At 43.0% G+C, this 288358-nt stretch overlaps 1 protein-coding gene across 7 annotated transcripts; it reads left to right on the top strand.

Annotated features, from left to right (window-relative positions):
- Positions 1–71082: 71082 nt before the first annotated feature.
- Pex5l (peroxisomal biogenesis factor 5 like) lies at positions 71083–278859 on the top strand. Of its 7 annotated transcripts, XM_051157049.1 has the most exons (16): positions 129238–129476; positions 130307–130334; positions 131793–131864; positions 197300–197404; positions 207489–207600; positions 217098–217292; positions 218378–218501; positions 219700–219796; positions 230214–230309; positions 268956–269072; positions 271393–271536; positions 272419–272489; positions 274319–274516; positions 275610–275775; positions 276192–276349; positions 278164–278859. In XM_051157049.1, the coding sequence occupies exons 2-16, from the start codon at positions 130317–130319 to the stop codon at positions 278366–278368; spliced, it is 1878 nt and encodes a 625-aa protein (XP_051013006.1). In that variant the 5' UTR covers positions 129238–129476; positions 130307–130316; the 3' UTR covers positions 278369–278859. The 7 variants fall into 7 exon arrangements, with proteins under 7 accessions (XP_051013009.1, XP_051013005.1, XP_051013008.1 ...); XM_051157048.1 differs by lacking the exons at positions 129238–129476; positions 130307–130334 and adding an exon at positions 71085–71330; XM_051157047.1 differs by lacking the exon at positions 129238–129476 and having other exon boundaries at positions 129998–130334.
- The last annotated feature ends 9499 nt before the right edge of the window (positions 278860–288358 follow it).

The following is a 288358-nucleotide window of genomic DNA, read 5'->3' as shown; positions in this document are numbered from 1 at the left end:
AATCAACTTGCACAAATCTTTTCTATATAACAATAACAAACCTATAAAGAAGGGGATCGTGGATACATTCCTGCTCATAATACCATCAAAGAAAATAAAATGTCTAGGAATATGCCTAACCAAGGAGTAAATGACCTTTCTAATGAAAAGTGTAAACCTCCAAATAAAGTGATAAAGATACCAGACAATGGAAAAGACCACCCTGTGCTCATTTTGATAAAATTAGTATTATGAAAATCAACATTTTACCAAAAGCTATTTTCAGATTCAATGCTATCCCAACCAAAATCTCCATCTCATTCTTCACAGAAACAGGAAAAAATATCCTAGAACTCATATGGAACCATAAGATAATCTAGATAGACAAAACAATGCTGATCAAAAAGAATAATGCTGGATGGATTGTCATTCCAGATATTTAAATTTTTTTTCATTTTATTAATTTATTTAGATTGCAACTCAGTTGTTATCCCATCACTTGTATCCTCCTGTTCCTCCCTCCCTCCTGCTTTCACCCTATTCCCCTCCCCTAGGTCTAAAAGGGAAGAAGACCTCCTCCCCCACTACATGGTCATAGGCTATCAAGTCTCATCTCGGTAGCCTGCTTATTCTTTCTTTGAGTGCCATCAGGCCTCCCTACCAAAGGGAGGTGGTCAAATATGGGGCACCAGAGTTCATGTCAGAGTCAATCCCTGCTCTCCACATAACTGTGGAAAACGTCCTGTCCATTGGGTAGATCAGAGTAGGAGTTAGATGTTTACTATTTGTATTGTCCTTGGTTAGTGCAATAGTTTGAGCATACCCCCTTGGCCCCCGCCAAGGGGCTTCCATCCACCTGTCATGATGTTCTTCTTGTAGGTTTCTAGGACACTCTGGGTCCTTCTATTTCCCCATCTTCTATATTTCTCTTACCTAGAGTCTCAGTAGGATGTCCTCACATCTATCCCAGTCTCCTGGTAAGTGAAGACTTTCGTGGGACATGCCTTTTGGGCTAGTGCCCAATTATAAGTGAGTATATTCCATGTGAGTCTTTCTGCTTCTGGGTAAACTCACTCATTATGGTCATTTAGAGTTCCATCTATTTGTCCACAAATTTCAGATTTCTTTGTTTTTAATAGCTGAGTAGTATTCCATAGTGTAAATGTACCACAGTTTCTTTATCCATTCTTCAACTGAGTGACATTTAGGCTGTTTACATATTCTGGCTATTATGAATAAGGCTACTCTGAACATGGTTGAGCATATGTCCTTGTGTGATGGAACATCTTCTGGGTATATTACAAGGAGTGGAATAGCTTGGTCTTGAGGAAACCCTATTCCCAGTTTCCTGAGAAAGCACCAGATAGATTTTCAAAGTGGCTGTACTAATTTGCATTCCCACCAGCAATGAAGGAGTGCTACTCTTTCTTCACATCCTCGCCAGCATGTAGTGTCCATTGAATTTTTGATCTTAGCCATTCTGATGGGTGTAAGGTGGAATCTCTCAGTCATTTTGATTTGCATTTCTCTGATGACTAAAGACATTGAACATTTCTTTAAGTGTTTCTCAGCCATTCAATATTCCTCTGTTGAAAATTCTCTGTTTAGTTCTGAGCCCCATTTTTCAATTGGGTTATCAGGTTTGGTAGTGTTAAATTTCTTGAGTTCTTTCTATATTTTGGATATTAGACCTTTGTCAGATGTAGGGTTGGTGAAGATTTTTTCCCAGTCTGTAGGCTGTCACTTTGTTCTCTTGACAGTGTCTCCTGACTTACAGAAGCTTCTCGGCCTCGTGAGGTCCCATTTATTAATTATTGACCTTAAGGCCTGGGCCATTGGTGTTCTGTTCAGGAAGTTGTCTCCTGTGCCAATGTGTTCCAGGCTCTTCCCCACTTTTTCTTCTAACTGATTTAGTGACTCTGGTTTTCTTTATTTTTTAAATATATTTTATTAATTTATTCATATTACATCTCAATTGTTATCCCATCTCTTGTATCCTTCCATTCCTCCTTCTCTCCCATTCTCCTTTTACTCCCCTCCTGTATGACTGTGACTGAGGGGCCTCCTCCTCCTGGAAATGCTCATAGGGTATCAAGCCTCTTCTTGGTAGCCTGCTATCCTTTCTCTGAGTGCCACCAGGCCTCCTCATCCAGAGGACATGGTCAAATATGGGGCACCAGAGTTCATGTGAAAGTCAGATCCCACTCTCCACTCAATTGTGGAGAATTTCCTGTCCATTGGCTAGATCTGTGTAGGGGTTTGAAGTTTACTGCACATCTTGTCCTTGGCTGGTGCCACAGTTTGAACAGGACCCCTGGGCCTAGATCAGGTATGGAGATTCCTCCTGAGGATCTTTATTGTATAGGATTGTTTGTTTGTTTTTTTTTTTTTTTTAGCTATTCTGAGTTTTTTGTTTTTACATATGAAGTTGAGAATTGATCTTTCAATGTCTTTAAAAAATTGTGTAGATATTTTTATATGGATTGCTTTGAATTTGTAAATTGCTTTTTGGCAAGATGGCCATTTTTACTATGTTAATTCTCCCAATCCATGAATAAGGGAGATCCCTCCATCTTCTGATGTCATGTTCAATCTATTTCTTCAGAGATTTAAAGATTTTTTTCAAACAAGTCCTTCATTTTCTTGGTTATAGTTACTCCTAGATATTTTATATTCCTTGTGGTAATCGTGGAGAGTGTAGTTTTCCTAATTTCTTCCTCTGCATGTTTGTCATTTGTATACAGGAAGGCTACTGGCTTTTTTAAAGTTAATTTTGTATCCAGCCAATTTGCTGAAGGTGTTTATCAGTTGTAGGAGTTCTCTGGTGGAATTTGGGGGTCACTTATGTACATGATCATATCATCTGCAAATAGAGATAATTTGATTTCTTCCTTTCCCATTCAGATCCCTTTGATCTCCTTGTGTTGTCTTCTTTCTCTGTCTAGAACTTCAAGAACTATATTGAAGAGATATGGAGAAAGTGGGCAGCCTTGTCTGGTCCCTGATTTTAGAAGAATTTCCTTGAGTATCTCTCCACTTAATTTGATGTTGGTTATTGGCTTGCTGTATATAGCCTTTATTATGCTTAGGCATGTGCCTTGTATTCCCAATCTGTCCTGAACTTTAAACATGTATGGGTGTTGGAATTTCATCATGTGTTTTTTCTTTCAGTTTGTTTCTATGGTGGTTTACATTGATGGATTTCCATACATTAAACCACCCCTGCATGCCTGGAATGAAGCCTACCTGGTCATGGTGAATGATATCTTTGATATGTTCTTGTAATCATTTTGTGAGTATTTTATTGAGTATTTTTGCATCAGTGTTCATAAGAGAAATTGGTCTGAAATTATCTTTTTTCGTTAGGTCTTTGTGGAGTTTAGGTATCAATGTGACCGTGGCCTAATAGAAAGAATTTGGTAATGTTCCATCCATTTCTATCTTTTGGGGTAGTTGAAGAGTATTGGAATTAGCTCTTCTTTGAAGGTATGGCAGAATTCTGCACTGAAACCATCTGGCTTCAGGCTTTTTTGGTTGGGAGACTATCAATGATTGCTTGTATTTCTATAGGATTAATAAGACTATTTAATTTGTTTATCTGATTTTGATTCAATTTTGACAAGTAGAATCGGTTGAGAAAATTGTCCATTTCCCTTAGATTTTCAAATTTTGTAGCATATATGCTTTTAGATTAGGATCTTATGATTCTTTGTATTTCTTTAGCATCTGTTGTTAAGTATCCCTTTTCATTTCTGATTTTTTTGATTTGGATAGTGTCTCTCTGCTTTTAGCTAGTTTGGCTAATGGTTTGTCTATCTTGTTGATTTTCTCAAAGAGCCAGCTCCTGGTATTCTTTGAATTGTTCTCTTTGTTTCTAATTTATTGATTTTAGTCCCGAGTTTGATTATTTCCAGACATCTACTCCTCTTGGGTATTTCTGCTTCTTTTTTTCTAGGGCTTCCAGATGTATCATTAAGTTGCTTATTTGGGATGTTTCCAATTTCTTTATAAAGACACTTAGTGCTAGACGGGCCTGGAAAAAGGTCCTGCAAACCCTAATAGATTGTGTAGTTATCTATTTCCTGTGTAGTTTGGTTGTGGCTTGTCCCTTTGATGTGGAATTTTCCCTATAGTAACTTCTGTAAAGCTGGATTTGTGGGTAGGTTCTGTTTGAATTTCTTTTTGTCATGGACTATTTTGTTTTCTCCATCAATGGTTGTTGACAGTTAGGTTGGGTATAGTAATCAAGTCTGGCCCGTCTAGCTTTTATGGTCTCTGCTGAGAAGTTGGGTGTAATTCTGATAGGTTTGCCATTGTATGTTACTTTGCCTTTTTCTCTTGCTGCTTTTAATATATTTCCTTTGTTCTGTATATTGTGTGTTTTTATTATTATGTTTTGGGAAGGTTTTCTTTTCTGGTTTATTCTATTTGGTGTTCTGTAGTCCTCTTGTATGCTTATATGCATTTCCATCTTTAATTTGGCGAAATTTTCTTCTATAATTTTGTTGAAGATATTTTCTGGGCCTTAGAGTCATGTCTCTTTTCTTTCCTCGATGCCTATTATTCTCAGGTTTTGTCTTTTCAGTGTGTCCTTGATTTCTTGGATGTTTTGTGTTAGGAATTTTTCAGATTTAGCATTTTCTTTGATAGCTGCTTTGAGTTCTACAATTATATCTTCAAGTCTCGAGAGTTATTCCTCCATTTCTTGGATTCTGTTAGAGAAGCTCACATCTGTGTTGCTTACTTTCTTCTCTAAGGTCTCTCGTTCCTGTTTTTCTTCTTTCTGTGCTTTTATCACTGTTTCTATTTTCATTTTCAGATCTTGAACTCTTTTATTGATTTCCTTCATATGGTTGTATGTATTTTCCTGAAATTTTCCCGGTGTTTCTCTATAGTCTTCTTTTATGTCTTCCACCTGTTTGGCTGTGTCTTCCTGCATTTGATTATGGATTTTATTAGATTCCTCCATTATCATCTTCATTACTAAGGATTTGAGGTAATTTTCTTGTATTTCGATTGTGTTTGATTCTCAGGGTTGCTTTCTTTGGGCTAGCTGGGATCTGGGGATGTTGAGTTGTTTTGTTTTTTGTCGTTTGCATTCTAACACTGTCCTTTAGTCATCTTGTTATCTCTGATGCTGGGTGATAGCTTCTGGTGTCCTTCACTGTTCTTTGAGAGTGGGTAGTTTGTGCGTGATTATAGGTCACATGCCCTTGCCTAGTATTCTCCAGTTATTGCATTCTGTGGCTCCAAATCTGGTCCCTGGTCTCTGTGTGGTAGATCAGATACAGTGCATGATAGGTGCTGCCATCTTGAAACTCATCATCCCAGATCATAAGTTTTATTACAAAGTCACAGTAATAAACAATATGATATGGGCACATAAAACAGACATACAGACCAATGGAATAAAACCAAAGAGCCAAACATGAAGAGACATCTAATATTTAACAAAGATGCCAAAAACAGGTGAAAAGAAAACATCTTGAACAAATGTTCCTGGGAAAACTGGATGTCAACATACTGAATAATGGAATTGGACTCATATCTACCACCTTGCATAAAAACTAAGTCCAAATGAATCAAAGATCTAAACTTGAAATGTGTAATACTGAAACTGCAAAAGAAAACTTTCTGACTAGGACCCCAATTGCCCAAAAATTAAGGCCAACAACCAACAAGTGAGATTTCATAAAACTAAAAAGCTCCTGCACAGTTAAAGAAACTACCAAGTGGGTGAAGTTAAGCCACAGAATGGGAGAGAATCTTTGTCACCTATGTATCTGGCAGAAAATTAATATTCATAATATGTAAAAATATTTTTAAAAGGGTTAGAAACAAAGGAAAATGAAAAAACAAATTACCTCTTTGAAGAACAGTAATGGACTCTGCTCTCTTTTGGCTAACTGGGTGGTTTCTGCTTCTTCCAGGCACCCAGGCTAGTCTGAGAGCCTTCTTTGCTTGTCTGAGAGGGGTTAGCTGCAGATTTACTATTTATATACTCTAGGGGGTGTTAAGTTCCTAGAAAATCTTGTCACTTTCAGGGACTTCCTGAAGCTATTTTGAGTTGTTTGCTTCCTGTCTTAAGGTGCCTTTCTACAGTGTTTTACTGTAGCCCACCAGAACAATGGTTCCCAAGCTTTCTGATGCTGCCACACTTTTGTACAGTTCTTCATGTTGTTGTCACCTCAACCTTAAAATTACAACCTTGCTACTTCCTAGCTGTGATTTTGCTGCTCTTATGAATTTTAATGTAAATATCTGATATGCAAGACATTTGACATGCAACCCACAAAGGGGTTGCAACTCACAGTTTGAGAACCACTGCCTCAGAAAATCCTGTGGTTTCACATCCTTGTAAACATAACAGTCTCAAGTTTCCCTCCAAGATGCAAGGTTGTAATTGAGGAGAAAATGGTTATAGAGCATGGGGTCTTTCCTTAAGGTCACCCCTCCCTGCATCCCAATGCCTGTCAGGGTTCTGCTTAATCCCCTTACTCTTTTAGCACAGGCCTTGGCTGCAGGTTTAAGTATCCTGGTGCTCTTTTCCTGATCTAACTGAACGTTTTGTATTTCTTTCCGCCTCATCTGCTTGTTTTCACTGTAGACTTTTAAAAGAATGATCACTAGTAACTATGTGGCCAAAGTAAGTAATTCATTAATTTTAAATTTAAACTCAGGAACAGTCTCTTACCCAGCTGCTATTGTTTGCCTCTGGAACTTCTTGAGCTGGGCCTCCAGAGTCTGCATAGTTCCCAGCAATGTCTTCCAAGCTTCTACCAGGATAGCCCATTAATCATAATATAACATTATTAACTTTTAATAGAAATATATGAAAAATACAAAGCATAAACACAGTCACTTAAACCATTTACAATATGTAATTAAACAAGACTAATTGCGTTTCCAACTGTAAACCATGAAGTGAAGGCTTGGTGTCTAGTCTGCAGCTATTAGCCTGTGGTAGAGCTGTAGGATCTGGAGCCTGGTGGAAGTAAGTTAGGTCACTGGGAGTGTGTCTTTAATGAACATTAGAAGTCATGTCTTGGCAAAACATAGTCATGTGATGTAGATGAGAACTCTGACATCTGTGAGAATATTCCATGAAAACCAGACAAGAGTCTTTTGACCTCAGTGTCTTCCAAACATGGAATTGTTCTTAGAATGTGGTTTCCTGCTCCTCACTGATAGTGGATATTCCAAGTGTCCCTCAGATTATTTATTATTGCTTGCTGTTGCTATTCAATTAAATGTGTGAACTATGCCTCTGTGGAGAAATATGGTTTTTTTTCATGTGCAGCTTGTCATTATGATGTCTACACCTTGATCTCATGAGAACTTTACTCACATGACCTTTTTGAACCCTCAAAGTATAAACTGTCTGAGACTCTGCATAAAGATGTCTATTTCATAAGACCTTTCATCTGGATAAAGAGGAGACAAAGAAAGAAAGAAAGAAAGAAAGAAAGAAAGAAAGAAAGAAAGAAAGAAAAGGGGAAAGAAAGAAAAGCAGTTTATAAAGGTAGAAGAGGAAGCCCTGTGTTATAAAAGGTGTTTAATTTTAATTGAGATTTTAATTGGGTGAGCCAAAAGATGGCTTTTGATTGCTGAATGTCAATACTTTGATAGTTTGAACTTGGTGGTCAGCCTCAGGAGGAAGAAGTGGTTAAATAAGAGAATTGACCTTAGCCTGGGCATAGTGGCACTTGCCTATAATCCCAGCACTTGGGAGGAAGAGGCAGGTGAATCACTGTGAGTTTAAGGCCAGCATGGTCTACAAAGTGAGTCCAGGCCATCCAAGGCTACACAGAGAAACTTTGTGTTGGAAAACCAAGAGAGGAAGAGAGAGAGAGAGAGAGAGAGAGAGAGAGAGAGAGAGAGAGAGAGAGAGAGAGAGAGAGAGAGATGACTTTATGACTTTGGTGGCTAGCTTTAAGAATGTGTTCTAACAGTTTTTAGCAGGGCAGATAGTCAGGGAAAGGGAAGGCCTGCCAGAGCCATGATTGTCATGCCTGGGCCTGCTATAGCTCCACTTTACCCACCACCTCTAGAATGGTGACAATGTCTCTCCTTCCTTTCTTTTTTCTTTCTTTCTTTTTTCTTCCAGCTTTCCAAGATCCATGTTTTTTATCCTGCATTTCTACCACAGCAATCCACCTCATAATAGGCCACATATGCCACAGAGAAAAGAAACCATGTATGGTGTGCTGGCTAGTATTAGATAAACTGGACACAGGGTAGAGTCATCTGAGAGGAGGGAACCTCAGTTTACCTTGCAACATTCTGGTGGTTGCTGAAGAAACAATTGGGTGTGCTTTTTTACTAGCTTTCTGCCTATGTTCCCTTTGCTCACTAGGCATGCTTCAAACACCCTACAAAAAGCCCCGTCATTTGCTCTGCTCTCAGGTATTTCTTTTCCCATTCAGAGGCAGATGCCACTCTATGTTTCTCCTCAGCAAGTCTCTTGTGTGAATCTGTTGTTTAGTGTGACTCTGTGGTGTTCCTTGGCTCTTGACTGTGAAGATGCCCATGCACTGGAAAAACCCATATACCTGGGTTCTATAAGAAAGCAGGCTGAGCAAGCTATGTGGAGCAAGCCAGTGAGCAGCATCCATCCATGACCTCTACATCACCTCCTGCCTTTAGGTTCCTGTCCTGTTTTAGTTCCTGTCCTGACCTCTTTCAGTGATGGACTATGATGTGGAAATGTAAGCCTAATAAACCCCTTCCTCCTCAACTTGTTGTTGGCAATGGTGCTTTGTCACAGCAACAGAACCACTAACTGAGATGTGTGGCTTTAAAAGGAAAACAACAACAACAGAATTCCCTAAATATTCATTTTGGCTCATCTGTGTGAGATAGTGCATGTATGCATAACACACATTTTTAAAGAAGAAGAAGAAGAAGGATAATTATGGTGTTAATGATGATTAAGAGAAAGAGAAGGAGAGTGCTGCTGCAACACCACCACCATTTGACAGCCCCATGAAGTGCTGTTACACCAGTCTTCATCATATGCCTGCTATACACTCCACCCTTGAGTAAGAAGACTAAGTATATGTACATAGTGTGGTCCAGAAACACATGGCTGATGAACAGGAGGAGGCAAGTCTCCAATCAAAACTTTAACTTGGTGAAGCAATGGGTTAATTGGGGTTATTTATAGGAATATATGGGTGAGAGGTTACTTACAGGAGCAGAAATTAATCAGAGGCAGCCCATCCATTCCAGCATGGGTGACAACTCACAAGGCTGGAAATCTGCAGCTCGCTTCAGGTTGAGGCTGTCTTTTCAGGTAGCTCAGTTAGTGTCTGTGATAGTTAAAATTATAATAAAAGTCTAAACTTACACTGCTAGAGAGGCTAAAAACACAAAATAAAAATAAAATATCTATGCTATTCTTTGTGTTGCTTTGTTTTCTTTTTCAAGGCAGGGTTTCTCTGTGTAGTCCTGGTTGTCCTAGACTCGTTTTGTAGACAAGGCTGGTCTTGAACTCACAGCAATCCGCCTACCTCTGCCTCCTGAGTGCTGGGATTAAAGACGTGCACCACCACACCCTGCTCATCTAGGCTATTCTTAAAACCTACCCAGTCTTGTAAAAAAAAATCTCTTACAACTTCAGCTGTTCTTGCGAGATAATAGGTAATATGAGCTAATGTTAAATTCCACTATTGTATAAAATACTTGATTGCTCAGGATCACTAGGGCATCTGCATAATCTGTTAAAAATTAGGCTATTCTGCAGCCAGACAGGATATGTGCTAACTTGACCCATCAAAACTGTTAAGTTTGTGGTTTTTTATTTTATAAGCTCTAGGCTGATATAGCTAGATGCTGCATCCTGGCTGGATGCAGATTCTCAGGTGCACTCTAGTGCCAGGCGCCTGAAGCCAGTATCTAGAGAAAAGCCTCATCTTATTAAAACTTATTCATTGCTATGATGAATCATCAAGCAGCCCTAGACTCACAATATTTGGAGGTCTCACCAAGATGTGTCTTGTCCATCCCTATGAGCTTCCAGCTGGGAGCTGACTGGCAGGTATCCCATGCCTAGACTTCACAGAGGAGCCATGAGTCCCTGAGGGCTTCTGGCCTGGGGCTGAAACATAGATCTGAGAGACCCAGTGCTTGGGGAAGCCACTGGCAGGCTCTCAATGCTGGACATGTGAAAAGAGGCATCTGAAAGCCTCTTGGAGTGTAGACAAGGTTTCTGTCTGGTGTAGAACACAAGGGACTCCTTGCAAATGTTGGATGCAGCCTTGATTCTGGAATTGGGGACAGGGTGGGGTGGAGCTGGCAGGACATTGTCAGTCCCTGTTATTTGGTCAGGCTGACAGGGAAAAAACATCCTGGTTGGTCTTTGTGATCACCAAATTGTCTCTCTATTTTATGTTGTACGGATTACTTGCTGTGTGACTTTTGTTTTGTTTTGTTTTCAAAAAGAATTAAAAATGATGGGCCAAAATCTGACTCAGAAGATTCCACCAGTCTGTGTCCCATGGTTGTGGGTTTCCTTTGCTGTCTCTATCCCTCCTTTGTATTTGCTTCCATTGTCCTTTTTAAAAAGGAAACACGTCCCTGCTCCCAGGTATGTTAGAGGTGGAAGTTTATTGCAGATAAGAGGGAGAACATAGACAGAGGCAGAGACATCTGGGAGAATCTAAAGTGGACATGACCCTGAGCCATGTGAGGACAAGAGGGAGAGGGAAGGAGAAGGAAAAGCAGGGAACCAGGTACAGCAGCCATGAGGGAAGAGGTTAAAAAAAAGGGGGTGGGTGGGTAACCAAAATGGCTGGATTATATAAGGAAGACCAGCTTGGAGAAGGGTAGCCCAACCCCTGGGCTACAGAGGGAGTTCAAGGCGGAAATAGGGGGTATGCCTGCCATATTCTGTAACTCGTAAGAACTCAATGATCCTGGAAGAACCTGTCACCAGGTCCATTATGATATATTAAGTAGGCACCTCAGCCACTTGTCCCAGGGTTTGGAATTTAACACTTTCCAGTTACAGGCAGATATCAGAGCCATACCAGATTGAGCAAGTGAGGGGAAAAATGAGGGAGCAACTGTGGCACAACTCTTGCTAGTATTTCTCTCAGCTCCCTCCTTCAGTGTCTTCTGTCTATAGCCAGAGCTGGAACTCTGACTCCACCACCCCCTGTGCCACGGGGCTATGGCAGTGCAGGAGCTCCTAATACACCCCCAAGCATGCTGTCTCATGGACACTAAAACCCCCAATTTTGGGTGACTTTATACACTCCCACCTCACAGGTGTCCATGGCACCACTGTGGCAGCCTTCCTGATGCTTTGTTTCAATTAAACAGTTGATTCTTCTGGTCCACAACAGTTCTATATAGGCATCTGGGTGCCAGCTAAAGTGACACTTTGTGGGATCCAGGGTAAGACCAATGTGGTCTGGTGCCTGCTACCCCTGCAGCTACTGCTTTGCTAGCCAGGGCTCAGAATTTCTTCTCTCTGAGCTTTGCTTTCAGTTTTCTCTAGTTCCTTCTCTGGCCACTGAATCCAGTTCTGGCAGGATTCAGATTCTTTGGGTGTGTGGACACTATTGAAATATTGTTTGTGTTGTCCTAACTTATTGAAAATCCGGCTCTGGAGTTGAGTGTGGCTTCCCCACCTCTAGGCTCAAGCATGTTTGTTTAAAAAGTTTTCTCCCAAGATCTCTATGTCCTATGTTAGGTGGGCCACCTCATTTTTTTTTTTTTTTTGAAGTTTAAGTTCCTTTAGAGTTCTATTTTTTCTGGGGGTGTTTTTAAAATTATTTTTAATATTTTACATATACATTTATACTATTACACCTATGTAAAATAAACTACATATAGCAAGAAGAGCCACAGAATATTCAGGAATTATATTCATGGTACATTCATAGTATTTTGGCTGTTTGGCAACCTTGATGAAAATATTTTCCTATCTCAGTGAGTCTAAAATTCTGAATGTAATTCAATGTCTATCATATCTCATCTCTATCAACTTGAAACATCTATCTAGACCTAAAAAACTCATTTTGTGACAGGGAAAGCAAAGCAAAGCAAAACAACTGAAAATAGAATATTGGCTTCATTTATTAAAGTTTCTAAGACTTTTGCTGAAATATACACTTTATCTTAAGTTTGCAAGTCTCTTCTGCAAGACTCAAGGTCTCTACATTTATTAGATATGGCTAAAGGTCTATGAAATCTATAATAAAAGGTTAACTTAAAACTTATAACTGGAAGTGTCTTGCAGACTATCTCATGGAACAGTAAAGAAGAGAGGAGAATGCCTTGGTGGATCCGCAGTAGAGAGAATTGAGCAGGCGCTGAACAGCTGGTTAAGGGAAACCAACCAGTGGGGAACAATTGGCTATAGGAGCCAGATGTTGAGGAGAAGTTGAGGAATTGAAGTTCAATTTTTTTCCATTACAGATTACATCACAATTTTCTCATCTTTTACAATCAATAGAGCATTTAAAAATCAATAAAGCAAGGTAACAGTCTAACAAGGAAATACATATGACAAACAGTCCTATACAACCTACAATAAAGCATAGAGCAAAAATCAACCAATATCCAAGCAATGGAGCAATGGTTGGCGTGACCAGATTATTATTTCTTAAATAATACTCAGGACAGTTTAATCATCAATTTCCCCAGGCTAAAGCCATTGTGTTTATGTGATTGTCATAGCAACATAGCTTGAGCTAAATGTTCTCTACTAAAGAAAAAACTTGACTTATTCCAAGTCCCAAACCAACAGGTGTGCTATTTAAGCATAGACTAACTGCTGAAGGCTCCTCTATTGTAAACTATCTGTAAAGCATCACGTTCCAAGCCCACCTTCTATTGTTCTGAAAGCAGACTCTAAAGAAACTTTTCTCCACCTAACAGTATCTACTCAGGCACTGTTATATCAAGGTCCTAACTTTCTTCCAACCAGTTTCTGCCTGACTGTATATAGTCAGAGCCAAGAACTCTCTCATTGTCTCAAACCTTTGGCCAGATGCCTTCCTTCAACATTCTTTGTGGGGAAAAGTTTTCCAGTGTAAATTTTGTTAGAGCGGAGAAATAGAAAGACGGTTTTAGGTGAAAAGGTAGATTTCAAAGTAGTGTTAAGGCAAAATTACACCTGGACCACACATATTTAAAGGCAGTGGTGCTCAGCTGGAGATCTTTGGAACTTTGTCAAGTAAAGCTTCACCAGTTGTTTGGGGTGTCTAGGGATCATGCTGAACAGTCTGAGGTCTCTGAAACGTTGTCAAGTAAAGCCTCTATGACTTGTCTTCATGTCCATGACACAGAAGGTCAATGATTAAAAATCTATCCATTAGATGTCTCAATTTACTACAACACATTGTGTATGTAACTTAGTTTTAGCTTGTGATGGTTCAGGAAAAACTAGAAACTTTTCCCCAGACAGGGGAGTGGTTAAGCAGAACTGGTGTACAGAAGACGAAGAGATCTCAGTGTCTTAGAGCTGAAAGGTGACAGTGGTGCACAACTTGTGAAGAAGGTTGTGGCCCGGAAAAGTGAAGGAATAGTACAGAAAAATCATCAAGGAATGGGTTACTAGCTTGTGACTCAGAGTGACTGTGCACTCAAGAATAAAATGATAGTCACTGACTGCTGATGGCCCCCTCAATAAGAATTTTTCTTTGAGAAGATCGTCCCAGTGGGGCTTTTAAAATTGAGAATTCCAGGCAGGCAGTGGTGGCATACACCTTTAATCCCAGCACTCGTTAGACAGAAGCAGGTGGATCTCTGAGTTTGAGGCCAGCCTGGTCTATAGAGTGAGTTCCAGGACAGCCAAGGCTACACAGAAAAAATTCTGTCTCCCAAAACCAAAACAACCAACCAAACAAAAAGCCTATGAAAAATAAACACCACCTAAAATTGAGAGTTTCATTTCAGTTTCTACCAATGATTGGACCAAGTGGCCTCCCACTGATGCTGTAACTAAGGGCCCCCAGAGACCTAGGAGAGTGACGCCCCATCCCATTTACACTAAATCCTGGTGGCTGAAAGGGTCATGATCTTTTGGAGGTGGCAAGGATATTAACCTTTCCAATGTCCTTTTTTACATACATTAAGCATATTGACCTTTTTTTTCTCATGGGGGCTGCCCAATTCTCCCCCCTACATCTTTTTTTCTAGTTGAGGTTGCTGTAGAAAGTTTATTAATTTATAGATTTTAAAAAACCAGCTAGCTTCTAAGTAATTGAGACAGAAGCCTAATGATTTCTGCAAATAAGCTTTATGCACAATAACTGGCCATGTACCTTTAAATTACTTTTCTATGTTATTCTGGCTACTTCCCAGGCACACACCCCAAGTTACTTGCCAAAATAGGTCCTGCTGGGCTGCATTTGTTCCATCAGGCCACACTCTTTCTTTGCATCTTCTTCCTTCTCTTCCTTTTTCCTGCTGCTTCTCCTTCTCCCTGGCCTCATCCTTCCTAACATAGGCCCCGAGCCCAGGACCCTAAGCCATGCATGCTTCTCTTCTGACCCTCTGCAGGCTGTTTAGCCTTTTCATTGACCAATCAGAGATTATCAGGGAGCAAAGCTTACACAACAGTGTTCAGTGTTCATGAGAATGCATGTGTCCAGACTGCAACAAGATCTTGGGATTCAGAATTCAGCATCTGAATGCACAGAGCACCAGACCAACTCTCCACATGAGGTTCCTTTTTGTCTTTGGGCTGGGCCGTTCTATGGTCTAAGCTGTTGAATGGGAGGGGGCAACCAGCCTGTCTGCCTATTGCATGGTCTGTGATCTGGTCTGCCTGCTTTTGTTTGTCAACTTCTCTTTTACTAAACACTTGTTGGGCCACTTTTAGAAGCTAAGAAGTGTTTGTGTCCATGAAACCCTTGAGCTTTCGGAATTTTGTTTTGTTTTTCTGAATGCCAGGAGTGGACTCTGTAATAGAAGCCAAGTTTAGAGCTGGGCCATTGTCTGAGACTAGTGGGTCAAAAGAAGTGTTTGTTTGAAAGCTTTCCTAAGTATTGTAATGTTCAGTAGCCATGTTAGGGTTCCATTTGGGGCAGACGGAAAGGAAAGACTCTTCCATTTTGAGTTGTTTTTGTCTTTCATCTCAGGAGCATGGCCCAGAATGCCTATTGGTCTTTTGTCCTACATATGTGCCTATTCCGATTAAAAGCAGTTGTTGGTGATCATCCAAAATATATTGGGATGCTTTTGACATGTTCCATTCTGTCAATGAGACTTTCCACTACAGATTTTAATTGGCTTATTGAGTTTCTCATTTCCAGGATCATTTTAGCTTGAGTTTTCATAAACAGTTCAAACTCTATTTTCATGTTTTTGATTGGCTTCCTTACTTCTTTTTATCACTATGTCTTTCTCTTCTCGTAGTAGTTTGAATTCTTTGTCTAGGAGTTTGTGTAGGTAATTTTCTCCATCAATGGTTATTGATATTTTTGCTGGGTAAAGTAGTCTGGCCTGGCATCTGTGGTCTCTTAGGGTTTGCAGGATCTCTGTCCAGGCCCTTCTGGCTTTTATGGTCTCTGCTGAGAAGTTGGGTGTAATTCTGATAGGTTTACCATTAAATGTTATTTGGCCCTTTTCCCTTGCAGCTTTTAATATTTTTTCTTTGTTCTGCATGTTTTGTGTTTTGATTATTATGTGGCGGGCAGTTTTTCTTTTCTGGTCAATTCCATTTGGTGTTCTGTAGGCCTCTTGTATGTTTATAGGCATTTCTTTCTTTAGATTGGGGAAATTTTCTTCTATGATTTTGTTGAGAATAGTTTCTGGGCCCTGGAGTCTGATGTCTTCTCTTTCTTCAATGCCTATTATCCTCAGATTTCTTCTTTTCATGGTGTCCTTAATTTCTTGGATGTTTTGTGTCAGGAGTTTTCCAGATTTGGCATTTTCTTTAATGGTTGATTCAATATCTGTGATTGTATCTTCTAGCCCTGAGAGTCGTTCTTCCATCTCTTGGATTCTGTTAGAAAAGCTCACCTCTGTGTTGCTCACCTTCTTCTCTGAGGTCTCACGTTCTCGTTTTTCTTCTGTCTGTGTGTTTATCATTGAATCCATTTTCATTTTCAGATCTTGAACTGATTTTTTTATTTCTTTCATCTGATTTTTTGTATATTCCTGAGTTTCTTCCATTGCCTCTTTATAGGTCTTCAGAGCTTGAACCGTTTTATTTCTTTCTTTCATCTGGTTGTTTGCATTTTCCTGCAATTTTTCCAGTTTCACTCTATGTGCTTCTTTTATGTCTCTCACCTGTTTGTCTGCGTCTTCCTGCATTTGATTACGAATTTTATTTGTTTCCTCCATTATCATCCTCATTACTAAGGATTTGAGGTCATTTTCTTGTATTTCCGTTGTATTTGAGTTCTCTGGGTTGTTTTCTTTGGGATAGCTGGAAACTGGAGACACCATGTTGTTTTGGGGTTTTTTGCGTATGCTTTTTCGTTGTCCTTTAGACATCTTGCCATCTTTGTTTTTGTTCGGTAGCTTCCAGAGTTGGATGACAATAGATTCACTTGTTTTCTCACGATTTCCCTAGGCTGGGAGCTCAAAGCTTCACTGGTGTGGATGTTAGGAGGTTAGCCCTGTTGTTCTGGTCTCTCACAGCCAGTGATCTTCAGCCCCCCTGTGCTGTGGATCCTGCAATTGTTCTGGGTCTCTGAATGAGCGTTGGGTCAGGCCAAGGTATCCACAGCCTTCTGTGTTCCCTGCCAAGTCCAGCCAGGAACACTGGGCCCGAACCACCGGCTGAACTCAGCTAGATTCTCAGGGCCTGAACTGTCTGCCAAGCTCAGCTAGGGATTCTGGGCCCAAAATGCACACAGAGTCCAGCCAGAATTTTTGGGCTGGGACTACGCACCAAGCTCCGTTAGGGCCTTTTGGCCCAAAGTACGTGCTGTGGTCAGTTATTGACTCAGGGCCCGAACTGACCACCAATCTCAGCCAGGAATTCTGGATTCAAACTGCACACTGTGTCCAACCAGAGTCTTAGAGCTGGTGGAACTGAGTGCTCTGTCCAGCCTGCGCCACAGCAGGAGAACTGCGGCTGCTCTGAGTTAGAGCCTGTGGTTCAACCAAGTGCTCCGCCCAGACTGCGTCACCACAGGGGAGCTGCCACTGAGCTGAGGTGGTGCCTAGGATGGAACTGCGCACTCCACCAAGCCTGCGCCACAGCAGGAGAACTGCGGCTGCTCTGAGTTAGCGCCAATGGTGAAACCAAGTGCTCTGCCCAGACTGTGTCACTGCAAGGGAGCTGCCACTGAGCTGAGGTGGTGCCTAGGATGGAACCGAGCACGTCACCAAGCCTGCGCCACAGCAGGAGAACTGCAGCTGCTCTGAGTTAGCACCTGTGGTTCAACCAAGTGCTCCGCCCAGACTGTGTCACCTCAGGGGAGCTGCCGCTGAGCTGAGGTGCTGCCTAGCGTGGAGCTGCGCGCTCAACTAAGCCTGTGCCACAGCAGCGGAGCTGTGGCCGAAGCTGGGCTGGGCCAGTACCCGGGACTCTGGGGCCGAACTGTCCGCCGAGTCCAGTCTGGGTCCGAAGGCTCCATGCGACCCAAATCCTGCCCCGAGTCCCCTCTCCCTCAGCAACTCCCACCAGCCACCACACCAATTGCCTCCACCGGAAGGCTATGAGCTGCAAACCTCAGCCACCGCTGCTGGTGCCGCTGGTGCTGCTGCCTCTGCCACTGCCGCTCCGATCAGAGAAAATCCACGCTCCTCTCGTGTGCAGGGGCACACAGGTCCTCCGCACCCTGGTCCCTCTGAACCGTGGAGCACTCCCGGTGCCGTGATGTTTGGACCTCGGTGTTCCTGGCTCAGAAATCTGTGCAATTTCCTGAATTGTTCACTGGAGCCTCCAAACATGGTCCACACTGCTCGCCGCCATCTTGAAAAACCTACTATCCCCACTTTTTAAAGCTGAGGGCATTTTATTATTTTTTCAGTCTTCTCACCTATGGATTTAGGCCATAACCTTCCTTTTGACTTTCTTCTTCTTCTTCTTCTTCTTCTTCTTCTTCTTCTTCTTCTTCTTCTTCTTCTTCTTCTTCTTCTTCTTCTTCTTCTTCTTCTTCTTCATCTCCTCCTCCTCCTTCCCCTTCTCATCCTCCTCCCCTTCCCCTGCCTCATCATCATCATCATCATCATCATCATCATCATCATCATCATCATCATCACCATGCTTCTCATCCTCCTCCTCCGTCTTCTACTTTGTTTTGTTTTAGTCAGCTTTGTTTTGGAGAAAGGGCCCCATGTAGTCCTGGGTGGCCTCAAACTTGCTATGTTGCCAAGTATGACCTTGAAATCTTAGTCCCCCTTCCTCCACATCTTAAGAGCAGGGATTTCAGATGAGCATCACCATATATTATACCTTTTTTAGAAAGGATCTCTTACTTAGCATTACATATTTAAGGTTCTTGTATATTTTATGCCTTAACTGATCGCTTTTCATCAATGAGCAATATTCTATCCTATTAGTGTACCCTGATATTTTTGCAACTTTATCAATTTAAGGGAATCTTGATTGTTTCTAATCTAGAGCAATAGTGTGAATAAATCTTCTAGAAGCATTTGGATGTTTTTGAATGAGCATTTGTGAGTATATCCAGAATGCATCATCTGGTTGCTGCTTAGGTCCAAGAAATTGTCAAGCTCTTATCCCAAGTATCTATGGCACTCTGCATGTTACCAAGAAAGAATGAGACTCCCGAGGCTTCACATGATTGGGAATTCATCTATTCTACAAGTACAATGTGGTATCTCATTGCTGTTTTTACTTTCAACTCCATGATGATGGATGTTATATTGTGAAAGAGATAACAAACTGTAAAGGAGTGTTTTCCTCCCATATTCCAGCTCCCAATATAACAACACTGAAGTTTAAATATATTTATAAATAAAACTCTAGGCCCTATGGCTAGGCATGTTCCCTGACCTGTTCATAACTAATATCCCATTTATTCTAAGTTCTGCCACATGGCTGGTTACCTGTGCTCAGTTTCCTACATCTATCTTCTTCACACTCCAAGGGTGACTCCAGCCTCTGACTATCTCTCAGAGTTCATCTCTCTCTTTGGAACCCCCACCTCTTTATTCCCTGCCTCAGCTAACAGGCCATTAGCCTTTTATTGATATGCAATACTTCCATATAGACATAAGAGATTACTTCTGCAATAAATGTCTATGTACAAGAATAAATTCTGTTTTTCTTCATAACTATAACAATTTTTGCCTCATTTATTTTAAAACTCTGATCTTAGCCACCTACACAACAAGAGTTGTTAGACTTTTAAAAACTCAAACACCCCCTCCCATCATTTGACAATGCCTCTTTTTAGATGTGACAATCTTCTCTTTAAGTCTGTTTTGTCCACAGTGAATGTAATTATCCAACTTTGGTTTACTTTGTGCTAACATAGTATACTGTTTTCTAATCCTTCATTTTTAACCTGCCTGCATTGGTATTCCTGGTGTTTTGTGAACAATATTCATTTAGTTCTTTCTTTTGTAGCATTTCCATTTAAAGTCATTCATATGATTGAATTGATATCTTTGTATTATACAATCATAACTGTCTTCTGGTGTTTGCAGCCTCCTTTGTTTCTTATATTCCCATTTTTTTCTGCCCCCCTCCTCCCCTGGTTTTAACAGAGTATAGTATCTTGACCCACTCTCTCATTTTTAGTCTGTCAATAGCATTTAGGGTTTTTTTTCCTGGATTTTGCAATATATAGTAAAGTATCAGATCTGAACCCACTGTGCCACTCTAAAGGATAATGAAGGCCTTCATGAGAAAGCATGCTGTTTCTCCTGCTCATCATTTGTGACAAGACTGTCATTTGGTTTGCCTATCCATGTGCTATAATTAACTAAGCCAGTGTTAATATTACAGTGTTTAATTAAAGAAACCTAGTGCATCAAAACTTTCAATATACTGTATTTTAAAGCAGTATTAAGGCATATTCATCAAAATCGAGAGAACAGTTCACGGACTTTTCCTACTCCTAGTCCCCATGTACCCAAAAATACATCAATGCCTCCTCCACTTTTAGTATAATAGGTAGTGCTACATGGGCCCATCATTATCAGAAAATAAAATATTTACAGTTTACATTAGGGCTCATTCTTTGTGCTACACATTCTGTAAACCAGGCTGGCAAAGAACTTGCAGTGATCTGGCCTCTGTCTCTAGAGAGATGGGATCACATGTACCACTATTACAGCAAATCCCGTTTTGAGTTGCTCTGAGCTCCTGAGTTCCAGTCTTTAGCACTGTTCTTGGTCTTGTTGAGAAACTAAAGGGAGCTAGACTCAGTCCGTCATCAATGCAAAGAAGATGCTGGTGAGTCACTTCCTTTGAAATTCAGGCTCTAGACACAGATGGGAATTTTCCTCTATTGTTAAAGTGAGATGCTGGTAAGGCATCTCAAGGGGAATCCATTAATGACTGTGGCTGTGCATCAGACAAGGGCATCTAGAAGTTTTAAATCCCAAGTATGCCCATCCTCAGCTTCTAGAAGTTTCTTCAGAATGCTTTCTAAGTGTTTTCTCCTCCTCAAGGTCAATTGTTTTCTGCTTCAAGGAAGCTGCTCTTTGCTATGCCTGCCTATATTTGTCAATTTCTCCATATTTTAGCGTGATAATTGACCATGTACCCCTAGTTCTTGTGTATATTCAAAGAAAATTATTGACTTTTTATTTCTTTAATGATTTTCTTCTTCTATATGTATGAGTGAAACTTTTTAAGTTCCATGCTTTGCATAGCAGGAGTTTTCTAATGCCTTATTAAGTTGCTTATGTATGTGTATATATGCATGTATGTATATATGTGTTTGTATGTGTTTATGTATATGTATGCATGTATGTATGTATATATGTGTTTGTATGTGTTTATGTATATATATGCATGTATGTATCATATATGTGTACAAATATGTAATATATGTAAACATATAAAATTATCATTGAATGATCTTCAGAAACTTAACTAAGTAGTCCAAATATCATCACAAATAGCTCTACAATGTTTTAACCCAGAAGTATGGGCGTGTACTTGAGTTATCTCCAGTCCTTCTCTCACATGTGCCCAGACCTGAATAATGGCTTTGTTAACATTCCAGTAAGGCTTCTTCCTGCCTCTTAAATATGACTTCCATGCATGACCCTCTAATCTCTGACCTTTCTTGCATCAGTGATCAGATTTGGAGTTTTAAAACCCCAGACTGCCACTTACTGTCTCTGTCCCTTGGCAATGCCTCTCAACTTGAGAAGTTTCCACCAAGGAAAGAAAGCAGGAATCACTCATGCTGCAAATGACACTTAGTTTCTCAAAACTGTGTTAGTATGGGGCACGGAAGTAATAATAAGTGTTTATAAGTGAGTAGATCTGGATTCAGTTTCAAGTTTTGCAGAGATAATGAAGCCAAAGAGCATGACCATGGGTCTGTGTAGACACTTTTGAAACATAAGAAATTCCCTGTTCCTGTGTGAATTCTTTTTTCTGGTACCACCACCCCCATTAAGTTTTTCACAACCAGGTTGCATCATTTGCTCCTCTTACCCAGATGTGCTGCTTCACCCTTCTTGATGACCTCTCTTTTAGGAAGAATGGAAGGACATGGTGATGGCGCTCTGCTCAGACACACCCCTTCATGTTCTAACCATTTGTTATCTTGGCTCTTCTTAGCCATTATTTCTTTTCTATTACAAATTCTATAGAAAATGCTAAATAAGCTACCTTGTAATTACCTATAATATATATTGATCTTTAAAAATATTTTTCAGTCTTACAATTCAGAAATTTCCCCCTAAATCCTATCATTTTGTTTATAAAATCATTTATCTAACTCCATTGTAAATCTTGTTTTATTACTTCTTGTCAGTCTTTCTGACTCTCTGTCTCTCTCTATCTCCCTGCCTCTCTCTTTAAGATAGAGCCTTTCCTTATAGCCCAGGCTATATTGAATCATTATGTAGCCCAGCTTAGCACCAGACTCTTTCTTTTCCTGTTTCTGCCTCTTGAGTGCTAGGACTACAGATCAAGCCATGTCCAACTCCAGGAGCTTGTAAAACTTGCAGATTTTCTCTGATCATACTTCCCTGGGCTGTTCTGAGTTTACATTCACCCTTGAACTCCAGGGTGACCATTCTGTACCTTAGGTGTGGTAGTATCTTGGAACTCACTAAGGTTGGGCATTAGGAATGTTCAACATGCCTAGATAAACTAAGCAAGATAAACCAGCTGAAGCATCTGCATTTCCCCCATGGAACCCAATTTTTTCCCTTGGTTATTTCCTCATTGTATATTCTTTAAGATTTAGCTTTAATACTTACTAATACTTGTATTATATTACATTTATTTATTTATTCACTTTATAACCTGATTATAGCTCCTCCCTCCTCTCCGCCCAGTCCCACTCTCCCTTGCTATGCCCTTATCCCCCCTCCCTACTTCTCAGAAAAGGGGAGTCCCCCTACCAACTCACCCCACCACATCAAGTTGCATCAGGACTGAACACATCCTCTTCCCTTGTGGCCTGGTGAGGCAGCCCCACCAGGGGGAAGTGATCGAAAAGCAGGCAACAGAATCCATGTCGGCGATATCCCCCACTTCTCTTACTAGAGGACCCAAATGAAGACTGAGCTGCCCATTGGCTACATTTGTGTAGTGGACTTAGGAAGGATAGAATCTATTGTATTTTAAGCCTAGAGCTGCACAAGCACAGTTTGATTTCACATTACTTAGATGCAAAGGCTAGAAATATACTGTTCTCCTGAAACTAAAGTTTGGGATATTGCACATCTATCTAACTGTGAAAGGGAGCTTGTGTAGATCAGTGGTACTCAACCTTCCTAATGCTGCAACCCTTTAATATAATTCCTCATATTGTGATGACCCCAATGAAATTATTTCATTATTACTAGATACATGTAATTTTGCTACTGTTGTGAATCATGATGTAAATATCTGATATACAGGATATCTGATATGTCACCCCTCTAAAGGGATTGTGACCCACAGCTTGAGAAACATGGAAGGAAGGGAAGACAAAGTCTTGCTTGACCTATTAAATAATTGGACGTATGGAATAAAGGTGAAAATATTCTCTTTGCCTAAACTGACTGCAAAGAGCTAGATTCAATTTAGAGGCTCTTAGTATTTCAAAGTAGGATTTAAGAGAAAGAAATAGATTCATCACTTCAAAGGCCATGTTGAATCAGATTACAGCTTTTCATCTTTTGGAAAGCAAGCAGGTGTTGGGGTCAGTCTAATGATATGCATACTGATGCTAATTATTGGCTCTCAAGATCAAGTTGCTGCCCCATGAACACATTCTCACATACCCCAAGTATTTCTGTGTAACCTTGCCTCCCTGTTTGACCAATAAAAAGTCAATACCTGGGCAGGGCTGGAGAACAGTAGGCATGGCAAAGGTTCATGGGCTTTAGGGAAGAGAGGATCTTGGGAAGAAAGAGGTCAGTCATGAGAGGAGGAAAACGGATGGGTTAGGTGGAGAGAACACATGGCCCAGTCAGTGTGGATGGAGGAGATGGAGAACTTTAGCAAGTATTTATGGGTTATGGATGGGAGGCAGCCCAGTAGAAATTATTACAAATAGATGGCATGGGATGAAGGCTGGGAGATATGAAAGGTACTTTAGGGAATTAATATCTGCCCTGCTACAGGTGAAGCAAGGCTATTCTAAAATACAAAAGGTGTCTGTGTCTTTTATTGATTGACTGAGGGTTAGAAAATACTGCCATGATAACTGTAGCCTAATAATAAACATTTATTAGGCCATACAATTAAATTAACAGCAACTATCAGGTATATTAGCAAAGAGGATAACAGTCAGAAGAGGCAGGTCTAATGTGGACCAAGAGTCTAAAAAGTCTCTCCTGTCCTGGAAGCTGGAACATATGTGTTTAGTAGGTTGTTATGCATCAGGTCAGCACAATTTCTGGCTGACTGTGACTTCAATGTGATTAAAACATTGCTGTTTTACTTGTCAGCCTTTTCTGAAGCCAATTTCACAACATGGTCCTCATATGGCCATGCGCTCACCGCTGAGAGCTAGGTTCTTAGCACATTAGATTAATACTCCTATCAAATATAAACACATGCATTTCCATTAGTAGATGGGTAAGTAAAACTTACTGAATAAATGCAAAGAGGAACCTTCAGCTCTATCCCTGAGGGGAACCATTAGCTTCCCTGTCTAACATCATCTCTACAATTTAGTCCCGTGTTTCTGTGAAATACAATTGAATTCTTCTTCAGCACCTGGCACATGCATATTGGTGTGCTTTTAAAACACTATTTTTATTTTGGGTTCATTAAATCTCTTTCTCCCTACTCAACTCCAATCCCTTCAAACACCCCAAGACCAGGTAGGAGAGAAAGAAGTTTAGTGGGGATGAAAGACGGTTTTTCTTAGATGCTTCCTGCTGTGCAGCATCCTCAGGTTCTTTGGAGCAAGTCCAATCCTCATTTCAGGATATCTCTGACTTCTCGTCATGCAACAGAGAGGAAGCACGAGCAGCCTTCTTCCTTCTCAGAGCCCCCAGTCAGTGTCTGTCTGTCTGTCTGTCTGTCTGTCTGTCTGTCTGTCTCTCTCTCTCTCTCTCTCTCTCTCTCTCTCTCTCTCCCTCTCCACCACCCCCCTCTCTCTCAGCCTAGCTTTTATCCCCTGCCCCGACTTGACTTGAGGCACTTCACAGCTGACAAACATCACGCGTCTTCTCAGGAGGCAGACAGCAGCTGTGGACAAACTGGAGCAGCCCCGTATCCCAGACCTGGGATTAAAACCAAAACATGTTCACATATAAACCAAAACTTCCACAACACATGCTGGTCTCTGAGTCTCCACCCTCTTTCCTATCAACCCCAGGGAAGAATACAGACACATCTATATAACTAAGCTCAATATAGAATAGCATGTAAGAGCTATGGGTTACATGCCTACTCCATCCATGACCGTCATTCAGCTACTTCCTTCAGGCTATCACAGAGGCGAGCTTCCCCAAAGAAGTAGTGTAGACCAGCACTGTCTTCACATTTGTAATCCATATAATCTATAAAATTGGGGGGATATTAACAGCTAATAACTCACCATAAATATTTTTGTTATGATTTTCTACTTTTATTTATAGATATCACAAGAAAGTCCCTCTTCCCCAACACACACACACACACACACACACACACACACACACACACACACACACCTGCAGGCTTATCCATCCTTTATGTATGCTTTCTGAAGACTTTCTCTGGAACTTTATGAGGAAAAGCTGATGATAAGAATGGAGATAAAGGGGTTGGAGAGATGGCTCAGCAATTAAGAGCATTTGACCCAGATTCACAATTGTCTGTAACACTAGATCCAGGGGAATCTGATATCCTAGTCTGACCTATGTGGAAAACAAGCATGAATATAGCATACAGGATACAAACATAGTATAGTATACAGACATTCAGACAGACCATGATGCATGTAAAATAAAAATAAACAAATCTTAAAGGAAGATGATAGAGAATAAGATATAAAGCACTTAAGATTTTGGTAGAAATATATGAAAACCTTTTGGTAATTACACTGACTATAAGTGGACTCACTTCTGCATCCCGCCAATGTTGTAGAATTTGGCCTCGGGAAAGTTATCCAGTGTTATGTGGTTCCATTTATCCTACCGCAGCTGCTGAGCAAGGCACCGGAAGTACTTGTTTCTCCATCACACATTCGAGCTTCGAGCACCGTAGGCTTCCATGTGGAAAGGGGTGAAGCACAATGTCAGGGATTCTGCCTCTCCCAGGAATGTAGGTCTCTGGGCTGGGAAGAATGAAACACATGGAACTGGAATTGTGCTTCACGGGATATCCTGTTTAGCCTGAAGTGCAGGACAAAAGAGTTTCTCCACAAGTATTACTGCTGTTTTAAAACAGCTGCTCTAGCAGTGGAAGGTTGCAGATCTTTTTTTTTTTTTTTTTTTTTTTTTTTTTAACCACTGACACCAAGCAGCTTCAGAGATCAGAACTCAGAAGCTGAGGCAGATGATGGTATCGCAGTGTTAATGCTCTTTGGTTAACCTGCTTGGTAGCAGTCAGCAGCCGGTTCCCACAGACAAGCAGACAAGCACTGAGCTTGCAGTGGTCCAGAGAGCTTCAGCAAAAGAGACCATGGCAGTTCTGCTGTGTATGCCTGGCTGATAATAAAGACCAGAGGTTCAGCAGTGAATTCTTTTTTTTTTTTCTCTTGTCACAGAAGCTGTAGTGTATTCTGAAGTATAGCCTTTTGTCCACATATGTTTACTTTCAAATGTTCATTGCTATGAGTCATGGGTCTGGTTTGAGTCCTACACTATCATTACTGGATCCTCACTGGGACTGCTGTCCGATATCCAGTTGTTGCTGTGTGTCAAGGAGATTCTTAATCTTTGAATCTGCAGGTCCACCCCCTTCATGTGTTCCAACAGGTCATAGATTGGATAGATGTTGGGGTGAAGTTCACTCAGAGGCCTGGATCAGGGCCCACTCTTCTGTCCTCAGGGCAGGGCCCGCTCTTCCGCTCCCATGTCATCATGGCAGGGCCTGCTCTCTTGCTCCCTTGTCCTCAGGGCAGGGCCCATTCTCTCACTCCCAAGTCATCAGGGCTGGGCCGGCTCACCTGTTCCCATGTCCTCAGGGCAGGCTCAGCTCACCCACTCCCATGTCATCAGGGCAGGGTCAGCTCACCTACTCCCATGTCCTCAGGGCAGGGCCATCTCACCCATTCCCATGTCTTCAGGGCAGGGCCCGTTCTCCTGCTCCTGTGTCATCAGGGTGGGGCCCACTCTCCTACTCCTGTGTCCTCAGATCAGGGCCTGCTTTTCCGCTTCCATGTCCTTGGAGTGGGGCCAGCTCTCCCACTTCCGTGTCCTCAGGGCAAGGCCAGCTCTCCAGCTCCTGTGTCCTCAAGGCAGGGCCAGCTCTCAGGCTCCCATGTTCCTCAGGCTGGCTCACCTGCTCCCATTTAATTTGCCAGATTGTTGCTGGCCGTCGAGGCCTGGAAGACCTCCTACTCCTATGGGTACTGGATCATGTGGGCCATCAAGCAAGTGGCAAGTACAGGCCCCTCAAAGTCTTCATTGAATATCTTGCATAAACCATTGATTTTGGCCCATCTCATCTTCTTGTCCTGGGAACTTCTGGCTCTGTTGTTCTGCAGATCAGACACAGTGTGTGATCAACACCATCTTGGATGATCTCAGCCTGGATACTGCTAATACATTGCGCTAAGTGTTTCCTCCCAATCAGACCATTCTCAGGGGCGAACATTTCTGTGTGGCTCTGGAACACAATCATCCTCCTCAGTTTACATTGAGGACCTCATTTTTTGAACCCCACAGACCTGCACCCGCCACCCCTCTCCAACAGTGAATTCTTCAGGGAGAAGGGAAGCCCTTCTTTCCTAGAACAGTGAGTTTCAGATGGTCATTGATGATCCTTGGGCAATGGAAGGGGTTTTGAGGATGAATATGTTTGACTGGCCAGGGCTAGGGCATGGTGTGCTCTCCTTGCATGAGGAGAAAAGTAGCACATGCTAGCCTATGCATCTGACCACCTGTAACCTCCTGAGGGTTGTGTCATGTGCTCTGAGGAAGGCAGCAGAATCAGAAGCTTTGTTACATGCCTTCCATTCTCAGGATGAGACTTAAATCTCAAATATAAGGTTTCCAGGCTTTGAATATGCTCCATCTCACTAGTGCCGTGCCAATTCCTCTAGAGGCATGGTTCAAAGGGGTTACATCATGGGCCTTAACAACTAGGCAAATCATAGGTTTTAGACACCGGGCAAGAGAGGTAGGATTGGGATCCAGAAAGGAGGAGGGGAAAAAACAAGCAAACAGATTCCTACCTAAAACCAATTCCAGTTTTTTCAGTTTTGGACACTGGAAAATGGACCCAAACTAGAGAGACCTTTGACTTTGATGGGTTGAAGAAATAGATGTTGAAATGCAAAGAGGTTGTGGTATTCTGGAAATAAGGAGATTCTGTGGTAAATTAAAGAGCTCTATGGAAAAGGCAGCTTCAGACACACAGAAAGGTTGCCTCTTGAGTCTTTGAGTAACAATATGAACACGTGTAAGAGGAAAGAGAATGGAGACAGTGGAGATACCAGGACCCAAGGGGAACACTTCAACATAAGTAGAAAATTAGAAAGAGCCAAATTCTGCTTCTAAACACACACACACATGCACACACACACATGCATACACATGCACACACACATGCACACATACACATATGCATACATACATATATACTCACATACACACACACATGCACACATACATGCATTCACACATATACACACACTCATATACACACATGCACACACACATACATGAGGGTGGGGTATGGGAGTGAGATGCATACACAATCTAAACACAAAATCTAATCTACATTTTTCAAATGTATTAATCCTGTGTTTCCATCAAAATTTAATTTTTGATTGAAAAAACTGTTTTATACAATATGCTCTGATCATGACTTCCCTCCCCATAACTCCTCCTTGATCTTTCCCACCTCCCCAATTCCTGCCTCCCCCACTCTCTCTAACAAATAAACAATCAAACTAACAAGAAGTCTTAAACAAGCCAAAAAAAAAGCCACAAGAAACACACACACACACACACACACACACCATAAAAGCACAAAATTAAAAACTGTAATATATAAGCAAAAGACAATAAGATTTAAAAATGTCCAAACAGAACAGTATGCAACAAAAACTTTACAAAATACTGTGAAGTTTGTTACACAGATGGGAATGGGACCTATCCTTCTCAGCACTGGGACCCCCTGTCTTGAACCTGTACAGGCCCTGTGTGCATCACGGGGAGTACCTGGAAGAGACTATTTCCTTGAAGTTAACCATTCCCCTGGCTCTTAGACTCTTTCTGCCTCCTTCTGTGATCTCTGGGAGAAGGGATTTTGATGAAGAGATCCCATGCGGGACTGAATATTTCAAAAACTCCCTTTCTATACACTCTCCAGTTGTGGAGAGTTACCATGTGCAAAAGAAGTCTCTCTAATGTGATGGTGGCTGAATGAAACACTAATCTATATGGATAGCAAAATGTCACTTGGAGTCATTTTATTGCTATGTTCATTTTGCCAAGCAGTAGTATTTGCTGTTCCAGCCCCATGTCTGTGTAATCAAAGCTCATGACCATTCAAGCAGTGTCAGATATGGGTTCCATCTTGTGGAATTAGTCTTAAATCCAATCAGAGAGTAATTGTTTATTCCTACAACAGTTGTACCACTATTGTACCAGCACATCTTTCAGGAAGGCTACCATTGTAAATTGTACAGTTTTTAACTGGATTAATGGTAATCTTTCTCCTCTGGTATTGTGCAGGGTACCTTCTAGGACCATGAACATTAGTCAATATGGGTAAAGGCTCTAAGTTCTCCATATTCAATGAGATAGCTAAGTGTTGTCCTCCACAACAGACTTTATCATACGTTCATTTAGAGCAGCCAATAGCCTTGTCAATAGCCTGCGATTTTTGGGGGCTCCTATGGGGTCCCTTTGGACAACAACTGAACTAGATGTAGGTTTTCATTCAGTGGAAAAAGATAACTGGTTGGAGCATTGCCACTCACATTATCCTGTGATTCTGTTTAGATTTGCTTCATATATATATATTGGAAAGTTTCTACAGCATTATGTTTCTATATAACTCCCCTCAAATTGTCCTTAGTGTTAGCTGCCCTCCCTATATCCCCTCTCATACAATTTTTTCTCCATTTAATTCTACTCCAGTCTCCTTCTGCATTTCAATAATTATATATTCAATATCCCCTTCTTTGGGGAATTCCCTCTCACCAATCCCTCACTTAATACCTAACCTCCATTTTATATGGACTATGGCATGTCTATCAAAGTCTTAAAAGCTAACATACATATATAAAAGAAAACATAAAATAGTTGTCTTTTGGGGTCTGGACTGTTTCCAATTACTGGCTATTATGAATAGAGCAGAAATAAACATGGATAAGGAAGTATTTCTATAGTAGGATACAGACTCCTTTGGGTATGTGTCCAAGAGTACTATACCCCAGATCCTGAGGAATTGCCACTCTGATTTCCTTAGTTGCTACAAAAGTTTGCATTCTTAGCAGCAATGATCAAATGTTCCCCTTTTTTATATCCTCACCACCATGAGCTGGCATTTGTTTTATTGATCTTGGCCATACTGGTTCCATTAAAATTCATGACCTCAGTCTTTTTTCTTGCCTTTGTAAAGAAACAAAGGAGAACACACTGGCTACTTTAACCACCCTAAAGCAGGTTCTGAAAATATCATCAACAACATGGCCTTTTTGACCAAATCAAGGATATATAACTTCATTGTTTTCCTTGATGTAGTTCAAGCAACCATCATTGATCATAAAGCTGTGATTTTCTTGCTGTTATTGATGAGCTAGACTCAGACATACATACTGATAGCAGAAAACTTTCAATGTGAAAACATTGAAAGAGATGTGTCTACCTAAATATTAGACAACAGTCTTATTAACTATGTCGTTCAAGCTAAAAGAGAACATGGGTTTTGACTCATAGGATCTATGAACTCTACCACCGTATGGTGAATTTTATGGATATATGCATTTTGTGGTCAAATCATTGGTTCTTAGACATGGCACATCAAGATTGTTCATTTTTAAATGCTAGTGCTGGGGTGCTAAATTTTAATGGAAGGGCCATGGACAGTTAATCACAAGGATAGAAGATTCATCACATTTGTCCATGTCTCTGAGGATTGTCTCTAAATCAAAAGAATTACTTTTTAAGGTGTTTGATACAATCTAGATAATGGTTTATGGTAGCTATATTTTCAGTTTCAAATGGATAAACTTATTATTAATGTAGCAAGCAAGAGTAAAAGAACAAATAATGAATAGCAGATAGAAGCTGCTAACATATATCAGACATGATCAAATCAGGAGTGTATAATACATGACAGAGACAACTGGAGTAGTCTTACTGAGAGAATCAACAAAAGTAACATCATCAAATCAGAGCTAATGAACACCCATCAGAAATTGACTAGTGAAGTTGAGGCAGTCAGCTCTGCTTCTCCATTGAATTTTCTCTCCATGGATGAGATTCTGGCCTTCCATTTACTATTATAGACATTTCTTTTTAAAGTCTCTTTTTCTTTAATTGTTGCTACAGACAGAGAGGTGGATGGATGGATGGATGGATGGATGGAAGGATGGATGGATGGATGGATGGACAGGTGTATGAACAGACAGACAAACAGACAGGCATCCTAAATACATAACTACAATCTGCTCAGTCCTCATAACGTTATCTGTATATACATTATTTTAGGGCTGACTATTTGGTATTGGACAACTTGCTCTTCCTTCAGGAAGACTATTTTATACCATAAAATAAGCAATAGTAGTGTCTATTAGAGATGGTTCATCTTCTATCTGGACATCATGCATGGATACAGTGTTTTTAACATTCTTGGAGGCTTATTGTTTTCTGTTCTTCTGGTGTTAGGAGCAAGGAGCCAGGCCATCCCCACACAATGTCCTTGGGAGACACATTGAGACAGGTTTGGGTCTGAAATGGCAGGAAAGTCTACCCTACTTCCAGAGCCAGCATCTCAGAAAGCTTAAACAGCACATTAAAATTGTCATCATATTGTATATTATAGTGAGTATAAAGGATATACCATTAGTTATTAAAATGCTTATTACAAAGACAATGTAAATGAAGAATTACTAATATAGTTGAACAAAGTCCAATGCTACATTGTACATGGTGGTTTGGACCTGAAACATCCTCATAGGTTCATATTTTAAGCACTTGGTCCCCAGATGATGGTGCTGTTTTGAGAAGTGGGTCCTAGCTGGCAGAAGTAGATCACTAGGGCCAGGCCTGTGTAGGATGTTAGCCAGGTCTCTGGTTATGGCTGCTTCCTGTCTTGCCAAGATACGAGGAGTCTCTGTCACAGCCATACACCAAGAGCTCTAGCATGCCTTCTCTATGATGGATCAAAGTGGCTCTGAAGCTACACATCAAAACAAGTGCTTTCTCCCTTAAGTTGTATGAGATATTCTGTCACAGTGATGATAAAAGTATCTAATACATGTGTATAAACAGAGGTCACCACAGCATAAAGAAATGGTGACAGTGCTAATGCTAGAAGGGTAAACACAGCAGAATGTTGCTGAAAAATTTTACATAACATAGCTTCTTTGTTTTCCAAGTTTTCTGATTCATAGATTGAGGGCTGTGTGTGTGTGTGTGTGTGTGTGTGTGTGTGTGTGTGTGTGTGTGTATTTGTGTGTGCCTATGTATGTGTGTGTGTGTGTGCATATGTATAACCACAGCAAGCAGTGAGCAGACAGCCTAATGTGTTGCTCCCCTGCGGACCCCTCCAGTATCCTTTGTGTCCTCTTTTCCCTTTCAGAGTGTCACTGCTCACCCTTGCATCAGTGTGGGTGCCATCTTGTTAAAACTAAAAGATGAGGTTGCCTAACTCTGTAGTTTCCCTGCAGGGTGACCACCTCTAACCAAGGCCATGACAGCATGGCTTTATCTTTCAGACCTCTCAAACTGCAGGTTTCTAGCTCATCATTATTTATTTATTTATTTATTTATTTATTTATTTATTTATTTTAGTCAACCTTACAGAATAGTTTTCTTTCTTCCCTGAAGGATATTGATTAAAAAGAAAACTTTATGGCTCAAATCTTTTGCCAGGGGGTGTGGAAAGTCGCCTCTTGAGGCTGATGCTGAGCCTCAGCTGGGACAAAGCAGGCACTGTATCCCTATCACAAGGCTGCCAGCACGCTCATTACCTCATTCCTTCTGGCTCCAGAACCTGCAGTCGCTCTCCCGCAGGGGTGAGATAATAGCTTCTGTTCTTCCTTCTTTTCACTTCGTAGGATCACAAACCCTTGTGCTGCTCTGTGATTTAGCAAAGTAAGCAGTTACACAAGACATTGGGTTCATCTGTTTCCCTCCCCGACCCCAGCCCAATAGACATGAGAATGAGTGAGTGGCCTCGGGTTTTCATGCTCCCAAAAAGTTGGTCAAATTCTTTCTGCTTTATAAGGCCATTGCTGTCTTGTGCAGTCTCCTAGAAGGCTCTGTCTGGAAGGCTCTTCAGCAGAGCCATTCCAGCAAGCAGTGCTCCTCAGTCCACCTTTGCTTGCACACAGCCAAAGCTTCTACAATACATTCATGCAAAAGTAAATAAGTAGATGAGACCCAGTGCAAAGAGGTTGTGTAAGTATGTACGCCACTGTACCCAGAATTCTCTGGAGAGCCAGAATATGCCCATGACCTTAGATAGTGCTCACTCTCAATCAGTCCCCTCCCACTGGCTGCCTGTTCTGCTTTCTATTTCCACACATTAGCTCCTACTCCCCCAAACTGTATATAATTGAAGTTACACAGGATATAATTTCCAGTATTCAGCTTTTTAGCTAAATGTTTTATAAATGGATTTGTGTTTTTGCATGCACAAGTACTTCATTTTCCACACATCCATAGGTTCCTGTTGATAAGCAGTAAGGTTATTTCCAATGCGGTGATGGGTGGCAATGCTTGAAGTAGTCTCAGACAGTTTTCTCACCATGTATTTTCATTTCTCTTGACTAAATACTTAGGATTGAAATTTCTGACTATTAAAAAAAAAAAGATTGTCCACAGTTAGCTTCCAAAGTAGTTGTCTCATTTATCTTCATTTTTATTATTCATCAAGTCTTGTGCAACACAAGCTGACCTTTAACTCAAAATTGATGGCCCTATGCTCAGCTCCATGCCAGCATGCCCAGCCATGAAGTTCCCATCTTACTGATAGTGTTGGGTGTTTGCATTGCTGCCTGCCTTCATCAAGGTGCTGCCTGAATCTTCATTTTAACTATTTTGGTGAATCTCTAGACATAAGTCATAGTGGCTTTAATTGACATTTTTCTTTGTGACAATTACACTGAGGCAATTTTAATATCTGTGGTCCATTCAGGACTTTTTTTCTGTAAGACGTTTAAGAATGCAACCATTTTTATTGGCTTATCTCACTGTTGCTTTATATATTCTGCACACTTGATTTTGTGTTATGCATATACTGCAATATTTTTTCCAATCTGTATTTGATCCTTGGTCTTTTTACCTGTATCTTCTGATAATCAGAATTTCCTTATCTTGTTGAAAACTAGCTGTTCTAGTTTATATTGCTGTGATACAACACTCTGACCAAGAACAACTTAGGGTTTACACAGTCCATTAATTAAGGAATTCAGAGAATGAATATAAAACAGAGCTAAAGGCATGTCTTTTTGCTATTTCTTTGATCATAGCAGATCATAGCATTATAGAAGAATCTATGAAAGTGTCCCTTTCTGTCTCCTTTGCAGGCTTGGCTTAACTAGCTGTCTTATACAACTCAGGCCCACCTGCCCAGGGAATGGTGCTGCCCACAGTGGACTGGGCCCTCCTGTATCAATTAGCAATGCAGACAGTCCTGCACAGGCATACCCACAGACCAACCTGACCTTGGCATTACCTCAAATGACACTCCCTTCTCAAGTGATTCTGGGCTGTGTTGAGCTGGTGATTATTGCTCACTAAGACACCACAATGTCAGGTTTTTTTAAGTAAAATTCTTATGTATTGCCTAAGAATATGCATGCTGTAATGCCACAAAGATACTACTGTCCTTCTTCTCCTACAAGCGTCATAAGTTCAAGTGGAAGATCAAGGCCCAGAGCCACCGCAGATTCTTTTCATGTGCAGCTGGAGGTGGAACTGAAGGGCTTTCTGCTCTTTTCTACACTTTTAGCCTGGGTCCTAATAAAAGTGATGTAATTGACACTTGGGACCAGGTAATGCCCTGCTGTTGGGATGTTTGTAGGATATTTAATACCATGGCAGGCCTTTCCTCAGATGTTTTGTCTAGTTGCCCATGTTTGTGCAGTAAATCAAAAACCAATGCGCTAGTTGTGACTAAACACAAAAGTCCCAGTATTTTTCCATTTTACTTTTAAGGTTATAATATGATAACACCATTTCTCCCCCTCCTCTCCTCCCTCCAAACCCTCCCGTGCACCCATAACATCTCATCAGCATTTTTAAATGAATAAATCTTGCTATAGTTTGGATTGTTATTTGAGGAAAACACCTTTCTAATCGTCTTCGTCCACACTGCAGCCTCTTACATGGACTCATTTTTGTCATTTGCCCCAGTTCTTAAGAAAAAAAAAACACACACATTTTCTTTAGCTGCAAATTTTCATCAAACTCATTAAGAAATTTACATTTTCAAAAATCTATACTTTTAGAGTAAAAGGCCTTAAAAATCAAAGGAACACAGGCACATTTGTGATTGGAAAAAAGTAGCAATGAATGGCCCTGCATCGCCTCTAGTTGTCCCCTCTCAGCTTTGGCTTTATTAGGCTTTCCTCTGCTATTCAATACACATGTATGCTAAGCACCACACAGAAGGGCAAAAGAGCCAGTCAATACCATAACACCCTTCCTAACCTCATCGCTTTTCTCTGTGGATGACAGCATCTTTTTCTTGCATGATTTGCCATTCTTTTTTTCCTCTCTGCTGTTAATGAGTAAGGAGAAGAAAGGAAGAGTTAAATGATGTTAAAGGCTTATGCTCAGTGGAAAACTGCCGTTGTGGAGTGATAATTTCTCCTTTGGGAGCCTGAGGCCCTCTCAGTTTATGCCATATATTATATTCACCGATAACTTTCGGATTCGGGCATGACTAAGGTATTGTATTAGATTCCCCTGAAGGACACAGGGGACATAATCAGTGGATGTTGGTTCTAGTTCTCTTAATTTCACCAGCTTGCTGTGAGGCCATAAGCAATTTTATCTAACGCCTTCAGTGTCCTGATTCCATCTTCTATAAAATGATAGAATTAGATAAATCATTATAGTATTTAACATTTGCTAAACCTTTCCCATGTGTCAGATACTCCACAACAAATATGTATAATGCTGATTAATCGTCCCAAATTTATGATAAGGATATTATTATTCATCCTTGTCCCATGACATGCTTGAGAACAACAGCCTGCCATTGCTTTGTGGTTTTTACATTCTTTTTGATGTGTGTGTGTGTGTGTGTGTGTGTGTGTGTGTGTGTGTGTGTGCACGCACACACTCTTGTATTCATGGAATGCAGAAAAGAGCATTAGATCCTGTGAAATTGGAGCTATAAGTGTTGTGAGCCACCACCTGTCAGTGCTGGGAGCTGAACCCAAATCTTCTGGAAGAGCAGCAAGTAGTCTTAAACTGCTGAGCCATCTCTCCAGCCTCATTGTCTTTTGTTGTTGGTTTGGATTTGGTTCATTGAAGCAGGGGTCTCACTCTATAGGACAGGCTGACCCAAAACTCACTGTGTAACTCAAGCTGGACTCATACTCATGGCAATCTTTTTGCCTTGGTCTTCCAGGCGCTGGAGTTACAGGTATGAGCCATCGTCTCCTGTTTAGTTTACAAACTGTAATAATCCCTTCTAAGTTGTATATGGAAAAGTATGGAGGACACGGTGTTGAGTTTACAGCTCTCTGACTCACTGAAAAGTAATGAGCTAATTCCTTTAGCAGAGATGCCAAGACAGCCTACTATTGAGCCTGTCGTGTAGTTATTAGTAATCATTCTTGTGCAGGTCTGCAGTGAAAAATAGAAAGAGGACAGAAAGAAATACAAAATGTACAGTTTGGAAAGTAAAAAGAATCTCAGAGTCATTTTATTTTGCATTTCCCTCATGGCTAAGGTCATTGAGCATTTCTTTAGCTATTTATTGGCTATTCAATTTTCCTCTGTTGAGAATTCTCACTTTAGCTCTGTACTCCATTTTTTAATTGACTTTTTTGTTCAAATTCTAGAGATCTTTATATATTTTGGATATTACCCCTCTGTTGCATGTAGGGTTGGTAAAGATCTTTTCCCATCTGTGGCTGTCATTTTGTTCTGTTAACAGTGTCCTTTGCCTTACAGAGGTTTTCAGTTTCATGAGGTCCCATTTATTAATTGTTGATTTCAGAGCCTGAGCTGTCAGTGTTCTGTTCAGGAGGTTGTCTCCTGTGCCAATGAGTTCAAGCCTCTTCCCCACTTTTCCTTCTAATAGACTTAGTGTGTCTGGTTTTATGTTGAAGTCTTTAATCCGCTTGGACTTTAGTTTTGTGTAGGGTGACAAATATGGGTCTATTTGCATTTTTCTACATGGAGACATCCAGCTAGACTAGCACCATCTGTTGAAGATGCTATCTTTTTTCCATTGTGTGGTTTTGGATTCTCTGTCAAAAATCAAGTGTCCATATGGATGTGGGTTTATTTCTATGTCTTTGATTCCATTCCATTGATCAACCAGAGTATTTCTATGCCAGTACCAAGCATTTTTTTTAACTATTGTTGATCTATAGTACAGCTTGAGATCAGGAATGGAGATTGCTCCAAAAGATCTTTTATTCTACAGGATTGTTTTGGCTATTTTTGGGTTTGGTTTTTTCTTTCATATGAAGTTGAGAATTGATCCTTAAAGGCTTGTAAAGAATTGTGTAGGTATTTTGATAGGGGTTGAACTGAATATATATTCATTTTCAGTGAATTTTTGGAAGGCCTTAATTCCTTTCTTTATTTCTTCCCTGACCTACCTGTGACTGAGTAGAGAGTTGTTCAGTTTCTATGTATATAAAGGCTTTTTTGTTGTTTTTGTTGTTGTTGAGGTTCATGGCAGTCTGATAGGATGAAATATGTCACTCCAGTCTTCTTGTATCTGTTGAGGCTTGCTTTGTGACCTTTTATATGGCCAGTTTTGGAGAATGTTCCATGAGGTGCTGAGAAGAAGGTATATTCTTTTGCATTTGGGTGTAAAGTTCTATGGGTGTCTTTTAGGTCCATTTCATTCATGACATCTGTTAGTGTTATTACTTCTCAGGCTAACATCTGTTTTTTTTTTTAACCTATTCTTTGGTAAAAGGAGGGTGCTAAAGTCTTCCACTATGAGGATTGATGTGTGGTTCAAGTTTTATTAATGTTTCTTTTACAAATGTAGATGGCCTTTTATTTGAGGCATAGATGTTCAGAATTGTGATGTCATCTTGGTTGAGATTTCCTTCGATGAGTATGGAGTGTCCTTCCTCACTTTATAATAATTTCAGTTGAAAGTCTATTTTATTAGATATTAGAATGGCTATTCCATCTTGTATTTTGTGTCCATTTGCTTGAAAGATCTTCCAACACTTTACTTTCAGAAAATGTCTATGTTTGTGACTGAATTGTATTTCTCGTATGCAGCAGAATGTTCGGTCCTGTCTATGCATCCATTCTGTTAGTCTGTGTTTTTTATTGGAGAGTTGAGACCACTGATGTTGAGAGAGATTAATGACCAGTGCCTGTTAGATCACTGTTATTTTGATGTTGGTTGTGATAGTGTGTTTGTGTGCTTGTCAAATTTTTGGTTTTCTAAACTATAGTTACCTGTTTCCTGGGTTTTCCTGGGTGTAGTTAGCCTCTTTGGGTTGAAGTTTTCCCTCTAGTGTCTTCATAGGGATGGATTTATAGATAGGTATTAAATATTTTTTGTCATGGAATATCTTGTTTTCTCCATCTATGGTTACTGAAAGTTTTGCTCAGTATAGTAGTCCAGATTGGTACTTATGGTCTCTTAGGGTTTGAAAGACCTGTGCCCATGCCCTTCTGGCTTTTATGGTCTCTGCTGCGAAGTTGAGTTTGATTCTGTTAGGTTTGCCATCCTATGTTACTTGGGCTTTTTCTCTTGCAGCTTTTAATATTTTTCTTTGTTCTGTATATTTAGTGTTTTGATTATTATGTGGTGGGAGGAATTTCTTTCCTGGTCTACTCTATTTGGTGTTCTGTAGGCCTCTTGTATGTTTATAGGCATCTCTTTCTTTGAACTGAGGAATTTTTTTCTATAATTTCATTGAAAATGTTTTCTGGGCCTCAGACCTGGGCATCTTCTCTTTCCTCAATTCTTATTATACTTAGGTTTCATCTTTTCATGGTGGCCTTAATTCCTTGGAATATTTTAGATTTAATATTGTATTTGACAGATCCAGCAATTTCTTCAATTATATCTTCTACACCTGAGATTCCTTCCTCAATTTCTTGTATTCTGTTGAGGATGCTTACCTCTGTGATTCCTGTATTCCTCTCTAAGTACTGTATTTCCGGGATTTCCTCAGTTTGTGCTTTTATTATTATTTTCATCTTCATTTTGAGATCTTGAACTGTTTTATTGATTTCCTTCCCCTTATTGTTTGCATTTTTCTGAATTTCTTCCAGTGAGTTATTCATTTTCTCTCTATAGGTCTCTGTCATGGCCTCTCTAAGGGCCTCAATCTGCTTGACTGTATCTTCCTGTATTTTTCACAGATTTTAATATTTCCTCCATTATCATCTCCATAATGAAAGATTTGAGGCCATTTTCTTGTGTTTCAGTTTTATTGGAGTTTACAGGGCTGATTGCTTTGGGATAACTGGGTTCTGGAGTTGCTGTGTTACATTGGCTTTTGTTGTTTGTGTTTTAACACTGGTCTTTAGCCATCTGGCCATCTCTGGTGTTTGTGGTAGTTTTTCATGTCCTTTATTGGATGTTGAGAGCAGCTTGTAGGTAAGTGGCTATAGGCTGAGACCTCTTGCCTGTGGGTGTCAAGAAACCCTTCCGTGGATCAGCTGGGTGACCTGAGGTCAGATCTACCTGCATTTCACACCATAGTGTCTCTTTTTGCCATGGAAGATTTAGACACTGGTGCTTTGTGAACCACAGTTGAGCTGAGACACGGAGCACTGGTGCTGTGTGTATATAGCCCTGAAGCTAGAAGCTGTAAACTGTGCCTGCACCTTGTGGACCCGGGAACTTTCCATAGATTAGCTGGGTGATTTCAGGTCTTATCCACTTGTTTTCCACACTGTGAGGTCTCATCTGGGCTGGTAGACCGAGATGCTTGTGTTTTGTGGTCCACAGATCATTCTGGAACACTGAGAGCTGTATGCTGCTCCCTGGTATATAGCTAGACACTGGAGACTGTATGCATTCCTGCTTGGACATTATTTGTGAATTAGCCAGTGGCCCTGAGGCCAGACCCACCTGTGTTCCACACTGTGTGGTGCTCTGTCACATGGGAAACACCAGCTCTGGTGTTTTGGAACTTTCAATTTGGTCCCTCGGTCACTATGCAGTCACTGCTGTCCTGACGATCAGACACAGTGTGTTATTAGCACTGCCATCTTGGATATCTACCAAAGTTTGCATTTTAATATGGCCTCGCATTATGGCAGCTGGGGGTGGTATGCAATAGGTTCAATGAGATTTCCCCTATAAGTCTTGGGAATTTGAATGTTTGGTCCTCAATTTGTTGGTAACTCTTTGGGTATGATTAGTAAGTATGGCATTGCTGGAGGAAGTATGTCACTGAGGATGGGCTTTGAGTTTTCAAAAGACTGTATCATTTTAAGTGCCCACCTCTCTTTCTTCTTCTTTTTCTTCTTCTTCTTCTTCTTCTTCTTCTTCTTCTTCTTCTTCTTCTTCTTCTTCTTCTTCTTCCTAGAACTTGAGGAGATGTGAGCATTTAGCTGTTTCTGCTACCTCCACTCAGCCATTATATATTCTTGCCCTGTATTCTATGGTTTGCTTTTGTTGTGTTTTCTTATCACAGCAATATAATAATAACTAAGATATAGACCCTAGAACTTCTTCTCTACACTATTAAGCATGGCATCTTATTAAGAAAAGCTTCCATGCCATCTGGTAAGCCTCATAGATCCTGCTTCTGCTAATCCTAATGGAAACTTGCACTCTGTTTTCACATTGTCTGTGTGTCAAATCTAGTTCCCAAGCAAAAACTTACAACTAGAATGGCATTTGTTTAATAAAATTGTTACCATTAATATTTCTTTCTATTCATTTTATATACTTAAATGCTCAAAATATTACATTGAACTCAGTTCTATTATACAGTCGTTTGAAGTTGTGTATGTGTGAATTAGCCCACAATAACCAAATTTTTTGCATAGTCCAGGTAAATGTCATTTCCAGTAAAAATCTCTAAAATTTATTTTTATTTACCCATTGATTGGGAGTATTCAGAACTTAGTGAATATTTAAGTATCTTGTTTGTCTAGCATTGTGTTAGGCATTACACAAATAAAGCAAAGTTTCTCTGCCATTCTAAACAAATGAAACAAATACCCCAGCCCTATTGAGTAAATGCATCAGAAAAGGCATCTTAAGATAGTATTGGGGACCAGGGAAGTCATCCTACATAAGCCACTTTTCAATAAGAGTTGAAATATTTTCAGAAACTAGCCAGGAAAAGAACAGAAAGAAAAGGATTTAAGAGTGACAATGATGTGTAAAGACCCAAATACTGGGGAACGGAAGGCATTGTTCATAAAATGAATATAGTTTAGAAAAGCCAGATTATCAGAGTACTGAGAAATGGATTGGAAGGTGGCAATAGGTGTCATTATAAATGACCTTCTTAGTTTAAATTTCTGGAAGGAGGATAATGATCTGGGTAAAACAGTTTGCTCAATATGAAATTTGATAATGTAGCAAAGTACTTATGGAAGAATGCTCATTTGATTATTAACATTAAGTCCTGGAAGTGGTTATTACCTACACTTTCACCAGTGATGGATATTTTCATGTGTTAAGCTATGTTCATCCAAAAGATAAAAATATGTAAATTATGTTGTCATTGTTCTTTGAGTATTAATATAGATATATTTCTACATATTTGCTGGCTATCACTGTTGCTTTTATACTAATCACCTCTATTTTAAATGAAGCAATTAACTTTTTCTTACCACTTGTCTCACATTTTCTCCTGGTTTGTACATTTATAGTGTTTGTTAACATTCATATTTTGTCATTCTGGTAAATGAGAAATCAACCTTGTTTATTTGACAGTAATATAGTTACTTCTTTCTTTTTACTATATTTGTCTGGTATATACTTATCATATTTTTTCACAAGCTTCATTACCAAATCATGAATTATAAAGATTCCACACAGCAACACAGCCCTTGCCTCTACATAGCCAAGTTCATTAGGTAGCATGTCTTTCCCCATCCCAACTTTGCAAAATCTGGTCTCAATGTCCAGTCGGCCACTCAGGGCTACTTAGAATGGCCCTGAAGACTCTATCCTCCCTAACAAAAGGCTTGTAAATCACTATTTGGGAATTTTCTCTTTCATGTTCATGTTTATAATAAAAATTAATGTTGTCTTTTCATCTTGAACAGAAGCCATGAATTATGTTCTAACTCAAAGCCTTTTCTACTCACCTCTGTTTAACCAATATCAACATGACTTCCAAAAGGGAAACCTCTGCTGCTATGGAATAGTCCAGAGGCCTGGTCCTTAGACATAAGAAAAGTGGGGCTCACATATGCTTGCAAAACAGAAGATTAGTATGGGCTTTGCTTCCTGCTTCCAGATTAATAAAATACCCATGACCTGCACCAAGCATACCATAAACAAACACAGACAGCACCTAAGAATGGCTGTGTTGAGTCTTGATCACAAGGTCCTTCCTGCAGTTGTCAGGTATGACACTGAACTTTGTCCTCCAGGGTCACTTTGTGATGCATTTATTTATGTGGCAATGGTTAAAAAAAAAAGCTATTTTTATAGGTAAAGTCACATGGCAACAGAAGATATCTTTTTATTGTTGCCAATTAATTTCTTCAGAAATTTTCTATCTATGATATCACAATATCCTATTATAAAAATGAGTATAAGACTAATTATTGAACACATTCAAGGTTCTTCAAGCAGAACTCAGAAGATTTCAAACTCCTATTCAGATAGTATGTTCATCTCATCAGAAAGTCCCATTTTGGTTGGTTTCAGAGCAGAAGCTTATTATTCAAAAGTAGAATGAAGGTAGCCATAATTAATATCACTTGAGAAACCATACACTATAGCATAGTTCAGAAAGTACCTCTGAAGACTCTTACAGGGACATCAGCTTCACCTGCCTCCAAAGGGAAGGCCATTTTACACACGCACGAAGTGGGGGGACAACAGGCATGTCTATTAATAGGAAAGCAGGTGGCACTGATTAAAAGAAAACAGTCGAAGCTTATCATTTGGAAGTAATTTCACAAGTACGTGCTCAGGGTTAATCTAGTCTGGAAAGCGCTCTCTGGAAGTAATGCAGATGTATGTAATTATGAAGTGTTTAAGATGAAACCGTAGAGCCTAATTGCATTATCTTATATACAAAGTACATGGTTAGATTTTTTTTTTCATCTGAAGTCCTCTCAGATTGTAGGGCATTTTATGCACCATCCTCCAAGCAGTCCAGTTCAAGAAAGAGAACTGGTCTTGTTTAGCAACCTGTTCTATTTTTCATATAACTGATAGAAATGGCTAATCAAGAAATACTGATCAGTAATGCCAGTAATGAGAATTCACAGAGAATGAAAGTTTGATTATGGCAGTCTTTCTCTGAATACGGTACACTTATTAGGATCATATTGACATAATTTCAGATAAGTTACCAATTGGGTAAGTGTGGGGACCCATGTCACCCTGCCTGTATTTCCAGTGTTACCTGCTCTCCTTAAATAAGAAAAAGACAGGCATTGGCTAGAGTGGAGTAGTCTGTGACATCTTATAACTCACCCATGTAATGTATAAATTAGAATATTTTCAATCATTTAGAAAGCATCCCATATGAGCAGGGAAGGGGCCTTAAAGAGCAACAGACAAGCCTTCCTTGTTTTGCTCTCCCTTTATGAGATGCTCCTGTTTACAGTAAAATGCTCCACCTTGAAACCAACTGTGAGTAAGAACAACCTAGGGCTGCTGAAAAATTGAGACACTCATAATAGTAGCCGACTACCTTACAGACTGAACTACTGACTTGAAGAACTTCTTTTGATCTGAGAAAGTATCATGAAGCTTAATATATCACTATCAATATGTTTAAAGAAGTCATACAGAAAAGATTCTCTAATTACCACAGTTCTAATTCACTACATTAAAATTGTCAATAGTTGTATGGATAGTCATGTCTTGTGGTGAATCGATGTGAATATTTATGTTGGATGTACCAGGAGTAGAAACACAGGATTATAGGATATGTACACAATCAGTAGATAATGCGTAGGCATGGGAGATTGCTCAGTGGGTAAATTACCATCACACAAGTGTGAGGAACTGAATTCTAGTCCCCTGAACTCACATAAAAGCCAGACACTGTAGCAGAGGTTGGTAATTCCACAGGGGAGAGGCAGAGAGAGAAGACCCAACCAGCCTGGTCTGCAAAGTGATGAGCAATGAAAGCCTGTCTCAAAAATGGTGGAACTGAGCACCAGCACCCATGGTTGTCTCTGGCTTCTACCTGAGTGCCCTGCCATGCACATATATGCAAACATGCAAACACCCACACACAAATATGCACACACATGAAGATTTTTAAAATAGATACTGGACATTATTCTTAAAGTAATTAGATCAATGTACATGCCCACTAACAAAAAAAAAGGGTTGTGCCTGCTCCACTCTCAAGGAAGTTAGAAGTACCCTGTCCCATTCATGGCAGTCATTGGAGTGTTGACATACTATGGACACAATTTGTATTTTACTAATGGTCATTATGCTCTTAACCACCATTGCCATTTTATTCTGTTGAGCTTCCAAGTCACTTTCTCTCTCTCTCTCTCTCTCTCTCTCTCTCTCTCTCTCTCTCTCTCTCTCTCTCTCTCTCTCTGTGTGTGTGTGTGTGTGTGTGTGTGTGTGTGTGTGTGTTGTAATGTAAAAACAATGTTTTAAGATTAAGATTACATACCATGTCAGTTTTGCATGTGAATTTCCCATAGTCATAATATTCTTAATAAATATAATTTTTAGGCTATCAATCTGGCCTGTAGGCATAAAGTTATAGTATAACTCAAATGCTGATTTCTTTACCACCTCCCCATATTGGTTTCAATCCTTGATCTGAGAATATCCTGTCTCAATGTTTTATAAACATTGCTCCACAGTTGCCCCCTGATATGCCAATAAAGCAGCTTACAGCCAATTGCTGAGCAGGAGAAAGGCTAGGAGGAAGTAGGAGATTCAGCTGTGAGGCATAGGAGACATCAGGAGAGGAGCAGGAGCAGGAAAGCCACAAAAGTGAAAATATCTCTGGGATGTACACTGGGAGGAAACCAGAATAGAGTAATAATTGCTCAGTTATTGTCTTGTGAAACTTATTGTTAAATAAATGTGAAAGAATCTCAATTATTTTAATGTTACCCAGGGTAAGAGAGAAACTGAGAAACAAACTCAGTTTTATAAAAAATAACATTAACACTGAACTGAAGTAGAAGTTTCTAGTTTCTTTGAAGACTCTGTTATGTCATGTGATGTTTTTCTGGAAGAGATCTTGTGAGAAGGCATGTGATGTTTTTCTGGGAGTAGACACATGAGAGGGTGCATGATGTTTGGGAGGGTATAAATAGACACCCACAGACAGTAGAAGAAAGCTTCTGTATTGCTAGCCTGCTGTGCAATGCTTCCTTGGTTTTCACTGGTCTTTGCTGATCTTCACTTGTCTGTGCTGGTTATCATTGCACAGACAGAAACGTTCCAGAAAATTTCTCATGGTACTCCAGCTGATTCTGGTAGCTTTCACTGACTCTTGCAGTTTCTGCTGGATTGTGCCACCACTACAGATTTGTGTAACTGTTTGGTGTTGGCTATTGGACTGTACTGCTGGTATCTTGACAATGCAGAGTGGTATTGGCTCAAGGAACTACTTCTAAACAGGTCCACAACCCCTTTTTACTATGAACATTCATTCTCCTCTTCTTCCAGTTGGTGGGATAGAAGCAAGGTTGAAGTGTTTAAGAGCCCTAAATAAAGTAGGTATAGAAAATCTGAGCCTATAGTGACCCATATCATCCAGTGTAATTAATTATGCTCTAAAGTCTGGTTAAAATTATACTGAAAGAAACAATACTAGAATTCAGATAGAAGGAACCCTTAGTTTCACCAGTTTGAAATTCTTATTAATTTTTAAATTTTTATTTTTAATTATGTGAATGTGTGTATCTGTGTGTGGCTTTGTGTACATGAGTGCAGTGGCTACAGAGGCCACAAGAGGCATTAGATTCTCTGGAGCTGGAGTTACTGATGGTTGTGAGCTACCCATATTGGGTGTTGGGAACTGACCTCTACTCTTCTCCAAGATCAATGAATGCTCTTAACCTCTGAGTCATATCTTGGTTAAAACTACCTCACTTTTGATTCCTCTCTCTCTTTTTTCCTTTGTTTATACCCTGGACATTAGATCAATGAAATCTTGGTTACTTTATCATAAAATAAACAGCAATACAATTGACCTCAGGTGGTTACCACAGGAAGATGAAAGCACATACCTTGGTTCTAATGGGAGGGTTTAGACCAGATGGAGTGAGGGTCATATGATCTGGAAACCATTTACCTTATGTAAGACATGAGATAATTTAGACATGAATGCTTTAATAATAGCAGAGCCTTTTGGTATATGAATCTCTTGGCAAATGTTTTCTCAAAATGAGAAGTATAGTTGGCCACTCTGCAAATAAGTTCTGAGCATTCTCCAGTGGCAATATCAAGAGTGTCGGACTCTGCAGACACCACAAGGATTAATTCTGCAGCTAATCATTGCAGGGAATGTTAATAGTGAACATAAAAATCCCCATTCGAATAGGCATAAAAGATTACAAGATTCTTAATAGGAACATTGTCATTAACTAGAGTTTAGTCTTAACTTCTAATATACATCTACCAAAGGTAATGTGTTACTTCTACATTCCTTCATCTTAGTGCATTTTTATTAGTGTAATTAAGTACTTGAGGTAGGATACTCTATGAAAAAGGGTTTGATTTTTGGCTTATGGTTATGAAGAAACAAAGATCAGAGCTTTCTCTAGTGCCTGTCCATGCTGCAAGGCAGCCTAGAACACCGTATGATGAGGGATAGGGAGTCACATGACAAAGAGTGAATTGTTTATACATGCATATGTGTCTGGCCTCTTGATAAAACAAAGAGTCAGTCACAGGACTTTGTTTTCTGGATTTTATCTAGTTCTAATTAGTTCTCAAAGACTCCCATCTAACCCCCCTAGTTAAATTATTTCCAGTTTCTTAATACTGCAAAGTTTGGATTAAATTACAACAAAGAGACCCTCGCGTCATATCAAAACCATGGCTACCTGATGTAGCTGATTTAATAAACTCATTTTTCCTGGGTAACCCTCGGCATTATATTGTCAATAACATCTTGTGCTTGTTAGGATGTACACATGCACACACACACACACACACACACACACACACACATACACACACACACACTCACATATGCACATACACGCACATACATACATACACATACACAGTTTCTCTACATAGTTCTGCTGTCCTGCACACTATGTAGACCAGGCTGGCCTTGAACTCACAGAGATCCATGCCCCCCAAAAGGTATATTTTTATTTACTTATCATGCCAGTGCTATGGAAGGCTCAATAACTACGTATATGCCTAATATGTTAGAACAACATGAAGGAGTTCACTTCTGAGGCTGTAAAGGAAAAAGAACATGTGATTATGTACTGGAAATAAACCATATTTTATAACCCTCACAAGTTATCAATTGTGTAACTGGAAAAATCAATAGCTTACTTCTATGATGGATTAGGTTTAAAATTAGGATTAGGCTTAGATCCAACATAACTGAAACACCAGGTCAATGCAGATGATGAAAATTTATTGTAATCAAGCTGCTGTTGACTCAGAAGCTGAAAGGCTCAGGAGATGAACTATTTGCTTAACCCTGAAGGACATTGTACAGCATATTTAAAGGATAAAACCATAAACTGAAGGAGAACGGGATGGTCTGTAGCATTGTCCAACTATATTTTGACATAATGGGTGGAGCAAGGGAATCTCCACCAATCAGGATAGGAGTAGGTTCCTGGAATTGGAAAACATGAACCTTGTTTGGCCATGTCAGTAAGATGGAGAAGTTGTCCTTGAGATATCTGGATTTAAACAACTATGTCCTTACCAGTTGTCCTTGAGATGGCTGAACTCAGACAGCTGTTGCCTTACAACAGAAGCTGTTCAGCTATCAGGAAGTTCCCAACTCCCTTAGGAGCTGGGACCTTGAACTTAGTTTCCCACTATGATTAAACGGAGTCTGAAAACAAAATGGTAGAACCTAGAATAAGTTTTGTGGATTGTTCCCAACAGTAAGTATTAAAAATATTGAGGCAAATGTGCTAAAGGTGCTACATGTATTTCAAAGCCTTGTTGGTTTATCTTCCCTCTCTCTATTAGGTAGAAAACGTTGCAGCTAGCAACTGCATTTTCTTCTGTATATTGAGGCCAGTATGGTAATAACGTGCACTCTCCAAACAGTGACAATGGCTGCCTTCTTTCTTGTGTTCAGTTGTGGACTTTTATGTAGTTTTGGCTCACATCACCTATGGATACATTGTGTACATGAAAGTCATTGTAGGCAAGATGTTGGAATGCCAAAGTCCACATAACAACATCTCCAAAGGTGATGACCTGTCGCATGTCACAACCAGAACTGAAGGAGGAGGAGGAGGAGGTGGAGGAGGACAAGGAGGAGAGGAAGAGGAGAAAGAGGAGAAGGAGGAAGAGGAAAAGAAGAAGAGGAAGAAGAAGAAGAAGGAGAAGGATAAGAAGAAGAAGAAGAAGAAGAAGAAGAAGAAGAAGAAGAAGAAGAAGAAGAAGAAGAAGAAGAAGAAGAAGAAGTGACCACAGCAAAATCCCAAGTGCACACACATCTCTGCCTATCCCAGATCTTCTAACAGCTTGTAATGTATTGTGGTGGGGGTTATTTTGCTGCTACAACAGAGAAAAGTACAAAGTGAGTACATCTCAATATTTAATTCCAGGAGCTACCTGTGGACGAAGCATCTGGTACACTCACTACAGTGGACAGCACAGCATGTGGCCAGATAACTTTGGGCTTTTGAAGGTGGGTTGTTGTTTGATTTGGTTTGGTTTGGTTTGGTTTGGTTTGACTTTCTGAGACAAGGTTTCTTTGTGTGCCACTGGCTGTCCTGGACTCATTTTGTAGAATAGGCAGGCCTGAAACTCACAGAGATCTGCCTGTCTCTGGATCCCAAGTTCTGGGATGCTGCCACCACCACCACCCTAGGCTAAATCCTTATTTGTAGTGTGTTCTTTTTCATAGTAAGATGTCTCTGTTTCTAATTGTTTTCTCTGACGCTAATGCCTTTCTGACTGTCTCTGAGACTTGAGTGACTAAATCAAAAGGCATGGCTTTTTCTCTGTCTCACCACCACCACCACCACCACTGATGGCTGCTAGGAGTTTCAGTTTGCCGGTACCTTTGTTTTTCTCCCAAGCGCGAGTAAAATTGTCCTCCAGATTTAAAATAAATGACTCGACAAACCCTTAGATCAAACTATCCATAGGCTATGACAGCCAGTGTAGACTTCTGCTGTTCTACAGATGGCTCCTGTTCGTGATATAGTTGAGAATGTGCATAGCGGTTTTTATCACCGTCAACCCTGTGAAGCTGGGTTGCAGACAGCACCTGGCCATCTAGCATGAGGGGAAGGCATCATGAGCACAGGTCAGGGCATTGTATGCACACCTTTAGCCAGGAACTTTATCACCACCTGCCTCTACCAGATGTTCCAAAGTGATTAAGCCATGTAACCGAAAGTCTGGTGCTGATTAAAACGGATTCACAGTGAACAGGTCACAGGCTCCTGTATGCTGTAGACAATGTGGCACAGCAAGGATGGTGTGTGGTTATTAGATATAGCTTCAGTGCAGTCTCCAGAACTTATCGTTTGATGATTTCTTTCCTTGGGAAGATTATTTAGACTCTCAGTTTTCACATCATAAGAAAACAAAAAAACAAATTCACAATGATTTCAATTATTTGGGGGCTGAGTAACAAACAATTCTTGAAGTAAAGTAAAGGCTGTTGTACATAATAATCTACAATTTGTTGAGCTGTGTGGGGTCTGTGCAGTGAACTCCTTCCAGCTTTTGTAAGGTGTACCCATGCTGGGGTGAGCTTTGGTGATGGAACTGTCTTTGAGTCTTTTCTGCACCCATAGGTCACCCTTCATCCATACCCTTGTAAGTAAACCAAGCTAATGAATGGTTCAGCAAGTTGGGCATGTGTGCTATTTTTTTTTTTTTTTTACTTTTGTCTGTCATTAGTTTCCATATCTGCTTGAGTAAAAGTTTGTTCACATATACATATTCAGAAATAGTGCCATACAACATGGATTCACAAAATTTTCAACAAATTCTTAGCCAATAGTAAAAATTAAGACATGCTGAAAGGGTTTAAAGTTTACCTCCTGTATTGTCCTTGGCTGGTGCCTTAGTTTGAGCAGGACCCCTGGGCCCAAATCTGCCTATCATATTGTTCTACTTGTAGGTTTCTAGGACCCTCTGGATCCTTTTATTTGGCTGTTCTCCCATGCGTCTCTCATTTAGAGTCCCAATAGGATGCCTTCCCCTCTGTCCCACTAGCCAATGGTCAGAATATTCTCCACAGTTGAGTGGAGAGTGTGATACGACTTTCTCACATACTCTGGTGCCTCACATTTGACCATGTCCCCTGGAGGGGGAGACCTGGTGGCACTCAGAGGAAGGACAGCAAGTAGCCAAGAAGAGACTTGATACCCTATGAGAATATATAGGGGGAGGTAATCCCCCTCAGGAACAGTCATAGGGGAGGGGAATAATGGGAAAATGGGGGGGGGGAGGAATGGGAGGATACAAGGGATGGGATAAACATTGAGATGTAACAAGAATAAATTAATAATAAAAAAAAAAGACATGCTGAAAGGCAGGCTGCCCTATGCATGCTTGAAATGAGCATAGATTGATGACACATCTGTGATTTAATCTAGCTCCATCTCAGGTTTTTCATATGATGTTAGGGGAGTTTGCTAATCTATCTATGCCTCCATCTCAATATAAGCAGCAGGGGGTCACAATAATAGCTATCTCATTAGGCAGTTGCAGCAATCTGGTCAGAGCACCCTTGTAAGTCCCTTTGTTCAGTCTAGCACATCATAAGTGCTCAGCAAATATTCAGTTTTGTTATGTAAATATTTTCAGAGTCTACAGTGACACTGTAATTTGTAATCATGACTATAATTAATCTATATAACTGGCCAGTCTGCCAGAGCAATCTGCTTCCCTATCTTACAGATAAGAACACTGGGCTTCTTAGGTCCAGCATCATTGGTCATCATCACACAACATGATGATCAAAGGGGGAACCATGTGCTTCCGTGTTTCCTTTTCTTTCATAATGGGAAGTTTGAGACAAAAATCAGGTATTGATTCCAGACCTCCAGTTCCTTTTGGCTGTGTTAGTTACTTCTACACAGTTGATCAAGATGCCAGTGAGAAAACATTTAAGGAGGAAAGAGTAATTTTGCTTCGTGGTCTCAGAGAGTTGTGCCTACAGCTGTTTGGCCCCATTCACTCTGGACCTGGGATGATGAGGATGACTATCCCAGTACCTCAGAGGCTACTCCTTTCAAGGTTGACAGATAGCAGCATGGGAGGATGGAACTGGGGACCAGCTGTAAGCTTTGACTACACAGTCCTGGGACTTACTTCCTCCTATCAGTTTCCCAAACTTCCCAGAATAGTGCCACTAGCTGAGGCCCAGTCATTTAACACACAAGGCTGTAGGGCATATTTTACATTCAAGCCATAAAGCCTAGTTTAGATACAGTTAAACAAGTTTAAGATTATTTTAAATGAAATGGGGCTGAGGAGATGGTTCAGTGAGTAAAGTGCTTGCCACATAGGCATGAGGCTCTGAGTTCAATCCCTAGCAGGAACATTACATCAGACTTTCCTGTATTAACACCTCATGGCTATACTTAGAACCAGTGCCCATGGCTCTTCTCTTTTTCTAACCCACTTAATCCTCCACACCAATCCCAGGCACTTTGTAAAACTTAGATTTTACTGAATAATACCTTGGCTTAAGAATCTTCATTGGTTGGAGCTAGTAAGATGGCTCAGGGGTTAAAAGCACTGGTTATTCTTCCAGAGGACCTCGGTTCGGTTCCCAGCACCCACATGGCAGCTCGCAACTGCCTGTAACTCCAATCAAGGACTCCAATGGCCTCTTCTGACCCACATGATCCTGCATGCCTGTGGGCATAAATGCTCACACAACCACACAAACATACACAGAAAAATAAAAGATCAAATAATTAAAAACCTGAAATCCTTTTTAAAAGGAATCGTCATTGGTTATACAATATCTTCTTTAAAAACCAACCCTGTCACTTTGGCTGACCATCAGGGCCCCAGAGCCTAGATTTTCATTGATCTTCATATTGGCCTCTCCCATGGCAGCCACACGGAACATATCAAAATTTACAAGCCTTTTTCCTACCTGAAATGCCTTGCCTGCCCCAACCCACAGCATGTCCCTTTACCTGGAAAGCAACTTGCCTCTTAACTCAGCTCAAGTAGAATCTTCTTCACATGACATTTACCCAGGATTTTGTCACAGGTGGAGGTGACACAGCAGGAAGTAGACAGGAGTGAGTCTGAGACAGACCTTGTGAAAACATACCTGGGATCTGAAGAAAGAGGAGGGTGGTGGTGATTTATGCAGGAGGGAGGAGCTCAGTCTTGATGGAGTGGTGAGGACACACTCTCAAAATACAGAGACATCCACTTGAACTCCAGTTACCTTTTAAACTCTCCCTTCAGGTTGTTGGGTTATAAATATCTACTGGGATGTTTATCTCTCCCCACCCTTGCAGGAGTCAAACTTAGTCACAAATGTCTATTGAAATCCCTTTAACCAAAAAAGCATGGGAGTTAATACATAGAAGACTATTGTTATCATTATTGATTGATGATGATGACTGAGTCGGCCTAGTGTTATCCTAATTTAGTAAATGAAATTATAGGATATTCAGTTAATATATAGTTTGGACAAATAGTGAACACATTTAGTACATGTCCAACACTTAAAATCTGCACTTTACTTGGTGAGTTTAATTTTCTCTTTTTCTCTTAATCTGACAACCATATACTGGGCTAGCAATTGATACTGGCAAAATGAGTATTTAGTTTAATTTAATTAAAATCCCCTTTCATTAAAAGAATACTTACTTACTTTAAGCAAAACAAAGTAGGTTAGTAAGTCAGAAACAGAAAATCAGGGACAAGTAAAATCCATAAGTGATATAATTAAATTTTACATTTTGCCCCAGGAGCTGTTGAACAGCACAAGTCCTGATAAACTGCACAGGTCTTGGGAGTTGAAGGATAATTCCTCAAGGAAAGAAGAATACCATTTAGCAAACAGAGGAAATGTGCTGGGATAGACTACATGGATGCAAGTAGACCCTGTTTCAAGGATGCAGCAGCAGTTGCCTGGGCATCAGTGCAGAGTGGATCTATACAATGTACACAATGTATACAATGAAAGCCACTCAGTGGTTTTCAACTTGATTATGAGCTTGCCCCCAGGCTCCAGGTACCTCCACTAACATGTCTGCCAGGCTGCCGTTCCATCTGCCTGAAATGTGTTCGAACCATTACAGTGTTAGTTTTGTGTTGCTATGATGAAAATATGTGGCAAAGACAATACAAAGAAGGAAAGATTTAGTTTGACCCATCACTTCAAAAGTATATCAGTCCACAGCTTCTGGGCTGAGTTGTTGGACAGAACATCATGGCGGCAGAAGTATTTGCCAAATGAGAACTATTAACTTGTAGTAGACAGAAAGAAGACAGAGGAAGGAGAGATAGAGTGAAACAGAAAAGAAAGGTGAGAAGGAGGAGAAAGTCCAGGGAAAAGATACCCTGAAGGACCTTCCCCCAATGACCTACTTCCTCCAGCTAGGCTTCAACACCTTTGTTCTTAGGTATGACCCAGGAAGCACACACCTCTTGTACATGACCTGCATAATATCAGGGCTGGGTAGAATTATGATCATATTTTCACCTCATCACTCCCATATTTACTAGGCCATGAAGTTCTTTGTGCACCTTAGAGCACTGTGTCCTGTCTTGGGAGAACTCTGGCAGCTAAAGCTCCTGAAGACAGCCAAGACTTCTTCCACCCAACGCTTGTCCATATTTGGTCCCTATGAAGACACAACAAGGAACACCTTTACTTTGAGGGACTGAGGAATGGGACAAAGATAGACTACACTGTAGCACAGGAAGATTAGTCCAGTCCAGTGGACCATCCTCAGGGTAAGGATGTAGAAGGCAGTAAAGGCTGGAGAGCAAGACCACAGAGGAAAATGTCCATGTCTCGGGTTTCCTCAAGGATTATTCTGAGGAGCATCACTCCTTTTTGCACATTCTTTGATAGCCTTGAAGCACACATGGACCCAAACAAAGGTGTCTACAGAAGGATTTGTCAAATGCGTAATGTTTAGCATTTTATCCTTTTCTCTAACTGTTTTCACTAAACTGTCAGTGACTTTCAATGTTCAAGGTCAGCAGTATTGGGGATTTTCGTCAATGCTTCTTTTAGCATACAAGAAGTCAATCTCTTTCCAAGCCAAAGAACTTGGTTAGCAAATGTCAAGTTGCCTCAGAAGCTCCAGTTTCCTGACCCTTTTTATTATTAACACCTGCCCTACACACACATACACACATACATACATACACATATATTACAATTACACATACTACACAGACACACACATGCACAATGCGCCCCATACACTCATACATCACACATAATGACAACACACACACACACACACACACACACACACACACACACACACACACACCATATAGAAGCATACATTCCACACATAAAAACATATGCACAGAGATATTTTGTTGATTTTCAGAAGGAAGAATGTTCTTGCAATCTGCTATGCTGATATTTTCAGAATTTCTGTGACAACATCTGATGAACGTTTGACAACAATGAGATGTCTTTGGCTGTACATGGAGGAAATGGCACAATAAGCCATGGAGGCTGAGAACATCCTTTACCAGTGACCAGCAACCCTGAAGGGTGGTTAGGGATCTTTGGAAACAAATCTCGTAGTTTCTAAATTAATGAGTTTCATGATACTTTGAAGTACCTAAATTTACAAAAATATGTTATATAAATTATGCAGACAATAGATGAATAGAAGGTGAATGATAAAAAGATAGATGATAGATAGATAGATAGATAGATAGATAGATAGATAGATAGATGTTCTGAACTTGCTAAACTCTATTAAGTGATATATTGAAACTATAATACTGAACAACCATTTAAAATTAATGTGTTTACATGTTCCACAGTGCTTCATGGTATGGTTTTAAATAAGCAGCATATACATTTTAATATACAATAAAAATAATCAAATCACTTGTAAGTTTTTTCTATAGGTTCATTTCCCAAAGTCTTTTTGCCTGGAATCCTGTTAATTTTAGAGGATTTCCAAATGTTTTGCATTTGAAAAATGTCCTTGAGCTTATTCCATAATGAATGTGTCCTTAAAAGTACACTTCTTCTTGTAGGTTTCTCGGATCCTCTGGATATTGTAATGGGTGAATTAGGACCCGGGGGGGGGGGGGGGGGTCTGTTCAAGCTATTGCACTATCCAAGGACAATACAAGTAGTAAACACCGAACCCCTACTCTGATCTAGCCAATGGGCAGGACATTCTCCACAGTTATGTGGAGAGCGGGGACTGACTCTGACATGAACTCTGGTGCCCCATATTTGATGACCTCCCCTTGGTAGGGAGCCCTGGTGCCACTCAAAGAAAGAATAAGCAGGCTACCAAGATGAGACTTGATAGCCTATGACCACATAGTGAGGAAGGAGGTCCCCCTCGGTCATAGACCTAGGGGAGGGGAATAGGGTGGAAGTGGGAGGGAGGGAGGAATGGGAGGATACAAGTGATGGGATAACAATTGAGTTGTAATTTGAATAAATTAAATTAAATTAAAAATTTAAACCCCCCCCCAAAAAAAAGTACACTTCTTGCAATGACATTTGGGTCTAGAACATGTACATTTCATAGCGGAGTGTGCTCTTCTGCCTTCCAAATGATCAGGATCCCAATGACTTCCACTGTCAACCATCAACATTCCCAGGAAGATTTTGGTGTTCTCATAACTGCTTCTTAGGAATAAAACATTGTCTCTGCCAATCGTGCCTGATGACGAGCCAAAGAATCAATGAACAAGACACCACAGGACCAAAAGCTGCTCCAAAACCCAGTAGTGAGTGGATGACATTCCTCCAGTCTGGCACATGCTAGGCATTTCACTGTTTGAAAATATATACTTGTCTTCGCTGAAAGCTGTACAACACCTGCCATAACTTGTTGGTAGATGCATTTAGATTATTTCCTCTCTCCATGCAGAAGGTGCCTGTGATAGAATATAAAGTGATGCCATGAGGAGGATGGTATGCAGGTGAAGCAGTTGTTTACTGAGTGGCAGTTGAAATACAAAGTGGGAAAGAGATGTGTCAAGAGACATTACCGATCAGGCTCAGCACCAGCAGGAGGTGATTTAAAGCCATAGGAGTCATGACTACTGGCTTTGATCCTGTGTGACATGAGTGCTAGGTTATATCAACAGAACCCAAAATTGGATGAGAAAAATTATCAGAATGCACTTCAAAGCAAGCAGAGGAGAGTTCATCCTTGTGGAAGAAACCTCACAGAGAAGTACAAGACACTTCCCTATACCTGGCTTAAATATGATGTCCAAAATAAATGTATGTGCACACATACCTGGAGAGAGAGAGACAGAGAGAGAGAGAGAGACAGAGACAGAGAGAGAGACAGAGAGAGAGAGAGACAGAGAGAGAGAGAGAGAGAGAGAGAGAGAGAGAGAGAGATGTACATAAAAACACACTTGCGTGTGTGTATATATATATGTGTGTGTGTGAGGATATAACATTAGTAAGACACGTTTGCATTTATGGAACAGAAAAAGGACACAAAACAACACAGTGAGGAATGTATTCAAGATAATCAACATAAACTTAGATTGAGGACACTGAGGAACTCTATGTTATTTCCTAGAAAATCACACAGGGCTCTTTGACAATGAATTTTGAGCAAAGAATTAAAAAGAGAAAGATAAATAGAGCCATTCCGATATCTGCAAGAAGAGCCCTGTAGCAGCACATGCCCAAGGTTTTCTGTGTGCTTAGAGTATCACAAAGGAAGAGGCCAGTGTGCCTCAGCCAGCCCAGCAAAGCAGAAAGCAGGATGTAAGAGATGATGGTGTCAGAGAACAGTGTAGCTTCAGGCTCTGATTTCACTGTTGTGAGGGAAGAATCATTCTGGCCTCTGTGGTGGAGCCTGCAGAGAGAAAAGATGCAAAAAGGAAGACAAGTGCAAAGGTTACTTCATAGCCAGTCAGTGAGAAGGGCAACTTAGTCGAGAGAGCATGTTGAAAGATGGACAGGAGTTCTGTACATATACAGCAGAGTTGACAGCATTTGCAGATGGCTTCATTTTGGATATAAGAAAGAGAGGAGTCAAGGATGACTGAACACTTCATGCATTGCCTAGAAAAATGGGATGGCCACTTAACATTGGGGAAAGTTACATAGGCAAGTGGGAACAAGAGTCTAGTTTATGGGGTTGAGCTAGGGTTTGAAATGTTGACCAATCATCTAAGAGAAAATGTCAAGTAAGCACCTGTGTCAACCTGGAGTTCAGACGCAAGAAAAAGGTTGGAAATAAAAATGTCCTCAACAGGCGAATCCATGGAACCAGGAAGAGCCTTGACAATAAACAGAGGTGTGGATACCAATGGGGGCCCCAGATGATGATGATCATCCACAGACTGGGCCACTGGGAGACCAGAGGAGATCCTACCCTAGGCTCAGGTTAAGGGGCTATTTTAAGAAGGCAGCCATAAGTATCTGTGTTGTGTCTGCCAACAGGTGGAGTATGGTGAGGAATGAGAACTGACCACAGTTGGTGACTTAAAGGGTAATTACAACCTTTATAAAAAACAGCTTTGAGATTTCATGGTGGACTGGAGCCAAAACAAATTAATTACCCAAGGGAGTATGGTGGTGTTCAAAGGTGTGGGATACCATATATAGTTTACAACAGTGGAAACTAGCCAGTGGAGAGAGAATAAATTATCCCTCAAGAGAGATGGAACAGTCAAGGTACAAAGTTTGTAGGGAGAAGAGAGTGAAAACATCCAGGCACAAATGCAAACAAAAGAATAGATGTGAGGATAGGGCTATGTGAGGGGAAAGTCTTTTTAGGTTTCCTGTTAGCTTGTTGAATTTAAAAATGAAGTGTCCAGATGACTGTAAGAAGAAAGAGACTTTGTGGACAAGTAGAGCAAGATGGTCAATTGATGAAGGAATGTACCAAGGTTTATTGGGTAACTCCAGTGAATCGCCTAGTTGAAATGTATGGTCCAGGGTTTAAGAGGACACCAACAATGTCTCACAGGTATGATAACACTAGAAAACTGGATTTAATCTGCTTTGTGGAGAATGAGGGAATTCAAGATGGATGGAATCCTTATCACTATAACTATATTGTTATTTATCTATGATGCATGTGACACAGGTTAGCACTTAAAAAGAAATTATCTGCAATCTTTGTAACAGGTTTTCTTTAACATTATCATTATGTATTTTATTTGAGTGGGTGTTTTGCCTCCATGTGATTGGGGCCTTGGATCCTCTGGAACTGGAGTTATAGACAAGTGTGAGCTGTGATGTGGGTACTGGGAATTGAACCGTGGTCCTCTTAAAGAGCAGGCAGATATCTTAACCACTAAACCATCTTTCTAGCCCCACAACACATTATCTTTCTTTCCTTCTTTTTCTCTTTCTTTCTTTCTTTCTTTCTTTCTTTTTTTCAAACAAGATTAGTATGTGTAGCCTTGACTGTCCTGGACTCACTTTGTAGAATAGGCTGACCTTGAACTCACAGAGATCTGCCTGCCTCTGCCTCCCTGAATGCTGGGATTATAGGCATGCTTCACCAAGCCTGGCTCACAACATCCCTATCTATCTATCTGTCTGTCTATCTATCTATCTATCTGTCTATCTATCTATCTATCTATCTCCTCCCCCTCTCTCTTTTCATAGAGGGTTTTTTCTTTTCTTTTTTTTTCCTTTTCTTTATTTGTTTATTTACATCCTGGTCATAACCTCATCCCTCCTCTCTACCACCCTCTCCTTCTCTCTCCTTAGCCCCCTTCTCTGTTCCTCAGAAAAGGGGAGCCCCCAATTCCCATCCATCCCAGCTCATCAAGTCACATCAGGACTGAGTATGTCTTCTTTCCCTGTTACCTAACAAGGCTGTCCTGCCAGGGAGAAGTGATCAAAAAGCTGGAAACAGAGTCCATGTCAGAGACAGCCCGCCTCCCATTACTAGAAGACCTACATGAAGCCTGAGCTGCCCATCAGCTACATCTGTGTAGGGGGTCTAGATCCAGGCCATACATGGTCCTTGGTTGGTACTTCAGTCTCAGGAAGCCCCTCTGGGCCCTGGTTAGTTAGCTCTTTTGGTCTTCTTGTGGAACTCCTGTCTTCTCCAGGTCATTTTCTCCTTCCCCTCACTTTTCCACTAGACTCCCTATGCAACACCCAATGTTGGCTGTGAGTCTCAGCATCTGTTTTAAAGAGCTGCTTGGTGGAGCCTCTCAGAATACAACTCTGCTATGCCCCTGTCTGCAAGCATAACAGAGTATCATTAATAGTGTCAGGGGTTGGCTCTCTCCCATGGAGTGGCTCTTGAGGTAGATCAGGCATTGGTTGAATGTTCCCTTAATCTCTGATCTATCTTTATCCCTTCACATCTGTTGGTGGGTTGGTGTTCCCCTCCCTCTACTAGGAGTCCTGTCTAGTTAGAGTGAGTCCTCTTAGTAATGATAGGAATTGTTATCTCCATTTCACAGGTGAGGAAATGAAGACTTAATGCAATTCAGTGACTTGCAAAAGCTGCATCTGTCTAGTGTGCATAATAGCTGCAAAATATCAGTAAGACATTTTGCACATCTTAAATTGGTAATAATGACAGCAGTATTATTCATTTTGGCTTCTTATTCATGGACATTAGAAACAGAACAGGGGAAAAGAGACACATGACTGTCAGAGTCTGCTTTGAAAATGTCCTCCCACAGACACACACACACACACACACACACACACACACACACACACACACACACACTCAATATTAGGGTGGCCATGACTTGCTAATCAAATGCTCAAGGAAAATTTTCTGTTGACATAAACCTTTGAGAGAATGCAGAGCCAGTACTTGTGTATTGTTTGTTCCAAGCACAGAGAACAACTCTAAGAGCTATGAAATGCCGAAGCATTTTCTAATTTCAAATATGCTGTAGCTCTTTCCCTTCTTTCCCTTACTCACTATAGAGATGATTTTACCTTTGGAGTTCTAGACTCCTTGCTCTGAGTGTGAAAGGAAACAATTCAGTAGGACTTTGGCAGGGCAACTGTAATGCTACACGGACCACAGGACCCCCACTGTTCTTCAGAATACATCAAAGGTCTTCTCCATTAAGTCCCACTTCCAGAAAGTGTGCTTTGCCCTTGTCTTAACTCAAGAAACAGAAGTTCTTGATTATTCCTACATGACAGGAAAAGCAGGCCTGTCTCCTATGACCTGTCTTTAGCTGGGGATCAGAAGGGCATGGCCATGGGAGCAGCAGCATCTAACCTGCAGCTCTGCCTTCATCTTCCCATGCCATAGTCCCATTCTGTGAAGCTCAAGCCGCTGTGGGTGTCATGCCAACCATGGCCTGTTCTTACAGTTTGGAAAGTTTTAGGGTGGAACCTGTGAGTTCTTATGGGATACAGAAGCCTGAAGAAGGGCTAGGAGAACCAGAAGAGGAGAGGGAGGATGAGGATGAGGTCATCAAGGAGCAGTGCACCCTGATGTGCAGGCCAAAGGAACAAGGGGGCAGGGATAGGGACATGGCTCTAGAGTCTGTGACTCTTTGTAGTACTCAGACCTGCTAGACTTGAAATATTCACATGTGTTCCATACAGACAAAGTAACATGAATCGAATGCCTTTATGACTTATAACCTAGAGTCACTGAGTCCTGCCTCTGCCTCACCATGCCATCAAGAAGCAAAGTGAATCACACACACACACACACACAAACACACACACACACACACACACACACACACACACACACACACACACCAAAGCAAAACAAAAAACAAACAAAAACCCAACCAAGCAGTGATGCATGTCTTTAATCCCAGCACTTGGGAGACAGAGACAGGAAGATCTCTGTGAGTTCGAGGCTGGCCTGGTCTACAAAACAAGTTCCAGGACAGCCAAGGATACACAGAGAAACCCTGTCTTGAAAAACCAAAAATAAAAGGGAGCAAAGTGAGTCAACTAACCTAGACCCATGGAGGCTTACCGAGATGGAAGCACCAACCAAGAAACATATATAGACTGGACTGGGCCCCTACACATATGTAACTGATGGGCAGTTTGGTCTTCATGTGGGTTCCCTAGTGAGTTGAGAGGGTGCTGTTTATGGCATGGACTCTGTTGCCTGCTTTTGATCACTTCCCCCTGGAGGGGCTGCCTTGCCTGGCCTCAGTGGATGAATATGAGCTCAGTCCTGATGCAACTTGAGGTGCTGGGATGGGATGGGGGAGAGGCTCTCCTTTTCTGAGGACAAGGGGAGGAGGGATAGGGGGAAGAGGATGTAAGGGGAGGACCCAGAGAAGAGGAAGGAGGAGGCTGCAATCGGAATGTAAACTGAATATATAAATTAAAAATGAAGGAGCAGCAACAAAATGATCCAGGTGTGGTGGCACATGCCTGTAACCCCAGCACTGTAGGAGGCAGAGGCAGGCATATCTCTGTGAGGTCGAGGCCAGCCTGGTCTACAAAACAAGTCCAGGACAGCCAAGACTACATACAGAAACCCTGTCTCAAAAAACCAACCCAAGCAAACAAACAACAAAAATGCGAAGTGACATGCATGCTTGACATGCACAGGGAAGTGTGACCACATATCACTTAGGATTCTTTTTCTCATGACCCATGTCACATATTCTTTGTTTTTACTGTAGTTGAATTTTGTTTAACATATTCTTCACATTTCTATTATACAAATGTGTTCACTTCCCTCTCTGTCCCATAAAAGTCACTAAAATTAAGTTTTAAGGCCACTTTTAAGTTCTTTTTTTTTATTTCAATGCTAAAGCTTAATGACAAATTTCATTTAATAAACTTTAAAAACACAATGTAATGGCTCATATGAACTCATGATATCAAAGAGATAGAATTCATAGCATTCCAGGGATAATATTTACATGTTCTCTCTCTCTCTCTCTCTCTCTCTCTCTCTCTCTCTCTCTCTCTCTCTCTCTCTCTCTCTCTCTCACACACACACACACACACACACACACACACACACACACACACACAGATCTCTATCTTCAGAACCTGGAAAAATAACAAATTTTCCATTATCAAGAGCCTATATTCTGTTGCTCAAAGTAAAATATGTCCTCAGCACATCAAGTCCCTCCAAACAACTTCGTTAAATACCATCAAAGTACTCTTCGAAAGCTTTATAACAAGCACCAGGAATTTTCACATGATACAAAGCTTGTAAAATGCCAATTACTTAATTATTAAACTCTTAATGACCTCATTAGTATGCGTGCTTGAATGCTGTACAAATGGAAACTGCACATTAGCAAATGCAGAACACATCTTCTGCCTACACTAGAGAAAATAGGTGCTATAACGCAAATATAAACTAAAGAGCCAAAGAATAAATCTGAATGGAACCTTAGCAGGTGGATCACTTGGGGTTCTGGTAGGAACTTCCCACAATCCTGAATATGTAGAAGCTCCGGAAGGGCTGAGAAAATGACAGCAAAAATGCAAGACATGCCTGGATGGATGCCTGGATGGCAGGTTCCTGTCGTCGGCAAGTGCGGCAAGCCAACTGGGCTCTACCCAGCCTCATGCCAGGAGTCAGAATGTTCCTAGCCGTCATTTGCAACTTTCATATAGTTTAAATTTTTTTTTTGATAATGAATTTTGCTAGTGAGTGAATTCTTCCCGTTTGTAAGTGATGACAGTGAATATTCGTATTGAGAGGGTCAGAGAGCAAAAGATTATACAGAGAAATATAGATATATATGTACAAACATGTACACACTATATTCATGTATACCTATACATATACACTGTTTTATATACACACACACACACACTTACATGCATTCCTGGACAAAGATAAATCACTTTTTAGGGTTAGTATTGGGAATTAAACTCAGGACTTTATGCATGCTAGCCAAGTACTCTACCACTGACATGCAGTCTCAAAAGAACTCACTTTACTTGATCATATTTATTGACACAAGTTTCTATTTTAAAAGATGAAATGTCACATAAACAAATTAGTGAATTACCATTTTGCTGTCACTGGTCACTTAAGTTGTTCATATCAGTCCATTATTAAATGTTCTATATAAATCTTACTGAAAATTTGTGATTATTTTAAAAGTTTGAGAGCCTGGAAAGATGGGTCAGCAGTTAAGAGTACAAACTGCTCTTGCAGGAGACAATCCCACCATCTACATTGGGCTGTTCACCAAAACCGGCAACTCTGGCTTCAGGACATCCAGCGCCCTCCTGTGGCCTCCATGGGCACCTGCACACACATATGAACACACACACACATACACACACACACACACACACACACACACACACACTTTTTTTAAGTTTTGAGAGTAGAAATAGAAGATCATAGAAATAGAATATAAAACATCAAAGAATTTCATTTACTTTGACAAACAATCTCTTGAAAAGATAGACTGATAAAAATATAGTTCCTGCAATGCCAGAATAAGATTCATCTCAAACCCTTCCCCGAAATGAGCAACATCTTAAAAATAAAATTGGTGACAGTGACACTTACATTTAAATAAAGATTTCATTTCTGTCATTACTATTTGTGCCTGACCCCTCCTCTCTGAGTCGGACTCTGATATGTCCCAAGCTGGTCTTTCACTCATGGTCTAGACTAAATTCCCAATCGTGCTGTTTCCTCTCCCATGTGCTGGGATTATGGGTATGTACCACTATGCTCAGTTTATGAAGCTGTTGATGGAACCCAGCATTTCCAGTATGCTGGGCAGACACTCTATCAGCTGGACTACATCTCTACACAGTTTTTGATAACTTACTTACTGGTTATTTATATTTATTGATTTTATTAATTTCCTGATCATGTACTTATCATGTTCCTATCAGTTTTTAAAGCATTTATTTATAAAAAATGTATTTGTATATTAAATATTATTACCCACTGTCATTTATATCATGAATCGCTTTTTCTTTGCAAAATTTGGGCGTGTTCCAACATTGGGCTAGATCCCCATTTGCTCAGCTGAACTGACTCCCTTAGGAGCATTGGTTAGTGCGAAATGGAGCTGATCCACTTATAGTAGACACTATCAGGCATATACCTAGCTCCTACCAGTTTATAAAACTTACAAGGTTCTTCTTCTTTGCACTGTGTGGGAGAGCACAGCTTCAGCTCTTCCAGGCCAGCCTTGCTACGCAGGGAGGTCTAAGAGACTGTCTGGGTGGTCCTCACTACCTCTCTCGGAAGCACTCAAACCTTGGCATCGCATGTCCTGCGAGCTGAGCAAAGCCGTGATCACATCAGTCCTTTGCCTCACTTAGGCCCCAGCGCCCATGACTGAAGTGCAGAATTGGTGACTCCCAGTGTCTCCACTGGCTCTGCTGTTCTCCGTGTCACTTTATAGAGCTGACACTGCAGATGCCTGGAAATAAATTTTCATTGAGGGGACTAAATGGTTTCATTGGTTTGAAGTACTGAGTTCCTTAGTTTACAAAATGGGTGAACACAGCATTATCTTGATTAACATCTCTTCTTACTTAGCTCACTCTCTGAAAGCACATTTGGTGCTCTTTAGGCAGCTGGAGATACTTGCTAAGGAAGATTATGTTTCAACCAGCATTTAGTAAGCTGACAACCTGCCCAGCCCATTGTGCAGCATTGAGGAAACAGTGGCATTTGAGGAAAATGTCTGCTTGCTACAATCTCCCAGGTTTGTGGAGGAGGAAGATCTGTAAATAAGCAATTACAAATTCCTTCAAGGTGATGCTGATAATACAGAAAGGTACCATGTGATCACCAACAAGCCAGAGTACCAAGAACTTCACCTGCAGCTGATGTAAGGAAGGCCAGAAGCAAAGGCACAGCATCTCTAGCCCCGGAACATGGAGAGTCCCAAGAGGAAGGGATGGGATGCCCAAAGCTGGAAGGTACAAGCTAGCCTGGTACAGTCGAGCACAGCCAGGAGCCAGCCGGAGCAATTCTAGAGTTGACTTTTTCAATTTTTTAAGATTGTGAGGTATAGTGGCTCACTCCTTTATAATGTTTTGGTTTTGCTTTTTCATGTGTATTGGTATTTTGTCTGCATGTGTGTCTGTGGGCCACATGCACGCCTGGTGTCCACCGAGACCAGAAGAGGGCATCCAATCCCCTGGAACTGGGATGACAAATGGCTGCAAGCTTCCATGGTGGTGTTTGAAATGGCACCTGGATCCTCTGAAAGGACAACTAGTGCTCTTAATTGCAGACTCATTACTCCAGCCCTGTCATTCAAGGTTTATTTAAAACAATTGTCATTGAATTTTGCCTTCACATTAGATTATTTTTGAATTATCTTATCATCAACATTTTCATGATATTCCAATTGCAGCAGAAGTAAATTACCCTCCCTGGTGATTGTTCAGACTTTTTACAAAGGTGTGAGTTGTCTAAGAAAATGAAATCGTTAAAACTAGTCTCTCATGTTCATCTGCGTCTACTTAATGGGAATTAAAAACATGAAAGGGTTGATCAATAGAAAACCATTGAGAGAACTTTTAATGTCACATTTGTGTGTAGGGAAGCCACGATCAGAAGGCCAGCATGGTCAAAGTAGCTTAGAAGCCACTGACAAGTTAGAGGCTATGCTAAGAGCCCAACAGAGAAGAAAGGAAGGGTCAAGTGAATTTTATTTGTAAATGTTCCTTCTCTGGAATAAGATCACAAAAGGTCTGTCCAATATTTAGTGCAATGTAGATACCTGAAGGAACACCAACATAGTAATGAAGAAATGCTGATTATTTTTGTATAGTTTTTTTTTAGTTGGCCTAACAGGAGCTCTGTTTGTTCATTGGATAAACGTTGCCATCATTGTATGGGCCCAGCATCCCTGATCATTGACCTTTCCTGCATCTGGCTCCCTGGAGGCATCTAGGCTGTGTGTGCTTCTCCAGTTCCTCTCAGATCCAAAGCCCAGAACAGCAGCAGCTAATCCCACCATTATGTCAGAGACAAAAGAGAGCACATGGACCAACATTAGCAAAACATTCCTCCTTTAGCACAATAAAAACCAATTAGCCATAGTAATTTGGGTCTACAGCTATTTTGACTTCTGTTCTCTCCTACGCCTCTTTCAACAGCAGGCTTTGAACTGCACAGATTGCGAAGAAGAACTTGACCACCCAAAGGCTGGTGGTCTCTCTTTTCTCCCTTTAATCCACAAGAACAGCTTTTCCAGAGATTTAATGTTCTGAATAGTCAACACCCATTTAACAATACACAGGAGAACTCACTCACTAATAAGCAAAGGTATTTGATCAATGCAGAGTAGATTCAGCCCTTTCCAGTCTTGGAGCCTTCTGATGGTGTGAGTTGAGGTGGAAGCCACCCATCTGCAGGAAAGACAATAGGATAGCATTGTCTGACAAACCTACAGGCCACTCATGATACAGCCAGAGTGTTTTTCCATGGAGACAGGCACGGGCTGCACTTCACTCTGGGTACTGCTATGCCCATGCCATCACAGGCAGATGGGAGCTGGCTTTGCACGCTTTTACACAAGTGAAGCAAGTGCTGCATGCAGTTACGGCTCTCCAATTTCAAGGTCCGTACATACAAGGCAAACTTGAGGACTTTGTTGAAAGACCTGAGCTGGAGTGGACGTTTCTAACAAGCTCCCAGCACACACAGACCTTGGAGTAACAAGGGCTTGGGGTTTTAATGACAAAATAAGCAATGTTTTCTGGAGCTTAGGTCTCATATCCAATCATGTCCACCCTCAGTTGCAGGCAATGTTAAAAGAAAAAAAAAAAAAAAAGATGTTGGCTGTTTTCCTCTGAAACAGGGCAAACCTTAGTGGATTTTTCCCATACAGCCCTACCACCTTGAAGTCAGGCCGAAGCTCAGGGTGGCATTACTACCACTGAGCCCTATGTCTGTGTATAGGAACAACTAAAAGACCCATACTGACTCTCCCTCCCGTGCCATGTGTGCAGGCATGTTTACAAGAACATGTAGCTATTAGTTGGAGTTTGTACAAACTACGTGTTCACCTTGCACAAGCGCATCATCAACATAAGAAATAGAAATTCTATAAAAGATAAAAGGAGACACACATTTGGCAAAATGTGCCAATTTTTACTCAAATAATCCTGGTCTCAAAAAGATACAGAGCTGTGACCACTTGCCTTTGTTCTAACCTCACCGCCTTTCTCTAGCCCACTGTCTGGTTAGTTTGAGGGGAGTCAGTTTAGCCATGACTCCTTGGGAAGGGAGCAGAGATTATACAGACAGGGTTTCTATCGCAGCAGTCATAGAACAAAGAAGCTGTGCCATTATTCCTTACAATGGTCCTTTAAAACAACCCAAAATTCAAAAAAGGATTTCTACAACTTTTTTTTTTTTTTTGCCTTTTTTGGCTGAAATGCTACATTTGAATGTCTTTTGTAAGAAGCGAAAATTGTTAGATGATTCTGTGAATCAGCGTTCTCTCAGGATACTGCCTCCTTAACAGATAATCAGCCGACTGGCTTTGTCCAGAGAGCCTGTGCCTGCACATAGGTTTAGAAGGACATATTTGTATTGAAAAAGAGAATTAAAGTTGAAACCGAAGAAAAGACCTTCAGTCTTAAATAGGAGGAGAGGTGAACTTACAGTGGTGTTTTTTTCCTTGGGTCTTTCAAAGAAGAGTCTAGGCTTCCTGATCTTTCTGCCATGGTAAAATATCCTCCTGTCAGGCAGTTGAACTTAGCACAGTCAGGTACTACGTTATCAATGAATCCGAACGAAGGAGCGAATGAAAGTTAATCACTTAGACTGTGAGACTGGAGCAGCCCTGGCATCCTGGATCCCCACTTGAGCAAATCCCATGCCTCAGTTCTAGGGCCCTGAAACTGACTCTTAGACAATGAGAGTTAGCCAAGGCTCCTCCACTTCCAGACTTCCTTCAGGAAGATGGCCTCCCTGCTCTGTGTTCACAGCCACCATGTACAAGCTCCCCTTTGCCATCTTCCAGCCGATTCTCACTGTCCAACCTACAAATACCTGCTTTGCTCAAATATGCTGGTCACGAACTTTAACGTGACTCCTTCTATCTACTGCCTGAGAGAGAGGCCTTCACAGAGAGCAGTTCCAGTCCCAAGGTTTTATGAATGAGTTACCTACGTTAAAACAGAAGATGAGAACAGTTCTAACTTGAACTCTAGTTGCTGGCCACACTGGCTGGTTCCAGTGTTTTTTACAGCCATTGGCTCCTTGTATCTGCTATGAGATAATATAATCACAGCACAGATTCAAACTTTGGCATCAGCATTGCTTCACAGATTTCCAAAACTTTTCATTCAAAATATAAGAGTTTCCCCCCCCCCCCATGCTTTTCAGACCATAAAAATAACTCCTTTTAAAATTTTGTAGTGGTTGAGGTCTCAGGAAATCAGTACTCTTTTGTATCTGAACTAAAAAAATGTGTTTGCATATTTATGTGTGCAGTCCTTTATAATTCTCAACTCTTTCTTTGCACTTGGTCACCAGCAGGCACAGACAGGGCAGACACTCACCTTTTATTCTAGCTTGCTTTCTAGTGATAAATACCAAGACCAAAGCAATGTGAGGAAGAAAAGTTGTTTGATTTGCATGTCCCAGTCCCACTCTGTCACAGAGGAAATTAAGGCAAGAACCTAGAGGCAGGAGCAGATGCAGAGGCCACAGGATGAAGGCCATACCAAATATGTGTGTAGGTTTATATCAAGCTGAGAAAAATCAGACAGCACACCACATCAATAGAGAAAAAAAGGGAGGTTGGTGCTTTTGCTCTTAAAAAAAAAAAAAAAACCAGGGAGGTAGGAAGCTATTACTGGTATGTCAGCTGGACACCTGCCTCAAGGCTTTGGCTCCCTCCAATAAAGAAAAAGGAAACAAGACACGAGTGGTATATCACAGTAACTAAGAAGTCACAGACTTGATTTTCAAGGTAGACCATAGAGTTTAATCACACAGGGTTGAGGCAGAAGCGTGAAGAGAATTGTCCTTAGTTAACAATTGCTGAGGTCTAGTATCAAGCCAGCTGCGGCTGGAAGGTCTCGGGCCGTTTTCCCTCTACTTGCTCTTTTTAGGTCTTCAATGTATTGAACTGGATTAATCATTTCTCGTGTTCATGTCTTCTCACGAGTCTCTGCATGTTGTATTTATTTTCAGACATTTTTAAAAGGCTAAGGGGTGCCCTGTGGTTCACCAGCTACAGCTAACAAGTGACCTTCCTATAAGCAGGCTCCTTCCCCTGATCCCCCTCCCTGGGCCCACATTTCAAACACTGAGGTTTCCCTGATCATAAAGTTACGTGAACGCACACCCTAGTTTGCATCCTCATACACACTGATACATGGGGGTTTATACTGTGTTACAGAAGACTTGGGAATCATACTGTGAGGTTGGGGCTCCCTAGCCAACTACCCTGTCACTTGGTTTGTGTGTGTATGCAGGGGGACGCACATACTGTACAGTCTTTTCAACTCAGGATCAAATCAAACACTCTCCTTATGTATATTAGTATACGGAACAGGTCGCTCCTTCAGCAAATATTTATTGAGTGCCTACCACCTGTCTCCTTCTTCTCCTCCTGGTCACACCCATCCTCTCCTCACTTCCCCCTTCTCCTTCTCCTCAGGAAAAGGGAGTCTCCCATGCACCAACCTGCTCTGGTGCATCAGGACTAAGCACATGCATCCTCTACCACTGAGGCCCAACAAGGCAGCCCAGCTAGAAGAAAGTGATCCAAACGCAGGGAACAGAGTCTATGTCAGAGACAGCCTCCCCATCCCCCACCCCCGCGCCCCGCTCCACTTGCTAGGAGAGTCACATGAAAACCAAGCCACCCATAGGGGCGGGAAGGGGGGGCGCTAGGTCCAGTCCCTGCATGTTCTTTGGTTGGTAGTTCAGTCTCTGTGAGCCCCATGGCCCTCGGCTAGTTAACTTTGTTGGCCTTCTTGTGAAGTTTGCGCCCCACCCCCACGCCCGCAGTCTCCCGCCTCTTCCATGCCTAATGTTTGGCTGTGGGTCTTTTCATCTGCTTCGATCAGTGCTGGATGGAGCCTCTTAATGCAGGGAGAAAGTGTGATTTTTTAAAATAGTATGCTCAGAGGTAGCTGAGACTGGGATGCATAGGTAACTCATTGGAGCTCAATCAGCCTGCAAAACTCTTCCAAAGCCCCCATAGGTGGCCTACTGTCTGCAGGGCATGCGATCTGTCAGGATTCACCTCCCCGGAGAGACTACTGCTTCTCTCCCACTTTTCTTCCAGCTGGTGGTCAGTCCCCTGTCTCGGTATCGCACACTGTATGGGATAGTCAGCAGTTTTCAGGCATGGAACTCCTCCTTCAGTGAGCCACCAGGGTGAGCAAGCGGAACACCGCCCGGGAGCGCGCTCGCTGGAGCCGCCCTCCCGCCTCCGGCTCCGCGAGAGCGCGCGCGCCGGGCCAGCGGCTCTCGGCGGCTACGAGCCCCGGAGGGCGGCGCGCGCCCTGCGCTCGGCAACTGTGGCGGCGACTGGCTCGGGCTGGCTTCGGGATCAGGGGCGGGGGGTGGGAGGGACGCGGTAGCCTCGTGAGACGCTAGGAAAGTGGGGTGCAGGAGCAGAGAGTTGGAGAGGCGCGGCGAGCAGCACCGCGCCCGCGAAGAGCCCGGTCCCGCGTCTCCGTGCCCGCGCGCGCTCAGCACCCGAGTGGAGGACAGCTCCGCAGCGCGCTGCTCGCCCTGCTGCCCTCTCGCCAGCCTGCGTCCAGTCGCCGGTGGCCCGGGCCCCTCGCAGAGAGCCCTCATCGCGCAGCCCGCCCCTCTCTTCCCTACCAGCTAGCCCGGAGAGCAACCCTCGGCCTCGGGAGCCCTGACGACGCCGGAGCAGAATGTACCAGGGACACATGCAGGTAAGAGACTTCCCTCCGAGGGTCGACGGAGGAGCCAATGCTCCCCAAGTTCCTTAGGGGGCCGGAGATGCCCTCGCCCAACTCAACAAGTGACTGGTGCACCATGACCCAGGCGTTTGCGTCTCCCAGTAGCACTGGACTGTTTCCCAGGGTGGGATGGGAAGGAAAGACCGGGAACTTGTGCAAGGAAGTTTGCTTTCTGTGTAGTCCTGAGCCTGTGCCTTTAAGCCGGCTCTGGGATCCTAGCAGAGGAACCCAGAGGAGGTGACCATGTTTCCTAGCAATCCTATCGCTGCACCTCGCACGTATGTCAGCTGAAGGGCAAACATCAGCTAGACTTGCCGCCTCTCCCGCCTGCACGGGGCATACCACAGTCCCAGCACTTAGCCGCGGTAGCGGTGTTCTGTTTTATTTTAAATATTCGCGATGATGTATTTCCCGTTCAGGAGACGGGACATTGTCACCTGTCCCAGTAGTCACAGCTCACAGCGGAGCGCCCCTGGGGTTCTCAGGAGGGGCTTCTTCAGATGCCAGCGCTGTACTCATCTGGAAGATTATTTTAACCTTGACTCTAGTTTTTCATACACGAGGTTGAGTCTTCCTCATGATAAAATTATGCTGCCATGTGGTGGAGAGATAAGCCAACACTAACTCTGAAGTATGAGAGAAGCTCGTTCTCTATCCCTGGACATGTTTCCCCCAGGGCTTCCTTTCCAAAAACTCTCAGCTAGCAGTCAGTTCTCATAGGCGGTGTCCTCCACACCTGGCATCCATCCCGTGTGTCGGTGTGAGTACCGAAGATGCTGCTCCACTGTTTTTTTAGACTCCTGGAGACATAACAAATATGCTGCTGCGTGCATGACTTAATATTTGATTTCCAGGTCTTGGGGAAATTCCTTTGAGCTATCCAGTACTGTTGTCTAAAGCATGGTACTAATTGTATCATGTCTAAAGCATGTTACTGATTGTGTCTTAAGTTTGGTTAGACTTCAGAATCATCCAAGTAGAATTCCGATAGCGTTGCCCTGTCACTGATATCATCTTGTTTTGAAAGTCATTAATGGGATTATGTCACATTTGATGGATAATGATTAGTATAATTTTAAAAATATGTAGCAAATACAATCTGCCTGACTAGAGAATTTTAAATCAAAAGAACTCTCCCACTACTGGAAAAAAAATCAGCAAAGGACTGATTTAGTTTTATGCTTTGTTTTCACCCAAGAATGATAAACTTTCATTATTTACTTATCATTCTTAAATAGTCTTTTTACAGAGGTAAAAGAGGAACATTTGAATAAATAGCCTCAGCTCTCAAAAATTCTTATATCCACATTGACTGCCTCGTGCAATTTATTAAAAACTTTCCATGACGTTTTGGGTTTTAGGGGGTTTGGTGAGTTTCTTTTTTCCAAAATATGTTCTTGTGAATGCAAAATTGAAGAAACAATCTGGTGAATTCACACACACACACTCCAAAACAATTTTAACTCAATTTTCAGAGTATTTTAAGAAAGGCTGCTATTGAAACTTAAATGGTCTAGAATCATATCTGAAGGCTGAATTTCACTTTGGAAGAAGAGACAGCCTGTGTCTCTAAGGCTGTCCATTTGTTTCCACTGTGACGTGTCTGCTGTAACAGCACATCAGGGCTTACAGCGAAGCTCACAAATCTCTCTCGCCAAGCCTGACTTGAAAATGTTACAAAACAAAAAGCTTTGACCGGCATCCTCGCCAAAATTCCAGAGCCCAGTGCTTCCCCCACTCCTCTCTTAACCGTTATGTTGAACATAAAATTTCAGACACGGTCTGAATGGGGATTGTGTTTATCCCCAAATCACCTCTGACAACCTGATTCGTGATATAGCTCTTTGTTTACACTCTTAAATACCCACTGTCTTCCCCCCAACACTGTCATTTAGCCTGTAGACAGACCCCCCATAGTGCTGGTATATTTAAAGAACGGGACCTTAGTGGGTTTAGCTCCATCCTGTGTGTCTACCTATATTTTCAGTTAAAAATCTCAACACATCCTTTGTAGCATAGACCAGGAGTGTTCATTGGTTGACTGAGGCTGCTGCCAGCTTTGGGCTCATTGGAAAGGCTGGTATTATTTGGCTGTATTAAGGCAGGTATAAAACAGAAACCCTTTGTGGTAGTGTCCTATACCTTCTAAGTCTTCACTTATCTGTATGCAAGATATTAAAAAAATAAAACAAAGTGCCTTGTAAATAACAATCTGGAGTGAAGGGAGGGGGTGTTCACATGAAACCTTAAAAAAAGTTCAGTTAAAACTCCTGCTGAGCCTTTGGACTTGAGACATACTGTTTCTGCAAGTCGGTTCTTGATTCTGACACAGAAGGCTAACTAGTCTACTTGCGGGAGAACCTGCAGTCACAGGCTGTTAGAAACACTCATTTGTTTCATTCTGACCCCTCATTACAAGATGAAAAGTGGCATCTCTTTGAGAGAGACAGGGCACAGGCAGGAACACATTTCTTGGTTTCACGGTCATTGCTGTGTGTTTCTCGGGTGCAGGAGTCAGGTGCTGTTCCCTGTAGTTGTGTTGTTTTCCTCCGGCTCACCAGTCATTTCTAGAGGGAATTGAGTGCCCCAGTAACGTAAGCAAAGATGGCTCTCCTTAGTGATGCCCATAGGCTCGCTTCCTTCTCCCTTGCCACAAGGGGAATGATGGTGATTAAATATACTTCAGCATCAGCTATAGACAAAGCTGTCTACTTCTGATAAGCACCCTGTGCTCTTAATCCCACTGTCTCTGTACCCAGTGCTAAGGTGCTTGTTCTGCTCATGTGGGTGTGAGTTAACACTGCCAGCAGGAACCAAAGTACCCATGGTCCCTGAATACTTTCCGAACCCAACTCACTTCCTGCTGGAGTATAAATATAGAGCGATGCAATTTACATTTTCAACTAAGATGCTTTTTTCTTGGGAGTGAAGAGTTAGTTGGTAATTTATTTGTTATAAAAACTTATTTCAGAAGAAAGTCAGCCTAAAAATAATCTATTTGTGATGATAACTAATCTTTACCACAGACATTTGGTGCAGAGTCATCACTTATTTAAGCCTCTCAATACATAAACATGTACACCATAAAATTACAAGATTGTTAGCCACTCTCAACTTCAGCATTTGGTTTGTTGTCTTCCTGCCCCCCCCCCCCGCCTCTGAAAATGGGTTTGAGCTGTGTTTTTAATGTATGCAGTTACTTTAGCTTTTCTTTAAAGTTTTCACAAAGGAGATCTGTTTAGATAAATAAATCATGTAAATATATTAGACCCTACCACTGGAGGTTTGTTTGGGTCCTCTCAACACCATGCAAAAAGCAAGAGTCCTGCCAATGTAGGCTGTGGAAGCTTTCAGCATCCATACCTCAGCTTGCCACAGCAGAGACCGTCAGTTAGCTGCTGCTGTTACGCTGGGTACTCCAGTTTCCAGCAGATGCCTCTTCCACCCCCACCCCCATGGTACCTTTTCACTCTATGTCATTTCTTTAATATAACCCTTTGCTAAGTCATCAGCTGCCAACCCTACACAAACACACACACACACACACACACACACACACACACACACAGAGTGCTTTTTGAACCACTGGCGTTTGGGGGCTTGGTTTTGTTGTCTTGGTCAAGGGTGCCCTATATGCCTTGCCACTGGCCCCTGTACCCAGTTTAGGTGGCAAGTGCCTCTCCTCATGGTAGTGCCTTCCTATGAGTAATGGAGTAATGATCAACAGTTTTACAATGGGTTTATTGTCTTCACTAGTAACTACATACAACTCCACTGAAGAAAATTCACATCCAGTTAAGCAGATGGTCAAAACTAAAGGGAATCTTCAGTAAGATTCTGACATGCCTTTCTGTGCGTTCACAAGCAGTTACACTTGGTATGGACATAACACTGAGCATTTAGCACTGACATTTTTATTGTTGAGGTTTAGTATTATGGGATATCTGATTACACTGACAAATTTCATTCCTCAGCCAACAGTTAACAAGAGACACTCTAAAAGCCATTTTATAAGCTCTGTAGATTTTATTCATAGTTTATAAAAATTCTTCATAAAAGCATGTTTTTGGAACTACAAATGTTTGGACTCCAAAACCTTTTTCAGGTGCTGATGAAGAGAAAGTTAAAACAGGGCTTGTTGACTTTAAAATCCAGAGTTTCTGCAGTCCTACTCCCAACCTCAGAAGCATTAAGATGCAGTGTGCCCTGCAGTGAGAACATCTGGCAGGCAGTTTCCATTTGCTTGGCTGGTTTGGTCTGGATTTTCTCTCTTCCTCTTGGGATCACACTTTGCCAGCAGTGGCGTCACCTGCACTGTTTCAGGGGCTCATTGCTCTGAATCACCTTCCTGATGCAGGTATATCTCTCTTGAAGTGAGCATGCAGGCAAACCACTGTTCCTACCCTCGCTCTGAAAGACCCAAGTCCATCTGGATTTTGGTAACAATAGTGATGCAATTCAAGTGTGTTTTCAGGTGTGCGGGCACATGCCTGTAATCCCAGCAATAGGTCAGGGGCTAGGGAAAGGATCACAAGTTCAAAACCAGCCTGGGCTACACAGCAAAAACTGTTCTCCTCCCTCCCTGCAAAAATCAAATAGACTGATAGAGAAAAAAGGCTGTCAGATTTCTGAAACAGGCATCATCATTTTTGTTGTTGTTTTGTTTTGTTTTGTTTTATTTTATTTTTTTCAAGACAGGGTTTCTCTGTGTAGCCTTGGCTGTCCTGAACTCACTTTGTAGACCAGACTGGCCTCGAACTCCCAGGGATCTGCCTGTCTTTGTCTTCTCAGTGCTGGGATTACATCACCATCTTTTTTTTTCCACTGAGACTTTATAAATGACAAAGTCATTTTTGATAAGACCAGAACAAGGGGTGACAGTCTTTCAGTGATGACTTACTTCATTGCACGTCCATCATTTCTACCTCTCCTCACCCACTCCGTATCCTTCAGTAAGGGTACCGAATCAGAGACTGACCTTCCCCAGCCAGCTGAGAAAGACAGTTAGGCCTTATCAATTACTCTATGTTATGTCAAATATAAGCAGGAAGGTAATTCCTTGTTGGTTCAGTATCAAGAAAATTACTTATTTTTCAGTTCTCAAGGTATAATATATAACATGCTGCCAGTGCTATCCTGTGGTGGCTAAGTGCAACACATTGATATATTTTTATTAGGAGCTAGCATACTCTTATTTAAATTTCATGAAATAAATGGCCAGTATCACACTTCAGTCAACAGCTCATCTATATGAATTTTTCTTTTAGGCAATCACTGTTATAACATGTGGATGCCAGTGTCTGCATGCTGGGATAGGAGGAGACAGTTTACCCACTGTCTTGTTGGAGGGAGATGCACCAAACTCTGTTAGCACTGCTGCAGTTGCACAGACCAGAGGCAGGTGGGGTAGCTAGCATTGGAGATACACGCTCAGCTCTCCAAGCCCTTGTCTTTGCGAAGGAACCTCTGTAAAGCCAGGCAAGCCCAGTGATGGAGGCTTAGCGTGGCAACACTTTTCCTCTCCCAAAGAATACCATCTGGTGATCTATGAGTCATAGAGATACCAAGAGAGGGTTACTGCTGTTCCGATGTCAGTGATCTACCTAGGGTGATGGACGCAGAATTCTCACTCTCATGCACCTCTTCAAAGCCATGCGCCTCTAAAAGCAACTGGCATAGTACACAAGTTCAAAAGGCTTCCATATGAGTGATGATTAAAGGACATGGAATGTTTTGCCTGTGGAATTACGTGCAGGCTGCTGTTTAGGAAAGGAACAGAACCATTCTCTATGGGTTCGCTAAATGCATTGAAGATAACATGAGAGGCATAAAAGCATGCCAGCATCACACTGAGCAATGAAATCACAGACTTCCTCCTGGATTATCTGGATCAGGAGGGAGCCCATGTTTGAATTCTCCACTTCTCTCCCTGTGTCTTCTGTCTGCAGTTTGTGGTTGTCACTGGTCTATGCCTGTCCCTGTCACTGTGTCCACAACAAAGGGCTCTGCTCTGACCCCAACAGACCTCAGAGCCCTCACTCACTCAGTACAGCAACCCAGTTGTCTGTACATTGTTTCTCACACTCAAGGTGGATTTTTGTTGTAGGAAGTTTCTTCCAACCTGTTGGCTACTTTGAGCTAATGATTACCACAATGCGCACACACACACACACACACACACACACGCACACGTATCACTCTGGGTCAGGGGCGTGGAAGAACACATCACTTAAGATTAAAGCTAAGTGTTAGCTTAAGTTGTAAAAGCTGATTACATGGGAGAGCCAAGGCAAATAGGGTTACATTGGTTACATTGTTCTCTTAAAGGCAGATTAAGCACACAGGGTGAGCACACAGTAGGACAGCAGGTAAAGACTCAAGGGATCTCAAGGCATTTTACTAATTTAGCTGCAAGGTTCTGCAAAAGGTTTATTCTTTTTGATTTTTCATCAAATTGTATCACTACTCTCTATAGGTTTTGCAGTGCAAACTGGTAACGTGGCAGGGTGAGGTAAAGTTTCCCAAAGGGATAAACAGTAGGAAAGCACCACACAGGGCATCCTGTTGTCAAGATGCTTGTTTGACATTTATAAAGCCAAATGCAGAGAGAAGAAGTGGCCAAGCAGGCCAGTGTCTGTGCACACGTAAGCCCCTTGCTACGAAACCAGCATGGCTCGCAGAAGAAATGCAGTACAAAACATACTGAGAAAGTCTACACCAAACACTGGGTATGTTCGTGTGTGTGTGTGTGTGTGTGTGTGTGTGTGTGTGTGTGTGTGTGTGTGTCTGCACACATGCACGTATCTCTGTGTTTCAAAAAAAGGTGTTCAGTCAACTGACGTGACATCTATGATAAGCAAATCCAACACTTGCCAGATAATATTGTCCTATCACTGGGCAATTGGTAGGTGGCCATCAGACCAAGACCCACAAGATCAATACACAGTGTGAACAGAGAGTTGACAATCAGAAAACACGAATCCTCCTAAGGCGATAGGAGGCAAAAATAAAAACTTAGGAGAAAATAAGGCTGCCAGAGCTGTGTGAGCCCTGCACATGAGTGTTCATGGTGTTAGGGCGGCAGCTTCGAAAAGCCACGCTCAGGTAATGTAGCCATGCAACACTTGAATCAGAAAATAAGTGTGTGCAAGTGAAACAGCTGCGGGCTCGTTGGAACTGCAGAATCTCAGATGCTACTGCAGACACAGGTTGGGATTGATATGCACATCAGCATTTAAGGCTGTGCAGAAGCTCTGCGTGGAGGGCAGAGCTCTACCACTGAACTGAGACCCTCTACAGACACCTAATTCTTGGGTAGCTTTCTGATGTCCCGAAACCATGATGAGGTCCCCAAAAAAGCAGCTGACAAGAGCAGTGACCACAAAGTGTATGTGCACAGAATGTCTTGTTCTATGGACAGCTCCTTCTCTGCCTTGACAGTAGAGCAGACACCAAGTTTCCCTCCGGCAGAGATCGCGTCAACATAATGTTCCACCTAAATAAAACGGCCTTCCTGTCTCTGAAAAACTATTGTGTCTTCATCCGTTGAGGTCTTTTCTTCCTCCGGATAAACAGCCCATTACACTCGATTGTTTCATGAGGACATCTCTGGTGTTTTAATGGCTCCTCGATAGCGTGACTGTCCAAATGAGGCACATCGCTCTGGGTCTGACCGTAGCAAGCTGTGCGAGATGGTTTCTCTCTTGGGAAAGACAGTCACTCTGATAGCCTGAAACGGCTTGAGCCTCTTTACACTAAATCGTGCTGATGTTTCTATTCTCTGAAGGCTCGGGGGCCATCTTACTGGTATTTGGTCTACTCCAAAATAATCTTGGACCCAAATGTGCTGAATAGAACATCCTAGGTGAACAGTTTCTGTGTTTCAAAAAAAAAAAGAAGGTGCTCATTGGTTTTCAGGTCATAGATTTCTTAGTTTTTAAAACCTGTTTAAAAGTTCACCTCAGCCATCTCATTCCACAAATGGAAAACTGGGAACTGGAAAAAAATGTGTTTATTTCCCCCAAAGGCCCACATTGTTTAATTACTAGAGCCATATTGGTATGAAGTCTGCCTTTCTTTGGTATTTATTTCCATTGCACCTTTATTCTTATTTTGACATTTATGACATCAAAAAAGCTAAGTGAAAAAGTAAACATTGCAATAAACCAGGATATGTTTCCAAATAGCCAGGTGTTTGGCACTCAGTCACCAAAGCTGACATTCTCCTGATTTTCAGCTGTGTTATAACTATTTGATACAAGTTACATGGCCCATTTTAGCAGTCCTTTGGCTAACAGTGGAAGAAGGTCTGGCCTGAAACGTGTTACAAAAGTGGAGTGAACTAGCTTGAGGACTTATATTATTTCTCATCCTAATGGTGCTCACATACATTGTCTTCTGTGCACAGACTAGATGGAATATTTGAGTGAAATAGTTTGACAGGTTCTTGGCATTATCCTTAGTTCCCTAAATGTACTCAACCAGGTTCTTAAATGTGAGTAACTGAAAACAAGCTCCACCTCAGACGGCAGGTGAGAACTCACTTTTAAAAAACATATTCAAACAATAACAAGCAGAAGCAATTGGCATAGTTTGAAAAGTAATCATTTTTTTCCATCATCATAGGAACTGACTCTTAAGGATGCTCTGTGGGAGTTGGGGGTAGTGGTGGCACATCTGGACACTCAGGAACTAAAGCAGGGCATCAGGATTTCAAGGTCATCTTTGGCTATGTATCAGTTTCAAGGGCAGCCTGAGCCATATGAGACAGCCCCCTCCCCCAAAATAAACCTCTTGACCAATGGCAGTGACATTTGATTAGAAAGAAGACAGGCATGTAACATTAAAACATCACCTGCAAGTTTAGAAAGAACAGATGCTAACGTTTGAATGACTGAACGAAGAAGCACCAGAACTAAGCAATAAAAATCGGTGTCAGGAGGAATCCTGTGGGTATCTGAGCTCTGGGCCTGGTGCCCCATGAGATTCATGCCAAAATCACTGCAGTTTAATCACAAGAAACTCGGGCAAACTAAAGCAAATGAAGTTCTATAAAACAATCAGACTTTGTGTTTCTGAAATACCAAAGTCATAGAAGAAGGAAAAGCAGAGAAGCCGATGCAAGTTAAAAGGAAACTAGAGAGATAAGACAAATAAATGCCATATATGGTCCTTAAGTGGATCTTGGATGAATAATGACAGTTACTAAGGATACAGCTGGTGGACACGTTAGTGAAATTGGAACACAGACCAGAGGTCAAGAGTGTTGGTAGGTGTTAAATTTCTCAAGTCGGAGAACCCGTGCAGGAGCATAAAACGATGCCATTGTTCCTAAGTGACCCTAAGCAAATGCATTGAGCCACACGGCAAGCAAATAAATAAGTGAATGAATAAATAATAAGACATGAAATTAGGTTGGGAAGAGGAAGGAGACCAATGGGAGTGGGCAGAGGACAAGACAGAGTAACGAGGTGGATATGATCAAAATACATGATGTGCATGTCTGAAAATGTCATGTGAAACTCATGTATAGCATGTGATTAAAAAATACCTCAAAAAGAGTCTTCATAAAGTATGCATGCTGTCATATGAAAGGATAAGAAAGGGTGCGGCATGTGTAAGCTCCTCTTGTTTGAACTGCAAATGATAATAAAATGTATGTGCCGAGAGAGAGGGCATATGGGAAAAGGGAAAAGAGATCACAAATAATCAAACAGAACAAAAATTATTATAAAAAGAAAAGTTGGTGAATCTGAGAAAAAGACATTCAGGGACCCGTTGTACTACCCACCAATTCTTCTGTAGGCGGGAGAGATATTTTGAAATAAAGAAGTCTGAGGTTTTTCTTTTGTGATGCAAAAAGAAGTACATTGGGGGTATTAACAGACTCCTGGAACTAAACTAAGGCTGACAGGACTAGATAAGAGGGCCAGGCCAAACCAGATGCAAGTAGGGCTGACGGGAGCGCCTGTGCAGTCTGCACCCCAGAGCTCCTTTTTGCCAGCACCAAAGTGAGCGAGTGCAGCATTGGCCTCCACACTACCTCTGTACACAGAAGCCTCACCGCAAAGCTTCAGCACTGCCCCCTTGGCACCAGCATGGACCCTGTACTGTGTAGTCAAACTCCAGGGAGAGACTGAGAGATAGGAGGCGGGGCACAGCGGCAACCCGATGCCTGCCATGAAAAATGCCTTATCCACTTTGTGTTGAGACTCAGAAAAAAACAATGTGAAAAACAGTCTGGGTTCCGGAAAGTACTTTGAAAGAATGTCTCCTCTCACATGAAGAGCTATCTTGAGGCTAAGAGGAACGCCCAGCTCTCTGCTGACTTAACTGCCCTCCAGTCAGCCTTCTGTGGTAAGAGTTAAAAGCAAACAGCTCTTTCATGTTGTTCTTACCTGATCCTGCCTCCCTTCTCACATAACTCTAGGAAAATATGGTACAATTGGGCTGTATTGGCTTTTTTAAAAAAGATTTTATTTATTATGTATACAGTATGATCAGATCACATTATAGATGGTTGTGAGCCATCATGTGGTTGCTGGAGATTGAACTCAGGACTTCTGGAAAAGCAGTCAGTGCTCTTAACCACTGAGCCATCTCTCCAACCCTGGTATTGGCTTTTTAAATCATGTAGCAAAGAAGAAGAAAATGCTGCTGCTGTCATTTGTCAATGTCTGTCTACTGCCCACTTCTGTTCCTTTTAAGAAATTGGAAAGAACCATGTAAATAAGTCAGTAACTAATCAGAATTAAAATGCATACCATGTACCTTAAAGATAAGGACATCCTTGTCCTCTGTGTGCAGGAATTTAATGAGCAGATGTGGGCGGATTAGAATGACAAGCTCACCCTGAAGATGATGGTTGTCAGTATGCCCTGAGCACTAGAGTCCTTAAAACTGATACAAAGTGTCTTGTGTGAGTTGTTAGGGAGATTTATGTAAGACCAGAAAGAGCGTTCTTATGCCTGGGGAAAGATTTAATTAGGGTAGAATCTAAAGGATCAGTGTCCTCAGAGCGCAAGCTCACAGCTTCATCAGGTCACAAAGGAGGACACAGAAGGTCTCAGACAATCTCATTATAGAAGCAAGGCTGATCTTGAACTCCTGGTCCTCCTGCCTCCACTTCCCAAGTGCCTAGCTTATAGACATGCACCGCCATTTGGTTTATTCCATGCTGGGGGCCTGGATCGAACCCAGGACCTCATCCTTACTAGGGAAACTCCCTGCTGACTGAGCTACATTTTCAGAAGCCTCAGTGGATTTAGAGGCATGCTTCATACATTTCCTTTATATCAGGAAAGGGTCTTAGGGTCACTAATGTTATTATGAAACACACAACCAAACGCAAGTTGGGGAGGAAATGCTTTATTTGGCTTAAGCTTGCACATCTTAGTCCATCATTGACGAAAATCAGGATGGGAGCCCAAACAAGGCAGGAATCTGGAGGCAGGAGCTGATACAGAGGCCATGGAGGAGTGCTGCTTACTGCCTTGTTCCTCATGGCTTGCTCAGCCTGTTTTCTTATAAATCCTAGGACTACCAGCCCCAGGGTGGCCCACCAACAATGAGTCATAGCCCCCAGTCACTAATTAGTCAGTCATTAATTAAGAAAATGCCCTGCAGGCTTGCCTACAGCCCAATCTTAAGGTAGAATTTTCTCATTTGAGGCTCTCTCTGAGGGATCTAGCTTGTGTCAAATTGACTTAACACTGCCCAGAACAGAAGTAACAAAAAAGAGCTTCCATCCAAGGGCAAACAGGTCCAAACTTCAGTCCATAGTACCAGTGACCTTATTGCCAACACTCCTGTCCTCATCTTCTGTGGTATGGAAAGGTGTGTGTGTGTGTGTGTGTGTGCGCGCGCACACGCACACACACACACTCACACACACACACTCACACACACCTACCTCAATCACTTCAGTAGATGAGATCTTTTTATAGCAAAGGCTTAACACATAGTATTTCCTCAGTAGATGCTGTCTTCAGAGTCTTCGTGGAGCTTGCAAAGCTTTCCTGTCCATCATGTGTGGAAGGAGGGATGCAGTGGCACCTTCTACTCTAGGCTGTTCACTGTGGCAGCCATTGTTGCCCTTCCCACAGAGTTCTGGATTCTTCCCCTTCCTCCGTCCACAGTGTTTGTTCATCTTTACCATTTCTCTTGTGTTGTCTCTCGGCGAGTGTCACTCTTTCACGTGTCAATGCCCTTGCCTCACTAAGCAAAATCAAGGATGTCCTCTTCCATATCTGCTCCCCCTTCTAACCACCTCACTCATCTGATAATTAGCATATAATTTTAAGCATTTTTGAGCCTCTCCAACTGCTCGAAGCCTGGCTTCAGCAGTGACAATATCCAGTATTTCTTGACATCCTTAGACACTAGTGGTGCAAGTGCATATTACTCCTGTAGCATGTTGAATGGGTGGGGTGAGCTGAGAAATGAACGGAAGGAACGAAGAAAGGATGGCAAGAAGGCTGGCCCATAATAGTCCTCTATTATGGACCCCAGAGTGCAGTCAGAATGGCCTTCCAAACTCTAAGATCCACACAACTCCAAGAAGGGTCTGGTCTATTCCCCCGAGTTCCAGGAGCAAATGCATATCAAGTGAAGTTTCCACACACTTGAAAAGGAATCAATTACGGAGGAACCTTGTAATTAGATTGGCCCTGTAATTAACCAACACTCGCTGTCAAAGCAGTCTTCACAGTTTAATGGTTGAACCTCTCTCGAGCTTCAGGACAGACTGGCGGTCCAGATTTAGAAGTGCAATAGATCCTTCTAATGGCTCCTGGCGATATCTCTAAGCAGCCATAGTTCTGTGGGATTACACTCCATCACTCTAAGTTTCAAGACACTTCCTCCCTGACTCAGCTAGTAGTTAGTAATTATTTGGATGGAAAGTTTCTGTCCCATGGACAGTATATCTATGCATGGCCAAGGGAGATTGTCCCTGCTCACTACTAACCATGTCCTAGAAAATAAATCCTAAACATATCCTAAGGTCAAGATACTCGGTATTTCTATAAAATCAAGGATTAAATCCTCCTTGTCCCCCAGAGAATGAGCTGTGGGTTATAATCTTAGGAGACTTCTCTTTTTCAGCCTGAGTATGCCATAGACCCATTGCCACAAAGCTGTCCATCTCCATCGTAGATTCTCAGCTGTGACAAAATTCTGATATCTCTGCAACAGCAGTCACTTTTTGAAAGAGTCCCACACAATGTCACCATTAGAGCTTGGCAGAGGGGAGAGGTATTCAATCGCTGCAGTGCTAAAGAGCACACACAGTGAGCAGGCAGGCTCTGACCTCTTCACTAAGAGCTGAGGTGACAAACCTGAGTCTTCGGAGTTTTGTTCTATGGCCGGAGATGTTGTAACGAAGTCGGGCCCCTTTTCCATGTCGGTACTTCAGCCACTACAAAGTGACTCAACTCACGAGCACAAAGGATTTTGCAAGTTTCCTGGAATGCTGCGATAGTCGTGGAGGGTGGAAAGCCAAGACGCGTTTTTTCCTACCATTTATTCAAAGGCAGATGCCAAATCCGTAAAGCGTTTCAGTTCGCTGACTTCCAGAATGCCTAGCGCTTTCCCTTGGAGGGTGGGATCTTTGTGCTTTTCTATCATTACTTACTCATCTACCATAAACGGTTACATACACACTTACACTTAGTGCTAAAAATAAGTTCTTTTGTGTACACAAACTGCACTTTCTTTACCTGTTCTCTGTTCATGGGTAGACACTGATGTGCATGCAGCTCTGTGTTGCGTTTCCTGGGAATCTTGGGTGGAAAATCTCTATGGAGGGTCCTTAAAAGACAGACCCACTGTGTGACCTAGCTCTACCACTCCTGGGTGGTATTGGTATTTGAACACCTTTGCTAGCAACAGAGTGCACTTGCTTGGGAGCAGATAGTACCCTTGGTAAAACATCTAGGAGGTGGCGGAAGAATGGAAGAGCGATCGCTATCTCGCGAGAGATAGATAGGAGCTATAGCTCCTATATCTCTCTCTCTCTCGTCTCTCTTCTTTCTCTCTCTCTCTCTCTCTCTCCTCTCTCTCTCTCTCTCTCTCTCTCTCTCTCTCTCTCTCTCTCTCTCTCTCTCTCTCATAGAAAAAAAAAATACTCTGACCAAAAGCAATTTAATGGAGGATGGATTTATTTCATCCCACACTTCAAGGCTACAACAAGGAAGTCATGAAAACGGGAGCTTGAAACTAATGCTCACATCCTGTCTACAGTTAGAAAGAAGAGAGTAGTGAATGCTTGCTCGCTAGTGATCTGATCCATTCCTCCATTTTATATATGCTAGGATCTCACCCAGGAAACGGGCCCACCCAGAGTTGCTATGTGGCCTCCCACGTATATTAACCAAATCAAGATACTCTCTTAGTGATATTCTCAGATGCAAGCCCTAACCTAAACGATCCCTCACGGGCGTACCTGGAGGCTTGCCTCCTCGGTAATTCTAGATGCTGTCAGTTGACAGTCAACACCAACTAGAGAGTCAACTCCCATAGTGGGCTTGGGTGACCAGTATAATATTAATGCTATGATTTAACCAAAACTCTGAGACTCTGATTTCTGTTGCTCCATGATATATATATATATGTGTGTGTGTGTGTGTGTGTGTGTGTGTGTGTGTGTGTGTGTGTGTGTGTGTGTGAGAGAGAGAGAGAGAGAGAGAGAGAGAGAGAGAGAGAGAGAGAGAGAGAGAGAGAGAGAGAGTCTGGGGTTGTATGCATCTGCTAAGCCAAAATATCCCTCATCCCTAAATCCTAATATATAAATTATCATTTATTCTTTTTATATAAAATATTTTATAATAATGTGGTGGCTGTGTGAGCTTTCTGTTGCTGTAGTAAAATACCTGAGATAATCAACCTACAAGGATGAAGTGTTGATTTGGGATCCTGGTTAGGAAAGCTTTAATTTGTAGTTTGAAACCCATTGCTTTGGGCTCTGTAAGAAGCATTACTTCCTGATGGAGGTGTGGAGCAGAACAGGCCCACTCAGCTCAAGGCCAGTGCACAAAACAGGAAGGAGGCCAGAGTTCCACAGTCCCCTTGGAGGGGACGCCGGTGACTTAATTCCTCTTATCAAGCCCAACATGTTTTTTTTAAATACAATTTTACATATATCTATGTGTAGGGGTGTATTTGTCTGTCTGTCTGTCTGTCTGTCTGTCTGTCTGTTGTCTGTCATTTGTCCATGTAAATGCAGTGTCTCCAGATTCCAGAAGAGGCTGTCATATCCTCTGGGACTAGAGTCCAGGTGGTTAGGTGGGAGCCCCTGAGAGGAGTGATGGGAACAAAGCCCTTTTACAGAAGCATCCAGTGCTCCTGTCTCGTCATCTTTTCAGCCCCCAAAGCCCCATCGCTCACAGCTCCCATGACTCACCAGCACTGCCAAGACTTCACCAACGCCTCATACCCAAGTGTTTTATCCCCTGGCTGACTTGTCCTAAATGCCTGACTTCACTGCCAAAAATTACCCATTACTATTTGAAGGAGTTCTCTACAGTCCCTATGCTCTTAAACACCTTTAGGAAGGAATAGAGAAAGTGCCAGGACCATGGGAAGTGGTCACTTCTAATGGGCAGGCGCAAGATTGTCATGGAGGAAACGTATATAGCTCAGACCTCAGCTATCTCAGTTCAAGTTCAATTCTATTGACAATGAAACCACTGTTCCCTAAGTTATTCAAATTAATTTAAAAGTTCCAATTAGTCTAGAAATGCAATCTCCAAAAATTCACATTATAAAATTAGATGTAATACTATTAACACTAGCCCTATGTAAAGTAAAAGTTATGGACGGTTTTCTCATAGCCAATTCTGTTACAATTAATACTTATAAATAAATCTCTATCATAATCTGGTCTAATTATGCCCTGATTTCAAAATCAGTAGGTGATTAAATTTCCATGTTCTATTTTATGTTAAAGAACACTTGCTCTGGTTTTCCATATAAAAAGCCGAACGCTTTGCACTGTGAAGAATCTGCAAAAAGTTACTACAATCTTTGTACTACACACAGTTGTTTTAATACATGTTTAAATGGATAAGCTCATAGGGTGAAAGCAGGAGGGAGGGAGGAACGGGAGGATACAAGTGATGGGACAACAATCGAGGTGTAATCTGAATAAATTAATGTAAAACAAAATAAAATAAATGGATAAGCTCTTTGCAGATAAAGAAATGTAGTTAGCCTGCTACAACCTAAATATCTATCTAAGGACAGAAATTCCTTAGCTAACTACCAGTATCTGTATCAACCACCGCCACTTGCTTCAAGTTCAAATATGCATCTGTTAGCAACACCACAGAGCTGGCAGCTCCCCCTGTCCTGAATTGTGTGGTAGCACCATTGTTCCCTCAGGGACCTGAGAGCTGGTCTTTCCTGCCTGCTGCACTCCGAAGTCTAATCTAAACACAGTCATCCTTTGACCCCAGCACTTCTGCCCCAGCGTCTCTCCCACCTCACCGCCACCACTTAGACTATTCGAGAGACTTATCAGCTTTACCTAAGAAGTCTAAAGATGGGCTCTAAATCCGTCCTTTTGCAACCTAGGATGAGCAAATGTATGTATTTATATCCTCTTTGTTCTAGTGTTAATTGGCTCAAACTGCCCTTCTGTTCAAGTCCTTTCATGGTACACCTCCTCTATAGCAACCTTCACAGGTGTGCATCTCCAGAATTATCTTAAAATCCTGGATATAAGTGCAGACTTCAAACCCTAGCACAGTCTTATTGAACCAAAGCCCTAAAGACAGGGCTGGAAAAGCTGCAGTAGCACTCTGAAGGTGAGCTTAAGGTAGCACAGAGATGATGGCATCCTGTTCTAGCATCCACGATGTTCCCACATGCATTGTATGCACTCCTGAATTTTATGCCCTCCTCTAAACTGGGCCTGGGCTTGCACACCTCTGGCCTTTCCTAGTGGTGTTCTCAGTGACTAGAACGGTCCTTCCACTCCCTGCGAATCCTCAGTGACCCATTAACATCCATCTAGACCTGGTTTTTCCATCATGAGTCTTCAGAGCCTCTGGCTCTAGTGACACACCCTCCTCAATGCTCACAACACCCCAACCCTGGCTGGACCTCTGCCACAGGCCCATCACCCTGCTGTCCCATGGAGCAGTTTTCCTTTGGCTATGCGTTCTAACTCCAGGCTAAGGCACAGAATCTCCTATCTACTGGTGCTTCATTTCACAGACCTTCCAAGTATTCTTTGAACCAGAAATAGTAACAAGATACCTCCCTGCTCTATATCTGTGTGTGTGTAATGTACTTCCCTGTATACCTCTTAGAGAGATAATTCAAAAATCAGACACGTTAAGAGATGAATAATAACTAATATTAAAATAGACCGGTAATAAAACTATAACAAGAGCTTTGTGAATGCAGTCGCTATGTTCTTATATTCTGCTCACCCATCTTCCCATGATGACCCCAGCGATGCGGTGCCTCCGTGGGAATAGACACTGGCATTTATGACGTGTCAACCCTGTGACACTGTGCTTGGTGACTAAGTGGGGCATAACATACACAGCATGGATGTGCTAGACAGACAAATGGATGATTCACATGTTGGTCGGACAGAAGCAGATGGTATCAAAATTCATTGTGCTACTCAAATGAATGGCCATTCAAAACGAGTGCACCGTCTGCTTCTAGAATTTTCCATTTAAGCCGTTGTTGACAATGGGTAACTGAAACTGAGGAAAGCAAAATTGCAGATAAAGAGAGCTTTTGTACATGCTGGATTAAATTATTAACTGTGGAACTAATTCATCTTATAATGAGCCTTTATTAATCTCCTTGGTTTGATTCAAACTCATAAAGATGCCCATAGACAAAAGTGAAGTAAGCATTTTATCTGGGATCTTTGAAGACATAGTTAAATGATTATACAAAAAAAACATGCTACACCCTTTAAAACTAAGCATTCCCTAAAAAATCTATTCAGATTCTTATTTGATTGAAAGAAATGGCAGGTGCATGAAAACCCAAACATTTCTGTTTGGCATCAAAAGGAAAAGCTGGTTCCCAGGGCTAGTGAGGGCACCCACCATGCGGGAAACCACTGTTGGCCATGAGTCCTGGTTTTCCCATCCACAAACAAGTAAACATAATGTCACTCTCTCAATACTGTAATCCATGTGTTCCAAACAAAATTTTGTTAAGTGAGCGTTTAAGATACTATTTAATATAAAGAAGGGCTGTTTTATTAAATGATGCCCAGCATTTATTCTATACATACAAGAGAGAGAGCTGGATTTCTCTAGTGGGAAACTATTGATCCCCCTTTACCACAGGGTTAAACCAATAGTGTATCTGTTCTGCTCTTCTTTACCAGCTATTCTGTTTTGCTGAGTTTGGATTTTTTTTCTATCAGTTAATTGCAAGATTTTATTATCAAGTACACTGTGAGAGTCTTGGCGTCCTTTGGCGCGAAGACAATCTTCAACTCTTGCTGTCCTTTGGACATATGGAGAAGTCACAGGTTAATATCTTCCCCCACTGGTGTGACCTTGAGCGGGTGTCTTCAGTCCCCTAGCACTTCATGCTGGAGAATGGAAGTGTGTGAGCATGCACTCCACAAACGCCCAGGAATCTGTGACTGCTGACAGCAGGAGTATGGAATTTGCTGAGGCTCTCACTACTGTGCTGCCAGTGTAGGAACACCTCTACACCACTGAGACTGACCACCAGTCAGTAAACAATGTTCACGAGAAAAATAGACAGTACCACTTCCTGTGGTTCAAAATTCAGATTCAAATGATAATGCAAACTATACCCTCAAACTAGCCAGACAAGTTACTTGTCTTAACACATCTTTACATTCCCTCATCTCCAATGTCCCTAGGAAACTGACATTCCTGCAAACAGCTGTATCAGAGGAGGTATGGGGACAGTCTTCCTTGGGAAAATACAATGGAGGAAACTGAGAGGGGGAAACTAGAACCTTATGTTGTGCCTCCAAACTAAGGCACTGGCATTGCCTGATTGAAAATGTAACGAGACACCCTCAGGTGGCAGAGAACAGTCACTAGGACTCTAACAAGAGGCAGGACCCTTTGTTGAGAGTGTGATAGTTTTACATCTCAAGGCTTTTGGATAACTTTGACTTGTGAGGAAACAGAAAAGGCTGGTCACGAGGGAAGAATCTGTGCATCTCTTCAGGCAGCATTTACATAAGCGTGGTTATGAGCTATGCAAATACAAAAAGCCCCAGAGACTTCGGGTCCAATTTACTGACTTTATTACAATTGTAACCTTCCAGAGGTGGAGTGACCTCTGCGGTCCATACCCAGCCCTTCTCACAACCTCAGATGCTTTCTTTCCCACACAGTGTGGAACCTGCCGCTAGGTGTGGAGCCCATCGAAACCACATCTTCCCTCTCTCTTCCCATTATTGTCTGCACGAGGTCAGAATAGACTCAGTAGACAGAGCTGAAAGACATGGATGGACGGCTGCACTTTAGGGTGAGAGCGGTGACTTACGCTGATGTCTGTGTCTCTGAAGATCCCTCTAACACAGTGGTCCTAAACTCTAGCCCTGTTTTTCCTGATTAGCAACAAGACAGACAAGGACATGAGGAAAAGCTTCAGAGAACTGTCCAAGAGGCAGTGGGGGAGCCCTTTGAGGAAGATAGCAACTGGGCGTCCCAGACATCCAGGCAGGCAGCTTCTAGGGAGCTGTCCAAATGCGCTTCTTGCTTCCTGTGAGTCTTTCTGCCGCTTTTCCCAGCAACCACTGCTCCTGTGTGAGAAAGAACAAGGTCCCCAGCCAGGCAGCCAGGGCAAACACATCTCTGACAACAGACCACACAAAAGGAAGTTCTAGAGGTGACCGACCACCTGGCCACAGATGTGGGCACTGTCTCTAAATGAACCAGGGACTACATCAGTGCCATGGAAAGGAGGCCCATCCCTGGAAGTTATCAGATACAGCCGAGCGGTGGTGAAGCAGGCCTAGCCTCCCTGTGCTGCCTTCAGTTATTTTAAAGACTGTGCTTAGGTGAGCTACAAAGTGGCGAGAATAGTTCCAACCCACCAAGTCAGGGAAAATCGGAACGGTAAGAGTAACTAACATACCACATACGTGCAGGCATGCAGTGCGTGTTCTGCTTTACTTGTGTGAGGTTCAAGTGCAGAGGTGAGGGCTTGTACACCTGCCTTGACAGGGGAGCGACACCCTAGAGTAATATATATGTCCCATACAGAGCCTCACACAAGATATAGCCATAATAAATATGAATCGCTGAAATCCAATTTACTTCCTGGCCACACTCCCAGGAAGCCTTGTCTGATTTCCAAACTGTGGGTGCTGAAATAAAACCTGCTGCAGGCAGAAGGAATACATCTCCCTAGATCTACCGCACCCACTCATCTGGTCCCCATGCTTCATTCTAACTGCCTAAAATACTGAGTCCTGACCCCTTTCTGTGACCCGGAACTGTTTCTTGGTAACACTATATCGTGCTTATGTTATGAAAGTAAATATTCATTCATTTATTCACTGACGTGTTTTCAAGCATGTTTTCTTCTTAGGGAAACCAAGGTTTATAATAATCCCCCTCATTAGGGAGCTAATATTTTAGTTGATGAGATACAAGCAAACTTATCTAAGACTTATTTAAATAAAATAAGGCTTCACCTTAAGAATATTTTAGAAAACAACATGAGTGAGTGGAATATATGGAAAATAAGCATTTGAAGCTTCTCTCGCCATTGCTGTGACTTCTGGAGAAACAGCACTCCGTCTGAGGGTAAATTAACAGGCCATCCCCCACTGGTGTAAATTAAGCACTGCAATCACCCCAGCTGAGCAGAACACGTTGAAAGTTTCCCTTTGTTGAAGACTGTAGCTTTCTCGTGTCACCCAAACTGACCGCAGCAGCTCTGGGGCAGGTTTCAGGGATGCGTGAGTGATCAGCAACTTCTACACACAGCTGAGCTTCACACAGCAGTCCGTGTTCTCTTCTGTTCCCAGCGTTCCTCCATAGTCTAGGTGTTAGGTGAAGAAAGCACTTCTATCCCACTATCCCAACGCAGCAGGAAAGCAACACCAAGGCATTTCCTTCTGGAGATGGGCACGCAGCCATTTCAACCGATTTATCAGTCAGAAACTACAGTGGGGAGATGATCTTCTGATTCCCTTTCCTACACACACACACACAGGACTCAATAAACAAGTCTTTTTCTGTTTACCATGACACAGCAATTTACCCAGGAGAGAAAATTCTGAATAGATGTCTAGTATAAAATGTAATTATGGAATGTAACTTCATGTGCAAGTGGGACCCGTGAATGAGCATTTTTCTTTTAGAAGATTAGATCTAAAGTCTCTTAGGTGTTTGGCTCCATGAGTCAGCAGTTTTCAGTCCTTCTGAGCTTCTCTGGAATTAAGTGATTTTATTAATGAAGCAGATGACCCAGCTCATAAATGGAAACAGTACTTCTATTTATAAAAATTATTCAAACTTTGACACAAATAAATTAACAAATAGCAGCATTTATGGATAATGCTTTCTGATCAGGAGAGAGATAACCATCCGGCAGTGGTCAGAGTCCCTGGCAGCTCACTGCAGGCACCAGGCGCCTGGAAGGGGGAAGGTCAGGCTGGGTATTTACTGAGAGCATTATTATCTCTGGAGTTAACCCTGGCTGTGACTGCTCTGCTCATGTAGCCATGTGATGGAGCACCAGGCACAGTCAAAGCAAGGGATACGTGGTCCAGGTTAGGACCTTGTGAGTACAATCTGCTTCCCAAAGATAGGAGGAGAGTTGAAAATGTTCACAGCAGAAAGAGAGGATGGGGGAGGGCAGGGCAGGACAGGACAGGGCAGGAAAGGACAGGCCAGGGGAGGGCAGGGCAGGGGAGGGCAGGGCAAGGCAGGGGAGGGCAGGCCAGGGGAGGGGAGGGCAGGGCAGGGGAAGGCAGAGTAGGGCAAGGCAGAGGAGGGCAGGGCAGGGCAGGGGAGGGCAGGGCAGGGCAGGGCAGGGGAGGGCAGGGCAAGGCAGGGGAGGGCAGGCCAGGGTAGGGGAGGGCAGGGCAGGGCAGGGGAAGGCAGAGTAGGACAAGGCAGAGGAGGGCAGGGCAGGGCAGGGGAGGGCAGGAGAGGGAGACTATATAGATGCATTTATAGTGCTGAGCCACTGCCTGGTTCATAGGAAGTTAAGTAGTAGAGGTAGCAGTCAACATTTACATAAAACTGTAAATGCTGTGACATAAGCCCAGATCTCTGGGCTCAGACCTAGTCGTTACTAGAACATTAGAATATGATTCAGAGGTTCAGATCCACAGCAAGAAGATGGGGTGTAGCACGGAGCTGGTGGGGTGTTACTAGCACTCACGTTCTTGATTCCTACGGAGAGGAATTTTCCTCAGGTCAGTCTCAGCATTTGTTTTGACCTAAATACTCTTTAATCACTGTTTTCCTGTGTCTGTAAATTTGAGCCCAAACACTCTGTACCTTTCTGTAATTCTCATATTCATCTTTTATTTCTTCCTGTTCTTTTGTTTTTTTAATACACTGAGTACTGATGTGTCAAAAGTCCAGAAACTCAGTTTCAAGTATTTTCCATCCTTGCCTACCATCCTTCTGACCTGGATCCCCTACAGCCCGGTTTCCTCACAGGGTGGTCTAAAGGCTTCGGCAACACAGAAATTCTAGCAATAACCACAACCACTCCTTGTTTGTTTAGTAAATTAGCAGAAATAACATGGGAACACTCAGAGACAGGTCCCCAGCCATCAACAACAGAACGGTCTTTTGTTTTGTTTCTATTTTAACTCTCTCTCTCTCTCTCTCTCTCTCTCTCTCTCTCTCTCTCTCTCTCTCTCTCTCTCTTCTCTCTCTCTCTCTCTCTCTCTCTCTCTCTCTCTCTCTCTCTCTCTCCTGTGTGTGTGTGTGTGTCTGTGAGAGAGAGAAACAGAGACAGACACAGACTCAGAGAGAGAGAGAGAGACAGAGAGAGAGACAGAAAGAGAGAGAGACAGAGACAGAGAGAGAGACAGAGAGAGAGAGAGAGAGAGAGAGAAGATCCCCAAGATCTGGAGGTACCTGCAGTTGTGAGCTTTCCAACATGGGTGCTGGGAGTTGAACTTCGGTCCTCTGTATGAAGCACTCTTAATCGCTGAGCCATTTCTTTAGCGCCAATGGTTTGGGTTTTTAAGAATATGGGACGTGACCACTTCAATAACATACTTATGTGAGACAGGACAATAGTGGGAGTGAGTGCCTCTGACATGAGTGCAGACCTCAGTCAAAAAATGGCTTTTCCTTCTGTTAAACTAAAAACATGATACTAAAACCCATTCACATACATAACACATCATTTTGGGCAAAACAGGTGTTTTTTTTTTCCCCCTCTTCTGCAACCATTTAATGATGTCTAGAGATGGCTTTTGTTGTGCCAACTGGAGAAGAAAGGCTACTTCCATGGAGTAGGTCTTGGCCAAGGAGGACACAAAAGACCTTACAGTACACATCATGGAGGCCAATCTTCCATTGCTGAAGCAAACAACTAAGATAAATTAATGTAATAGAGGAAAGGTTCATTTGGGCTCACGGTTTCATGGAAAACAGGTGTTTTATCTATTATTTTTAATATACAGTAGCTTTTCTCCTAACTTGAAGACGTGGGATTTGAACATGGGGAAAGCCAGCCTCAGTCCACTGGTTGTTTTCATTATTAAATGCACATATCTAAGGCATTTACTTACTGTCAGAGAAAAACAGCCACAGACAAGTGAGTGTAATGGTCATGGCCTCCATGGGTGACAGAGCCAGCCCTGCTCTCAGTGAGCAACTCTGAGGCTCTGCTAGGGCCCATCTACCCTAAATCATCTTGCTCCTTCTCCTAGCCCTTTTTACAAGTGTGGTTTTAGAACCCTGTTGCCGTTCTGATTCCTTCCTTGAAAGGATCATAGCATATTTGTATTTACATTCAGCCTTGGTACAAAAACAATTTTAAAATAATGGAGCTACAGGCCATATGTCTACACGTGACAGCTGATGGAGGCCACAGGGCTGCGTAAACTGAAAGACTCTAGTGAAGTACCTGCAATTGCAAAATTGCAATCTCTGGACACGTGTGTGTGTGTGTGTGTGTGTGTGCGCGCGCACGCGCGCGCGCTCATGAGTGAGAGCTTTTACTCACTAATAGAAGAATAACAAATTGCATGGAATTTGCCTCAGCCACTGTTTTTAGTAACAACATAATGAAATACTGTCCATGTTCCTTATATATTTTCAATTTCTGCCTGACTTAAAAAAGATTTCAGCTTTTGGTTAAGACTACTTCTTGTCTTGCTTTATTTGCTTAAAAACACATTTAAGTTTTAGGTTTGCTTTAAACTGTAGCCCTGGAGCTTATTTGCAAAGTTTAATTAGGACCATAGCCTGCTGGCCTGCAGTTTGGGGAGCTGGTCCACACTCTTCGCCTGCTCTTGGTACCAAAGTCTGAGCACTGGGCAGGACTCCTTAACTGAAGCGCTGAACCGGCTGGTTTCGTCCTCAAACATGGCTTCCTCAGACAAGGCGCAAGAAGCATAAAGAAAGTTGTTTGCTTTCTCCCTGCCCTCAGTCTCCCCAAGGCCTCAGCTCACATACATTCACATGCCCCCTCGCCAGGGTGCAGAGACCTCCTCAGCAGTCCATAGGAGCAGCTCCCACAGTGCATATGCACACCTGCTCAACACAATTTAAAATGCTTTCTGGTGGTGTTTTTTTTTTTTTTTTTTTAACCAATAAAATCAAAAAGGAATTTCAAAATTATACACAGTACAGTTGTTGGTTGTTTCAAGTTGTTTTGCCTCTGGCAACTCCTGTAGGGCTATGAACACCCTCAGGGAACCATGAGATACAAACGATGTTTTATTTATGTTTAAAAATAATAGCTACAATTCTACTGGCTGCTTGCTCTGATTCAGTGCCATCACACACTTTATTGACCACAGGTTCTCTCTGTGCCTAAAGCAAGCTCTGCTTGAAGACACCACACTGAGTCAAGATTAATGGAGCTTTTAGTCCTAAGTATCCCAAATATTATGGAAAAGAATGTTCAAGTGAAAATGTAAATGTCGAGACACTGACTTAAGGAATTTTATTTTCACAAAAGTTTATATGTGTTAAGCATGGTTTATTTATGCATTGTTGCATGTATGTGATCCTATGAAGAATTAAATATACACACTCAAGGACATAGTGTGACACCACACATACACACACACAGACACACACCCACACATACCCGCACAATGTAAGTATGTCATTTAAGGCCTTAACATCAGCAAATGTATCATGAGAAAGTATCAAGGCATGTTTTTTGAAACAAATTTTTCATTGTTTTATATGTACATAAAGTAATTCATACATCTTTGATTTACTAAAAAACAAACAACAATTTGCATGATAGAACAGAGCTCTTAATCCTTAGAAGTTTTGGGGTTCGTTTTGTTTTGATGTTGTTATTGTTGTTTTACCAGAGATTGCTGATAGTTAAAAAGAAACACCCTTTGTAACATAAGTGTACATAGCACTCTCTTAACCCTACGGGAAGGATACTTGAGTTGTGAATGGGACCCAGCAAGTCTGTTTTACAAAATAACTCTGCATCTTGAAAGAACTGTTTGGTCATATGAACTTGGGAGGGATGCACTAAAACAGAAGCATCTCTGGGTTACAACAGGTGATTTAATTTAGTCCTTTCAAATATATTACACATTCCATATACTGAGGTTCATTGTGCTCTTGAGTGGCGTATATTCTAGGAAGTAAGAAGTGTTAATGTGTTTATTTCCTCTTTGTTCCACTCATTTGTCAAGTGTCTTATACCGTAGCACTGTTAAATAAAGTATCTTAGACACAAGGAATGAACAGTCAGCGACGTTTGTGGTGCTTACGTTGTTTATCCTCGATGAGAGAGCTTCCGTCGCGTAAGTCTAAAGACGGAATCACACTGAAATTGCATTGACTCCAAGACAAAGCTCAACAGCATGCAGTTCTTTCTCCCTTTGTATTTCTACCAAATGCCTCCATTATTAATTTATAGCGATAAAAGCTAAGGCAATAATACAACAATACCCTAGTTAATTGAATTTTGTTTTACGTTAGTGTCCTGGTAACTTTAAGCAGATCATTAACACATAGATAAGGCAAAAATCTCCAACCGTAAGATTTACAGATGGACTAAATTAGGAACCCTTTTCTTCCTGGCTTATCTCAGAGTAGTCTTAAGTCTAATGGAGATTGTATTGCTCCTGTGTGGCGGCTCCTCACCAGGCCTGGGTCAGATGGGATTATACTGATAAAGCCTTTCAAGGATTAAGTTGTGGCTCCATGATCCCCTCCCACAGACAAATTGCCAGGAGACCGATAAGAGGAGGAAATAAAATTAAGGGCAGGATTGTTTTCTTTCTGGAAGGATATAGCTGCCAAGTTAGAAATGGAATTTTATGGCTTCTTCTGAGACAGATGTAGCCGGCTCCTCGCCATTCTTGCCATCCTAAGTTTAGTCCAGTTGCTTTCTGCAGCAGGAAAAAAAAATCTCTTTTCTTTTCAGTCTCCTAGAAATAGTCCTCTAACTGCAGTCTGTTGTCATGTCTTTGAAAGGGATAAAAAGAAAAGAGAAGGAAAGAAGGAAGGAAGGAGAGGAGGAGCCAGGACGTGAAGCAGAGGAGGAAGGATCCATTAGTCAGCTGCATCCCATTTGTTTCCAAGGTTAAATATTCGGTTTCCTCTGACTTAAGTGAAGCAAGCCTTCACTATGGCCTGCTCGGCAATGGCCATAGTCAGGTTCTACAGAGAAGGAATGGGTCACATGATCCAAGTGCCTAGCAAACTTCTGCATGATGGAGTCTCTTGGTAACTAGAAGGAAGTCACATGCACGCGTCTCTTCAGGAGGATGGTGTCCCCGCTCTCTTGCAATGCAGCTTACACTGCCCTTTCAGGTAATTAGTGTAATTTGACACATTGTAAGATAATGATGCCACCTGCTCTGCATAGCTAAATCACCACTAATGCTTAGAAGCTTTTCTCCTGGCAACAAAACCGTGCTAACTCCTAATCCAACTTGATTTTACAAGTTGCATTTCCCAGATAAACTCTAGAATCTCATAATCTTGATTTCAAGAATACACTAGAGTTGACAGCTGGCCTTGCTTTTAGGAAAGCTCACAGGGGTAATGTCTTAGGGTATGCTAGTTTTCTAAGTCCACAGAGCCATGATGGAAGGGCACGGGGTCGATGCTGCAGGTTAGCCAGTACCTTGCCTAGCTCTGTGTGAGGTATCTCATTGAAATACCGTCCTTGTCTTACTACTAAGTCAGAGGAGGCTCCTGCATTTGAACCTGAGTCTTCTGATGACCAACACCTTTCAAACCACCGCTCCTCAGCAGCACTCTTTAATGAGTTAGCTCACCCTGTGCGTGAGCTTAGGAAGTAATGTCAAAAAGTGAGTGAGGTCTTTGAATACTTGAACAAATCACATTAATGAATAACCACAATGCTGTGAAGGGAATAGAAGAAAAGGCAGTTGTAACAGAGGCTATGACAAGGACACAGACAGAGCTGCAGATAACACTTAGCCTGCAAGCAGTTTGAAGAGCAGCCTGAGGGGAGACAAACATACAGCTCACCAGGCAGCTGTGGGAGCGGAGAGGAAGCACCTCGCTCCGGCTGACAGAACCAGGAATGGAGGGGAAAACAGGAGGCCTCAGAGCAGAGCCATCCATGCATCTGCCTTCTAGAACATCCTGCCACAGTGAAAATGCCCCATCTTCCATACTGCCCCCACAGTAGTCCTGGACAAGTAAGGAACTGGACGCCTAACATACGTCTAAAGTAAGGGATAAATAGAAGCCCTACAGATATATTTTATTTAAACTAATGCAGGCTAATGGTGTGTATCTGTGGGGTGCAGCGTGACATTCCAGGACATGTGTACAGTGTGTAGTCATCAGAGTGACTGGCACATCATTTCATTCAGAGTAAGAAAACGGAGTTTCAGTTTTATTTAATCTGAGTTGACTGGGAAATAGGCATATGATAATTACAATGCTGAACACTGCGTGACTTGGTCAGAGGAGCTGTGAATTGTAACCAAAATATGAAAGCAAACTGCCAGAAAGTTCTAAGCAGGGAAATGCATAGTTTTCTGAGGTTTAAAAATGATAAAATCTAGCATTTTTCTGCTCTTTTAGAATACATTATCTAAACCCAGTGAGAACCCAGCAAAGTGCCTTCAGCTGAGATCTTCCAGTCCGAATCCCCGTCCTTTCTAACTGACTTTCTGTTTTTATTTTAATATTGATGCTGACGTTCGCAAGCCTGTACCACATTCTTTCTGAAAGAATGCCGAGTGTAATTTTATAAATGAGGAGCACCTAGACGCAGTCTCCACCAGTTAATGAGTGGGAGAAAATAGTAAGCCATGTGTCACATCCAGACTTATAATAAGACAAAACCAAACACTGAGGATGCAAACTCAGAAATGTGATCAGAGAACCAGCTCTGTCTAGTGGACCAATCCATAAAGAACGTAAATCACCCCCATTTCTGTGGTCAACAGTAAACTTAGTAATACAGGATAATATATAAATGTCAAGCATCAATGACCAGGAATAATTATTTTACAGATGCCCATTGACTAACTGGAAATAGCAATGATTACAAAAACCCTTTGCCTATTAGTGATGTGTTAGCACATGATACAATGAGATTAAACTGTGGCCATTATCTGATGAGTCTGAGGCAAGCAAACAAACCAACCAAAACATCTCACTGTGGAAAATTAACTATTTCACCTCAGTGAAAAGAGCAAGAGAATGGTAACAAAAGAGACAAGTCACTTATAAGTGTGATTTGAGCACTTCCTTCACCCTTTTAGCAAGGACCACACTTCCACACTTAGTTTATGAAAGTGCTGGCCAGCCAGCCCAGCCAACACAGCCAACTGAGCTACATCCCCGATACCTGTTTCTACTTTCTCAAAAAAAAAAAGTTTTACTTTCTTTTAAGGTGTGTGTGTGTGTGTGTGTGTGTGTGTGTGTGTGTGTGTGTAGTATGTGTCCTCAGAGGCTAAAAGAGGGAAGCCAGGTCTCCTAGAAAGAGAGTAACGTAATTGACACCTGACATGTGTGTTGGGAACTGGACCCTTGTTGGAGGTTGTTCTGATATATTTTGATGCTAATTAATAAAAAGCCACCCCACCTGGGCAGGGCAGATGAGATAGCTGTGGCTAAGGTTCCCTGGCTAGAGAGACAGTGAGGACGCTGGGAAAAAGAAGGACAAGAAGAAAAAGAGAGACCAGAGGAGATGGGAGAAGAAGAAGGCTGCCATGGGCTAGGTGGAGGAGAAGCACATGGCCGGTGTGGATGGAAGATTTGGCCCAGATGAAGAACATTAGCAAGTGTTTGGGATTATAGATTGGAGGTAGCTTGATAGAAATTATTAGAAGCAGATGGCATGTGATTGAGACAGGGATCCCATACCTGCCCCACTATGGGAAGTAGTTTAGAGGATTAATATCTGTCCTGCCCCAGGTTAACTGAGGCTATTTTAAAATATAACAGGTGTCTATGTCATGATTGATTGCTAGCAGGCTTTACTGTAGTAATAATAATTATAGGCCTGATAGTAAACAATTATTGGGCCCTATTGGTTATCTGCAAGAACAGCAAATGCTCTTATCCACTGAGCCATCTCATAAGCCTTCTTTTTTATTTTTAACTATTCTCCTTCCTGTGGGCCCATGTATATCAGCACTTTTAAAAGAAACAGACTGTTTAATTGTGCAGATTTAAAGCATGCTTTTGAGTTTATTCAGTATTTCTTCACTATTTGAAAAGATTAGGTTTATGTACAATTGTAAAAAAAAAAATAGTTAATACATCAAGAAGGAAACAGTGAAGGAAATGAAAGACCTCTGTATGGATGGAAATGAGGCTGCTGAAGCAATTAATTAAAAATGTCATATACAGCCATCAAGGGAAGGATCAGCAATTAAAGCAGAGAGGTTTTGTTAATTACTCAAGGTTGAAGCCCAGAACAACCTGAGAATAATGAATTCATCAAGGAGTATAGTCATTGCAGTGGGAAGCGAGTGGGTAACTTTTGTCCCTTAATTGAAGATGTATTGAGAAGATCTGATGCAGTACCAACATCAGGAGCGAGGCACCTGTGTACAGAGGTGCTTCCCATCCAATGATGATGTATCACGTTCGTAAATTCTTGAAGCAAACAAGAACAGATAAGAAAGGAAGTCATACTAGTTTTCAAAGTAAATTAAGACTCCTGGGGTCCAGAAAGATGGGTCTGTGTTGTGTGATGCTATTTTTGGGGAAGACTTGATCAAATAAATGCTCACCCCAGAGTGGGAACAGACAAGAGACCAAAGTAAGTATACCACCAGAGTTCAACTTTGTTGAGGGCTAGTGGCTTGTATCTCCTAGTGAAGAGAAAAAACTCTAAGCCCCTGGGTGGTCTTTAAACCATAAAAATAAAGATGCTAAGACCTTTAAATTTTTTCAAAACTTAGGCCTTAGACGGGCAGACTCTCAACTATCTCACCTTAGTTAACCCGCCCACTTTGCCTCACCCAGTCAGGAGGGCCAGCTCTCCTTCCATGCCCACAACCACATCTGTCTTCCTGCTTGTCTCCTGGTAAAAGGGGTTTTCTCTTTTCCCTTCCCAGAGTTTCTTTCTCTCTATCAGGAAGTCCAGCCTTCCACTTCCTGTCCTTCTGCCCAACTAATTGGCCAGTCAGAATTTTGTCAGCTGCTATATCCACACATGATATTCCTCTACATAACTTGATGAAGTAATGAGTTTTATTGGAGTTACTTATAAGAATATAGGTACAGGGTTACTTAAAGAAGCAGAAATGACTTAAAGAGACTCTATCACCAAACCTACCCCAGCAAGGGTGACAGCTCATGAAAGTTGGAAACCTAGAGCTCACTACCGGAAGCTCAACAGATTAGAAAATGTCTCCTCCAGGTAGCTTTGCGGGACTTTGTTCAGTTTGTCTAAGAATGTCTCTTAGCTATCATTAACTGCTTCTGTATGCTTGGAAGGGAGGAGCGTAGTGAATCTGCTAAGTTTCAGGAACTTCATGAAGCTTACTTCCTGAGCTTAAGGACCTTCCCTGAAGGGTGAAATGTTTTACCCCAGGTTAGAACATCCAATCTCTTCAGGAGCTTCCTAACAGAATAGAATGTTTTACCTTCCTCTAGAAAAACAGTTCTTAACCAGTGGGTCTTTGTATGACCCTTCCACAGAGGTCATCTAAGATTATGGGAAAAAAAAAAAAGCCAGGCATGGTGGCACACGCCTTTAATCCCAACACTCAGAAGGCAGAGGCAGGTGGATCACTGTGAGTTTGAGGCCAGTCTGGTCTACAAAGTGAGTCCAGGACAGCCAAGATAACACAGAGAAACCTGTCTTGAAAAAAAAGAAACAAAAAAGATTATCAGAAAACACAGATATTTACAGTATGATTCATGACAGTAGCAAAATTACAGTTAATGAAGTAGCCACAAAAGTAATTTTATGGTTGGGGTCACCACAACATGAGGAACTGTACTAAAGTGTCACAGCATTAGGAAGGTTGAGAACCACTGCCTTAGAACATCTTGTATTTAAGGAACATCTGTCCAAAATGAAATGTTTTATCTCCAAGAAAATCTCCTCAGTGTGTGGAGTCACTTGCTGCCAAGCCTGACCACATGAGATCTAGCTCCAAACCCTCACAGTAGAAGCATAAAGCTAACTCCTACAAGTTGACACCTGACCTTCACATGCATGTGTGGTGACACTAAGTGTTCACTAAGTAAATGTGTATTTTTCAGAGTTTGTTGTAATTGTTTTAAAGCAATGCAGTCCAACTGCTATACTTAAAAAAATATATATGCAAAATCCAAATCAAGTTCAAACAAAATGCCTAGTGTTTTACTAGTAATAGCCTGTATTTCACATTTCTATTATTCAAATTCTTAGAGCAAGACTCAGGTCAAAAAGAAGAAGAAGAACTAGATGTCCCTTATGTCTCTACTGCTGAGATCTGACCATGTGCAAAGCCCATGCCTGGGGCTTTTGAAAATGCAGCCACATTTTAGTGGTCCAACTTCATTTCTAACATGTAGCCTAAGAAGTGCCCTATGTGACCAATGTTCAGGGAGATCTTCTACAGCAAGGTCTTCAGCCTTTCAGAAAAGCAACAGTTAACAGAACACAGTTTCTATCCATTTTGTATGCCGTGGGTTTAGATGCGGGTGTAGATCACACACCATTTCACCCACGTTAAGATTCCTGTTGACATGATTTCTGCATTTTGTGGAAACACAGTTCGTTCCCCTTGACATGACCAGAGAACTGTATCTGAAGCTTGGGGCTACAGTCTGTCTATTTCCTACGTTTACCAATGACAGACATAACAGTCAGCGTTCCCCACCAGTAGCAGAGTTTGGCTTGCCCATCACCGAAAGCAAAGTGTAGAAATACAGTCTGAGGCATCTTCTTGAACCTGGCTAACGCTGAAGCCAGCAGCATAGACCCCTCACCACTCACTCAGTATGGAGTGTATAGAAATGGCTGGCAGGTGGGATGCGGGTCTCAGTTGTCCAGGAAAGGTGTTTTCAAATCAGTTATGAATGAAATTAATTAGCTAATCGATTAATAAAATGACTTTTCTGAACTTGTCTTATTCAAATAGTATTGTCCAAAATTGGAAGACTGTAACAGGGGCAACAGCAGTCAGTAACAGCGGCCGCTAAGCACTGTCTAAAAACAGCATTCTTCTCAATTTAAAGACATTTAAGTACTATTTTAATGGCATTTACTAGCTGAGGAAGTGGAAGGAGCCTTTTATGGAACACTGGGTGAGAAGTTAATATCATTTAGTTCCCTTTAGTTTTCTTGGGGAAACTTTTAGAGCAAAGTTGAGTTCCCATTTTCCAAAATTGAAAACGTTATATCATAATTAACTTGGAATCAAACAGTTGAGGACTCAGAAGCTTTCTTTTTTTCTTCTCTCATATATCACATGCTAGCCTCAGTTTCCCCTCCCTCCTGTCATCCAGTATCTCCCCCACTTCCTCTTTGCCTCAGATCCACTCCTCTTCTGTTTCCGCTCAGAAAAGACTGGCCTTCCCGAGGATATCAATGAAACACGGTATAACAAATTACAATAAGACTAGGTATATGCCCTCATACCAGGCTGACAAGGAAACCAGTAGCGGGCAAGGGGTCCCAAGTGCAGACAAAAAAGTCAAGAGTCCTGCAAGAACACCAGGCTACACAACCATAACATATATGCAGGTGGTTTAGGTCAGATCCATGCAGGCACCCTGGTGGTCAGTTTGGTCTTTTTGAGCCCCTGTGATCCCTGCTTAGTTAATTCTATGGGCTTTCTTGTGATGTCCTTGACCCCTCTGGCTCCTACAATCCTTTCTCCTCCTCTTCCATGGGATTCCCTGAGCTCCACCTAATGTTTGGCTCTGGGTCCCTGCTCCCATCAGTTGCTGGTTGAAGCCTCTCTGATGACCATTATGCTAGGCTCCTGTCTACAAGCATAGCAGAGTGTCACTAGGAATCATTTCGTTGGCTTTTCCCCCTTTTCTTTTCTTTCTTTCTTTCTTTTTTTTTCCAACCCTGTTTATTTCTTTTTTTTTTTTTAACCAAAAATTTTCATGATTTTATTTTTCTTTACAGCTGAATGTTTTTTTTTAATTTTTTATTATTAATTTATTCTTGTTACATCTCAATTGTTATCCCATCCCTTGTGTCTTCCCATTCTTCCCTCCCTCCCCTTTTCCCCTTATTCCCCACCCCTATGACTGTTCCTGAGGGGGATTATCTCCCCCTATATATGCTTATAGGGTATCAAGTCTCTTCTCAGCAACCTGCTGTCCTTCCTCTGAGTGCCACCAGGTCTCCCCCTCCAAGGGACATGGTCAAATGTGAGGCACCAGAGTACGTGAGAAAGTCATATCCCACTCTCCACTCAACTGTGGAGACTGTTCTTACCATTGGCTAGATCTGGGTAGGTGTTTAAAGTTTACCGCCTGTATTGTCCTTGGCTGGTGCCTTAGTTTGAGCGGGACCCCTAGGCCCAAATCTGCCTATCATAATGTTCTACTTGTAGGTTTCTAGGACCCTCTGGATCCTTCTACTTTGCCATTCTCCCATGCTTCTCTCATCTAGAGTCTCAATAGGATGTCCTCCCCTCTGTCCCAGTTTCCTGGTAAGTGAAGGCTTTGGTGAGACATGCCCCTTGGGCTAGTATGCAGATATAAGTGAGTATATACCATTTAAGTCTTTCTGCTTCTGGGTTAACTCACTCATTATGATCATTTCTAGCTCAATCCATTTATCCACAAATTTCGGGAATTCCTTGTTTTTAATAGCTGAGTAGTATTCCATAGTGTATATGTACCACAGTTTCTTTATCCATTCTTCTACTGAGGGACACTTAGGCTGTTTCCATGATCTGGGTATTATGAATAAGGCTGCTATGAACATGACTGAGCAAATTTTCTTGTTGTGTGCTGGAGCATCTTCTGGGCAACCCTGTTTATTTCTATCCTAGGTCGCTGGGCTGTCCAGCCTCTGGCCCCTGGCCAACTAGGTAGTATCAGGTGTGGATTTCAAGTTGGACCAGTCATTGTTTGGCCACTCGCACAAGCCCTGTGCCATCTTTGCTCCAACACATCTTGCAGTCAGGACAGGTTGTAGGTGGAGACTTTTGTGGCTGGGTGGTGGAGAAGCTTTGGCATGCAGGAATAAAATTCACCTTTGTCTTTAGCCATAGGAAAAGCAACCTGTGTGTATGGATTTCTAGTTATATGGATTTCTGGAACTTTTTATGAAGAATTATAATATCAGTAATATAAATTTTGGTTGGATAATTATATTTTGTTCTTCTGTATTTTTGTCTTAAAATTGTGTAGATATTTTTACTTTTTATTTTCCTTTTGTTCTTGAGTCCTTAGCCTGAGGCCACATATGTTTTTTTAAAACCCTAGTATATTCCTATTAAAATGTATATACAGGAAGCAAGGGACACAATACAGATGTTTTGTGTGTTTCAGATGGTAGAACTAAGTGAGCTAAGCTCCCTTTCGAGTTTCATGAGCCAGCTTCTTTTGCAGAATTGCTAAGACTGCTACTGTTTGGAGAGTCTCGGGACAGGAGTGGGAGGCAGCCAGAAGCCCTTGTCTGAAGTGGACCAGCTTGTACCTCCACTCACAATCCAAATGGATTTGAGTTATAGTGTTGTCTTCTACTTGAAAGGAGAAACTCCCTGATCTGGTCTGAGTCCCCTTGTGAAGCAAGGATTGATAAGACCTTGTATTTAAGATTCCCTCCACACTAAGCATGCTAGGAAAACATAACAGCATTTGAACGGGACATTCTGCATGTCTGTCACAAGTGTTTGCTCATTTAGCAAGAACCCTAAGTACAGTTATCACTTTTTCTAAACAGACAAGGTTTGTTGACATATTTCAGTTTGGTTTTTTTTTTTTTTTTTTTTTTTTTTTTTTTTTAAATACAGTTTGTTAGGTGGCTTCTCTGTAATCCTCCGGCTGCTAGGTTTCTTGCAGCACTTAAAACGCAAGCAAATGCATTCCTCTGTGCATGCACGCACAACGTCGGGTGTCACTCTTCAGGCACTACCCACCTTGCTCTCTGTCATGTTCTTTCTCACTGGCCATAAGCTCACCAATCAGGGTAGGCTAACTGGCCTGGGAGCCCTAGAGACCCCTTTGTCTCAGCCTGGACACCCTTGGGCAACACTGCATCATTTATCCAGCTTTTTAAATGTACAGGGATGGACCTCAGTTCTCAATGCCTAGAGATCAAGAGCTCTCTCTATGGTCAAGACTCACAGGGACCAACAGCCAGTCCCCTAGCTCAGGGAGCAGAGTTCTTGGTGGAAAGTTTAAGAATATGTACGAAGGACAATACTTATAAACAAATAGTAAGTTTGCAGCATCGCAGACATAGGGATAATAGATTCACTGTGCAGGGAGTTCTCGGGGATTACTGAGGAACAGACCAACAACACAGCTTAAAACTCAGAAAGGGACGCAAAGAGGGTCTGGGAAGAGTAAAATTTCTGAGAAAAGCTGATTACCTAGAAGAGAAAAATCAAATGGCAAGCAAACATATAAAAAGATGCTCAAGTCAGTGGATGGCAGGAGAACGCAGTGAGCTCACGCACCCATCAGACCCCAGCTGGCCTTAGAGGCAGCAGCGTTGCACTGAAGATAGGTGAAGCCTGTGTCTGGATAGTACACAGGAACCTAGGAACATTTGGGAAATAATTCGTGGCGGCATGAACGGGAGTGGCTCCCGTAGGCTCACGTGTTTGACTACTGAGCAGGCAGCTGGGGGAAAGAGGAGGGATTAGAAGGTGCTGCCTTGTTAGAGGAGCTGTGTCCCTGGCGTGGGCTTTGAGGTTGTAAAAAGCCCGTGCATTCCCAGATACCTTTCTCTGCCTTGTCTTCGGAGACCATGTGAGCTCTGAGCTACTGCTCCAGCGCAATACCTGCCTGCTGCCATGCTGCCCATGATGGTCATAGATTCTAACCCTCTGGACCCATGAGGCCCCAGCTAAATGCCTTGGTCATGGAGTTTTGTCACAGCAATAGAAGAGTGACGGAGACAGATTCTAAACTAGAAATACATGCACTCCTCTACTCAGTGCTCTCCCTGTGGTAGGAGCAATCCCAACTGACTTGAGGACCAACAGCCACATCAGTGAATGTTTGTTATGTGACAAATCATCCTCAAATGTATTGACTTAAAATTTCCTATACCTCTTAAATACCATGCGTCTTTGGTTTGGTTTGCTGAATGTTTAACTGTCTGTACATTTCCACAAGAGTGGAGCCCATGCTCCCTAGTCCGCATTTTACAAATTAGACCACTTACCCTGAGGGAACACTTTGGGCTCAATTCACTCTTGAGTGCTCATGGAGCTAAGGAAATGACATTAACAACAAAATAAATGTCTAGCAATACTACTCAGAGGTAAGAACAATAGTAATTAAATATTCAGAGAATAAGTCAGAGTCTAGATTTGGTTTGTTGTGGTAAACAAATAACAAAGAACATGTTGTTTTACATGTTAAATATCATTTGTCTTAATGAAAATTAAGGGGAAAGGAAATGCTGTATTTTAGAAAGAAAAAAGAAAGTCTTTGAATGTAGACAGAAGACTTGTACCCATTACGCAGAGAGTGGAGGAATGAACTGAGGAGCAGGATGCACCAGAAGATGAGAGGCACAGAGCGGAGAGGGTTGCAACCATTATAGACAAGGAGTTCCGGACCCCATGCAGAGCCTTGTTTTGCCAATGCTTCCTCTTATGTAAGAGAAGATAGAGAACCAACAGAAAATAACCAGAGATGAGATGGTAGAGGCAGTTCTGAGGAAGCAGAAAGCATGTGGCCTTATGCATCTCAAAAAACTAGGTCCTGTTGTTCAAGGGGCTCATCAATATTGGTGTGACCATCTTAATGGCCAAGCTGCTGTTAGGATCCAACTCATCAAACTGAGGAAGTCTACAATAAATACAGTCACCTTGCCTTCTGAGTTCACATCTAAAACTTGGTGTTATGGAAATAGTGGTTCTTACAGTATTTAGTAAGTATACCAGTGAAAGGACAAATGGTTGACTCCAGTGTTTGTCTATAGTTACAGAAGACCAAATGAAGAGATGTCAGAGCTCTGCATCATGGTTAAGAGGAGGGGTCTGTTGGTATAATAGAGTGTAAGTTAACCAGAGAGAATGGTGGAGGCTCTTGGGGTGAAAGAGAGCTCTGGTGAGACCTCAGCATTTTGAGACACACTCAAAAACTTACGCATCATTTGGGGAAACAGTCCCCCAAGTCTGAGACAGACCCCTGATTTTCAAAGAGTATGCACCGCTGCCAGGTGGGATGTGCAGCACAGATTGCTGGTCGTTCATTGAGGCTAGTTTAGGACTGTTGGTACGGGGACATAGCAGTTACTACATGGACTTGAATTTCACTCCAAACTGACTAACAAAGTAAGCTGTGGGAGAAAACTCAGTACTTTCATTAAATAGTTTCGTCATCAATAAAATAGGAGTGATAGGGTATTTATTGTGAAAAGTTAATGGAAAACCTGCCACAGGTTAAGTACTCAATACATTAGTAGCACTAGCAATCAGCAGTAAGGATATCAGAGTGACAGAACGTGATGGGAAGGAAGAGTTAACTGAGTAAAAAAGCTAGTGCCATTTCAAAACGTTGGAAATGCAGACGAATGATGGCCAAGATGCTTTTCTCTGTTGAAGTGATGGGTGACGGCACTGCTCTTTCATAAGCATAGATACATAGAGTGATGAAGCTGGGAAACACTTAATGTAATCTCATCTGAGCCATTCCCCTTACACAGAAAGGAAGCCAGGTTCAAACACACTCAGTGAGCACTACAGAGTCAAATCATATTGACATGGCAGAGCCTAGCCAGCACAGCTAAACACACATTTAGCAGTGAAGCAATGGGAGCTATAACTCCATGCAACTTCTATAAATCTCACCTTATGCAATATTTAATACTGTAGTTTAATAATAAGTACTACCCACATTGAGTTCTGGGGAATATGTGCTAAGGAGTTGGTCAGAAAGTGCTAAAATCAGAATATGATGTTATGGCGTCTGACAACATATTCTTAGCTGCAGGGTGACTTAATTAACATGTAAATCACTCTTCCATCATTTCAGTGGAAATGTACTGTGCAAAGAACTAGGGTTGAGTTTTTAGATTTTTTTTTTTGAAGGACTATTCCTTTTTATAAATAGTATTCATGAGATGACTGTGCCAACATTAAGAGGAAAAGCTGCCATTGCTGGCCACTTATTTCCGTGATCTAAAAGTATAAAGCAAAGTGAAGCAGTGATTAAAAACCACGTAGCTAGTGCCGCTAGGCCTAAAGATGTGTGCTTTGTGGGAAGCAACATCCACGTTTTGTTCCATGACTCGGAAAGACAATGGTGCCTGGAATTCCTCAGGGCTATCAGATGATGACTGAAGTAGAAGTCACATCCACCTGATATGAACCCTAAGCTGGGCCATCTGGAGCTCTGTTGCTCTGGTGTGGCTGGTATTTCCTCCACCTGGTCCAAGGGAAAGAATTTAAGAATACTGTTTAGCCTCCAGTGGATTCACTCTGCTGACATTTGAGATACAGCCCTAGCCAAACATGCTACTGTGACATGGAATCCAGGCACACTGTCACTGTGGGTAAGTGAGGAAGTAGACCTGTGGTCCTAGGCTCCATTTGAATACAAAATGACCCCTATGGATTCATCTGTTCAACATTCCTTTCCAGCTAGCAGCACTGTCTTGAGGTGGGGGAACTTCTAGAGATGGGGCCCAGCTGAAGCACACAGGTCCCTGGGTGCCTTTTGAAGGCTGTGCTTAGCCCTCAGCCTCTTCCCTTCTCCATGCGTCCTGTCTACTATAATGTAAGCTGCTCCACATCCCCGTACCCAAGACTGACAAGCCAGGAGCTAAATTAATCATTTCACTTTTCATGTTGTTTATGTCAGACATTCTGTCATAGCTCCAAGAAAGCTAACATATTCCAATGTAAGAACTGTTGAGCTTCTGACACTGACCAAGGACAATACACGTAGTAAACATTGAACCCCTACTCTGATCTCCCCAATGGACAGGACATTCTCCACAGTTATGTGGAGAGCAGGGACTGACTCTGACATGAATTCTGGTGCTCCATATTTGGCAACCTCCCCTTGGTGGGGAGGTCTGCTGGCACTCAGAAAAAGAATAAGCAGGCTACCAAGATGAAACTTGATAGCCTATGACCATATAGTGGGGGAGGAAGGCCCCCTCAGTGATAGACATAGGGGAGAGGAATAGGGTAAAAGTGGAAGGGAGAGAGGGAGGAACGGGAGGATACAAGTGAGAGGATAACAATTGAGATGTAATCTGAATAAATTAATAAAAACATAAATAAATAAAATAAAATAAAGAAAGAAAGAAACGTTGCACTTCAAAGCACATGAGGACAAGTACTTTAAAGGTGACCATGGGCTTTGGTTGTTTGTGGTTTTTTTTTTTTTTTTTTTTTTTTTTTTTTTATTCAGATTCATCTCAATTGTTATCCCATCCCTTGTATCCTCCCATTCCACGGGCTTTCAAAGGAGAAATAGATCATATGAATCCAAGAAGTGCTTGCTGCATGTGAAGATGAGTCCTGAGTCTCTCCCTCACAAACTCTATATTCATTCCATTGGGCTGTCCATGATCTTATCTGCTACCTCTCTGTGGTGAGAAGACCCCAGAGCACATTCCTAACGCACAGCCCGGCATCAGCATCCACTAGCTGCCGGGATCCTACACTCTGACCTCCCTGGGTGATTTGCCTTCCGAGATGAGATGAGATGCTAATCTGAGTGGATGGTGCACTTGGCTTGCCCTACCCCCACCCCCCACCCCCCACCCCCACCCCCCGTGGCAGAAAGGAATGAGCCCTCCAAGTGTCCACCACAGTTTTAGGGATTTCACAATGTTGTCTACACTTCATTGGGATGCTGATGTATAAGAAGCAGATAAGTCGAACACTGTGTGATGCTTAAGGGACCCAGGCACCGAGAAGTCTTCACCTTTACCACACCCCAAAAGCTGCCCTGTATAAATCAGCCATTTTCCTGATACGGCAGATCTTGATTTTCATGAAGAACTCTCTGAATTTAACCATTTTCTTCATTAGCCAGGCATATAAAATTGGCCAAGTTGTAAACCACGGCTCAGTTGGGGTTGTTTTGTTTTTCAGTCAGGGTCTTACTATATAGCCCTGACTGGCCTAGAACTCAGAGATCCACCTGAGTGCTGGGACTAACAGCCTGTGCCACCACACCAGGCTGGGATGTTTTGATGCTCAAACTCACCCTACACCAACCGTATGGGAGTCTCTGCGAGTGTGAGCAGAGCACTTGTTCACACTCAAATTCTCCCTTGGGAAGCTACTTCACTTCATCTGTACTGTGACAATGCTCTCATGTGATTATAACAGAAACATGCATCAATACATGGAAACTACTTTAAGTACACCTGACCCCATGTGTAATACTCAGAAACCTCATGGGGCTATTATGAGAATAAAATGAGTGTAAGTACCAGTGAATATTAAACAGACCAACAGAGAAGCCTTGCAAATACTCATATTCTGACTAAATACAATGTATCTGTAATATCTGATATTCTAGCATAGGAGTCTTAACCGTATGGAAGTAGGGAGCTTACATAGACTAATATGGTCACTTTGCCAAGCCCAGAAATACTCACGGAAGAACAGACTTTTACGTTCCCTGAATAATAGTTTTAAATCGCAATATCACAAGTAATAATTCTGAAATGACTGTGGATACTCTCTTGACAGTAGAGAATGGGAAGCTGTGCAATTGCTTCATTACACCCAAGGACCAGGCAGAGTCCTAGCCAGATTCCTATCCGGAACTTCTGAGTGCATGATGCTGTATATAGGAATTCCACAGATGACAAGACGGACCTGGGTGATGCAGACTAGGATGGGGATACCTGTAAACACAGAGGACAATACCATGAGATGCAGTCTGAAAAACATACAGTACAAACTTCAATAACTTTGAGCAAGTAATTTAACCTTGCTTTGTGCTTTGATTGTCTACTCTCTAATATTAGCAGAGGAATTAGAGGCTACAGGAGTATTGGTTTGGTTAATTCACTTGGTCTCCTTAATTCAACAGTTACTTAAGCTGGCATGGGGGTGCTAGTCTTATCAGTCAGATGATTAACTTAAAACACTACTCCCATGGAGGCCGTGTGCCAGCCAGGCTTGCAATGGGTCCTGACTAGGCAAACAGGGCAAGTGGGAGCTATGGTCCCTGACTGCAGAAGTTGCTAGAGTCAGGCACAGTTCTTTTCCATGACCTTGATCAGACCTGAGCTCAGCAGTAGAGGGCTTGCCTCAAAAGTCCAGAGTCTTAGGTTCAACCCACAAAAGTGAGAAGAAGGAAAGAAAGAAAGAAAAAAAAAGAAAAAGAGCGAGGAAGGGGAAGGAGGGAGGGAGGGAGGAAGGGAGAAAAGAAAGAAGTAGAGAGGGAATAAATCAAGAAAAGAAATTGCCATTGCCTGAAAACATGGGGCTGTGGTTGCCACACAGTTGGTAGAGAGGTATGCCGAGCACACATCAGACTTGGCTTTACTCTCCAGCACAGTGTAAAGCCAGATGTGGAGGTGTACACTTCCCATCTCAGTGGTTGGGAAACAAGCAAAAGGATCAGGAGTTTAAGATTATCCTTAGCTACATAGGGAGTTTGAAGTTCACTTGGGACATAGGAAAACGTATCAAGAAGAAGAAGAAAAAAGCAAAGAAGGAAGGAAGGTTGGTTAAGAAAGGATGAATGGACAGATGGCAGATGGAGAGACTTATTGGTTGATTGATCAGTTGATTGATCGGTTGTCATGGCCTCAAAATTCTCTCTACCGTGGAACTATGCTGGTTTACTTAATGGCGTATACAAGGATTTTTTTCCTGCATTTAGTTAATTCAGGAAGCAATGCTAGAGAAAACAGTTTATCTTCCATCATCTGAAAATATGCACGCGTGCACGCACACACACACACACACACACACACACACACACACACACACACCTTTAAAAGTTTATATTGATGGCATTTTACTGACTTTTTACTAAAATATCTTCCAAACCAGCATAAGGATTATAGCCAATTTGCTTCTTACTTACCAAACACAGGTCATTCTGTGCTTTCTGCAAACAGCTTTCGTTGGTCTCCTCCCTGGTGATGTAGCCCCTACACTTTGCTGCCTCATGTGTTTGCTGAGACAGGTAGTGACACATGAACCTAGTGACCACTGATCACATTCCTTCTTGGGGCACATTATTCATCCACCATCAACTCTTTCTTTTTGCTATGTATAATTAGTGTCTTGGGCTTAACAACTTTTTTAGAAGTACAACTGTTAGGGAATCTAATTTTAATAGATGTAAGGAATAGTGTTCACAGCAACTCAAAGACAACACTCAGTCATGCTCTGTATTTGAATTAATGACATTGCATATATATATATTGCAATTACTTTTTTCTTTTTAAAATTGGGTCTTGCTATGTAGCCCAGGATAGCCTCAAACTCATGGTCCTCTGGCTTCCTCTTCCCAAGTGCAGGGATTACAGACATGAGCCTTCACACCTGGCTTGTTGAATATGGTTTTTTTTTGTTTGTTTGTTTCATTTAGCATTTTTGCTTTAATTGACCAGGGTAATTTTTTTAACCACTGCCAAATTACTAGTTAATTAACTATCTGAGAGTTAAAAGAAAGAAAGAAAGTATAGCACTTGCTGTGTTAAAACTCAGCATCCCAAACCCTTGAAAGTAGAGACATGGCCCTTAAAAGAGACTAGCTAAGAAGATCTGGACCAAAACAAAGATAAAAACAAGGCTCGCTCCCAGACAGTGACGCAGACCAAAGTTCTCCTCCTGCTACGATCCAAAGCTGCTGTCTGTAGCTTTTTCTGTGTCCTTGATATTTTTAGCCATCCCTGAACACACTGCTTTAAAAATCTAGTTTGTGTTAGAAGACTTTACAAAGAGATGAACTTTAAACCCGGGTAGCAAGGGAGCTCCCTGCAGGGACGTCCTCTGCAGCGACTTGACCGCAGCATCATAGTCAGCTTCAGTTGGCTCTTTTGTGAGGTAAAGGTGGAGGTTTGGTGGAGCCATAATGCCCCATGTTGTTTAATTCAGATTCACAAGAAAGCAAGGCATCAAGGGAAATTCTGATGTGTCCATGGACGGGAGCTGAGCCATCCTGGGGCGTCTTAAAATAAAATCCTGCTGGGTTCCCTCAGGACAGCTCTCCGAGTTGACACAGTAAGGCTGCTTCTCACCAGGTTCTATTTTTAAATCCTAGGTTTTTTTAAATTTTGTCTTTTAACTTCAAGATTGAGTTTCTAAACCATCTTTCATGAGTCTTGCCATCTTGCCAGAAAGATCGTTTGGTGGTTAGATGCTGTGAGTTCAACCTGTTAAGATGAAGAGGAAAAAGAAGGAAAAAGGAAAGTTGGAAGGCAAAGGCAAAAGGAGGGAGGAAAGGATGGAGAGGAGAAGGAGCGGGGCTGTAATTAGATGCATCAAGCAGTGCTCTGGGCTGGAGAGATGGCTCAGCCAGGACAGGGCTTCCCTTCATCACACGGGACCCAAGTCAAATCCCTAGAACCCATTTAAAGACCAAGACATAGAAGCAATCTAGAGGGCTTGCTAGTCAGCTAGTCCAGCCTACTTGGCGAGTTCCAGACCAGTGTGAAACCCTGTCTTGAAAAAAAAGAAAAGATGAATAGTGCCATCAAAAATGACACCTAAGGTCCATTTCTACATGCAGCACAGGCACCCACACAATACTCAAGAACATGCACACATGTGCATATGCATACGTAAAGAAGACATATTCTGAATACTTTACATGGATTTGTTTCCTCGGCAACTCAAGAAGACAGAGTCTGTTATTGTCCCCAAATGAAGAAACCTGGGCCTGCAAGGTACATCATCCATGCAAAGCTGTGCAGCCAGTAAAAGACACACCTGGCTTTGACCCAAACAGCCTGATCCTAGAGATAGACCTCCAGTGCTTACAATTCAGGTATTTATTCTTCAAAGTATTAAAAAAAAGTTGCCTTTTATATTTTCTTTTCTTTCTTTTTCTTCTTTGTCTTCTTCTTCTTCTTCCTCTTCTAAATTTCCACACAATCAATCCTTTATTATACAGCCCTAACTTTTGCTTGATGAAATCATGCTGAAGGTGGCAGTGAGCTGAAATGTATCTCATTTTTGAAGTCAAGAAGCCTTAGGTCTTGGTACTTTATCCTCTGCCATAAATAGACCATGTGTCCTTGGATATTATCTTGGAAGAATTACTAGATTTCTATAACTTTTTATTTCCTTCTTTGAAAGCAAGAAAAATTATAAACTAATAGTAACACAAAAATTAAATATGATAAAATACACAATTTGTATTTTAGCACATAGCAGACCATCCTTCCAAAGGGACATTTGCTAGAATGAAATGTTTAAGCATTATTCTCATTTCCTTATCTTTGCATAAAGTTGTATATAACTGTATAGAGAGCACACTTGAGAGTGTTCCTCTGAGTGGTGCCTACTGTCTCCACCATCTTCATGTGGTTTTAATTGTCAACTTGACACAATCTACAATTACCCAGTAAGCAAGTCTCAAGGATGAGTTGTCTAATCAGGTTGGTCTGTGAGAGATTATCTTGATTACATCAATTGGCATGTAAAGACCCAGCCACTGTGAGTAGCACCATCCCTTAGGCAGGGGGATCCTGGAGTAAGCTAGCTGATTGCTACCTGCATTAGCTCATCACTTCCCGCTCTGACTGCCCCTTCAAGTTTCTGCTGCCTTGACTTCCACACAGTGATGGTCTGTAACAAGGAACTGTGAGGCAAATAAACATTTCTCTGTTGAGCTGCTTTTGTCGGGATATCTCTTTTAAAGTTCTTATCATTTTTATTTCACGTCATGTATATAGTTTTGCATGGCCCTCAGAGTCTAGAAGCAAGCATTGAATCCCCTAAGCCTGGAGTTATAGAAAGTGTGAGCTGCCATGTGGATTTTAGGAATCAAACACATACCCTCTGGAAGAGCAGCCATTACTCTTAACCACTGATAGATCTTTCCAACTCTTGTCAAGGTATTTTATCATAGCAACAGGAAATGAAACCAAGACACTCTCTAATGAGATCTCACTATGTACACGTTGGAATCAATGTGCAAAGGGAGCACTGTGACTACTTCCGCTCAGCCACTGCTTTCCCCCAGGATTCGACCTACCTTGAGGGCCGCAACACACCCATCCTCTCCCTCTGCCACACCAGATATTCCAAGAATAGTTTTTAAACGCCCTATCATTGAAGAGCTATGGGCAGACTCCACAATGCCTGCATCCCTACTTTCACACTGCAGGTTTTCTTTTTCTTTTTTTCTTTTCCTTTTTTTTTAAACTCAAACTGATTCCTTTTCCCTCCACAGTAGGAATTTAAAGCCTGGTCCACCAGTAGGTATGTGCAACTAAGTGGGTCTGTGGTGAGAGAGAAGGTATAAAGAAACAGACCATCCCAGCGCCTTGTCACTGTAAAAGAAACAGGACAGAGATCAGTTCCAGAAGAAGAACCCGTGATCTGGACCAGAGAGCTGACACTAGGAAAACATGTAGATAGGACTGGGTAGCCTTGCTTAGGTCCTCCGAGCTTTTTAAAAGTACCTCATGTGAGGACAGAAACCATTCAATGTGGCAATGTCGTCCACGGCCACTCAAATCTCCCCAACCCCACTATCAGCAAGCAGAAGAGTAGCATGTCTGACCTACCTGGTCACCTCTAAAAGTGACTGCAGGGTGGAGGTCACCAGTATATATAGAACCCTTTGGCTTCGAGCCTGGAAAGCTTGCATCTCTGCCATGCTCCAGCCTGTGGTTCCTCTGAAGCATCTTGGGATGTCATTCATCTATTTCCGTCTTATTGACAGCATATTTGACCTAAGAGTTGAAGGGACCAAAGCTGCGAACCATGCGTGGACTACATTGGTAGGCTAATAAGGAAAGATGATTACAAAACTGCCCTATGGTGGCTTGCAATACCTCATTTCCCACAGCACTTACTGGACAAAGAAAGTGACTTGGGAGGATCTGGAACTATGTTCAACTCTAAAAGGAATCTTAGAACCCAGCCAGCCCTGGATCCCACTGTTTACATTGTTGATAAACAAAAGGCTCAGTTTTTTTCCACCCAAAAGTGACAAAGCAGGCAGGAGCAGAAAACAACAGACCTGCAATTGATTCTGTATTCTAGCACTTTCAGAATGGACAAATTACTTTCTTCTCTTAAAATCCATTTCCTCAGCTAGAAATAAAGAGGCCAGTACCTTCCTTCATGAAATTGTCTATAAGCAGCATAGGCTGCCGACCCAGTACAATGCTTATGAACTCTGCAGCATTATAATTCAGACGCATTCCAAATAGCACTGAGCTGTTTACTAGAAAATTAATTGGATAATTATTTTTAACAGAGCCTATTGTGAAACTTTCCAATAGAATCCAAATGAGATAAATTGACTTTGTTTGGCATTATTAGGAAGACGGAAAAGAAATAAAGTATGTTGACTCTTAGCATGTTTACATAAGTTTGAGTGGAGCTATCAAAGGTTTCTTATTGCCATCACGCATTGGCATGCCTTATCAGTTTCCAGTTCATATTTGAATTCTCTTCTCACCTAAATTGATTAATAGAGTGTGGACTAAATACTTAGGATTTGCCTTCTAGGCAAGCAAATAAAAATTTTAAGGCTTCTAGTAAAATGAAAGAGAGAGAAAGCGAGAGGGGGAAAGAAAAGGAAGAAAGAAGGGAAGGAAACAAGCAAGCAAGAATGGAATGGAGGAAAAGGGGACAGAGGGAAAAGGCGGGACTGGCTTTTGCAAGGTGATTGTTCTATCACCTCAGAGAAAAGTGACCCCACTTCCTGTTGTGTTAGTGACCTCAAACATTTGTCTTAGTGCTCTGGAGACTCAGAACTAACTGAAGACTCCCCCCCCAAAATGGCTTCTTTGTGCGAATTACACACATCGTCATTTACTCTATTAGAAACAACACAGATTAGAATTTAACTATTTATTAAAACTACTTGAAAAAGAACAATAACAACAATACATTTATTGTTTTGAGGAGGAAAAAAAACTCCACCAGCAAAGAAGTTTCAGCAAGAGACACAGCTTTGGTTTGTACCGTTGCAAATTCCTTTAACAAAACGCTTAAGTCATGTCTGATGCTGCATCAAAGCCTTTCTCTTTTGAAATATAAGAAAATTCATCTTTCCGCCATGTGCAGTTGAGAAAGGCATGTGCTTCTACGGCTTTCACAACAATTGTGGCTGCTCGCTGCTGCCACAGTAAAATATGACAAATATTACTTAGCATGATGGTGGCATCTGAGGCTGTACCAGTGAATCCTGTGCTCGGTTTGCAAATCTTCAGATCCCTTGCATTTCAAATGGCTCTTAGCTTATTTGCTGTTTTAGGGACACACAGGGCACTGGTCATTTGGGAGCATCATCTCGCTAGTTCCTGTCACGTGCTTCATTCTGCATCAGAAGACACTTCCTTAAGATTTCCACGAGGCTCACCAGAACTGCTTTACCTCCTGCAAATGTGGAAGGACAAAGATGGGAAATACACGTTTTTCCAAAAATCTGGATTTTTATTGAACTCTTGAGCCTTGGCTTCGAAATAAAGGGCTCTGTTTCCATGGGAAAAGGTCAGGTTCTGAAGAATGAATCAACATAGTTCATATGCCAGCTATCATTGCAAGTAAAAATGGATGGCTCGGCACACTTGCACACTCGGCTCCAAGTTCCGTGGGTTATGTCAAGGTGCCAGCAGACGGGCCCAGCACATTTATAGGCCAGTGCTAGTGCAAAGGTCAGCACAGCGAGCAACAGTGCTCTCTTAGGGCAGCGTATAAAAATGCTTTGCACCCCACAGACCTCTTGAGAGGTGCTCAGGGAACACTAGGGCTTTGCAGATGCATCATTGTCCCCAAGGTTAACATGGCTCTTACTCCAGTGGTTGAGTTTCTTAAACTTTCTCGACAGAGGTCATGAATATCAGGTGAATTTAGACAGGCGCAGTGGGGACGGGTGAGTGTTAACCTAGAAATGTGTTCATAGCCAGTTTCTGAGTAAAGGAGATGGTTAGTACTTCTGTTTGTTATTTTTCTGTGGCTGCGATAAAACACCGTGGTCAAAGCCACTTACAGAAGAAAAGGCTTATTTGGACTTATAGTTCCAGAGGGTTCAAGTCAACAAAGGCAGAGACACCATGGCAGCAGGCAGTGGGCATCAAAGCTGTAACACCTAAACCTCCCCAAACAGTGCCATCAGCTGGGGACCAAGTGTCTCTGTGACAATAGGAAACATTCCTGGTCCAAACAATCACAGTTTTTGTACTGTAGTATCTTTTGTGTTATAGAATACATAGGTATGCACATATTAGTATTTTCACATGTATATATAATACTACATACATATAGCATTTTATCTGTGTATAAATATCATGATTTGGAAGCATTTTGTACAGGTTTTCTGCAATGGTATTAAGAAACAGGAGGCATGGCTGGTGAGGTGGCTCAGCAGTAAAGCTGCTTGCTGTGCAAGCCGAGGGACTCTGGAATCTGCAGTGTGAAAAAAACCTGACTCCCAAAGGTTGTCTTCTGAGCCAGACACATACATCTTCTGATGCACACACACCTGCACACACACATGTGCACACACACCGTACACACACAAATAATAATAATAATAATAATAATAATAATAATAATAATAATAATAAATTTTAATGTAAAAAAGTGATTGGATAATGCTGTATTTTTGTTGCAACTCAATTTGTTTATTGAAAGCATTTATGAAGCCATGCACACCAGGCACTGTGGTACCCATCTATAGTCCTAGCACTTTGGGTGCTGAGGGAGAAGGATCACAAGTTGTTGCCTAGCCTCAGGTACATAGATAAGACCCTAGCTCAAAAAATAACCTTCAAAACCCAAGACAGCGAAAGGAACCCCTTTGGGGGTAGAGGCCCACACTATGCTTCATTCCCGTTGCCTCCAGAAGTTGTCACTTGGTCGTTTTGAAATGTTTTTCCATTGGGGCACGGTGCAGCCATGTGCTACCTATTAGAACTTCCTTGGTTCGCCCTGAAGGCCCCACTCTCATCTACCAGCACCGCTTTACAACATGGCAGGAGCGTTCAGACTTTGTGAAAACCAGTATGTGCCTCCAAAACTGCATGCTCATTGGTCATGTGACAGTCACTCTGTCTATCAGTACTGAGTCAGAATGTCACTCACTTGGGGGGACTTAATCAAAGATTGGAGGAAGTGTCTTCCCGGTAGCACTGATGGGACCTTCAGGGAGTATCAACCTCACACACTCTGCTGTCTATGGCTCAAATGTTCCTCAGAGTCTCTGTAGAATTAAAAAAAAAAGTTTTATTTAATATTTGTACATATATGTAATATAGTTAGACCTAATTCAGACACATGCCATTCGTTCCTCTCCAGTACCTCCTCAATTCGTCTCCATACACATCTCTCTCCCAGTTTCATGTGCTCTCCTTACCACCACCACCAAGTTGATACCGAGTCCATTTAGTGCTGTCTGTGTGTGCAGAGCTGTGGGACTATCTACAAGTGTAGCTACCCTGTCAGGGTCCACATCCCTGAAGAAAATTGACTCTCCCTCCCTTAGCTGCTAGCAATTGCCAATAGCTCCTCAGATAGGGGCGGGTCTTCATGAGCCCCTCCTCGATCCATGCCGGTGTTTATTTGGTTGTTGTTGTTGTTGGCTTCGTCTTGTGCAGGTCTTGATGCAGTCTCAACCACAGCATCCTCATGTGTGCGCTGTGCTGTCAGGTCCAGCAGATACAGTGTCACTCCCGACATCATTTCCTTTGGCATCTATCCTCTTTTCACCCATCTTCCATAATGAATCTCTTGAATTTTGTGGCAGCCTCCCTGAGGGAAACATGTAAGATTTGGAATTGGATCCCTAAAGAGTAGCTAAAAAAATAAATAAATATGCAGAGATTGGAACTGTGGGTAGAGGGAGCATAGAGACGCTGGGAATCACTGACACTTGCTGTGGGTCTCCATCGTCATAGAGGCCTCGTGACATCTTTTCTGAAGGCCTGGGGATGTTCAATTATGTTCAATCATTTGTACCAAAAGTGCTCTCCAGAAAACGAGACCCACCCAATCAGTGCCACGGAGAAGATGAAAGACATAGTCAAAGCCCAAGGTCCCTGTTAATGTCACGCAAGAAGAGAAGATGAATGGCTTGGTCAAACAGGATTACACTCAAGCTTTTTCTCATTAAACAGATTTTCCTCTGCCAAGCTAAGTGCAGGTGAGACACAACAGGAGCAACTGGGTTTTACTATCTGAAGCTAAGCTCTGGAGTGAGGGAGGTCTTGGTCACTTTGAAACATATTTACAAATACACCAAAGTAAATATGCTGTCATTCAGTGTTCCTCCCTAGGAAGCCCCAGCAGTGCACTATTCCCACCTCCAGAGCACAGTACTCCTAGGCCCCCCCACCTCCCCACCACCCCCTATCCCCCACCTCGCCAGCAGCTCAGCTCTGGATTTGCATAAAGAATTCTTGTTGCTGATGCCTCCCCCATTCACCCCACAATAAATCCTTTCAGATACTCCATGGCACAGTTTCACACTGTATTTTTGAAAACAGGCTCACTCTGTTCCATCAAACAGAAACAACAGGAAAAGCTGAACTGTTGCTCATGGCTTTACAGACTGCCAATGTGACTCTCACTACGTGCAAACACTCCTCTTTGTCAAAGCTTTCTCCCTCAGGTTCTTTGTCTCATTAATTTTCTTCCTGAAATAATTATATATTACTACACCAAGTGAATTTCTAGGCTTATCCACAGCCCATTTACTGGAAGTTTGAATCTGACTAGAGAAAATAAAAGACATAATGTGTCTTCTAAAGCCAATCCTGAAAAGGTATACTTGAAGTGATGAATTAAGTATGTGCTTGTGTAATTGGCGTGTGGTCAACTTCCTCTGACAACCCACATCTTTACAGATACCTGGCAGTCACGTGATGACCCCCTCAGTAGCTCCTACCTTCTGTCATTGGCCCCAACCCTCTCTCCAGTCCGTGCCCCACTCTTAGCAAGAATAGAGGGCACACAGCACCAATCAGATGATGTTGCTCTGTACCCCACTGAATTTAGCATCCCTAGTTATAAAATCATCTACAGAGAGCAAAAGCTGTGCCTTTCTAACGTACGTGGCTTTGCCTTAGCGCAGGTGCTCGATTGACAGTGTGATGTGTTATGGCCTGCACCCTTTCATGACGATCTTTGTTACTCGAAACATCAAACCCCCTTTTCCTAAAGCCATGGCTTCACAGAGCACTTGAGGTCATTTGCCAGCGATCTTTGCTTAAGTTATTCCGGGTTTTGCTTTACAGCAGAAGTGGCCATGTATTCACTCACTGGCTATTGCTAATTCTTCATAGCTTCGTGATAACATACATGGTTGGGTTTGGTCAAGTGTTCTCTAGGCTCTGCAGATTCAACGTCTTAGCTGATTTTCACATGCTCAGAGGAGAACGAGCTATGTATGGTCTCATGGGTTGTTTTTTGTTTGTTTGTTTGTGCTGTTGCTGTTGTTGTTGTTTTTGCCTATATAATGGCCTGGAAGACCTCACCGATAGTTACCTAGGAGTGCTCACTCATAGAGACGAACAGGAAGTCTAGACAAGCCCACCCTTTAGGAACGATGTGTAACGAGGCCACTGTGAGCTTCTAAGCATTGTAGAAGAGGAATAAGGAAAAGAAATCACCCGCAAACTGATGAAAGTGGCAGTGGCAGAGCAGGATGCTTGGTATCAAAGTCAGGAGGGGACTCGGGGGAGGGGACAGGCTGATCTCCAGGAAAGGTTTCCATTCAGAGGCAGAGAAGACCTGTCAGAGCTGAGTCCCAAGTAAATGAAAATTAAAGAAAAGTACATATTTCTGTCAAGTCCATTTGGGCCATAATAGAAATGCCGATTGCAAGTCCGTCCATCACACGGCTTCCACACAAAGGTGCACAGCAGACTTGGGGTTGGCCCTTGTCAGAAACAAAATTTCATAACATTTATATCAGACTTGCCTCAACATGTCAAAAAAAACTGCTGGATTTGGGAAGTACAGAAATAGAGAAATAATATACTGAGATGAATTTTTTTTTCTTTTAATAAGAAGTTCTATTTCACAAAGCCTTAAATGCATAGTGTGCAGGTCAGTGGTTATAAAAGACCAACAACAGCAGGTGTGGGAGGCCAGGTGCTCGGGGAGAAATGAAAGGACTGGATGGAGAGGCTGGGATCAGCGCACCTGTGTTTCAGGAAGTGTCACATAGCGTCATGGCCACCCTGCAGAGCCGGTGCCCGTGAGAACTGCCATTGTCAGTGGAGCTGTTGATGCAGGACCTCATCTCTGCATCTTAATGCAGGTGCAGTGTTTCTCCTCCTATTGCAAAGAAGCAACTGCGAGAGAGTCCTCTTTTCTTAGTTGTGAGAGCTGTGGGGCAGAATGGGGAGGGAGGAGGACCTCGGTGGTATAGGAGGGTAAGAGTCACTTACCATTTGGGATCCAAAATGCTAGGTCCACTCTCCTTACACAAAGGTACACAAAGAACGAGCTGTGATAGGTGGAAGATGAGAAAATGGGGAATTTGTTTCTTCTTCTCTTGGAAATAGCATCAACACCACATCACACCAGATACACAAATTATAGTGTACAATATTTCAATCATTGTGTCCTTAGAAGGCCAAAATGTTTTCATTTATATCAATTGCATTTATAGCTTCAAAGGAACATACTTTTTTGTGGAGAAGAGGACCTTCCATATGAAAGAAAATCGGACTCAGAAGTTTGTGTAAAAAGCACACCATTTCGCTTGTGGATGCTTTTGAGTGTTTTTGTTTGCTTTGGGGGATGAGGAAAAGTCAAGAAAATGGTTTCATTATTGTCTTTAAAACCATGCCGCACATAGCTGGCTCTTGGAATTGAAATTCCAAGCTCAGGATTTGTTTTCTTCCTACTTGACCTCAATATGACACCCACATGTTGCTCCTTAAAGCCAGTGTGCCCACCCTCCAGGAAGCTGCCAGCTATTCTAGCTCTGCCCAGGGGCGGAGCACTTCTATGTATCCCTGGAGTAGGAGATGAAGTCATTCCCTGGCTGTCACAGGTGGAGACACTAAGATCAAAGAACGGAGAATGAGGTTGGTAATCAGCATCCACTTGCACTGCCCATCAAAACACAGATTTGTCTCCAAGAATAGAGCTGTTTGATCACTTGCTCTTGACTGAGAACTATAAAAGCCCTAGCCCTTTGATCAGAAGCCCTCCTAATCCTGGGGAATGGGCCCTATTCTCTGGCACTGGGGAATGCAGCAAGCTATCTGATTTCCAAATCAAAACACTGACTTGCTTGAGAGAAGACCATGCTGAGTTCTTAGTGCACCCACTTTGGAAGTTTACTGAAACAATGGCTTTGCAGTGCAGGATTTTAACAATAAACCTTGACAGAATATGCAGAAGTGTGGTAGGATGCGTTGTTCTTCAGAATAAGCACTGCTGACACAGGAGTAAGCGAGGAGCAGGAAAGGCTAGCAGTGAATCCAGACCATTTATTGTCACTTTAAAAATAGAAAAGCCTGGGCTAGCCTTGGTGGTCCATGACGTTTTTCCCAGCACCCTGGACAAGGAGGCAGGCTCATCTCCAGGACTTTGATGCCAGCCTGTTCTACATATTGAGTTCCAGGCTAGCAAGGGCTACATGGTGAGACCATAAAAAGAGAAAAAAATCATAAAAAGCCAGCATAAAGGACAGTCAGGCTGGCAAGAGAAAAACCCACTGGGCTTCGTGGCCCTGCCCTCGCTCAGCTGCTAGCGACTGTTTCCCTGTTTGAGTTAGCCTTAAAAGAGAAAAGTCTACTAAATTTGGGGGCTTGTGTGTGGTTTTTAAATGCAGCCTAAAGTGTCACAATGTATTTGATGTCTTTGTAGTCTCTTCTTACTTGGTAACACAGCTTCAGAAGTGAGTCTGTGGACTGTGTATTCTATTGATTTATACCTGGCCCCAAAGTAAAATAAAACAATGAGTCTTGTGGGCACTCTGCTTTGCTATGGCATGAGTGTGCAGGTACACATGTGTGCCCCCCACACACACACTTTAGTCCCACATTTAGCCTTCTACTATAAGTCTCTGTAACGATGGCGTTTTACCTTCCCTAATTTGAATGGAAGATGAGAGCTTTGACACCTAGCATTCCAAGTCTATTAAGAAGCCCATTCCACTCTTGGACCTGCCCTAGGAACACGGTTGATAGATATCAGCCTTTTGATGTGGCAGACACTGTCCTCCCTCATTTCCTGTTTGCTCTTTCCATCACTTCTTTGGCTGTCTCAGCAGTGTCCTCTGCGGCTATGCTGACATCGTGGACCTTAAAAAAAAAAGAAAAAAGGACACAGGACCAAAATACTGTCAGATCGTGGAAGGCATACTAGATGCAATAAACAAACAACCCATCTATGCCACCATCCCATGCTGCTCACCACAAGACGCATAAGCCATAGCTAGGGCGTGATTCTGTATGCTTAAAAAAATAAAACTTTATCCCAGCCACAAGTCAGGGAAGGGGCAGAGCCTGCCCAGGCAGGCTTCTGTAGCATCTTTTGAGGGGCCTCCTAAAGTAACCACATGGATCACTTGAGCAATCGAGTCTTGTTTCCTTCTTTGAATCATGAAGGTCATTATATTTCAGAAAACACTTTAAAGGTTAAAGAAAAAAGCATGGGTCATTCCCAATTCTTTTCCTAGGAGAAACAATAACTTTTAGCATTAAATATGGAATCTTCCAGATTTTTTTTCTCAAAGACTTCCCACAAAGTGGTGAAAGGGAAGTGACTTTGTCTGAAAGGTATTTGTCCCTGTTTTCTGGCTCCTCCCTGTTTTTCTCCAGCATCTATGTTTTCACCTTTACAGTGTTTAAGCTTATTTTTCTTTACTTGTAAAGGTATTCAGGACTTTATATAAAGGGAAGTCTGGGGACTGAGAGGCTGTGAGTCTCCTGATGATCTTTCTTCATATCCTTTTTCTTTCAACCAGCCCTTTGCAACTTAGCTTTCCCAAGGGGATGATAACCCCTCACCATCTTCACTCCTCGTGACCAGCGTGCCCCATCATGGCACCTGACTTTCATCTTTGCTCATCTTCCTACTCCTAAATGACCTCTGACGCCTCCCTCAAGGAAAGGTTCACATCCTCCCCTCTCATCAGCACCCGGGCTCACTCCTTGTCCTCTTTCTCACCCTGTAATATGCTCTCTTTCTTCTCTTTACTTTAAAGAGTAGCTGTCTTCTAGGCTCCTGAGATGAGTCCACATTCCCTCTGTCTCACAATCTCATCTGCTCGTGCCATTTTCTTATCCCTCCATCTGTATGTGTACCTCTATCCCTCTTCTTAGGTATGGACACTATGTCCACATGGTCAACTAGATGTTTCTACTTGGCAGAATGTTCCAAAGGCACCACAGTCCAGCCAAGACTTTGTGTCCTCACTATCTTCCTTACTTTTCCTGGGTGATACTGAATTCAGCTCCCTCTAGGGATGCTCATCACCAGGGCAGTCACCCTGGTTGTGGTGGCTTTAGAAGGACAGAGAGAGTAAAGAACTTCAAGTAAGTAGGGACCATTCATTCTAGTCTAACAATGAAGAGAAAGGAGAAAATCAGATGTGAGAAAATCACCTTTTAAGGGAGGGGAAACCCAAGTGATTTTGTGAGTGGTAGGGAAGAGACTAAAATTGGGGACACAAGAGGATTGGAATTGAGCCCAGACACCCCTGAGGCTGAGAGCTAGGGTGGCAATGTGAAGGTCTTATCTTCCTGCCGCTGTATTGTTCATTCTGTATATGACTTCTGCCTTGTTTGTATCATGCAGCAGTAACTAAATAGTGATAAACCATTTTTGAGGTACTTATATAAAATATTTAACTTTTACATTCATTTTGACATCTATAGTTAAGGCAAAAACTAAATTGGGGCCAATTTATCCTGTTAGAGAGACAATGTGTTCCTTTTCCCTTTAAAATTCTCCTATGTAAATCCCATTCCTCATGACTATGAAAAATACTCTTAATCGAGTTCACAAACAGCTAATATCTTTCAATTGAAACTACTTTTAAAAGGGGTTTTTTGTTGTTGTTTTTGTTTTGTTTTGTTTTGTTTTTTGGGGTTGTTTGGTTGGTTTGGTTTTGGTTTTTGTTTGGTTTGGTGTGGTTTTTTTGTTTGTTTGTTTGTTTGTTTTTTGTTTCTTTGGCTAGTACTAAGGGTTGAACCCAGGGTCTCGTGCATGCTCAATAAATGCTTTGCCACCAAGTTACATCCTCAGCCCAAAACTCTGAGCTTTTTTTTAATCCACTCATCCTCTAGAATAAGCAATTTATCTCATTTGTGGACTCTCGGTGGCATTAGTTTTTATTGCTATGTTAGCTTTGTCCAGTCTTTTTCCTGTGGGATAATTCCCACATCCACGGTAAGGACAGCGTTGTCTTACAATTTCCCAAGTGTCGTGATTTACTTAATTCAAATCAACACATTCATAGGGTAACGAAGAGAGGGTGAAGCTCTGTGTGGGGCGGAGTTGAGTTGCCAGGTAGCCTTCCGGTTCTTAAGGGAACCATGGATGTTCTGGTTGCATGGTGTTTCAAAAGGTGTCAGCAGGAACAAAGAACTAGGCAATCGCCTTTCAAGCTAGTCAGATAGAATCCAGAGTGATGTCACTTGGAATGGTGGGGGAAGATAGGAGACATTGAATTTGGAGTTCCAGACATGACAGCAAGCCTGAGCTGAGACTTCTTACAGGCAAGGAGACACGGTCAGCAAGCTGTGACTCCCCTCATTTCTCCACCTTGAGTCCTCTCACCGTTTTAGCTTCCTCAGGTGCACTTAGTTAAGAGTGCTCAGAAGTGAACACAAGCAGTCAGCCTGAGAGGGCTGGGATGTGAGGGGCCTCAGCGCCTTGCCTCAGTTGAGACCCTCAGCTTCAGCATCTTGCCAAAGCTGTGGGTGGAGCACAGAACGCTATTACACTGTGGCTTCTCCTCCCACAATAAGCCCTGCCCCTTCACACTTGGGCAGTGGCAAGACTGGCTTTCTTCCTCCTCCTACCTCACTCCTCTGGCTGGTGTGCGAGGTCTTGCAGAAGCCAGGCACTTACTTGCCTTCTGGGCTTGGCAAAGTGCATAGGAAGAAGACAGGGCTTCCCGGCTGGGAGGAGGGAGGAGAGCTGAAGATCCCGCCTGGGCTGGCTCAGCTAAGCAAAGTGGGCAGCTCAGTGCTTGAAAGAGGACTGAGCTCACTCGCTCGCTCGCTCGCTCGCACTAGATATCAGTAAGTGGGTGACTGTATGGCTTAAGGAAAGATCAGATGAGTGCCCCTGGGTCATGGGGGAGACTTGAAAATGTTGCCTGCTTCTAGGGGGGAAGCCGCAAGGCTGCTGGCTCTGTGCGCTCTCTGTGTCTCGAAGAGGCTAGAGGCTTCAGCACAGAAATCAGAACTCCAAATGCCTCCTCCCTGTCCTGAGTATTGGCAACTTCTAAAGAGTAGTTGTGGACATGATCTTCTTTCCTGACTCCTTTCCTCAGGGAATGTTCTTCTAAATCAGACAGTTGGGACTGAGTGGAATGTGGGAAAGAAAGTGGAATGTGATATTAAAAGAAATTGCACTTTCTTTTATATTCTGTACTGCTGACATTGTTATGTCTACTAGCAGTAATTGTCAGGAAAGTCTGAGGCAGGGGCTTAATTGGGGAAATTGAGTCTTTGCGACCAGGAAACTGAATAGTCCATATGTTAGGGATTAAATACAAAATTTATGTTATAAATAATATATGAGGTTTTTTTTTAATCATTAAAGGGGAACAGCAGCCAGGAAGCATTAAAGTGCATGATACAAATTAGACAAAGAAAATTTCACATCCATGGCTTCTTGCAGTAGTCAAAAATTCCAGGATGTTTACAAAGTCAGGACAGTGATTCAGGAATGCTTCAATTATTGTTGTACATTATTAATACTGTTCCCGGGCAAGATTTGTGGTTCTCTGGTCAGCAAGTTCTGGCAATGAACTCACTGCCGCTGGTGCAAAGAATTCTGGGATGTCTGACAGTGAAATGGATGGAAGGACTCACATTCCATCTCTACTTAATGCCCTTTTGTCCAGAAATCGGGTCATGCAGATGAGCTATTTGGTACGTATACAGATCAATATTGGGAAAGGCATGTCTGAGGGTTGTGTAGCAGACGGACTCCTGATACTGTCTCATTGCAAGCCCTGGGATGGGAGGACCCAGAAGTCAAGAGACAGGAAGTCAGCTTGGCTCAAGCCAAACTTGTTCACGTTGTTTTCCATCCATCCCGAAATGGAGCCTCAGATGAGGTCAAGAATAACGGCTAAGAGGAACAGCATGACCTTTCCTTCTGCCTAAGTGTCAAAATTTGTCAGTGTGTGGATGAAGTTGGGGGGGTTCTAGTGATGCGTCACAGTGCTTGAAGTCTCTGATCGCTACGTTTCAGCAAATGACACAAAATAAGAGATATATTTGTGTGGAGGGAGAAGTGTGGGAATTCATGTTTTCAAATGTTATCCCCCAGTCTGCGGCATAAAAAAAGCCTTGTGTCACGGTCACTGACATGCGGGGCCCCGGGTCAGCACAAGTGGTCCTATGACGCCACAGATAGAAATTTCAGAAATCTAATTCTCTTAATTCTAGTATATGTGGATAATATCCGAAACAAGGTGTCTTTGGGGGTTGTTTTGTTTGTTGGTTTTGGTTTTTGTTGTTGTTGCTGTTTATTTGTTTGTTTGTTTTTTAACTTAGGAAAACAGGAAACTGTATGATGAATTTTATCTCTAGTTCTCATTACTATGAAGGGAACCCATTATACTTCTGGAGTTCCCACTGAGGAGGAAAAAAAAAAAAGACTAAAACATGTTACTATTATTTCTACAACACAACTGTGAGCTTACTGTTATGGCCATGCTCCTCGCCAACCTTAGAATTTGTATGTATAAACCCTACCACAGGGCAGATGGGTAAGGAGCAGCCATTAGGACTAGACAATAAAATAATAAAACGGCAATAAAGTACACTTATAGATATGGCCTCGGCCATTCCAGCTTCACAAACTTTTATTGTCTGTTTTAAAAATGCTTTTTATTCCCAGTGTTAGTATTCATGTGATTTATCGAAATATTGCAAATCGGAGGGTTCATTATCTGAAGTATGTAATACTTATTCTTTAAAAATATAAGGCATTGAAATGTAATGGGTGACAGCTGACATCTTAAGAACAATATAATTCTAATTGAAGTTTCTGTTCTTGAGGGAAAAAATGTGCTAAGAGTCTTCACAGGGCTGCTCATTTATCTCACAATGCTAAAGAATCTTTGCTGAAACTATAGAATAAAACAGACTATTGAGAAAGGACCAAAAGCATCCTTTGGAGGTAAAAGGATGAGCAGCTAGAGTCAGGGCGTAGATCTAAGACGGTGGCTTGCTGTACTTGAGAGACTGATGTGAAGAGTGATACACTGTGACTAGTGAAAGTGTTAAAGAGTTTTATCTTTAAGGTTTATTAAGTAGGAATTACGTTTTTTTTTTTAATGAAAAGAAACTAAATGATATTTAAAATTGTTCTTTCACAAGAAAAGTAAAGAACAAGGCTATGGAAAGCTAAGCAGTGATGAAGACCTCGAAATAATTGTTGATCAGAAGCAGGTAAGTGAACACTCCATGTTTCCTGTTGCCTGTAGAACTTGACCTGGTAGCCCTCTGGGTTCAGAGCCCTTTCCTGGAAGCTGTTTTAACCTGCCCGACTAGAACTATTATTAATACAGATGTAGGGAGCATCAAAGCCTCCTTCATCTCTGCCCCAGTGACTTCTGTGTGACGCCAGCATGTGTGGAGTTGTGTACAGGGATTAAATAAAAGAGCACAGAGCAAGGGCAGAGGCGAGAACTCCCAGGGCTCAATGCAATGAGTCAAAATAATATAATTTTGATTGAGAGAGAAAAAACGTTGAAGTAAGAGCTAGGAAGCATATTATCTTGAAAATGAGAAACACTGTCCTTGGTGTGTATTGAAAAACAAGCCACGACTGTGGGGGAGGGGATAAAAGGTGTGAAGGTTTGTGATATTTAAACTTAGATCTTGCCCAATTTAGTTTCTCGGTTTGTCTGCAGCAAGTGTCGAGACAATTTGAAATGAAAACAGATTGCTGCATAGCCAATAATGCTGCCCATAATTTGAGAAGCCTCTCGGTTGGATGTTAGTGGCCCATAAGGTGCAATGAAAATGGCTTAACAGAGCATAAACAATGACATAGCAGGGAGCGGACTGTATCCTGCCAGGACACGGACTTGGCATTAGCCCTTAACATCTTTGTTAATTGTCAAGGAGACAAGATAACTGTCCATCTATTTAAAATACGCATGACATCAACTCTGAGGGCAGCATAGACTCGGTGTCAACAGAGTGGTAACTAAAGGGTCTGGGCTGACAAGGACATTAAGAGAGTGGCCACTGGCTTCCAGCAAAGCTGTTGAGTTTGGACAACTTCCTCATCCCGTAGTTGGTTCTGTGCCATGGTGATTGCACTAAGGGAGCACATAACTGTAGGGACCTTCTGGGAGATCCTGGCTGGGCAAGGTGTTCTCTGTGGAAGTTCACAGTATCCCCGCACAGCAGGGCTTGCCTCATTGCCACTGTGTTCCCTGCCCCCGTTGTCCGTGTCACTCTGCTGCTCCTGAGTACAGCAGGGTAGGGGTGCGAGGGTCTGGCCTGCATTCTGTTACTCACTGCCAGATTGTCAGTTTAACTAATAAGAAATGTGGAGTGCCAGTTTACACCGCTGTTATTTTAATTATGCCAGATTAATTACTTGGGAGACGCACTCTAGACCTCCCGTGGACTGTGATTACGATTAAGGGGTGGACCTACTTGATAGATAAACTAGTAAAGGATGAGCGAGTACACCACGAGAAACACACACACAGACACACACACACACACACACACACACACACACACACAGAAACACAGAGACACACAAACACCGAAACACAGACACACACTCACACACATACACACACACACCGAGAAACACAGAGACACACAGACACACACACACACACACAGATACACACATACACAGAGGCACACACATACACACCTCTCTATCAAAACAAAGTTAGTTTCTATTTTTTGTTTTGTCATACAGACATCGAGTCTTACCTTGCTGCTTCTTTATTATCTTTCTCCTCAAAGCTCTTAGGTTCTTCCTGCTTAGCCTTTGTGTTTTAGCTAACTGTTGTCATTCAGAGAACTACAGAATTACTTATCTTTACATTTTTGAAGAGTCCAAGAGCATCACTCTTCATTTTCTCATGCCGACTTTCCACGACTTCCAGTGCTGTCACACACATTGGTGTTGCTCGGAGTGACCCAGCACTGCTGAGTCATTCCTGTCAAACTTGCTCCAAAATGTGACAGCTTTGAACACGTCAGCTTAGGAGCTGGCTGCTGGCCCTGAGGGGGTTGCCCTTCTTTGGGAGGTTGTGGGGTTTGAGTTTTGAGCGAATCCTAAATTGAAGCAATGACATGTTCATACCCCTTACTAAAATATCAAGGAAAACACTAGTTATTCTTTATAAAACTCCAACAAAATTATTCCTAAGATTAAGAGACCAAAAGTTAAACATGTATGTGAGTATGTGCAAGTGTCAAATGCATTTTTTTCTCTAGAACCCCAAAGTTGTTCATTCCATATATAAAATGAAAATTTGCAAATATGTGTTATATATATACATATATATGTGTTAAAATTTAAACCCTGTGTCCCTATATATTAGTTTGCCAATAAGCTTTATGTGCAATCTCTATCTTCAAAAAGCATAGAGGAAATAATTCCAAGTAGCTTTTCTAGTGAGTGATGCCAAAAGAAATCCCAAGGAAGATAAACAAAACGACTGAAGTTCCGTGATGGGCAGAAGCCGACACTCTCATTAAATCTGTCACTCAGCTGCTGTCACTCCACAAGTGCTGTGCAAGCTATATGCCAGGTCATCAGTCAGGTGATTCGCAAGCCTCGTGCTTCCACGGAGAGCCCACAGTCTTGCTTACGTAAGCATATAAACAGCAGAAGCGCCATGTAGGCTGTGGGCTCTCCGTCTCTGGCAAAAGATGCTGCTGTGTTATTTTGATGTGGAAAAAAACACAGTCAATTTCGTAAATGTGTAAGGTTTTTCTTTTTGAAGAGCAATATTGTACTTTCTCCCATTGTGAAAAATTCCCTGGCAAATTTGCTTCAGAATGCATATTTTTTAAATCTCACAGAATTCTTAAGCTAGCATCCTAAACTAACAGACAATATATATTTATATATGTATTCCCATACTTAATCTAAATATTAATGTTTTGCATAGAGATCCGAGCCCATATTTTCCACCTGATATCCCCAAAGGCTTTAAGCTTCAAACACAAAAGTAGTGAAAATAAATATAATGCAATAAAATCTTAATGACATTAAGTTCCAAACACTGCCCATAAAAACAACATTATCTCTGTCCTTAGTGCTGAACGAAATCAATACTAAAAGTAAACCATGTATGTATATCACTCATAAGTTATATACGTGTGTGTAGACATGTGTATATAATTTTATAATCACAGTATTCGTTCTTCATTGGAGAAGACAAGAGTCTTGATTGGAAATTAGTCTTAAGCAAACACAAATTACTTCCTGAAATTGCTGGTTATTTCAGGAATGAGAGTGGATGAAATAAATGGGAAAGTAACTTCCCTAAAGAATTTAGAGCCTTAACTATTTTGAATCAATAATGAATTTGCTCTGTTTCACTTGTTGTTTTAATTGGCCTTCAGCTCAACTCAAGATTTCCTGTATGTTGGGCTATATGTGTGTTCACAGAGTTTGTGTCTAGGATGTTTTCAGATTCCACTTAGACTTGAAGGAAGTAAAGACAGAAAGCCAAGTATGGAGGATTCAGAGCTGTAGTGTAAGGATTGCACAAATGCATGTACAGGATGCTTGGGTCTAGTTGATTCTGGACTCAAAGGCAGTTGACACTGTGTGTTTCTTGGTGTACTGAATGAAGAAATGACATATACCAGCTAAGTGCCTAAGGAGTGCACACATCAGGCCAGGGCAGCGGTTCTCTAGCCTTGGCAGCCTCAGAAGTGCCCAAGGAGCTTCCTGGGCAGAGCGCACTCATCGTCAACTCTGTGAAATGACATCGGGCCTGAGAGCATACATTTCTCAGTTCTCCACTACTGTTGTTGGTTTCAGAGCACACTCTATGACAATATGGCCTGAATCAGAGAAAATAGTTACTGCAATTCCCAAAGGGGAAAGGTATATGGGACCAGTAATGAATCTGACATTCAAGTGGTCATTACCTGGAAATTTAAAAGCCAGAATCCATAGGGACCTGATGCCATGGTACCTAAAAATCAGGTCATCGTAGACACCGCAACAGTGGTGCTTTGAAGACCCAACCCTGCAGCTGGGTTGAATTCCCTGCAGTCGCCCTTTTGGTCTTGAACCACAAGAACTGCTTTGTAAACTGGTGTCTTGATTTTCTCCTCCAAGGGTTTATTTGGGGCATAGCCAGTGTGTATTGTTTTGAGGAGCTAACCAGCCCCTTGTACTCCTGGTCCCTCCAATTCAGCAAGCCAGAACCTTGAGACCTAGTGTAATGAAAGGACTTTCCCAGAGTCCCTAGTTTTCTATCAAGAACATTGAAAGCCATGGACCCCTAAGGTCATGGTCTAAACTCTGTGCCCTCTGCAACATTACTGGTTGCTCAATAAATTGGTTAAGAAGTGGTTTTTTGCCTTTCTGGTCTGCTCGTAGAAAATTACCACCTAGGAACTGAGAAAGTTGCCCACTTCTATTACTGAGCGCTCATGGGGATATACTCCCCCAACAAACACTTAACTGTCTACTGCCCTGTTGGCCTTTAGGCATTTCAGAAAAGAAAAGCTCTTCCAAACAAACAAACAAATAAAAGACCTGGACAGAATAAAACTACAAAGTTCCCTTCCCACCCCCAACATCTAAGGAAGGACTCCTAGCACACAAGAAACAAGATAATACACATTTTACCTAGCCTGAAACCTTTCTGATTCTCGTTGAAAAACTTGTGAGAGGATCTTAAGCAGAAAGCAGTGCACACTGGAACTATTACTAAAGAAAATGAAGAAACAAAATCGAATTGCCCCTCATATCTCCAATAGCCCCAAGCCTTTCAGTAGGATTACAACCCTGTCTTGTCATAGAGGCTCAGTGAAAATAAACTGTGTAAGGGATATCAAGGCCAGTGTCAAATCCAGATGAAAGAGCAAGGCCCAGCTTCCTTCTGGCACTAACAGATAGCCTGTCCTACCACCAGCTGGGTCAAGCCGGGGACTCATAAATAGTAAAAGGATGAGGGAATGTGTGTAACTGTCTTCTGGATTCAGCACCATCTGGACGCTACTTCTTGGCTATATCAATATGGTGGCTTGGTTTATATATAATTCATACCCCGTTTGCTCCTGAGGGTTCCAGAGTGCTAGAGCCTGTCTCTTGGTGTCACATGGGACAGTTTCTCTGGTGCCATCTCAGAATTCTGTACATCAAGAACAAAGGACCCCCTACCCACTGCCTACCCTCACTCACCTACCCCCAACCCCTGCTCAGCCTGGAGACCTGAAACAGGGGACTCTGACACTTAGAGAACTCAGCACCCCGCACAGCTGGGATGCCCTGACTGAGCTGGCAGTAGGCATGAGCTCATTAGCAATTTCCTCATAAAAGATTGATCAATAGGAGGTGCTTTCATAAAAAGAAGGCAGATTATTTACCGTGCGTGTGAGTCGGCACAAACAAAGATTTGTTTCTATAGACCAATCATTTCCATCTTTTCTGCGAAGTTATTTATCATCAACAAATACGGTAAAGAAAGGGCGACATCTCCCACTAGGTTAAACCAATTTTCTGGAATTAAGGCTGGGTGAGCTGTATTTTTTTTTTCCAAACAATATCGCAAATATCAGGGACTCGAAAGTTAACCCCGAAGATTTGATACGGCAAGGGAAGAGCCACAGGATCACACATAACGCGCGATGTCTTCCTCTGTGTTTTCCTTACACAGAGTGTATCATACACTCTGGCCTGATGTCCCTCATTGCAACCCCATACACTGATTCTGTTCAGCAGCACCTGACTCTAGGGGCAAGCGCTGGGGCAAAAACTCAAAACCTTCGTTTTAGAGTCTTTTCACAGCTTACCATAACGTGAGGCATTAGGCCACAGAAAACTTAGCAGGACACTTTTCCTAAAGTGAGCCCAAGGCATGCAGGAGTGCTGAGCCAGACTCGCTTGCCCTGATTTCTGCTTCAGCTTGGCCCTCCTGAGCAGAGGAGTCTGGAGTAAGCAGTTAGGCTTTCTGCATCTTCATGTTGTCGCCTGTACCATGTAATCATGCCATCTGCACTGGCGTCTGTTCCGAGGCTCACAGGGGGACGCTTCCTTGGAAAACTATGTGTCCCTTGGTCAGAGCCAGGCCTAGAATCTGGGGCCCCTGATGTTCAGTCTAGTGCTTTCCACAAAGCTCAGCTTCCTCGAGGGATAGTCGTAAATGGGTATTGTGTCACGAGAAATGCACTTTGTTACTTCCAGCACTGTATTCCTGGGTGTTCTTCACACCTTCTGGGGACAGGTGCTCCAGGCCAGTGTATGTCATGAGCCAGACCTTCCGCCACACCATGCTCATGGCACTGTGACTGTAGCACACACATGCCAGCCACTCGCAGCGTTAGGCTGGTTCCAGCCTGAATTTTGACTGAGAACAGGGACTGGCCGCATGGAAACGGTGCCACTTTGGGAAGACCAAGCAGCTTGTCTGAGCTAGAGACTGTCCTGCTCTAACATGAGGGAGATGTCTGTTATGTGAAGTTGTTGAGAGGATGACACAGGGCCCTCAGTCCGAGGCTTAGCCACGTGCATGGCAGGTGTTGCTTACTTCCTTCACAAGTGGCAGGCACCGAGCCAAGCGGTGGTAGGGTGTTGACAGCAACGTTGACAGCCCTACTAGCTACTGCATTCTTTGGATCTGGGAGGGGTGGACAGAGCTATAAGGACTCTGAGCAATATTGTTTTCACTAGGGCCAGAGCTGTGGAAGCCTAGCAGGCTGTGGCGCAGGGCCTCGGGTGTGGAGAGAGCAGAGGGCAGCGGCCACTTGGCACACACTTGCCACTCTAGAGAAAGGCAGTGCATACAAGCTCCACGGATTGCCTGGCGAGCCGGAAATGAGCCTATAGCCATCACACAGTAACCGGTCAAGAAATATAAGTAAGCTGCTGCTGTTAAAATGTCTATAATCAACTTTAAGGCTTTAAATAGTATTAATCAAAAAAAAAAAAAGGAAAAGAGGAAAGTGTTTCTGGGCATAGCCCTACGGGACCCAGCTTTTGGACATATAGTGCCCAGGAGACTCTGGGATCAAAGGCAGGCACTATGTGAACAGAGGATGGGGCCCACCCTTCGCTGTGTCCTCTGTCTTCTGAGTCACATTTCCCTCACAGCTATCCAGATTAGCTGCTGATCTGATTGACAGAGGGATGGTAAAGTATAGTTTACAGGTCATTTCAAGTCTTTCGGGAAGCTCAAGTTTCTTAGGAGGGAGCCTGGCAACAAAACTTCCCTCTTGATGGAGTGAGGAGAGTACACTTTCACTAGCAGATGATGTTTGTTGCTCAGGACAGAGCAGAGACAGCCCAGTCAGGACAGCCTTTTACTTTTATCTCTCTGCTTGTCTGTCACTTCAGCGAACAGCAAGGTCCCAGCACTGGTCAACCCGCCTCTCCTCTCCCTCATCTTCCCTCAATATCCAGACAATAATGCAACCTGCCAAGATAGTTCCGTCAGCAAGAGAGAGAGAGCCTGAGTTTCTGTCCCCAGTTCAACATCACGTGTTAATAGATAGCTATAAACTTGTCCCCGGATGGGGAGACCTGGTGGCACTCAGAGGAAGGATAGCTAGTTACCAAGAAGAGACTTGAAATTCTGAGAGCATATAAAGGGGGAGGAGGTCTCCCTCAGTCACAGACATAGGGGAGGGGAGAAGGGGAGAAATGGGAGGGAGGGAAGAATGGGAGGAAACAGGGGAAGGGCTAACAATCGAGATGTAACATGAATAAATTAATTTTTAAAAAGAAAATAAATAAATAAAAGGAAAGGAAAATGGATTTTCATGTTGGAAGTGTATAAATGTTAAATCGTTTTCAAACAACCCAAGGAAACCATGGTTTTTCCTTGCTTCTTCTTTTTAATGCCATGGGCGAAGTGGTGCCGGCATGTACAGAAATATAAGTGCATAATTGAAGTGGCGTGAGCTGACACAATGAGTGCAAAAATTATGTGATCTATGAAAGGAGACGCAGAGGCAGCAATGCTTGAAGGCAGCCTGGGCCACTTAGAGAACACCCTGAGGAGACCCCCACTGCTGCCTTACAGAAAATGTGGGGCTTTGGCTTCTAATTTTCATTTATAGATTCACCTGATTTATGTGAGAATTCTGGGCATCCTGGTTAGAAAGAATGATCTAATCCAGTTTAATTAGTATGGTGTGTGGAACCCATTCTCACCCACTCCTAATAGAATCATAAGGAGAGGGTCTGTGTACATGGGTCCCTCTTGTCAGAGAAGTCGGTGGGCAGAGGAACTTTGCTTGAAGAAAAACCAGGAAGTTTAGTTATGTTGATTTCAATTCTATCCAAATAGGTGAGACCCATAACAAAGAAAGAAGTAATTAGATGAGGCTCACCAAGTTACTTCTCACCACAGGAAATTCTAGCACTCTAGTTTGTAGGCTTCAGCTGGGCCGTTCATCTACCACTGTAACCGACTTACTAAATTGCAATGCTGTTTTCTTGTGTGGGGAGTGTGTGTGTGTGTGTGTGTGTGTCAGCATTTGGGTGGCAGTCAAAGGGCAGCTTGCAGTGCTGGTTCTCTCCTTCCTTTTGGCCCTGGAGATTGAAGTCGACTCATCAGTCTCCACACTAACTGCTTTTACCTGCTGAACTATCTCTCTGGGCGAATGATGCTTCTCATCCTCCCTGCCAGGGCCTTATGTGGAAGCTAAACACTAGTAAAACAAGAGCATTCCTTTGGTAAAATGGACACAGCTACATGTCTGTCTAAGAGACGTTCGTGACTGTCTATCACAGGCTTACTGCTCTTCAAAGGAAAGTCTTACCAACCTTGGAAACCTTTGCAAAGGGTATTGGGAATGGATATTGAAGAGTTACAAAATGGATTTTGAAATCTCCTAAGCTTTTCACAGCTAGATCTTGTCCACACAGACATCTTTCCTTCCCCTCACCTCATGGGGCCACTCCCCCTGGCTCAATCCCTCCTCATCCCCAGGGGACTGTGGGGAATGCAAGCCAAGCCCAGAGTTGAGCACCTCACTTCACTTCCCAGTCATCCATCCTGAACTCAGGTGTGGATTCAGTCTAATGAGTCCACAGATGAACTCATCTGCCACTGATGTGTCTGTGGTCTTTGAAAAACAGTAATGGCTGCGAATATGTGTAATAAAGTTACTGTAAAATTCAAAACATGATAAAAAAAAAAAAACAGCAAACAACTAGGTAGACTACACTAATTTCTCTTCAATGTTTTAAGATTTTCTTCTGAACTTTTTCACACATGTATACAATAAAATATGATCATATCTACCCAAGATTTCCCTCCTCCAAATTCCTCTGTGTATCCCCCAACATGCTCCCTCTCACCTTCATGCTTTTGTTAAATAACCTGCTAAGTCCAGTTAGTTCTGCCTGTGTGTACACTGGTATAGGGTCATTTACTGCATCATGGGAAACCTACCAGAAGCAACAGCCTCAAAAGAGAGTGAGTTTCCCTCCTCTAGTAAGTGTGCACTGCCAATGAGTAATGCCTGCATAAGGGCTGGGATCTGAGATGCTCTGCCCTTTCTGTACCGGGATTTTGGCTGGCTTGATCTTGTGTGACTCTTGTGCAGGTAACCACAGTTGGCGTAGATTCATGCCTGCAATAGCCATATCCTGTCTGGAGGACAGAATCTCACAGTGCCTCCTCCATTCTCCAGCTCTTACTTTCTTGCTACTGGGAGACTTTGGGAAGGCATTTTTCTCTTCCTCTTTCTTTGCCATTGGACCAGGATGCCTGTGCTCTCTCCTGCCTTGACCATGTCTTGTTTGCTTTGGTTTCTCACCCATCTGACTTAATGGTCCCATCCCTTCCCCTCTGCTCAGCACCAGCCTCCGGCTCTGGCCGCTGGGCTGTGTCTCTTACTCTGACACTGTGTAGACCAACTTTGACAGAAATGCAGTTCTGGCAAACCTGCCTTTTAGAATGCTCCATTGCTTCCTCCTCTTTCCTCCAAACAACTCCACGATTCTGTCATCTCCATTTTCAGTCATGCATTTGGCACGTGGCCTACTGCTAACCAGCCTTGCACTTCTCTGCTGTCTTGTGATTACAATACATACACCCAACACACAAATGACCATTCAATTCAACTATCCCGTATTCCTCATCAAAGTCTTTTTTGACCAAATGATCTCATTCTTGAAATGCATGAATAATTGACTTATTAGGGGCACGGTGGGAGGGGGCGCCATCTCAGCTTTGTGCTGGGTGATCTTGATAGAAGAAAACATTCATTCATTTTCTCCAACAAAATTATCTCATTTGTATAATTGGAGAATCACTAATGAATTTTTGTTGTACAAGAACACTAATCACAGAAGCCTTTATTTTCTCAGTCAAGGGTGTGCTTTACCCCTTGCCGGCACCTGGACCAGTGAGTCACAGTGCACCCCTCATGGGTTCCGTTAGCCAAATACATAGCTAACCCAGGATGAAAGAAATCAAGCGAGGCATTCAGAAACTTTTAAGGCTCAGATTTCACATCTTAGACAGCTAGCAAAGTAGCAACTTCTTTTTCTCAATTCAGAAAGGTTTTAATCTCCTATTCTGTCTCAAGGAGTTTGATTTAACAACCTGGTGCCAGGTCATTTCTGGAAAACAGGAACTTTGCCCTGTGAACCCCAGCATGGGTTGGGTTACAGAAAAGATGTTTCCACCGTCCTCAAGGAAAATAAAAACTGCGGCCAGCATAGTGGCTCATCCGTTAACAGTGCCTATCACCAAACATGGCCACCAAAGTTTGGTCCCCTGACACCCACATGCTACCCTCTGACCTGCACACATATGCCATGGCATGCATGCACCCACACATGTGCACATGTGCATATGTGCATATACATACATACATACATACATACACACACACACACACACACACACACACACACACAGAGAGAGAGACAGAGAGAGAGACCGAGTTTTAAAGTTAAGATGAAATACTAACTTCTCATCAGGGTCAGGGCCTGCGGACCATGTCTGCCATCCAGACCCTGACCTTCCCTGAGGTCCCTGTCTGGTGCCACCTCAGTGCCACACCCTACTTGCTGAACAAGTTGAAGTACCAAAGCTCTCCACACTGCCATACCTCTGCCTCGCCTGTCCTTCTGCCTGGGTGTATTATTTTGATGGTGCTGAAACAGTTTACCTCATTTGTGGTGAAAAAAGGTGTCTAGAGACCCCTGTTGTTTGCAATGAGCATGTGCTAAGTGCTGTGGTAAAAAGGCCACTTGTGTCCCAAAACCAACAGAGCCACGTGTCCCTCTGCCTGTGGTCAGTCACTGCCCAAAAGGATAGGCAAGAGGCCCTCAGAACCACGCAGCTGAGCACGCAGAACCGTGAGCTGTGCAATGGCTCCTGTCCCTGCCTGAGACTTGAGTTTGCCCTCCTGGTGCTCAGTGTGTTCCCAGGAGAGGACGTGGCCTTCAAGGACAGTTTGTAACAGCATTTTTTGATCATTTGTCACCACCAAGGGTGGTTCACAGGCCCAGGAACAGGCTGCAATGCCGGAAGCCTGCCTAGAATCGGTGCTCCGGCCTAGGCATCAAGGGTGGGCTCTGAGGGGATGTTATGAAGTCTTCAGAGGAAATCCTTTGTGTGCCTGGCTTTTAAGAACGGGTGTAAATTATTCTAAAATTGGTGTGGGGAAAGAATATGTTTTATTTTGGCAAGCAAGCAAAACCTTCGTGGTAGGGCTACAAAAGGGAGTTGAGGCCAGCTAAGTGTCTCAGAGCCTTTACTGGGATGCCCTAACTTTCCACATTCCCTCAGTCCTCTAAGTGAAGCCGGACAGTGAGGAACCTTGCGACTCTGAGGCACAGTGACACCAATGACCCTTCCCTTTAAGCTTTCCTAATATCAGACCACTTGAAATAACAGGCTAACACAGCATGCGTTTATATACCATTTACTGTGCATTATTTTCTCCATACATTACACTGTACTTAATCTCCCCAACTACTCCAGGATACCACTACCTTCCTCACTTTACAGCACACACAGAGGAGGGTGAGGAAGGGGCAGGTTTCACTCCCCACCCCCAGGGCTATGCCGGCACACAGCCTGCACAGCAGCGCACACTTATTCAGAGTTAGAAATGTCCTTCCATCATGCGTCTTATCTAGGAGGCCACTTATAAGCCTGATGGTATTAAGAAATAATTTATGGTGCTATGATCTAAGGAGGACTTCCGGTTCATAAAGAAAGGATACCGGTGACACACAAACATTTAAATACAGTGAGGCTGGTAAATTGAACTGTGTGTTCTTGTTTCTGGGGTCATAAGCATACACGCTCAAAAGCCAACATGCTTAAAAGAGTACCTTCCCAGGCCTTGGGTCAGCAGCCATTACAGCAGCTGTGGGAGAGCAACCAGTTCCGAGTGGCCTGGACCAGTCACTGGGTGCCACTCAGGAAATTAAATGCTTGCCCTCCCCTAGAATTACCTCTGTGCCCACACATTTGAAATTTTCCACAGCTGACACTAGCTGTCACCTCAGCATTTGCCGAGGCACTTTCTTTTGCAAAAGACAATGGCTCTGCTCTGAAAATGTCGCTCCACTCACTCACTGTCCTCCGGGGGGCCTGACCTTTCTTCTCAGGCTGTGGTCCCTGCTGGAGTGTTCAGTCAAGCTCTCCAGAACCCCTGTGTGCCTGGCCATGAGAGTTCTCGGGACTGGAATAGTCTACCTGCTCCCAGCAGTCCCTCGTGTTTGCTCTTGCCATCTTTCCCAGAGCATGCCTTCTCTAGCCTGAGCTCTGTCTGTCAGCTCCAGGAGGCTGATGCAGGTCCTTGAATTCCCTTCTCGCTGGTCATATTGCACTTATTGTTTCAGACAGGAGGAATGGTACCAGGTTGGGAATTCACCCCATAAACACATGGGCCTGAAGCCAACACATAGAACTAATGTGAAATTACCTGTGGCCCAAACCTATAATCCCAGCACTGGGGAGGAAGAGACAGGAGGATCCCTGGGGGCTCAGTGGCCAGCTTCTATAGCTTGCTTCCTACTTGGTGAGTTCTAGGCCAGTGGGAGACACATATGTACACACATGTACACACATGCACACACAGTCACACACACAAGACAAAACATTGGTCACGAGGGCACTTTGTTCTCTCATTTTTGCATACCTGTGAAGGTTTTGTATTGTGGCACTCAGTATCTACCTTCTCATTTTCTGCTTAGTATTGACGGGTGCATTCTAACGGCCACGTTAGCTAGGATCTCGGATCTTAGGCATTTCAACCATGTTCCCCCTTCCCTGTGCAGTGACCACACAAATAGTCTTCCTTTTCTTTTAGGATACTACTTATTAAATTGCAGTAGATTTGTTCATGGCCTACGGGTAGGCATGTACTTGTCTTCCGTGATGTCTAGAGGATGCTTATAGGATCTGTGCAGGGTAATCTTCCCGTGATCCTGTTGGAAATGATGTCACGCATGTCGTAATTGCTCCCCAAGACTTCAGGTTTAACCTGAATTATGTGTGGCAGTTACAAGCATTCTGCTTCCTAAGGGCAACTGAAGCAAAATTTGCATAAAGTGAGTTTGCACGAGTTTTGTAGCTTGCTAAGACAGTAATTGGATTAAGTCATATTAAAGCGACAAAGCCCACAGGGTAGTTTACTCTGGTACCATAGCCATTGAGGAGGCAGATGTATAGATTTGCTAAGGCAGTCTCAGGCCAAAAGTAACATATAGAGAATTCCAAGCCCTGATCCTGGAGTCTAAACAGCTTATGTGAAGTAGGTACAACTTACGAAGTTAGAGAATCAGACCCTGTGGCTGCTGAATATTGAAAGGTAAAAACAAGGAAATAATGAGAATGTATTTTAAAATATATGTAGCTTTATTATCATTTCAAATAGAAACCATTTTATTGTGACCCAAAATGTGAAACGTGTGGATTAATGTAGAACCCTAAAAGTTACCAGAATCCACTAGTAAGACCTACCAACGGCTTCTCCCTTGATCTTTAATGTCTAAGCCATGACCTCCCTGTCAGCAAAGAGATTTTTTTCCTACTTTTATTTCACAAGCACTCCAGAAGAATATATTAATGAAAAGGAAAAGAATCATTTGAACCACTCAAAGGGGATTACTTCTTGTGAATCAGCCAAAAGATATACTCTGTCACAAGTAACCCAGGGTTGGGGGTCAGTTTCTTGTGCTAAAGATGGTTTTTAAAAGTAAATCAGAAAAAATAAATAAATAAATAAATAAATAATAAGTCAGTAGAAAATCCACACAACACGGTGATAAATTTTACATCAGTAGCAGCTGAGGCTGGGTGGCCATGAGGTTTATTTCGTAAGTCTATAAATGATAGAACGAAACAGAATTTCTTTTTGAGTAACTGACGTACTCATGGTTTTTCGTTGTCTCAAGGAGTTTGCATTATAGACCCTACTTCTGAAGACACAGTATACAGTGGTCCCCATTCCTCATTTATTTTGACACAGAAAAAAATTTGGAAGAGCCAAATTTATGCTGAGACTTCTAACAGTGATTTGGCAACTGAGAAATTTCATACCCAAGTAAAAAGAACATACAACATGTATCCCCTCCCCTCCAAGTCTATACAAATGCCTTCTGATTACATTTATTAACGGAACTGCATTTAAACTCATGTGTATGTGTGTGTGTCATTAGCACATACAGTCATTAGCAGAAAAGTCACATGACATTTCTGGAACCACGAAGCCAATTGGCTTCAACAGGTGTCAAAGGAAAGGAGCTCAGCTACAAAGAAAGTGACACTTAGAGTCACCCTGCAGATTTAGCAGAGAACCAGAGCTCCCTTGACAGCCTGCCACTGAGGCAATTATACCAGGCTACATTCTAGCAAATCACAAGTGAGTTCCTGTGATCCTTTGTTATTTTGAAATTTGTTTCTGCTCAGTGACAGGAGAAATGACTCAGCAGTTGAGAGCATTTGCTCCTCTTGCAGAGGACCAGAGTTCAGTTCCCAGCACCCACAAGGCAGCTCACAATCACTTGTATCCCCAGCTCCAGGAGTTCCAGCACCTTCTTCTGGATTCTGTGGGCACTAGCCAAGGCATGCGCATACGCGCGCGCGCACACACACACACACATGCTTTGAAAGAAAACATTTTTAATAGTCTGCCTCTGAAATAAGGCATAGTAGGTTTGAACTAACTTCTTATCAATCAAAAGAAATCCATCCACTAACTTTTTTTTCCTTTTCTTTTTTTATTTTTTTGAGATAGGTTTAGAAATGCATGGGGAGGTAAGGAAGATAGGAGTCAAGGAAAGAGGCACAGGGCATCTAAGTGGGTGCATTCTGTAGAGGTCACTTTCTAAGCACTGTAAGTAATATTATAAAGCTAAGTGAGTAAAACTTTAACGCGCCCCCCCCCCCACCTACACCCCGTGTCCGGTGGAGTCACTCTCTGATGGGACTGCGGAGGAAATGAAAGCCATGGGCATTATACTGGTTGAGCTCCTGTATGTGTCAGGCCACACAAGAGATGCCACTAGTTGTTACTGCCGTTGTTGTGATGGTTTTCACAAGGAGGAAACATTCTCGGAAGGCTTGAGCCTCCTCAGAAGAGTCACACAGAAGCATAAGGACTGGGGTACAGCTCCGTCAGGAGAGTGCTTGCCTAGCACACACGGAGCTCCAGGTTCCATCCCCTGCACCATAAAAAATGGTGTGTTGCATTTTCATTTTTGTTCCTGGTGAAAGGCAACATCAGGGAAGAAAGGTTTGTTTGGTTCACAATTCCAAATTACAGTCTGTCGGGGTTTTTTTTGTTGTTGTTGGTTTTGTTGTTGTTGTTGTTGTTGTTGTTGTGTTTGTTTTTGTGGTTTTGTTTTGTTTTGTTTTTAGGAGTCAAGACAGGAACTTGAAACAGCTAGTAATACCACATCCACAGTTGAGAGCAGACAAAAATGAGTGCACCCATACTGCCTGCCTGCCTGCCTGCCTGCCTGTCTGCTTGCTTGCTTTACTCTTACATGGCTTACAGCCCAGCCTAGGGAATGATGCCACTCCCAGTGGGGTAGGTGTTCCTACATCAATTAACAATGGAGACAATTCTACACAAACAGGCTCAAGGATCACCCTGATCTAGACAAATTCTCCATATTGTGGGTGATTCTAGGTGGTGTCAAGTTGATAGTGAAAACTTACCAGACGGCATGCGCCATGGTGGTGAACACCTGTAATCCCAGAACTCTGGGATAGAAGCAAGATGAGGCGGAATTTTTGGTCATCTTTGGCTACATACCAAGTGGAAAACTAACTTGAGCTACATGAGATCCTGTCCTTCCTTCTCCCAAGGAAATATGGAGCATGCCTGCCTACAAAGGCCAGGCTCCTCCTCTGCCAGCTACCTCCATAAGCATCAAGAGGACTGAGCACCAGCAGCAATGTATGCTGGTCCTTTGCATACTTCTAGTAGTTACTTCATAATTCCTGGCATCATGTGAATTTTTAAAAATCTTTCTTGAAGCTAAAAACCAAAAGCCAATTAAAGGAAGGGAAGAACTCTGACTTGGCCAAAGCAAAGCCCTGTGTCACCTCCTGCTACTTTTCAGTCCCCTCCAACCCCCATGGTTCCTTGAAAGAAGCTGAGTTCTGAATTATGGAAGAGAGCAGGTGCCGGGTTCCCTTGAAACACAAGACACAAATAAAAATGAAAAATGCCTTGTCCTCTTTCCTAGTTTGTACACAAATATGTCTATATTTTACTCATAATTGGACTAAAGATAAATTTCACAAAAAAATACAGTAACTTATTTTTCCAGGCTTACTGCTCATTCTAAGAGGCCTTCAGCTCCTTTATCTGTGGCTGGGTTTTGTTTCTACCAGCACTTAGTACCCGGGCTTGCCCTCTTACAGCTTAAATAGCAAAGACACCCGCTGTTTTTAGGCTTAACAGGGTCTCCAGGCGCCTGAGGACATCTGTCTTCCCACCTACTCTGAGATTTATAGATTCGGCAATGGAGTTAAGACTATGTATGATTTTCCCAAAGTAACATATTGCAGATGAAGGGGTGTATCTAAGCACAAGACTTCCCCTCTGGGGATGTCCAACACCCTGCTAACATTTAGCCTCCTTAGTGACCTACCGAGCATCTTCTTTCTGTACTCTGGCTGGCCCCAGGCTCCCGTCAGCCTTCCACTCCTGTGCTGAGCGCATGGCGGCTTCCCAGTCTCTGCTCTATCTGCCAGGGATGCTGTTTGCATGTTCCCTTTTGGTGGAGCGCTTTCCACACCCCATTGCATCATTTTCATGCTAAATTGCAGGGAACCTTTCCGCCCTGGAACACAACAGTTTCACCATTGCTGAAGATTCTTCTTTTTGAGAGATGTTCCTCCCAGCACCAAGGAAGCTAGGGAGCCTTAGGAGCCATACAGCTGTCTTGCTTCTGAAAACAAAACCAAATGGGATCTTTTAATGTTAGACTGATCACGAATATTTTCTGAGTGGTATAAACCTCTCTGGTTGCATCTGCATATGAATAGATGAAGGGCTTTGCCAGTGGAATCTTACATAAAAGTAGCTCTGCGCAGGAACTGGAGCCACTTTGTTTTCCGGGGATGTGTTTGATCCATCAGTGTGGAACACCTGCTGTGGACCACATGGTGTAAACACCAGTCCTGCTCTTAATGCGGACGTGTTCACATGGGTAATTAATGCCTAACAAAGGGACTTGAGTTGGCTCCATGTTTCTCTGCCTCACATGAATGTAGCGTTTTACCCTGCAAGCTGATTTGGAGAGCTCAACAGAAATCATGGGTACAAGGCCTCCAAAGCTCTCTCCCTGTCTGTACCTCCAAGGAAGCCCTAGTAGTCATTTCCCACAATATGTCCTGTATCCATCAGCATGAATGCAGGGAGTTGAGGAAGAAGGCAGGAAGGGCAAACAACCTATCCCCTTAGAGAGCCATGGAGCCCTTTCGTTTCTATTCCATTGCCCAGAATCTAGTCAAATGGAAAATGCAGGACAGTGGGGAAAGAGAGCCATTGATTCTGCTGCCTTCGATGCACGTGACTAAGGAAAAACAGTATTGTCAAAACTGAGCAAAATACAGGAAGTTTAACCCCGACTGTCAATCTTGAATTGCTGCTAATTTCCCTAATGAAGCCCATTGTTTTGTACAGCTTATATGCACTAATACAAACATCTGAAATACACCACTGGCTTCTAGGTCAGTGACAAAGGAAAATAAGCACCAAGAGCATGGTTTTCAGGTTTTCCTGGTCATACAGAGCCCAAGATAGGGACAGAAGAAATCTCTTCAGGGAGTGTCAGAAGCATGCTCTTGGGAGCCTACCATAGATGCCCTCTAAAAGACCCCACCCAGCAGGGGATCATAGCAGAAGCTGAGTCTCACAGCCAAACTTTGGGCAGAGGACAGGGTGTCTTATGGAGGAATGGGGCATAGAAGGACCCAGAGGAGACAGGAGCTCCACAAGGAGATCAACGGAGCCAGCAAATCTGGGCCCAGGAGGGCCTTCAGAGACTAATGCACCAAACAAGGACCATGCATCAATAGAACCCAGGCCCCTGCTCAGATGTAGCCTATAGGCAGCTCAGTCTCCATAGGGGTCCCCTAGTAGGAGGAGCAGGGGCTGTCCCTGCCATGGCCTTGCTTGGTTTTGGATCACTTTGCCCTGGTGGACTGCCTTACCAGCCCATAGAGAAAGAGGATGCAGACAGTCTTGATTTGATGAGACTTGATAGGCTGGGGTCAGTTGATGAGAAGAAGGGCTTCCCCTCTCTGAGGACTAGGGGAGGAGCATAGCGGGGAAAGAGGGAGGAAGGGTGGAACTGCGAGCACATGATGGAGGGAGCTATGATTGGGATGTAAAGTGAATAAATTTTTAAAAGTAAATTTAAATTAAAAAAAGAAAAACAAATTAAAAAAAAAAGAAAGAAAGAAAGAAACGTGTTCTTCTGCTTTGGCATTCAGCCAAGAAGAGGAAACTCACTCAGTGTGCATTTTTTTTAAGTAAGAAAAGGCCAATAGGACTCACAGTTCGGTGACTCCCCGCACTGGCAGGACACAGATCCCACACCTTCTCTGTGAGCCTTCTCTTGGGAGTCAGAATGCTATCAAACCCTCAAGCCTCCCCCACGCCTTCCTCTTCTCCATGAGTCCCTTAAGTGTGTTCCCTGCACAGCAGGTCCTTACCTCTAAGCACGTGGTGCTCGCACAGCACGTGAGGGCACCTTAGAAAGCTCTTTCTTTTGTCTCTTAAGTGATTTCAGCTAGGCTGAAAGAACCTCAGCAGCACAGCTCCTTACCTGCTTCTGGGTCTGTCCCATGGTGCTTCAGTCCTTCTGCTGGTGATGCTGGATTTTTTTAAGTGTCTGAAAATGAAAGAAAACGTGTACTATTAAAACAGCTACACTGATTGTCCAGCACATTTAACCCATCACTCACAGGGCAAAGGAAATGGGCTGAAAGCCAGCCCGATCATCTGGAAGTCAGGACTGGGCTGCCATGTCACTGACCAAGAAAGTTTAGGGGCAATGGGTAGTCTGGCAGGACACTGTCTCAGCCAGACAACTCCACGGCACCCTAAGCAGACTCTATAAAGCCCTCGGGAGGTAACAGGGAAGAGACTAAGCAATGGTAGGTGAACTGTAAGGGTTTCTACCAGGATGAGGACAGTTGGGAGCCAGCTGGTGAGCCCAGTTGTACAAGATGATCTGATATCAACACCATATCAGAGCAAACACTGATTATCAGTTCTACTCCCAACACTCAGGACTCTCAGCTCCCGGCAGAGAGGAAATAAATGCTTGTCTTGCTTCTCCGTGATCACAAGATGAATGAAGATCTCCCCTGCCCGACCAAGAGGGCTTCTGAGTCCGCTTGCCTCTCTGGGCTCCTGACTTGATCTGTAGCAACTTCTTTACTTGCGCTTGGTAACAAAGCTGACTAGAACCAATACAGCGCTGTTTATCCACACAGCATGAGCTCAGGTGGTCTGAGGTGCAAGTCCACTACATTTTGCTACATGAAAGAAATGCTTGGGGCTGGAGCTTCACACAGCTGCAGAGGAATTGCCTAGCATGCCAGAAGCCCCTGTTCAAACCATAGCTCTGCCACCTTAAAAAGGGAGTTCTTAATGGGTTATGAACTTAAAGGCAGCAATTGGTTTGTCTTTTATTCAAATTTTTAAAGGAAATAATTTCTAGTGTATAGTTTTTATGGAATACTGCATGTCGCATAAGCCCATGCCGAGAGTGTACACCAACATGAGAAATACTCTCACTACATGCTAAGTGGGAAACAAAGGCACGAGAGACACTCGCAGAGATCCAACTGTTCTTAAAACAGAAGAAGGAGGAGGAGGAGGAGAAGGAGGAGGAGAAGAAGAAGAAGGAGAGAAAGAAAGAGGAGGAGGAGGAGTTGTCTGTGTGATTCCTAGATTTTATATGGACACTTTAAATCATAACGTGAAAATTAGAGTAAAACTGTCTAGGTAAACAGAAAAGACTAATGCGAGGAGAGACTCAGAAACTGGGAGGTAAGGAGTGGAACTATTCAACTACAGTGCACACATGTGTGAAAATACTACCACTTAACACAATAGTAAGTGTGATGAATATATTCAAGAAGAGTTAAATAAGTGATTTTAAAATCCCACAGAGACCACTACAACAGCGACAGAAGACTCTTTAAAAAACTACAAAATATTAACAGTGTTTCTATCTAGGGGCTGGAATAGGGAGTGATTTTTTTTTAAACTACTTTTCTGTTCTTAGCATTTTTGTACTTTGCCAGTCATCAAATCCCCTCAAACCAGTTGTTAAACATAGACTATTACCATGCTGTGTCAGGGGAGGGGAGGACACTTTCCTCAGTAATGTAGCCACTGGCTGGTAAGGAGCTCAAGCACCTATAAATAACCTCACTCACGCTCCTTTGGTGACCCTAATGCAACTCACTGGGTCACAAACAACACAAAACCTGAGAGCAGAAAGATAACAGGGAAGAAGAGGCGTCCATCAGGGATGGGAAGCGACAGAGAGGGATGTGACAAAAATATATTATATGCATGTGTGAAAAGGCTGAAATGAAATCTATTATGAACAATTAGTGTATGTCAGTAGACTAATATTACATGAATAGTTTTTTTCTAAAACAATTAAAATCAGTGAAGAAAGTGTGTGCAGACTGACCAGAAAGGGTGCTGCTCCAAACCTCAGAGAGAGAAAGAGCTAGGATTCATCTCCAGAGACTCAGTAGAATTATGGCCAGAAAAGCCAGGCGCAAGATTTGCTTGCTGCTAATGTGGCTTTAATGTGGCTTTAATTAATACTATTAAAGTTTCTTCCCCAGCCTGAAGATATTCTGATTGCTTGAGTTTAAAAATGCAACATCAGCAAAACTGCCTCGAGAAACTTACGTAATCATGTTAGGGCGGCGTTTTAACAATGCACAGTAACAACAGCTCTGGAGGCTTCAGATTAATAAGCCAGCGCAGGGGCCTCCACAGAGAAAATCTGAGGTCGGCATTCTTTTTGTTTGTCTGCTACTTTGTTGTTTTCAGCAGTGGCTGTTTGAGGATTGCAGACAGGGTGAAGTGAAGAAATAATACAGTGCTCCTACCGGTTCCAGAAGCAATAGCATCCTCTATAATTCTACCAAAGACAGGCAGGTCCTGGAGGGAGGAGCTGAGCTCTGATTTGACCTCTGCTTCCCCACATCCCATAGTGTTTCCCTCGCTCTGCTTGCGTTCAGATGACACTCCACAGTACCCATTTCCAAATCACCACTTCCTGCCTGAGACTTTTTCATGTCCTTAACCTCAGTTAAACAGAAAAGAGGGAAGACATGCCTGGGGGCAGATGCTGCTGTATACAGAGTCTATGCAAAGGCTAAAATCCCACAGGAAGAAGACTTTGCGCCCAGGCTCTGTTACGGTTTCTTTTGTGACAGCTGACCACTTTATAAATTTAGGGAGCTTTCTGTCCCAGGTGTAAAGACCACCAGAGCACTGAAATGCAAAGCGAAGGGATTTTTATTATAATTATATAATATATGTGTATAAATAATATAGAAACCAAACCTCAGTGTGCTTGGGTTTTCCTGGATGTTAGTGTGTTAAGTTAATAAGGCAGAATCTGATCAATAGAGGACAGATCCGATCCCCGTTGTCACCACACGCTCTCCCCCATTTACAAACAATAGTTGATTACAACCTTAAAATATGGCTGTTGCTTTAAAGTAAGGAATGCTGTTTACCTTGAGTTTGTAATGACTTGGTGCTAATTCCCTTGGATCTGCAGTCTACCCATGGAGGGCAGCAACTTGGTTATTCTACTGCTGGGCTCTGAACTAACTCTATACTTGTGGTTAGAGACAAGTTCCTTAGCCTTCTTTGCTTAGCTGAAAGGAACCAAATAAACACTTATAGCTACTTCTATAGTTAATGTGGGGACTATATAATACGGTATAGGGTCATAATGCATAATGCAGTTAATGACATTATAATAATATCACAAAACAAATACAATTACTATTCAATTAATGGAAACTATAATAAGCACAATCACCATCATCACTGTCAATATCATCATTGTGGCCATCGTCATCATTGTTAGCGTGCAAATGATTCAGCTGGCTGACCTTCAGGGTCCTAGTAACTGTTTATGTCATCACCTACCACGGCCAGGTGCTTTCTCCATCTGTCCTTCTCTGCCCTCATGGCTCTGCTCCTGTCTGTCTGTCTGTCTGTCTGTCTGGCTGTCTGCATGTCCAATCATCCGCCTCTACCTCCCCTCCAGGCCCTAACCCCTCTCCCCTCCTTATACCAGACCTGTTGTGTGACATAATCCCCTGGGGGGAGGGGGTACACCTTGGCATGGGTCCACCATGGTACCCTTCCACCCCGTTATATATCATAACAGTTGTCATTATCATGATTTTGTCCTTTGAAGGCTCTGGTTGACTCTTCTGCAACACTGTATAATGCTCAGAAATGTCAACCTGATTTCTAATAGATGAGAATCCAAAATCCCATCTGCATGCAGACTCTCAGATAAGTACACTTTCTCAGTTCTTCTCAATAAGAGATTTGTCACGGGTTTTCTGTGTCTCCTATCTGGAGAAGCCCCGTGCCATCCGACTATAGACCCACTGTTACTGAGTATCCCATCCACACAGTTAATGAAGACATGGAATATTGCTCATTGATTATTTTCTTTCTTCCCATGCAAACATCCATATTTATTGCTGCTGTCTCGATACTGTGAGAGGTGGCTCTTGGTGTCTGGGAGAGCCTGGTCCAGGAATCCCTCCAGCACAGATAGATGCTTTCCCAGATGCAAGTGTGTGTTGCACCCTCTCAGTTTCCCTTTAGATGCACCCCCAGGTTATCCTGGATGCCTAGGAGTTCTGATTCACTTCCTGAAAATACGTCCAGTCGCAGCTTGTCTCAGCCTGAGCTTCTGCACTTTAAGTAGTCTTGGAAGTCTGGGTGCACCTGTGCTTAATAACTCAATAACTTCACTCTCTTCTTTTGCTCTTGATCCTATCCCACCTGTCTGCCAGAACTTTCCACGACACAATCTTTCCACCTCTGAGTTTTCATCAGTCTTTACTTTTGACCTTTAAGAAATAAGGAATTTTAGTTGGGACCAAAGGGGGCTAGCTGTAGTATTGTTTTTAAACAAAACCCCAAGTGGTTGACTTTACCACTAAAGGCTCAGGAGCCAGATGCTGGAGTGAAAGCCTGCTACCTCAGAGAGGTAGAGAAAGTACCCAGCTGACCTTCCTACCCACCCGACATTTCCCAGGAGGAAAAAGCCCCTTCTCCTTCTCCACACTGCCTTTAAAACCCTTCAAACTGAATGCCCCTCCTTTTACACTTCCTGTGCATCTTTCTATCCATCCTCCAGACTTCTTCTCACTCTATAGGGTTTTTTTTCCTGTGTCACTCCCTGTCAATTGTCACCTGTTCCCTTGTACAACTGTGGGCTCTTTATTTCATTTCCTCAATTTGGCAGTTTTTGGTAGGTGGATGCAACTGGTCTATCACGGAGGAAGACGAGGTTTACACAGGCTCGCTCCTTACTCTGCATCAACAGCTAATGCAGTCTGGATTCTCAATGCAGTCCTTTTTATCTCAAACACCTTGTGTTCCATTCACAACAAATGTCAAGATTGGAGCCTTGGATGGGGCTGGGGACAGCAGAGGGGTCCAAATGTCAGCGCAGGGCAGGGAAAATGTCAAGCAAGGAAACAATGGCAGTGCTGCGCTTGGCTTGAGAGCCACAAGCTTTCAGTTTTGTTTACAAGTTCTTTTCATTTCGGTTCAGTTTGGTTTCTTGCCAACAATGAAAAATATGTGGATGCACTTCACGCTGAAACTGAAGAGGAGGCAGAAAATGCAGTGTGTGACCTTCAGGGCTATAACCAATGCTAAAGGCTGAGAGAAAGTGGTGGTGGCGGCATGTGCCAGAGATTTTCCTGGCTAAGGGACCAGCTGTGATGATGTAGTGATGGCAGGATGCAGGACATAAGGAAAGCCGATGCCTGCAGCATGCAGGAGGCAGGGGTTCTTCAGGAGATATCTCAGACATCGGTTGGGTCTCCCCATGTGACATGCCCTCTGCTGGGCACAGTTGGAGCTGTCCAGATCAGACTCTTGAAAACTATCATTCTTTCAGGAAGCCTGGCATACTAGGAAGTTCATACATACTATTTATTTAACCCTTATCATAGCCTCGGGGAAGCAGGCACCATTAACCTCAGGTGAAGAACGGGGATTTAGATGAAGAAAGATTTTGACCAGCATGAAATTTAAAATGACACGAATTACACCCCAGGTTGTTCATAACCATTCCTCATATCTTTCCTCAGTTAGGGCACCAGCTCAGAAACCAGAGTCAGGAAACGAGGTGGTAATGCTGCAACTTTGGGCTTTAAATAGGATCCCCAAACCAGCAAGCTAGCAAGCCTATTCTACTGGCTCTTTCTACATGCTGGAGGTGCGATATGAAAAGAAAAATGGTGCCACAAGAGAGCCAACCAGTTTCCAGTTGTTGTGTCCGTAGCCGAAACTGGAGATGTTCTCACTGCAAGCATTCCACCGTTCTCTGGCTTCAAATATGGTAGGGAATTCTGCAGTACAATGGGATTAAAAAAAAAAAATTGGGCCCAAACTAAGAGTCTTCATTCTGCAGTCTAGGCAGATAGCTCAGCCAGTAAACTGCCTGCCACGCAAACATGAAGGTCCAGGTTTGATCCCTGACACCCACATAAAATGGGTACAGCAGTATGCACCAGTCACCTGGGCACAGAGGAGGATGAGGACCCCTGAGGCTTGCACACTACCCAGCTAGCCCAAATGGTGAGCTCCAAATTCAGTGAAAGGTTCTGTCTCAAAACTTAAAACATGGGGAGTGATTGAAGAATCCTAACGTAGGCCTATGATTCCACATAAGAGTGGGCATGCACACACACACACACACACACACACACACACACACACATACATTTACACATACACAAACACACAGATAAACACACACACACACACAAACACACAAAAGAGTTCTTACTGTGGCACGCTTCAGTGTATAAAGGTTTCTGTTGTTTCCTTCAATAATAAACTGCTCAGAGTTCCTGCAAGTGGGTGTACATTAAACTCTTACAGGATTTACAAGAATTGTCTTACAGACTCAATAGTAAGAGATGTGGCAGTCACTTAGAGAGCACAGTTAGACTGCAAAACAGCTGTGATGGAACTGAGCGGGAGGGAGGCTGGCATTCCCTAAGTCTGGGTCTGACGCCACACTAGACTTTCTTTCCCATACTTTTCATTTACTTCTTATAATACCCTGCTGATAGAGAGTAAGTTCCATGCCCATTTTCACAAATTAGCAAACTATTAAGATCTAACAGGGGAGTCTGGAGAGATGGCACTGGCTGCTCTTCCGGAGGTCCTGAGTTCAAGTCTCAGCAACCATCTACAATATGATCTGATGCCCTCTCCTGGCATGCAGGTGTACATGCAGGCAGAACACTGTATACATAATAAATAAATAAATAAATAAATAAATAAATAAATAAATAAATAAAATTCCTTTATTTAAAATTAAAAAAAAAAAAAGATCTAGCAGGAAGCTGCTAAGTGTTCAGGACTAGATCTGAATTTGAGCCTCAGTTCAATGTTTGGCCTCCAGTGTTTGTACTTGCTGAAGTATATTGGGCTTTGTTTGTTTGTTTGTTTGCCACTCTTGGTTTTTACCTTTATTTTATTGTGCTCACATAGAATACACAAAGTTATTTAAATTTTTCTGTTTCTTAAAGACTTACTCTGGGTCTTAACAGAAGGTTTCTTCTCAGCATTGACAGCTGAGATAAATGTGCATTCTGCGTTATTTGGAATCAAGTATCTGTTAGGTCCATTTGATCTGTGATATTATTCAACTCTGCCATTTCTCGGTTTTGTTTTGTTTTGTTTTGTTTTCTGAAGTGATCCACTGCTGAAATTGGGGTACTGAAGTTACTAATACTGTGTTGAGATAAATCTGTGATTTTACATTTGGGGGTGTCTGGTTTTAGAAATCAGATGCTTCCTTGTCCGGTGTGCATTTGCTTAGGATTATAATGTCCTCCTGATAGTCTCTTGGTCAATATGACGTGATCCTTATCTCTCCCAGCAAGCTGTAGGCTGCTCTGTGTTGCCAGATATTTGAACAGTAGCACCTGCGTGTTTCTAGGCCCATTTACTTTGAGTACTTGTTTACGTCCTTTCGCCCCGAATAGCAGCTGTCCTGAATAGGAGGTTGCATTTCTTGGAAGCCACAAATAGATGGACCCTGGTTTTTAACCCATTCTGCTAGTGTGTGCTTTGACTGGGGAGTTGAAGCCACTAATCAGCAGAGGATTTATGCGATGCTGTTTATTAATTCCTGATTACCTGTGCCTTGGTAGTGAGGACCTTGGGACTGCAGGCTTCTTCTTGTACAAACTCTCCTGAATTTATGCTTCCCATATGCTGCAAAGCTCTGAGGACAGCCGACTCAGTTCATGTGAGTGGATAACTGTCTTTCCGATAGAAATGCCCATTGACGCAGTTTTAAATTTTCTGATACAATCTTGCCGGTCTTAAGGTTTGGAGTGGCTCTTGACAAGAGTTCGCTGGGGCTTGCCTCAGCAGCACATTCACTAAAAGCTCTTGGACGTCACAGTTGCCTGTCTCGGCCTTGTTCATCCACTCTGGCTCAAACTGCAACCTACGTCGAACGAGATGCTTGCAGTGATTACACTTTCTTTGACTGGATATTTCTCCTAGCCAGTTTGTTGATATAGTCCTGTCAAAAGTAAGTGTCTCTTGACCTAAATATTTGAGATAGCCAGTCTTATCAGAAAGCTTTATCTGATGTCTTTTCCTATGCTTTGCCAGGGGAACCTAAGTAGTTGACACAAAAAGGGAGAGGAAAATGAGGCAGTGTTGATAGAAATAGGGGTTGCGTTGAGAATTGTGATGGAGCCTTCCGTTCTGCCTGTCTTAGAATCCCAGCCTTGGTTTTCTTCCTCACGCACAATGACAGCAGTGGGCACAGGTGTCACGTGCTTCGCATTGTCTCCTTGTCCCTCTCACTGGCATTCTCCACCATGTGGTAGGAAATCTTGCTTATAGAATCCAGACCACATCCAGCTTCCCAGTGAGTCAGCTCCCAGTGAGCAGGAACTCAGTTTCCACATCTAAATACTATAGTGAGGCACTGAACTGACTGAACAAAAGGTCTGTTTACCTCATGATAATGTATTGCAGGCCAGTTACTACACATTTTAATGCTCTGAAAACATGAATTAAAAGTCAGTCTTCATCTTTGTGTATCCAATTCATTAGATAATTTCGTAGTGAGAATTTGGGATTTTTGTTTTCTTTAAAAACCCCAAAGATACTATGGGAATATGTTTTCATTTTAACCCCAAGTGTGGGGACATGGGGCTGCCATCCTGCTGTCCATATTGCCCAGAGGAGAAAACTGAGATTCAGAGCACACTCAGGAATTGCCGAAGGACACACAGCTCACAAGTAGCAGAAATCAGAAACCATGTGTCCTGCTGCCTCAATATTCTGCTTTTTCATCATATCAAGTCTGATTGATGATGATGGTGGTGGTAGTGATGATGATGATGATGGTGGTGGTGGTGGTGGTGATGATGATGATGGTGGTGGTGGTGGTGGTGATGGTGGTGGTGGTGGTGGTGGTGATGATGATGGTGATGATGATGGTGGTGGTGATATGTTGATGATAACAACAGAGACGAGGAGGGAGCATCAACTGTAACCTGACTCTGAGATATTCTCTGACTCATGTTACTGCACACACTGCACACAGCGACCTTGTTCCTACCAAGGGTTAGCTGATCTTCTTGAGCTAGATAAGGGTGTGGGAGTGGGGAGACCTAGTGAAGAAATGAGCTTGGTCACCATCTTCTGATGTATGTGCCCCATGTCCTTTGTCACATGTGCCTGAGTAAAGACTCTGAAAACAATACCTGAAGCAGGTGAAGCCACAATGATTGGAAAGATGGGGGCTCTGTCCTTCAGAGTAGGGCCCCTGCCCAGGCGCTGGGGGACTTGAACACATACAGAGAGGGAGCAGACAGAGGCTCAGCCCCTCCCAGCCACCTTTGCAAATGCTTCCTGGAGGCTGTTGCTCTGGCAACTGAACAACTTCCGTCTCCAGAGGTGATTGGGTTCAGAGTGGCAAAGCTCAGCCTGCAGGTACACAGTGCTCCGAAACAAATGGAAGTGGACAGAGAAGCAGCCATGGAAGGAAGAGGTCCCGGAAACAGATGCCCTGCTTCTTTGGAGATATAGAAATGGCCGCCATGGCTACAATTAGTTGGGTGGCCACTTTCTGGAAGCTTCCATACACAAGTTGAGATAACAACAGCCTCCATCTCTGAGGAAAAGTAGAGCGGGCCTGGGATGCAGACCATCTATAGTTTTCAAACGGAGAGATGTCTCATTCCTGCAGCAAAGAGGTGGGCTTTAAAACCCCTTTTTAGCTACCCCAACCCCCACTGCCCCTAGAACATTAATTATTGCTACTGTTGGAAGCCTATGCTTGACAGGGTTATGGATGGGTTCTCATCCAGGCCACTTTCACAGAAACAGCTTCTCAAGCTGTTAGTTACTTTAGAGACCCCCCAACCTGGGGTGTCATGGGTGTGAGTTCTCTGTCGTATCTAGCAAATACTTCCCAGCATAGGTGTCCTGGTCACCTGCTCTTCCTATCGTTCAGCCTCTTTTTCCTCATTGTTCCCTGACCCTCAGGTGTGAGGTTGTGATGCAGATACACCCAGTGCAGCTGGGCACCCTGCAGGCAGTTATTCTCTGCATTTGACAAGTTGTGGGTCTTTCTCATAACCAGTATCTGCTAGGGAGGCAGAGAATCTGCTTTGATGAGGGGTGGGAGATACACCTACCTGTGGGTATACCAATGTGTCATTAGAATACAATTAGAATTTATATTAGTTTAAGACACTGTCAGCAATAGGTTCTTGTCTTGATTCCACGATCTCTCCAGCCATGAGCAGATTAGGCTACCTTGTACAAGCAAGACCTATATAGTGACAAATAGCAGGCAATGTGGATAGAGGGACAAATACCAGGTGACATGGATAGAGGGACAAACACACTGTGCCAACATGGATAGGGAGACTTTCACAAGGCCCTATGCGTAGATGAAGTGTCATAGGTAATCAATGGCTGCTGAGAAGGGACAGTCAGGTGGGGTTCTTTGTTTTATTTTGGTTTGGTTAGGTTTGGTTTGGTTTGTAACGATCCTCTGATACATTTTTCAAGTGGTGAGCACTAAACATGCAAGCAACATTAAATGGTTTGTGTGTGTGTGTGTGTGTGTGTGTGTGTGTGTGTTTGTGCGTTTGTCAGTATGTCTGTGTAGCAATAATTATAAAAGAAGAGGTCATGAATTTGACAGGGAGTGAGAGAACATGGAAAAAGGGAGAAATTGTGTAAACACAATACTCATGAATTAAATTCTCAAAACAATAAATTAACTTTTAAATGAGAAAAATGGTACCAATATGGCAGAGTTATGAACATTTTGTGAAGTAGTGTGTGTGTTGAGGGCTTACCATGACATTGTGTTGAAATAAAACCAGACACAGAATCATCAATATTGCCTGGCTCCGGTCACGGGAGATATTAGAGCCCATCAAATTCATAGAGAATTTGTAGCTGTAATTGGTGGCAATGGAAAGATCTTGTTTAATGGAAATAGAGCTCCAGGGTGGGAAAGTGAAACAGCTGTAGAAATTGAACCCCAATGAGGCTCGCATAGCAAATGAGTGTGTTTAATACCACTGAGTAGACCTGTAACATAGCTAAGGAAGACATCTAGGCTGTATAGTTACAGTAAATGAACATATATACATATTTACCACAGTACTTGGCATAATCCTGTGACCCACCCTTTGTGTCATTGTATCACATGCCATTTTGCACTTTGTTTCATGTACTCTGTTGGCCATTACCATGATGCCAATCCTTCTGAGGTACAGAACCTCTTCCCTGCATCCAGCCCATCACGTTGCTCAGTGAACTTTCCTTTTGCTTTCTTGGAGCAGAAACCTGTGAGCGTGCTATCAGAAGCACATTTCCTGTAGGATGCTCGAGGCCATGTTTAGGGCCGAAATAATGACCCCCAACACTAATGCACAAATGCATTAAGAGCTTTCATCTTCCCTTAATGAGGAGGAAACGTCTCTAAATTTAGTCTCTGAGGATTAATCCTTATTGTTCTTCAGGAGTCCTAGCTTGCTCTGAAAAATGCAGAATGAAAATGGAGCTCAGGCTACTATTCTCATGCAGGGAATCCGACACCGGCTAGAGTATTCTACGTCTAGTATGTAACCAGACGCCCATATGGTCCAGCCCACATGCAATATCATTTCATAGAAACGGCAGCCAGGCGTCCTAGCTCTGCAGGATGCCGCTGATGATAACGAAGCTCCTGACGGTGGTCACTGAAGGATCCTGTAGCCCCTCCCTCACACAGAAAGCCCTCCATGGGTCTCTTCTTTCCTGTGAAACACCTCACTTCCAGGGGCTGCTCAAATCAACCATCCCACCCCTGGGTTCTGCCCTTGCCCACCCCAAGCTTACCCATGCCTCACTGTCCAGCATACTGCCTTGCATCCCAAGTATCTTTCCCTCTCCACACAACCCCAGAGAAATAAAACCAGGTCCCCTGCACTGCCTGGTACTCAGCACACTTCAGGGGAATCCCTTTCTTCTTCCAGAAGTCCCCTTGAAAACAACTCCAGTCCTGCCCGTTGTGGGACTCTGGGAGACCCCAGCCCTGACCGCTCCTGGCTTGTGCTCATGGAGAGCTGTTTCGCCATTTTATTTTATTTATTTTACAAACAAATACATGAGCTGGCTCTTTCTGTAAACGTCAGTTCATGAGGCATACACCACAAGATGTTGCCATGCTCTTCCTGGGCTGCCATGAGGTCTGGCTATGCAGACCTGTCTGGTCACTCAGCATGAGTCGAAGGTGACTGGCGGTGTTCCTGTCACCTCCCTGTGGCTGATGAGCATGTGAGCTGAGATTCTGGGCTGTAAGTAATGGACAAAGTTAAGGGCCGAGAACTGCCAATGCACTCACCCTTCATGTTCCCGCATGAATGAGGGACTTTAAGTGAGCTCTGAAGGGGAGGGGCTTCCTTGATCCCGGCAGTCTGTTTATCTGAGGCTCACACAGAGAGACGCTCACATCAGAACTCAAAGTCCCAGCTTCACTTCCCTCAGGCATCCTTTGAAACTTTAGCTTCTTAAACATATTCTGCAGCTTTTCTTCTAAACACTCTGGCTATCTGAACATGGAAAGGTACACGTGAGCACAGACCACACCAGCGTCTGTATTTCTGGCTGGTTAGGGAATCTGCATTCCCAGCAAGTTCTCAGAAGACACAGGGACTTCTGCTCTGCTGATAGCCACTCGGGTATATGTATCCTTTCCCAGTATTTTCTAAGAGAAGTTTTAATCCTACATTCCAGGACTGTGCACTCTGGGTTTCTCCTGCAGACATCTTCATTTTAAAAGATACCTCAGGAGTGAAAACTTCTCACTCCGGAACTTGAACTCCCTACTCCTCATGATCAGAAGGCAAAAGTCATATGCTTGTGGGAACCCCAATAATATCACTTCCTTCAGGCATGAAACTTGCAATAGAAACAGAAAAGAGTTAGTTTTGGCAGCAAAACCATTTTTACCCTGACTCCAATGAATTCAAACCATCCTATCAAGGTCTTGGTCCCATAAAAAAAGATGCTTATTGTGGGCTGGAGAGATGGCTCGGCCGTTAAAGGCTAGACTCACTACCAAAAAAAAATGCTTATTGCTTTCAGATAAATGCAACTCCCAACCTTCACTGGAGAAACTTCTCTCTAAAGAAATCAGTGATAAGCACAGAGGCCCATATTGGACAAGGGATAGAGAATGAGAGACTTCAGAGTGCTCAGCTCTCAATAAAAAACTAGTATCACATCCTTTCTCCCATGGCTCGGGGGTCACCACGGAGGAGGGGACACAAAGATTATGAGAGCCACTGGGGGAGGTGATCAAAATACATTATTTCTTGGGGCTGGAGAGATGGCTCAGAGGTTAAGAGCACTGGCTTTTCCAGAGGTTTTGAGTTCAATTCCCAGAAAACACATAATGACTCACAAACATCCACAACATGATCTGATGCCCTCTTCTGGCCTGCAGGCAGAACACTATATATATAATAAATAAATCCTTTAGAAATGCATTGTGTACATGTATGAAATTCTCCAACAATATTAAAAAGTCAAAGAAAGCAGTTCTAACAACCACTGCTTTAGAATGTAACCTCCAGTGCAGAAACAGGTGACTAACCGGACACTAAACAGCAAGAGATACTAAGACTGAAGCCTAGTGGCTTAAGACAGACAAGTTCTGGTCCTTTTGGATGTAACCATCGTAGATATGATAATATTTATACATTGGATAATGGCTCAAGTTAGTTCCTAAAAATGGGGGTGGTCAAGTCATCAAGAGTTCCCAGGCATAAGTGGCCAGCCCTGTTAAGAGCACCACAATCACTGGGCGCTTAGCTTCCTTTGCAAACTGAACGCTCTAATGGAGTCATTTCCTCCTTGAAGCAATTCCGCACTGGACATGTTTCCCTTCCTTCATTTGCCTCCTTGTGTATTACCTTGTTTTGTGCACATGTTTTCGTGTTTGCTCATGCCAGCTCCAGTCGATGCAGAGCGCTGTGTTAGGAATGCTGCCCCTCCTGCCTACCAAGTGCTAAGGGATGGTTGGGGAGTTCGTAGGCATCGGGCCGATCCACCCACATGAGGAGGATCTTGTTAAGTCTCCAGACTCACAGGATCCTTTGAAGACCCTTTGTGCAAATGCTGGCTGGGAGTGGTTAGCCTATTAAGTGACATCCAAACTCTCATGCCACCAAGTTAGAAATGGCCAACACAGCTGATTTGGGATCTAATTTTGAGATAATGGAGAAGCAGATGAGCAGGTGGTGGGCTGGGATGAAGCTCCTCACCCCAGTTGCTCCCTCGGTGCCCCTATTTCATAGAACATAATCACAGAGACTTTTATAAGCCTACTTTTTATCTTGGGACTGACCTGTGGCCAGGTTGCTTCTGCCAAAACTTAGCCTTCTGTTGCCCAAAATGCTTTAAAACTGACATTTGACCATTTGAAATGGAGAGGCACATAAACACGGTGACTCTAATTTATGAGATTACACTAGTGGAAGAAAAATAAACCATGTTAGCAAATAGTGCATTTATTTAATCAATTGCTACTGTAGAGGGCAATCAATTGCGGATGTGGTGGCTGGTGGGTAATTAGACTATTAGCATTGAGTTTTTTTGTGTATTCAGCAGAACCCCTCAAAATCATAGCAGTATGTGGTGGACGGTAGATTGATAATGCTTTCTGGTTAAATACTTTGTTTGTGCTGCAGCAATGCTGTTTCCTTGAGATTTTATGTGCATCAGCAGGGAGAACATAGACTCTGAAGAAGGCGTAACTAAAGGCAAATTCCAAGGCTTCCTCCATTCAGTGATTTTATTTCTACTACACAAGGTCTTTATCCTCTGAGCTTCAGAAGCCTCGCCCACTGAGTAAAGATCATGAGGCTTATTTTTGTCATGTCATTTGTATTAGGATTGATTGAGACAATATGTGAAAGGGTCTTAGGTCTGCAGGGTGAGCAACACAGGCCTCCCGGATGCCAATTCTCTCCACTGTTTCTTTTCCCAATAGACATTTGGCCTAACCACTGATTCAGCCTAGGAAGTCTTTCCAGTTTCTTCTCTCTTCTCCCTTGTGTGTATGTGTCTCTCTCTCTGTCTCTCTGTCTCTCCATCTCTCTCTCTCCCTCTCTCTCTCCTTCCCACCCTCTTTTACCTCCTATATGAATGAACGATCATGCATGAACGTGCGTGTGTGTGTGTGTGTGTTTGTGTGTGTGTGTGTGTGTGTGTGTGTGTGTGTGTGTGTGCACCCACCTCAATCCAGAGACAATTCAGTCTACATTTGAAAGCAAGCCAGTTGTGCTTTCTCCTGTGCTCCTTGATAGCCAGGCCAGATTGAGCACCCCCCCCCCCTCCGGCTGACCCAAAACCATAGCCCCTTTGTCTTTAAGGCCCCATTGGTTCTTCTGTGCATGGGAACAACTTTCCCAAATAGAGATGTGCTCTTCTTCCTTCAGGCATGTCAGGGTGAGCTACAATTCCAGTGTTCAGATGTTAGAAACAGACTGCAAGGTCACTGAGGGTAGCTTTTGCTGAGCAGTAGCTCAGCACCATCTAGCAGCAAAACAAGAGATTCACCAAAGTCCTGTTGGTCAGAATCTACGGGATGTGGCTGCCCAGGGGACTCTGGTGCTCAGCATAAAGCAATACAGTTTTCACCAGAGAAGGCTCACCAGAGCCCTACCACTTTCCTTTTGGCTGATGCCAGAGGGGCCCTTGCTTCCTTGATATGCCTGGAAATGAGTGAGAGAAAAGTGCTGGTCTCCAACATAATTAGGCACACTTGTGGGCAAGAGGTGTGGCTCAGTTGTTATAGTGCCTTCCTCACTTGTACGCAGCCTTGGGGTTTATCCATACACAAACAGTGTGATGAGTATAAACGTGCATGATTCCATCACTCAGTGAGGGAGACAGCACTCAAGGATGGTCAGCCATTAAAAATAATTCTTAGCAACATAACCAATTTTTAGAGCAACCTGACCTACATGAGACGCTGCCAAAAATGAATTAATTTATTGGTTAATTGCTTCTTTTATTGTTTTACTGATGTATCTAGTTTCAAACATCAGTGTAGTTTCCACTTTCAGCTAAAAACTCATTTGAAATGCTAGCTTTTTACTAATGGATTCTTCACTGGCATTGAAATTAGAGTTCTCAATAAAAGGAGAATTGCGCCTGGCTGCATGACCTCTGTCACTTAATCTGGGACAAGCTTTCTGAAGACCCAGCATCAATAGCATAGCTATGCAACGGGTGACAGCACACGTGCTACAGGCTACCCAGGAGGAGATCACAGACATATCTGTGGCTGGCTTTAGATAGAGTTTAAAAAGAGACTCTGGGCATCCTGACAGAAACAATACTCAGGGTCCTGCATTACTGTCACCTCAGAAACAACATGCCCTATATAATGTCTGCCACCATGAATCGTTATATGCCATGCACAGAAAGACCAATCTTTCATGATGTCACTTGTATGTGGACCCTTTCAAACTTAGTCTTACTAGGTGTGGTAGCACATATCATTAATCCCAGCACTTGGGAGGCAGGGGCAGGTTAATTTCAAGCAAACCTGGTCTACGTAGCAACTTCCAGGCCAGCCAGGGCTGTGTAATGAAACCCTACCTCAAAAAGAATTTGGTCTCATATAAGACAGCAGAATGATGCGTAGCAAGGCCTTTAGAGGGTGGATATATTAGTCAAAAGCAGCAAAATTTTACCTAGATAAAGGAATTGGCTCTTTGAGTGGCTGAAACAAGATTGTAAGTGTTCTTGCACAAATAAATATCTAATGTGACACACTGATATGATTACATTTTGAAAAGTCTACTATGCTTATGAATTATTTTATCAAAAACATAGTTCTTAAAGGTTATGACTTTAAATGGTATTTAGCCTTCATTTTTCAAATTGGAACATAAGAATCAAATTAAATGATACTGGAAACTGTCCCTGTGGCTTTTACAGCGCCTTAACTGAGTGTGCCTGACCCTCATTCCCAAGATCATAAAGCGTAACCTGGCAACATCAAACATTATTCAGCGTCGCTGTGTTTAAAATATGAAAACAGACTTTTAGGCCATTTCCTTCCAAGTGAAGATGCTTAAATATGGGTCTGTATGAAATTCATGTACACAAACAAACCAAAATAAAAAGCAGCCAATTTCACCATCATGTGCAATCACTGTTAGCGTGTCTCTAACCTCTGTGTGTGTGTGTCTGTGTCTCTCTGTCTCTCTGTGTCTCTCTGTCTCTCTGTGTGTCTCTCTGTGTCTCTGTCTCTCTCTCTCTCTCTCTCTCTCTCTCTCTCTCTCTCTCTCTCTCTCTCTCTCTCTCTCTCTCTCTGTGTGTGGTGTGTGTGTGTGTGTGTGTGTGTGTGTGTGTGTGTGTGTACAGATAAGATCATATACCATCTGAAGCCTTTTGTGAAGCCTATTTTCTTCTTCTACATCTTTCTTAGAAGTCATCTTAATCTTTTGTGTGTATGTTTCCAGTGTGTGTGTGTGTGTGTGTGTGTGTGTGTGTGTGTGTGTGTGAACATACAAGTGAGTATAGAAGTCAAAGAACAACCTTGCAAGTCATCCTCCACCTTCCATTGTGTTCAGGACTGCGTCTCTTGCTGCTTTCTGCTGTGTGCGTCAGGCCAGCTGGTCCATGAACTTCCAGGGACTCTCTGGTCTGTGCATCCCATCTCACAACCGAGATTACAGGTCCACACTACCGCATCTAGCTTTGCACGGGTTCTGAGGCTCTCAGCTCAAGTCTTTACACTTCTACAGCCAGCACTGTACCCACTGAGTCACCCCCTTAACCCACACCTCATCTTCTGTATGGATATGTGTGTGCGTTTAACATATAAATGTTATATACTAGAGATAATTATAGTGTAAGTTCCTAATTCTCTGTTTTGAGATATTCTATTGTTTTTTTAAGTTTCCCAGAGCCCAGAATATGATTGAGATAAGCATCCCCATATGTGGACAGCTTTCCTCTAATTTTATCACTAACAGGAGTAACTAACAGTGAAATGGGTGATGGGAGACCCTGCGTATTTAAAAGTTTGAACCTGATATAGAGAGATGGCTCAGTAGTCAAGAGTATTTGCTACTCTTGTAGCGAGCCCAAGTTCAGTTCCCTGCACCCATGTCAGGCATCTCACAACTGCCTGCAACCCCCATTCCAGGGTGCCCAAAGCCCTCAGCCTTCGCTGGAACATTCACTCATATACACAAACCCACATACACTCATATCCATACTTTCAAAAATAAAGATAAATCTTTAAGAGTTAGAGCCCATTCCAAGATCTTTTTTTTTTTTAATGGCATTTCTTTGTGTGGATATGTGGGTGAGTGCACATCGGCAAGAGAACAAACAGTACAGAGTCATTATTTTAATCTTTACCACATAACAGACAACAAATAGACATCTTGTTTTTTAATACAGTCTTTAATTACAGTTGAACGTCATAATAACTGAGCATAGGTTCCTTACAAACGTAGCCTCCACTCCGCGACCCTGGGCTTCACAAGTAGGTTAACTGGACTTTGCAGTACCCAAAGTTTTTACATTTATACACTTAGAAACATTGCACTGTTCAACTTCCTTAGGGGAAAAAACCACCAAGTTTCTGTCACAGGAAGCAGGGATAATTCAAGCATATCAGAGCTTACAGCTTTAGCGTCTTGTCATTTTTTTTTTTTTTAAAGAGCGTTTATAATTTGGGAAGCAGCATTCCTTTCCAATGTCTTCTGTCATTAAAATCACAAAACCTTATTCCCAAAGCTGATCGTCAGGACTGGAAGTGTAAATGCTTGGTTCTGAGTTCAACCCTCAGAGATCACATAACAAAGCTGGGTACAGTATCATGGGAAGTAATCCCACTCCTGGGGAGATGGAAGCACACAAGATGCCTGGGTGTGGGAAGGGTCCATGGCAGCCTGCAGAGTCACTTCAGCCCAGTAGATCTGACTCAGCTAAAGGATAGACAGGACCTGAGGGAAAAGGTTGCTCTCTAGTGGCCAAATAGACAGGTATGTGCACATGTGCACACACACACACACACACACACACACACACACACACACACACACACACACACACACATTGAAACTACTGAAAGGCAGGGAATAAGAGCTATCTGTTCTAGATCAGCCGCAAATCAACTCAGCAACCTTTATTATTAACTATACATTTACAGGCCTTAGTTTCCATCTCCAAAACATTTAAGGGGAGCTGGAAAGATGCCTCAGTGGGTAAAAGTACCTGTCATGCTTGTGTGAGGGCCTGAGTCCAGATCTCCAGTGTACGGGAAAGGCAGCCATGGTAGCACATGCATCCGCAATCCCAACTCATCTAGAGTGCACGAGAGCCAGCGATAGGAGAAATCTCAGAAGCTTGGAGGCCGTCAGTCCTGATGCCCTGTCTGCAGCAGTGAGCAAGAGACTTCCTCTCAAACAAATGGAGGACCAGCATCAACACCCTGTGCGCGCATGCTCCCGCACAGCGCTCACATACCTGAATGTACACACGCGCCCCGCACCCCCCCCCGGCCCCCACCGCCAACACACTTCTCATTTGTGGATATACCGCATACACACAAAATTCTAAGTGAAAAAGATAAGCTGGCGAAAAATGAAATGTGCTGAACAAATATTCTCTAAAATGCCTGAAACCCTGTGTGAGAATGATCTTCATCCAAGTGACGGTGGCCTTGTCGCCTCGTGGTGGCAGATAGATATCACCTGACATGTTGGTCACATTCAGGGACATTTTACAAGTTAGACAAGCTAGACAAAGGTAGCTTTTGTGTTTCCTTGCATGTGCTTCTCCACCCATTCCTTTCTCAGGTATTTATTAAAGGCTGTTCCTAGACCACAAGGCAAGGTAGAGCTCCCTTCCTGGAGGAGGGCAGCAAGCAGTGAACAGGCAGGCGATCTGCAGGGAGATTTTAAGTCAACTTGATAATACTGTTTCTCTCTCCAAATTCTCATCCATATAAGATGCCACTCCCTCCCTCCCCATTTTTAATGCAGTTGAGATGCTGAAAGGTTTGAACAAGTATAAATCGCCTATCCAAAAATAAACTGAAGAACACAAAGGACAGGAAAAGTCCTAGGCATAGACAGTCAGCAGGAAGCTGGCATCCAAGTCACCGGTCACCACAAACGGCCTTGTAGCCCCAGGGTTCCCATGGATGGACAGAGGCTGGCATCGCAGAGCCAGGTAGGTGAGAGCTGCATTCCAAGAGCAACAGCATTGGCAACTTGGAAGTTACCCTGTGTGTGAGAAGAGCCCTACTATAGGCCTGGGATTGTGCTGAACTTGAAGCTGCTGGGTGGAGGGTAGAAAGCCCTGGCAAAGATGCTTCCACAGCAGCTGATATCACAAAAAGCAGAAGACTGTAGAACGTACTACATATGATCTAGTCCAGGGATTCTTGGACTTGAGTGAGCTCAAAAATCACCTAACCTGCTGAAAGGCTCCAGCTGCTGAGGCCTATCCACAACATCTAATTTGGCTGTCAACCAGCAGTTCCACAGACGTCCCAGGAAAAGCCAATGCTCCCTGTCCTGGGGCCTCCATCTGAGAACCAGAGAAGAGCAGATGGGGTCACTGAGCTCAGCATATGGAGCACAAAGCCTTGCTTCCCGAATGAGAACTCCAGAAGAAGATGACAGCTCCACACCTGTCACTTCAGCCCCCAGGGTTGACCTGACCTGAGGAGCGGTAAAGATGGATAGGGGCTGCAAAGTGCTTCTGTACAGGGCACCAGGACAGAATGAAGAGGGGACAGGCAGAGATGACCATCAGCTCAGGAACAGATGTCACGCAGACTCAGGGTCATTGGCAGGCTCAGTTAGGAGGGGCAGGGAGAGGCAGGAACAGGACCATAAACAAGAACTAGCCTTAAAATCCACCCAAGGACTGGAGAGATGGCTCAGTGGTTAAGAGCACTGCCTGCTCTTCCAAAGGACCCAGGTTCAATTCCCAGCACCCACATGGTAGCTCACAACTGTCTGTAACTCCAAGATCTGACACCCTCACACCAATGCACATAAATTGTTATTTTAATTTTTTTAAAAATCCACCCAGGGACATCATCATTTCTCTGAACCAATGGCTGTTTCTGGCCAAGCATGTGCGTGTCGTTTGTGTATGTTGAAGAGGAGGGTCATATGTCTAAACTATACTCCACATTATGAGATGTAAGCCCATGAGAGAGCCCTAGCTTTAAAGTGTTGGTGGCGATCTTGTCAGGCACAATTTAATCGAATAGGAACTATAGAGCACGTACAGAACAGGGTGCAATCTAAGTAAATGCAGCACTCGTTGTACCTCTGGCAGCCATCTTTTCTAAGGCAGATGTACAGAGAGGAAATGTGGGTTTTCCACATTTCACGTTGAGTGCTTTGAGGATTTTTTCCATCTGGAATGTTCCCTCCTTGAAACTGGCCCAGAACTGACTTTCATCTGCTGCCCCCTGCTGCCAAAGAGAAAAGCAACCCGATTTTAAGATTTGGAAAGCTAAGCTGTTCTTTAAAAAAAAAAAAGAAAGAAAGAAAGAAATCATGGTTTCTGATCATGTCATTTAGGATTATCTCTTGTTTCAAGTAATCCTTGCTATTACCCTTCTCCATTAGAAGATTAAAAGAAGGCTTACTGGGATACGTGGTTACAGCAGTCTAGCGTGAACCCTGTTGGTGTGGCCCGCTTCCCTCTTGCATGGGAACTTAGTGGACTTAAAAAAGAGGGCTGTGCTTACAGCTGAACTCTTCTTTGGACACACCAATGGCGTGGATGTCTATTGACTGAGTTCAGTCAAGAGACTAAGGAGAAGGCAGTGGAAGGAAAGGAGCCAAGAACCTTGGAGTTGGCTTGGTGTTTTTTGTTTGTTTGTTTGTTTGTTTGTTTGTTTGTTTGTTTTACCCTTGGGTTGGCTTTTAACTACCTGAGCTGCTACTGGCCTTCATGCTAGGGTGTGGCCATTTTCCACGCATAATGAAATGAGCATAAGCTGCTTTAGCCTTTTGCCTTCCGTTTGTTTCGGTCATATCAAAAGAGACCAGTGCTGAAGAGCACAGGTTTCTCTTCCAGAGTACCCAGTATGATTCCCAGCACACATGTGACAGCTCAGAAACATCGATACCTCTTGTAGTGGTTTTAAAGAAAATGGCCAACGTTGGCTCATAGAAAGTGGAACTATTAGGGGCTGTGGCCTTTTTGGATTAGGGATGGCCTTGTTGGAAGAAGTTTGTTTCATTCGCTTCCTGATGCTGGCTGATAGAGGTGAAGCGTTCTCAGCTCCTTCTCTAGCCCACATCTGCCTGCGTGCCGCCATGTTTCCTACCATGATGACAATGGACTAAACTTCTGAAATGCAATCCAGCCCCAATCAAATGCTTTCCTTTATAAGAATTGTTGTGGTCATGGTGTATCTTCACAACAATAGAGACCTTCACTAAGACAATTCTAGACCCAGGTCTAGACCTAATGTTCTTTCTTTCCTCCATGAGTCCTGCACACATGTAGTGGAAAGACAGACATATAGTCAAAATACCCATACACACAGAAATAAATAATAAATTCTTCCAAAAAAAAAAAAAAAGAGAGAGAGAGAGACCGGTGGGCTCTTTGGAGAGTAGCCCAGTTTTAGAACTACCATAGGATGTCAGGGAATGAAGAAAATGTGCTTTCAATTCAGTCTAGAGCCTGCTGAAGAGTTTTGGTCTGTGACTCAAATGCACACGGTTTAAATGTCATGGCTTTCTCTTATCCTATTGATTGTAACACTTCTAAAAGACAGCTCCTCAGTGTTCGAAACTCAAGGGTCCCAGAGTTGTGTCCCTGTGGGCCCCGGCCCCCGCCACTCCCTAGTCTCAGCATTTGAAGACGGGCCTTACCCTTCCCAGACAAAGGAGTTTCAGACAGACGACCAGAAAAGAAGTGGTGGGGCTAGAGACATGGCTTAGTGTGTAAGAGCTGCTGTGTAAACATGAAGACCTGAGGTTGAATGATAAGCGCCTATATAAGAAGGCAGTCATGTCTGCGCGTGTCTGTAATCCCAGCACTGGAGGTTCATAACAGGACCCCAGGAACTGGATATGGATGACTAGCCTAGATGAGACAGCAAGCTTCTGATTCAGTGAGAGACCCTGTCTCAAGGCAGGAAGGCAAGGAGTGATAGAGAAAGACACCCAGATCCTGCCCTGGCCTCCACATGGACACGCATGTGCACGCACTGCACCCAACATACAACACACAACACACACACACAAAGAGAATGGTGCTAGCACAGTCCAAACCCTTTGGAAATGACTCTTCTTGTTATAGATTTAATTGAATTATGCAAATATTATTGAGTATCTCTTTATGATAAAGTAGGCTTGGGAACACCTAAGCACATCAAAGCCCAGGCTCCTCTGGGCACTTGTTGTCTGACGTCACCGAATTACTACCAAAGTGGATAAAATTATTACCTAAAGGATGCAGAAACAACCTAGGTGCAGCTGAACAGAAAATAAAACGAGAGAAGGTGAGTGCTCCTGAGCCACATGCTAGGACAGGCAGATGGCAGGAAAGAAGATGTGGCTACAATTTCTCTCTCTCTCTCTCTCTCTCTCTCCCTCTCTCTCTCTCTCTCTCTCTCTCTCTCTCTCCCTCTCTCTCTCTCTCTCTCTCTCTCTCTCTCTCTCTCTCTCTCTCTCTCTTTCTCTCTCTCTTAAAGAATGTCTTTAGATGGAGAATAAAATAACGGACCAAGAGAAAAAACAACTTCCAACATAATTTCTCAAAAATCTCAGGCTGGTGACATTTACTTTAATAATTTTATCTATCTACATGTTGTACTAAGATTCATTATATGAGTTATAAGAGATCTAACCACAGTATTGGACTAAGAAAGTAATTGAAATTTTGAAATGTCAATACAATAATTGTACAATTCTTATTTGGAGGTTGGATTTTATAGGGTTGGTTGGTTGGTTGGTTGGTTTTACTAAAAAGCAAGATCATGTCCCTAAATTTCATAATAATGAGCTTAATCTGCCTCTTGGAAAATATTTATCCCATGCAATATCTTGTTTATTATAGCATTAACTCTAATTGGCAAAAATAGAAAGTAATCAGCACCAGCAGCATGCCACAGTAAATAACTAAAGTACAGCCTGGCAGCTGAGCTTTGGGGATAGATAATAAAATTAAGACATTTATGTACATGTATAGGAAAAGCTTGAGACATATTAAGAATGAGAAGCAAATTGCGGCATAATTGTTACCATACATTACCAATTGTCATCGACAGGATGAGAAAGCAGAAATGTGTATTCCCTGCACTTGATTGCTTCCTTGATGACATCTACGTTGTACTTGGGAATCTTTACAGACTGTTTCTCAGCCCTCCCAAAACTCAAGTCCTCGAAGATCACATCTGTGTATCCTGTTTGCTCCCCAGCCTGGTGCAGTGTCTGACAGTGTTCACTGACTGGTTACTTATTACTTAGTGCTCTGGAATCCAAACGCTACAGGACACACACACACACACACACACACACACACACACACACACACACACACACACACACGGCCACAGTGTTCACAGATCTGTTTTGATAGCTTCAGAGGGGGAGTCATGAAAAATGCAGGCTCTGTAGTGTGGAGGAGGGAGACTTGGGCACTTGTTTGCTGCATACCACAGAAGCAACCTGATCCCGGTCCCCTCCCTCAAGCCTTTACCCAAAGCACTTCTTTGAGATGCTTTCTTCCTTTGAAATGATATCTGGGCTAATATATGAAAAAAAAAGCACATGCTGTTGGAAGGAAACTAGACTTTAATGAGGCAAAAAATAAAAACATCCTGTGAGTCTAATCCAGCTGTGTGGATATTTCTTGCCAAAGGTGTAGGAGTTGGGATGGAAGGGGCTGGACCGGAATTCGGGTGTGAATGAATGTCTCGAGACACAGATGGCATCAGGCTATCTCAGCAGTGCAGATGCCTGTGCTCCATTACCAAGCTCCAGATGAGCCCCCTATGGCACTGCAGCCTCCATCCGTACCCCTGTAGGGCATGCAGGATACTGGTGGAGTGATAACTCTAGGTGGGTTACAAAGTACTGGAAGACTAAAGATGAAAGGGAAAGGTATTTAAAAGCCCCACAAGAGCTCTTGTAATTTAGCTAAAATGACCCAGTTTCAGAAGGATGAGTTCTGTCTGTGTAGACTGCTTACTCAAGAAAGTCCTTCAGTCTGTGAGCTTCTAAAGCCCACATTTGATTAGCGTGAAGATGCTTCCTTTAATATACTCTGGTTCAATACCACTGGATAATGTAGAAAGAATAAAAAGAGATCGAGCAGGAGACAACTTCCTGAACAGAACACCAACGGCCCAGGTCTTAATGTCAACCATTAATAAATGGGACCTCATGTGGCTGAGAAGCTTCTGTAAGGCAGGAGACACTGTCAAGAGAACAAAGCAACAGCCTACAGACTGGGAAAAGATCTTCACCAACCCTACATCTGACAAAGGTCTAATATCCAAAATATATAAAGAACTCAAGAAATTAAACACCACCAAACCAAATAACCCAATTGAGAAATGGGGCTTGGAACTAAACAGAGAATTCTCAACAGAGGAATACCAAATGGCTGAGAAATACTTAAAGAAATGCTCAACCTCCTTAGTCATCAGGGAAATGCAAATCAAAACAACTTTGAGATTCCATCTTACACCCATCAGAATGGCTAAGATCAATAACTCAACTGACACCACATGCTGGCAAGGATGTAGAGAGAGAGGAACACTCCTTCATTGCTGGTGGGAATGCAAACTAGTACAGCCACTTTGGAAATCTATCTGGTGCTATCTCAGAAAAATGGGAATAGGGCTTCCTCAAGACCCAGCTATTCCACTCCTTGGAATATACCTAGAAGATGCTCCAGCATACAACAGGGACATATGCTCAACCATGTTCATAGCAGCCTTATTCATAATAGCCAGAACATGGAAACAGCCTAAGTGTCCCTCAGTAGAAGAATGGATAAAGAAACTGTGGTACATTTATACTATGGAATACTACTCAGCTATTAAAAACAAGGAATTCCCAAAATTTGTGGATAAATGGATTGAGCTAGAAATGATCATAATGAGTGAGTTAATCCAGAAGCAGAAAGAATCAAATGGTATATACTCACTTATATCTGCATATTAGCCAAAGGGGCATGTCCCACAAAAGCCTTCACTTACCAGGAAACTGGGACCGAGGGGAGGACATCCTATTGGGACTCTAAATGAGAGAAGCATGGGAGAATAGCAAAATAAAAGGATCCAGAGGGTCCTAGAAACCTACAAGTAGAACATTATGATAGGCAGATTTGGGCCCAGGGGTCCAGCTCAAACTAAGGCACCAGCCAAGGATAATACAGGTGGTAAACTTTAAACACCTACCCAGATCTAGCCAATGGTCAGAACATTCTCCACAGTTGAGTGGAGAGTGGGATATGACTTTCTCACGTACTCTGGTGCCTCACATTTGACCATGTCCCCTGGAGGGGGAGACCTGGTGGCACTCAGAGGAAGGACAGCAGGTTACCAAGAAGAGACTTGATACCCTATGAGCATATACAGGGGGAGGTAATCCCCCTCAGGAACAATCATAGGGGAGAGGAATAATGGAAAAATGGGGGGGGGGGGGAAGAATGGGAGGATTCAAGGGATGAGATAACCATTGAGATGTAACAAGAATAAATTAATAAAAAAAATTTTTTTAAAGAGGCCGAGGGGCTGGAAAAATGATTTGGTGGGTAAAGGGCTTGCCACATAAGCAGGGGACCTGAGTCTGAGCCCCAGAGCCGTGTGAAAAACAGATCACAATGGTACATATCTGTAATCCCAATGCACAGAGGTACAGATAGAGAGACATAGAGCAGAGAAAAAATCCCACTGGGACATGGAAAAGGAAAGCATCTCTTACCCCAGAGCCTGTTTGAAGCCTCCTCTTGCTTGTTGAGAGGCAAGAACCCCAAACACAGCTAATATTCACTGGGGTCTGTTCCCAGCACTACACACACCAAGTGTGAACTCAGTACTCAAGAGGTAGGGGAAAGAGGATTAGAAGCTCAAGGCCATCCTAGGCTGTACAGCAAGTTTAAAGCCAACCTGGGCTACCTTGTTGGAACAAGTCTGATTTAAACCCACATCAGAAAACAAAATATGCATATATATAATTCATACAAAAACATATACATATACATGGAGATTGGGTGGTTTTTATTTTTTAAATAGCTTTTTTTTCCTCATACAATATATCCTGACTGTGGTTTCCCTTCCCTCCCCTCCCCCCAGTTCCTCCCCACAGCCCCTCCCCTCCAGACCCCTGTGGCTTCAGTCTCTGTCTTCATATGAGCCTTGCTCAGTTGGTTCAGAGGCCATGTTATCCTGGCGCCCTTCATCTCCTCTGGCATTTACTATCTTTCTACCTCCTCTTCCATGGGAGTTCCTGAGCTCTGAGGGGAAACCTCCAATTTAGACTCTCTCTCTCTCTCTCTCTCTCTCTCTCTCTCTCTTCCTCTCTCCTACGTCCCTCCCTTCCTCCCTTCCTCTCCACTCTTCTCTCTTCTCTTCTCTCTCTCTCTCTCTCTCTCTCTCTATATATATATATATATGTGTGTGTGTGTGTGTGTGTGTGTGTGTGTGTGTGTGTGTGTGTGTGTGTAATATTTGGATGTGGGTCTCTGTATCTGATCCAATCTACTGCCCAAGAAAGCCCCTCTGATGATGAATGCATAAATCACTGATCTTTGAGGATAGCATATTCTCGCTAGGAATCATCTCATTGATTTTTTTTAGACCAGTCATGTTTGATTTTTACCCTAGGTCTCTCAGCTATCTAGTCTCTGATTCTTGGTTGCCCAAGCCGTGTTAGGTATGGGTTCCTTCTTGTAGGATAGATTTTATTAAAGGAACAACCTGACTAAATCAACAAAAGTTGAAAAGGGAAGCCAAAGAAGCTCATGAGTTTTCCTCTAACAATGCAAGGATTAAAAAAGAAGCTAGCTATCTTACAAGAGAGGGGAGAAAGTATTGGGCACCATGGAAGCACGCGCATGCGCGCGCCCACACACACACACACACACACACACACACACACACACACACACACACGTCTCTTATGGGTTCTAAAAGATATATATCATAAAGATTGCCTCAGAAAGACACCATGGAGATGCCCACAGACATACACGGTGGAGATTCTGTCCAGACCACAGCCTTCAGAGTTCCTCTCTCTTGTCCACTCTGGCTTTCCTCTGGGCAGTAAATCTGAAAGCAGGGAACTAGGGGATACACCTCCTTGTTCTTTCTGATGGACATTTTGTCAAGTGAATTTCTAGAAAGCTAAGAAAGGCAAGCATTTCTAGAATTGAATTATTTTAAGGAAGTTATTTAATTTTTAGGGATTTTAATCTTTTTTCAAAGGTAAGAAAAATGTGTTCATTGCAGAAGCACAGTGTGTGTATGTCCTAATCATGAGTCCCTTCTTAAAGCAGACCCGCTGCCCACCCGGAAGCAGCCTTTCTAGCTGCAGCTGGATTACTCAGAAGAAACATATACATTCATCTCAATGCTGGGCTGGCAAACGGACGCATCGATGAAGCCTGGAGTCCAAGTTCTATCAAGTGTGACTCAAGGGTGCCTGTGGCCCTGTAATGTTTGCTGAAATGAACTTGAGGAGCCGTTCTGCCTGCACAAGGTTCTCACGAGCCTCAGAACTATTTGTCGTTTAGTTCATGATGGCTTTCAGGCTTATAGAAGGAGGCGGCTTGTTATAGCCGTGGGATGATGTCCAACTTCAGAGTTAAATCTAGTCCCAAATCCCAGCCCTGCTCCTTCACTCCAGGACTGTCAAAGTATTGCTGAAGGGCCATAATAATCCTGTTTGCTCTCCCACATGACAGGTCGAGCAGTGTTTTGTCTCCTCCCTCACTTTACCTTGTGTGTTCTGCTGGTTACAAAAAAAAAAAAAAAAAGCAGTCTGCACAGGATGTGCATAAAAAACCACTAGAGTGTAGGACAAAGCCAAAGCCTTGTGTGGAGGATGGAGCTTCCAGGTCCATACCTTAAAGGCTTCATGTGTTTTCACTCCACTGTGTGGGCAACCATGTGAGTAGTAGGATTTGAACCTGGGCCCTTTGGTAGAACGCATGCAACTACACATGCATGTATAGGAGGCATCGTAATTACATCATTTAAAATCAACTGAGAGTGTTAGAGAGATGGCTCCGTGGTTATGAGCACTGGCTTCTTTCCAAAGGACCCAGGTTCAATTTCCACCACTCAGATGGTAGCTCAGAAGCATTTGTGGCTCCAGTTCCAGGGAATCTAAGACCAGCTTCTGGCTCTGGAGAACACCAGGTATACATGTAGTACATACACAGAACATGTATGTAAAACAACAATTCACATTCAGAAATGCCAGTTTGGCAGTAGGACTGGGGAGACGGCTTAATCAGTAAATCATTTGCCTCAAAGTATAAATGACACCACAGAACCCCTGTTTTTTAAAAAACATACTGAGAATAATACTGTGTGCATATAATCAGTAATGGTTAAGAGAGGGGATCCCTAGGCCTTGCTAGACAGCCAACCTGACCAACATGATGTGTGTGCCAGTCCAATAAGAGAAACAGACTCGAAAGCAAGATGGATCGTGCCCTAGGAATGACAATGAAGTTGTCCTCTCTCTCTCTCTCTCTCTCTCTCTCTCTCTCTCTCTCTCTCTCTCTCCCTCTCTCTCTCTCTCTCTCACACACACACACACACACACACACACACACACACACACACACACATACACACACACACACACAATGGTGAGGTCGTTTGTCTTGCCAGAAAGAAGGGGCAGATGAGGAATAAAGGACCAAACAAGGGGAAAAAATGAAACAAAGGTTTCCCAAGTACCAACAATGCCCAGTCCCTAACCTGGGCTTCTCCACCACAGCACTGTGAAATGCAGAACAGGGTCCCACATAACAGATCAGCTAGTGCAAGCACAGAAAGACACTCCTCGGTAAGTGGGAATGATGAAATTTAGGCTCTTTGCCTCCTGATGGCCATGGAGAGAGAGAGAGAGAGAGAGAGAGAGAGAGAGAGAGAGAGAGAGAGAGAGAGAGAGAGAGAGAGAGAGAGAGAGAGAGATTTACTAATGAATCACTTCCATTACACCAGAATTCCAACATAACTGTGTGCAGGGCAGAGAAGAGAGGACACGAGCTTGAGGCCAGATACAGGGCACAGATCCCGGCTCTCCCTCCACCAACATGGCCTTGTGTGACAGAAGGGTTTATCCAGACAGGCTGCCTGGAATCCATGGGCTTTGGTCCATGAGAGAAGTGACAGTGTAAATCCTAAATATCTGGTGGAACCTCCCAGTATATAGCAAAGGACCTGGCTGCTGGTGTGGATGCTGATATTGACAGTCAGCCTGGTGGGAATGTGGATCTAGTACTGACAGATTCTCTTTCCAATCACAGTACTGGAGAAAGCCAACAAAAAACAGTGGCCAGAAATGCAGAGTCTGGGCATACAGCTTAAGTCTGATGTTGGTAGTTCCTCCTGCTTTACCTTCTAGTCTCAGTTTCTTTATGGTCTGTAAAATGGGTGTGAAAAAAATCATGTATTAGAAGATCTCTGTTGATTTAGTGGTATGCAGCGCATATAAAGTAGGGCAGGGAGATGGCTCCATGAGTGAAGAACTCTCTGTACAAGCATGAGGTAAGGACATGGATTCAAATTCCCAGCGCCCATGTAAAAAAAAGGTGGGCTAGGAGGCAGTCTGCACCTGTAATTGAAGGGGAGACAGGAGAACACTGGGCTCTGTGGACAGCTAGCCTAGACTAATGAGCTAATCTCAGGCCTCACTGGAAGACCCTCTCTGAAAAGAGAGACAGACAGACAGACAGAGACAGAAAAAGAGAGAGACAGAGAGGCAGACAGACAGACAGAGACAGAGAGGGAGAAACTGTAGAGAAATAGTTGAGGAAGATATCCTACCCAACACTGCCCTCTGCCCTCCATGTGCGTACATATGTGTGCACACCAGTACACAAACCAAAAAAACAGTGTTTATGACAGTACTTGGTGCATTTAAAATGCTCAGTAGATCATTACATTTGGCCCCTGTGCTCCTGCATTCCATGTCACTGGATTCAAACAACCTCAAGTTGAAAATATACAATAACAAAGCTTATCCATCCCAGCATAGCTTTTCTTTTACGGCATAGTTCTCTAAAGAGTGGGACGTAATGACTTCTTACATAGTGCTCACACCATTTTAGGTGGTTACTCTGGAGATGATTTAAAGCATGTGGGAGGATGTGAATCACACGCCAGTTCACGTAAGGAGCCTGAGCATCTTTGGATTTTGGTACCCAAGCCAGGTCCTGGAGCTAGTACCCACCCGGGTCCCTGAAAGCTAAGTATGTGGCATCTGCTACTATTACCACTTGAGTAACTAGTTGCTCTCTTTGGGCAAATTTTCCATTTGGAATTCACATTTCTCTTCTATAAAGCGGAGACACTATGGTCACTAACCTGAAGATGTGTTGGTAACATTCAACTGGGAACTCTACCGTGCTCCATGCCATTTCAGTATTATGTCCACTAATCAGATACCCCATTGTTCAGTTCTTCTCCTTACTAAGGCTGCTTTCAAGTAAGCTTGAAGAAGCTCTTCCACATCAAATAAAGGAGTAAGTGTTTTTCCCTTGGAGGCTTCACGTGCCTAATAAGAGGCACCTCCTACAAGGCTAGCCCCATCTGCTGTGCCCTGTGTTTCCTCTTACAGATATTGCTCAGGAAATTTGTTTAACTGGGAAGATCAGGAAGGGCTCTCTCCCTTCCCCAAGGCAGAACACGCAATTACTATATTCTCACATAAAACATCTCTGCAATTTTCAGCTTTTCCAATAATCTTCCAAAACTGAGCGAATCTTGTTCATGTCTCTCCACTAAGTTAATTTGTGTGGGTCTCAGTACCGTGAACTTGAATTCACGAGTCCTTCCTTAAGGTATTTTTTTATTACAGTTATAGTCTCTGTGGTTTTGTTTAACCTCTATGCCAGCTGGGTCACCTCAAATCTTTGGATCAATATAAAATTGACTCCAAGCTCTCGGGCACTGAGAGATGCAACTCCTCCACCAAGGAGAACTCTGGAGATATTGAACCCTTCGAACTCCCTGGCTGCTGCTTTTGCGCTATTAATATTTAAAGTTTTATTCTTTGAGAATTTTGCACATATGTACAATGTGCTTTAATCAAATTTACCCTACTCATCCCAGATCTACCCCACATCCCTATTCCCTCCCGGATTCATGTTCTTTTTGTTTTTCAATAGCCCTCTGATTCTTCTTTGTGCTTCTAATATTCTAATGAGTGCAGGTCCACCCCTGGAGCATGCTACACTGGTCAGGGTTCATACCCTTAAAAAATAAACATGCAAGCAAAAAACAAAAACAAAACAACAACAGCAAACATCTGATTCTTCCGCTCCCAGAAGCCTTCAACTGTTAAACGCTCCTCAGCTGGGATATGATTGACCTCCTCACTCATTGCTGGGATGTGATTGGCCTCCTTACGCATTGCTGGGATATGATTAATTTCCTCACTCATTGCCGGGATATGATTAATTTCCTCACTGATTGCCGGGATGTGATTGGCTTCCTCACTCATTGCTGGGATGTGATTGGCTTCCTCACTGATTGCCAGGATGTGATTGGCTTCATCTTTTGCAGATAGCCAGGGCTGCTATGAGCTTATGAATGTAGTGATTTTTTTTTATGTCAAAAGACACTATTTCAATCCAGTTCCCCCTTAGTTATGGATCTTAAAATCTTTCTGCCCCACTCCCTTCTGCAATAGTCCCTAAGCCATAAAGGGAAAGAAAATGATATACATAGCCTATTTGTGGCTGGATACTCCATAAACAATTACTCTGCATTTTGAGCAGTTGTGAGTTTCTTGGTTAATCATGTCACACTAGACAAAATATACTTTGATGAGGTTGGAGGGCTATATTAATATATAAGCATTAGGATGTGAATTTAGAGGGCAGCTTTGATGTTATGTGGATTTAGCAAAACACTGATGACATGTTCACCCTGGGCCTAAAGAGCTCCCAATCATGAATTCTTGTCCAGATTAACAAAACCAGACATGTGTTCCCTCTCGTGTAGTAGGCCTCGAATTCATCCAGGAAGCAGTGGTTAATTCCACAGCGTGCATGCTACTGTCACACCAGTGGGCATGCCGTGTGTCAGTTGCTATTGCGGCTCCCAGGGTTCATGTCCGGGTAAGACTGTTTGTAAGATGGTAATGCCGTCCCTCCAGCCACCTGATTAGCACTTGATGGTACCATGACAGTCAGCTGGGAGGGAGGAGGCTTCCTGGTCAGCGCTGATGTCATTGCTCCATGCCCAGTGACCAGTGTGGCTGGCCAGAAGAAAGGTCTTGTCATCAAGTTTGGTAGACATCCTAGAGCAGTAGCAATAGCCTGTGTTATACTGGGGTCTCCAGGACACCTATGACCAATGACTGGTGGGGGGTGAGGGTGGGGCGTGATGGGTGGGGATGGGGGTAGGGGGTGGGGGTGAGGGGTAGGGGGGTGGGGGGTGGGGAGTGCCTTAAGTACCTGCTCTGTGCCAGGTACTGTTCTGGGTTTTTCCTTAATGACGATGAGCTAATATAGAATGAGTGCAATCACTTTAGTTTTTATTCCACTTTTCCATACCTTGCTAATCTAAATCTGGTATGTGGCTTTATCCCTCCACTATAAACAGAAAAGTTAAAAAAAAAAAAAAAAAAGACTGTTTTTTACGACAGATCATGTGAGAGAAAACACACTAGAGAGCTTCAGGGAGAAAAAGGAGGAGGATCCTGCAGACCTTTTGGGTAAAGAAACCAGGTGCTCTTCGCACAGGCAATCTCTCCGTTCATGACTAAGAAAGAAAGCTCAGGTCTTTACGGGGGCAAAACCAGAAAGAGCTAACAAGATTCTGCAGCTTCAGAAGATATGGAACTAGCAGCTAGACTGTGTACAGATGAATCTATTCCAACAGTCGTATGTTCTTCCCCCAGACTGACGCTTCCTCTGTGTACTGTGACATACCTTTTGTTTTATTCTTCTATCCAATTTCTAAATACCCATTTCTATTCCCAATTCAATTGCCTCTAAAAAGTGAAGGGTCTTCCCAATGAGAAAAAACTATAGGCAACTTTGTGTTAGTTACTTTTCTGTTGATGTAGAAAAATACCATAACCAAAAGCAACTCAGGAAAGACAGAGTTTATTTTGGTTTATGATCCCAGATGGATCAGCTTTTTAATGGAGAAGGCAGGTGGGCCTGACAAAGGGCAGAGAAAGCTCGGTGACAAGGGCAGGAAATGGACTGAGTACATTTTATCTACACACAGAAGTCTGAGAGAGCAGGAAGTGGGTGGAGATATGAGCCCCAAAAGCCCACCCCTAATTGACATACTTCCTCCAGTATGGCTGTACTTTCTAAATATTCCATAGCTTCCCCAAACAGCATCACCAGCTGGGGACTAAGTGTTAAAATGCACGGGCCCAAGGGGAGCATTGCTCATGAAAATCCCCGCTACCTTCATTTTAAAGACAATGCCAAGCACTGAGCCTATTGGATAAATGATTTTTTTAAAGCTCCAGGGTAAGTTGGCAACGAAAAAGAAACCATAAAACTATTTCGTTGCTACTTCATAACTGTAATTTTGCTACTGTTATGAATCCTAAAGTAAATATCTGATATTCAGAATATCTAATATAAGACTCCTGTGAAAGGGTCCTTTGACATCTCCCCTTCCCCAAAAGGGGTTTCAACCCACAGGTTGAGAACCACTGCCTTAGAGGGACTGTCCTGGCAAACACTCAACAGTCACAGCTTGGAGAAAACACCATCATAAGCTGAGAAATTGAAAGGGCATCTTTGAGATGTAGGGTGCAATGGTAAAGTCTTACATAACAAGCGCAGTAGGAAGCTGGGGTGCGTTCACTCTCTTCCCATGTCCCAACTTGGAGAAAAGAAGGCATGTCTCTTCCTCAAGAGCAGCTCACTCCACATTATCTGCACAGCACCAGAAGCATCCTCTTTCCTTGGAAGTAGGGAATGACCTCAGCCCCAGGGCTGTGCCCACACCACATTTGTCCTCTCCAGGTGGCCCTCCCAGCTGTGTTTTCAGACATGGTGTTAAATCCTTCTTGACTCTGGGACACAATGGGAACATTTTTTTTCTTCATGATGAGAAATTTCCTAAAGGGGAAAAAAAGATTAGCTTGTAGGATTATTTTTTGGATGTTGTTTTTTCTTCTTGTTTTTGTCTCATTGCTCTTAAGAAAGTTTATAAATGGCTAGATGTGGTCTGTGTAAAATGGAGGAAGTTGGAGCAAATGTAAGCTTTTAGACACACAAATGTCAGTGGGAGGAAACTATTTTGAGTTTTATTTAATCAGTGTTTATGGGAATAATTTAGCTGGAGAGTCTAAGACTGCTGCTTTCTGAGGACCTTTCAAACTGTAATAAAAATACTGTATGCTGTGCTGGTGAGATGGCTCATAGGCTGACAACTCAAGTTTGATCTCAAGGTCACACATGGTAGATGGAGAGATCAGTCCCCCTCAAGTTGTCCCCAGTCCTCCCTGCATGTGCTTTGGCATGAATGTGTCAATATATATATTATACATATATAATAAACAACTGGACTAATAAATTATTATATATTAATATGGAGACAACTACAATTTAAAGCCAGAGGAATGATTTTTCTATAAGATCTATCCAGACTCAGTATCAATCTCAATTTATCTAATAATTTATCAGGGCCATGCAGTTCTGTTTATCTGAGGACCTAAGAGACTATAATGCATTATCTAGCAGGTTGGGTGGAGCTCAACTCAAAGCTAGTATATATATATATATATATATATATATATATATATATATATGAGAAAAGACCTTCATATGCAACTTAAAGAGTTTGTCAAATTTCTCTCTGCCCATTTTGGTGCACTGACACAGCTTGTGGACAGCTTTCCAGCATGGAGGATGTGTGTGGCCATGTTTCATGTGCAGGACAGTAGAAGTAACTCAATACAACCAAGAGCAATATGGTGTCCACAACTGTGCGTGCCAATGCTAATCTTTTAGAATCACATGCAAGATGCAGAGCAGGGAAATGGCTCCAGTAATGAAGTGTTGGCCTTGCAAGCACCAAGACCCAAGTCTGATCTCCAGAATCTACCTTACAAAAACTAGGCATAGCAGTATAGCCCTGGAATCCCAATGACCAGGAAGCAGAGACAGCCAGATCCCTAGGCTACTGACCACCCAGCTTAGCCTGCTCGGTGAGCTTCAGGCTAACGGCAGACCCTGTCTCAAAATCAAGGTTGACAGCACATGAAGAATAACACCCAAGGTTGTCCTCTGGTCTCCACATGTACGCACATACATGCACATGTGTACCTACACACACATGTATAACAACACATGCATGAGCATTTACACAAGAAGCACAATATGAAAGTGATGCCATGCCAGATGCCATCAAACTAGTGAACCTTTTTATAACTATTGAAAAGGTTGCCAGAATCTCAGTCTTTGTTGTTGAACTCTTTTCTTAGAATTTGCAGGTTGAACGCCATCATTACCTCCGTCATAAACACCCGATGTAGTAGATTTGTTCATATGGTACCATGTTTTGTTAACCCTACAACACAGAAAATGCCCTGTAGATGCATCACAACCTTACAGGCCTTGGAAGGCTACATCGGTAACAGAAAGGGCCACATCAGACTCGCTCAAGTTCGCGTTGCCATGGAGTCTATTCACTTTTCACTTCATCATAGCACACTCCACAAGATGCTATTTCAGGGTAATACATGGTTCTTTCAGATACTATGGGCCCCCAATGTGTATGGGCGACAATTGACTCAGCTAATGGGATTATGCTGATTTAAGGCATTATTAGTGGGGAATGCAGGTCGCCCTCACATACATTATCCATTTCAGTCTCACAAAAGCTCTGCAGAGACAAGAAGGCTCCTTTCCCCTTCGTTCTTACTGACAGCTTAAAGAGAACCAAAGTTCTCTGCCCAAGGTCGAACAAGAAAGGAAAGTGCTGTTCCTCAAGGCCAGCCCTCGGATTCTAACTCCATGTTCTGTTCTCTGTCAACTCAGGTCACACTCAGCCTCAATATCCACACACACAGGAAGCCAATATTGTCACACTCAGCAGGTGGGGACACTCCCAGCATCTTATAGCTGACATTCAAATGGTATGGTGCTTGGGAAAAGTAGAAAGTCCCCTTCCATTCTCAGAACACAAGTATAAACTACACTTGGTGGGACAGGGGGCCGGGGGAGGGATAAGGGGGGTGTCCTGTGTTTAGCCACCATGTCAACACTGACTGTAGAGTCACTCTCCTGACTGTCTCCATAGCCTTCCAGGTGCCAATAAGGATGGGTCGGAAGAAAATGGAGTGTTGTCTTGTGACTTTGTGCTTAGGCTCTGTGTGTGTGTGTGTGTGTGTGTGTGTGTGTGTGTGTGTGTGTGTGTAGGCTAGAGATTGATGTCATATATAAATCACAATAGACCAGTATGATGCTGACAGTCAGGGGCAAGCTACAACTTAAGACTGAACTCTTGGTATTTACTCCATAAATGAATGCAGCCATAGCATATTATAATGTTTTCAGACTGACAGAGCCCATGGGCTCAGCGGTTCATAGCTTAGCAGTTGCTGTGTACCTCCCATATGCCAGGCATTGTGGAAAATGTTTTCACATGACTATGTCATATTTTTGAAGCACATAGTCTTTATTTCCATAAGCAAAATGGAGGCTTAGCAAGAATATTTATAAAAGGCAAAGCTGGGCTTGCAACTCTATCTTGAGTCTAATTGCACTGAGGCCAACAGGCCCAATGTCCTCCCTTCTCTTCCTGACTGGCACCTATAGCTGGTTACCCTTCAGTCACACCTGGCAGGAGTGGCTGTGACTACCCCCCCCCCAAGTGCAACAACTCTCTATGCTTCCCTCAGCTCCCCACAAGATTAAGGAGACAATTATCTGCCCTTATGGGACCCAGTGGCATAGTAGGGTAGGCAGGCGTTCTCATGGCCTTGGTCCTATCTTGGGTCGCTTTAGGGAAGTCAAGCCATGGGGGCATGTTAGCCACAGATGTTCTTGCCTAGTAGCTTATGAATTTGGCCTACTTTCTGGAACTCTCTTTTTCCTAAGTTATGTCAGCAAAACTATAGTGTTTTAATGCCTGGGAAAGAAGACAAAACAAAACAAAAAACAAAAAAAAAACTACTAATTGGTCTCCAGGGCCACAATTTTGAGACATCATTTAGAAAGAGAATTTTCCTGAAATACTCATAATGAGGCAAATTCTAATTCACTAGATAGCAGTTTGCCTCCCGAGTGAAAACAGATACATGGTAAGTGTACAGAATAACATCTAGATAGATTTCCTAACTCTGACTCTGTAGTTTGGAAACGGTACGTTTCCAAATTTAGACATAGGGTCCGTCAAGAAAGGGGTCCAGGAGGGCCTCAGATTAACCTTTGCTCCAGGGTAACCATATCCAGTATTTAAAAGCCACCAGGTTGGCAAGAGGATGAAAATCTTTATGATTTGTTCTCTGCTTCAGTGTATGTACTAGAATTTGGGGGAATGCGTCCCAACTGTGGTGCTAACAAGGCCCAGAGGTGACCATGTTGATTTACAGGACTCCTTCCTGGTGACTACATATTTCTCTGTAGAGATTTCCATTTATTCTGTTTATCTTGGAATATGTTGCAATTATAGACAATGTGGGAGATAATAAAATAACCCATGTGCCTCCGACCACTCAGCATCATCACTGCTCACCGTTCTAAGATCATCTTGGCCTCCTGCACATACGGAGGTGCCAGGCCCCAAGACTCTTCAGAAAGGGGCCATGCGCCCTCTTCCTGGGCTACAGCTGAGTCCCAGGAACTATGTGTGCAGGTGGCGAGTGGCCTTTACGTCAGCCCTTCACTAGTGCTGGGGTCCGTGTCCATCAGTACAATGCTGCTTGCACTGAAGAGGGCATGAGGAGCTATTGGCAAGTTAAAAAATAAAATCTTTCCTTTTCCTTAAAACTAACTTAACGCCCCTCAAAGGGTACGAATGATCTATGACATTTGACAAGGAATCAAAACTAATAATAAGCCTACCCTGGGACTGTGTTTAGGGGGTGCATTCTTCACACAGCGATCAAAGACCTTTCAAAATATAACAGATCCGAGATTTATCGTGCACAAATGCATTCTATATTTATTTCTTAATTTCCAAATACATTATTTATGCCATCTCCAATATAAAAATGAGGTCAGAAGAAAAGAAATACTTTAAATCAGTTCACCCTAAGCAGAAAAAATTGCCTGCAGCATAACGAAGGACTTGCTCTGGAGGCGAAGTGGTTTAGAGGCCCCTTAGTCATTAGGAAGCCTGACGCTAACAAACCCGTAACCCAGAGTGGGCAGCCAGGGAGGCCTGAATGCTGCCTGTCACCTTGGCCATCTGTGGAGGGCAAACATGTCTGAGGACACGGTGGGAGGGGAGAAGGCCATGTTTGGCATCAGAAAAACAAATGGCATGCTATTTATGAACAAAATGGATCCTGTTAATTAAAAAAAAAAAAAAAGTCTGTGCTTCAGAGCAAACTTCAGGCAACTTCACCCGGCAACACTTTATTAATTTTAATGAAGTTTTATTTGTACGTGTTAAGTTCCTTAAACAGCTAATTAAAACTCTTCCTCTAACTTGGGATCACCCCCTGCCAAAGTTGGCCATGTTATATAATGTCAGTATTTTAAAGAATGAGAAAACGGAAAGCTGAGAGGCATTATGGGATGTACTTAAATACCTATGTGCCCCGTGAAGACCTGAGCCAAATAATGTGAAATGGCTCGAGAGGAATAATCTTCATTCTTGTGAAGCAGTTTCACTGATGAGACGTAGCTGGTGCATCTTACCTCATAAAGGATGGCCTAGGGAAAGGTTCAGATTGCTTGTATATCTCAGCAATTTGGGGCACTAGGCAAGCTGACAACTGCCTGTAGCTCCATTTCCAGAGGATTGCTGTTATTCAAGGGCACGCACATACACACAATAAAAATAATAAGGTTCATTTTTTTTTAAGGTATAAAACATTGGATAAGGAAACTCAGGGCTCCCTTAAAGATGGTTTGAAAGGAGAACCAGTGTGTCTACATTAGTCCCATTTCCACAGCTTTAGAAAGGACCAAAACACTGGGCACGGGAAGTCTCAGGGCACGGGAGGTCTCAGGGCACAGCAAGGAGAGGCAAATTCAGCCCAAGTGGAAGCCGGCTTTGTGTCAGAGATCACCATTGGTGTATCTGCCTGGGACCGATCACAAAATGGCAGAAGGAATGGCTGGTGCTCAGAGGCCACTGGGAAGCTCTGCTCTAAGCTCTTCTCCTACTGAGGTCTAAAGAGACCTGACACTCATCACACTACGGCATTTACCTTCTGGCTCCAAGCAGGCCAGCAAAGGGCAGCTGTCTGAGATCAGCTTCCTGCAGGGGCTGAAGCCCCAAGCACAGAGTGGGATCAGTTTACAGCATGGACAAAACTGAGGAACATTTCAAAATTATGGAGATGGCAGGTGTATGTATTTGTGAGTGAGTACAAGATCGGTCACACTCACACTTAAGAGTGTGAATATCTCAACCCTTTAAACGTTTATCCTAAGAAATATTTACTTTACAATATTGTCAAAAATAAACTACAGTGCGTGTGGAAAATTTAAGAAGATATGAGCTTCTGTTTGTATTTTCTCATTTCTGACGTCTCCATTTGGAACAACACTATGTATTGATTTTTTAAATCAAAACCCAAAGGTTAGACCTTAAATCCCTGTTAGTATCAGGTTAAGAAGGGAATCTAATTTTGTCATCTTTTGCTTTTTCTCTATCTTGCTGCGTTTCCATTTCTTTATTTAGAATCTCTGATAAAAAGATAGACTAAAGATAATTTAAAACTTTTTTGTTGACCCTTTTTAATTTTTTTTATTTTATTAATTTATTCAGATTACATCTTAATTGTTATCCCATCACTTGTATCCTCCTGTTCCTCCCTCCCTCCCGCTTTCACCCTATTCCCCTTCCCTAGGTCTATGACCGAGGGGCACCTCCTCCCCCACTATATGGTCATAGGCTATCAAGTGTCATCTTGGTAGCCTGCTTATTCTTTCTTTGAGTACCACTAGGCCTCCCCACCAAGAGGTGGTGGTCAAATATGGGGCACCAGAGTTCATATCAGAGTCAGTCCCTGCCCTCCACATAACTGTGGAGAATGTCTTGACCATTGGCTAGATCAGAGTAGGGGTTCGATGTTTAATACTTGTATTGTCCTTGGTTAGTGCAATAGTTAAAACTTTTTTTTAAATTACAAACTCCATGGGGCCAATAAGATAGCCCAGGCAGTAAAAGCACTTGCTACGAGTTTGAGTCCCAGAACCAGCATAGTAGAAGAAGAGAACCAACCAACCACTGAACTTCTCTCTCTCTCTCTCTCTCTCTCTCTCTCTCTCTCTCTCTCTCTCTCTCTCTCTCTCTCTCTCTCTCACACTCACACACACACACACACACACACACACACACACAGAGTGCAGTAATTGTTTTAAATTACAAACCCAAAGCAGCCGTATTATTAAAATTTGTAACTAGTAGATTGATCACAAGTGAATTGAGCATCTGTCCATTGTGAATTCTAATTGTTTTAGGCACCCAAAGTAGATGGGAAGGAAATCTTGATAACAATGGCAGAGTGACACTCAGTGTTAGTAAGAACCAATGGAGTGCTAACGTTCATGAAGCTGCTACGATCTAAAATTTAAAAAAGATCACATGCATGAAATACTTGGGTTATTTGTATATGAAGATCAATCAGACAATAGGGTCTCATTCTTCACACTTGTGGGGAGAGAGGGAACTGCCTCTGACATGAGCTCTGGTGCCCGCGATTTGATCACTTCCCCTTGGTGGGCAGGCCTGGTAGCACACAGAGGAAGGGAAAGCAGGCTATCAGGATGAGACCTAATAGTCTGTTGTCATGTGGTGGGAGAGGAGGACCTTTTCTGTCAGAGGTCTCCGGGAGAGGAATAGGGCAGAAGAGGGAAGGAAGGAGGGAGGGTGGGGAAGGGAAAGATACAAGCAAGAGGATAACATTCGGGATGTAATCAGAATAAGCTATAATAATAAATCAAATTAAAATTTTAAAAAGAAAAGAAAAAAATGTGCTTCCAAGTGAGATTATGGGTGACTAATTCTCCTAGAATGGAAAAAGATTTCCATAATCCTAGCACTTGGGAGTCTGAAGTAGGAACATTGACACAACTTCAGGGCAGCCTGCATTATATGTATATACATATACACATAATCAGTGTGTGTGTTTGTGTGTGTGTGTGTCTGTCTGTGTGTGTGTGTGTGTGTGTGTGTGTGTGTGTGTGTGTGTGTGTGTGAGTGTGTGTAGTAGGACCAGCTTAGGCCATACAGTGAGACCTTTTTACAAAACCAGAAACTAAGAGCTTGCTTGTGTCTGGTCTGAGTGACTACACTAAGAAGTGACATGCCTAAAATGGGATTGGGAACAACAGTCATGTTAGTGAGTGAGAGGAGGGCTGCCCTCAGCCCTTAGATACAGTGATGTGGTAAGCAGGGTGGACACAGGCACAGCCTGCTGGTCTGGGTCCCTCTGTAATCCAGCTGCAGATGAGCTGTGGCCACACCCCTCTGGTTTTCAATCTTATTTGCAACTGTCAAAATGAGGTATATCTCCCCACACGAGTTGCCATGAAATCAAGTCCCCAAAACCTTGTCAGGTACCTAGCATAATACTGAACTCATGGTTGCATCTCCTGGTGGCTCCATGCCCTTCTCTGAGAGGTAGAGACTATAGGAGCATGTCCTCAACTGAAGACCTGCGTTGACTCCCCAAGAGGAGACGGCCCCATGACACGCAACAGTGCTCAGTATCTTCCATTCCGTATCTCCAAAAACAAAAGCAGTGAATCAAAGCTGAGCCTGCTGAAATGACAAATGTCAATGCCACCAGCCAGAACCCTAGGTTTCGATGATGTATTCCCATTTTTCCTAACAGGAGTTGAGAAAAATTGTTCTCAAGAATTGTTTAAAAGGCTATCATTTATTGTTGAAGAAAGCAATGCTACAGAAATGAGTTCTCTCGGCAAAGCACCAGGAAAATGTTACCCCTTTGCACACAGTTTTCTAGCTTAAAACTTCTTAACAAATTCAACAAGGATATGAGAAAAAGTGAATTTCTCATAGGATCAAAAAAGACGTGTCTGAAATAATAGTCGAGGCCTCCTGATGTGGTAAATCTAATCTCCTTCTAACCTACCTCTTTCCTGTTCTTGTTAAGCATAAGGTAAGAGTAGATGGCCTCATGTAGTGTGAAGCATATAGCTTACTTCTTGACTGAATGTATTTCCAGTTGTATTTTCATGTTGTTGCCCTCACGTTGTTTCAAAGAATGAGTCAGTGTTGGCCTTTTGGTACAGTTACATTTTTTAAAAGGTGAACTATTGTGTATATAGGTTTCCTTGAATGTGTTAAGCGACTGACCTCTATAAAGATCCTCCCACTATGGTGGCTCTACTGTTAGTGCTGAGAGCTACTGATGGCAAAATTGAACAGTTGCCATATTGCATCCCGGCCGCACTCTAAGTTTTTAGAGCAGCATCCTACAAGTTAGGAGGAAAGTCAGCAAGAACAGCCTAAATGGAGGACACTGGATGAAGGTGACAGTACGATAGGAGGGGTACCTTGGTAAATGAGGGATTCACTGGGTACAGTACCCTCTCAAATACCTTTTCTGTAGCCACAGGGATGTTATGTGCAGAGCCCCCTCTGGGCTCAGACTGTACCACATTGTTAAGAACAAAGCTCCTGGGGTGTTGGCTCTGAAGCCAGCAGCTGCAACAGGGAACTAACCCGAGTGTCATGACTCTTTCCAGGTAGTAGGTGTAACCTTGAAGAAAAAATGGCACTGTCTTCAAAAAAGTGACCTGACCCTGGCTTTGGTGGGTTTTTCTGCAAGAAATGCAAAGCCCCGCATGTGTTTATGACTCAACCTTTCAGCCAACCACTGCTTTGTTCTAGAGTTCAGCATGAAAGGACTAATTTTCGTTTGGTTTTTGTTTCTGTTTTAGTAAAAAGCATGTCTGTTGCTAATTCTAGCTATTATAGTTGCACATGTAAAAATTCTCTCTCTCTCTCTGTAGTTTATAGATTGGTAGCATTTCAAATAAATGACATTATGAAAAATTCACCTAAATTTTTTTGAGATGCTTATCAATTGATATCTTCCTCCTCATCGCAAGAAGAGTCTGAGTGATTGCTTTTCAATTATACCTTATGATACTAGAGTTGTTCTTTTCCATATAGTAGGGATTTGAACACAAGCATGCCACTTTGTTTATTGCTGTACTAGTAGAACGTCTTAGAGCATGGAAAGACTTCTTCGCAAATAAGTTTGCTCTTGAAAAGAAAAGTTGTGAAAATTAATGTTATAAAACCGATTTTTTCCATAAATGAGCATAGCTTATAAACATATTGTAAGTTAATAGCATGCACTGTTTCAAACATATCTGAAAGACGTGTTAAACGGCTTAATAGTACACCCCATACACCTTTGCCCAGAATTCAGAATTGCACTATTATCTATTTTAGGAAGGTCACCACGTTGCTCCATTAGAGAGTAGACCTGGAGTTCTTATCTGCCCCAATTGGCTCTGCAATGACACCTCACTTCCCTTTATTCTTCCAGAAGTTAGTGAGTCTAAAGATCAAAGCCACATAGTCTTTAGAGAACACATATGAAAATTATAACTGCTACATGTGTGAGATAAGCGCTCCGGTACTTACTATCCCTTCTTGAAAAGCAGCACGCGGGCATTTAACAATGCAGTCATTACCCCAAAACAGAGCTACAGAACTACAAAAGGGTCCACACACCTTAAAACCTATTAACTATATAAAAAAAGGTTTCCTTTAAATATGTAAATATAAACCATGACTGGCTACATTGTAGGAAGTTAGAACCTGAGTAAATCGAGGGACTTGCTCCCTAACTGAGACCTGCTCTCTAGATGTCCTCGGAACACATAAAATGCTAATATAACCTGAGCCCTTTTGTGTTGCATAAGGTGAGGCTATTGAGTCTTAGTGAGTTCTGGAGTTAATTCCCTTTCCACGCAATGTCCCGACAACACACACACACACACACACACACATACACACACACACACACTACCTGTCCATGTGTCTCTTCACTTGTGAGACAGCTATACCTTAAGTGGATTAACAACACCCGTATTATATATACAATTAGTATAAAAATCATTTTCTCCAAGAAGACCTGAGAAAAATCAAAGTTTTTTATTTGAAAACATTGAGATTATTGGGAAAGTGGTGTTTCGTTTTGTTTTGTCCCACGGTGACATCTCCAGATCTATTTTAATAAACTTGAGAATCTGATCTAGTCACCCCAAAGGACAGAAGGCTGACATCCCTGGCGGACTCACAGTTCTCCTTATGTGAACAAACTGACACCAGATACGGTGAGATCACCACCCCCAACAGGAAAGATTTACATGTGTACTTATAGAAATCAATTAAAAGACATTTCTAAACCTGCATTGAAGTTCCGTGGTCTCAAAAACACTGAAATTAGGGGAAGAAGCTCTACTTTACTCAGCTCAGGCCGTCTCACAGAACACCATGAGTAGTGCCCTGGTATGCGAAGCCACTGTAGAATAATTACAAGGTGAGGTGTGTATACATGTTATGGCAAATTCACTGCAAAGTCAGATATTCTAAAGACCACCCAGAGAAAGTTCTCAGCAAATCAGATCCTGGCTCTCATCTCTGCCCTAAACCAATGTGTCTAAGGCTGTCTAGGCATAATTCACAAACGAACACAACAGGAAAGCCATAGCATGCTAAAGTTGACACTATAAAAATATGTTCATATCATGTTAATTGCCTTCAAATATATTATACATATAAAAATACTATGTTAAACAGGTCCGCTGTGAAGGGTGAAAAAGTAGCTAACTAAAAGTTCACAAATAATCTTTCAGATTTTGTGTGTTTTCTCCTCAGCCAAAAGCCTCAAGATTCCCTGGCACCAGCCCACCTCTTCATTCATGTCGGATTGCTCTTTAAACCTTAGCCTGTCTTGTCATAAATAACTTCACGACGCCTCCTGACACATTCGTTGTTGGTTTCACTGTTGTAGGGAAAAGGCTCTAGGGCTGCAGATAAGGCTGTTGCCATGGTGATGAAGGAGATACCGAGGGAGGAGTCTGCAGAAGAAAAGCCCCTCCTTACTGTGACATCACAGGTGGGCAGACCCATAGGGTTCCTGTAGGAAGCTGACATATGTTAATGTATCAAAAAATGTGATCATCAGCTAAAAAAAAAAAAAAAGCTAAACGGTAACTCAAGTCAATCATCTTAAATCAGTTTCAATGAAACAACTGTACAAATATAAGTGAAAGCCAAAATTGCAAAAGAAAAAAAATAGTACTTGATCGTGAATATCAATTTTTGTTACTCAGCATTAGTTTTAAAAATTGACACAATATGTACAAGTATAACACACTACTTCTTTAAAAGGAGTCTTGATAACTTTGAGAAATACCAATAACAAGCAAAAAAAAAAATCAAATTCCTGATAAATCTAGTCATATTATATACATATGTCAGTTTACCAGTAGATGCTCTAAATTTTCTTAAATGTTAAATATATTTCTGTTGTGACTTTGCATACTACACATTTGTCTATACATATTTATGTCGATAACTAAGTTACAGGAATGAGCCGGAAGTCCCCACATCTCCATGCAGAAAATGGCTCCCTACTCCTCACACTTGGTGGCTTTGATGAGAAAACACGTTCTCTATTTTGATCGCTGAGGGGCCATTTTCAGCCTTTATTGTGACACACCCAGAAGAAGCCTGCATTTGTCTCTGAAGGCTTGCTGAAACTGACCCTGCACATACCCGGGGACTCCCGAAACACCCTGTAAAAGTGTCCATAAATATCTATGGCACGAATCATCGCCACCCTGTGCAGTTCCCAGTTTTAAATTATGAGATGAAAAAATATTTCTCTTGCATTTCTCTTATAATTTAGTTTAGGTTGTTATGTTAAACATTTCATTTCTTCCATAACGCATTCGTAAATGCAGCAATTCTATTCTGAATATGCACACGCCTAGAATTAGAAAAGTGGCCATTTACAGCCCTCGTGAAGCACATTTCTGTCTAAGCTAAATTATGGCGGCTTATTTTCAGAATATCAGCAGATCTGGTCCCCAGCTGCTGCTAACATGTGTGGTTTTATTTTATTCTAAATGCCACGTTGTAAGTAATGAAAGTTATATAACACCCAAAATTGAATAAATTTTTAAGTTATTAAAGATGTCTAGGATTGGGGAATAAATGTTATGTTGTCAGGGTGGGTTTGTTGTTGTTGTCCATAAAGAAAAGATGCTTTTTTTTCCAGTGTCACCAAGTTGTCTGTCCTTTACTGACTTGACCTAATGACGTACATACCATTTTACAATGGTCACCTGCCCATCACACTCAGACCTTTGTGAAGCCCACAGGCAAATCACCCAGCCCATAATACCTCTGCCAATGACTGGCAGGTGAGAGCACTTGGCAGTGCTGGCAGGTGACGACCCTGTGCTAATGTTGGCTCTGGTGCTAAACCATAGTATCTTGGGATACCACAATGAAGACGGGCTCCGGTGCTCTCCCAGGCCTTACAGTTTGCAGCTACTTCCCACTAATCGTTTCCACATGTATGATATTATCATTATAATCTAAGCTTGAATTTAAAGTTTCGTGCCCAGTGATAGTTTTGATTTTTTTTTTTTTAATTTAGAAAAGAAACCATGCATATCAGCATCCTCTCACATTCCGAACATTTGTGTGTGCCCGGTTCCTTTTAAATCTCCGTCTAGTGTTGTGTTGACTGTTTCCGAGACACCGGTTATGACTTTACTGCATGAAGACTGTGTAATGCTTTCTTTGATGCTTTGTATTCTTATTGCATACTGGCCGGTTATGAATCAGCAGGCAGAAGTCTGATTCATAAAACGTGATGCACCTTCTGTAATGATTACTCTATGGAACTCAGTGACAGCTGTGATAGAACAATTTCTCAATCGAATGTAGTTTTGTTAGATGACATTTTTTTACATCACACAAGTGGCTTTTCCCCTGGTGTGCACCAGTGGCATACCCAAGCCAAGCAGAAGCCGAGTGAGCTACAAAAGTGAGTACTTCCCATGACAATCACAGCATCCAGTCTGTCTGCCATGCCAGTTTTTATCGTTAATCTGTGTGAATGTCCCAGTGTCTTGACGTGTTTGTTCCAGTGTCTCTTGTAAAGTCCCCTCTGGCATAGTGCTGCATATTGCTGAGTACAAGGACTCATCTTCATCCCTGGTGTATCGACACCAGCTGTCATGTCATAGAGGCCAGATATGTTTGAGGCCAATTGCTACCTTCTCGGGATAACCACAAACGATACATACAGAATAAGTCTCTGTAATGCATTACCTTGTTCAGTGTTTATCCAGCAGCCCGATATCTCAGCATCTTAAAAATATGATTACAATGGTTTGTTTAAGAACATTTAGATGGATTTAGCTAGCTATGCTCCTGGAAGCATCTTCAGTAGATGGAACAAAACAGAAGAATTAGCCAGATTCAAAATCTAAACCCAGGAAAGTATAATTACAAATTCAACAGAAACAAATAAGTTCAACTTCATGCTGTCCTAAATTAATGCTAACTCAAGTAATTTGTAACAGGAAAAACACATAAATTGCCAGATCTTTGAGGAGAACGCTTCTCCCGGCCTGTGTTGTCCGGTGCCCACTGAGCAGTTCTGCTTTCTGGAACTTGAGACACGCTGCAAAAATTCTGAGAAGGAGGAATGCTTTGAAGGCCTACTTCACAAATATGCAAGCTATACATTAATAATTTTTATTGATCACATGTTGAAATATTTTGGGTATGCTGGATCAAATAAAATGTGCTATTGAAATTATTTTTAGTTGTTAATGACCACTGAGGTTTTTATAATGTAACGTTCTTAATGTTTATATTAAGCAGCACTACTCTGAACTATAATGCTATAAGCAAATCCAATTTTATGTACCCATGTACCCAAAGATTATGCCATTGAAAAAGAGGATTTATTTTTACAAGGCTAAGATGTCCTTAGTGAGTACATTCAGAAGGAAACTTGAAAAAGTTTCATTTTGACAAATTTAGTTTCCTGATTTCTTTTTTTTTTTAATCAAGGTATCCCAGCTCCTGTTTCCTACAGAGCACAGTGTCTTAACACTGACTGCCGTGTCTCTTCTGCCTAAAGAGCTTTTTATTTCCTACTCCACCTGTGTGCTCTATCTGTTCCCACTTCTTATCTCTCAGTAGGAATTTAATTTTTCTGTGTGTGATAAAGGGAGAAAGAGCAATGTCCTTGACTGGGAAAACATTCTCCAGATGACTAAACACGGTCTCATTTGGGTTCCTGTCATCAACTCCCTCAATTGCATGTACCTACTTTCTAAGTAATAACACCGCCCAACTGCCAAATGGCAGGATCAGTCCCTTCCCCACCAATGGGTTAGTTTACTCTAACTGTCTTGCCTGGAGAAAGTCTAATTGTCTGATCTTGTTCAAGTCAAGGGTTTGGAGGATGTTTGACCATTATAAGAAGAGCTAGCGTGGCAACGGGGCTGGGCCTGCTCAGTGATGTTTGTACACAGATGTTCTCAGTGTCAGAGTGGGCGTGGCCAGGCTCTGAAATCAGCCTCTAAGGGACACATGATGACTAACTTAGCTTATTAATAGCCTGAGAGAATACCCCACCTAAGGTCACTATTTTGATAGACATTGCATGAATCCTACACTTGCATGGAATTAATAAGCTATAGAGCAGTCCCATAACAAAATGATAAATCAAAAGATATTCAACAATGACATACACTTCAAACACTCACTAACGTCATGCACACTAAGGAGGTTTGTTTTTTAATGCACAGATGCATATTTGTGTTTTGTTCCTGTAGAAACAAAACAAGATTACAATACCTGTTACTGTAATATTTTATGTCAATGTTACAAATGTGAGATTATTTGTCAGTTGTTTCCAATTTATAGCTACCCTGGTTTCATTTCTATTGCTGGAACAAATACCCTCACAAAAAATGACCTGGGGGAGAAGAAGAGTTTATCTGGTTTACAGTTCCAGATGGCAGTCCATTATTGTAGGAAAGTCTTAGCAGAAAGCTACAGCACCACATCCACAGTTAAGAGGAAAAAGAGAACATATGCATCCTTAATTGCTGGCTCTTAGCCAGCTTTTTCCTTTCTTGGACTATTGGGGATCCCCTGCCTAAGGAATGACACCAACCACCATGGGAGGTGTGTTACCTCAGTGAGCAATCAAGGCAATCCCGTACTGACATGCCCACATCCCAACCTGACCTAAATAATTTCTTATTAAGACTCTCTTCCAGGTGTCTCTCGGTGGTATCAAGTTGAACACTAATACTGACCAGCACACTAGCCTTGTTGTTTTAACTTTTTACATTATTCCTTAAGTATTGAAATGCTTAAGCAATTAAACACAATATTTACCTTAAGTGAAACCAGCAGTGTTGCCATGAATTAATGTCTTGTATCCTGTTTGATTATCTGAAATGCATTTTGCTTTATTGTTAATGTTTAGTAATATGTTGACACAAACTTTTCACTCTATTTCTTTTAATAAACCATCTAAGTGATAGATTTATTCAAAGATAAATAAAGTTCAATTTTAGCCACAACATAAGGGACATAATTATGCTCTCTTGTTTAAGCAACAGAATTTACTTAAAAGTAAAATATTTTCCAACGAGGCCATAAATTTGAAAAGGAGCATGGAGGGTTTGGAAGAAGGAAGGGGAAGGGAGAAAATGATGGAATTATATTATAATCTCAAAAAAATAAAAGAAATAGCTGAGCAGTGGTGGCTTATGCCTTTAATCCCAGCACTTGGGAATCAGAGGCAGGCAGATCTCTGAGTTCAAGACCAGCCTGGCTTACAAAGTGAGTTCCAGGATAGCCAGGGCTACATACCAAGAAACTTTGTCTTGAAACAAACAAATAAAATAAATAAAAGGAATAAATTTTAAGTAAAACATTTCCTTACAATGTGGTTCAAGTAAATCACATAATAAAACTTCTTAAACATTAAAACTAGAGGAGTTAAAAATAGAACTAAGGCAAAAGTATTTTCCTTTTCTTTTTAAAAAAAAAAATCTGAGTATAGAGACTCTTTTTTTCCCCTAAGATTTATTTATTTATTACATAATGCCAGAAAAGAACACCAGATCTCATTATAGATGGTTGTGAGCCACCATGACCATGACTGGGAATTGAATTCAGGACCTTTGTAAGAACAGACAGTGCTCCTAACCTCTGACCCATCTCTCCAGCCCAGCAAGGGTATTTTCAAATGAAGTATTAGGGTAGTAATCCACTAGAGCTGAGTGACGTTGCCTCCATCTTTGTGGAAGCATCCACTGACCAGTCTCACTAGGTCACAATTCAGTTGAAATCGTTTGACTGCTTATTTGATTACCAATAAAGAGTAAAGAAAGGGCTCCATTGTTTTTTGCATCTTCATGCAAATTCCCACCAGCCTTCTTTTTCTGCAGGCCCCAATTTCTGTGTCTGCTGAAGTATTTTCCTTCAAAATGCTTTGCAGATCCCGATTTCTGATTACAGATCAGAAGTGGGGTTCAGAGAGTATGTGTTGAGGTGGCTTTGCCCTCCTGTTCACATATGTCCATGTCCTTCTGTCCAGTGGGGACAGTGCTGAGTCCGCATAGGCCTGAGTGTCCACTGCTTTAGATGTTAACTCTTGTCATTCTTTAACTCTTAGGGGAAAAACAAGCAGCCTTGGTAGCGTCACAAAATGTTCCTTAGGTGCCACCGTATTCCCCACTTACAAAGACACAACTCTGGAAGGAAGTGGGCGTGAATGTCTAAGTTAAGGCTTTGCAGGAAAGTTTCTAAAGGTTTTTAAAGACCACTGATGTCTCCATAGCTTGCTCAAATTCACTCTGACATCCAGGATGTCCACATGATCATTCTGCTGTACAACCAGCCAGTCTCACCACATAAAGCTGGTCCGCAGTCATTAAACACTGCCATGGTATGCGAAAAAATGAATGAGGTCTCTAATGTCATGGCAGTTGTAGTCTAACGAGGAAGGAAGCAGTAGGACTAAGCTGGTGACACTACATAAGGACAGGTATGGAGATGACTCAGAAAGGTGCTCACTGCAATGACGAAGATCAAGGTGGTGCCCATTACAGGGACTCCCGCAAGAGAAGCAAGCATCTGTTACCACCATGGAGCTTGTTTTGCTTGGGCGCTTAGAAATGAAACTAGAGCCTTACGTATGCTAAGCACGTGTTCTCTCACTGAGCTACACCCCCAATGGCCTCTGAGCTATGCAAACCCTTGAGAAGAGGCCACAGTTGGGTAATAAGTGGAAACATGAAGATGTGAACAGACAGACAGAGCCCTCGCCCTTAAGAAACTGAGCCTTTGGGGCGGCAGATGTGATGACCTGATTAATCTAAGAATCTGATTATCGAAATTACACCCACCAGACTCAGTTCTTAGCAAAGAATTAGAAACCTTTGAATCACATTTTAATAACTTCAATGTGCTTTGTACCCAAAGCCTTAAATGGGGGAAATTGATAAATCATTTTCAAATGAGCTGAAGTAAGTCTAACAGCCAATAAACCTGCTGCTCGGGAATAAGAAAAGAACCCATAGCACACGATTTGAAAGTTTAGAGGTATTGTGTGGGGACCCCATTCAATTTGAACATTTCCTTTATGGCCTGAAAGATTTATTTATTTTTACATAACCACAAGAAAAACCATCTGCTTGTTTAAGAATGAGAAGGAGGGCAGAGGGAGAGCCGCTCCTGTCTACACACTTAAAAATACCACTACCGAGACTAAAAGATACAGTTTACTTCGACTATGTGAGATACAGATGTTTGTGTCTTAAGTTCCTGCCAAGCCGTTGTTTCATTTGCCAGCCATTTCCTAACTTTTGCATGAAAAGTCCCAACTAGAAGCTATAAAGAGTGTAAATAAGTGAACTGCAGTTGTGTCTGACCCCGGACCCTGGAAGGGAATCTTCCTTTGTTTTCATGATGTCTCTTACCTCAGCCTCCACATCTTCATTAAAGCCCAAGCTCTTTCTGACCCATTTTAGTGACTTTTCCAGGCTGTCATTTGGCCTTTCGTCTTCTGCATCTGGAACCCCAGCATCACCCCACTTCAGCAGAGCACCGCCACGCTGATCCAGCCTAGGGAAACGCTAACTCTGAAGGCCGTTCACTGTGCCTTCCTGTTTTGTGTCTTTGGAGCAAAACCTCAAGAAAATGACATAGTGACACAAGGTGGCCATCACAGTGCTGCCATCAATCCTGGAGTCAGCAGTAGTCAGAAGCAGGACTGGACACTGAAGAGGCACCAGCCTGCAGAGCTCTTTCTGAGCCACCATCCCCTGCCTCCTGTGCTGACTTAAGCCAGAGCACTGCTGGTTCTTCCTTCCTTCGGGGAATCCATCTGAAATTTGAACGGGATGACTCAACAACAACAAAATTCCATTGCCTTTGACCAACGTGGCTTCCTCAAGGAAGCCCTTATCCAATAGTGCCTTTCATTTGTTTTTCCATCTAGATGTTGGTATAAGCAATGTTTTTTCTAGAATTCACCAAATGTAAAGGGTGGTTTTCAGCATTACAAAAGTATCTGCCGAAGTTGATGACTCCGATATTCTAAGCTATAGTAACTCAGGCCTGTTCTGCATGTCCTGTACACAGGATCAGGATTCAGGGATAAATTCTTAGCCCTTCATTGTTTTGAAGAAGGGAGTACCAGAGAATGTTTCTTGTAATATAACTTGTATTTATCTATATTAAAAGTGGTACAGGTTGAGCATTCCTAGTTTGAACGTCTCTTAAGATTCCAAAACTTACCAAGCTTCCATATGAAGCCACAAGTGGAAGCCCCTGACTTCAAACAGCAGATGTCAGCTGAAACACAGGCAGACACACAACAGCCACCACATAAACTTACCTCTGGGCATGTGTGTGAGCTCTATATGAAATACAAGTGATCTTTGGGTCTACACATAGGTCCTATACCCAAGTCAGCCCCTTATGTAGTAATGAACATTTCAAAAACAAGCAGTATCTAAATTCGTCCAGGAATTAAAATGTCACAGTGAAGAGATAGTCAAGCCATATTTTTTTAAAGCAACACAAAGAGGATTTAGTTATACATACTTATCTGTTCGTAAATTTAAACTCTCCTTAGATAAGTCCTGGTTATCAAAGAAATAGCTGTGACATCATAACTAAATATTTACATTTTTAAAGTCACAGTTGTGTGCATCTTATACACAATAGCCAATAAGCCAGGAAAAACAAAGGCAAGTAGCTGGTCATCAGAACACATTGCTTAGTGAGTGCAGGTCTGTTAGAGTAACATCTCAGAGCATCATGTGATGCCATGGTGAACTTCAGCCTCCGCAAACCTTGACACTGTGGCATCCAGACTGCATTCCACAGGAAAGATTCATTTCATTGCTGAGGGTCAAAAGAGCCAGTGCCACCGGAATGCACAGCATGCCTGGATCCTAGAGACTGTCCCCTGCACAAACTGCCTGTATGAGAAGGGATTAGCCATTTTGTCATTTTTCTGGTGTGTTATGTCATTTGTCAATGATTTCAGGTACATTTTAGGATCATAAAATGGACTTGTGCCAGAAAATATTTCAGCCACTTCCTAAACTTGAGTTGTTCACAACATTTTTAAAAATTCAAATGTCTTACTCAAAAACTACAATGAGTTCACAGACCCCAACATTTTAACTATCCTAAAATAATAAGCTCAGGTGATGCCAAGAGGAATGGAAACAAAAGCAAAGAGATGGGATTTCATTCGGAGGCCAAAGGAATATCTTTTAAAACAGTCAAACAAAACGCACAGCCGCCTTAGAAAACGTGATTCCCGCTGACGTGTGTCTTTGTATATAGTAACAGTAAAACTAACAATAACTGAAGAATGAGTAGCACCATTGACTTAGACACTAAAAGAGGGATGTTCTTTGTGGTAGCTCTCAATAGTATCCACAAATATGCATGAGAACCAAATGCTTAATTCTCTATAAAAAGCTCGCGTGGAAGAATGAGGTTTGACGCACGGAAGTCACAACAGCCCTGTCTCTGGTGACCTTGAACCACTTTATTGACACTGAGCAGTGATGAGTGGAGCTCTAAAATATTTTGACTTGGCAATATTCCAAAACCCATAATTTCTTCTTTTATGTTTCTTTGAGAAAAACTCAAAACCTTGGCAGGTAGTTATTAAAATTCTAGACACTTTGAGGCATGTCTTCTCTTGGCAATACGTTGAGTCAAACAACTATGCCACTCCCTTAGAACCAAGATGCCCAAGTTAGGGATGAACCACTTGTGCATATGTTTATTTTTCTCTCTTAGCCAGAAAAGAGTGGACTCAAAATGAAGCAGAGCAACTGAAAGTAAATACTGCCCACTACCAGTGATTAGGGACCCATTAAACCAATCTCTCAGCTAGAACGTTAAGTCTAACTGAAAGATTATTAAATTATAGCATGAATTACTGGGAAAATAGGATTATGCTTATAGGAATCTATTCCCATAGACTAAAGGTTTTTTGCAAATACCTCCTAGATGCCCGGACAGGTAATATATAATACTATTTCTTGTCTCAAATATTTGTTATGTCCTACAAAACCATTCTAAGGCGAGGAGGTGGTTTGTTCTAGGCACCTTGAGGAACTAAGAAGGGAACAAAAATTGTGTTCATCCATCCAACCACGCAGGTCCATGTGTGTGCACATCTCACCCATAGACAGCAAGCCCTCACCAGAGCCCATCACCATGGAGTCTGAAGCCATGTTCCAATGCTTTCTAGACCGTTCAGTCCAAATGCAGAGTGGCGTTAGCCCATAGCAACTGCGATGGATTAAGTGTCTTTTCTCACCTACTGAAATTAGAGGCTAAGTCTAAAGCCACTCCCAGGGGGGGAAGGAACAAACAGGCTTAAGCTTAAACATTCAAGTTGGCTGCATCAAAAATACATTAATAGTGCTGAAGACTCATTCCCTACCCGTGGTAATGTTTTGTTTTCTCTACTGCCTTACCCCATTATTTATTTATGTTTGTGTTTATTTCAGTAGGCTTGCTTGTCCCCTTGTGTTGCAGGGCTGCATTTTCTTTTACGTGCTTCCACAGCTTAACAGAGAAGACCTTTGACACTTGTGTCCATTTGTTCTCAGCTGGTGAACGAACAGCAAGAAAGCAGACCTCTCCTGAGCCCCTCCATCGATGACTTCCTCTGTGAAACCAAATCTGAAGCCATTGCAAAGCCAGTAACGTCCAACACAGCCGGTAACGCATTTCTAACTATGCTCAAGTGGAGTGCATTTTACCTCCAAATCCACATATTTTTCCTCTGGGCATTTTGCTAAAGAAGTGGGGCTGGGTTGTTATATATGGACATTTGCATATTGAAACATACCTGTGGAGGTCAGAGAACGGCTCATGACAGATGGCTCCTCTCCACCGCCTGGGTCCCAGGGACTGAACTCACTCTACCAGGGCTGGCAGCAAATGCCTCTACCTGCTGAGCCATCTCACCATCCCCTCCTCTAGGCATTTTAAGTGCGAGATAATGTTTGCAACCATGTGACTTTGGGGTGCATGCATTTCAGCATAAGCTAATAAATGCTTTTTGATTACTTAGGGACCTACACTGTTTACCTCCCACTCCATTTTGCTTGCCTTGAACATACTGCTATTCTCACTTAGGTTTTTGATTCATGCACTTCTGTATTTCCGAATCCACCGTTTTATAAATGACAGCTGCCATTGCAGAGTGAGAGACTGAAAATTCAGCTTGACAGTCCAATTAATTTTTAAAAATACTTTGTGAAACCTAAGTCCAACAAAATAAAAAAATGTTGTGACAGTCTCAGTAGAGTTAAATGGTGGTTAAAACAATTCTACAGACATGGGATAGTGTAGAGCCGTTTAAATGTCTTCCCTGACCTCCCTTACAACTTATCTGCACACTCCGACTTGTACATACGCATCCTGGAGTTCAACAGTCTCAACAGAACACGCTCATCTGCTCGGTGCTTGGCACAAGTGGAGCGAGCACGCACCGCAGTGACCCTCAATGTGAGCAGTGAGGGCTGCAAGCCACGGGCCAGATCCACGTGTCTCCTCCGGTCCTCCTTTCTAGATCTGCCTCATACGGCCAACATTTGAGATCAAAGATGTGCTCTTCCAATAATAATCAACGCTTGATGTTTAAGGACGGGAAGCAGAGATTACAGTGAATGGACAATACCAATTAATATGAGAAGAAGACCCTGATCTCTCACTTTCTCCTTAAATTAGTCCCACTTTTCCACAGTGGCCTCCACTGGCGAGTGGCTTATATTTTCACTTCTTGCAATCTTCAGTGAAGAAAATCAGATAGCAAACAAAAGGTGGTGTTTTTCCCAGACTGCTAAAAATTACTACAGAAAGAGGAGCTCTTGCCGGGTGGTGGTGGCAGGTGTGGAAGAGTGAATAACCGGAAAGTTCGGGCTATCAGACCTCGTGCATTCGCCTCCCAGCTCAGCATCTTGAGGTAGCTTCGGCTTCCCCCAGCCATCTGGAAAGCATAGCTGAGCCTCCACTTCCTTCTCTAATAACTGTGCCACCCTTACCTTGTAAACCGCTTCAGAAGGTGGATGAAACCATCTAGGGATAGATTGACGGAGGTAAACACTAGCCAGGGAGGGGTCCCCCCATTGCTATCCGGGGACAGCATTCCTGACACGTCCCTCTCTGCTGCTTAACATCACATCCAGGTGACTGTTCTCTAAACTCAGCTGTCACTTGGGGTGCTCAGGGCCATCAGCTGTCACTCGGGGTGCTCAGGGCCACAGAGTGGAGCTGGCTGCACTCTAAACAGAACGTTCCATCTGGAATTCAGACTGTCCGTGCTGGCTAACCCTGACCTCTGAAGCTGAGCCCTCTGAAACAGGAGAGCTGCCTCAGAAAATACAGAGCCTGTGTCTCTGGAGCACTAAGGAAGTGTGTCTTCACTTTTCTTTTCTTTTCTTTTTTTTTTTTTTTTTTTTTTTTTTTTTTTTTTTGACTAATCTATTCAGATTACATTTCAATTGTTGTCCTCTCACTTTTATCTTCCCATTCCTCCCTCCCTCCCTCCCTCTTTCACCCTTTTCCTCTCCCCTAACGCCTTCACTTTTCTTTTTTTTAATTTATTTTTAATTTATTTATTCAGATTATAACTCAATTGTTCTCCCATCACTAGTATCCTTCCATTCCTCCTACCCTCCCACCCCTACCCTATTACCCTCCCTTAGGTCCATGTCTGAGGGGGATCTCCTCCCTCACTTTATAGTCACAGGCTAACAAGTCTTATCTTGGTAGTCTGCCTATTCTTTCTTTGAGTGCCACCAGGGCTCCCCTCCAAGGGGAGGTCATCAAATATATGGCACCAGAGCTCATGTCAGAGTTAGTCCCTGCTCTCCATATAACTGTGGAGGATGTCCTGTCCATTGGCTAGATCAGAGTAGAGGTTTGGTGTTTACTACTTGTATTGTCCGTGGTTAGTGCAATAGTTTGAACAGACCCCCCAGGCAATGATCCACCCATCACGATGCTCTTCTTGTAGGTTTCTAAGATTCTCTGGATCCTTCTATTTCCCCACCTTCTATATTTCTCTTTCCTAGAGTCCCAGTAAGATGTCCTCACATCTGTCCCAATCTACTGATAAGTGAAAAAAATTCATGGGACATGCCTTTTGGGCTAGTGCCCAAATTATAAGTGAGTATATACCATGTAAGTCTTTCTGTTTCTGGGTTAACTCACTCAGAGCATCTTCATTTTTTAATTCCTGCTGAGGGAGCCACTTCAAAGCAGACAGCCCTGAGGGCTGGGATAAGTGGCTCAGCCAGTAAACATTGGCTGCATAAACGTAAGAACCTGAGTTCAATCCTAGAACTCATGTTAAAAAAAAAAAAAAACTAAGACAAGTAGTGATGGAAGCATATGCTTGTAACCCAGCACTGGGAAATGGGTACAGGAGCCTCAGCGAGGTTTGCTGGCCTGCCACAAGCTGAGAGAAGAGATAACAGAGTCGTGGATCTCTCTCCAAACCTCACAACAAAGTATTGGCCTGACACATCCCTGCAGCTTCTTGGGAAGATGTTGTTCCAGGCCTCTCTGGTCCTTTCTAGTGGTGCTGGGTTGTAACAGGGCTCCTACTCCAACCTTCACACGGTACTTTGTCTGTCTGCACACCTGCCTGTGTCCAGATTTCCCTTTTAATGAGGATTTCTGTCATCCTGGAATTGTGGCCTGGCCTCCTCCAGGACAGCTTCATTGTTAGTCACATTTCCAATAAGGTCACCTTCTGAAGTGCGGAGACTTCAACCTAGGAACAAGGAGGTGGAGCTCCATCCAGTCCATAACATGATATTCTGAATCTTTTCTGCCTTACAGTGATTTCTAATCACTCTGTGTTGGACACTTTGTTTTACAAGCTTAGAACTATATCTCTAGGCAAAAATTGCTACTTTTAATCCCTAAAGAATGTAGTTCTTATAAAAATCAATACAAAGTAAACAATGTATGAAATGTTTTCCCAAATTGATGAAATTTTTCTTTAACACATTTTAAAATAATGCATCTTTAGCTTTATTGTTTAATATGAGAAAATAATTATGTATCCATGGTTTTTTCTTGCTGTTTTGGGAACTGAACCTAGAGTCTCATACATCAAACACATTCTCTCTAAATTTTCCAGGCTGGCCTCGAACTCACTCTGAATCTTAAGCAAATTATGATTCTTCTAGTTCAGCAAAATCCTTGATTTTAAAGAAGCAGGTACATAGATGTTATTATATATATGCACAAATATTATATGTAGGCTGATAACAATAAATATCCTAAAAGTTCTTGAACAACAAATATTTTAAATGATTAGAGTGTCACACATGTAGTGTGACAAAATTTGCAGTATCTTATTGTATAATCTAACAACTCTAACTTATTTTTGTTAAGTCTTTGCCGTGATTTATGAAGCTACACAACAAGGGGCCACTAAGGAGCATATTTCATAGTTTATAAGTTTTTTATCTCACTCTTTTATTTAGAGTTAATATACCTATGTGTGGAGCTTCTGTGCATAAGCCATGTAATAGAATATCTTAACCATCACGTTAGCATCAGCTTTACAGGATACATTTTTATGAAACTCACCTGCCATGAAGCTAGTGACGTGTCTCAGAAAAGCTTAGAAATCTGGGAAGCAGGGGTGGGAGAAATGATTCGATTGTTGAAGCACTTGCTAAGCAAGCTAGCACGAAGGCAGAGGCCAGATCTCCCAGGCATCTGCCTGTAAGCCTCCCTCTGCACATGGAAACAGGGCCCCCAGCACAGGCTGTCAAGGCTCCCTGTGGTGGCGGTCTCTGGCCTTCCGAGGCCCTTCCTCGGTGAATAAGGGGGAAGAGCAATTGAGGGCTATCCCTGGTATTGATCTAGGATGCACCCACACATGCAGAGCATGCACACACACACACACACACACACACACACACACACACACACACACACACACACACAGACTCACAGGCACATACACATGCAGAGTATGCAACACACTCAGGCACACACACACACACACACAGAGTATGCATACACAATACCAGCAGGCACATACACACACACACGCATGCAGAGTATGCCTACACAACACATACAGGTACACACATACAAATGGAAAAAGAAAGACGTAAGGAGTAAATTCAATGACATGCTGCAATAAAAAAGAGAAAGTTGACTTAGTTCATTAAATAGTTTATCTAGTTGGTAGATATATTTGAAACTTTCCATGATTGCCTGTCTAAGTCATACTTCATTACACAGTGTTAATAACAGCCTGTCTTCTACCAACTTATCAAATTAAGACCTTTCTGTTTCTTTTTTTTTTTTTTTGAAAGAGCATTTTTTTAATTAATTTATTCTTGTTACATCTCAATGTTTATCCCATCCCTTGTATCCTCCCATTCCTCCCCCCCCCCCCCCATTTTCCCATTATTCCCCTCCCCTATGACTGTTCCTGAGGGGGATTACCTCCCCCTGTATATTCTCATAGGGTATCAAGTCTCTTCTTGGCTACCAGCTTTCCTTCCTCTGAGTGCTACCAGGTCTCCCCCTCCAGGGGACATGGTCAAATGTGAGGCACCAGAGTACGTGAGAAAGTCATATCACACTCTCCACTCAACTGTGGAGAATATTCTGACCATTGGCTAGATCTGGGAAGGGGTTTAAAGTTTACCTCCTGTATTGTCCTTGGCTGGTGCCTTAGTTTGAGCGGGACCCCTGGGCCCAAATCTGCCTATCATATTGTTCAACTTGTAGATTTCTAGGACCCTCTGCATCCTTTTATTTTGCTATTCTCCCATGCGTCTCTCATTTAGAGTCCCAATAGGATGCCCTCCCCTCTGTCCCAGTTTCCTGGTAAGTGAAGGCTTTCGTGGGACATGTCCCTTGGGCTAAGAGTGGATAAAGAAACTGTGGTACATATACACTATGGAATACTACTCAGCTATTAAAAACAAGGAATTCCCGAAATTTGTGGATAAATGGATTGAGCTAGAAATGATCATAATGAGTGAGTTAACCCAGAAGCAGAAAGAATCAAATGGTATATACTCACTTATATCTGCATACTAGCCCAAGGGACATGTCCTTTCTGTTTCTTTTGACAGGGTTTCACTATGTGGCCCTAGCTGGCCTGACTCTCAAAGATCTGCCTGTTCCTGCCTCCTTACTTCTGGGATTAAAGGCAGGCGCCACGGCACTGACCTCAAACAACACTTCCTTCTCAATGCTTTTCTGTTCTGTTCTGAGTGGCTTTTTGAGAAGGCGCCTGGGAGAGCCTTCTGGTCTCATAGGCTACCGCCCTCAGGTGCCTTGAGATGGTTAGAAATGGCTGTTTGTACATGTATCACCTTTCTCTGCTAGGGAACATTATCCAGTGGAACTTAGTTATCTAAAACAGACAGCTTCTGAGACTAGCAGCATGCCTCAAACTTTGAAAATCAGGAGTTTAAGGAGCAAGGGGAGCCATCTTATTAAGAGTCTGCATGCCACCTCCAGGCGTAGGCGAAAGAAGTCTAGCTAGATTTACATGACATGCCTACATTTGAGTCTCAGTGGAGACACCCTCTGATTTGCTTCCTTTTGCTGCCATAACAGGGCATCACAAATACAGTGAGTGGAAGGGCATAATTCTGTATTTCATATTTCTGGAAGGCAGGCGTCCTCTGATGGAGATACCATCAGAGTGCAGCTCCTCTGCAGGCCAAGGGTGTTTGTCCCTTGCTTCCTCCCACCTGCAGCTGTTGACTTGCACTCTCTTCTTCAGTCATCACAAGCAGCTTGCTCCTCAGATTCATCTTCTATTTCCCTCCTGAAACTCTGACCCTCCTGGATTGACCCTATGAGGGCACGTAGACAAGGGGACCCACAGCCTGTGGCCTGTCCATGGTGACTGATAGGGGTCCGGGTGGGAAAGGCTGCAAAAGTGAAGCTACGGTACGTGGAAGGTACTTCCTTAGGCCTGCACTCACAAGTGTGTATACATACGTGCACACTCTAACACGCACTGCTTGAAGGCAAATGATTGCTGTACTCTTACTTTGAACATAAAAGTACTGGAACCCAAGTCTTCATGCGTCTGGGAGAATGTTTTAAATTGGACCAAGATGGTCACCCCCTTCTAGGCTTGGGCAGCTGAAAGCCCTCCTCTTTAAGCCTTGACTACTTTGCACTCTACTCAACAAAGAGCTGTCCCCGTTAGATGCCTAAGGCTGCTGCAACCTTCTTTGCTTTCAGAACTGTCATCCTAGGGGACTGTCAGCTTCAAAGCCACTCAACCTCTAAAACGCTGCTTCCATGAAATGGGCAGCAAGTGGAGCCTTCATGCCTGTCCAGCTCCAACTTCAGGTTTACAGAGAAAACAATCAAGGGATGGAGAGCAAACATAAGAAGGGGCCCAGGATGCTGTAGAGTGGACAATGTGCCTGGCTGGTTCGAATTTTCAGTTCACTTGCTCAGGTGCAGATAGAAATTAAATTAAACCCCCACCAGTAGCAAATGTACTTTCAAAAGACAAGTTCATGATTCCTGTAAAATTTGCTTCTAAGACATCTAGGGGCAAGAGGCTAATTCTTAATGGTTTGCACAGTTGGTAAAAAAAAAAAAAAAAAAGAATAGCCAGCATTCCTTCCACCATAAGAAAACCTAGAGGCCTTGCCGTTCCAATGGTGTCTAGAAGTTTCCTTTAACCACTCAGAGGTTAGGAAGCATGGACATCCGTGTCTTGACTGACTGCTGTGCTCAGATTTGGCTTAGGAAGCCAACTGCCTCAGGCCCAGAAGCCTCTTCCAACTCACCAGAAAACCCTCTCTCCAAGCAGCTTCTTGTTAGAAAATGGCTCCTGTCTTCTCGGGAAAACTCAGCCATGGCAAATTGGGCCATTTTGTGATAAGTTCACCTCATAGAATCCCTCTGTGGAGACAAAATCCTAATGGCTTCTTGTTTTATCCTCAGGAACATTTCCTCTTTCTCTCTGTGTGTAGATTTGATTGTGGCTTGAAACAGAACAGAATAGAGCCAGAAAACTAATGAAGACTAAGTTTTAAAAAGAGAGAACTGTTGCAATTTGGCCCCTCAAAAATAGAAAGTGTGTGTGTGTGTGTGTGTGTGTGTGTGTGTGTTTATGAGGGTGTGTGTGAGTGTTTGTGTGAAAATGTGTGTGTGTGAAAAAGAGAGAAAGAAAAGAGTGTATGTCTGTGTATGAGTGTGTGTGTTTGTGAGTGTGTGAGTGCAAATGTGAGAGAAAGAGAATGTGTTATGTGTCTGTGTGAGAAAGAGAAAGAAAGTGTGTGTGAGAGTGTGTGTGTGTGTGTGTGTGTGTGTGTGTGTGTGTGTGTGTGTGCGTGCAGTGCTGAGGATAAACCCAGGGACTTGTGAATGCTAGGCAGACTCTGGCAAACTGTCCACTACTACACTACCCGCCCCCCTGCCTGAAATAGCATTTACTGAGTGAGTACTTAGCATAAGGCTTGTGCTTGTAGCCACTGGATCATTTACTCTTCATCCCACACTTATAAGCCTGTTGATTCTCCATTTTCAGATTCTGTACCTGGAGCTCAGGCTGCTTAAGAAACTCACCTCAAGGCATATCAAAAGTGTGATGGTTAGGGACTCGAGTTTTAGTCACACACCAGGGAATCCCCTAGGGATGGCTAGCTCACACACACACATGCAGCAGACCATGCATGGAGACCCCTCCCCCTCTCCTTTGTGAGCTCAGTGAAGCCCTGCCAAGGGGACAACCAAGTGGGAAACAGAGGCAATGGGACTGAGCTGTCAATCATACCCAATCTCCATCCAGAGGACAGGCTGAAAAGTGATGACTGCTGGTTGAGTGGATGCTGTGGACTGTAGGAAGGGTCAGCATGGGCTTCCACTACCCACTCGTGCCTTTCCCAAGCTGAGGAAAGACCTCTAGGAAGCCACCAGGCCAATGGCACACTCAACCTCTCCAGCCCAAGGTGAGGAAGAGCTGGAGGCACTGTGTCTCCTCTTGACTTCCTGTTTCTTGGCTAGAGCTAGTCAAATATGAGCTGCCTCTGCAGGAAAAGGAACAGGTCACAAAGATGGCCTCACTAATTCTGATTTGCCTGGATTTGCAAACGAACATAGTATCATTTCTGCCTTCCTTGGAGCATTTAGTACAATGAACCCAACCTAGTAGGAAGTAAAAGTATAGCTATTTTATAGCGGGTTATCTGGAATTACAATTGGCATATTAAATGTCAAGGCATCAGCATTCATACGTGTTCATCAACTGTATTATAAATCTTCTCTCCAGTGAGCCCCAAACACATGTGATCTTATGACCAAGCAGTCTAATTCAGCAAAAAATAAAATAATAATTTTAAAAAGACACTAGCCTTCTTGAATACCCTGTACACTTGGCAGGTCTGAAGGAAAGAAGCCCAGAAACTTCATGGAATCTATGAGCATTGACCCTTTTCTGGGGGAAAAAAACAATCTAAAACAAGCCTTCCCTAAAATTAATCAGAACATAGAGCAACTGCACCTGGACTGAGGCTGAAATTTGTTTTATTTCTGTCCTTACCAACCTCACTGCAGAGGCAAGTCTAGGTGATTTTTGGCATGGGTAAACCTGGGGGAAAACACAGCTAGCATCCCACTCTTAGAGACCACTCCCTGTCAGTGCTGAGCTTGCCCTGCTGACCCACTCGGTCCTATCAAGATAGAAGCATCATGTGCCCAACTGATGTGACTTTTTTTAAAAAGCTACTGGGGCGGGGGTGCTAAAGAGTTACCTCAGTACATAAAGCAATCAGCTTGTAAGACAAGGCTATGGATTCCACCCTCAGAAACCATGTTGAAAGAAAGGGAAAAGGGAGAAAAATGAACATGGTGGTGTAATCCTAGCTGTGGGAAGGCAGAGAGAGGCAGATCTTTGGGACTCAAAGGCCAACCAAACCAACCTACTTGTCCAGTTCTGAGACAGAGAAAGAACCCATCTCAAAAAACAAAGTGGACAGTGCCCAAGCACACCTAAGATTGTCCTCCGACCTCCCCACACATGTGTGCTCCCGCCCACACCCTTTATCATGCATACACACATACATACATGCATACATACATACATACACACAATACATATATACTTACATAGTACATAAATACACACATATGAAATAATAGTAATAACCAGAGGAAGTGAACAGGCTGAACTTAACTTCTTCTGTCTCCCATAGTGTTGACCACTGGCCTGGATCTTCTTGACCTGAGTGAACCTGTCTCTCAAACCCAAACCAAAGCCAAGAAATCTGAGTCCTCATCAAAGAGCTCGTCCCTCAAGAAGAAAGCTGATGGCTCTGACCTCATCAGTGCAGACACTGAGCAGAGAGCCCAGGCTCTCCGAGGGCCAGAGACGTCATCCTTAGATTTAGGTAAGACAATGGTTTGCAGAAGCCATGGGTTTAATCTTGTCTTGTTGGTGCTAATATGACAGTCAAGTTCACAGATGACTTTAAAATGGTGAACGTATGTGTAGGAAAGATAAAGCTCTTTTGGGGAGCTGGGAAGATTGTAGCATCTTTTCTGCTTGCGCTGAGTAGCCATCGGGACCTGAGCTTCATAAACTTGGTGTTGACTCATTCACTTATGTGTTCCTTCCAATGAATTGGGCTGTGGTGGGGACCAGGCATCTCTCTAGGCCCAGGAGCGAAAATGAACATCTTGTTCTTTCAGGATTCTCAGTTTAGGACAAGAGGAAACAAATGAGACAAATAAGAACATTGCAGGACTTGGGGACACGCAGACAAAACAACCCTAAGCTAAAGCCCAGGATCAAGTGATAGCTACTGACAACCTCCACTTTTGGCTTGCAATACCGAGGAACTGCACTGAATTATTGAATGTGTTGTCTCATTATTACAGCTCTGAAATATGTGAAAACCAGGCTTTAAATCTTAACTTATCCAAACTCTCACAGCTAGTAAGAGAAAGAACTCAAAATGTGCATCTGGCCCTAGTTAACATCCAAGCTCATTCTTCAATCTATATCCCCTAAGAAAGGACAGCGTACTTCTCAGTTCATGCAACCAGGCAAATCAAGACAAAATCTCTCTCTCTCTCTCTCTCTCTCTCTCTCTCTCTCTCTCTCTCTCTCTCTCTCTCTCTCTCTCTCTCTGTGTGTGTGTGTGTGTGTGTGTGTGTGTGTGTGTGTGTGTGTGTGTGTTTGTATCAGGTAAATACATGTAGATTCATAAAACTGCCTCTTGAAATTAATTCTACTCGATTGCTCCAACTGTTAAAAGCAATCCAACTTATCTTAATAAGTCTTGTTTTTATTTAGCTACCTACGTTTTCGTTCCTTGTCATACACTCTTAAGAAGGTAAACACTGGCCTTCGGGTCTTGCATAATGGACTGAGTATAGTTTGGCTGGAATCTCAGTCCTAATTCACCTCTTCTTCTGTGCACCCTAATGCTTGGTCTTGGATTTTCTCTTCCACTTTCTTCTTCCTTAATAGACATTCAAACACAGCTGGAAAAATGGGATGATGTCAAGTTTCACAGTGACCGGACAAGCAAGGGGCATCTCATGGCAGAGAGGAAGTTATGCTCGTCTAGAACCGGATCCAAGGAGCTCCTGTGGTGAGATGCCCTTGTGCCAGGGAGCAGCGGCTTGTGCTGGCTGAATGGGTGTACCCTTCGTGCCTGGAAATGGCCAATGAGCTCAGTTAGTCAGATACCTGAGGAGTCTGGCTTAAAATAGAAGTCTAGATAACAACAGACTAATAAGTTTCTGCATGCTGTCACTTCCACAAACCACTTTGACTGAATTGTTTTTAAAGGGGGGGGTGCAAATTTAGTCAGAAAGAGTTGGAGGAGGTCCTCGTTCGATAATTTTAATAGCTTTTCTAAATGTGTGGCTAAGCTATTAGTTAACAGAAGTGCATATGTGTCTATGCGGGTGTGGGTGTGTTTAATGTATCATTGCACCAATGGTAGTCATGTTGCTTCTGGTTACTGCCACTCACTGTAGTGATTACAGATGAGTCATACACATTCAGGAAATAATGCGGCCACTTGAATTTTACCAGGTGTATTAGCTACACTCCTGTTGCTGTAATAAGGCACTTTGAGCAAAAGCAATTTGGGAATAAAGTGGTGTAGCTCACCTTAGAATTCTCAGATCACAGTCCAGCACTGAGCCAGGAGCACTGCTCACGGGCTTGCTCTCTTGTCTTGCCTCAGTTTGCTTTCCTGTACAACCCGGGACCACCTTCCTATGGGTTGCACTGCCCACAGTGGGCTGAGCCCTCCCGTGTTAATTAATCATGGAGAAAACATCCTACAGGCAAGGCCACGATTCCTCAGCTAGGGTTCCCTTTTCCCAGGTGACTCTAGTTCACGTCCAGCTGAGGAAAAACTAACTAGGACGCCATGTTTTTAAAGATGATCGGAGAAGGGCAACCTCCTATTGCTGTCTCCTTTACAGATTCCCCATATCGTGGAAATACAGACCCATAAAGATCTACCTTATGAACTGTCTCCAACAAGAACAGAACACTGTTTTTTTTTTCCCAAAATATAGAATTCCCTATAAGAAGAATGGCATCTCGTTCGTTTCCTCTTTGCCCATAATTCAAGTGAATTTTAAGTTACTAAAAACAGTTACATCTAGCAGGGGGTGCATAGCTCTTTAGCTTCTGGAAGGGAAGTGGCAGTTAGGAAGGAAACTTACCAAAGTTTGTTTGGGTCTGAATTCTGGGCAGAGCCTGGTTCCTGGCTGCGTTTCTGGCTGAGCTTGTTGTTGCTGTGCATAAACGTCCTCAATGTCTCGTTGCAGGTCCTCAGAACACAGGTCTCAGCCAGAACTGAGTGCTGGGAAAAGTGCCCTCAACTCCGAGTCGACTTCCGAATTGGAACTCGTGACTCCGGCACAGGTAACAAAAGCAAAATTCGGAAACCCATCTGCTCTCGCAGGGACTGCATCGTAAATATTTTTATTTAAATTTTGCACAGAAAGTTTGAAGTGTTTTTCCAAACTTTGCATTTGCAAAGTGTGTTCTTCCTCGGGAGCTGTCTCGGTTGCTTAGAATAACTGATTGTATACACTTCCATGCATTTGGCTGGGAAACGTGTTAATGAATTCACTGTGTACTTAGCACATTTTCCTTGCGCTGCCATTGACTGGCCCGTTATTTGGCAATATGAAAATCTGTGCTAGTCCAGTATTAACACTACTTATGTAACAAAGCACAAAGAAGAGGAAATGCCATCCCGAGTGTTCATTCACATCTTCGCCCAATGGAGTAAGAGACTAAACCCTGTCTAAACTAAACTAAACTAAATTCTGTCGCATTAAAATAAATATTATGCCAAGGATTATATTGTTCCAGCACCAGGCATAGTGGGAAGCATAATGGAGCTGGCACTGAGTGCCCAGCAGGGGGAGCCATTGACACTTACGGGACGCTTTTCTTGTGTTATATCTAATGATGTGAAATGCTGTGCATCACTACAAGCTTAATTATACAGATACTTCTCACAAGAGCCTGTCAGTTTCAGTAAAGTCAGGCCTGTCTTGTGGGGCAGGAAAAAGTGGGATGGGAACTCTGGCTGCCTGTGCAGCGTTTGGCCCTAGCCTCCCCTCAACAGACTTCACTATGGCCACTTACCTCTCCTACTCTTCTGAGAGAAGCAATGGCAGTCTCTGTCTTTCTGTCCCTGGGATGTGTTTTAAGGCCTTGTCCTTCAACCACAAAGATCTCCTAAGACCTATGTGTGCACATTTCCTGCCGTCTACAGTCCAACTGCAGGGAAACTAAATATGGAAGGAAGTGGGCCTAAGAAATGTTCTTGGATTTGCCATATCACGCATTGTGACCCACAGGGCAGACATAGATCTGAAAGGAAATACAGGGTACTTGTGGCTCACCCAACAGTAAGACCACGCACCAGGCAGAACAAGGGAAGCCCCAGACCATTGCCCCAGTGTCCAGACAGAGAACCAGTGAAATGAAGGAAGTTGTTTGTGGACCCGCAGCTAGAAAGTGGTAGCAAGAAAGGCCCAGAGAGGCAATGATGATGGGGCTCTGGGGACTTCCTAAGCCACCAGCAGTCTCCCTACACATTCGTCAACCTCAGGAGAGAGGACAAAGCTGTTCCCAGACCACAGCTGGAAGTCCAGTCAGCACATCGCCTCACAGACTTTAATTAATTGCAAATGTAGCATGAAAAATGAATTTTGTGGTGCTCACTTTAAATGTATCTTCTGAAGATAAAAATGACAACATCCATTAGAAAAACAGTATTCAGAAGAACCTGAGCGAGCTCCACTCAGCTCAAGTAATTGGTGCAGTTTCACGTTTCTTCCAATGCTGTCCCTGGAACAGTGAAACACAGTGACGAAGCATTTGTTTTGAAGCAGGGAGAGACTTGGCACAGGTGGGCCATTCTACAATAAGCTGGGCCAGAGGAACAGCTGGGGCCCCAGTTGCCATGGAAACTCACAATGTATTTATCTTATTATCCCTATGACTACTAGTCTCCTGCTGGTCCCCTAACTCCATCCCACCACACTGTCCTGCTTACCCTAAGCAAACACACACACTTTGGAAATTGTTTATGAGCTTCCTCATGTTGCCTTCCAGAATACACCTTCCAGTTCCCCATGAAAGTGCTGTGCCTGGCTGAATCTCAGAGAGTCCTCTGAGATACTGAACCATCTGTTTATATTTATGTTTATCTATATGTTTAGCTATCAAGGCTTGCTGTAAAGGTCATGCTCTTCTAGTTTTAATTCCAATGCATAGATAAATTAAAAAAAAAAAAAAGATCCACAAAATGCAGGCTTAATGCTATACCTGACACAGAGGCTTTGAAACAAAGCACGAAGCGAGCATACAGATGTGTGATGAAAAGACTGCTAGGGGGATGGATGTTCACCAAAGCAACTGCTGGGGAGATGCTCATCAAAGCAGCTGCTGGGGAGATGCTCATCAAAGCCCTTGTTTTAGAAGCATGTGGACTTGAGTTCCATGTAAAGAGATGGGCATGCGGGCACACACCTAATAATCCTAACACAGGGGAGCTGGGAGCAGGAGGCTCCTCGAGGCTCACTTTCTGTCAGTCAGCCCTGCCTAAATAACAGGTCAAATGAGAGAGCTTGCCTCAGAGAGCAAGGTGGATGGAACATGAGGAATGACACCAGAGGTTGGTCTCTAGCCTCCGCATGCACATGCACACACACACAGGAAAACATGTACACTGTGATAAACACACTACTCTCTACTGCAGGGCCTCTTTGTGTACAGTAAAATCATAAGAAATATAGAACAGAATTCTATCTAAAAGCTGACTCACAAATCACTCCGACAAGCCATTTTGACTCAGCAGAGCCTGCTCCACACTCACCCCTATGGTTCACAGGAAACCCAGGGGAATGGTTTCCTCTCCCGCAAGCCAACATAAATTGTCCCAGGCAGTGACTTAACAGATGGGGAGCTCATTTAAAAATCACTTTTCAGAATCACAAAGAAAATGGGAGCACATACTATGAAAACTTAAGTTTTCTTATTTTCTTTTCAGGATGGGGAAAAGAGAAAGTATGATCTAATCTCAAATGGGGCCTTAAATACAGAAACCAGAGAAGTAAGGGATACAGTGAGTCACATAATCAGTGTGTACTTAAGGACACAGGTTCTTGACTTTTGACACAAACTATAAAACTGTCACTCCACAAACTTAACTGCTTAAAGAGATCATACAATCTGGGAAAAAAAAATTTAAGTGCTTGAAGAACTGAAGAAAGTGCAAAAGGAAAGGCTACAAAATTCACATTTCCAGTTTGGGTAAGATATCGAGGGCTGAGGCAAGAGAGAGAAACTACAGCTTCTTCTGCAGATGCGGTCCCAAGCCCCTCCTTTCCCATTTGCACACTGGGAGCTCAAAATTGGATTTAAGCTTCAGATTCACCAGCATGAGCAGGTGCTCCACATGCAGCCATAGTCCTATAACTCACAGGTGACCCAGGTGATCTAGGTGTTCCAGGTGCTCCAGAAGCAGGCTATAGTCATGTAACTCACAGGTGATCCGGGTGATCCAGATGCTCCAGATGCTCCAGGTGCTCCAGATACAGGCCATAGCCCTGTAACTCACAGGTGACCCAGGTGATCTAGGTGCTCCAGATGCAGGCTATAGTCATATAACTCACAGGTGTTCCAGGTGCTCCAGATGCAGGCCATAGTAATGGAACTCACAGGTGATCCAGATGCTCCAGATGCAAGCTATAGTCCTGTAATTCACAGGTGACAGAGATTATTCAGCTGCAGGCCATAGTCCTGTAACTCACAGATGACCCACTCCATCACAGCAGAACTTTCCCACGTGTCATCACTGTCCTTCAGTGTTTATCTTGCACTGTGTGAAATGCCCACTGAGACCTGGGGTTTTTCTATTATTTCCATTTCACATTAAAAAGTAAAAATTGTTTCCTGGGAGCTGTACATCTAAAGAGGAGTGGAGCCAGGATTCAAATCACACCCATTACAATCTGTAAAGCCCTTGTTCTTAACCACAGACCATCCCCTGATATCAGCCACCTCATGCTGCTTACCTGAGAGAACTCATAAGCTATTATTACTCTTTTTATTGCAAAGTCCAATTATTATTTAATTCTGTTGGGTGAACATGAGTTGAGGAGTATTCAAGAATGTCAGTTACTTTCTTATAGAAACTTCAGAAAACAGAACTCTTACACAACTTGTTCAGTGTACAATTCATGCTCTTCCCAAATTTATCTCAAATTTTACTTTTAGAAAAGCTATTAGCTTCCATGTCACTTCAACAAATATGCCTGGACATCTTCCGTCCTTACAGACATGAGTGAGGCAATTAGCAGGACACATGAATTCCACTATAAGATTCATTTAGAGGAATCCAAGTCAGCATTCCACAGAAATTCTGCACAGCGTGTTATTGAAGGACTTCTCACTATAATGACCTGGATATCCATCAGCAGATACATAAGGAAATGTAGTACATATACCACTGAGCATTATTAAGACAGTAGGAAAGTGAAAAATCTGTCGTCTGTGGGAAAATCAAAAGAACTAGAGCTCACTATGTTAAGTGAAATAAGCCAGATTCAGAAAGACTTAGAGAAAAAGGTTTGAAAAAGAGGGGTAACTCTTTGGGGAGAGAAAGGAGGCTAGATGTATGTGGGAGGTGAGAGATAGGATCAAGCAGTAGGGGGGAGAATAAAATCAGACAATCTGGGCACTGAAGAGATAGCTCCGCAGTTAAGTGTGCACTGCCCTTAAAGAGGATGTAAGTTTGGTACCCATGTTGAGAGGCTCACAACCATCTGTAAATCCAGCTGTAAGCCTCTGGACTCTGTAGGCTCTTGCGTTCATACACACACACACACACACACACACACACACACACACACACACACACACACACACCTCTCACTTAAGATAAATATTTTTAAAGTGTACACAATAACCGCGTATAAATGAGAATGTCATAATGAAGCATATCCAATGAATATACACTGATAAAACAGGAATGTCCTCAAAGAAGGATTGTGCCTATGTCTCAGCAAATGATCAAGTCCAATGCTCTGTAAATACTTGCTATTCTCCCTCTCCATGCCACATATAGTGAACTCCTAATGGGGTAAGAAACAAAGATGGGAGAGAAGAACAAAGGAATAAAGGAAAAGTTCTGAAACATGGTTTTCAACATAAGACATCAACACAGTAGGAAATTCTCAAGTATTTGTCACATGAATAAATGAGAGACCCTAACAAGAGGGGGAAACACAGACTTGACAGCCGAAGTTGGATCCTGTGGACCATTAAAACAGAAACATGCACACTTCTCTTCTGAATCATTTTTTAAATATATTTTATTAATTTATTCATATTACATCTCAATTGTTATCCCATCCCTTGTATCTTCCCATTCTTCCCTCCCTCCCATTTTCCCTTTACTCCCCTCCCCTATGACTGTGACTGAGGGGGACCTCCTCCCCTGTATATGCTCATAGGGTACCAAGTCTCTTCTTGGTAGGCTGCTATTCTGGATCATTTTTAAGTGGTGTTAGTAGTAGTGTCTCGGTGTATCTGAGACTGTGCTGGCCATCTCGCTTCAAAGTCAGGGTTTTCTTGATCTTCAGCATGAGATGCCGTAGCAGAAGGTATATGGTGACAGTATGCTAACACACTCTGAGGAAAGGAATTTCCCCGTACACACGAGGGATAGCTTTTGTGTGTGCATCCCGCACGACAAACGTCTGTTGACTAACAATCAAAACCCCTTGATCGTTTCAGTGAGACTAGTATTTAAATGGTCTGAGAATCCAAGCTGTCTCCATCAACTATCAAACAAAGTGCTATAAACACAAAACTTTTAATGAAAGCACTAACCAAGTGGTAACAGAAGCCAGGTTTGGCCAAACACTTGCTGTGCATTATGTATTTATGTGAAGAATACTACTCAATTAATTTTTACAGGGACTCTGTGGGTAAATATAGACTCTGCAGATGAGAGTTTGGGAATTCAGTATTTCATTCAAGGTCTCTGGATGGCAATAAACTAGTAATTGACCTTAAACATCCTGACTTCAGAGACTGCCTTTCATGTCACACTACACCCAAGGTCGAGCAGCCATTGCATTGTTATCTTCTAAGTGAGCCCACACCTTTTCAGTCTTTATTTTAACAGTGTTCTAATTTTATTTCTGCTGCTGTGATAAAATACCCCCACAACGAGCAAATTCGTGGAGAAAGAGATTCATTTGGCTCACAATTCCCAGTTTTTGGTCCATCCTTGGGGGAAGTTGGAACAAGAGCAGGATCAGGGTGCAGCTAGTCACGTCGCATCCACAGTCAAGATCAGAAAGAAGGGAATGAAAGCATCCTTCCTTAACTGCACACTTGCTGGCAGCAAGCTTCCTCCTCTCTACCTAGGCAAGGAATGGTGCTGCCCGTAATGGGCTGGGTCTTCCTACCCCAAGGGCCAAGACCACAGGCCAACCTGATTTAGACAGGAGAGTCATAAGACTCTCCTTCCCAAGGGTGCTGGTTGATTTTTTGTTTGGTTGGTTTGGTTTGGTTGTTGTCGTCATCAACATTGTTTTGTCAACTTGGCTTAAGCTAGAAGTCCCTAAGAAAACTTCAATTGAGAAAATGCCTATAGGCCAATATATAGGGCACTTTTGTGATTAATGATTGACATTGGAGCACCCAGCCCAATGTGGCCTGTGCCCTCCTTGGGCAGAGGGTTTAATAAGAAAGCAAGCTGAGGAAGCAAGGGAGAGCAAGCCAGGAACTAGCGTTCCTCCTTAGCTTCTACATCCCTGCCTTGAGTCCCTGACCTGACTTCCATCAGTGATGGAGTGGGACCTAAGAGTTTTAGTATGAAGTATACTCTTTCCTCTCCTCCTCCCCAATTTGTTTATCATCATGGTATTTTAACACAGAAAGAGAAGAGGAACTAAGACACCAGGTGATTCCAAGTTGTGTCAAGTTGACAGTAAATGCTATGCATACTTAGAACACACTTATGAACTTGAGATTTACCTACATACATGTAACACGTATGTGGATCGGGATCTTCTTTGAGGCCCTGAGCCAGCACTCCCAGGATTTGTGGCATTGCAGGGCTGAGGCTCCTCACCAGACTTACTGAATCAAAGACCCTGGCGTAGGGGCCAGCCACATGGATTTTAAAAGACCTTGTGGGTATTTCCGTTCACTCACGTTTTAGGACGATTGTTATACAAACTGTGATGCTAAGACAGCTGCCACTCAAACTGACAGGTGTAATTGTTGTGTTTATAATGCCTCCTGTCAAAGTGCCAAACAATATCAACAACCCACAAGCACTGCTATATTTTCCCAAGCCACAGGTTTTTCCTCTGATAAAATTAGATATGTTTAATGTCTTGGTTTCCAGGAAGGCTGATTTTAGCCATGTATGTTATCATCTGTATGTGCTCAGTTCCTTCCATTTTTTTTTTAATTTTGTGTATATGAGTGTTTTGCCTGCATGTATGCATGTGTGTCACGTGTATGCCTGGTACCAAAGAAAATCAAATGAGAGCGTCAGATGCTCTGAAACTGGAGTTACAGATCATTGTGAGCCATCAGGTGAGTGCTGGACATTGAACCCAGGTCTTCTGGAAGAACAAGTGTTCTTTTTTTTTTCCTTTCTTTTTTAGTATTAATTTATTCTTGTTACATCTCAATGGTCATCCCATCCCTTGTATCTTCCCATTCTTCCCTCCCTCCCATTTTCCCCTTACTCCCCTCCCCTATGACTGTGCCTGAGGGGAACTTCCTCCCCCTTTATATGCTCATAGGGTATCAAGTCTCTTCTTGGTAGCCTGCTATCTTTCCTCTGAGTGCCACCGGGTCTCCCCCTCCAGGGAGCATGGTCAAATATGAGGCACCAGAGTACGTGTGAAAGTCATACCCCACTCTTCACTCAACTGTGGAGAATGTCCTGTCCATTGGCTAGATCTGGGTAGGGGTTTGAAGTTTACGGCCTGTATTGTCCTTGGCTGGTGCCATAGTTTGAGTGAGAACAAGTGTTCTTAATCACTCTCAGGGCCCTATGTTCAGTTCTTAACCAGCGTGTTTCAGCACGACACTTAAAGCATGGAACAGTATCAAAATTTTCGCTTGCATATCAACTGCTATTTATATTCCATAACATTTAACTTATGCTCCTTGGGCCAAAAACTTTAAAAATGGTAAGTTAGATAACACTTATCTTAGTAACAAGCTAAAGCCTTTCAAATATGTGAGAAATAGAGTATCCCTAAATAGTAATTGTACTGTCAGAATAAAATGTCATTTGCACAGTAAGACTCTATCTGTGCTTGCTGTGTTAAGTGGGAAAGAGGAGCTGACCTGCAAGCCTGGAATCCTGATATGCAGTGCCCTTTGCAGCCTGTGATTCATATCGCAGCTGGGTCCTGAAATATTAATGAAGAGAGAGGATGGGATGCTAATAGGATCCTGTTAGGTCAAGCTTCCCAGAAAAATGGCTCCTGTTTCACCAGTGCAAAGTGCCTGCTGATAAGACCCTGCCTCAGACAACAATCTTAGTGCTTCCTTTGCTCTTAAAGACACTTTTAAGTCATTCATAACACATAAGATACACCAAATGTATCCGTTTATCATTGTGTTCATTGACAAATAAGAGTATATGTTTAGCACACATAGTGTTGGCTCAATCTGATTACTATATGCATATGCAGTCACATCCTTGGGTGTTTTAGAAAGAACACCTAAAATTACTGCAGTGCTTCTCAAGGACATAATACATTGTTAAGTATAGTCACCAAGTTCTACCCAAGATTTCAGGATAAAGTTTTATATTCTTTGACCAACAGTATACACCCCTTCTCCCTGAGACAGCTCTGGCTGCCACCATCCTCCATCCTTCTGAGAGGTCAGATGGTTTAGGCAGCACATCTTAGTTTGAATATAATACTTGACACTCTGTGCTGGGCTTATTTCACACCCTGTGATGTTCTCCATTTCCTGCAAGTTGCAAATGACTCTGTCATCTTCTTGACCACCTGAGTGGTCCACAGTGCATGGCTGAGAGGCAACCTTTCCCCTTTCTTCTGTGGAATGCCCAATGCCACATTGACATGTAGTGAGTGGAGAGGCCTCTTGACATCACATATTAGATTTAGGTTTGATTCTGAGGCCACTCCACACATATTGTCTTCATGATAATATAAATCTACATTCCCACCAATACTGTGTAAGAGCCTGCTTTCCCCCTCCACGTTCTCCAACATTATTTCTGGCAATAGCCCACATGAGGTGATGCCGACTATGGCTTTTATTTTCCTCTTTCCTCTGCTTAGTCAAGGAGACTACTTTCCATAAGGCTGTTGGTAACTTTGATTTCATCCGAGAAGAGGGAATCTTGACCGAGGAAGTGCCTCCATCAGATTGGCTTGTGGGCAAGCCTATGGAGCATGTTCTAGACTAATGATTGATATGGGGGCATCCAGCCACTGTGCGTAGTACCACCCCTTGACAGGGGACCAGATTGTATGAGAAAGCAAATTAAGCAAGCCAGAGAGGAGTGCTCCTCCATGCACTATACTTCAGGTCCCACCTCCAGGTTCCTGTTTTGAGTTCCTGCCCTGGCTTCCCTTAATGATGGACTCTAACCTATAAAACACATGCCATATTTTCCAGCATATAAGACGATCCCAAACTTTGACTTTTAACTTTAACTTGTCCAGTTAAAATATAGAGTTTGCAGCCTGAGTCTGCTGCCCAAGGTATGCATTGGAAGAGGGGTAGTCTTGTACAGTGAGTATATTCCAAAAATCTATATTTTAACTGGAAAAGTTAAAGCTGGGGGGGTCGTCTTATACACTAGAAAATACAGTAAATCCTTTCCTTCCCAAGGTAAGTTTTGGACAGTGTTTTATCACAGCAACAAAAGGAAAACTAGGACATGGTGTTTTGTCATACAGAACAATTTAGTGTTTTAAAAATATTTATATGCAGATACTCTTGGACTTTAAGGAGTTGCCTTGAATCTGTAGACTTGTTTGTGTGGTGTGGATATTTTAACAACTGTTATTTTTGCAACCTCTGAGCCATCAACTTCCTTGCTAGTATATAAATAAATAACTTTGGGAAGTAAACTCCATAGTTCATTTCTTGCCATGAGTCATCATTTTAAAGATTTGTTTTGTTAACTTGTTGGTGGAGGGGTCAGTAGAGAGATGAAGGAGTTGACTCCAGAAGCAAGGCAGTCCTGAGCAGAACTTCCAAAGGCAATTCGCCAAGTTACACACAAGACTACTTAGCCTTCTGGGGGCAGCAAGTGCTCTTCAGAGGCCCCAGCATCAGAGTCCCAACCACCTGTCCAGAAAGAGAGCCCCAGGTCCCAATGAGAAAGCCTCCCTCAAACAATAAAATGGATGGTGCCTAAGGAAAAATGCCATAGGTTCTCTCTCTCTCTCTCTCTCTCTCTCTCTCTCTCTCTCTCTCTCTCTCTCTCTCTCTCTCTCTCTCTCTCTCTCTCTCTCTCTCTCTCTCTCTCTCTCTCTCTCTCTCTCTCTCTCTCTCTCTCTCTCTCTCTCTCTGTCTCTCTCTCTCTCTCTGTCTCTCTCTCTCTGTCTCTGTCTCTCTCTCTCTCTCTCTCTCTCTCTCTCTCACACACACACACACACACACACACACACTGAGTAGCACATACATATTTAATCCTTTGGAACTTTAGGGAAGCAAGGTGAGAAAATGAAAGGTGCTTCTAGTTTTGTGTCATGTGGTGCCAATGATACATCGCCTGTTTGGTTTATTTCAGGCTCGGCTGACCAAAGAGCATCGCTGGGGGAGTGCTCTGCTCTCCAGGAACCATTCCTTGGAGGAGGAGTTTGAAAGAGCAAAAGCAGCCGTGGAGGTAACTCTTAAAGCAAAAGTCTCTATTTCAGGCTTCTGAGGGTGGCCCTTCCGAAAACCCAAACTACACAGGGATGCAGATGAAACGGAACCATGGGCATGAGAAAAAAAAAAACATGAGGATAGTTGTTGAGATGAGAAGATGGCCAGAGAACCTGTGATTCCCCTTGGGAATGCCAGGAAGTTTCTGTTCTTATTCTGGCCATGTGGTCAGTTAGCAATGCAAGTCTGAGGCCTGGATCAGAAAGCACTCCAAGGCTAGCCCGGGTTCCATGGATTCATGCAGGTGCCCATCTTAACTGGCACCATTAATGTTTAGGGCTAAGTGTCCAAATATTGTTAATGAGTTTTTATTTTTAAAAAACAGTATTTGAACGCTAATGTCTACTTAGTCTTCTAGTGGAAAAAGAGGGGAGACGAAAGGAAGGCCAGAGGAAGCAGATGAAAAGCAGCTCTTGTGGATTCTTTCATCTGCTTCTGGCAGGACTGGCGAGGCGGCTGGCAGATGCTGGGTGCTCTTCCTCAAAGCTTTCTTTGACAGCTGCTTGAGAGTGAAGCTTTTTCACAGACTCGAGCATGCTCCTGTTAATACCCCTGTTGCTATTAGAGATTTCAATCTTGAAAACCGCAGGCGCTCTTGGACTATGCTGCACTCAGGTAGCCATCTCACCCCTAGACTCCAGATGAAATGATTGTGTTAGGGGTGGTCTTCCAGTAACTCGATCCTCTGGGTGCGGGAAAATCCTATTTGCAATTTAATGTTACCAGGGTCTGTTCTGGGAAATCATCTCAACCGTGATTCATAGCATTCAGAAACCCAGTAAGAGCACACTTTTATCTCTTCACGCCAAAATCGTTCAAATTCCCTCTTTAATTTTCAACTTCTCTAATTTAAAGAAGGAGATAATGAATATTTTAGTGTTCTGAGCAGGAGTCACTGATGTAGTTAGTCGAGACCAGCTGAGTTCAATCAGATCACACAAATGCATGGAGCCTGTAGCTTAAATTACTTTAAATGTAAGTTTTCCAGTTTTAAGAGCTAATTTAAATATATCTATTGAGCCCCTACTGTGCGTAGCACACAGCGGTAGCTCTCAGACTGCTATTCAGACACATAGAATCTTGGGTCAAAAAAGACATTAGCATATGGTCTCATTTATAATGAGGAGGATAATGAATTTAAACCCAAAAGACTTCATGATGGAATTGACTGACAAGGAAAATGTACTAAGGTGTGTGTGTGTGTGTGTGTGTGTGTGTGTGTGTGTGTGTGTGTGTGTGTGTCTGTGTGTCTGTATGTGTGTGTATGTGTGTGTGTATGTGTGTGTATGTGTGTGTGTGTGTGTCTGTGTGTCTGTATGTGTGTGTATGTGTGTGTGTATGTGTGTGTGTGTATGTGTGTGTATGTGTGTGTATGTGTGTGTGTATGTGTCTGTATGTGTGTGTGTATGTGTGTGTATGTGTGTGTAGTAGGTGTGTGTATGTGGTGTGTATGTGTGTGTATGTGTGTGTATGTGTGTGTATGTGTGTGTATGTGTGTGTTGTTGTGTGTGTATTGTGTGTGTGTATGTGTGTGTGTGTATGTGTGTGCATGTGTATGTGTGTGTGTATGTGTGTACTGTGTGTGTGTATGTGTGTGTATGTGTGTGTGTATGTGTGTGTATGTGTGTGTGTATGTGTGTGTGTATGTGTGTGTATGTGTGTGTGTGTATGTGTGTGTATGTGTGTGTATGTGTGTGTGTGTGTATGTGTGTGTATGTGTGTGTGTATGTGTGTGTATGTGTGTGTATGTGTGTGTGTGTATGTGTGTGTGTGTGTGTGTGTGTGTGTGTGTGTGTGTGTGTGTGTGTGTGTGTGTGTGTATTCATTGAGCCGAATCTGCATTTGGGTCATAATCTTAAAACCCCTGTCTCCTATTAGGCAAAGGTTTATTTTAGCTCTTGACAAATTACTCCTGTTTCTACCTAGACATATACAATGAGGGGCAACCTCCTTCTTTTCTAGAAAACCCATTTCCATCTTGAAAGCTGCTAATTATCCACAGGCTCTTTCTTATGCTGAAAATGGCACAATAAGAAATTTTCCACTTTTCCCAGTGCTGACTTTCCTCACTTGCAACAATGTCTAAACAATACTCACCTCATTCCACCAAGCTGTGTCTTCTACCTTCCCTGCTTTTCCCAGGCCTCGGTTGCTATCACAATGTTTCTGTAACAGCTACAGGACACCACCACGTCAGTAACCAGTCTAGCCCTCATGTCCACACCTCCTTGGCCAAAAATCCCAGGAATCTGGACGTTACTTTGGTCACTGATCATTTAGCATACAGTACTGAAGGTATGAACAGTTATGGAGGGAAAAGTGTGGGCTAAGCTGACGGCAAGGCATGCCTATTACACTCTATGCATCTGTGGACTATTCACTTCCATGTTACTCTTACTTGGAGTCTCATCTACAATCAGGGCAGAAGACACAACCTCATCCCTTTTTAGGCTTTCTAGCTTTTAAAATTGTCACCTCGGGGGTGGGTTCAGCATATGAATCCTGGACGAATTCCTACCCAAACTACAACAGAGTAAATGTGCAACCAAATTTTCACAGCAGTTATTCCTTGATGGCTACATTTGGGGGTAAATTATTTTATTCTGTTGTCTTGTTTGCATTTTTCTCTACCCTGTCATGTTGCTATTCAGAGGGAGTCTTATAGTTAGATGTAAGATTCCCAACTGCATGTTTATTTAGTGTGTGTGCACACATGTGCATATGTGACGGTCAGAAGACAGTTTGCAGGAGTTTGTTTCTCTCTTTCCACCATGTGGGTACCTAGGATTGAACTCACGTCCTCAGGTTTGGCAACAAGTACCTTTACCCACTGAGCCACCTCACTGGCCCCAGAACGTAAGATTCTTAAGGAAAATTGAGAATATCAGTTGGTAGAATGTCTGCCTTAGATTCAGAAGGCCCCAAGTTCTAGTTCCAGTGCTGCACTAGCCAAATGGGGTGTGCACCCCACAACTGCAGCACTCAGGGAGCGGAGGCAGGAGAATCAGGAACTCAGGCTCATCCTCAACTACATCACACACTGAAGACCACGTAAGCCTCAGCCTCAAGAGACAAAGACTAATAATTGTGAAGGAGGTCCGCAGGAGTGGGGGAGGTTGGAGAGGATAATGGGAGATGTGAATATTCTCACACACATGGGTATGGAGTTGTCAAACACAGAGGCAAAGCACAATAAATAAAAAGGAAAACTGGCTCTGCCAGTTGTTTCTTGAAAGCCAGTTCTACATGCCTGCAAGATCCAGATGAAGGCAGCTAGACGATGTGGCTCAGTGGTTAAAAGCATGTACTGCACTTGCCGAGGGCCCAAGCTCAGTTCCCAGCACCCACATCACATGGCTCACAACTGCCTATAACTCCAGCTCCAGGGAATCTGGTGCCCTCCTCTGGCCTCCACAAGCATCTGCTCTTGAGTAAATATTACTCCCACTCAGACACATGCATACACATAATTTTAAAATAAAATAAACCTGGTGTCTTTCTACCTGGTCCCTCTCTTCTTGGCCCCTTTCCCCTCTCCACCTGCTCCCTCTCCACTTGCTCCCTCTCCACCTGGTCCCTCCCCATCTGCTCCCTCTCCACCTGCTCCAGCTGCACCTGCTCCCTCCCCATCAGCTCCCTCTCCACTTGCTCCAGCTGCACCTGGTCCCTCTCCATCAGCTCCCTCTCCACCTGCTCCCTCTCCACCTGCTCCCTCTCCATCTGCTCCCTCTCCATCTGCTCCCTCTCTACCTGGTCCTTCACCTCCTAGTTCCCATCTATCCTCTGCCCTTCAGTCCCATCCCTGAGTTCTAACACACCAAGTTCATTGCCCTTGCTTCCAGTTCCTATTTTTACTGTGGGAGCATTCTTCTTCCGGGTCCTCATGCAGTGGAGCCCTTCATGTCACTCACACTGTAGCTGAAGTGGCTGTCCCCCAGAAAAGTCTATGTAGACCCATTAACTGCTGGATCACCAGAGATTTTCCTGCTTTGCATTCATCATTGGGTCTGTCCTTGTAAATTTTGCCTGTTGTATGTCTATTTCCTCACAGTGTGGCTTCCACTAAGATGACTATTTCTCTTGTATTTGTCTATGTGTAATATAAATTCTTCCCCATGCTATCTCACTGACTTGCATTCACACATACGGTGGTTAGTTTACATTGTCAACTTCATACTACTGAGAGTCACGTGGGAAGAGGGAACCTCAGTTGAATGACTGTCCACACCAGATTAGCCTATGGCCATGTCCATCATGAGATGCCTAGGCCACTGTGGGCAGTACCATCCTGAGGCAGCTGAGTCTGTGAAGTGTAAGAAGGCCAGCTGAGCCAGAGCCTGACAGCAAACCAGCCATCAGCACTCCTCCTTGGTTTCTGCTCCAAGCTCCTGCCTTGAGCCCCTGCCCTGACTTCCCTCAGTAATGGACTGTTAACTTAGAAACATAAGATGAAACAAACCCTTCCCTTCCCAAGTTGTTTAGTCATTTTGTTTACCATAGCACAGTGACCCAATATCTTCTGGAATAATCCCTGGTCCTCAGCGTATGCTGGTTGGGGTTGATGTCCACATGGTAATGCTCCCTTCTGCATATAAAGTGTCATATGACCTTCTCCTGTAGAAGGAGCTTCCCTTTGACAGCATTCTTACATGACGCTCGGCCACGGAAGGACTGGGATGAGCTGTCTGTCCCCTGTGGTTGTCTCTACCTCAATGTAGGTGGCATACTTACAGTAGCACAGGACAAGCCAACCAATCCCACCATGAGGTAGCACTGGCACATTTTATTCTCACGTTGTATAAACTTACTTTCACTTGTACTGAGATCTAAAAGCCTGTGATTTAGCTCATGTTTAAAATAAAATGCCCAGTCTCTCTCTCTCTCTCTCTCTCTCTCTCTCTCTCTCTCTCTCTCTCTCTCTCTCTCTCTCTCTCTCTCTCTCTCTCTCTCACACACACACACACACACACACACACACACACACACACCCCACCTAAAAGCAGACACACATTTGTTGACTATGTAAATGACAGAGAAGCCTGTTAACAATCAAAGGACAGCATCGTTTGAGGTCACCTTGACTGTTCCTTCTGGCAGCACTTCTTATGAGGGACACTTTTTTCCTCTGTCTCCTACATTCTGTCGAAGAAAAAAGAAAAACGCAAATTCACTTCTATCATAATTTTCAAACAAACAGCTGAGTTTCCTCTTCTGGGCTTTAAAAACTATGAGTCTTCCCCTTGGGAAAGGAAGAAGCACTTCATGCTTCCTTCTGCGTTCTTCACAGTCATTCTTACAACTACTGTCAGCTGTGCTTGGTACCTAGGATGGATGCACAGGGAGGCACAGGAAAGTGATGCAGAGAAGGTGCCCCAGGGGCTCTGGAAGGCCTGAAGCGGCCTCCTGGGAGCAGAAGCCTCTGGAGAGAGCCACTCTGCATCTGTGGAGAGGGAAGGTCACCTGGGAAGTCAGCACTCCTCAGCCATGAACCAAAAATACCTCCTTCATCACCATTGGCAGGCAGGGAAAGAGAGCCGGGCAGCATCTGGTGTCATGCTTAGCTGGTTAGGTGTCTCCTCCACTTCGAAAATAAATTGGAGTAGAATCAAATTCATCAAATGTATTTAAATACGGGCAAAAGCACCAGGAAATGAGCAGCACCATCCCTGCCCTTGGGAGGAACAGGCACAGGGGGCAGCGGGCAGGGGCCAGGGACGACCACAGATCCCTGTGAGTCAGTGGTAGGCTGTGTCCTAGTTGCTGTCCCCACACTAGCCTTGACCAAACCATGCCTAGCCCTCTGCTCTTGGTGTTGGTCAGAATCTAAGAAGAAGCAGGGTCCACAGACAATGTTTTCCTGAAAAATAAGTGAAAAATGGTTTCTGGTGTCGCTAAACACCTCGTGTTTAGAGAGCTTATGACAGATTCCAAACAGAGTGAAGAAAAGATAAAAGTTTTGCCCCTGGAATTAGACTGTGCTCCACTGAACTTAAATGCTATGACTATCTTGGTTTTTCTTGGTTTTGTTTTTGTTTTGTTTTTGTTTGTTTGTTTGTTTGTTTGTTTTGTTTCTTGTTTACACATTTCAAGCATCTTGCTGCAGATCCATTTCTACCCTCAGGAGATATTTTGTGAGCAGGTTTTAAAAAGAAATAACATATGTGAATGAGGGGAAATGATTTACAGGCAAGGGAAAGAAAGGGTGCCGTCAGAGTCGGCAAATAAAGTTCAAAATTCATTGGCTAATGAGTTCAATACATCCTACCACATTGCTCTTCCAGGCCCCTGAGCTCCTCTGGCCCCACAATCCTCTTCCCTACTTGTTCTCAGATAACTCACCCTGTGGGAAACTCCAACTGCCATTTCACTACGTTAGCCCAGAACTGAGGTTCCTGCCCATGCCTCGGATATAGACCCCGTGAGTAGGTTCCCCAGACCCATGGAGCTTTGAATGATTGTGTCCCAGCCAAAAACTTAATCCTATATTCATGGGACATCCTGAGCCAGAACCTTCCACTTGGCTACTCCCAAATTCCTGGCCCTCAGAAGTGGTGTGATATGGTAAAGGCTTGTTTGAAATTGCCAAGCACTGGGATGGTACCGGAAACAGCCACAGCCACCAATAGCATCACTCTGCTTCCTGCAGCTCCAGGCTACCTGGTGTACCTCTTTCTTCCCCCTTCCGTCACCAACGCATTTCAGTACTGCCCAGCTGGAAGGCCATGCGCAGCATAGAACTGATGTGTTCGTCTGTTCTGGATTGAAACTTCTCAAACCCTCATTTCTAACCTGTTTCCCACTTGGCCTGGTTGGTTTGTCCCATCATCTGGACCTCGATAAGGCACTCACTTTTTCTGCTGCCTTTTTTTTTGGGGGGGGGGGGCATTGTGTCACAAAGGCCATGTCCTCAGGATAACTTCCACTTCAAGTTTCAGGTTAATGCTCCAGCCAGTAGGTTATACAGAGCTGCAAGTGGCGCTGGTATAAAAAGGCAGGTAGTGAAAGAGTTCAAACTAACTGGCCCTAGGGTGAATGCTTGGGCCTCCAAGGCCTAACAGTATATGTTCAATCCCAGCTCCTCCATGGGATGGTATCAGGAAAGACAGCATCAGGAAGGAGATATCAGGCACCTCCTTTGGGAGGCAGGGCAGGAAGGCTTAGCTCTCACTAATGACATCAGCGCCCTGAGACAAGAGCCAAAAGGGGCTATCATGTCTGTCTTGGCCTTCCTGGCCTCTGCAACTGTGATAGCTGTGTGCTGATTATAAGCTACACCTTGTGTCGTGTCCTTTCTAAAGAAGGCTGAGTTCTAATCCAGATGCAGTGGCACACACGTTTAATGCCAGTGCTAGGGAGTAGAAACAGCATCCTGAGTCCAGACTCACTGACCAACCAGCTAAGCTACCTAGAGAGCTACAGGCCAATGAGGGTACCCTGTCTTAGACAACAGGGCAAGAAAAGTTAGATGGTGCCTAAGGAATGACACTTGACTTACACATACACACACACACACACACACACACACACACACACACACACAGGGGGTGGCGGGGGGACAGTGAACACCAATAATTTGAGCCTTCTCTCTTAAGGTTTGATTCAGAGAGGCCGTGTTCAAAACAACATCGCAGCGCCTGAGCCTAGTTTCAATGACATAAGCATAAAAATGCAGAGGTTTTGTTTTTACTGGAAGCTTCTTGCTGAGTATGTGTTAAGGGGCCTTGGAAACAGTAGACAGTTGAGCAGAAATGGGGAACGGTCCCATGTGCTTTTATTAGTATAGGATTGTGTAAGAAGCTGCTGACTCAGGTGCCCTCCTCCCAAGGAGACTGCCTCCAGCACCGCTTAGGTTGCTTCCTCTGAGGGCAGTACCTCTTTCAAGCAACTGGAAGGGATTAGTGGATTAATCTCTCCTTAAATCCTTTGGATTTAGAGTCAAATATCTGGAAAAGACCTTCTGAAGGCATGAAGACATCCCCTGGCAGTTAACCATTTGAGAATCTTTGTGCTATTTAAGAGACAGGTTTCTTAGCACTAAGCTAAGTGTGCCAGGCTGCCCATGCCAGGTCACAGCACATAAAGACAAACTCACCAAGAAGAGACTTGATACTCTATGAGCATATACAGGGTGAAGAGGTCCCTCTCAGTCACAGTCATAGGGGAGGGGAGTAAGGGGAAAATGGGAGGGAGGGAGGAATGGGAGGATACAAGGGATGGGATAACAATTGAGATGTGATATGAATAAATTAATGAAATATATTTTTTTTAAAAAGATGAGCTCACAGGGAGAGGGCTAAAGTCCCCTGGTTCCTTCTGTTTCACACAACTTTGATTTCTAAAACAAACTGAGTGTGAAAAAGAGGGATTGGTTTGTTTGTTTGTTTTTCAAGACAGGGTTTCTCTGTGTAACTTTGGCTGTCCTAGACTCACTTTGAAGACCAGGCTGGCATTGAACTTGCAGTGACCTGCCTGCCTCTGCCTCCTGAGTGCTGGGATTAAAGGCGTGCGCCAAAGAGGAATTTATGACCTGAATGGACATGTAAAGGTATCGCTGAATTCATGGATAAGTATTTACCTAAAATGATGATAGTTCGGCCTTGCTCTAACCCTTCAAGGTTGGGGCTATGGGCACGTCCAGCTGTCGCACATTCCCCCACTGCCCCTGACATCCTCCATGAAACTCCATCATAATGAGATCTCCCCTGGCACCATCCTAAGCAAACCTCAGTGTTCCACAGATTGGTCTCCTAGACTGACCACAGACCAAAAGGCAGTTTGGGAAATGCCCTCAACTTTAAATCTGTGGACCAGGCTTCCGCATTCCAGGAGAACATACAGGAAGATGAGCGTGGAAAGACAGACTTGTCTGCGGCCCAAACAATGAGCTGGTTCCCTTCTTAAAGGAACTCCTGAGCTAACTTTCCCTCCTTCCTTCCGCACTGCCTGGAAACACCTGTGAGATGGGAGGTTAAAATACTTTTAATCAGGCTGGGGTGTTGACTCAGCAATTAAACCCCTGAGGATTGGAGTTCAGATTCCCAGAAGCCCCGCCCCACAAGGTAAGGCTGGTGGGTGTGGCATCTTGCCTGTAATTCCAGCCTCAGAAGGCAGGCAGGGGGATGCTCAGAGCAAGCTGGTTTTGCAAGCTTGCTCAAAAGCTCTGCCTTCCATTAATAGACCCTGCTCCACAGAAAAAGGTAAAGGAGGAATAAGAAAACAATTCTCGGCATAACCTCAAACCTCCGCACACACATCCACCCACGTGTGCCCACACACAAGCACACATGCATGCATACGCACACTATGTGTAATGTGCACACATACACACGAACGTACTCACACATGCATACACCCACTATGCATAATGCATGCACACAGGCATGCATACACACACTATGCATAATGCGTGTGTGCGTGCACATACACACACACACACACACACACACACACACACACACGCACACACGCACATACACACATTGAAAAGGGAGAAAGAAATAGTTTAAACCCTTTGTTGCCAGCTTTATACCTGGGAATCACAGGTTAAACTTACATGAAGAATGGCGAAAAGCACCATACTATAGGTGGGAAAGCCTCCAGCAGGGCATGGTGTTGGCTGTAATTCCATCTGTACCACATGGGGCCTCAGCTTTCTCATCAGGAAACTGAATTAAGTTTGAGTCAACTTGGTTTATCCAATTAAGAGGAAAGTGAATTAACATTGTGTTTTAATAACTGTGCATCTATTTAAATATATCCTAGAAAAAAAAAATACAGCCAGAACTTTCAGCTGCAAACTGTACAGATATTGTTAGGCAAAGCTTGAGTGAATCTTGCCTATCTAAGTAAAAGAACTACATTAGGTAGAAAGTATATTAAGAATACATAGTCAAGTATTAACATGACAAATTTGTAGTCGGGATCAAATGGCTCAGGTATGGGAAAATGAAACTGATGATTTTTTTTTTTTTTATCTAACTATTCTGATAACACACACAGTTAATATAGATTCACCCAAAGGCAGGCAGTGGTGGCACAAGCCTTTAATCCCAGCAATAGGGAAGCAGAGACTAACAAATCTCTGAGTTTGAGGCCAATCTGGTCTACAGAGTGAGTTCCAGGACAGCCAGAGAAACCTGTCTGGGCATGTAGGCCATCCTAAAACTGCAGGGTTCTCAGGATAAATGTGGCTGTCAGAGAAGACAGACCTCATGCTGTGTGGCCATCCAGCAATGGCAAAGGCAAAGCAGAACTGTGGCCCAGGATCCAAACACTATCTGTGTATCTACTCCTCCTCCCTCCAGAAAGCCTGCTGGACCTCACCAGGGCCAATCCGAACTTGGACAAAAACTAAAAACGAATCCACCCTTGATTTCTGAAAATGAATACTGTTTTCCATTGGATGCTTTAAGCAGCTTTTTAAAGAATTAAACTTAAAGAGATTGAAAAGTAAATTTTCATATTAATTATTGATATTCAATTAAAAATATACTGTTTGAAAAAAACAATATATTAATAATTACAGCCATGGTATAATCCCAGTGCTTGGGAAGTAGAAGTCAAAGCGTCAGAAGCTCAAGGCCAGCCTCAGCTTCATAGAGAGTTTGAGACCATCCTGTGCTACATGAGACTCTTCTAAAAGAGAAAAAAAACATAATGTGTAAATGATGACTAAGTATCTTGTTTGATTCTTTTGTACATTAAACTCTTTTTAGCTAGGACTATAGAGACAGCTCAGTGGTTAAGAGCACTTACTGCTCCTCCTGAGGACCAGTACTCACATGACAGCTTAAAACCACCAAAACTATAGTTTTGGGGAATCTGATTCCCACTTCCAGCTTCTGTGGACAGCAGGCACATACGTGGTACACATGTACACATGTAGGCAAACCATACACATGAAATAAAATAAATAAATAAATATGTGGAGCGGCATATTTCAGTATGTTACAATTGTGCACTATTTACAGGTTAAACCTATTTCTGTGTTTGTGGGATATGCTTCTCTTCTGGCTTTTTGAGTTGTACAGTGCATCTCCAGCATATAATCACCGTACTGGGTGATAGGGCATCCGAGCTCCCTGCTCCCATCTAGCTTTAATGATGCTCTGGCAGGCTAGCTTTCCTCCTCCACCCTCTCCCCTCCGGCTGCTAACTGCTTCTGGTAACCACCACCCATGCTCAGCATCTCTGAGACCAGCTGCTTTTGATGCTGTTTGTGATTAGGAGTGTGTGTTATTTGTCCTCTATCTCTGCTTTCTTTTACTTAACGGGATGTCCTTTAGTTCCATGTTGTCGCAACTGGTGGGATGTTTATTCCCCTTTGTGGCTGAATACTATTTCATTGTGCACACATACCACGTGTTTTTTAGCAGCCCATGAGTTTAATGAACAGTTAGGTCACTTCCGTCTCTTGGCTGTTGTAAGTAGGACGGGGTATACATGCCTTCTCAGCGTGACCTCATTCCTTTGGATACATGCTCTGGAGTGAGATTTCTGGACCATACAATTCAACCTTTAATGTTTAGAGGGCCTGCCTGCTGCTTCCACAGTGGCCGTCCTAGCCTACCTCCCATAAGCCCTGTGCAGGGTTCTCTTTCCTCCGCCTTTTCTGCACGGCCTGTTGCCTGTAGTCTCTTGAAAGCATCATTCTTACTGGTGTGAGGCACTGCATCATTACGACTTTGATTAGTCACACAAAGCATGTTTTTATGCACCTGTTGGCCAAGACCTGTGTCTCTTCTTCTGAGAGTACCTGTTTTAGATCCCAATGCTGTGTTTTATTAGCACATAATAATCACTATGATAATTTTCATACATTTATGTAGTAGATTTCTGTCTTGTTTACCTCATTGTCCTCTCGAACCTCCTCGTACTTCTGCTGGTGCCTTTCTTCCAACCAGGCCCTCTTCTACTTTCATGTAGCTTTGTGATCTGTTATGTTTAACTGAGGTTCCGGCAGGACCGCGGGGCTTATTTACAAAAGCATCAGAGCAAGTTATGCAGGGCTCCACCACTGAAGACAATGTCCTCTGCCACATCCATTAACTTTGCCTACACATCTTCAGGGAAAGGTGGTGCTTTGTGAGGCCCATCCTTTCATGACAGGATGTTGACAAGCTAAGAGTTCAGAAGTATAACAGCTAAGATGTTTCCGGAAGACAACATTCCACAACATTCCCCCTCTTCCTGTAGATCGTACTTTCTTGTCAGCCCCTCTTCTGCCATGTTCCTTGTACCGTGGAGGAGGTGGTATAGATGTCCTATTGGGATAAGCACTCAGCAGTCATTTATTCTGAGCACTTTGACCAGTTATGACCTTCTGTAATAACTACCATGCACCCGATGCCTGGATCCACTCCAAAGTTTGTGACTGCACTGGTCCCATTTGGCTGGGAGCTGGAATTGTGAGGCTGTCTCCAGGTGATTACAAATAGAAAGCAACCTGGAAATCTCTGTATCCAATCACTTCACAGGCTGTCTCTCAGGATGATGGTCTGTAAGTGTGTTACTCATGCTATCCTTGAGTTTCGACTCTATTTTTAGCACTGAAAGAAAGAACGCTCCAACCCCAGCCTGGTGACCCACCTCTTTGTCTTGCAATCATTTAGGTGGAACAGATTTCCTTTTGTCTGTTCTAAATTCCTGCCGAAGCAATGTAAGCCAGGAAGGGAGAAGAGAGCATCTAGCTGTGATTAGGTTTCCTGAAATGAGGGCAGGACCTTACATCAGCAGCTCCTGTCACTGTTCACTCCTATGACCTCCCATAGCATATTTCTACCAACAAGTCATTTGTCAAGGCTGGAGGATAAGTGGGCCATGCGGGTGTCTGACAGCGCACTGCCCCAAGAGTGTCTCCTGCTTTTGACAAAGTTCTTCTAGGTGTGTGTCCTGGGATATTCTCACAGGTAGTATCTGCTGTGTTTCAAGGTTTCCATTGCTTTCCTGATACCCTCCCCAGAGCGTCCCCTGTCACTCCACAGTAGGTTTTCGTTTTTTTTTATGTATGCACTCAAGTTAATAGATTTCAGCAAAGTACATCTCCAGAAACATGTCACAAGATGGATTCTGTATGGAGAGATGCTCCAGGTTCAACTTAAAGGTGACAAAATAGCCTGCCATTGACAACTTAATTCTCATTCTGAACATTTTTAGTTTGGTGCTCTTTGCAGTTCCACAAAGATTCAGAAGGAATGAATGACATGAGTTAGAACACTTAATTTTTACTAAGAAGGTATCTATTTCTTAACATTAGCTCCCAGGATACACTTTATAGCCAGTGTGCACCATTCCGATGTCCCACAATTGCTATTCATGTGCACATGAAAATAGAAATGCTTGTCTGTCCTCTACAGGACCATGGTGACCGAGCCCCAACTTGTGTGCAACAGCAGCCGTGGGGAAGCAACAGCTCTCAGAGCCGCTGTTGCACATGTGGTGCTGCCTATAGTTAAAACGGGGCCAGCTGTGCAGCTCTGCTGTCGGGAGCCCGTCATGGTTTGCACTTGGAGCTCTTTCACAAGTCAAGAGCGTTTTTCATTCAGCCACAATGACCTGACCCTTGCTTCGTGCCATTCATCTCCCTGGCACTATTGACATCAAATTGTATCATACTAACTGAGGCCGCACAATCTCAGAAAGAAAAAAATCCTGAATGGCCTCTTTCATAAGCAGAATCTAGCAAATAATGCATGCATGTATGTAAACAACTATCAAGTGGGTACAGTATGCCACAAAGAAAAGAGAACAAGAAAGACTAAGAATGGGGCATATGGAAGGACTGAATGCTGGTGATGGAATTAAATATATATTGGGATGTTTATCTAATTCTAACTCTGCCATGGCTTGGGAGGGGCAGGTGTATAAGTGCACAAAACACACTAGGTCCTGAAAATATAAGATTGAGTGTAAAGCTGCACAGCTTCCATTCCAAATGCTGATTCCAACTGTGTGGAAGTTCACTGCTTGTACAGAATTTAGTTATGGCTAATTTTGGTATGTGATGTTTTTGTTTATTTCAAATGTTTTTATAATAAAGTTTTATTGAAAATCAAGGTACAATAAAATCCATAAGCAGATGAGTAATGTTTTCAGAGAGTTAGTAGCGTTTTAGTCATGTAAAATGGCTGTGAGGACTGGTAAGATGTTGTCAGCTGCTAAGCTGACAACCTGAGTCCAAGTCTCAGGACCCAGGTGACAGGAAGAGAGAACGGTCCCTACAAGTTGTCCTCTGACCTCCATATGGGAGCTGTGGCACATGGTGCTTTTATTTATTAAAAATCTAGATACAGCACCTTAAAAGTGCTTGTCTGATATATGACTTTTCTGGTTGCACCTTTAGAGTCTTGTAAGTATAGGGTCATTGCCTGTGCAAGTCATATATAAAGGAAATCACACCGGAATAACAGATGGCTTCTCAATAAACAGCCCAAAACGTATCCTGCAAACCAAACCTAAGGAAAATGCTTTGACTTCTTCCTTTCCTGCTTATATCTCTTTTATTTCTTTCTCTTGTCTTACTGCTCTAACTCAGACTTCAAGCACTGTATTAAATAAATGAGGGAAGGTGGATACATCTTCTCATCATTTAGTATAAAATGGATTTGGTTGTACCTATGTACAGCCTTTACTAGGTTGACATGTGCTCCTTCTCTTCCTGGTTTCTTCAGAGTTTTATCATGAACTTTATTGAAGGCCTTTTCGGAATCTACTAAGATGGTCCTGTAATTTCTGTTCTTTGTGTCCTTATTAGCTTTATTTATGTTCTCTTGAACTGTGTGTTTTGAGCCAACATTGCAATTTTGAAATAAGACAACTTGGTTGGCCATGGTATATGATAGTCTTTTTTTTTTTTTCAAGACAGGGTTTCTCTGTATAGCCTTGGCTGTCCTGGGCTCACTTTGTAGACCAGGCTAGCCTCAAACTCACAGAGATCTACCTGTCTCTGCCTCCCAAGTGCTAGGATTACAACACCATGCCCAGCTGGTATGTGATATTCTTAATGTATTCTTGAACACAGTTAATAAGAAATTGAGAAAAATTTTTGTAATTTTTTTCTACAGCCTATTCTCTATGTTTCTCTCGTTATCCTGAAGTAATGCTTCCTGTATTTTCTTTAGATTTAATTTCTGTGATATAATATATCTAGGCTGTTTGTATTGTGGAAATTTTTTTCTTTAACCTTCAACTATGGCAGATAGCTTTGCTGGGTTGGCCACCATAGTTTTAGGGTTTGGAAGGCATTGCTCCAGCCTCTTCTGGCTTTCAAGGTTTCCATTGACAGATCGCTGTTACTCTGATGGGATTTCTTTTATATGTGACTATGTGGGGTGGGTTTTTTCTTGTATTTTCAATACCCTTTCCTTTTTATGTACACTTAATTTTTGAGCTATGATGTGCCATGGGAATTTTCTTTTTTTACCTTGTCTCTTTGGTGTTCCCTGTTCTTGTATCTGTATGCATGTATCTCAGCTAGGGAAAGTGTTCTTCTATGACCTTGTTGATGATCTGGTCTATGCCATTGACTTGGGATTCTTCTCCCTCCACTATGCCTATAATTCGAAGGGTTAGTTTTCTCATGGTGTGCCACATTTCCTGTGTGCTCCTTCCCTGTGTTTGTACAACTGTTAATATTCCTTGCTTATTTGGTCTAGATCAGTGGTTCTCAACCTGTGGGCCATGATCTCTTTGGGAGTCAAATATCGAGCAGATATCCTGCATAGCAGACATTGACATTATGATATATAACAATAGTAAAATTACAGCTGTGAAGTGACAATGAAATAATTTGATGGTTCGGGGTAGCAACAACATGAGAAACTGTATGAAAGGGTTGTGGCATTAGAAAGGCTGAGAACCACTGGTCTAGCGCCTCTGCTTCATCTTCAAGACCTCACGGTCTGTCTTCCACTCGACTCTTTCCATTGAGTTTCCTACTTGAGCTATTGGGTTTTTCAATTTCATCTTCATTTCTTGCAGAGACCTCTTCAAAGTTTCTATCTTCTTGCTGAATTCTAGTCTCGAGTCTTAGATTGCCCTCATCACTTCTATCAGCCTCGTGTCTATGTTTTCTTGGGTGTCGCTTGGGTGCTTACTCTCCTTAAGCTGTAACCCCTTAATTTCATTGAGTACTTTCTTTGTGTCTTCTTTAAACTTCTTGAATCTTTTTGATGAAGTTTGTGATTGTCCTTTTAAACTCTGTGTCCTATATGTCATCTAGTTAATTCTCTTTAGCAAATATTTCTACGGGACTGGTAGGATTTGGAGAGAAGATACTGGCTTGATAGTTCATATTGTTGGCTTCCTTGCATAAGGTCTGGACACGTGAGGTTCCTTTGTTAGTCCTGAGTTTGTTATGAATGGAGGAGGCTGAGAAAGAAGAGAATACATGGGAGAGAGTTGGGTCTAAGGGTTGGAAGCATTGTTCTTATAGTCATCAAGAAGGCTGGCCTATGATTTTCTTTCTCATTGCGCCCTTATCATTTTGTATCTGGATACTACTAGCCTCATAGAATAGGTTCAGTAGAATTACTTATCTTTGTAGTTCAAGGGACAGTTTGAGGAATATTAATGTTAGGTCTTCTTTAGTGGCTGGGTAGAACTTAGCATGGAACCCATCTTACCCTGGACATTTTTGCTTGTAGATTCTTCATTGCAGCTTTAACTCCTTGCTTGTTAAGAATCTGTTTAAGTTTTTTTTATACCTTTTTAAAAAATTCATTTTGGTAGTTCATATATGTCCAGGAATTTATCTACCTCTTCTAGGTTTGAGTGAATATGCTTTCAAAAATACTACCTCATGGTCCTCTGAACTTCATTGGAATCTGTTGTAATATTTACTCCTCCTCTTTCATTTTATCAATTTAGTCTTTTCTGGTTTTGACTGGTTTATTTAGGTGTTTGTCAATCTTGTTTATCTTTTCAAAGAACCAACATTTTGTTTTATTTATTCTTTCTGTCTATGTTTCATTAATTTCTACCCTGGTCTTTATTACTTCTTGCTGCCAACTGTCTTGGGGTTTGACTTACTCTTGTTTTAGGTTATTTTTTAAGGTTGCTCTGATTTTCAGATATAAGTGTTCATGGCTTTGACCTTTTCTCTTAGTGTTGCCTTGGTTTTCCTAAAGGTGCTGCTATAGTGTATAGTTTCCCTCACTACTAAATTCTGGTTTTAGTCCACTATAGTCTAATGAGATACAAGAAATTATTTTGACTTTTTTACACTTGTTGAGACTTGCTTGTGACCTAGAATATAGTCTATTTTAGGAAGGCTTCCTGGGATGCAGAGAGGAATGTGTGATCCATATCAATTGACTGAAATAATCTGTAGAATGTTCATTCTAGCCCTTAGCATCAGCAGGTTACTGGCTTACTATGTTGGGTAGGATAGATTCATTTCTCCCTTTCTTTTACTCACCTATTGTTTTCATGAGATTTATTCTCTTCTGTGACTGAGCTATCTCTCTCCATCCTCTGGGCAGCATTTTACCCATTAAACAACTGGCATTGTGGTCCTTTACATCTCGTCTGCAGTGCTGGCTTGGTGGTCTTGAAATGGTCCTTTTCTTCACAAGTTTTTAAATGTTTGCTTTGCTGGGCACAAAACTCTTAGTGAACGGTGTTTACATTCACAGATTAGGCTGTGTCAGTCTATGCTTTCCAGGTTTTTAGAGTTGCTGATAGATCAGATGTGACTCTGGTGAGGCTTTGTTTTATAGGCAAGATGGTGGTTTCCATGGCAGGATTGTGTTTTTATGTTTGGGCGTGAGAGTGCCTTCTCCACTCATGTCTATTTAGCGTTCTAAATGCCTCTCGTAGTTGGGTTAGAAGTTGCAGCTATATTTGTTTATTCTTTTTTTATTGATGTTTGAATGCAGGATATCCTCAACCTTGCCTCCCATCTTATAATCTTTCTTCTGCTTAAGCTGGTCATTTGGTGGTACTTTGCACTCTATTTTTTAATTGACTCTTGCAAATTATTCATTTGCAACATTAATATTTGGGTTTATTTTTTTTCTGAAGTCTGCTGGTTTCCTTCTCCAGGTCTTTCTTTGATGTTTTGATCACTCTTATTATTAAAGTTTTGACATCTTAGTGTGGCATCTACCAATTTTAATATTTTTTTAGTTCAAACACTGAGTTGCCGTCTTCTGGAGAAGCCATGCTGCCTTTTTTCCAATTTCCCTCCTTCCCCCTCCCAGGGAGCCACATTGAAATGGCTTCCTCTTTCCACTGCCCCTCTGCCTCTGCACACTTCCGTCACTCCTTTTGTGAACTTTCTAAGTTCTTCCTTTCTTTCTCTCGTGTCGTTCCAAATAGACATGAATCCCAAATAGACAAGACTGGAGAATAACTGTCTTATCCTGACCCTTCCTTTATCAGTTCCCAAGGAGAAGTTTCAGCCAGCATCTTCTGAAACGCACACTTAACACTCACATCTCTTTTTCAAGATTAATCCCTAATTTAAATATGCTTTAATCCTCCTAACATCTGGAGAGTTAATAGAGTCTGCGAAATTCCCTATATGGGAATGGAGTGTGTTTATAGTTTGTTTTCACTTAGTTAAAATGTGGAGCTACAATTATCCCTGCAAACAGCCCTTTAATTATTCGGATGTCATGGCAGCCTAGCATGGATACAATTGACCTTTACATTTCTCTTGAGTCAGCAATGTTCTTCAGCCTCTAGGCGTCCTTCTAAAAAAACGAATCTCGGGCTCTGTCTCTGAGAGAGAAACAGAAAAGCAGCTAAAGCTATTTGCACCCACAGAACTTAAGCAGGCCTGCTTTGTAAGCGTCAGTTAGCACCAACTGTTTGAGTTACCGGCTGGTTGAGTGTCCCTGTGGACATTCAAAGCACAGAAGGACATCTTATTAAAAAACATTGACCACAGCACCTAGCTCCCATATAAGTCTTCATGGGTTACAGTGGGGAAAGAACAGACATTTGGAGATGAGAAAGGCTTGCCTGGTTTGGCTGTGATCTTCCCTCAAGAGATCCCAGTCATCTGAAAAGCATCTCCATCTTCTGACCTCTAGCCCAGAACACTTTCCAGTTCCCCAGACATGTCCTTTCAAGGCTGGGACCCTAAGGTCAGGAACTGTCTTTTTTTTCAGCTTAATGTTTCAAGAACACAACACAGATCTTGATCTAGGATTTAATGCACGTTAAATTTGAGATATGTAATATATTCTCTATTTTCAGAACCCAAAACATTTTTTTCTTTTTGAGTGTGTGTGTGTGTGTGTGTGTGTGTGTGTGTGTTTTGCTAGGAATCTAATTCTGGACTATGTGCGTGCTAGCCAAGTACTGTACAGCTGAGCTATATCCTAGCCTACTGTAAATACCTTCCTGCATCCAGATTCTTAGAAGTAATTAAAGTGAGGCAGAGTTCCCTGTGAGAACAGTAAGTGAGGTCCCAGACACAGATGTCCACCCACTTTGTTTTTCTAGATTAGCCTGAGGATAATGGGGAGGACAAGTATAGTCAGGCAGACTACGAGTCTCAGTTCTGGGCAGATGAGCCACTGTCTGTGTGTGACGCATCTCATCTCTGTGGTTCCTGATATGTAGAAATGGAAATAATGCATCAAAGTCTGTTTGAGGAATTAAATGAGAGCTTAGGAAAGCATGTGTCTCTCTGGCAGCTCAGGAAGCCATTTCTCCACAAGAGATTATGGGTACCTCTCAGACCTGAGTCTTCCGCAGAGCACGATCTGATGAGAACAAAAGCAAGCTGCAGTTTGTTTAGCATGTGTTCAACTCCACCACGACCTCAGTTTTTAAAAGCACTCTCATTGAAATCACAGCTTAGTTCTGTGTGATGAGGTTGCTGGCTCAGCAGAACCAGCTGGCCGGGAGGAGGGAAACAATGCGTGGTCCCCAGTTGGTGGGACAGTTTGGGAAGGATTAGGAGGTGTGGCTCTGTTGGAGGAGGTGTGTCACTCGAGGTGAACCTTGAGGTTTCAAATACCCTATACCATTCCCAGTTAGCTCTCTTTGCGTTGCAGTTGTGGATTAAGAGGTAAGCCTTGGCAGTAGCCTATGATGTTCGGAGGGTTCCACGGCACCCCTTTACCCAGTGATAACAAGACGCAATTCTTTCTTGTCACCCGAGGTTTCTCACAGTCAGAAACCACTGTTTACAGCCCCAAAGCTTCTAGAGATTTCTTGGCTCTTTCTGCTCTTAGCCTCAGGCATTCCATAGCTTGTAGCAGCATCACTTGTTTTTGTCCTTCTTTCCACAAAGCCTTCTTCCTTCTATAGCTCCAACTGTCTTCATGTAAGATCTCCTTTCCCTGTCTAAATTTCCTTTTATCTATCCGGACACCAATGGCATTGGACCCAAAGAATCTCATCTGAACCTGATTTCACCTCCCAAGCCTTTTCTATCTGTAAGGTCATGGCATTCGTTGCTTTTCTCCTTGCTGTGCACATCTGATAAAGGCAGCTTAAGGATGGGAAGGCTTCTTTTGGCTTACACTTTGAGGGCTTTTTAAAAATGTACTCATTTTACATCCAAGTCTTAGCCCACTCCCTCCTCTCCTCTCAGTTTCCCCCTCCCTCCCCCACTCCCTCCCGTGTTCCTCAGAAAAGAGGAGCCCTCCTAACTACCCACCCCAGATCATCAAGTTGCATTAGGACTGAGCTCTTCCTCTTCCCTTGTGGCCTGGCAAGGCAGTCCCTCCTGGGGGAAGTGATTAAAAGCAGGCAACAGAATCCATGTCAGAGACAGCACCCCATTCCTCTTACTAGAGGACCCACATGAAGCCTGGGCTGTCCATTGGCTACATCTGTAGAGGACTTAGGTCCCGTCAATGCATGGTCTTTAGTTGGTGCTTCAGACTCCACAAGACCCTCTGGGCCCTGGTTAGTTGGCTCTGTTGGTCTTCTTGTGGAGCTCTTGTCACCATAGAATAGACAGAGGTAGTGATTGAAGAGTGAGAACAAGGTAGAAGAGAGGCCACAGAGAGAAATGAAGGTGGAGATCAGACCTGGAAGGGAGGGGACAGAAGGCTTGCCAAGAAAAGAGAAACTGTGGGCAAGGGCATCTCTGTAACAAGCTGGAGACCTAATTCATGATAGGCCTCTGGGAGGATATGAAGGAGACTCTAGTTGAGACTTCTAGTAGCAGGGGCTGTGGAGACTGAAGAAAACACCCTCCAACTAGACAGGACTTCTATTGGATGGAAAATACCAACCTACCCACAAAAAAAAAAAATTGACCCACAGTTTACCCTGCCTTTAAGATATGCAGGGATAAAGATAGAACAATTAACGCAGAGATTGAGGGACTGTCCAACGAATGCCTGGACCAACCTAAGACCCACTCCATCAGAGAGAGCCAACACCTGACACTTTAAATGGTACTCTGCTATACTTGCAGACAGGAACTTATCAGAATTGTCTTCTGAGGGGCTCCACCCAGCAGCTGATCAAAACAAATGCTGAGACTCACAGCCAAACAAATGGTTCCCATTTTGAAAGTACAGTCCATCATGGTGGGAAGTCACAGCAGAGGCAGCTGGAGGGAGGTGATCCCACTGCATTCACAGTGAAGAGTGGAAGGGGTGAATGCAGATGCTCAGCTGCTTTCTCCTTTTCATTCAGGCAAGGATTCCACACATACAATGGTACTAGCCACATTCAAGGTGGTTCTCAATGCGAAGGCAAACCTTTCTAGAGATTCCCTTGCAGGCACAGCCCTCTCCTAGATGTTTTTGGCCTTGAAAAGAGTATTGTTTCAGTAGCTAGGATAACCAGCTCTCTTTCCCACATCTGCAGTTCCCAGGCTAGGAGCAACTTCTAGTCAGACCCAATTCTCTGCCACAGGGAGTCTGCAGAGCAAGACCCACAACTGTGAGGGCAAGACAAGGACCTCAGCCTCACATCACTGACTATGCTTTTTAAATTATATATTACATATATACATGTATGTATATATATATGCATAATGACTAAGTAAGAAATAGAGAGATAGATTTTAAGCATTTTTTATATATCTTGCTTTCAAAGTCAGATATCCATTGTTTCATTGTTTTTTCTTTCATTCTTTTAGAACCTTGGTCAAAAATAAAAGTTCCTTTTTAGTATTCTGTTGTAGTTTTCTTCTTGATAGAAAAGAGATTGAGAGCAAGATTCAAGATCAGTGGCCCTGTATTTCTAAACAGAATGAACTTGGTTTGTCTCAACAAATTAAGTGACAAGAGACCAACTGAAGGGCTGTGTCCTGCTTTTCCTTCAGCCGAGATATTTGCCCAGCAATGGCCTTGATTGATCTTACAGCCAAAGACAATTTGGAGATCCAGGCCCAGGTGAAGCAAAGGAAAGCTGCATTGCAGGAAAGGATGAAAACGTGCAGATTTGACATGAGTCCCGTGTTAGCTTCTAGTAACTTAGACTAGTAACTTATGAAGGTCAAATAAGTGAATATAATGAAAGCGCTTTAGATGTACACATGTGCTAGACTGACAATATTTCTGCTTTGTAAGAGGCAAAGCAGTTTGTTGCCAATTGATTTTTTTTCCCACCTAAAAAAAATCTCAGATTCACCCTCCCCTCTCCATCTCCGTTACACTACAGGTGGAGCTGTTTGCTACAAAAGCCTCCTGAGTTAGTTAACTCCTGCCTCCTTCCCACAGTTTATTCCCACAAGAAGTGGATGGACTAGACTCTCCAAAGGCCTTTCTCTTCATGTCACCATAGATAGACGCTGTAAATCATAAACAGAAAGTGTGGGCATGACAGTTACTGTGCCTCCCACTCCTGCCCTTAGCTTCATCTGCGACTCAAATAAAGCAGTTAGAGATTAGATAGACATTGTTGTTCCTTTAGCAGAATAATAGTATAAGAGGGTGTTACCCTAGGCCCATGACCTGTCTAATCTCTAGCTCTTGGCTGCTTCAGCAGTGACAGGTATGGGTTCCATCTTATGGAGAGGAAGGTCCTTAAGTAGTTGTTGACTACTTGTCTTGGTTACTTTCTAATGCTGTGGTAAAACACCATGACCAAAGCAACTTATTTGAAAAGGTATTTCATTTGGGGGAGTATGGTTCCAGAGGGTTAGGGTCCATGACCATCACTGCAGGGAGCAAGGCATCAGGCATGCAGAGCACTGGAGCGGTATCTGAGGGCTCACATCTTAATCCACAACCACGAGGCTAAGAGATCTAACTGGAAAGGGCATGGGCTATTTGACACCTCCAAGGCCACCCCAAGTGACACACCTCCTTCAGTAGAGCCCCACCTCCTAACCCATCCCAAACAGTTCCCCCAACTGGGAACCACACATTCAAATGTATGAGCCTCTGGAGGCCGTTCTCATCCCAGCCACCACATTACTCCCATACCACTCATGCCACCATTGCGCCAGTACATCTTACTGACAGGTCACTGCTGTGGGTCCCAGAGTTGGTAGCTAGGTGATTTGGTGATTACCTTTCTCTTCTGGGAGCACACAGAGTACCCTCCAGCACCACGCATGCTAATCAGGAGAGGTGAAGCTTCTAACTAAGTACCAACTCTACTTCTCCACGCTCTGTGATATAAGCAAGTATTGTCTTCAGCAATAGTGCTTTACCATCAGGTTGTAGTGAGCACCAAACAGCCTTGGCAATCAGCTATGGCGTTTGGGAGGTTCCATGGCACCCCTTTACCCAGTGACTAAAAAAATGCAATTCATTAGTTCTTCTTGGTGTTTAAAAATATCTAGTTGAGGCATTACCACCCTGTTATTTGGTGACACCATTTAGATTATTTTCATATAAGTATATATTTTAGGAAGCGTCAATGGTGGGGGGGTTTTGTTGTGTTTTGGGTTTTTTGTTTTGTTTTGTTTTGTTTTGTTTTGTTTTGTTTTTTTTACTTTAGATGACAATCATAGTCACCTCTCTCCTCTTGGTCCCACCCTCCTTCCCTCTTCCACCTATACTCCCTCCTCCACTCCTCAGAAAAGGGGAGCTCCCCATCACCAACCCACCCCAGTACATCAAGTCCTATCAGGACTGACTGCATCCTCTTCCACCGAGGCCAGACAAGGCAGACCTGCCAGCAGGCAATGAAGTCCATGTCAGAGACAGCTCTGCTCCCTTTACGAGGAGACCCACATGAAGACTAAGGTGCCCACTGACTACATCTGTGCAGGGAGCCTAGGTCCAGTCCGTGCATGGTCCTTGGTTGGTGCTTCAGTCTCTGTAAGCGCCCCAGGGCCCAGGTTTTTTTTTTCAAGTGGTCTTTAGTATTAGTTGCACTTCCCCATATTCCTTCCTTTACCTTCTATACCCTCACTCAGCACACATCAGAGAAGCCTCCTGTAGTAGACAGCAGCTAACACAGAGACACACAACTGAACAATGTGCAGAGAGTGGGAGGCTTTGGGGCACTCAGCCCTAAGTAGGATGTCTTCATCAAACTCCTCCCCCCATGGCTCAGAGATCTTTGTGGAGAAGGAGGAAGAAATCTTTTAAGAGCCAGATGTGATGGATGACTCCACAGAAATAGCATCTTTCAGGTACAGCAGGACTGATGTAGAAACGATCTCACAGAGACTGTGGTAGCACGCACAGGATCTGCACAGGTTCAAGCCACATGGGGTTCTAGCACTGAGAAGAGAGAGTAAAATTGGGTCCTACCCCTAAATGAGAAGCTATTTGCAATTTGCCCATTGTCAAAAACAAAACCGGTTTCCTCCAATACAGGTTACACTGGGTTATCAACAGCCCTCCAGGGCAGGTCTCATGCCTGGGAATAGCTTCATAATCCAAAATCAACTCCATGGTTTTTGTTTTATTTCGGCATTTTTTGCCTTGTTGGTCTCTTGTTTGTTTTGAATTTTGTTTTTGTACTTTTGTTGGGTCTTGTAGTTGTTGTTCTTTGAGTGAGGGAGAGAGAGAACTTAAAATTGGGTTGGGAGGGAGGGAGGGAGAAACTAGGAGCAGTTGAGGGAGGGGAAACATAAACAGATAAGCCGTGCATGGTTGCTCAGACCTGCAACCCCACAACTCAGGAAGCTGAGGCAGGTTTGCTGTAAGTTTGAGGCAGTCCAAGCAGACCTTGTGTCAACACAAACAAAGGAGAAGTCAGATGAGTAAGTCGCACACATATAAAATTTTACATATGGAAAATAGCCAGGTGTGAGGGTACAGCCTGTAATCCCAGCACGCAGGAGGCAGAGGTAGGTGAATCTCTGAGTTCAATGCCAACCTGCTCTACAAAGCGAGTCCAGGACAGAGACAGAGAGACAGACAAAGAGAGATGAGAGAAAGAGATGAGACAGGAGAGAGAGAGAGAGAGAGAGAGAGAGAGAGAGAGAGAGAGAGAGAGAGAGAGAGAGAGAGAGAGGCCATTTGTGAATGTGGATTTTAGTTTTGGTTTTGTTGTTTTTGTCCTTTTTTTAGCCACCCTATGCCTCTAGTAGCACCACAACCCCCACAGATGTCATATCTACTGGTACAGTGTGGGCTCTTTTCCCCCTTATTTCTCCCTTCCCTTTCTTCTTTCTAATCCCCCATAAATCTCCTCCCTCCAGCTCCTTCCATGCCCCCCATTCCAATTGATACCCCCTTTCTCCCTGGTTACTATTGTTACGTGTATAGGCTTGTTTGCCTGTGGTTGAAGGCAGTCTGGCTTGCAGCCTACTCATAGGATATGGTTGTGTGTCTGTTAGGATCCGTCTCCATCACATTGCTAAGGCACCTCCATCACTTTCGGAGTCTCTTCGTCATCACCTTTCCTTGTGAGTTCTCCTAACCCTGCCTATCCCCTCTTCCTGGTGTCACTGGGAGTTTAATGCTCGGAAACACACCCCTGACCCATTCTCCTGGGCTCAACACACCCTCCAAATGATCCCAGTCTACGGTGCCCAAAGCCCATGTCACCAGCTCTGATTTTACTCTTTAAAACACAAACACAAAACTTCTTATTAGAAATGTTTTTGTTCTTTGAGGAGTTCCTGCGTGCGTGCAATGAAATATGACCATATACAATCCCATTCCTCCTTCCCTCTCCCTGCATGACGTCTTCCTAGCTCTGTATTATAAACCAATAAGCCGCGTCAGTGCTGCGCACCGGTGCAGAGGTGGGGGACTGTCGGCTGAGACATGGGAAACAACCAGTATCACATCTCTGCCTCCCTCTCTTAGTCTCTCATTCTCCATTTTTCTGTTCTCTCCCTTCTTTCTGTTGTCCCTCTCATCCTTCTTCCTGCACTAACTGCTAATCAAATATTAAGTGATATTGCTAATGTGAGCTATCTCTCAGATCCACCGTTCCTCCCCATCCGTGCTGCCCACACCCTGCTCTAGTTTCCACTGTCTCTCGGGTAGGCAGTGAGAACAGTGCAAACTAGGCCCACTCCAGTGTAGGGAATGCAGATTCCTATTTATCTACTTTTTACTTCCTAAAACGCAGATCTAAATAAAGGTTTCTCCTTACGACAGTCCAAACCCACACGCCTAACTTTATAAAGTCCTTTAGAATCTTCACCTTGCTTACTCCTTCACCTTCAGCCCTGACGCCTTCCTCGGTGGTGTCTACACTAGCCCCATAATAGGCCAGGTTGCCTTGGCAGCTTTTGTGCACCATGTGCTGCCTTCTAGAATATTCACCTCACCCTGTGACCTATCCAACTTCTGCACAACTCTGGGGTCCCAGCTGACTGTCAGTGCCTCAGACTCCTGAACCTCCAAGTCCAGCCCAGCTCCTCTCTTCCCTGCCCTTCTTACTGCCCTTCCTGCACTGTACGGCTCTCCTCTCTGCATCCCTGCACCTTCCCTGCATTGCCTCCTTCTCTGCTTCCAGACAGCACCCTTTCTGCATTTCCTTCCTCTATGCCCCCAAATTGCACCCTTTCTATACCCTTATCTCTGTCCTGTGTCATCAGACTGCACCCTCCCTGTGCCCTTGTCTCTGTCCCCAAACTCCACCTTCCCAAGACAGGCTCAGCACCTCCCTTCTTCATCACTAACCCTGTCTGCTACAGTGAGAAGGCTGCCAGTAAAGTTTGCTGAATGTGCACATTAAATGTAAACAGATAGATACATAATAAATTGCTTGGAAGAAATGCTACCTGTCATATTTTTAAGATTGCCTCAATCAAAGAAAATCTGTACCAAAAAAAAATCAATTTGCAAAGACATTAGGAAGGCATTAGATTACAGTCTTGTATCTTTTTCTGAACATGTGTGTCTAGCCTTTCAAACTGCGTCACTAATTATGTAATGGATCCTCTTTCAGCCTGGCAGATCCTGCCCTTGTTACAGTTATGCAGGTGAAATGGAAGAATGTGGGTCCATCAGTCCCCTGTGCACCTGTGTCTGTCAGAGTCTGTGGAACAAATGCTTACAGGATAACTTTTCTTCCAAGCCCTTGGAGCCCTCCACCTGGCATTTTATTGGGCTGATCATCTGCTGTTTTGAGCCTGGGAGCAGCCAAGAAGCTAGATCCAATGTCTAGTATCCTTGGCAGAGAAAATGTTTCTCTAATTCTGTCCAAATTAATCCTCACAGGCCAATAAATCAATACACAGGGAGAGTGTGTGATGATTTGGGCCATCTGGAAATTTCCTGAAGCCTCAGTGGCCATAAAGGGAGAGCTAGGACACCTAGCTCCACAGTCTCCAGGCACAGCCAGATGCCAGCTCAAGCTAACAGGGCTCATCCACACCACCAACAACAACCTGGGGCCGAGCGCCCTGCACAGCTCACAGGCCTGGCTTGCAGGAAGCCATCTTGGGCCATCTTCCTCTTCAAGCTTCAGAAATCACAGGCTGAAAGCAGGTTCTGTTTTCATCTCAGAGCGGCCAAGCAGTTGAAGGAAAGGGAAAGAAAACAGGCTGGGAGCCATCTCACTCAGAACCCTTGTAGGAAAAAGCCACATAGCATGAGGACACCAGGAAGCTGCCATAGAGGTAGAGATAGGTGGATATCTGGGGTTCGCTAGCCAGACTAATAGGGGAGCCCCGGGTCAGTGAGAAACCCTGGGCCACAAAACAGGACAATTCCAAGGCTGACCTCTTGCCTCTATGCATATATACACATATGAGCACACACAGAAAAGGGAAGAGAGGAAAGAAGGCTGTCAGGATAACAGTGCACACAACAACCAGTATAATTGTTTGTTTGTTTGGGGACTTTTCCTGACAAAATGACAGAGCCAGGTTTTGGGGGAGGGGTAATTTGGTTTCCTTTTATTTGTTTGTTTGTTTGTTTGTTTTGGTTTTTCGAGACAGGGTTTCTCTGTGTAACCTTGGCTGTCCTGGACTCACTTTGTAGACCAGGCTGGCCTCGAACTCACAGAGATCCGCCTGCCTCTGCTTCCCTAGTGCTGGGATTAAAGGTATGTGCCACCACGCCCAGCTTATTTTTTTTCTTTTTCAAATAATATTTTTATTCTTGGAAAGTGTCATACATTTATACAACATTTGCTCGTCATCTCTATCACCAATGCCTCCCTCCAACCCCCCCCCTAGAGGCCCACATCAGCTCCTTCCCAATTTCATGTGCTGTTTTATCATCAATAACCCAAGTCCAGCTGGCGCCGCCCATGTGCACATAGCACATCATCAGCCACTGCAGCGTGGGTACCGGCTGCAGCCCCATACCCAAAGGAGAATGACTCTGTCCTTCAGCAGCACTCAGCTGCAAGTAGCTCCTCTGGCAGAGGTGCGCCCTCGCCCGGTCCATGCTGGGCTTTTGACTGTCTCAATCTTGTGAGGTTCTTGTGCAGGTGACCACGCCCTCTGTGAGTTGCTGCATGCAACATTCGTACCATGTCCAGATGCTGTCATTTCATAGTCTCCTCCCTGTCTGGTAGCCCTTACGTTAATTCTTTCCCAATGTTCCTGGAGGCTTGGGTAGTGGAGGTTAATATAGGTGGCCCAGTCCCAGCGGAGCACTCAACATTTTGATGAGGGATGAGTCTCTGCATTAACTGCCTCCCACTACAAAAAAGAAACTTCTCCAGTCGACGTTAAGAGTAGCACAAACCTATAGGTATAAGTATTTATAAACATGAGTGTTTAGGTGATGGTTTTACAGTGTAATCGTTTAGCAAAGCAAGAGTCATAGGCTTTTGAGCAGGTAGGTTTACGTAGAGTACCAGGAATGAAATCCTTCCTGTGGAACAGGCCTCATATCCAATCAGAACACAAGTGGTTACTCCTATAACCATCACGCCACTGTTGCACCAGAGGCCACATCTTGCCAGCGAGTCGGCATTAGAGCATGCACGGTCAAGCACTGAGTAAGACCCACCAGCCTGAGCAGCACCTTCCCGCAGTAATTCATCTAGCCGGCAGGAGGAGTTTCTGGTTGGTTCAAGATTGACTTATATCTTTCCTGATTCCAAGTGGCATCTTCAGCAATAGAGTTCTACCACCTAGTTATGGCGGGCAGCCAAGAGCAACGGCATTAGTCTGTATACACACATATATGTGCATACATGTACACACACACACACACACACACACACACACACACACACACACACACATATGCTCACAAACTAGTGTACTCCCATAAAGCTTCTTTTCGTGTAAGTTAGCTTTGGCTAATTTACTTTCTACCTTTCCCACCATTAACTCAAATAATCCCCATCTCTGCTCATGTTGCCGGTACCCTATGGTCCCCTCTAATGCAAAGTTTCCTTGGGCTGGAAGATGATAGGTTTTCAGGTAGTTTTCTCATGCACCCTTCTGCAACACCTCATATCCCATTCCCCACCCTCTCCCTGTGTTCCACACCCAGTATTCTCCTTCTTTACTTGTGTTATTCCCGCACTGTGCTATCTTCTCTCCCTCAGTGGCCAGTTTCCAGCTTCCACACGTACTCCAGTCTAAATGTTCAAAACAAAAGAGATACAACTGGGATCCATGTATGAGGAAGAACATTGCATATCTTTCTGTCTGAACCTGGGTGACCTCAGTCAATATAATATTTTCCCGTTTCCATCCATGTGGCTGCAAATTCAATTATTTCATTTTTCTTTACAGCTGAGCAATATTCTATTATGTTTATGTACCTTGTTTTCCCTATCCACTCCTTGGAGGGCTTAAGGAGCCCTCCAACTAGACTTTCATTATAGATGTATTAATTTGTACCCCCACCAACAGTGAAGAACTTATCTTCCCCAGAAGCTCTCTAACATTTGTTGTATGATTTCTTGATGACAGCCTTTCTGACAATAGTGAGATGAAATGTTAGAAGGATTTTACTCGGCATCACTCTGATACCTAAGGATGCTGATCCATTTGTGAACTGTTTCCAGGTCATTAACATCTCTTCTTTTGAGTAATTTGCATTCAGTTCCATTATCCCACTTTTAATTGGGTTGTTTGTCTCCTTTAGGTTTAATTTTCAAAGTAAAATATTTTGCATAGTCTGTACACAAATCCCTGTCTGATGGGTATCTAGTAAGGACTCTCTCCCCTTCTGTGGGTGGCATCTTCACCGCAGCTGGCAGTTTCCTTTGCTGGACACAAGTTTTTCATTTTAAAAGATCCATTTTTGTCAACTGTTGGTCTGACTTCTTGCACCATGAGAGTCCTGTTCAGCAAGTAGGCACCTTGAGAGCTGGAGATATGGCTTAGCAGTTAAGAACTCATGTTGCTCTTGCAGAAGACCAGGGTTCTGTTCAACATGATGATGATGAAACACAACATCCATCATTGCAGTTCCAGGGGATCTGGTGCCCTCTGCTGCCCTCTATGGGTACTGCACACACATGGTGTATACACATACATGCAGGCAAAACACCCATACACATAAAATAATATTTTTAAAGGATATACTTTCACTTATAAGTTGAGCCACATTCCCTACTTTATCCTCTGGCAGCTTTAGAGTATCAGGTCTCATGTCGAGTTCCTTGATTCGTTTGGAGTTCAGTTTGTTCAGGGCAAGAGATAAGACCCAGCTTCATTTTTCTACATATAAGAATCTAGGTATCCAGCACCATTTGTTAAACATATTGTCTCTTCTCCAAGGTTTCTTTTTGTCAAAATTCATGTAGTTATAGTTGCATAGACTCACATCGAAACCTTCTATTCTATTTCACTGGCATAGGGGTTTGTTTTTATGCCAGTGTCATGCAGTTTTTAATACTATAACTTGGTTAGTTCTTAAAAATCAAAAAAGGATAGAGGGAAATCCCCTACATTATTCTACCTAAATTAGTATTAAATATAGAAAGTCTGTATTCTTTATAATCCTTCTAACCAAGTGGTCACTCTGGTGGCATAATCTCTCATGAGAAGAAGAGGCGTCAGCAGAGGCCAGCTTCTCCCTGGATCCTAGAGCCTCCTCTGAGCACAGCTTCCTGCTCCATCCAAGTTTATCATTTCACTTGGTGCTCCCAAACACCACTTCAGGTGACTGTTTCTCCCACTAGATGGTACTGAGGACACAGAGAGAGTCCTTTACTTATGCAGGGTCACACTATTTACTGGAAAGGTTCACACCTAGTTTCCTAACCTGTGCTAATTCAGAACCACTCCCCTCAGCCACCAGTCCTGAAATAAAGCAAAAGCTCTATGGTATTAGCTTTGAGGCCCTGGCCAACCTCAGAAGCCACCATTTGCCAGCTACCAAAATAGTTCCTTTGTCAGAGCTCTTCTCCTGTTGAAATTGTTTTAAATGCTTTATTAAAAACAACAATAAAAAAAATTTAAAAAAAAAACAACAGCTCTGGGAGAAGAAGGGACCGAAGCTGCTGAGAAACGCCAGTGCACTAGACAGTCACTTTTTTGTGTTCTTTGTCCGTTCTGCATACATAATTATATGTATTCTCAAAGGCTATTTTAAATAACTGGTTACTACTGAAAAGCTAAGTATTATCAAATGACTTGTCTTCTCAAAAGCAGGCAAGATTTATTTTCATTTCCACCTCCACATTCTGGGCCCTAATGTAAGCATTTTCTAAGCTGTATTCTATACACTGTGAACACACACACACACATGCACACTTGCCGTATATATGCATACATGTATGCACATGTACATGTACACATATATACACATACATGTAGCATACAAACATGCACAGCACATAACTCAAGCCATCAATATAGAAAATCTAAGCAGAAGGAATTCAGAGGCATGAAACTTTTCCAGAACCTAGGGAAATGACCTCTGGCTAGCTGGCCTAGCTGAGCAATAAGAAACACTATCCCAAAAAATAGGATGGAAAGCAACTGAGGAAGGCACTGGACATCAATCAGCCTCTGTCTCCCACATGCACACAGATGTATACACAATACCACATACACCATACATATGTATACACAGTATCACATACACCATACATATGTATACACAGTATCACATACACCATACATGTGTATACACAGTATCACATACACCATACATATGTATACACAGTATCACATACACCATACATATGTATACACAGTATCACATACACCATACATATGTATACACAGTATCACATACACCATACATATGTATACACAGTATCACATACACCATACATATGTATACACAGTATCACATACACCATACATATGTATACACAGTATCACATACACCATACATATGTATACACAGTATCACATACACCATACATATGTATACACAGTATCACATACCCATACATATGTATACACAGTATCACATACCACCATACATATGTATACACAGTATCACATACAACCATACATATGTATACACAGTATCACATAAACCATACATAGTGTACACAGTATCACATACACCATACATGTATACACAGTATCAAATACACCATACATATTATACACAGTATCACAATACCATACATATGTATACACAGTATCACATACACCATACATATTATACATAGTATCACATACACCATACATATGTATACACAGTATCACATACACATTACACACCATACTATGTATACACAGTATCACATACACCATACATATTATACACAGTATCACATACACCATACATATGTATACACAGTATCACATACACCATACATATGTATACACAATATCACATCACACCATTCATATATACACAATATCACATACACCATACATATGTATACCAATATCACATACACCATACATATGTAATACACAATATCACATACACCATACATATGTATAACACAATATCACATACAACCATACATATGTATACACAGTATCACATACACCATACATATTATACACAGTATCACATACACCATACATATGTATACACAGTATCACATACACCATACATATGTATACACAATATCACATACACCATACATATGTATACACAGTATCACATACACCATACATATTATACACAGCATCACATACACCATACATATGTATACACAGTATCACATACACCATACATATGTATACACAATATCACATCCACCATTCATATCTATACACAATATCACATACACCATACATATGTATACACAATATCACATACACCATACATATGTATACACAATATCACATACACTATACATATGTATACACAGTATCACATACACCATACATATGTATACACAGTATCACATACACCATACATATGTATACACAATATCACATACACCATACATATGTATACACAGTATCACATACACCATACATATGTATACACAATATCACATACACCATACATATGTATACACAGTATCACATACACCATACATATGTATACACAATATCACATACACAATACATATGTATACACAGTATCACATACACCATACATATGTATACAAAAGCTTTGTGCGCATACACCACATCAAAAAAGAAGGGAGGAGGAACTGACACACTATGAGTTCATTGAAGAAGACGTTACTGTGCCATAGAATTTAAACAATTAAGCTTTCTTTTAAAATAAAAATTACCACCAAAATAAAATGCTTACTAGCCATAAGAAATGGGATATTCTGAAAAATACAAGAAAAGGTGACGGAGTAAATTCACCCTCATCTCGTCCCATAAAAGCACTGCTGCTGGCACCCTGCTCTGCGGGGGCTTTCCCTGCAGCCTGTGCCCCTAGCCCTGGGAACGCTATACAACACCCCGTATTGGTGATGCTATTCATAAACATGCTTTTAATTGCTGCTTAGCAGCCCATCCTGCTGTATCTGTCTTAACTTTGCTCGCAGTCTGAATAATTAGGTAGAAACAAAGATTTACATGGAAAGAAGAGGAATCGGTATTTACAGAAAATGGAAATGCCAAACAACGTAGAGCATAGCTATTTGAACTCTGAGGTTGTAAAAAAATTTTACTGCACTCTCTGTTTTTCTCAAAGATACAAAAACACAATGAGAACAGCTACTTTTTAATATAGTGCTTAAGTTACTTTTGAGAATTTCATATGTGTGCACAATGTATTTGTATCATATTCACCTCCCTTCTTCCCCATAACCCAGCAGGCCCTCCCAACTCCTGTACTCTTTTATATATATATATATATATATATATATATATATATATATATATATATATATATATATATACATAGCCCACTGATTCTAGTTCACGCTGCTCATATCCTGACGAGTGTGAAGCCATCCACAGGAGCACACTATGAGGGGCCACACTCTTAAATAAAACTGACTCTTGAAGCCCCAGAGTCCGTCAACTCTTCACAGCCCCTTGGTTAGGAGCTGCGGCTGGTGAGCTCCATGCTGCAGCGTTGATGGCTTGCTCATGTGCAATCAACCACAGCTGCCATGAGTTCATGGTGCAGCGGCCCTGTCATATCCAGGAGACACTGGCTCACTCCAGTCCTCTCCAACTTCTGTCTCTTACCGTCTTTCCACCCCCTCCTTCTAGAGAGTTCCTGAGCCTTGGAGGTGGGTCTGTGGTATACATTTCACATTTATGGCTGACATCCACAAACATCTTTCTCATCTTGTTACCAGAACAATTCACCCAAATTCCCATTGTATCTTCAAGACTAAGGAAGACGATACTCAGAGAGGAGTTACAGAAGTCATATGTGCAGTAGGGGTTAACCCCAAGTCTGTCTGAAGGGAACGCTGTTTTCCTAATCACTGTACTACACCCCAGGTTAGCTTTTGAATATGTTCTGTTGACATGATTGGAAGGCTGTTGCTAAAATGGAAAAAAAATCCAAAACAATAACTCACTTCTCATGTGTCCTAGTAGCTTTTCAGTTGTTGTAATAAAATACTATGACCAAGAGAACTTATAGGAAAGTTCATTTGGGGCTCACAGCTTCACAGGGTTAGATTCCAGGACCATCATGGCAGGGAGCAAGGCAGTAGGCAGGCATGGCGCTGGAGCAGTAGCTGAGAGCTCACATCTTGATCCACAAGCAGGAGGCAGAAAGCACTAACTAGGAATGAGATGGGCTTTTTGAAACCTCAAAGCCCACCTCTCAGTGCCACACCTCCTCCAACAAGACCACACCCCTAATCCTTCCACCAGCTGGGGACCATTAATATGAGCCAATGGGAGCCATTCTTCCTCAAGCCACTACTTGGTGTAAGCAGATTAACTTGTTACACATCACTTCTGAAAAACAGTCTACCAAGAGCCCAGAACAGCTAAGGAAATCATCAGTAAATAAAATCCCTTGGTCATGTCTAAAATGTTTAAAATTCAAATATGTTGGAGGCTTCTCTCCACTTCATTAAGAATGGGGCAGGGAGCTGTGTTAATTGCAGCTACAGCAGTGAAGTCTGGGTTCTGAGCCTGAGTGGAAATTGATGGCGCTAAAAGTATTCTGTAATTAAATGAAAACTGTGCTCTGGAGCTTAATTAGTCTGCCGTGACTTAGTTTAAGTGGAAACAGTAAATCTTGCTGAATCTCATTAAATGGGAGCCTAGCAGCCCCACCTCACCGGAAGTTCTGTTTCCTACAGAGGTAGGATTTACACATGTACTTCTCTGGTGTAGAACACAGGAAAGGTGACCCAGGAGTGTGTGGTATGGAAGCCCTTTATCTTCCATTCGGATTATAGAGTGTTTCAACTCTCAAGGACTCTCAGAGGGGTGTGTGGCTGACTTTCTAAGGATGTGAAGATACTGACCTCTCAAATGGCTGGGTGAGGCCATAGGAGTCAGCAAAACACTGTAAAATTCCCTTGGTGGACTCCTCTTTTCTGCAGACAGATTGAACCCGCATCTTTGAGAAGCTATTAAAGAAAGCAGTTCCCTCATATTTTCTCCAGACATCTTTGTATTTGACCATAATCTGGTTTAACGAGACTTAAAATAAGGGAAAGCAATTTTGGGGGAAGAGGGGCTGTTGTTGTACTTACTGATTAATTTTAAAAGCAAAATATAAAATTCAGGAAGTACAAAGTACAAAGCAAGAATCTCTCCCCTCCATCAGCCTCTCCATCCCTTGTGCTATGGAGCTTCCTTGTGTTGCCCAGGGATGCTGCTGTTTGTGCCTCTACTGTCTGCACAACTCATTGTCTACTAAGTAGACACATTAAAAAGAAATTTTTTTTCATCCCCCACCTAAGTCTGTACACTGGTGGTCATTCCCTTTGCTTCCGAAATCTCAGACATTGTCAGTCGGCCTGTTGCTTCCGTGAGGGAAGGTCTGTGCAAGGCCGAAGCCATTTCTGTGTAGCAGTGAATGTTTCAGAACTGACAGAGAAGACATGAAGACCTCCTGCTTATTCAATTGCTTGTAGTGATCGCATTGGCTGACCCTGACTCCCTAAATGTGTGAGTCCAAAGTAAATAGGGTTGTGATGGTCATTCAAGCGACTGTGAAAAAGAGCTCTCTTCTCGGTTGGTACTGCTTAGGCAGGCCAGCAGAGCGAACAGGACCTTGCCCTCCACCAGGGCGATGGTGCTCTGGCAAGTCATGGACTTGAGACTCTGGAGCTATTTGAGGTGCACAGGGGGAAAGCCCGAATCTCAGCCCCAGACAGAGAGGCCCAAGAAGTACATCCTACTGTTTCATACAGTTTAAAAGAAAATGATTCCCAAACATCTAGAGCATGTTAGGGAGCAAAGCTCTTTCCGTTGCTAACAGCCACAGGGCCCAAGTGATGCTCAGAAGTTTAGCATTTCTCTGCTTCCCTGCCAGTGGGAATCAGGGCTCCAGCCGGTGCACCCTTCTGCCCTTCCTTGTGATTCTGAGGTAAAGTCAGTATGCTAAGGAAGTTACCAGGATGGATGCACCAAGCATCCCGCAAACCAGAACCCACCGTCCCTCCATCTTCCTCTACCTCTGAGAAGTACCACTCTTGTTTCAGTGACCCCGCCCCCCCCCCCACCCCCCCCCCCCACCCCCGCCAAGTCCTTTAAGAGACTCAATCCTTCCAAGTGCTCTGTCCACCTACAGTACTCTCTACAGGCTTAAAACATCGAAGCCACCCAGGGGCTGCTCTGCTCGCACAGAGAATTCTGCCTCAGTCGAGGAGCCCACACTGCCCTTCATGAAGTAAGAGGGTAGGTAAATGGCTGTGCTTCCCTGACAGGACATGAATAGAAAAACTAAAAAGAAACAGTATACTGACACATAGTCACCCTGACACAGAAAAGGCGAAGGTACATCGCCAAACATGAGGCCAGCCCCTCCTGCACCAGGAGCCAGAGCTTGGTATCAGCAGATGGTCCTGGGCTTGGAGGCCAGATGTGACTCACCCACTTGGACAGTAAACTCGGGCTCCCTCTCCTCCTGGTGCTTGGCACAGGATAAGGTCAGTCCTCTTTGTTTGTGCCCAGGGCCCAGCCAGCCCAAGGGAGCTGCTCCAATTCTTTATATTCTAGGAGCTACTCAGGGCTGGTCCTCTCCTCTTAAAATACATCTGCTACCACATTTGAAGCTGTCTTTAAGAGCGAGAAACCTGCCTTAGGATAGCTCAACTTAAGGTATTTTAACGTCACAATGGTGTGCAAGTGGCATCTACTCAATATGAATTGAACTTTGCCCCTTGACCTTTGACCCGGGCTGTCACTATGTACTAGAGTCCCCTCACCATGTTGGACAGCAGAAAACTACAGGAGTAAGTACCCAGTACTCTGCAGTGGTCAGTAGGTTAGGTTCGTTAGTTCGTTAGCATCTTCAACTTGCTGTGGGTTGCTTTGGTGATGACGCCATCACAAGCTGAGGAGCAGCTGTAATGGATGGTTAGCTGATTTACTGACAGAGATAATGTCAGTAGTTGTTTCTCTGCTGGAGAAAATCACAGCTGGGGCTGGGGCTGCACTCAGTTGGTAGAGTGCTGGCCTAGAGTGTACAGAGGCCTGGGTTTGGTCGCGGCACCACATAGACCCAATCTATTGCACACAGGTAATCTCGACCCTCTGGAGTTGGATGTGAGAGATCAAAAATTCAAAGTCATTCCCTGTTATATAGCAAGTTTGTGGCCAGCCTGGAGTACATGAGACCCCATCTCAAAGGAACAAACAGAAAGTCACTGGGTTCCCTGTAGGAGATCCACCTGCTGCTGGACGTCTCCTACCTAAATATTCCTCCTCCTCCTCCTCCCCCTCCTCCTCCCCATCCCCTCCTCCCCCTCCTCCCCCTCCTCCCCTCCTCTTCCTCCTCTCATTTGAGCTGCAAGGCAAGCTGTATCTCTGGGAATACACCAGGTAAACACAGCATGATTTTCAGCCCACCTCTCTATTTCTTCTGTCTCTTAGTCAGATACGGAGTTCTGGGATAAGATGCAGGCAGAATGGGAAGAGATGGCCCGGAGAAACTGGATATCTGAGAACCAGGAGGCTCAGAACCAAGTCACCGTCTCAGCCAGTGAGAAGGTAAGTCAGTCAGTCTGCCCTCTCACAAGTGTCCTCAGACTCGTCAGATCCCGTGTTACAGACCGGTCAGCAACTACTTTGTGAAAAACCTAAGAATTAAAGGCAGCTTGGCCTCAATATGGCCTAGAAGCAACTGTCATCGATGAGAAATGGGTAACTCTTGTGTCTGAGGGTAGCTGAGCTGGAATGGACGTCCCTGTTTATGACTGTTACAACGGTTTGCCACCTGCCCAACACCTGCCCTGTGGTTAGGTACAGCACTTCAGAGCTGCACAAGAACTGGACTAGCCCCACGATGGCTCATTGCCCGTCATCTGCCCTCTCATGTAAAACACAGGAGGAGGCGATTCAGAAGCTCGGCTGTATCTTATAGTGCTATCATGCTGTCAGCAAAGACTTGATGCAAACAATGCTCTCCATGCACCCAAGTCAGGCCCAAAGGGTTATGCAAAGATACTCCCCCGAATAAGAAGGTACAGTGAACCATCAACTCCCAACTGCCTTGAGATGTCTGTCTTTAAAAACAGTGGTTTTAATTTAGAATTGAATTTAATTAGAATTAATTTAATTTAGGATTACTACAAGTACCCTGAAAGGCAGAAATCGATGTTTCCTACACAGGAAAACATACACACACACATGCCTGCATGTGTACATACATGCATATGTGAGAACACATACATACACATGTACACACAGAGACATGTGCACATATGTTTATTGATAAACGTTTACCTCATGGTTTAGGGATATGAAATAAGTCTCAATAGCATTCAGTCCTGGGTAATGTTTTTGACATTTTACTCAATTGCACCAAGCAAACACTTATATAGCAGGTAGTGTCCACTGGTTAGAGCAGATACTTTATACAGTCTGATTTTAGGGGATCCACAGGCAACAGTGCCATTTTAATGTCCTTTCACAGTGGTCTATGTCCCCTAAGGGGTTGGTTGATCTAAAAATACAAACTATTTTTAAAAGTAAATGCCTTTCCCACAAAGTAAACATCCAGTCTAAGTAGGGAAGAGATGACACCACAGGTCACCAGACCTGAGGCTGGGATCCACACATGGAGGTCTGGCTAGGCCCGACACCATGTGAGCCAGTCAGATCCTCTGGCTTTTTGATCCTTTTGGAAAATGCAGCCTCCATCTGACTGTCTCTAAACCATATGGAAAATGCAGCCTCCATCTGACTGTCTCTAAACCATATGGAAAATGCAGCCTTCATCTGACTGTCTCTAAACCATCGTAGCATGATCGACAGGTGTGTTTCTATCACTCAGGTTAAAAGGGTTTTATGATAATGTGTGCCAGCAAATAAGCAACAAATAATATTCTCAACCATTACAAGTGATATTGTAACCCCAAAGCAAATCAGTATACACAGAAGGTGTGAAAACCGTATACCGCCTTTTCCCAAAGCATTCCTTCTGCAGTCTAGCCTAAAGCAAGGAGCTAATGCAAGCAAAGCCGGGAGTATGAACTTTCCACTGCAGTTTCATTTTAATACAAAAATGACTTTTGAGACAGTGGTTTGTTTTTAGCCCAGGCTAGGCTAGAGCCTCCTTACTTCCTATGTAGTCCAGGCTAGGCTAGAGCCTCCTTCCTTCCTATATAGCCCAGGCTGACCCCAAACATAGGATTTTCCTGCCTATCTCCATTGTTCAGAATTCCAGGTATCAGCCAACTTTTTTTTTTTTTTTAAGTAACAAAAATTTCCATCAACAGCACTGGGTAAATAAATTTAGCATATTTATCTAAATCATTTTACTGTCCTGGGGTAACCACAGTCCACAACTAAGTAGGGCATAAGTTTCCAGACTGTGTGTGAGCCTTTTGTCTAAGTTGCATGTCCATAGAAAATACCAGGTGAGTGTTTGCAAATTTTGTGTCAAATTTTTGAAACTGAAAAAAAAAATCCAGTTTTTTTTGTTTTTGTTTCTGGTTTTGGTTTTTTTGTTTTGTTTTGTTTTGTTTTGTTTTTGAGACAGGGTTTCTCTGTGTAGCCTTGACTGTCCTGGACTCACTTTGTAGACCAGGCTGGCCTCGAACTCACAGCGATCTGCCTGCCTCTGCCTCCCGAGTGCTGGGATTAAAGGCGTGCACCACCATGCCCGGCTAAAAATCCGTATTTTTAAAAGATGCATTTTTGGTAGGGGCACCTGTATCCCCTGCTCCCCGATGTTTTTAAAAGATGCGTTTTCAGTAGGGGCACCTGTATTCCCCCCAGTGAGGCAACAAGTTGTTCAGAGATGTACTGGATGTAAAAATGAAGGAAGACATTGACGGGTTATGTCATAGCCTCTTCTTTGCCACAGGGATATTACTTTCACACTGAAAATCCCTTCAAGGACTGGCCTGGAGCATTTGAAGAAGGCTTGAAAAGGCTGAAGGAAGGGGACCTTCCTGTCACCATCCTGTTCATGGAAGCAGCAATTCTTCAGGACCCTGGAGACGCTGAGGTGACATTCCCCTTCACTCTGTCAACTGGGATAGTGCCCAGGAGGGTCAGAATGGCAGGAGAAGCTGCAGGGCGCATCTTTATCAAGGCTTATAAAGAAATCCACCTGGCTCGGGCTGATCATGTTTGAAAGCTATGTGGTACCTGCTTTCTATCTGAGCTTCTAACCGTTGAGGTCCAAAGCCCCTAAAGATAAAAAGCGAGGACAGGAAACACAGCCTGAGCCTGGCTGGGTGGTACACACCTTTAATTCCAAAGCTGGGCATGGAGCAGAGGCAGGCAGAGCTCTGTGAGTTCAAGGGCAGCCTGGTCTACATAGGTCTAGGACAACCAGAGAGTCATAATGAGACCATATAGCCTTATTTTAAAAAAAGAAAGAAAGAAAAGATACAGGAGGCTTAGCCCATGGTTTTTAAGAAGGAATATGGCTTTTGTCTAAGTCTCAAGTCACTCCATATATCTATCACCCTGGATTTGCTCACCCAATATGTATGGGACATCTACTGTGTCCTCAAAGCTGCACTAAGTCCAGGCATAAGATGTTGAAGCTGGAGAAAGTATAGTAGCTAAGAAGACAGCTATGTGATGCACGTGGAGAGATGAGGAAATAAAGTAAGGAATCCCAGTGGAGTACAGCAGGTAGTGTGGCTGCTGCGGCCTTCCAGGTAGCTTCCTGTAATTCAGTTTCCTCCCCACAGGGGAGCCCAGCTAGACTAACTAAAATGGCAGGGAGTCTGCTCCGGTTTGCGATGCTAACAGTCTGTTTTGTGTTTGTTCATTTGTTTGTTTGTTTTCTTGTGTTGGTTTGTTTGGGTTTTTGTTGTTGTGGTTTTTTTTTTTTTTTTTTTTTTTTTTTTTTCGTTTTGTTTGTTTTATTTTCCAGGCATGGCAGTTTCTTGGTATCACCCAGGCAGAGAATGAAAACGAACAAGCAGCCATTGTCGCCCTCCAGAGGTAGATGAAGCTAAGTGTAAGATTGCGGGCCTGGAGGACAGGCTCTTCCTGAAGTAGAGCAGGAAGAATTTTTGCAGGGCATGTGCTGGGATGCCAAGTGCCTGCCACCCACACGCAGCTCTAATGGGATAATTTTCCCAAACCAACATATTAACTCACGTTCACTAGAACCAAAGAAAGTATGTATTAAAAAACAATCAGAAACCAGACTCACTGACTCAATAGGCCTTTCAGTGCTCTAGTCTTTTGCAACTTCCAAGAGTTTTTTTTCCCCAGAGGGTGGGGCAGAAAAGTGTTCAAATTACTGGCTGCAGGGAGCAATAACTTAGGATGGAGGAAAGAAGAGAGCATGCATGGAGATTCTCCCACTTACTTGAGGAGAGTTCTCATTTATGCCCTGGTGTGAAACATTTTCTGCCAAACATAATTGCACTCTCTGTGCCTTTCTTGTACGTCCTGTTAATGGAACACTATAGGAAGTGAATATACATACACGCATATACTTAACATAGTATAATGCAAATATGTACGTTATGGATGTGTACAACCTATGTGTGTGTGAATTCTACAACCGTGGGATCTTAGGATGCAAGACTCCTAGGTACTTGGAGTTTGAAGGCTTTACAGTATCTTGCAGTATGGGTTGACTAGGGCATTGTGTTTTTCTTGAGAGCATTTCCTGTAGCTAAGAGATACTGGGAATGAGGGAAGGCCACGGCCTCATAGATTATGTGCAATAGAGACAGGACTTAAACCTCCATCCCATGACACAAAATCTGGAGCACTCGGAGTCAGTTGTTCCTAAACCTGCATGCAAATGCACAATGGAATTATCATTTAAGATGCCTTAGACACTCCAGAATCATGATTGACTTGGTTAGGACTGAGGACCCAAAGGATGGCGGGCATTAAATCTCCAAGGGGATCCTGGCGCTCTCTGAGAGGCTGCGGTTGAGTTGCTGAGGCTCTTGATGCTCTGAGCTTTAGGCAGATCCTACCAGCATCTCCATTATCTGTGAGCTTCTCAGACCTTCCCACCCAAGGCCCCGCTGCAGCCCCCAGTGCTTGGATGTGTGTAGCGCAAAGTCCCTGCTTTGCACTTTGAAGTTGGGAAAGTTCTGCTAGCGACCAGGAGAAGAGAATTCAGGCGACAACCATAGTCTGGGACATCTAGAAGCCTAGTAGTCTAGAAACAAAGATATCAGTTTTTTGGTTTTTTGTTTGTTTGTTTGTTTGTTTTTTGCAAAACACCACAGAGCCTTTCATCTTGGGGCATCAAAATGTTGTTCAAATTCAATTTAGGGGAGTTAAGATAGCAGCCACATTTAAATAATATTATCTTTATACCATATGGCGACCACACTGCCTGGCTTTAGAAAAGTTTATCAAAATCAGAACTGCAAAAAATGGGCTCCATGTTTAACAGCACTGGCTACTGTTAGAGAGGACTCTGGTTCAGCTCCCAGCACACACATGGTAGTTCATAACCATCTGTGACCCTATCTCCAGTGGACCCAGAGCCCTTTTCTGCAATCCATGGGCACCAGGCTCAAACATAGTGCACAGATATGCCTGTAGGCAAAACACTCATACACATAAAATAAGTATTTTTTAAAAAAAACCAAAAAAACAAAAGTCCAGGTGTCTCGAGGATGTTTTAACCTCTTTTAAAAAACCACTCTCTGATCTGAGTTTTCATTTGGAGAAATAAAGTACCTTTCAGTAACTCGACATAAATAAGTTTTACTTCTGCGATTTTTAGTTAATAAGGGTGTCATGGCTGCGTAACACGGCTGTCTGTGACTGTTGGTGTTTTGCCTTCTCTCGAGGTGCCTGGAGTTGCAGCCCAACAACCTGAAAGCTCTGATGGCCTTGGCTGTGAGTTACACCAACACTGGCCATCAGCAGGACGCCTGTGAGGCGCTGAAGAACTGGATCAGGCAGAACCCAAAGTACAAGCACCTTGTGAAGAACAAGAAAGGCTCTCCAGGCCTCAGCCGGCGGATGTCTAAGTCCCCAGTAGACAGGTTGTCCGTTCTATGCAGAATCCCCCTGTTACTGTGACAAAACACCTGAAGTTAAACATCTTATAAAGAGGAAAGGTTTATTTTAGCTCACAGTGGGATAGGGTTAGACAATGGTCAGTTAGCCTATTGTTTGGAGAACTGTAATGGGGTAATAATCAAAGTGAAGGTACGAGGTTGAGCTTGCCTCATGGTGGCTGGGGAGCAAGGGAAATGCCAAGGTTCCCCATAGCTCCTCCAAGCCCTGTTTCCATGACCTGACTTTCTTCCATCAGGCCCCACTTTACAAAGGTTCTACTACCTCTCTATAGCACCGCAGGCTGGTGTTATCTAAACCCCAGAAGCTGTCCGTTAGATAAAACGACCAGCATTGTGGCCATTCACAGACATTTCCCCAATTACTGTACTTCAAGGCCAAGCGCTTTGGAACTAATGCCAGTATCCTGAGAACTACGGCTGACTAAACCTAAGTCTCTTGCTACAGGGAATCCGCTTTCTAAAGTTTTTAGCAATAAATCCCAATGCTAGCTTCTTCTCATTGAATCTTTGGTCAGCTCAGCTTCAAGTATCAAACCCTGGCAAGCCCAGGCTCCACAGTGCTCTCCCCATGAGAACCTTACTTAGCACGGCTTGTATGTGTGTTCATGACAAGTGACCATGTTGTTTTTATAACTCGGTAGTAATAGTCCTCTCGTTAAGCTCATATCTATATGCCTTATTTTTTTTTAATGTTTATGCATGCGCATTTTGCCTGTGAATCCTGGGCATGCCTGGTGCCTACAAAGGCAGGAAGATGTTGACCCCCCTGAAACTGGAGTTACAGACTCCAGCACCACGATGTGGGTGCTGAGAATCAAACCCAGGTCTTCCACAACAGCAATAAGTACTCTCAGCCACTGAGCTGTCATCCAGCCCTAAACTGTCTTAAGGAAAACTTCTCAACCTGGGGCAGCTTAGCATTTACGGGACAATAGTTGTCTTCCAAAGGCCCCAGGTTCAAGTCCCATCAACCATATCAAATACCACACAACCACCTGTAACTCCAGCTCCAGGGGCTCCAACTTCCTGGGCACTGAATCGGATTCTTCTTTCCTAGCTCTGTTCTGGAAGGAGTGAAGGAATTATACCTGGAAGCTGCCCACCAAAATGGTGATATGATTGACCCAGACCTGCAGACGGGGCTGGGAGTTCTATTCCACTTGAGTGCGGAATTCAACAGGGCAATCGATGCATTTAATGCTGCCTTAACGGTTCGGCCAGAGGTAAGGAATCCCAGCATGGCAAAAAACAAAAAACAAAAAACAAAAAACAACAAAAAAAAACCTGGCAGAGGATGACAAGCTGGGTTTCGTGGGTAATCCTCTATGCGTTCTTTTTGCATTTTACCTCTGCCACAGTCGATTTCAAGTGCACTTTATATACCACTGCAGTTGTCCATATCGAAATGTCTACAATGGAAAGGTTAATTACAAGATATCAAATGACCACTACTCTTTGAGGAATAAAAGCCCTTTTCACCAAGTTAACTGGGGAGAATTTTTAATAATTTAACTCATTACAGGCCCTGTTCATAGGCACTGAGTAAGCAAGCGTTCAGCCATCTTACTTTGCCTACAGGGGGTTGTGGGAGCTCTGCCACTGCCCCTGGGTGTTAAAGTGTTCTGGTCTTTGTCGTAAGGATTACTCCTTGTGGAACCGTCTTGGGGCAACCTTGGCAAACGGAGACCGCAGTGAAGAAGCTGTGGAGGCCTACACGAGAGCACTGGAGATCCAGCCAGGTTTCATCCGGTCCAGATACAACCTGGGGATCAGCTGCATCAATCTGGGCGCCTACAGGTGACCTATGCCTGAGTTCAGACAAGTTACATGGGGATCTGACACCCATGAAACTCTGTGTGAACTGTGAAGAGTCCACCCTTTAATTTTTCCACTTAAGGGAAAAAGAACCACAGAGGATAAAGGCAAGGGGATCTGGTAAAACAGCCTTGGAAGGTTCCAGGTCCACTGTTTGGCAAAGCAGAACTAAGAATGCAGTTGTTCTAAGCCTGATGTACAGATAGAATTAGTTGGGGAAGAAAAATATGGTCAGTTTATTGTTTTATGTGCAATAAAGTTAGGGAGGGAAAGTTTTAAAGGATGGGTTGTTTAAATTTTTCTGGCATGGCCATGGGCCCAAAAAGCTGCAAAGCAATTGACCAGCCTGGAGCTCGGCTGGTCTCTACACTTCCTGCAAATGACAACATGGCCAAGGCCTTTGGATAGTGTGAGTTTTACTTATCAGAAATTAAATTAGAGCAGTTTAAAAGATTCATTGAAAAGTAACAAAGCATTGAATATCAACAGAAATAGCATGCATTACAAGAAAATAATCATTTTCCAAACCCTGTGCTGGGAGAGAAGAGTGGCACTGTGTCATGCTTTGAGAAATTCCTTCAATAGCTTGCATACTAGAAGCAGTTTCTTTCTGCCTTTGAATCCTCTCTGTTGGGTGAGCAGGTGAGGAGGTGAGCAGGTGAGGAGGTGAGCAGGTGAGGTGAGCAGGTGAGGAGGTGAGCAGGTGAGGTGAGCAGGTGAGGAGATGAGCAGGTGAGGAGGTGAGCAGGTGAGGAGGTGAGCAGGTGAGGTGAGCAGGTGAGGAGGTGAGCAGGTGAGGTGAGCAGGTGAGGAGGTGAGCAGGTGAGGAGGTGAGCAGGTGAGGAGGTGAGCAGGTGAGGAGGTGAGCAGGTGAGGTGAGCAGGTGAGGAGATGAGCAGGTGAGGTGAGCAAGTGAGGAGGTGAGCAGGTGAGGTGAACAGGTGAGATGAGCAGGTGAGGAGGTGAGCAGGTGAGGTGAACAGGTGAGATGAGCAGGTGAGGAGGTGAGCAGGTGAGGAGATGAGCAGGTGAGGTGAGCAAGTGAGGAGGTGAGCAGGTGAGGAGGTGAGCAGGTGAGGTGAACAGGTGAGGTGAGCAGGTGAGCAGATGAGATGAGGAGGTGAGCAGGTGAGGAGATGAGCAGGTGAGGAGGTGAAAGCAAAAAGGTCAAATGCTCCTCAGTTTTATGATGACACAAGCCCCAGGCTCCCCAGACCACACTCTGAGAAATACTGATCTCAGCCATAAGAGCTTTTACATAAATTAGCTCCAGGGCACTTCACAGGAGAATTCTAAAGTGATTTCTACTATCCCTATTATTCACTTAGGGACTGAGCCTCGGCAAAGAAATCAGCCTATAGTTCAACAGCTGAGGCTAAGCCTGGTGGTGTAATAATGAACCTCAGTCCCTTACTTCTGTCACTACCAGGCAAATCTAGACTGCTTCACTTTTGAGGGGTGGGACATTTGTTTTTCCTATAGGCAGCTTACACACGGATCACGTCTCCAGGTCATTCCTGGAGCAGGAACAATGCATTAACTTAGCAGTGGTTGTATTAGCCCCCTCACCTACACTCCAGATGTAAAATTAACTTTTCTTTCCTCTTTCTGGCCCACTATATTTAACAATAGCTGCTACAAGAGAGTAACTAGAGTACTTGAAAGTCATGCCCAGGAACCCAGGAGCCATGGAGAGACCTAGGGTTCCGCACAGAAGCAACTTCAAATGTGTCTTTGTTTTCCTAGCTGACTCTGGGACTCACAGTGTGTTAAAATGTGCCTTTCTCGCCTTTTAGAGAAGCGGTCAGCAATTTTCTCACTGCCCTCAGTTTGCAAAGGAAGAGCAGGAACCAGCAGCAAGTCCCTCACCCAGCCATCTCGGGGAACATCTGGGCCGCCCTCCGGATCGCACTGTCACTGATGGACCAGCCAGAACTCTTCCAGGCAGCCAACCTTGGGGACCTGGATGTCCTCCTGAGAGCTTTCAACTTGGATCCTTGAAGGAAAAGGAAAAAAATAAATAAAGATAATAACCCCTCATCTGTGTTATTATACTGAAAAGGGACGAAACTATTTTATTATGAATTTCCAAAAAAACAATTTTTTAAAGGATAAAGCAGAGAATCAAAGGCCATGGTCATACAACCCAGGGGAACTGATTCCTACAGACAATGCCCAGTCTCTGTTCAGACCCAAAAGCACAAAGTCGGGTTCAAGAGAAGAACGGAGATTCTCAGGACGAATCAAGGTAACTGTGTGTACTCTCCCTGGTTGCAAGTGGACTTTGAGTTATACCATTCGTGTCACAGCTGGCGGCACATCTGAGGAATGTTCATCGGGCAATTTGTCCGCAGTTGATGAACTCAGGCTCTCTCTAAGTGGTCTCCCCCTTTTGCGAGACTGAACATAGCTTGGATCCTTGGCACATGCACACATACATCCTGACTAAAGGCAGGCACTGCTGCCCCCTTCCTCCCAGTTTAACTTTTACCATAAGCTTTTGTTTCCAGAGAGAGAGAGAGAGAGAGAGAGAGAGAGAGAGAGAGAGAGAGAGAGAGAGAGAGAGAGAGAGAGAGAGAGAGCGCTTTGCTGGCAAAAGCAATTTTTGCACTAGAAGTTTTTGCTGTTCCCAATGAAATCCTTTGTAGGATTGTACATAAGCACTTTAATATCTTATTTATGTCTTTCCAGGCTTCTGCCTTGCTGCTCCAGTTTCTAACTTTGGGGGGGGGGATGTTGAAAGATTTGAGAACTCAGATTTGTTAGCTCAGTGGACCAAATTTTTAAAAAAATCTAAGAATAGGTTTTCTTAGCGTAGGGTTTTGAAGATGCATTGGCATAGAAGGTAAATATGTTAAACCCAGTTTCTTTGCGTGCTTTCTGGGACTCTATGGATCTCAGTGGCGAGCAAAACTCTGCCTCTGCTTTCTCCCTACAGAAGGAAGCTTGGCAGTTCTGTGTTTTCTAATGAGTTTGTGTTAATTTGTTTTCATATCCTGTTTTCCTGGCTTTCTAACTGCCTTGCACAGTGATGCTTCTTTTAAACTGTTACTATTTTAAATGATTTTTCTTAAGCGTGATGAATACATTTTTCCTAAAGTTGATGCATTTTCTGAGTCCCATACTAACCCACACTGTCCATATCATTGTGAGGAACAGAAGGTCACTTTGTAACCAAGCCTCACAGAATGGCATCTCAAAGAGGTACTCACCCTTTCCGCTCTATGTTAAGCACTCATCGAGAACAGGCCTTCTCCACGGGCCAAGGCATCTTACTTAATTGTTGACCTTAAACGTATTTCTTCAGATTACTCTGTGGGTGTTTGGCGCTTGGTGGTTATTTCAAAAGACACACTTATTAAAAATTAGAAACATGTTGACAAAACACTAACCAACGTACCATTTTGCTCAGCTCTAATTCTAATGAATTGTCCTGTTCTTCACTTTCTGCCCTTCCTGCCTCCAAATCTTCCTGAAAGTAGTCTGACCATGCTCATAGCTTGCTAATTACTCACTCCACTAACAACTATAGTTACCAAAAACTATAGTTTGGGTCAAAGCAGATTTACCAAGCATGGACTCATCTACTACTGATTGTAAATGTGCCCAGAGGCTGGCTGAACCCTCTTTTACCGTGTAGTTCCCTGGATTGTGAGGAGGCCTGAAGTCACAGGTGGCTACAATCCCTTGAGGCTTAGCGGTGCATCACACAAGCTTCCTGGCGTATAAGGGCAAGGTGATAAGGCCACTTTAGTGGCAAGAGGCTTCTGACGCTCCCTGTGACATAGCAGTGTCACCAGCTTGGGAGCAGGATGCAGAGGCATGAGGGCATCCACTCCTGGACACGGAGACAACTCACATGCTTTCTAATAGTCTGAGTAGCCAAGAAGAACATAATTTTTTAAATTGTTAGCAACAGATTGGGAAGGCGTCTTCAGGCCAGACTGCAGACAGTGGCATGGCCTGCTTGGACGTCGCTGATGGTATGGTGACAATTCCTCCTTCCTCCTCACTCCAACTGTCACCTCCTGACCACCTGATTTGAATCCCTCAGCAGCCCTTTCAAGGCTGTGCAGAAGCCATCTTCATGACCACCCTGCCCATGATGCTCTCCTGGGCGCTCAGTGGCACCAATCTTGTCAGGATAGTGACCCACCACACCCTCAGCCTTGTTGCTATTTCACACTGCGGCTCAGTCGCAGCCCCGCTAGTACAAATGCAGGCAGCTGGATGGCATTTGATTGTTGCTCAGTAGTATCAAAGATTATGGCCCAGATTTACCTCGCCATTGGAATGCCAAGTAACTTCAGATCCCGTGGAGTTATTTTAGGGGACAGGTGACAATTTTCCACTTCACCATTTTGTAATAATTTGTAGGACATTTGGCAGGACTTTTCCCACTCTATCAGTTCCGTCCATCACAATCAAGATTTTTACAGGCTACCGCCTGTCAGGAAGTTCAAAATTATTGCCTAAGAGGGAAAGAGTTGTGATTTTTCCGTGCTATCATAATGATAGTAAGTAAAAAACCATTAACTAAAAAAGTAAAACATTGTATCAATGGAGCCGCAGCAGACACTAAGCCCTGAGCCTTCAGTCTCTTCCTTCCGGCATCCTTTTGCTGTGTGCTTTTTAAATACTGACTGTCATGGGGCCTTTTACCTTTGTGGCAAGAAATTGCCTTTTCTCTTTCCATACGAAAGAGTAGGGCATTCTTTTGAGGCCCTGGAGGGGAGCCTGAGGATGGCATTCATTCACTCAGTGTCCACTCCGTGGCTTCCAGTGAATCAGGTAAAAAGGCAGAGAAAAGCCACCCATCACCCCTGAGTTTAGAAATGTTACAAGTTTCGACAAGACATCCCTATGCAAAGAAGGAGCAGAGTACAGCTGGGCTGGGACATAGCTCAGTGGGCACTGTGTACACAGCACCACACCACTGACTGTAGTGGTGCACACCCATAATCCCAGCACTTGGGAACTGGAAGCGGGAAGGCCAGGGGCTTAAGGTCATCTTGGGCTATAGGAGACTCTGTAGAGATGAGAAGTAAAGGAACTTCTAGCCAAGCCAGTCTCCATAATCATGCATTCTCTGAGCCTCACTCTGACATCCCTCCCAACCGCCCGTCGGAAATTATAATAACAGACATGAAGTGCACTTTCTCAGCCAGTCTGATTCCTGCCAGACCTGGGTAGGAATGCCCAGAACACGCGCTCTCAGAATTGTATGCCATTTTCACTTACGTGGAGAGATTATGTTGATTCAGATCAATATCCAGATTCTTTTATAGATAAATCGTTCTGGCATATTCCCACCATGCGGGCAACACTTGACTGCGATTATAGTTCACCTCACAGTTCCCAAACCTCTTACAGTAATGTTTATCTGTGTCCTCCTGGGAAAACCAGACAAGAGAGGATGACCACTCCTCATTTGTCTCCAAATTGCTTCCACGAGGTTGAGTTTCACTTACATTAGTCTTGTGATGATGGTAATGATTTATTTTCCTACCCTGACATGCTTCTGGAAGCATTCTATAAACCAGGTATTTGGAAGATTTAATTCATGTGCCATCTTTCTGAAACCTCTTATTTTGGAAATGAATACACAGGCCATACCCATGACTTCAGCCTTGTAACATAGCTTCAAACTGGGTCCCTCTGCAGATGTTCCTGCCCTACTCATCTTACTGTTTCTAGGACTGGCTGAATTAAGCTGTTTTGAACTAAGAAGTAGATGCATATATTTTTAAAAGAGTGTTCCTTGATCAACTCTGGTATAAAGTTTGTAAAAAGGCAATTTTTAAAAAGCAAAACATATAACCTCAGGTACAAAACTATTGCATGCACCAGTACTTACAAATCTGCCTATGACTATTAACCAAAGCATGCAGGATACCTTCACTGAATGTAAACTGGCCCACTCACCCATGCATGACTGTCGTCATAGGCCAGCCTCTCAACAAGCAAGCACTTCCTAATGTTCCAGTCTTTTCTGTTCTCTTTTTCCATATCATTCTCCTAATTGTTGTCCTGCTGTCACATTGGCATTGCCCAGTGCTCACTGGTCAGTTCATACACTGTGACTTCCAGTCCCAAGTCCACCTCTGAGGGACTCAGGTATAGACCTGGGTCCTGCAAAACCCATTAGATGCTCAACAGAGCTAAAACTGTGACAAGGCCACACAACTGTCCCTGCACGAGAAGCTTTGAGCCCTAAATTCTTGATAGTGTATTTCAAGTTTTCTTTTCTGAAAGTTTAGGGGGAAATAGAAAACATTTGAGATTTTAAATTATGTGGGAAGGTAAAAGTGATGTCACATACACAGAGAGTGCCCTGAGACAAACTGGACATGGGACCCCAGTTTCCTGTTAGGGTGGTATGTCACAGGGTGGACTGTACGGTGTTGTTTTACTTACAAGGTCAAGTTCCCTCTCCCTTCAGAAACTATATTTGATCAACCAGACCAAAAACACTTATATTCATGCAGAGGAGATGATTTTTGTAGCCAATGAAAATGTCGTCTTTCTGCCTTTTTCTGTAACCCAAGCTTAACAAAAAGGCTGGGAAAGGAGAGATTAAAGCTCAGTTCAGTGAGGCTGGTGCTGGGAGCAGCTGTGCTTGCTTCCCATTCCCAAAGCTCTGGGTTTGATCCCACACGGCATTCAACTGGCCACCATGACATACATTTGTAATCCCAGCAAGTGGGAGGCGGAGGCAGGAAGACCAGGAATTCCAGGTCCTCCTTGGCCATACAGAGTCCAAGGCCAGCCTGTGCTATGTGAGACACTGTCTCAAAAAAAAAAAAAAAAAAAAAAGACTATTAGGTCACATGTAAAGAACAGCTTTTTCACCCTTTCATAAAGCCCCACGCCCTCCCACAGCCAGCCCCACAGTCTAAACTTTCTTTCCCCCCACACAGAAAGACCATGGTGTGGAGAGAGTAAACGATGAGAGGAAAGTCATAGGAATCAAAGTGTGAGGCTTAATCGTCTCTCACACTACACATGCGTGCTGAGATTGCTGCAGGGACATCAAATCAGATGGTCTGGAGAACAGTGCTCCAGCCTCCAGGCCTCCTGAACAAGAGAGAGAATAGCTGAGCGTCCCTCTGAGAGACATAGGGACAGTCTTAAGAAATGGTACAATGTGCATCTTTGGCCTCAGCTTTGATTTTTTTTTTTTTTTCTTTGAACTGATGGGAGAGGGAGGTGACATGCACCCAGGAGATAATTTGGACACCCGCCATCTGATTTGTGTCATGTGATCAGTGTGTTCGTGACCTGCTATGTTACCATCCGTGAAAGGACATACCGCATGCCTAATTTATCAAAGCCTTTCCTTTTCCCGTATGTCATCTGACCTCCTCACTTTATCACCCAAATTTGTTTACATCCGTTAAAAAAAAATAACTGATTACTTCAGTAAACTTTTTACAAGCTACAAGAAGCATTTCCTACTTAGAGACGTTTCTATCTATTTTGTATATCTGTGACGACCGCCTATCTATTCGAAGCTAAGAACTGCGTTTTAGGGACCGTACCCTCATGCCCCCTTACTGTGCTCAGCGCTTCAGACCTGGAGTTTCCTTGTCAGGCTGACGTAGATAACAGAAAAACATAACTGTAAATGTTTACACCGAATCTCTAAATTGATACCAACCCCAAATTAAGTGGGCATAGTCGGTTAATGGCGGCGATGGGGGACTTGAATGTTATTGGCACTCTATGAGATAATATTTCTGTGGCATAGTGAATAACACACAGTCTGCCCTGCCACACCGTACGCCTCCATTGTAATCTTTCTCTCCACTGTCTTTCAAGATAGAACTATTATTAAAAAAAATAACCACTTACCCTACTGACGTGTTAATTGACTGAGTCAGATGACTTATAATTTGAAAGGACTGAGCCTAGGGCCGTGTGTTTATGCTTTATCGAAGGCATGCCTTCCTTTTTCACATTATTAACCTGTATTTGTATTTGTGCCGTTTTAAACTATGTTTCCAAATAAACTTTGTCTGTGGCCTCATGATCTTTTCAGGACTCTCTCAAGATGGGATTTGGGGTCGGACCACTTTAAGTCAAATAGAAACCAATTACTACTGCTTTAAGGAAAAAATCCTTTTGTTGAGTATCACTACATATAATTTTGCATGAATTATCTGGAAAACAGGAATGCATTTGTAGATAAAGAACAAACCTCAAAAGCCGTTTTCCTTTGTTAATTTTTTAAGACTAAAATATTAACCTGAAATTAAAATTTGTGATCTTTTTAGAATAAAAGCATTAAAATACGTGTCGCTTCAGAGTCTTTCTTGGTAGGGGATCAGTCAGACAATAAATAACGTGAACACTGACTACCTGCAGGCTTTGTTCTAATGTAAGACACACCTAGACTTTACGAGTAAGAAGTTGTGGGCCTGGGAGCCACTCCGGAGCAAGAGTGGGGTTGAGATGTGTCCAAACCCCTGGAAATCTCATCCTGAGACCTCCAGGAGTAAGACCGCTCCCTTCCAGTCCCATGCCTGCATTTCCAGTGCACCTCAACCTTGTCCCACTGAGGAGGTCAAGTAGCCTGGCAGCCAGGTTAAAGTTCCTTTCCCCTTAAAAGGTAATGTCCAGCAGCACCCAGAATTCCTCCTTATGAAAATGAGGCATCCTCAGCACCTTGGGCCAGGCCAATAATGTACACTCACCCCGATAGCCCACACTCACCCCTCAAGGGTTTAATAGACCCCCCCCCAAATTGTACAAGCTGTCTCACTGAAGCTATCTCCCAAGAAGTCTGTTTCTCTCGAACCCACCTCCAACAGAGATCCAGCGCCGCACTCACTCGAGCCTGGCTAAGCTTCCCTCCCTCCGGTCCAGCTCAGTGTGCATGGATACCCCAAAAGGGAAGCAGAAATGGGGTGACAAGAAATCTCCTGCGCTAAGCGTGAGAATGGGCGTTGTGAGAGGACTTGGGTCCTTATTTCCAGGGAGTCAGAAAATGGGGGACACATGGGCGCAGATTCTAACAAGGAACCACCCAAACAGTGGAAGGACAGCGACATTGCCGGAAGAACCAACAGCCAGTGTACAACACCGAGGCGGGAATGAGCTTGCTGTGAGCTCATGAGGGAGACTGAGGTCGCAAGGGCTGGAGGGAAGCACGGAGGGTTTAGGAGATGTCAGTTAGGGTCGGGGATCCAGGGAGACCTTTTCAGAGTAGGACAAATGGCAAAGCTGACCACCACCCCCCAACCTCCAAGTCTGTTTCCAAAACAAAGTCCTCCCAGCCTGCTTGGGTTGACAGTGAAGGTAGCCACACGGAGCCAGGACTGGCACTCTTGCCTCCTCTTCATCGCTCCTTCTGGATCTCAGCTGGCACGTGGCCTTGATGTCTGCCTTCCATTCCTTCCTTCAAAAAGTCAACTTGTACATTCTTCCCTCTGCCCCATGTCACTGTAAAGGGATACAGTACACTAATATGTCATCCAGTGGGGACTGAGGCTTTCATCTCACCTCAGATTAACTTGATGCTTTTTTCCTTCATTGATTAATGTATTCTTGTTTATATAACGTATTTATTCATTTTGTATACAGTGCTCTGCCTGCATGTACACCTGCAGGCCAGAAGAGGGCATCATATCTCATTATAGATGGTCATGAGCTACCATGGTTGCTGGGAATTGAACTCAGGACCTTTGGAAGAGCAGTCAGTGCTTTTAATCTCTGAGCTATCTCTCTAGCCCCGGTTAATGTATTATTCTAGTTTACATGCCAGTAGGAGTTTCCCCCTCTTTCTCTTCTCCCAGTCCTTCCCTCTCACCTCCTATGACCCCTCCCTTTCTTCTCAGAGAAGGGGAGACTGCCCATGGGTATCAACTCACCTTGGATGGGTGTCAACTCACCTTGGCATATCAAGTAGGACTAAGCACATCTTCTGTTGAGGCTAGACAAGGCGGTCCAAAGGCAGACAAGAGAGTCAGAGGCAGCCCCTGCTCCTGCTGTCAGAGGTCCCACATGAGGACCAAGCTGTACATCTGTTACATATAGTGGCGGGGAGTTGGGATGGCTAGCTCCATCCTCTGAATGCTCTCTGGTTCGTGTGCTTGCAGACAGGAGGCTAGCATAGCAGTCAGCTGAGAGGCTTTACTCAGCAGCTAATGAAAACAGCTGTAGAGACCCACAGCCGAACGTTAGGCAGAGCTCGGAGATTCTTATAGAAGAAGGGGAAGAAAGGTTGAAAGAGCCAGAGAGGTCAAGGACACCATAAGAAGACCTACAGAGTAAACTAACCTGGACCCATGGGGGCTCACAGAGACTGAACTTGATGCTTTGTAAAAAGTCTCCTACCTCCACTTTTTAAACATCAGCTGTACTTACTATTATTCCAGAAATAGTATGTGTATGTAAAATCAGCCAAGCTTTAAAATGTTCTCTGCACGCGCGTACACACACATGTACATGTTCCTGTGTGTACATATGGGGAAAGCGGCTGCACGTGGAGGCCATATGTTGACCTTGAGTGTCTTCCTCTCCATGGTTTAAAACTGTTTATATGTGTGTGATGTGTGTGTGTGTGACGTGTGTGTGTGTGACGTGTGTGTGTGTGACGTGTGTGTGTGTGACGTGTGTGTGTGATGTGTGTGTGTGTGACGTGTGTGTGTGACGTGTGTGTGTGACGTGTGTGTGTGTGTGTGACGTGTGTGTGTGTGACGTGTGTGTGTGTGATGTGTGTGTGTGACGTGTGTGTGTGTGTGTGTGTGTGAGATGTGTGTGTGTGTGTGTGTTGTATGTGCATTGCCTACAGAGGCCAGCAGAGGGCATCAGATCTCCTGGAGCAGGAATGACAGGCCATTATGAGGTTTCCTGACACAGGTGCCGGGAACTGAGCTTCCTGGTCCTCTACTAGAGCAGCGAGCACTCTTACCCCTGAGCCATCTCTGCAGCCCTAATCCAACTTTTTAATTTATTATAATGTATTCATATTATATTTCAATTGTTATCCACTCACTGTATCTTCCCATTCCACCTCCTCTCCCTCTTCTGCCCTATTCCCCTCCTCTATCCTTCTGGCAGAAGGGGCCCTCCTCCCCCACCGTATGACCACAGCCTGCTTCCCCTTCCTCTGTGTGCCTGCCAGGCCTCCCTAGCAAGAGGAAGTGATCAAATTGGGGCACCAGAGTTCATGACAGAGGCAGTCCCCACTACCCCCACAACCATGGAGAATGAGCTGTCCATTGGCTAGATCTGAACAGGGGGTCTAGGGTCTCTGCATGCATTGTCCTTGGTTGGTGCATCAGTTTGTGCAGGACCCCTGGGTCCAGATCCACCAGCCTTACTTTTTTATTTTTTAGACAGAGTCTCTATCGGAGCCTGGGCTGATGAACACTCTCTAGTCACAGTGCTCCAGGGCTGTGCTTGTCACTGCCTCCCCAGCACTAGGATTACAGGTAAACCCCACACATGGCTTTTTATGTAAGTGCTGGGAATCTGAAGTTGATGCCCATGCTTGAGTGGAATGCACTTTTGTGACTGAGCCATCACCACAGCCCCTCCTTATTTTTTACAGTTCTTCATAAACTAGCAGAAAGCACTGTTTGCCTGTATTCTTTATTATTATTATTATTATTATGTTGTTGTTGTTGTTGTTGTTGTTGTTGTTGTTGTCCCTACTACTACTAACTTTACATTCCACAAAAAAAAAAAAAAAAAAAAAAAATACTGCTTCCTGGCTGGTTTGGTCTTGTTTGTTTTAAGGGTCTGGTTTTGTTTTCGAGTGGTCTGGGTTTGTGCTGGGGTTTGGTTTTGCTGTTTCATTTTGTTTTCTCTAGTGAGGACTCAACCCAGAGCTTTGCACATGCTACGCAGGCACTTCTCTACTGAACTGTCGTAGCCCCTGGTAATCGTATCTGGGCATCTCCATTTGGAGAATGATGGCTAATTCTAGTGTTGTTCTTTGTAAGACTAAACTGCTAACCCAGAGCAAATTTGAATTTACTCACC

Source organism: Acomys russatus, chromosome 15, assembly GCF_903995435.1.
Source record: "Acomys russatus chromosome 15, mAcoRus1.1, whole genome shotgun sequence".
In the NCBI taxonomy this organism is placed as follows: Eukaryota; Metazoa; Chordata; class Mammalia; order Rodentia; family Muridae; genus Acomys; species Acomys russatus.
Note: the sequence above shows the minus strand (reverse complement) of the source record. Positions and strands in the feature narration are given on the sequence as shown.

Bases quoted from the DNA above. Each gene is read 5' to 3' on its own strand.
- Pex5l (XM_051157047.1), top strand. From the start codon at position 130,242: ATGTCTGACAGTGAAATGGATGGAAGGACTCACATTCCATCTCTACTT. The intron at 130,335-131,792 runs GTACGTATACAG...TTCTTTCACAAG, and splicing joins TCATGCAGATGAGCTATTTG to AAAAGTAAAGAACAAGGCTA. The intron at 230,310-268,955 runs GTAACTCTTAAA...TCTGTCTCTTAG, and splicing joins GAGCAAAAGCAGCCGTGGAG to TCAGATACGGAGTTCTGGGA.